Raw genomic sequence first — 288,358 nt, forward strand, 5'->3', positions numbered from 1 at the left:
TGCAATCTATTACAGCAAAAATTGGGCTCCAGAATTCAATTGGCGCTTCTTCCCTTTTGAATCCTGCCGTGTGCCCAAACAGTAGTTTTCCACCACATATAAGGTTGCTGTGTACTCAGAAGAAATCGCACAAAATATTTTGGGGTACATTTTTTCCTGTTACTCCCTAAAGCAACATTTTTGTGGGAAAAACTTATTTTTTCATTTTCACGGCTCAATGTTATAAAATTCTATAAAGCACCTGTTGGTTTATGGTGCTCACCACACCTTTAGATACGTTCCTTGAGGGGTGTAGTTTCCAAAATGTGGTCACTTGTGGGGAATTTCTACTGTTTAGGCACATCAGGGGCTCTGCAAATGTGATACGGTGACAGTTATCTAATCCAGCCAATTTTGCGTGCCAAAAGTCAAATGGAGTTCCTTCTCTTCCAAGCCCTGCCGTCTGCCCAAACAGTTGTTCTCCACCACATAAGGGGTATTGATGTACTCAGGAGACATTGCTCAACAAATTGTATGGTCAATATTCTCTTGTTACTCTTGTGAAAATTAATAATTTTGGGATAAAGAAACATTTTGTGGAAATAATAAGAATTTGTATTTTCACGGCTCAATGTTCTAAAATTTTGTGAAGCACCTGCAAGTTCATGGTGCTAATCACACCTCTAGATAAGTTGCTTGAGGGGTGTAGCTCCCAAAATGAGCTCACTTGTAGGGGGTTTCCACATCTGGGGCTCTGCAAACGCGACATAGCATCCGTTATCTATTCTAGCCAATTTTGCGCTCCAAAATTTGAAAGTTGCTCCTTTCCTCCCCAACCCTACCTTGTACTCAAACAGTAGTTTTGCACCACATATGTGGTATCAGCATACTGAGAAGAAACTGCGCAAATTTTATGGTTCATTTTCTTCTGTCAAACTTTTTAAAATGCTAAATTTATGGCTAGATCAATATTTTTGTGGGAAAAGGTAAATTTTTTATTTTTTCCTTCCACATTACTTTAATTCTGGTGAAGCGCCTAAATTTTAATAGACATCTTGAATGGGATTTTGAGCACGTTGAAGGATGTAATTTTTAAAATCGTGTCACTTTTGGGTATTTTCTTTCACATAGGACTTTAAAAGTCACTTCAAAAGGGATGTGGTCATTAAATAAATTGGTTTTGTAAATTTTGCTAGAAAAATGAGAAATTGCTGATCAATTTTTAACCCTAGCTTCCTAATAAAAAAAAGTGTTTAAAAAATAATGCTGAAATCAGGTAGATGTGGTAAATGTTATTTATTATCTATTTTGTGTGCTATAGCTATCTGGTTTAAGGGCATAAAAATTCAAAGTTTGAAAATTGCTACATTTTTACATTTTTTGTCAAATTTCCATATTTTCCTAAATAAACGCAAATCATATCAACCTAAATTTGCCCTAATATGAAGTATCACTGGATATGTATCACTCAGAATCACTGGATATGTTGAAAAGTTCCAGAGTTATTACCACATAAATTGACACTAGTCAGAATTGACAAATTTGGCCTGGTAATGAAAGTGAAAACAGGATGGGAGGTGAAAGGTTTAAAAATGTTTTTTTTATTTTTATTGTCTATACAAAAAGATCTTCATTTCTAAAAATGTGGTAAAAGTTATTTTTAGCTATTATTGAGTGTAAGAAATTTGTCAACTTTGTCAAAAATAGACCTCCACAGAAGTAGCTTTTGCAAGTCATTTTATTTGGCAGATTTCTGGAGCACCATGGTTTATACCCTTTAATTCCTATATAGGTATCTGGTCTTCACTGCAATAGCCTTTGAATTATGCCACTGCAGTAAAAGCCAGATCCCAAAAAGGTACAGAGTTTAAAGAGTGCAAGGGCCAATCTGCAAGTGCACCCAAGGGTTAATCAATGAAATTGTTAGGAACAATGAAGTGTCAAATACAAAAAAGATTAAACCAGTAACAGGCTACCAGTTTTCTAAAATCCCCAGGCAAGGTGAAATAACACTAGATATTTTAAATAGGCCACTAGGGGGCAATTATTGCTAAGTTCACCATCTAACAATGTGGCTAGAAGTCTTCTTCCCTGCTTCGGAAGAGGGAGAAGGAAGACCACTAGGACATGTAGGCTCCACCAGGATGGGAATAGTGAGGGATCCATAGGTAAGTGTGTTTCATTTTTTAATTTTGGACCAATTATTCAATCTATACCACTAGGTGTGATGATAATAACCATCTTGCCTGATTTAAATGACCATTGAAGCAGATGTGGACCCTTCTTTGCCATAGATACCAATGAGATTACCATAAACTCATTAACCTTTTTAGCAATGTATTTTGCAACAGTTAAGAATTATGAAGCAATATTTTTTTGCTCGTGTTTTAGTTGACTGATTTAGAGGGTACAGTTCCCAGGACTCTTACAGTCCTGCTCATCATTATTGACACCTATGAAGTATAAGTACATAATGTGGAATATCTCCTGCAAAAAAAATTAATCAACTGAAACAGTTTTTTTTATATAGACCACTCGCGTTAAATGCAAAAGATAAAATGATAAACAATTTAAAACAAAAAACATTGGGTGGGAAAAATAGAAAAGCTTGAAGCTTGCTGTGTCAATGGTATTGGCACACTTTACATTAATTTTGTATGGAAACACATTTTGACTCACCTGTGGTAAATAACAAAATTAACCTGTGATTAATTGTCGGTACCAATATGACATGAATTAGCCAATGAATGATGACTTCAGTGTTTTAAAAAGCCACATGGTAGGTCCTGTTCCTTTGTCAACATGGTGAAGAGAAAGGAGATGTCTGAGGACATCAGAACTGCTATTAGCAAGCACAAGACTTCCAAAGGGTATAAGGCCATCCTCAAAGATCTTGGTATCCTTGGTTTCAACAGTGTGCAATGTTATTAAGCAGTTTTCCAAGCATGGAACCATCAAGAACCTCCCTGGACTTGGGGTAAAGAGGAAAATAGACAAGAGATGTCTTTGAAGGTTGGTGCGAATGGTGGAAACACCACGTTAAACATCCAAAGACCTGAAGGCCAACCTGGAACAGTCTGGTGTTTCATGGTTTCAACAAGTACCATATGCCGCATACTAAACCAAGCAGAACTTTATTGGTGAATGCAAAGGAAGAAACCATTGCTGAAGAAAAGACATAAAAAGGAATGACTGATATCTGACAAAGAGTACCTTGACAAACAACAATCATTCTGGGAAAATGTTCTGTGGACAGACAAAAAAAAAATAGAGCTTTATAGCAATGCAAAGCAACTGTTTGTTTACAGAAGGTGCAATGATGCTTATAAGGAAAAGAACACCTTACCAACAGTTAAGTATGTTGGAGGATCCATAATGGTATGGGGTTGCTTTGCTGCGTCTGATACTGGAGGCCTTGACAGTATTACAAAAATCATGAAATCAGAGAATTATCAAGAGATTTTAGAGCGAAATGTCCTATCCAGTGTAAGAAAACTTAGTTTGAGTCGAAGATCATGGGTCCAGCAAGACAATGATCCAAAGCACACATCCAAAAGTACACCAGAATGGTTGAAAAAGAAAAAATGGACTGTTTTAAAAAAGCCAGCAATGAGTACTGACCTCAATCCTATTAAAAATCTTTGGGGTGAGCTGAAATCTGCCATTGGGAAAAAGAACCCTGCAAATATTCAAAAGCTTGAACAAACTGCAAAGGAAGAGTGTGAGAAAATTCCAGCTGAGAAGTGCAAGAAGCTTATAGTTAGCAGCAAGAAATGTTTGGAGGCTGTCAGCAATGCCAAAGTTTGTGCAACCAAGTATTAATTAGGGGTGCCTTTATTGCAGGGCCGGCTCCAGGTTTTTGTGGGCCCTGGACAAAAGAGTTTCAGTGGGCCCCTTTAACACATACCGCGATTTATGATGCACAGATACCGCAGAAAAAAAAAATATATATATATAGTACAAGGACAAAGATTTCACTTCTTACATTACATGAGTGATATCTATTATAAATTCTACAATAGCTCAGAAACCGGCGAATCGCTCCATACAGGATACTGGCCCCCATATAACGCTCCATGCAGGCTGTGCTCCCACATAATGCTCCATGCAGGCTGCTCCCCCCACATAATGCCTCATGCAGGCTGTTCCCCCCACATAATGCCCCATGCAGGCTGTTCCCCCCATATAATGCCCCATGCAGGATGTCACACACACCCCTCCCTTATAATTCTCCATGCAGGATATCACACCCCCCTCCCTTATAATGCCCCATGCAGGATGTCACACACCCTCCCTCCCTAATAATGCCCCATGCAGGATGTCACTCATCCCCTCCCTTATAATGCCCCATGCCGGATGTCACCCCCCTCCCTTATAATGCCCCATGCAGGATGTCACACCCCCCTCCCTTATAATGCCCCATGCAGGATGTCACTTCCCCCCATATAATGCCACATGCAGGAAGTCACACCCCCCATCGCTTATAATGCCCCATGCAGGATGTCACCTACCCTCCCTTATAAAGCCACATGCCTCCATGCAATAAAAAAAATAATCAAATACTCACCTCACTCCTCACTTGCTGCCCCTGCTCCGGACTCCTCACCCGCGCCTTCCCGCTCTGCGCTGTGACGACTCAGGAGAGAGCGCGGTATAAAGTCATCACTGCACCTCTAACTGAGACGTCACTGTGCAGCGGCCGCGGAAGAGGCAGGACCTGCTGCGGAGGCACGGGGAGAGGTAAGTATTGTGCCTGCTGCGGGGGCCCTGAGCAAGCGGGGGGAGCGGGCGCTGGTGACGCGCCCCTGGGCCTGTGTCGCGCTGCGATGCGCACGCTGGAGCTTACCCGGAGCCGGATCTGTTGAGGGTTGTAGTCTCGTGGCGGTGACCCGGTCCGTGCCCAGGGAGTCAAACTGAGCGGCGATGTACTAGCAGTAGATGGTTGGTGACTACGCCACCCGTTGAATGCAGCTATGGAGCTGCCGCTGAAGGGCAGACCGCTGAGGCCGGTGGAAGGATGGTGCAGCGTGGATGGTATAACCCCCAACGGGAGGGGTATGGCCTCAGGGCAACCGACGTGGATGATGGGGGTAGCAGGAACCACTCAGAGACGGTGCGGTGTAGTTCAGGGTCTTTACTGGTGACAAAGATAGACCCTCCCGGAGTACTTGCTAGTGATAGGGGCCTGGTCAGTCCTTGAGCAGATGGGATTTCCCCTGGCCAGGCGGAGTTGTAGGCCTTCCCAACTAACTGTACTCTTCTGGCTACCTTGCTAGAGGCGGGAATAAGTAGCCCACGTCCCTGAGTGTACCGTGTGGTGCTCACCCGTATGGCCGGTGACTCGGGGCCTTCTAATGCTTCCGCTCCACGATGGCGGTGCTGGTCCCACGCGTGTGACCGTGCCTTCGGGCTTCTGGGCCAGAGGACCTGAAATCCTCTGCCGGACGGTTTCTGCTGCTGGGTAGGAGTTAGTCCCCACAGCCTCGGACTCCGGGTCCGGTTAGAAATCTTCTCAGTCAGGGCGAGCTCTTCAGCTGCCAGCCCCTGACTCCTTGTAACACTGCTCCCCACAGAGCTCCTGATGTTTCTTGCTATGCTGCTTCTCTTCTCTACTCTTGTTCTGTCTTCTTTCTCACTAACTCTGCCTCAGCCCCAGGTTTATATAGGGGAAGTCCTTCCCCTCCCAAGACTGGGCAGGAGGTGTGGCATGCACAGGATCCCTGACCAAAGGACCTCCCACCTGCTCTCAGACGTAATATCTCTATCACTGTGGCAACCAGACCCCTGGGGTGTCACATTCCCCCCTAGTGAAATTTAGTACTCCGGGACTAAACATATTTTTTTAGAAAAACATAACAAGGTATAACAATAACAATACAATAAGAAAAACACATAAGATGGTTACGGCGTGTCCGCAACCGGGTGCAGTTTTGAAAAGCAAGGTGTCCATTTCACCAAAACAGGGAGACGTAACCAGGTAGGGGCCTGTCCTGCCCCGAGTCCTTAACAGTCTTTAGTCCATCCTGGGTTACGCTCCAACTATGTACAAGGATTCCCGGTAAATCCACCAAGGACTCCTAAAAAGAACTAGAAACACAAAATTATACACAAGCAACTATAAACAAGTAAACATTATAAGATAGCTTAAACATTTAGATCCTCCAACGTGCGGGTAGCTGGCCTCTAGTGGCCCTAGTGGACCTACGGAGCTGACTGTCTGGCCCTGAACTACAGGGTGTAGGAGCTGTCAAGGGTAAACTGGGCAGCTGTCTATGGGCCCTCTGGCTCACTAGGGGTATGGCAGGCTCACTATAAGCAGAGGGTTGATTTTCCGGGTCTGCTTGTGTAGAGTCTTCTGCCTCCTGGACCGGCTGTTCTTCCAGCTCTACCGGTTGCTCCGTAGGTTCTTGGGATGATGGTTGGAGGAAGGTGAGTACGGGTACCACAACTGCACCATTGACTTGAGTCCAAGACCGAGGGAAGTCCCCGAGCACGGTACTAACCATATCTTCCCTTTCCTCTACGGGTCGATGGTCTTCTTGTTCCTCTTCAGGGTTCCTCAGTTGTTCGGGACACTTCTTCAGGTGGTCCCGGGATACAATGGCTGTGGTTTCCCCTCCGTCTTTACTGATGGTACAGACCTTCGGGTTTTCGTGGCTTGAGGGCAGTACGGTGTACGGGTCCTTCTCCCACTGGTCGTCCAACTTGTGGAGCCGTCTCTTCCTCTTCAAGACCTGCTCTCCGGGTACCAGGGGAACAGCGGGAGCATACTGGTTGTAAGTTTTCTCTTGTCTTTCCCTAGCCTGACAGAGACTTCGCTCCACGCTCTCCTGTACTCTCCGGTACTGCTGCTGCCTCTCTGTGTCCCAGTCTGTTTCTGGTGAAGTGTCCTCGGGTGTCAGGACTCCCATTTCCAGGTCAACAGGTAACTTACCAGGTCTTGCCCTCATTAGGTAAGCCGGGGTACAGTTAGTGGAACCTACCGGGATGTGGTTGTATAGGTCCACCAGATTGGGCAACTTTTCAGGCCACAGACTGCGTTCTTCCAGGGGCAACGTTTTTAGAAGATCCATTACCACCTGGTTCATTTTTTCACAAAGTCCATTAGTCTGCGGATGGTAGGGTGTCGTCCTTATCTTCCGGCAGCCATACAGATTGCAGAATTCCTGGAAGACCTCCGCTTCAAAGGCAGGTCCCTGGTCCGTCAGCACTTGGTCCGGGTACCCGTGTGGACGGCAAAAGTGCTGCTGGAAGGCTCTAGCTGCTGTTTGAGCCGTTAAGTCCTTGACGGGGACGACAACCAGAAACCGGGAGTAATGATCCACGATGGTTAACGCGTAGACGTAGCCACTTCTGCTTGGGGTCAGTTTTACATGATCCAAGGCTACCAGTTCCAACGGTTGCCGGGTGACGATGGACTGCAGGGGAGTCTTCTGGCTGGCGCGGTCCTTCCTTCTCAGGTTGCACGGGCCACAGTCTCTGCACCACTTCTCAATGGTTCCCCTCATGCCTACCCAGTGGAATCGCTCGCGCAGCAGGAACTCCAGCTTCTTCCACCCGAAGTGTCCAGCTCCGTCGTGGTATGCCTCCATCACCATGGCTGCGTCTCTTCGTGGCACCACTACTTGCCAGAGTAATTCATGCGTCCGGGAGTTAACCATTCTGCGGCACAACTTCCCTTTGTAAAGGAACAGTCGACTCTTCTCTGCCCATAGTTGTTTGGCTTCCTCCGGAGCGTCTGGTTCAAGGCGAGCCTCCGGCCGAGTCAGCATCTCCTTCACCAGTCGGACGGCAGGGTCGCTGTCTTGCGTTTCCGCCCAGTTGTAGTGAGGTAAGGGGTTCAACGTAGCAGCCTGCTTACTCCTTACCCGGTGGGAATACTGGATAGTCCCATGACGGTGGAACGCAGGGAGTTCAATTTCTTCCAGTCCCTCCGGATCTTCTCCTTCGTCCGGCAGGTTGGGCATCCTGGACAGGGCGTCTGCGTTAGTATTGGAGCGCCCTGCCCGGTATTTGATTATGAACTCGTAGTTGGACAGACGGGCCATCCACCTCTGCTCCAGGGCACCGAGTCTTGCCGTGTCCAGGTGTGTCAACGGGTTGTTATCCGTGTACACGGTGAACCGGGAAGAAGCAAGGTAATGCTTAAAGCGCTCAGTGACTGCCCATACCACGGCCAGGAACTCTAGCTTAAATGAGCTATAATTCTCGGGGTTCCTTTCGGTGGGTCGCAGTTTTCGGCTGGCGTAGGCGATTACTCGTTCTTTCCCCTGCTGGATCTGGGACAGTACGGCTCCTAGCCCGATGTTACTGGCGTCGGTGTAGAGGATGAAGGGCTGGCTATAATCCGGGTACGCCAAGATTTCATCCCCCGTGAGGGCCATCTTCAGCTGGCGGAAGGACTCTTCTTCTAGCTCTTCCCATTTGAAGGGCGGCTTCTGGTTCTTGGCCTTCCGGGACTGGCCTATCAGGAGGTCCTGCATAGGCGCTGCCTTTTTGGTGAAACCGGGAATAAACCTTCGGTAGTAGCCTACCAACCCGAGGAACTGCCGCACTTCTTTTACGCTGGAGGGGCTTGGCCATCCCTTAATTGCGGTGATCTTATCGGGGTCGGGAGCCACTCCGTCAGCGCTCACCACGTGTCCCAGGTACTGCACCTTTGGTTTCAGGAGGTGACACTTGGAGGGTTTCACCTTTAGGCCGTAACTCGCCAGAGCTTCGAACACCTCCGCCAGGTGTTTCAGGTGGTCCTCATAAGTTTTGGAGTATACGATGACATCGTCCAGGTACAACAGGACCGTCTCGAAGTTTCTGTGGCCCAGACAGCACTCCATTAATCGTTGGAAGGTTCCTGGGGCGTTGCAGAGACCGAACGGCATGCAGGTGAACTCACTAAGTCCCATCGGGGTGGTGAATGCGGTCTTCTCCCGGTCCGCCTCTGCTACAGGAACCTGCCAGTACCCGCTAGTGAGATCCAAGGTAGAGAAGAAGTTAGCAGATCTTAAAGCAGCCAATGACTCCTCTATCCTTGGTAAGGGGTACGCATCCTTGTGTGTGATACGGTTGATTTTCCGGTAATCTACACACATCCTCATGGTGTTGTCTTTCTTTTTGACTAAAACTAGCGGGGCTGCCCAGGGGCTACAGCTATCCCGGATTACTCCAGCCTCCTTCATGTCTCTAAGCATCCCCTTGGCGTGTTGGTAATGTGCAGGGGGTACGGGTCGATACCTCTCTTTTATGGGAGGATGATCTCCCGTGGGGATGCGGTGTTCTACCCCCTTGACTCGCCCGAAGTCTAACGGGTGTTTACTAAACACTCTCTCATACTCTTGAACCACCCGGTAGACTCCCTGTTTCTGGTGGGAGGGAGTGGAGTCAGTTCCCAAGTGTAGTTGCTGACACCAATCCTCCATTACTTTCTTAGAGCCGTTACCTTCCTCCGGGTGAGATGGAGGCAAGGGTTCCACAGACTGTATAGAGTTTTGGTTGATGGTATATAATTTTGCTAGCGTGGCATACCGGGGCAGGTACACTTCCCTCTCCCCGATATTGATTATGCGAACGGGCACCCTCCCATGGCGTACATTGACCACCCCCCGTGCTGTCAAAATGGTGGGCCTACTGTCTGAGTAAACTGGTTCTACCATTGCCTGGTAATCTCTACCTCTCAGACCAATAGCTGCCCGGCACCAAATCATCATTTCACTTTTTGGGGGCATGGCAATAGGGAAAGGGTCACACATTCTTACGCTACCAATCTCACCGCCGGAGAGTTCCACCTGTTGCCGTCGCATCAGTGCCCGGATCTCTTTCTGGAGCACTCGCTGCTCGCCGGAGCTGGCGTTCTTGGCAACCTGCTGTAGAAGGAAAATCACTTCTGCAAGACAATTCTCAATTACATTAGTTCCTAGAGTTATTTTTGGGTGGCTCTCATGTTTGTCAATGTCTACAATGATCAGTCCCTGTGCTGCCAGTTCGACTCTACCGATTTTGATGGTCACCTCTTTAAATCCGATTTGTGGCACGGGCTGGCCATTGCTGGCGATGATACTCAAGTCGTCGTCAGGGTAGCGGGTAATATCCGAGTCATTCCAGTACTGCTTAAAGAGCACGTACGGGATGGTGGTGACCTGTGACCCGGTGTCCAGTAGGGCACTCATGGGAATGCCATCCAGTACCACAGGCAAGACTGGACGTCCTCCCACATATCTGTCGCGCCAGTTCGATGGGCCTGGTGATCTTTTTCCTGGGGGTTGGCCCTCTACCCCAGGTTGTGCCCGTTTAAAGAACAGTACCTTTCCATATGTCCGGGTTGATTGCAGCGGCGGCAGATGGGTCGTCCGTCCTCGCTGTATCGGTCACTGGGTCTTCCTCTGGCCGGTGGGGTCCTCCTTGGTCGACGCCACGGGATGTCCTCCGGTCCGGATGCCAACTGGATCTTCCCTGGGGTGGAAACCTGTAAAGACTGCACAGTTCGGGTTAGCGCAGCAAAGCTCTTAGCTAGCTCTTGGACCTGATGGCGTAGGTCTGGAGCCGGGTCATTGTCCAAAGCCTGCGCATCAGCTCCCACAGGCCCTGCCGACAAGGGCGCCGCCTCCTGGTGGTAAGTGATAGCTGGGCGCCTGTGGGTCACAACGCCACCCGGTGCCGGTTCTCGGAGCACCCGGATGGCTCTGTCCTTGAACTGTGCAAAGTCTAGATGGGGATCCTGTAAGGCCATTGCCCGCAACTGGGTTCGGTGGGCATTGCAATATAAACCCTCTATAAATTGTTCAGTCAACAGCCTGTCCTCGTTTCCCACCCCATCAGGGTCGGTCTGCTTTATGGCCCTCAGGGCCTCTTGTAGGTTTAGTGCATAGTCCCTTATACTCTCATGCGCTCGCTGCTTGCACCCGTAGAATCTAAGCTTAATCTCAGCTGAGGTGCGGGTATCAAAGGTGTCCTTCAGCCGGGTTAGTATCCCTGCGACAGTTTTCCTCCCAGGTGGCCAGGATTTTACTTCCCTTTTGGCTGCCCCAGTTAGTTGGGCCACCAGGATGCTCACTTTTTGCTCTTCTGTGAGGGGGTACACCTGGAAGAGGCTATCCAGCTTTTCTCTAAAGTCATGCAGGGTATGTGACTCCCCTGAGTACTGGGGTAGCCAAGCTGCTCCCGGGATATAGGGCATGGTGAAGGGCATAACTGCAGCAGCGGTGGCGCTGGCGGGGGTTGAGGCAGTGAAGCTCTCCTCCGTATCCGACATCTTCCTCCCCCCTAGTGGACCGTGGCCTACCTTGCGATGATCCTGTTCCGTAGGCCGCGGCTCCGCAGTGGATCGTCAGGGTTGAGGACCTTCCGTCGCGCTCCGGTGACGTCGGCGTCTGCTGGGCTCCTTCCAGGACCTTACGCAACGTCCGGACGTGAGGCGGGGCTTCAGTTCTCGCGCGCTTTCGTAGTCCACGCCCCTCTTCTTCCCGCGCGGCGTCCTCAAGATGGCGTCCAATGGCGGGAAAACTCCACGGATGGCGGGAAGAAGGTCGAAGATGGCGCCGGATGGCGGGAAAACTTTGCGGATGGCGGGAAGAAGGTAGAAGATGGCGCCGGATGGCGGGAAACCTCCACGGATAGCGGGAATCTTCACCACTGGTAAGTTTGAACAGTCTTTGCTTTTCAGGCACGCAGTACCCGGTGGTTGCGGGCATGAGATCCTGCCGACTACGCCAAAGTTGACGCGCCCCTGGGCCTGTGTCGCGCTGCGATGCGCACGCGGGAGCTTACCCGGAGCCGGATCTGTTGAGGGTTGTAGTCTCGTGGCGGTGACCCGGTCCGTGCCCAGGGAGTCAAACTGAGCGGCGATGTACTAGCAGTAGATGGTTGGTGACTACGCCACCCGTTGAATGCAGCTATGGAGCTGCCGCTGAAGGGCAGACCGCTGAGGCCGGTGGAAGGATGGTGCAGCGTGGATGGTATAACCCCCAACGGGAGGGGTATGGCCTCAGGGCAACCGACGTGGATGATGGGGGTAGCAGGAACCACTCAGAGACGGTGCGGTGTAGTTCAGGGTCTTTACTGGTGACAAAGATAGACCCTCCCGGAGTACTTGCTAGTGATAGGGGCCTGGTCAGTCCTTGAGCAGATGGGATTTCCCCTGGCCAGGCGGAGTTGTAGGCCTTCCCAACTAACTGTACTCTTCTGGCTACCTTGCTAGAGGCGGGAATAAGTAGCCCACGTCCCTGAGTGTACCGTGTGGTGCTCACCCGTATGGCCGGTGACTCGGGGCCTTCTAATGCTTCCGCTCCACGATGGCGGTGCTGGTCCCACGCGTGTGACCGTGCCTTCGGGCTTCTGGGCCAGAGGACCTGAAATCCTCTGCCGGACGGTTTCTGCTGCTGGGTAGGAGTTAGTCCCCACAGCCTCGGACTCCGGGTCCGGTTAGAAATCTTCTCAGTCAGGGCGAGCTCTTCAGCTGCCAGCCCCTGACTCCTTGTAACACTGCTCCCCACAGAGCTCCTGATGTTTCTTGCTATGCTGCTTCTCTTCTCTACTCTTGTTCTGTCTTCTTTCTCACTAACTCTGCCTCAGCCCCGGGTTTATATAGGGGAAGTCCTTCCCCTCCCAAGACTGGGCAGGAGGTGTGGCATGCACAGGATCCCTGACCAAAGGACCTCCCACCTGCTCTCAGACGTAATATCTCTATCACTGTGGCAACCAGACCCCTGGGGTGTCACACTGGCACCGCTCTCCTCCGCTCACAGGTCCCATAGCGCGGCGGGGTGCCCGACGGCGAGTGGGATCCCCTGCCTGCTCAGGGCCCCGGCACTTGCCCGGGTGCGCCGGGTGCTGATGCCGGCCCTGCTTTATTGGGACACATGCTGTTTATTCTGTTTCTTCCTTGAAATTGCAACATGGAAGTTGAAAAACAATGCTGTATTGTTGTATTACTTTGGACCACTAATTAAAAAATCCTGAGGATATAGTTTTGGTACATTTCCATTTATTTCTGAAGATATTGTACAGTCTATGAAAAAAATGAAGTGGTGCCAAAAGTGGCGAGCAGCACTGTATGAGCTCATGATCAGGAAGAGCAACATTTTGGACGCAGCACACCTGTGCTGCGTCCAAAATGCTGTGTTCTACGATACCATCACAGTGAATGGGATTTATAGAAATCCCATGCCCACTGTGCTTTTTTTTAATGCTGCATAAACTCACCCACGGTGAGGTTTACGAGCCGCAGTATGCCAATCTTTGTAGCGGAGACGCTAGTCTCCGCAACAGAAATTTCCTCAAAAGAATATATTGGATGCGGTAAATCCGCATTGTTCAATGAATGTGGATTCAATGTGGATTTAACTGCGTGATTGAATGCAGCATTTGGACACAGCGAAAATACGCTGTGTCCAAAATGCTGCTATTTCCTGATCGTGGGCACATACACTAACTGCCCTACTTACTAGCTATTGTGCAAAGGCTGGAGCCTTGATAATGAAAAGGATCAATGGTATATTGTATTCATGCCTGCTTCTCTTTCTCTCATATACTGTACAAACCTCAATAAAAACAAGAATTAAAAAAGGGAATCTGTCAGCAGGTTTTTGCTATTTAATCTGAGGGCAGCATGAGGTAGGAGCTGAGACACTGATTTTGGCGATGTGTCTCTTATTAGGTTGTGTGCTGTTGTTTCAAAACAATGAGTGTTTTATCAGCAGGAGATTAAGACTACAGCTCAGGTGCATCCTGCTCTAACTCCACCCCCAGCACCGATTAGCAGCTTACTGTCGACATACAATGTACACAGAAAGCTGTGACTTAGTAGTGTGGGTGGGGATAGCTTTCTGACCTCTACTACATGCTACATCTAAAAGCTCTGATTGTATAACAACTGGTGCACCCTGTAAACTAAGTGACACATCTCTGGAAACAGGGTCTCTTTTCTTACATTGTGCTGCTCTCAGATAGGGTAGCAAATATTTGTGACACGTCACAAACTGAAGCTCTTCACCATACAGAAACAGATCCTCACTTTTCGCAGTTCATAAATCACCGTAAGGAAACCATGATACATTATGCAAACTAAATTTGATAAAGATCAGTGCTTATGCCACTATCTGCAAAGATTCTGACAACAAAGCATCAAATCCATATTGAGAAAGTAAGATAAATAATGTTTTTGTTTTTGAAATTTACATCAGCTTTAATTTTATAAGAGAGAGTGCCTAATAAGACTGCAGCAAATGATCAACAAATAGCAATATCCAAAGGGCTTGAAAGAATAGTTAAAGGATTTTTTTTTTGCTGTTTGATGAAGGGCACCATAATGAGTAGAGGAAAATGTTTATTCCAATCATAGACTTCTCTTTTATTCTTATTTTTTTCTGCCTAGGGTGAGAGTAGCAGAAATGAAAATCAATGTAGCATAAAAGAACACATCAGCATCATGTTTGCTTGTAATCCTGATGTCTTAGCTACAATACAGCAAATGATGGCAATGGACCAATATTATAAATGTCTGGCTCCTTTCCTGTTTTCTGACTCAGTCTGAAGCTGAAACTTATCACTTTACCAAATCTTTTTACTTTGTGTCCTGTACTTGTAAGCTCTGGATGTAGAACACTTAGGAACCTGTCAAAAATCATGAATACTAATGAGAAAAGGGTGACTGATTTTATTCAAATAAATAAATCTTATTCCAAAATATCAAGTATTCAGTAGCATTGCCAGAAAAAAATGCTAATACACAGAAGACTGAGACACATGATGTTTATTTCTCATATTGGTTTTACAGATTTAGGTCTAACACTGACAGTGCGCTATTTGGATCCCAAATTCAATTCATTCTATGTAATAGAGAATAGTAAGGGCAATTCTGAAATGCTAAAAAATATCTAAGCAAGGCCTATTTGATAGAATTTCATTATAGTCTGCTGCAAATTTTTGCTTCACAGAAAATCTGTAGCTAGTCCAGGAACTAAGTAAAAAAATAGCTTGCAAAAATATAATAACTGACCAATGATTGACCATTATGTTATACTAAGGTGGATAATGAGTAACAAATTGAAAGATAATCCACCTATAAAGTATTTGTGAAAAAAAATCTAATTTTTTTCTAATATACTTTAGTTAAAAAATTTGCAAATCTTCCCTAACTACACTATATAACTGCTTTATTTTTTTCTATTACTTCCTTTGATAATGCTTTGTTTGAGAATCCCAGTGCATGCTGTGATACTCAAACAAAGCGTCATCAGGGGTCAAAGGTTGCGGTCACTGCAGCTGCCCTTGCTCCTTTCCTGAAATAAAGCCTCATCAGTGACATCCATTTCAGGGGCTGGGCGAGTTCCTGCTCTACCGAGCATGCATCAATTTTCATTTCCTACAGATTCTCAGTAGATTCCTGTCACAATGCACTGTTTTTCACGTCACTTGTGGTGGCAGCACTGGTCTCTACTCACCTGTTCTTTACTTACACTGTCAGTGACAGTGCACTCTATCGCTGGCTTGTCACTTCTGATCAGAGTTGGCCAGAGAGCGCATTGTCATTGTGCATTGAAAAGAACAATGCACAGTAACAGAAATATCCTGAGCATCCATCAGAATTGAAAACCAACACAGGCTCAGTAGAGCAGGGACTCACCCAGCCGCCGAAATAGAGGTCACTGATGACGCTTAATTTCAGGGAGGGAGCAGAGGTTGTGGCAGTGACCGCACCATATGTCCCCTCATCACAACTCATTTGAGTATCCCAGCATGCACTTGGGATTCTGAAACAGAGTAAGAAGTAAAAAAAAGTTAGCTAGTGTAGTTAGGGAAGGACAGGATATTTTTAATTAGCCCCTTAGTGACGAAGCCAATTATGTCCTTAATGACAAATCCAAATTTTTGAAATTTGACCAGTGTCACTTTATGTGATAATAACTGTGGAACACTTCAACAGATCACACTGATTCTGAGAATGTTTTTTCGTGACATATTGTACTTTATAATAGTGGTAACATTTCTTCGATATGACTTGTGTTTTTTTGTGAAAATATCGAAGATTTGACGAAAATTTTGAAAATTTTGCAACTTTCAAACTTTGAATTCTTATGCCGTTAAACCAGAGAGTTATGTCACACAAAATAGTTAATAACATTTCTCACGTCTACTTTACATCTGCATTTTTGAAACATAATTATTTTTGTTAGGAACTTTAGAAGGGTTAAAAGTTGATCAGCAATTTCTCATTTTTCCAACAAAATTTGCAAAACAAATATTATCACATTTGAAGTGACTTTTGGGGGCCTATATGACAGAAAATAGCCAAAAGTGACACCAGTCTAAAAATTGCACACCTAAAAGTTTTCAAATGTGGGGTAAAACTACTGTTTGGGCACACGGCAGGGTTCAGAAGGGAAGGAGCACAGTTTGAATTTTTAAATGCAAAAATGTCTGGAGTCGAGAGCTGACGCCATGTCGCGTTTGAAGAGCCCCTGATGTGCCTAAACATTGGAAACCCCCCAAGGAATGTATGTAGATGTCTGGAGGAGCACCTTGAACCCCCAGTTGCTTCAAAGAAGTTTATAACGTAGAGCCGTGACAATAAAAAAAAAAAATCACATTTTTCCCACAAAAATGTATTCTTAGCCACAAATTTTTAATTTTTACAATGATCACAGGAAAAATGGACCTCAAAATTTGTTGTGCAATTGTTCCTGAGTACCCCACTACCCCATATATAGGGGAAAACTATTGTTTGGGTTCATGGCAGAACTCAGAAAGGAAGGAGTTACGTTTTGGAACATACGCTTTGATGGAATGATCTGCGGGCATCATGTCACGTTTGGAGAGCCTCTGATGTGCCTAAACAGTGGAAACCCCCAACAAGTTACCCAATTTTGTAAACTACACCCTTCAATGATTTTATCCAGAGGTATAGTGAGCATATTGAACCCACAGGTACTACACAGAATTTGATAACATTAGGTCGTCATACTGAAAATTTTCATTTTTTTCACGCAAATGTTTTAGCCCCAAATTTATAATTTTGACAGTGAATAATGGGAGAAAATGGACCTCACAATTTGTTACAAAATTTCTCCTGCATGCGATGATACTCCATATGTGGTCAAAAACTTCTTTTTGGGCAAATTGCAAGGCTAGGAAAGTAAAGAGTGCTATTTGTCTGATATAAATTGTGAATGCCATGTCCCATTTCGAGAGCCCCTGATTAGTGTTGAGCCACCCCCGTAGTGTTCGGGTTCGGTTCGGTTCGTCGAACACCGGGATGTTCGAGGAACTGTTCGTCGAACTGTTCGTCGAACACCTTAGAACACCGTCGAACACCGTTAAAACCAATGGCAGGCAAACAAAAACACATAGAAACACATAGAAAACACCTTCAAAGGTGTCCAAAAGCTGACAAACTGCTCAGAAGACGCTTTCTTTAAAAAAGCCGGCCGGCAATTCAGCAGCGGCATACACCGGTACCCGACAATTTAGACAAGAAGGAATAGAGCCTCACACATAGATTAGATAGATAGAAACATGTCAGTCACATATATATGAAGTACAGTGACAGTGTTGCTTACTGTACTTGTCATTTAGTGTAAAGGATTTATTAAAAAATATAATAGTGTTTTCATGCACTGTCTCTTTAAAAAAGCCGGCCGGCAATTCAGCATCTGTACCCGACAATTTATAACAGACAGAATAGAGCTTCACACATAGATTAGATAGATAGAAACATGTCAGTCACATATATATGAAGTACAGTGACAATGTTGCTTACTGTACTTGTCATTTAGTGTAAAGGATTTATTTAAAAAAATAATAGTGTTTTCATGCACCGTCTCTTTAAAAAAGCCGGCCGGCAATTCAGCATCTGTACCCGACAATTTATAACAGACAGAATAGAGCTTTACACATAGATTAGATAGATAGAAACATGTCAGTCACATATATATGAAGTACAGTGATAGTGTTGGTTACTGTTCTTGTCATTTAGTATTAAAATAAAGGATTTATTATTAAAAAAAATTGGCGTGGGGTTCCCCTTAATTTTAGGCTCTAGCGGAGGTTAAGCAGACAGCTGGGGCAGATGTTTGAAGCCTGGGAAGGGGGTAATACCCACGGAGCTTCCCAGGCTACTAATATGAGCCCCCAGCTGAATACATAGCCTTTACTAGCTATTAAAATGGGGGACCCCCCAAAAAAAATGACGTGGGGTCCCCCCTAATTTAATAGCTAGCAAAGGCTAGGCAGACAGCTGGGGGCTGATATTAATAGCCCAGGAAGGGAGCCATGAATATTGGCCCCCTCCCAGGCTAGAAACACCAGCCGTCAGCCGCCCCAGAAATGGCGCATTCATAGGATGCGCCAATTCTGGCACTTAGCCTCGCTCTTCCACGCTGCCCTGTAGCGGTGGCAGGGGGTAATAGGGCTGGGGTTGATGTCAGCTTATAATGCCAGCTGACATCAAGCCCAGGTTAGTAATGGAGAGGCGTCTATAAGACACCCCCATTACTAACCCCATAGTCAAAGTTAAAAGAAAACACAAACACCCAGAATAAAGTCCTTTAATTAAAATAAAGACACAATCCTTTATTGTTCTAAATTAAACCATACTTACCATCACGCCCATTCCAGCTGAAGCCAACGATCTCCTGCAATAAAAGAAAAATAATAAAGCAACATCATCCTTACCTTTCCATGGTTCACACGACAGCTTCAGCTCTGCTACATCGAGATAACAGGCTGGACCGCAGCAGAAAGCTGCCATCCAGCCTGTCATCCCGCAGACACTGAGAAGCGCAGGCATGCTTGCGCTCTGCAGTGTCTGTCTGTGACGGCATAAAGATGAGACGAGTTCATGTCCAATGAACTCGGCGCACCTCATGCAAGTCACTGACAGCGTGGGAAAAATCTCACGCTGAAGCGCTGAGTGCAGGAGAATTCTCCCACGCTGTCAGTGACGTGCATAAGGTGAGCTCATGTCCAATGAACTCAGCTCACCTCCTGCACGTCACTGACAGCGTGGGAGAATTCTCCTGCACTCAGCGCTTCAGCGTGAGAATTCTCCCACGCTGAAGCGCTGAGTGCAGGAGAATTTTCCCACGCTGTCAGTGACGTGCATAAGGTGAGCTCATGTCCAATGAACTTAGCTCACCTCCTGCACGTCACTGACAGCGTGGGAGAATTCTCCTGCACTCAGCACTTCAGTGTGAGAATTCTCCCATGCTGAAGCACTGAGTGCAGGAGAATTTTCACACGCTGTCAGTGACGTGCATGAGGTGAGCCGAGTTCATTGGACATTAACTCGGCTCATCTGGATGCCCTCACAGAGAGACACTGTGGAGCGCAAGCAAGCCTGCGCTTCTCAGTGTCTGCGGGATGACAGGCTGGATGGCAGCGTTCTGCTGCGGTCCAGCCTGTAATCTCGATGTATCAGAGCTTAAGCTGTCATGGGAACCATGGAAAGGTAAGGATGATGTTGCTTTATTATTTTTCTTTTATTTCAGGAGAACGTTGGCTTCAGCTGGAATGGGCGTGACGGTAAGTATGGTTTAATTTAGAACAATAAAGAATTATGTGTTTATTTCAATTAAAGGACTTTTTTCTGGGTGTTGTGTTTTTTTTAAATACTTTACTAGAAATTCATGGTGGTCATGTCTAATATTGGCGTGACCCCATGAATTTTGGGCTTAGGGCCAGCTGATAATGCCAAGCTGGCCCTAACCCCTTTATTACCCAGTGAGCCACCGCATCAGGGCCCTGGATGAGTTGGGTACAGCGCCAGAAGATGGCGCTTCTATGAACGCGCCATTTTCCGGGGTGGCTGCGGACTGCAATTTGCAGCGGGGGTGGCCCAGAAAGCTTGGGCCTCCCTGCACTGCGGATTCCAGCCCCCAGCTGCCTAGTTGTACCTGGCTGGACACAAAAACAGGGCGAAGCCCCACGTCAATTTTCTTTAAATTATTTCATGAAATAATTAGGAAAAAAAGGGCTTCCCTATATTGTTGTGTCCGGCCAGGTACAAATAGGCAGCTGGTGGTTGGGGGCAGCCCGTTCCTGCCTGCTGCACCTGACTGGACACAAATATAGTGCGAAGCCCCACGTCAATTTTTTTTTAATTATTTCATGAATTTCCGGAAATAATTTAAAAAAATTGAAGTGGGGCTTCGCACTATATTTGTGTCCAGCCAGGTGCAGCAGGCAGGAATGGGCTGCCCCCAACCACCAGCTGCCTATTTGTACCTGGCCGGACACAACAACATAGGGAAGGCCTTTTTTTCTTAATTATTTCATGAATTTCATGAAATAATTAAAAAAAATTGAAGTGGGGCTTCGCACTATATTTGTGTCCAGCCAGGTACAGCAGGCAGGAACGGGCTGCCCCCAACCACCAGCTGACTATTTGTACCTGGCCGGACACAACAATATAGGGAAGGCCTTTTTTTCTTAATTATTTCATGAATTTCATGAAATAATTAAAAAAAAAATACGTGGAGCTTCGCCCTATTTTTGTGTCCAGCCAGGTAAAACTAGGCAGCTGGGGGCTGGAATCTGCAGCGCAGGGAGGCCCATGCTTTCTGGGCCCCCCCCCCGCTGCAAATTGCAGTCCGCAGCCACCCCGGAAAATGGCGCGTTCATAGAAGCGCCATCTTCTGGCGCTGTACCCAACTCATCCAGGGCCCTGGTGCGGTGGCTCACTGGGTAATAAAGGGGTTAGGGCCAGCTTGGTATTATCAGCTGGCCCCAAGCCCAAAATTCATGGGGTCACGCCAGTATTAGACATGACCGCCATGAATTTCTAGTAAAGTATTTAAAAAAAACACAACACCCAGAATAAAGTCCTTTAATTGAAATAAACACACAATTCTTTATTGTTCTATATTAAACTATGCTTACCATCACGCCCATTCCAGCTGAAGCCAACGATCTCCTGCAATAAAAGAAAAATAATAAACCAACCTCATCCTTACCTTTCCATGGTTCCCACGACAGCTTCAGCTCTGCTACATCGAGAAGACAGGCTGGACCGCAGCAGAACGCTGCCATCCAGCCTGTCATGCCGCAGACACTGAGAAGAGCAGGCATACTTGCGCTCCTCAGTGTCTCGCTGTGACGGCATCCAGATGAGCCGAGGTCATGTCCAATGAACTCGGCTCACCTCATGCACGTCACTGACAGCGTGGGAAAATTCTCACGCTGAAGTGCTGAGTGCAGGAGAATTTTCCCACGCTGTCAGTGACGTGCATGAGGTGAGCTCATGTCCAATGAACTCAGCTCACCTCATGCACCATTACTAACCTGGGCTTGATGTCAGCTGGCATTATAAGCTAGCTATTAAATTAGGGGGGACCCCACGTCATTTTTTTGGGGGGGTCCCCCATTTTAATAGCTAGTAAAGGCTATGTATTCAGCTGGGGGCTGATATTAGTAGCCTGGGACGCTCCGTGGGTATTACCCCCTTCCCAGGCTTCAAACATCTGCCCCAGCTGTCTGCTTAACCTCCGCTAGAGCCTAAAATTAAGGGGAACCCCACGCCAATTTTTTTAATAATAAATCCTTTATTTTAATACTAAATGACAAGTACAGTAACCAACACTATCACTGTACTTCATATATATGTGACTGACATGTTTCTATCTAATCTATGTGTGATTCTCTATTCCTTCTATTCTAAATTGTTGGGTACAGATGCTGAATTGCCGGCCGGCTTTTTTAAAGAGACGGTGCATGAAAACACTATTATTTTTTTTGATAAATCCTTTACACTAAATGACAAGTACAGTAATCAACACTGTCACTGTACTTCATATATATGTGACTGACATGTTTCTATCTATCTAATCTATGTGTGATTCTCTATTCCTTCTATTCTAAATTGTCGGGTACCGCTGCTGAATTGCCGGCCGGCTTTTTTAAAGAGACGGTGCATGAAAACACTATTATTTTTTTTGATAAATCCTTTACGCTAAATGACAAGTACAGTAAGCAGCACTTTCACTGTACTTCGTATATATGTGGCTGACATGTTTATATCTATCTAATCTATGTGTGAAGCTCTATTCTTTCGGTTCTAAATTGTCGGGTAACGGTGTATGCCGCTGCTGAATTGCCGGCTTTTCATGTTTCACTGTTGGCACTGTTCCCATCGATTTGGGCAATCACTGTAATGCCACAACCACCATGGCTGTGGCATTACAGTGAGTGGCAGACAATCCCTGCATGATTGGTGCTCTAAATAGCACCAGAAATGCAGGACACGCTTTTGGTGCACGAACAGTTATCGAACATAACCTCGAACAGCCGAATTTTTTGCAAATCGTTCGGGTTCGTGGAATAACTCGAACACCGCCCAAAACAGCTCGAATTTGAGATTGGCGAACAGTTCTAGTCGAACACCGCTCATCTCTACCCCTGATATGTGAAAACAGCAGAAACCCCCACAAGTGACCACATTTTGGAAACAAGACTCCTCAAGGAACTTATCTAGGGGTGTACTGATCATTTTTAATCTACAGCTGATTCACAAAACTTTATAAATTCTAGATGTGAGAGCAGAAATTCATTTTTTTCTTCTAAAATACTGTTTTGGCACCAAATTTATAATTTACACAAGGGGTAATAGGAAAAATTGGACCCCATAATTTGTTATGCAATTTTTACTGAACACAGTGAAACCCCATATGTGGTTATACACTACTGTTTGAGCTCACATCAGGGGTCAGATGGGAAGGAGCACTACTTGGCTTTTAGAACACATTTATTTTGAATAGATTGTGCAGTCCATTAGCTGAGCCCCTGAGGTGACAGAACAGCAGACACACCCCCAGGTGACACCATATTCGAAACTCCACTGCCTAAGGAATTCATCTAGGGGTGTAGTGAGTATTTTGAACCCATAGGTGCCTCACAGAATTTTATAACATTGAGACATGGAAATATGACATTTTTGTGGTAAAAATGCAATTTTTGTATTTGCTGCAAACTTTTCAGGTACACAAGGGTTAATAGGTGAAACTGGACCCTATAATTTATTGTGCTATTTATTCCAGAAGCGCTGATGCCCCGTATGTCATCAGAAATTACTGTTAGGCAACACGTCAGCGCTGAGAAGGAAGGAACGCTATTTGGCTTTTGGAGCAGAGATTTTGGAAGAATAATTTGTGAGCGACATTTGCAGAGCCTCAAAGGTGCCAGAACAGCAGAAAAACCCCAAAAGTGACCCCATTTGGAAATTAGACCTCCTAATAAATTCATCTATAGCTGCAGTTAATATGTTTTAACATCCACGGCAGGCTTTTTTTCTGGAGAATTGGTAATATGCCAGTTTAGTGCCCTTATATTGTGCCCAGCTTGTGCTTCTGGAGACACACCCCATAAATTAAGTGCTCTCTCCCCACTATAATAATAGCAAACCTGTGGCCACTTACTGCAGTTTAGGCACAGTGGGGCTCAGAAGGAGGGGGCATTTGGATTTGGGAGCCAAAATTCACTGGGTTTTATTTGAGAGAGCGGGAGCCATGCCACTTTTCCTTTGTTCTACCAGTAACATGGGACCTCCTATAGTTCTAGTGACTGATGATGGACCTCAGTGGGGGCTGGTTTTGTGCGGGATAAATTAGGGTTTTTATTGTTTACATTTTGGGGTGCATAATATTTTTTCATCGCTTTCATTATAAGACCAAATCGCCTTCTTCTGTTCTACACTGAGCACTTACATTAGGAGTTTCCATGTAGATCCCACAAAGATGCGGTTCAGATGAAACCCCCAATGGAACCACCCACCATAATGAGGCAGATGGAGACACTTTGGGCTCCATTTGGCATCTTCTCTGGTGGTATCCATTTTTTTAGGCGTGCACAGATCTATGGTCACCGCCACTGGTGCGCTAAAAAGACACCTAAAATGATGGGACACTGCCAGAACAGAGACCAGTCTAAAGTGATTCCAATTGCCTCATGATTGGTTCCATCTGGGATTTTGTCTGAAACACAGTTTTGGCGAATTTACAAGGAAACTCTGATGTAAGAGTTCAGAGGGGAGCGCAAGATAAATGTGAGCTGAGCCTTATTCCAATTTTTGGGAGGTAGAATAAACAGACAGCAGTACAAGAATAGGCCTTACTAGTGTTGAGCGAGCATGCTTGACACTGCTCGGTAGTCGCCCGAGCATCTCACTACTCGGAATGTTCGGCGAGCACCTAGAATTTCCGGGTTACTCGGGCGGGAGCTCGGGTCTCTGCCCGGCATGTTTGGCGCTCTTTACAGAGCCAATGAACATGCAGGGATTGCCAGCCAGTCACTGTACTGCCGCAGCCATGTTGGTTGTAGGCATTACAGTGATTGGCTGGCTGCACAGCGTCACCTCGAGTATTTAAAACCGGGCGCCGCCATCTTGGACACAGTCGCTCAGGATCAGACCGAGTAGGGAGAGTGCTGCTGAGTTAGGAAGAGATTTATACTGCGAAATAGGTAGTATAGGGTCTCTAAAGCCTGCGAAATCAAACAAACAGTCCTTTTCAGGACTAATATCCATCCCAGATATCAGGCAGGCAAGCAGGATGTATAGGAGACGCAGTGGTTATACCAACAAACACTGCATTACAGTCCTGTGTGCTGTTATTCAAATTGCTAGACTTAGCCCCAAGTCTCAGGGGTCAGGAAAAATCCTTTTATTTTCATCTAAATCCTCTTTTTTTTTCCCTCAGTCAGACTATACAAATACCTGTCTTATTAAAGTTTTGGTATCCCCCCCCCCAAAAAAAAAAAATTGAGTGTGTCTGTGAGTGTTCAGACACAAATAAATCTGTTTAAAAGAGTCTGGTGTAGGCCAGATAACTAGAACTGTGGTTTTCCTTTTCCACGGTCCGAATCTGGGTGTAATCCACCTTTTGCATAAAAAAAAAAACATTTTGAATGTCTTGCTAACAGTTCAGACACAAACATATTTGTTTAAAAGAATCTGGTGTAGGCCAGATAACTAGAACTGTTGTTTTGCCGTTCCACCAGTTCAAATCTCTGTATTAACCACTTTTTTGCCTTTTTTTCAATAAAAGAAAACTATTTGAGTGTCTCGCTGACTGTTCAGACACAAATATATCTGTTTAATCGATTCTGGTGTAGGCCAGACAACTAGAACTGGGAATTTCCTTTTCCACGGTTCAAATCTCTGTGTAATCCACCTTTTTGCATAAAAAAACATTTTGAGTGTCTCGCTGACTGATCAGACACAAATATATCTGTTTAAAAGAGTCTGGGTGTAGGCCAGATAACTAGAACTGTGGTTTTCCTCTTCCACGGTTCAAATCTGGGTGTAATCCACCTTTTTGCATAAGAAAAAACATTTTGAGTGTCTCGTTAACTGTTCAAACACAAATAAATCTGTTTAAAAGAGTCTGGTGTAGGCCAGATAACTAGAACTGTGGTTTTTCAGTTTCACGGTTCAAATCTCTGTATTATCCACTTTTTTGCCTTTTTTCAATAAGAAAATACATTTTGAGTGTCTCTCTGACTGTTCAGACACAAATATATCTTTTTAATAGATTCTGGTGTAGGCCAGATAACTAGAACTGTGGTTTTCCACTTCCATGGTTCAAATCTCTGTGTAATCCACCTTTTTGCATAAAAAAAACATTTTGAGTGTCTCGCTGACTGTTCAGACACAAATATATCTGTCTAAAAGAGTCTGGTGTAGGCCAGATAACTAGAACTGTGGTTTTGCAGTTCCACGGTTCAAATCTCTGTATTATAAACTTTTTTGCCTTCTTTTCAAGAAAAAAAACATTTTGAGTGTCTCGCTGACTGTTCAGACACAAATATATCTGTTTAAAAGAGTCTGGTGTAGGCCAGATAACTAGAACTGTGGTTTTCCTCTTCCACGGTTCAAATCTCTGTGTAATCCACCTTTTTGCATAAAAAAAAACATTTTTAATGTCTCGCTGACTGTTCAGACACAAATATATCTGTTTTAAAGAGTCTGGTGTAGGCCGGAAAACTAGAACTGTGGTTTTCCTCTTCCACGGTCCAAATCTGGGTGTAATCCACCTTTTGCATAAAAAAAACATTTTGAATGTCTCGCTAACAGTTCAGACACAAACATATTTGTTTAAAAGAATCTGGTGTAGGCAAGATAACTAGAACTGTTGTTTTTGCCGTTCCATGGTTCAAATCTCTGTATTAACCACTTTTTTGCCTTTTTTTCAATAAAAAAAACATTTTGAGTGTCTCGCTGACTGTTCAGACACAAATATATCTGTTTAAAAGATTCTGGTGTAGGCCAGATAACTAGAACTGTGAATTTCCTCTTCCACAGTTCAAATCTCTGTGTAATCCACCTTTTTGCATAAAAAAACATTTTGAGTGTCTCGCTGACTGATCAGACACAAATATATCTGTTTAAAAGAGTCTGGTGTAGGCCAGAGAACTAGAACTGTGGTTTTCCTCTTCCACGGTTCAAATCTGGGTGTAATCCACCTTTTTGCATAAGAAAAAACATTTTGAGTGTCTCGCTGACTTTTCAGACACAAATATATCTGTTTAAAAGATTCTGGTGTAGTCCATATAACTAGAACTGTGGTTTTGCAGTTCCACGGTGCAAATCTCTGTATTATCCAATTTTTTGCATTTTTTCAATATAAAAAAACAGTTTGAGTGTCTCGCTGACTGTTCAGACAAAAATATATCTGTTTAAAAGATTCTGGTGTAGGCAAGATAACTAGAACTGTGGTTTTCCTCTTCCACGGTTCAAATCTGGGTCTAATCCACCTTTTTGAATAAAAAAACATTTTGAGTGTCTCGCTAACTGTTCAAACACAAATAAATCTGTTTAAAAGAGTCTGGTGTAGCCAAGATAACTAGAACTGTGGTTTTTCAGTTCCACAGTTCAAATCTCTGTATTATCCACTTTTTTGCCTTTTTTCAATAAAAAAAAACAGTTTGAGTGTCTCGCTGACTGTTCAGACACAAATATATCTGTTTAATAGATTATGGTGTAGGCCAGATAACTAGAACTGTGGTTTTACTCTTCCATTGTTCAAATCTCTGTGTAATCCAGCTTTTTGCATAAAAAAAAACATTTTGAGTGTCTCGCTGACTGTTCAGATACAAATATATCTGTTTAAAAGAGTCTGGTGTAGGCTAGATAACTAGAACTGTGGTTTTGCAGTTTCACGGTTCAAATCTCTGTATTATCCACTTTTTTGCCTTTTTTCAATAAGAAAAAACATTTTCAGTGTCTCTCTGACTGTTCAGACACAAATATATCTGTTTAATTGATTCTGCTGTAGGCCAGATAACTAGAACTGTGGTTTTCCACTTCCATGGTTCAAATCTCTGTGTAATCCACCTTTTTGCATAAAAAAAAACATTTTGAGTGTCTCGCTGACTGTTCAGACACAAATATATCTGTCTAAAAGAGTCTGGTGTAAGCCAGATAACTAGAACTCTGGTTTTGCAGTTCCACGGTTCAAATCTCTGTATTATAAACTTTTTTGCCTTCTTTTAAAGAAAAAAAACATTTTGAGTGTCTCGCTGACTGTTCAGACAGAAATATATCTGTTTAAAAGAGTCTGGTGTAAGCCAGATAACTAGAACTGTGGTTTTCCTCTTCCACGGTTCAAATCTCTGTGTAATCCACCTTTTTGCATAGAAAAAAACATTTTTAATGTCTCGCTGACTGTTCAGACACAAATATATCTGTTGAAAAGAGTCTGGTGTAGGCCGGAAAACTAGAACTGTGGTTTTCCTCTTCCATGGTCCAAATCTGGGTGTAATCCACCTTTTGCATAAAAAAAACATTTTGAATGTCTCGCTAACAGTTCAGACACAAACATATTTGTTTAAAAGAATCTGGTGTAGGCCAGATAACTGGAACTGTTGTTTTTGCCGTTCCACGGTTCAAATCTCTGTATTAACCACTTTTTTGCCTTTTTTTCAATAAAAAAATACATTTTGAGTGTCTCGCTGACTGTTCAGACACAAATATATCTGTTTAAAAGATTCTGGTGTAGGCCAGATAACTAGAACTGTGAATTTCCTCTTCCACAGTTCAAATCTCTGTGTAATCCACCTTTTTGTATAAAAAAACATTTTGAGTGTCTCGCTGACTGATCAGACACAAATATATCTGTTTAAAAGAGTCTGGTGTAGGCCAGAGAACTAGAACTGGGAATTTTCTTTTCCACGGTTCAAATCTCTGTGTAATCCACCTTTTTGCATAAAAAAACATTTTGAGTGTCTCGCTGACTGATCAGACACAAATATATCTGTTTAAAAGAGTCTGGGTGTAGGCCAGATAACTAGAACTGTGGTTTTCCTCTTCCATGGTTCAAATCTGGGTGTAATCCAGCTTTTTGCGTAAAAAAAAACATTTTGAGTGTCTCGCTGACTGTTCAGATACAAATATATCTGTTTAAAAGAGTCTGGTGTAGGCTAGATAACTAGAACTGTGGTTTTGCAGTTTCACGGTTCAAATCTCTGTATTATCCACTTTTTTGCCTTTTTTCAATAAGAAAAAACATTTTCAGTGTCTCTCTGACTGTTCAGACACAAATATATCTGTTTAAAAGAGTCTGGTGTAGGCCAGAGGACTAGAACTGGGAATTTCCTTTTCCACGGTTCAAATCTCTGTGTAATCCACCTTTTTGCATAAAAAAACATTTTGAGTGTCTCGCTAACTGTTCAAACACAAATAAATCTGTTTAAAAGAGTTTTGTGTAGGCCAGATAACTAGAACTGTGGTTTTTCAGTTTCACGGTTCAAATCTCTGTATTATCCACTTTTTTGCCTTTTTTCAATAAGAAAATACATTTTGAGTGTCTCTCTGACTGTTCAGACACAAATATATCTGTTTAATAGATTCTGGTGTAGGCCAGATAACTAGAACTGTGGTTTTCCACTTCCATGGTTCAAATCTCTGTGTAATCCACCTTTTTGCATAAAAAAAAACATTTTGAGTGTCTCGCTGACTGTTCAGACACAAATATATCTGTCTAAAAGAGTCTGGTGTAGGCCAAATAACTAGAACTGTGGTTTTGCAGTTCCACGGTTCAAATCTCTGTATTATAAACTTTTTTGCCTTCTTTTCAAGAAAAAAAAACATTTTGAGTGTCTCGCTGACTGTTCAGACAGAAATATATCTGTTTAAAAGAGTCTGGTGTAGGCCAGATAACTAGAACTGTGGTTTTCCTCTTCCACGGTTCAAATCTCTGTGTAATCCACCTTTTTGCATAAAAAAAAACATTTTTAATGTCTCGCTGACTGTTCAGACACAAATATATCTGTTGAAAAGAGTCTGGTGTAGGCCGGAAAACTAGAACTGTGGTTTTCCTCTTCCACGGTCCAAATCTGGGTGTAATCCACCTTTTGCATAAAAAAAACATTTTGAATGTCTCGCTAACAGTTCAGACACAAACATATTTGTTTAAAAGAATCTGGTGTAGGCAAGATAACTAGAACTGTTGTTTTTGCCGTTCCACGGTTCAAATCTCTGTATTAACCACTTTTTTGCCTTTTTTTCAATAAAAAAAACATTTTGAGTGTCTCGCTGACTGTTCAGACACAAATATATCTGTTTAAAAGATTCTGGTGTAGGCCAGATAACTAGAACTGTGAATTTCCTCTTCCACAGTTCAAATCTCTGTGTAATCCACCTTTTGGCATAAAAAAACATTTTGAGTGTCTCGCTGACTGATCAGACACAAATATATCTGTTTAAAAGATTCTGGTGTAGGCCAGATAACTAGAACTGTGAATTTCCTCTTCCACAGTTCAAATCTCTGTGTAATCCACCTTTTTGCATAAGAAAAAACATTTTGAGTGTCTCGCTGACTTTTCAGACACAAATATATCTGTTTAAAAGATTCTGGTGTAGGCCATTTAACTAGAACTGTGGTTTTGCAGTTCCACGGTACAAATCTCTGTATTATCCAATTTTTTGCATTTTTTCAATATAAAAAAACATTTTGAGTGTCTCGCTGACTGTTCAGACAAAAATATATCTGTTTAAAAGATTCTGGTGTAGGCAAGATAACTAGAACTGTGGTTTTCCTCTTCCACGGTTCAAATCTGGGTCTAATCCACCTTTTTGAATAAAAAAACATTTTGAGTGTCTCGCTGACTGTTGCAATGATTAAGAACTCTTAGTTCGAAACACGTTTGCTGTTCTTCTCAGAGGTGGACTTTTAAAATTTTTTTGTATCACCCGATAAAATATGGATTTTAGAAGATTTGTTCAGCTGGATCTTCCTGGTTCCTCATTGTTCGTCTGGTAGCACTCCTGGCTCCGTGCTGTGGATCTTCTTGGTGGGTGAGCTGATTTTTCCCTTTCTTTTTCTGCCAAATCTGTGTGTAGTCCACCTTTTTGCATAAAAAGAAACATTTTGAGTGTCTCGCTGACTGTTCAGACACAAATATATCTGCTTAAAAGAGTCTGGTGTAGGCCATATAAGTAGAACTGTGGTTTTGCAGTTCCACGGTTCAAATTTCTGTATTATAAACTTTTTTGCCTTTTTTTCAAGAAAAAAAAACATTTTGAGTGTCTTGCTGACTGTTCAGACACAAATATATCTGTTTAAAAGAGTCTGGTGTAGGGCAGATAACTACAACTGTGGTTTCCCTCTTCCACGGTTCAAATCTGGGTGTAATCCACCTTTTTGCATAAAAAAAAAAATTAAGTGTCTCGCTGACTTTTCAGACTCAAATATATATGTTTAAAAGATTCTGGTGTAGGCCAGAGAAATAGAACTGTGGTTTTCCTCTTCCACGGTTCTAATCTTCTTTTTGTTACCCTTTTGCCATTGATAGTGCGAGTGTAAGCTATTTTACTTCATTTACAATGGGCAAGGCGAGTGGCAAGGCATGTGGAACTGGACGTTCTGGTGATGGTGCGTGCAGAGGACGGGGCCGTTGCAAGGTGAAAATGTGCCACAACCAACAGCCACATCTTCTCGCTCCCAGTTCTTGACCGAATTTCTAGGGTAGCACACTTCAGCACCACTATTGCGAGCTGATCAGTGTGAACAGGTTATTAATTGGATAGCAGATAATACTTCCACTGTCCTGGGCACCACCACCTTCGGTCTTTCTTCCACACGGTCAAGTGTTAGTAGCCGTGAGTCTCGACTGCATACTCCTCCTCACCCTGATGCTCCTTCCTTCCACCATGCCAAGTGTCGTCAGGCAGCAATTGATCCCACAGTTGGACACTCTGAAGAGCTGTTCACTGGTCCATTTCCATATTTGGGCCCCATGCCTGCTCCGATTGAAGTGGTGGAAGAGGAGATCCCATGTAGCGATGACCAAATGTTTGAACAGCCACAGCCACAGGAAGGTGACGCTGGCAATTTGTCACAAGAGGTGGACGATGACGAGACACTATTGCCACGAAGTGAGGAGGAGGACCGTGGTGAAGAAGTGGAAAAGGATGAGCAGATGGATGATCTAATAACTGACCCAACGTGGCAGGAGGACACGCAGAGCGATGCCAGCAGCACACAAGGGGAGGGAGGCAGAGTACCCCAACAGTCTGGAAGAAGCAGTGTGGTGGCCGCAGACAGAAGGCGGGCCACCGATCCCCGTAACACCAACACGAGGTACGATGCCAGTACAACCGGTAGGTCTTTCAGAGTCTGGAATTTTTTTAAAGACTCTGCTGATAACCCCAAAGAGGCCATTTGTACCACCTGCCATGCCAGCATCAGCAGGGGTGACAAAACTACCAGCCTGACCACCACCAGCATGATCAGGCACATGTCAGGAAAGCACCCACTTTGTGGGGCGAACCCCAGGGTCCATGACCAGTGTCAGCGGGTGTCACCACTGCTTCTTCCTCTGTTGTGCGTGTAAGAGAACCTCCCTGTTGTGCGTGCAAGGCAATCCCCTGTCCATACTGCATGCAAAGATGCCCCCTCATCTCAGTCTTCACTTGTTATGGCAGTTTCTCAAGAAACAGCATCAACGTCCACGTCCACGTCCCATCCGCAGCGTTCAATTGTACATATCCCAGACCTTGGAACGAAAGCGCAAATTCGCAGCCAACACCCACAGGTCACAGTCCTAAATTCGCACATTTCACGACTGATTGCGTTGGAAATGCTGCCTTTTAGGCTGGTGGAGACGGAATCCTTCCGCAACATTATGGCGGTGGACGTCCCTCGGTACTCGGTCCCCAGCCGACACTATTTTGCCTGGTGTGCCATCCCCGCACTACATAAGCACGTGTCCCAAAACATCTGCCGTGCCCTCAACAAAGTAGTTACTGGGAGAGTCCACCTGACAACGGACACGAGGACAAGTGCTTGTGGCCAGGGATGGTACATCTCCCTGACAGCACACTGGGTAAACATAGTGGAAACCGGGACCCAGTCGGACCTTGGGATGCAACACATCCTCCCCACACCTATGTCAGTCAGAATTGCCCCCACAGTGTACAGCTCCTGCGCATCATCCTCCTCCTCCTCATGTTCAGCCTCCATCTCAGATATCATCACATCAGTTACAAGCTGGAAGCACTGCAGTACTGCCTCAGCCAAGCGGCAACAGGCTGTCTTGAAACTCATAAGCTTAGGTGATAAACCTCACACTGCTTGTGAGTTATGGACAGCTGTGAATGAGCAGGCAGATCTGTGGCCGAGACCGCTGAACCTACATCCAGGCAAGGTCGTGTGTGACAATGGCCGTAACCTGGTGGCGGCTCTGAGGCGAGGCGAGATCACACACATACCATGCCTGGCTCATGTGTTTAACCTCGTGGTTCAGCGGTTTCTTAAATCGTACCACAAGTTGCCAGATCTGCTCGTCAAAGTACGCTGCCTATCAGCTCATTTTCGGAAGTAGGCCACAGCTTCTGCCGCCCTTGCTGTGTTGCAGCAGCGTTTGCAGCTTCCAGCGCACCGACTGGTGTGTGATGTCCCCACATGTTGGAACTCTACCCTCCACATGTTGCAAAGGATTTGTGAGCAGAAGAGAGCAGTTGTGGAGTACCAGCTCCAACAAGGCCGTCGATATTCAGGTCAGACTCCACACATAATGAACAAATAAAGTAGCACACTGTAACACTGAGTATATAGATATGAAATATGAATAGCTTAACTGCTGTAGAAAATAGAAATAAATGAAAAAAATTTTTGAAAAATTTTTTAGCGCGTGTAAATATGAAGTATGGAAAATGAATAGCATTACTGCTGTAAATAAATGAGAAATCTTAGCGCATAAATTGGCCAATTCATGTGTACCTGACAGCCGCGGTAAGGCGTTTCTCGATGTCGGGACCTATCAATGTGAATACCTCTCTAAGAGACCTCCGTCTGCTTATGTGTGGGAAAGACAGATCCTGATGCATTTAAAACCACCTGCGGCATGGGGGTGGGGGTGGAGTGCTCAGTCAACGCTAAATCTAGTAACAAAGAAAATGACGGCACTTCCACTACAAAAACTAGGTGTGAACAGGTGCTTACTAAGAGCAGCTACCTCCATATATAATGAACAAATAAAGTAGCACACTGTAACACTGAGTATATAGATATGAAATATGAATAGCTTAACTGCTGTAGAAAATAGAGATAAATGAAAAAAATTTTTGAAAATTTTTTTAGCGCATGTAAATATGAAGTATGGAAAATGAATAGCATTACTGCTGTAAATAAATGAGAAATCTTAGCGCATAAATTGGCCAATTCATGTGTACCTGACAGCCGCGGTAAGGCGTTTCTCGATGTCAGGACCTATCAATGTGAATACCTCTCTAAGAGACCTCCGTCTGCTTATGTGTGGGGAAGACAGATCCTGATGCATTTAAAACCACCTGCGGCATGGGGGTGGGGGTGGAGTGCTCAGTCAACGCTAAATCTAGTAACAAAGAAAATGACGGCACTTCCACTACAAAAACTAGGTGTGAACAGGTGCTTACTAAGAGCAGCTACCTCCATATATAATGAACAAATAAAGTAGCACACTGTACCACTGAGTATATAGATATGAAATATGAATAGCTTAACTGCTGTAGAAAATAGAAATAAATGAAAAAAAATTTTGAAAAATTTTTTAGCGCATGTAAATATGAAGTATGGAAAATGAATAGCATTACTGCTGTAAATAAATGAGAAATCTTAGCGCATAAATTGGCCAATTCATGTGTACCTGACAGCCGCGGTAAGGCGTTTCTCGATGTCAGGACCTATCAATGTGAATACCTCTCTAAGAGACCACCGTCTGCTTATGTGTGGGAAAGACAGATCCTGATGCATTTAAAACCACCTGCGGCATGGGGGTGGGGGTGGAGGTAGCTGCTCTTAGTAAGCACCTGTTCACACCTAGTTTTTGTAGTGGAAGTGCCGTCATTTTCTTTGTTACTAGATTTAGCGTTGACTGAGCACTCCACCCCCACCCCCATGCCGCAGGTGGTTTTAAATGCATCAGGATCTGTCTTTCCCACACATAAGCAGACGGAGGTCTCTTGGAGAGGTATTCACATTGATAGGTCCTGACATCGAGAAACGCCTTACCGCGGCTGTCAGGTACACATGAATTGGCCAATTTATGCGCTAAGATTTCTCATTTATTTACAGCAGTAATGCTATTCATTTTCCATACTTCATATTTACATGCGCTAAAAAATTTTTCAAAAATTTTTTTCATTTATTTCTATTTTCTACAGCAGTTAAGCTATTCATATTTCTTATCTATATACTCAGTGTTACAGTGTGCTACTTTATTTGTTCATTATATATGGAGGTAGCTGCTCTTAGTAAGCACCTGTTCACACCTAGTTTTTGTAGTGGAAGTGCCGTCATTTTCTTTGTTACTAGATTTAGCGTTGACTGAGCACTCCACCCCCACCCCCATGCCGCAGGTGGTTTTAAATGCATCAGGATCTGTCTTTCCCACACATAAGCAGACGGAGGTCTCTTAGAGAGGTATTCACATTGATAGGTCCTGACATCGAGAAACGCCTTACCGCGGCTGTCAGGTACACATGAATTGGCCAATTTATGCGCTAAGATTTCTCATTTATTTACAGCAGTAATGCTATTCATTTTCCATACTTCATATTTACATGCGCTAAAAAATTTTTCAAAAATGTTTTTCATTTATTTCTATTTTCTACAGCAGTTAAGCTATTCATATTTCATATCTATATACTCAGTGTTACAGTGTGCTACTTTATTTGTTCATTATATATGGAGGTAGCTGCTCTTAGTAAGCACCTGTTCACACCTAGTTTTTGTAGTGGAAGTGCCGTCATTTTCTTTGTTACTAGATTTAGCGTTGACTGAGCACTCCACCCCCACCCCCATGCCGCAGGTGGTTTTAAATGCATCAGGATCTGTCTTTCCCACACATAAGCAGACGGAGGTCTCTTAGAGAGGTATTCACATTGATAAGTCCTGACATCGAGAAACGCCTTACCGCGGCTGTCAGGTACACATGAATTGGCCAATTTATGCGCTAAGATTTCTCATTTATTTACAGCAGTAATGCTATTCATTTTCCATACTTCATATTTACATGCGCTAAAAAATTTTTCAAAAATTTTATTCATTTATTTCTATTTTCTACAGCAGTTAAGCTATTCATATTTCATATCTATATACTCAGTGTTACAGGGTGCTACTTTATTTGTTCATTATATATGGAGGTAGCTGCTCTTAGTAAGCACCTGTTCACACCTAGTTTTTGTAGTGGAAGTGCCGTCATTTTCTTTGTTACTAGATTTAGCGTTGACTGAGCACTCCACCCCCACCCCCATGCCGCAGGTGGTTTTAAATGCATCAGGATCTGTCTTTCCCACACATAAGCAGACGGAGGTCTCTTAGTAAGGTATTCACATTGATAGGTCCTGACATCGAGAAACGCCTTACCGCGGCTGTCAGGTACACATGAATTGGCCAATTTATGCGCTAAGATTTCTCATTTATTTACAGCAGTAATGCTATTCATTTTCCATACTTCATATTTACATGCGCTAAAAAATTTTTCAAAAATTTTTTTCATTTATTTCTATTTTCTACAGCAGTTAAGCTATTCATATTTCATATCTATATACTCAGTGTTACAGTGTGCTACTTTATTTGTTCATTATATATGGAGGTAGCTGCTCTTAGTAAGCACCTGTTCACACCTAGTTTTTGTAGTGGAAGTGCCGTCATTTTCTTTGTTACTAGATTTAGCGTTGACTGAGCACTCCACCCCCACCCCCATGCCGCAGGTGGTTTTAAATGCATCAGGATCTGTCTTTCCCACACATAAGCAGACGGAGGTCTCTTAGAGAGGTATTCACATTGATAGGTCCTGACATCGATAAACGCCTTACCGCGGCTGTCAGGTACACATGAATTGGCCAATTTATGCGCTAAGATTTCTCATTTATTTACAGCAGTAATGCTATTCATTTTCCATACTTCATATTTACATGCGCTAAAAAATTTTTCAAAAATTTTTTTCATTTATTTCTATTTTCTACAGCAGTTAAGCTATTCATATTTCATATCTATATACTCAGTGTTACAGTGTGCTACTTTATTTCTTCATTATATATGGAGGTAGCTGCTCTTAGTAAGCATCTGTTCACACCTAGTTTTTGTAGTGGAAGTGCCGTCATTTTCTTTGTTACTAGATTTAGCGTTGACTGAGCACTCCACCCCCACCCCCATGCCGCAGGTGGTTTTAAATGCATCAGGATCTGTCTTTCCCACACATAAGCAGACGGAGGTCTCTTAGAGAGGTATTCACATTGATAGGTCCTGACATCGAGAAACGCCTTACCGCGGCTGTCAGGTACACATGAATTGGCCAATTTATGCGCTAAGATTTCTCATTTATTTACAGCAGTAATGCTATTCATTTTCCATACTTCATATTTACATGCGCTAAAAAATTTTTCAAAAATTTTTTTCATTTATTTCTATTTTCTACAGCAGTTAAGCTATTCATATTTCATATCTATATACTCAGTGTTACAGTGTGCTACTTTATTTGTTCATTATATATGGAGGTAGCTGCTCTTAGTAAGCACCTGTTCACACCTAGTTTTTGTAGTGGAAGTGCCGTCATTTTCTTTGTTACTAGATTTAGCGTTGACTGAGCACTCCACCCCCACCCCCATGCCGCAGGTGGTTTTAAATGCATCAGGATCTGTCTTTCCCACACATAAGCAGACGGAGGTCTCTTAGAGAGGTATTCACATTGATAGGTCCTGACATCGAGAAACGCCTTACCGCGGCTGTCAGGTACACATGAATTGGCCAATTTATGCGCTAAGATTTCTCATTTATTTACAGCAGTAATGCTATTCATTTTCCATACTTCATATTTACATGCGCTAAAAAATTTTTCAAAAATTTTTTTCATTTATTTCTATTTTCTACAGCAGTTAAGCTATTCATATTTCATATCTATATACTCAGTGTTACAGTGTGCTACTTTATTTGTTCATTATATATGGAGGTAGCTGCTCTTAGTAAGCACCTGTTCACACCTAGTTTTTGTAGTGGAAGTGCCGTCATTTTCTTTGTTACTAGATTTAGCGTTGACTGAGCACTCCACCCCCACCCCCATGCCGCAGGTGGTTTTAAATGCATCAGGATCTGTCTTTCCCACACATAAGCAGACATAGGTCTCTTAGAGAGGTATTCACAATGATAGGTCCTGACATCGAGAAACGCCTTACCGCAGCTGTCAGGTACACATGAATTGGCCAATTTATGCGCTAAGATTTCTCATTTATTTACAGCAGTAATGCTATTCATTTTTCATACTTCATATTTACATGCGCTAAAAAATTTTTCAAAAATTTTTTTCATTTATTTCTATTTTCTACAGCAGTTAAGCTATTCATATTTCATATCTATATACTCAGTGTTACAGTGTGCTACTTTATTTGTTCATTATATATGGAGGTAGCTGCTCTTAGTAAGCACCTGTTCACACCTAGTTTTTGTAGTGGAAGTTCCGTCATTTTCTTTGTTACTAGATTTAGCGTTGACTGAGCACTCCACCCCCACCCCCATGCCGCAGGTGGTTTTAAATGCATCAGGATCTGTCTTTCCCACACATAAGCAGACGGAGGTCTCTTAGAGAGGTATTCACATTGATAGGTCCTGACATCGAGAAACGCCTTACCGCGGCTGTCAGGTACACATGAATTGGCCAATTTATGCGCTAACATTTCTCATTTATTTACAGCAGTAATGCTATTCATTTTCCATACTTCATATTTACATGCGCTAAAAATTTTTCAAAAATTTTTTTCATTTATTTCTATTTTCTACAGCAGTTAAGCTATTCATATTTCATATCTATATACTCAGTGTTACAGTGTGCTACTTTATTTGTTCATTATATATGGAGGTAGCTGCTCTTAGTAAGCACCTGTTCACACCTAGTTTTTGTAGTGGAAGTGCCGTCATTTTCTTTGTTACTAGATTTAGCGTTGACTGAGCACTCCACCCCCACCCCCATGCCGCAGGTGGTTTTAAATGCATCAGGATCTGCCTTTCCCACACATAAGCAGACGGAGGTCTCTTAGAGAGGTATTCACATTGATAGGTCCTGACATCGAGAAACGCCTTACCGCGGCTGTCAGGTACACATGAATTGGCCAATTTATGCGCTAAGATTTCTCATTTATTTACAGCAGTAATGCTATTCATTTTCCATACTTCATATTTACATGCGCTAAAAAATTTTTCAAAAATTTTTTTCATTTATTTCTATTTTCTACAGCAGTTAAGCTATTCATATTTCATATCTATATACTCAGTGTTACAGTGTGCTACTTTATTTCTTCATTATATATGGAGGTAGCTGCTCTTAGTAAGCACCTGTTCACACCTAGTTTTTGTAGTGGAAGTGCCGTCATTTTCTTTGTTACTAGATTTAGCGTTGACTGAGCACTCCACCCCCACCCCCATGCCGCAGGTGGTTTTAAATGCATCAGGATCTGTCTTTCCCACACATAAGCAGACGGAGGTCTCTTAGAGAGGTATTCACATTGATAGGTCCTGACATCGAGAAACGCCTTACCGCGGCTGTCAGGTACACATGAATTGGCCAATTTATGCGCTAAGATTTCTCATTTATTTACAGCAGTAATGCTATTCATTTTCCATACTTCATATTTACATGCGCTAAAAAAATTTTCAAAAATTTTTTTCATTTATTTCTATTTTCTACAGCAGTTAAGCTATTCATATTTCATATCTATATACTCAGTGTTACAGTGTGCTACTTTATTTGTTCATTATATATGGAGGTAGCTGCTCTTAGTAAGCACCTGTTCACACCTAGTTTTTGTAGTGGAAGTGCCGTCATTTTCTTTGTTACTAGATTTAGCGTTGACTGAGCACTCCACCCCCACCCCCATGCCGCAGGTGGTTTTAAATGCATCAGGATCTGTCTTTCCCACACATAAGCAGACAGAGGTCTCTTAGAGAGGTATTCACAATGATAGGTCCTGACATCGAGAAACGCCTTACCGCGGCTGTCAGGTACACATGAATTGGCCAATTTATGCGCTAAGATTTCTCATTTATTTACAGCAGTAATGCTATTCATTTTCCATACTTCATATTTACATGCGCTAAAAAATTTTTCAAAAATTTTTTTCATTTATTTCTATTTTCTACAGCAGTTAAGCTATTCATATTTCATATCTATATACTCAGTGTTACAGTGTGCTACTTTATTTATTCATTATATATGGAGGTAGCTGCTCTTAGTAAGCACCTGTTCACACCTAGTTTTTGTAGTGGAAGTGCCGTCATTTTCTTTGTTACTAGATTTAGCATTGACTGAGCACTCCACCCCCACCCCCATGCCGCAGGTGGTTTTAAATGCATCAGGATCTGTCTTTCCCACACAAAAGCAGACGGAGGTCTCTTAGAGAGGTATTCACATTGATAGGTCCTGACATCGAGAAACGCCTTACCGCGGCTGTCAGGTACACATGAATTGGCCAATTTATGCGCTAAGATTTCTCATTTATTTACAGCAGTAATGCTATTCATTTTCCATACTTCATATTTACATGCGCTAAAAAAAATTTCAAAAATTTTTTTCATTTATTTCTATTTTCTACAGCAGTTAAGCTATTCATATTTCATATCTATATACTCAGTGTTACAGTGTGCTACTTTATTTGTTCATTATATATGGAGGTAGCTGCTCTTAGTAAGCACCTGTTCACACCTAGTTTTTGTAGTGGAAGTGCCGTCATTTTCTTTGTTAATAGATTTAGCGTTGACTGAGCACTCCACCCCCACCCCCATGCCGCAGGTGGTTTTAAATGCATCAGGATCTGTCTTTCCCACACATAAGCAGACGGAGGTCTCTTAGAGAGGTATTCACATTGATAGGTCCTGACATCGAGAAACGCCTTACCGCGGCTGTCAGGTACACATGAATTGGCCAATTTATGCGCTAAGATTTCTCATTTATTTACAGCAGTAATGCTATTCATTTTCCATACTTCATATTTACATGCGCTAAAAAATTTTTCAAAAATTTTTTTCATTTATTTCTATTTTCTACAGCAGTTAAGCTATTCATATTTCATATCTATATACTCAGTGTTACAGTGTGCTACTTTATTTGTTCATTATATATGGAGGTAGCTGCTCTTAGTAAGCACCTGTTCACACCTAGTTTTTGTAGTGGAAGTGCCGTCATTTTCTTTGTTACTAGATTTAGCGTTGACTGAGCACTCCACCCCCACCCCCATGCCGCAGGTGGTTTTAAATGCATCAGGATCTGTCTTTCCCACACATAAGCAGACATAGGTCTCTTAGAGAGGTATTCACAATGATAGGTCCTGACATCGAGAAACGCCTTACCGCGGCTGTCAGGTACACATGAATTGGCCAATTTATGCGCTAAGATTTCTCATTTATTTACAGCAGTAATGCTATTCATTTTTCATACTTCATATTTACATGCGCTTAAAAATTTTTCAAAAATTTTTTTCATTTATTTCTATTTTCTACAGCAGTTAAGCTATTCATATTTCATATCTATATACTCAGTGTTACAGTGTGCTACTTTATTTGCTCATTATATATGGAGGTAGCTGCTCTTAGTAAGCACCTGTTCACACCTAGTTTTTGTAGTGGAAGTGCCGTCATTTTCTTTGTTACTAGATTTAGCGTTGACTGAGCACTCCACCCCCACCCCCATGCCGCAGGTGGTTTTAAATGCATCAGGATCTGTCTTTCCCACACATAAGCAGACGGAGGTCTCTTAGAGAGGTATTCACATTGATAGGTCCTGACATCGAGAAACGCCTTACCGCGGCTGTCAGGTACACATGAATTGGCCAATTTATGCGCTAAGATTTCTCATTTATTTACAGCAGTAATGCTATTCATTTTCCATACTTCATATTTACATGCGCTAAAAAATTTTTCAAAATTTTTTTTCATTTATTTCTATTTTCTACAGCAGTTAAGCTATTCATATTTCATATCTATATACTCAGTGTTACAGTGTGCTACTTTATTTGTTCATTATATATGGAGGTAGCTGCTCTTAGTAAGCACCTGTTCACACCTAGTTTTTGTAGTGGAAGTGCCGTCATTTTCTTTGTTACTAGATTTAGCATTGACTGAGCACTCCACCCCCACCCCCATGCCGCAGGTGGTTTTAAATGCATCAGGATCTGTCTTTCCCACACATAAGCAGACAGAGGTCTCTTAGAGAGGTATTCACAATGATAGGTCCTGACATCGAGAAACGCCTTACCGCGGCTGTCAGGTACACATGAATTGGCCAATTTATGCGCTAAGATTTCTCATTTATTTACAGCAGTAATGCTATTCATTTTTCATACTTCATATTTACATGCGCTAAAAAATTTTTCAAAAATTTTTTTCATTTATTTCTATTTTCTACAGCAGTTAAGCTATTCATATTTCATATCTATATACTCAGTGTTACAGTGTGCTACTTTATTTGTTCATTATATATGGAGGTAGCTGCTCTTAGTAAGCACCTGTTCACACCTAGTTTTTGTAGTGGAAGTGCCGTCATTTTCTTTGTTACTAGATTTAGCGTTGACTGAGCACTCCACCCCCACCCCCATGCCGCAGGTGGTTTTAAATGCATCAGGATCTGTCTTTCCCACACATAAGCAGACGGAGGTCTCTTAGAGAGGTATTCACATTGATAGGTCCTGACATCGAGAAACGCCTTACCGCGGCTATCAGGTACACATGAATTGGCCAATTTATGCATTAAGATTTCTCATTTATTTACAGCAGTAATGCTATTCATTTTCCATACTTCATATTTACATGCGCTAAAAAATTTTTCAAAAATTTTTTTCATTTATTTCTATTTTCTACAGCAGTTAAGCTATTCATATTTCATATCTATATACTCAGTGTTACAGTGTGCTACTTTATTTGTTCATTATATATGGAGGTAGCTGCTCTTAGTAAGCACCTGTTCACACCTAGTTTTTGTAGTGGAAGTTCCGTCATTTTCTTTGTTACTAGATTTAGCGTTGACTGAGCACTCCACCCCCACCCCCATGCCGCAGGTGGTTTTAAATGCATCAGGATCTGTCTTTCCCACACATAAGCAGACGGAGGTCTCTTAGAGAGGTATTCACATTGATAGGTCCTGACATCGAGAAACGCCTTACCGCGGCTGTCAGGTACACATGAATTGGCCAATTTATGCGCTAAGATTTCTCATTTATTTACAGCAGTAATGCTATTCATTTTCCATACTTCATATTTACTTGCGCTAAAAAATTTTTCAAAATTTTTTTTCATTTATTTCTATTTTCTACAGCAGTTAAGCTACTCATATTTCATATCTATATACTCAGTGTTACAGTGTGCTACTTTATTTTTTCATTATATATGGAGGTAGCTGCTCTTAGTAAGCACCTGTTCACACCTAGTTTTTATAGTTGAAGTGCCGTCATTTTCTTTGAGACTCCACACATAAGACCTCAGGAATGGACCTGGATGTCTGACATATGTATCATCCTGACAAACTTTGAGGAGTCCACCAAGATGGTGAGTGGCGATGACGCCATCATTAGCATCAGCATCCCACTTGTCTGTCTTTTGCAACGCTCTCTGCAGAGAATTAAAAAGGAGGCATTGCAGCCAGAGCATGATGAGATGGATCAAGAAGCCGTAGCGGGCGATTACACACAGCCCAGCCTCATCGCATCCTAACATGCATTGGGGGACAATGAGGGAGAGGAGGAGGAGGAGGAAGAAAAGGAGCAGGTATCATGCGCTGTAGACGATAGTACCTGTACAACTGTCATACCGTCGGTTCAGCGTGGGTGGCCTGAGGACAGGAGGGAGTTGGAGGAGGAGAAGGAGGAGAGCATGGTCATTCGTCATCTTGGTGAGGACACGGAAGTCTTGCCCGTTACCAGTCTGGCACGCATGGCTGACTTTATATTACACTGCCGTAACCGTGACCCTCTCGTTGTCAAAATGTTGGGTGACAGTCATTACTGGTTGGTGACACTTTTAGACCCCCGCTACAAGGAGAACTTTTACTTTCTTATTCCTGAGGTGGAGAGGTCTACAAAAATGGGGCAGTACCAGAAGGCCCTTTGCTGCAGAACTGTTAAAAAAATTCCCATCTGAACACGCTAGCGGCAGAGATCACAGTTCGTTTCCCAACCAAGGCGTAAAGGCGAGAGAGACGCAACTCCAATCTAGAAGATGCAGGGAAACACTGTCAACGTTCTGGGACAGTTTTCTGAGACCCACCCAACTTAGAGGCCCTGAGGCGCGGGGTACTCTCACAAGGAGTGGAAAGATTCAAAAGATGGTGAGGGAGTACCTTGCCGACCGTAACAGCATCCTGCGTGATTCCTCTGTGCCTTTTAATTATTGGGTATCCAAGCTGGACACTTGGAATGAACTCACTCTGTATGCCTTGGAGGTCCTGGCCTGCCCTGCTGCTAGCGTGTTATCGGAGCGTGATTTTAGTGCCGCTGGGGGAATTATAACTGAAAAGCGCACTCGCCTGTCAACTGACAATGCTGACAAGCTGACCCTTATCATAATGAACAAGGGCTGGATTGGGAGAGACTTCACATCACCACCAAATGACAGCAGAGTAACAAAGTCAAATCAACTGTTATTTTGGGAGGTGTATTCCCATGCACCGCTTTACACCCACACATGGGTATACTCTTCCTCGTTTCAGCTGTTTTTTGCTCTTCTCCTTATCCTCAGCCTCCACTACCACTATACCACCAGGGTGACCGTGGTCCGTGTTGCCAGCATTGCAAGTTCCTCCGTCCTAATTTTTGGCAGCTTTTGCAAAGAATATGGGAGACCAACTCCCTATTAATGGGAATAATGTTTTAATATGATGCACTGCATGGGTCTTGTAAGGGCCAATAAAACCGTCTTGTTAAGCTACTGTGACCTCCCCGTCTCTTCCAAGGGGCATTAAAATCGTCTTGTTAAACCTCTCTGACCTCCACGTCTCTTCCAAGGGGCATTAAAACCGTCTTGTTAAACCACTCTGACTTCCATGTCTCTTTCAAGGGGCATTAAAACCATCTTGTTAAACCACTCTGACCTCTACGTCTCTTCCAAGGGGCATTAAAAGCGTCTTGTTAAGCTGCTGTGACCTCCACATCTCTTCCAAGGGGCAATAAAACCATCTTGTTAAACCACTCTGACCTCCACGTCTCTTCCAAGGGGCATTAAACATTCTTGTTAAGATACTGTGACCTCCACGTCTCTTCCAAGGGGCATTAAAACCGTTTTGTTAAGCTACTGTGACCTCCACGTCACTTCCAAGCGGCATTAAAACCGTCTTGTTAAACCACTCTGACCTCCACGTCTCTTCCATGGGCCATTAAAACTGTCTTGTTAAGCTACTGTGACCTCCACATCTCTTCCAAAGGCCATTAAAACAGTCTTGTTTAACCACTCTGGCCTCCACCACTCTTCCAAGGGGCATTAAAACCATCTTGTTAAGCTGCTGTGACCTCCACGTCTCTTCAAAGTGGCAATGATATTGTCTTTTTATTCTACTGTAACCTCCACCACTCTTCCAATGGGCATTGATATTGTCTTTTTATTCCACTGTGACCTCCACGTCTCTTCCAAGGGGCATTAAAACCGTCTTGTTAAACCACTCTGACCTCCACGTCTCTTCCAAGGGGCATTAAAACCGTCTTGTTTAGCTACTGTGGCCTCCACGTCTCTTCCAAGGGCATTAAAACCGTCTTGTTAAACCACTCTGAACTCCATGTCTCTTCCAAGGGGCATTAAAACCGTCTTGTTTAGCTACTGTGGCCTCCACGTCTCTTCCAAGGGCCATTAAAACGGTCTTGTTAAACCACTCTGAACTCCACATCTCCTCCAAGGGGCATTAAAACTGTCTTGTTAAACCACTCTGAACTCCACGTCTCTTCCAAGGGGTATTAAAACCATCTTGTTAAACCACTCTCAACTCCACGTCTCTTCCAAGGGGCATTAAAACCATCTTGCTAAGCTACTGTGACCTCCATGTCTCTTCCAAGGGGCATTAAAACTGTCTTGTTAAACAACTCTAACTTCCACGTCTCTTCCAAGGGGCATTAAAACCATCTTGTTAAACCACTCTGACCTCCATGTCTCTTCCAAGGGGCATTAAAAGCATCTTGTTAAACCACACTGACCTCCACGTCTCTTCCAAGGGGCATTAAAACCGTCTTGTTAAGCTACTATGGCCTCCACGTCTCTTCCAAGGGCCATTAAAACGGTCTTGTTAAACCACTCTTAACTCCACATCTCCTCCAAGGGGCATTAAAACCGTCATGTTAAACCACTCTGAACTCCACGTCTCTTCCAAGGGGCATTAAAACCGTCTTGTTAAACCACTCTGACCTCCACATCTCTTCCAAGGGGCATTAAAACCATCTTGTTAAGCTACTGTGACCTCCACCACTCTTCCAATGGGCATTGCATTTCCTCCTAATTTTAGTCAGCTTTTGCTTTTCAATGCATAGGCGAACACTAAGGGAGACCCACTCCCCAATAATGGGTAGAAGGTTTTTAGTACGCTGTAATCCACGTCTGTTTCAAGGGACATTGCTGTTCCTCATAAATTTTGGAAAGCCTTCCATTCACTGCTTAGGCCAACAGTGTACAGGAGACCCAGTTGCTATAAATGGAAAAAACAGTTTAGTTATGGCCCTCAGACCTCCATGTCACTTCCCAGGGGCATTGGAGTGCCTCAAAATTTTTGTTAGGCATTGCACTCACTGTATGCCCTATAACTGTGTAGCCGAACCACTCCTTTTGGTACAGAAACATATCCTACAAGACATGTGTGGTTGACTGGCCTGATATTGATGTGAATGGTCCCTGTTCCTCCTGCTCTTTCTCCTTTGCCACCACCTCATACATTATTCATCACCTGAAGCTTTGTTTTATCGGGAGTCATAGAACTGGGATAGTAGCAGGAAAACATCCAGCAATCCTCGGAGGAGGTAGGATATGCGCCAAAACGCTGACCACCTCAGGCCTAGCCGCTACTACATACATGCGCTTGCATTCCCAGGAACCGAAAGCTAAGGAGATGGATGGCCTCATGATCATGAATAATTTACTCGTTGTGTAGGAGGCTGACCACTGCTGCTGTCTACCTTCTGAACTTTGTGTTGAAGCCTGATTGACCCAGGACCCGCAATCCTCTATGTCTTGAGGACGTGTTGCATCCCTGTGTCCAACTGTGTCCCGGCTTCCACAATATTAACCCAGTGTGAAGGCGTCAGTGAGATGGACCATCCCTGGCCACACCCACTTGTCCACGTGTTTGTGGTTAGGCTGTCCTTCCCACTAAATGCACTGGGGAGGGCACAGGTAATGTTTTGGTATACGCGTGGGACAAATAGGGGCAGCTGGGGATCGTTTATGGACTCCCAGCCGCCCCCAGGCAGCTTTGGACTGTGTGTGGGCATCTGGCCACGGGGCGGCTGGGGACCGAGTATGGACACCCAGCGGCCCCCTGGTGGCTGGGGACCGAGCATGGACACCCAGCCGCCGGGCGGCTGGGGACTCAGTATGGATACCAGGCCACCGACGCAGCCATGACGTGGTGGCAAGATTCCGCCTCCACATGCCTAAAAGGCACAATTTCAAGTGCAAGCAAGCAATCAGTATGGTATTGCAGCCTGGGGGTGAGTGGGTGGCAGGCTGCATACTTGCGCTTGCATTGCATGGAATGGGGGGATGTACAATTGAACACTGCCCTGGGACAAGGACTTGCACGGGGATAGTTGAAAGTCTGCATCTTCTGATGCGGCAAGGATCACTTCTGATGGGCACACTTTTAGGCAGTGACATAGTTGTCAGAGATGCTTCCAGGGGTTTTCCCCATGCTGTTCCCATGTCTTTTCAGCACTGTATGCATGTGTCACACAGCACATGGCCAGATAAGGTTGTAAAATGTTAAAATTACATTTCCCGGTGAATGCATTTGTCACGGTTGAAAGCAATACAAAAGTGCAAAAACGCATAAAAAATGCTACTTGTGAACATAGCCCAAGGTGTGGAGAAGTATTTTTGTTTTTGGTTATTTATTTAACCTTATACACAAGTCTTTACCCTGGAAAGGATGTTCCTTAACATATTTCACAGGAAAGCAGCTTCAGTTTCGTTTTTGAACATTTTTTTGTGAGCCCTTAAAAGTAGCTTAATACCTCTGACCACGTTGTTGACTGCAGTGACCTGGGGGTCAGAAATGCTTCCTGGGGCGATCCCCTTGCTGTGCCCATGTCATTTGAGCACTGTCACTATCATTTTGGGCACTTTTTAGGCTTTCTACAGACTGCCGGGGGTGCCGCCGCAAAAATGCTCGGGTCTCCCATTGACTAACATTGGGCTCGTTGCTCGGGTCAAGCACCCGAGTATTACGGTGAGCTCGGCCCGAGCTTCGAACACTCGAGCATTTTAGTGCTCGCTCAACACTAGTCCTTACTTTTATTTTTGCGTGGTTCACCATGCAGTATGAGTGACAAGGCAGATTTATTCTTCGGGTTGGTGAGATAACATGGATACCAGATTTTTGTATTCTTTTTTATGTATTGCTGCTATCACAGAGTAAAAATGCTTTTTTATAAAAGTGTTTTTTTCGCTGCGATGCTCTGAGAGCTGTAACTCTTATTTTTTGGTGAACAGTGCTATATAAGGGCTTATTGCTTGCGGGATGAGTTGCAGATTTTTTTTGTACCAATTTGGGGCACATAATTTTGATCGATTTTTATCCCGATTTCTCAGAAACAGAATGAACAAAACACAGGACAGTTTGACGTTTTTTATTTGTATAATTTTCTTTTACATACGACTTTATGATCGATTTTTATTCCCTTTTTTGTGAGTCAGTATGATAAAAAAAGCAACATTTTTGGCATATTTTTTTTTTTTTTTAGCGGCGTTAGTCATGCACAATAAATAACATGCCAGTTTTATAGAACAGGTCGTTTCGGATGCGGCAATTCTAATTTTGTGTACTTTTTTTTTTTTTTTTTTTATCACAAATGCTGTGTTTTGTGTGGCTAAACTGATTTTAGTGATGTGTGCACTTATTTTTGTGTTTTTTTAACTTTTTCACTAAGTCCCACTGTGAGACATGTATAATTTTCACTTTGATCACTGGTCTCATACACTGCAGTACTCATGTACAGCGATGCATGAGACTGTCAGTGAGTCACTGACTCAGCCTGTTAGACCCAGCTTATAGCTGGATCTCACAGGCCACAGGTAACCACGTGATCTCAGGGTTGCATGGTAGCAATTCTCATAGCGGGGGTACGTGGTTACTATGTGACCCCCTTTTAACAAGTTAAATACCACTGTCACGATTGATAGCGGCAGTAGTTAAGGGGTTAATGTGGCCCGATTGGCTTCAAAACCGGCCGAGGTCGATACTGCAGGGTGTCAGATGTCATATACAGTTGACACCTGCCACAAATTCAGCTGCGGGGCGGTGATATACTATTATTCCTCAGCGTCGTGAAAGAGTGGCGCTGAGGAATAAGTACTTTTAACGACCGCCGTAAAAAGGCGTATCGGCGGTCATTAAGGGGTTAAAGTAAATTAGAAAAAAGATTAGATTATAACATTAAATTGAGTTGAGGATGAAAATAAAAGTTAATTTTGGACCACCCATATAATGATGTACACTGAGCAATCCGTCCTCCCATATTATATATCCTCCCCTGTTGTATGTAGCTCTGCCCCTTATTACACAGCGTTCCCTTTTATTATGTATAGCACCATCCTGTATTATATGACATGCTCTTGTTATATAAAGCGCCTTTTCTTATTGCATAAAAAGAGATATAAAAAAATAGCTGGATTGGATGAGCCAATGAGGGAGGTTCCAAATAGATGAATTAAAAATCTTTATTGGGATTACGCATTTCAGAGCCGATCCAGCTCCTTCCTCAGGTGTACACGAGCAGGAAGAAACTAGTGACCTTTATAGGGGTCACTTGTGACGTAAAGAGTCCTGATTAGAGATGAGCGGTGTTCGACTAGAACTGTTCGCCAATCTCAAATTCGAGCTGTTTTGGGCGGTGTTCGAGTTGTTCGACGAACCCGAACGATTTGCAAAAAATTCGGCTGTTCGAGATTATGTTCGATAACTGTTCGTGCACCAAAAGCGTGTCCTGCATGTCTGGCGCTATTTAGAGCACCAATCATGCAGGGATTGTCTGCCACTCACTGTAATGCCACAGCCATGGTGGTTGTGGCATTACAGTGATTGCCCAAATCGATGGGAACAGTGCTCACAGTGAAACATGAAAAGCCGGCAATTCAGCAGCGGCATACACCTGTACTCGACAATTTAGAACCGAAAGAATAGAGCTTCACACATAGATTAGATAGATATAAACATGTCAGCCACATATATACGAAGTACAGTGAAAGTGCTGCTTACTGTACTTGTCATTTAGCGTAAAGGATTTATCAAAAAAAATAATAGTGTTTTCGTGCACCGTCTCTTTAAAAAAGCTGGCCGGCAATTCAGCAGCGGTACCCGACAATTTAGAATAGAAGGAATAGAGAATCACACATAGATTAGATAGATAGAAACATGTCAGTCACATATATAAGAAGTGCAGTGACAGTGTTGATTACTGTACTTGTCATTTAGTGTAAAGGATTTATTTAAAAAAATAATAGTGTTTTCATGCACCGTCTCTTTAAAAAAGCCGTCCGGCAATTCAGCAGCGGTACCCGACAATTTATAACAGACAGAATAGAGCATCATACATAGATTAGATAGATAGAAACATGTCAGCCACATATATACGAAGTACAGTGACAGTGTTGCTTACTGTACTTGTCATTTAGCGTAAAGGATTTATCAAAAAAAATAATAGTGTTTTCATGCACCGTCTCTTTAAGAAAGCCGGCCGGCAATTCAGCATCTGTACCCGACAATTTATAACAGACAGAATAGAGCTTCACACATAGATTAGATAGATAGAAACATGTCAGTCACATATATATGAAGTACAGTGATAGTGTTGGTTACTGTACTTGTCATTTAGTATTAAAATAAAGGATTTATTATTAAAAAAATTGGCGTGGGGTTCCCCTTAATTTTAGGCTCTAGCGGAGGTTAAGCAGACGGCTGGGGCAGATGTTTGAAGCCTGGGAAGGGGGTAATACCCACGGAGCTTCCCAGGCTACTAATATCAGCCCCCAGCTGAATACATAGCCTTTACTAGCTATTAAAATGGGGGACCCCCCAAAAAAATGACGTGGGGTCCCCCCTAATTTAATAGCTAGCAAAGGCTAGGCAGACAGCTGGGGGCTGATATTAATAGCCCAGGAAGGGAGCCATGAATATTGGCCCCCTCCCAGGCTAGAAACACCAGCCGTCAGCCGCCCCAGAAATGGCGCATTCATAGGATGCGCCAATTCTGGCACTTAGCCTCGCTCATCCACGCTGCCCTGGTGCGGTGGCAGGGGGTAATAGGGTTGGGGTTGATGTCAGCTTATAATGCCAGCTGACATCAAGCCCAGGTTATTAATGGAGAGGCATCTATAAGACACCCCCATTACTAACCCCATAGTCAAAGTTAAAAAAAGCACAAACACCCAGAATAAAGTCCTTTAATTGAAATAAAGACACAATCCTTTATTGTTCTAAATTAAACCATACTTACCGTCACGACCATTCCAGCTGAAGCCAACGATCTCCTGCAATAAAAGAAAAATAATAAAGCAACCTCATCCTTACCTTTCCATGGTTCCCACGACAGCTTCAGCTCTGCTACATCGAGATGACAGGCTGGACCGCAGCAGAACGCTGCCATCCAGCCTCTCATCCCGCAGACACTGAGAAGCGCAGGCTTGCTTGCGCTGCTCAGCGTCTCTCTGTGACGACATCCAGATGAGCCGAGTTCATGTCCAATGAACTCGGCTCACCTCATGCACGTCACTGACAGCGTGGGAAAATTCTCAAGCTGAAGCGGTGAGTGCAGGAGAATTCTCCCACGCTGTCAGTGACGTGCATAAGGTGAGCTCATGTCCAATGAACTCAGCTCACCTCCTGCACGTCACTGACAGCGTGGGAGAATTCTCCTGCACTCAGCGCTTCAGCGTGAGAATTCTCCCGCTGAAGCGCTGAGTGCAGGAGAATTTTCCCACGCTGTCAGTGACGTGCATAAGGTGAGCTCATGTCCAATGAACTCAGCTCACCTCCTGCACGTCACTGACAGCGTGGGAGAATTCTCCTGCACTCAGCGCTTCAGTGTGAGAATTCTCCCACGCTGAAGCGCTGAGTGCAGGAGAATTTTCCCACGCTGTCAGTGACGTGCATGAGGTGAGCCGAGTTCATTGGACATTAACTCGGCTCATCTGGATGCCCTCACAGAGAGACACTGTGGAGCGCAAGCAAGCCTGCGCTTCTCAGTCTCTGCGGGATGACAGGCTGTATGGCAGCGTTCTGCAGCGGTCCAGCCTGTCATCTCGATGTAGCAGAGCTGAAGCTGTCATGGGAACCATGGAAAGGTAAGGATGATGTTGCTTTATTATTTTTCTTTTATTTCAGGAGATCGTTGGCTTCAGCTGGAATGGGCGTGATGGTAAGTATGGTTTAATTTAGAACAATAAAGAATTGTGTGTTTATTTCAATTAAAGGACTTTTTTCTGGGTGTTGTGTTTTTTTTAAATACTTTACTAGAAATTCATGGTGGTCATCTCGAATATTGGCGTGACCCCATGAATTTCGGGCTTAGGGCCAGCTGATAATGCCAAGCTGGCCCTAACCCCTTTATTACCCAGTGAGCCACCGCATCAGGGCCCTGGATGAGTTGGGTACAGCGCCAGAAGATGGCGCTTCTATGAACGCGCCATTTTCCGGGGTGGCTGCGGACTGCAATTTGCAGCGGGGGTGGCCCAGAAAGCTTGGGCCTCCCTGCGCTGCGGATTCCAGCCCCCAGCTGCCTAGTTGTACCTGGCTGGACACAAAAACAGGGCGAAGCCCCACGTCAATTTTCTTTAAATTATTTCATGAAATAATTAAGAAAAAAAGGGCTTCCCTATATTGTTGTGTCCGGCCAGGTACAAATAGGCAGCTGGTGGTTGGGGGCAGCCCGTTCCTGCCTGCTGTACCTGGCTGGACACAAATATAGTGCGAAGCGCCACGTCAATTTTTTTTAAATTATTTCATGAATTTCCTGAAATAATTTAAAAAAATTGAAGTGGGGCTTCGCACTATATTTGTGTCCAGCCAGGTACAGCAGGCAGGAACGGGCTGCCCCCAACCACCAGCTGCCTATTTGTACCTGGCCGGACACAACAATATAGGGAAGGCCTTTTTTTCTTAATTATTTCATGAATTTCATGAAATAATTAAAAAAAAAGTACGTGGGGCTTCGCCCTATTTTTGTGTCCAGCCAGGTACAACTAGGCAGCTGGGGGCTGGAATCTGCAGCGCAGGGAGGCCCAAGCTTTCTGGGCCACCCCCCGCTACAAATTGCAGTCCGCAGCCACCCCGGAAAATGGCGCGTTCATTGAAGCGCCATCTTCTGGCGCTGTACCCAACTCATCCAGGGCCCTGGTGCGGTGGCTCACTGGGTAATAAAGGGGTTAGGGCCAGCTTGGTATTATCAGCTGGCCCCAAGCCCAAAATTCATGGGGTCACGCCAGTATTAGACATGACCGCCATGAATTTCTAGTAAAGTATTTAAAAAAAACACAACACCCAGAATAAAGTCCTTTAATTGAAATAAAGACACAATTCTTTATTGTTCTAAATTAAACCATACTTACCATCACACCCATTCCAGCTGAAGCCAACGATGTCCTGCAATAAAAGAAAAATAATAAACCAACCTCATCCTTACCTTTCCATGGTTCCCACGACAGCTTCAGCTCTGCTACATCGAGATGACTGGCTGGACCGCAGCAGAACGCTGCCATCCAGTCTGTCATCCCGCAGACACTGAGAAGCGCAGGCATGCTTGCGCTCCTCACTGTCTCGCTGTGACGGCATCCAGATGAGCCGAGGTCATGTCCAATGAACTCGGCTCACCTCATGAACGTCACTGACAGCGTGGGAAAATTCTCACGCTGAAGTGCTGAGTGCAGGAGAATTCTCCCACGCTGTCAGTGATGTGCATGAGGTGAGCTCATGTCCAATGAACTCAGCTCACCTCCTGCACGTCACTGACAGCGTGGGAAAATTCTCCTGCAATCAGCGCTTCAGCGTGAGAATTTTCCCACGCTGTCAGTGACGTGCATGAGGTGAGCCGAGTTCATTGGACATGAACTCGGCTCATCTGGATGTCGTCACATAGAGACGCTGAGCAGCGCAAGCAAGCCTGCGCTTCTCAGTGTCTGCGGGATGACAGGCTGGATGGCAGCGTTCTGCTGCGGTCCAGCCTGTCATCTCGATGTAGCAGAGCTGAAGCTGTCGTGGGAACCATGGAAAGGTAAGGATGAGGTTGCTTTATTATTTTTCTTTTATTGCAGGAGATCGTTGGCTTCAGCTGGAATGGGCGTGATGGTAAGTATGGTTTAATTTAGAACAATAAAGGATTGTGTCTTTATTTCAATTAAAGGACTTTATTCTGGGTGTTTGTGTTTTTTTTAACTTTGACTATGGGGTTAGTAATGGGGGTGTCTTATAGACGCCTCTCCATTACTAACCTGGGCTTGATGTCAGCTGGCATTATAAGCTGACATCAACCCCAACCCTATTACCCCCTGCCACCGCACCAGGGCAGCGTGGAAGAGCGAGGCTAAGTGCCAGAATTGGCGCATCCTATGAATGCGCCATTTCTGGGGCGGCTGACGGCTGGTGTTTCTAGCCTGGGAGGGGGCCAATATTCATGGCTCCCTTCCTGGGCTATTAATATCAGCCCCCAGCTGTCTGCCTAGCCTTTGCTAGCTATTAAATTAGGGGGGACCCCACGTCATTTTTTTGGGGGGTCCCCCATTTTAATAGCTAGTAAAGGCTATGTATTCAGCTGGGGGCTGATATTAGTAGCCTGGGAAGCTCCGTGGGTATTACCCCCTTCCCAGGCTTCAAACATCTGCCCCAGCCGTCTGCTTAACCTCCGCTAGAGCCTAAAATTAAGGGGAACCCCACGCCAATTTTTTTAATAATAAATCCTTTATTTTAATACTAAATGACAAGTACAGTAACCAACACTATCACTGTACTTCATATATATGTGACTGACATGTTTCTATCTATCTAATCTATGTGTGATGCTCTATCTTTCTGTTCTAAATTGTCGGGTACCGCTGCTGAATTGCCGGCCGGCTTTTTTAAAGAGACAGTGCATGAAAACACTATTATTTTTTTTAATAAATCCTTTACACTAAATGACAAGTGCAGTAACCAACACTGTCACTGTGCTTCTTATATGTGTGACTGACATGTTTCTATCTATCTAATCTATGTGTGATGCTCTATTCCTTCTTGTCTAAATTGTCGGGTACCGGTGTATGCCGCTGCTGAATTTGCCGGCCGGCTTTTTTAAAGAGAGTGTCTTCTGAGCAGTTTGTCAGCTTTTGGACACCTTTGCAGGTGTTTTCTATGTGTTTCTATGTGTTTTTGTTTGCCTGCCATTGGTTTTAACGGTGTTCGACGGTGTTCTAAGGTGTTCGACGAACAGTTCGACGAACAGTTCCTCGAACATCCCGGTGTTCGACGAACCGAACCGAACCCGAACACTACGGGGGTGGCTCAACACTAGTCCTGATTAGTGTTGAGCGAGCATGCTCGACACTGCTCGGTACTCGCCCGAGCATCTCACTACTCGGGATGATCGGCGAGCACCGAGAATTTCCGGGTTACTCGGGCGGGAGCTCGGGTCTCCGCACTGCATGTTTGGCGCTCTTTAAAGAGCCAATGAACATGCAGGGATTGCCAGCCAGTCACTGTAATGCCGCAGCCATGTTCTTTGTGGGCATTACAGTGATTGACTGGCCGCACAGCGTCACCTCGAGTATTTAAAACCGGGCGCCGCCATCTTGGACACAGTCGCCCGGGATCAGACAGTGTAGGGTCAGTGCTGCTGAGTTAGGGAGAGATATATAGTGCAACATAGGTAGTGTAGGGTCTCTAAAGCCTGCCAAATAAACAAACAGTCCTTCTCAGGACTAATATCCATCCCAGATATCAGGCAGGCAGGCTGTATAGGAGACACAGTGGTTAAACCAACAAACACTGCATTACAGTCCCGTGTGCTCTTGCTGGGCAAATTGCTAGACTTATCCCACGGTCTCAGGGGCCAGGAAATATCATTTATTTTTCATCTAAATCCTGTATTTTTTTTTCCTCAGTCGGACTGTACAAATACGCGTCTTATTAACCTTTTGGTATCCCCCCCCCCCCTAAAAAAAAATTTAGTGTGTCTGTGCCTGTTCAGACACCAACATATCTGTTTTAAAGATTCTGGTGTAGGCCACATAACTATAACTGTGGTTTTGCAGTTCCACGGTTCAAATCTCTGTAGTATCCAGCTTTTGGCCTTTTTTCCATAAAAAAAACAGTAATAGTGTCTCGCTGACTGTTCAGACACAAATATATCTGTTTAAAAGATTCTGGTGTAGGTCAGATAACTAGAACTTTGGTTTTGCAGTTCCACGGTTCAAATCTCAGTATTATCCAGCTTTTGGCCTTTTTTCCATAAAAAAAACAGTAATAGTGTCTCGCTGACTGTTCAGACACAAATATATCTGTTTAAAATATTCTGGTGTAGGCCAGATAACTAAAACTTTGGTTTTGTAGTTCCACGGTTCAAATCTCAGTATTATCCATCTTTTGGCCTTTTTTCCGTAAAAAAAAACAGTAATAGTGTCTCCGTGACTGTTCAGACACAAATATATCTGTTTAATAGATTCTGGTGTAGGCCAGATAACTAGAACTTTGGTTTTGCAGTTCCACTGTTCAAATCTCAGTATTATCCAGCTTTTGGCCTTTTTTCCATAAAAAAGAACAGTAATAGTATCTCGCTGACTTTTCAGACACAAATATATCTATTTAAAAGATTCTGGTGTAGGCCAGATTACTAGAACTTTGGTTTTGCAGTTCCATGGTTCAAATCTCAGTATTATCCAGCTTTTGGTCTTTTTTCCGTAAAAAAAACAGTAGTAGTGTCTCCCTGACTGTTCAGACATAAATATATCTGTTTAAAAGATCCTGGTGTAGGCCAGATAACTAGAACTTTGGTTTTGCAGTTCCACGGTTCAAATCTCAGTATTATCCAGCTTTTGGCCTTTTGTCCATAATAAAACAGTAATAGTGTCTCCCTGACTGTTCAGACACAAATATATCTATTTAAAAGATTCTGGTGTAGGCTAGATAACTAAAACTGTGGTTTTGCAGTTCCACTGTTCAAATCTCTGTATTATGCAGCATTTGGTCTGTTTTCTGTAAAAAAAACAGTAATAGTGTCTCCCTAACTGTTTAGACACAAATATATATGTTTAAAATTTTCTGGTGAAGGCCAGATAACTAGAACTGTGGTTTTGCAGTTCCACGGTTCAAATCTCTGTATTATCCAGCTTTTGGCCTTTTTTCCATAAAAAAAAACAGTAATAGTGTCTCGCTGACTGTTCAGACACAAATATATCTGTTTAAAAGATTCTGGTGTAGGTCAGATAGCTAGAACTTTGGTTTTGCAGTTCCACGGTTCAAATCTCAGTATTTTCCAGCTTTTGGCCTTTTTTCCATAAAAAAAACAGTAATAGTGTCTCGCTGACTGTTCAGACACAAATATATCTGTTTAAAATATTCTGGTGTAGGTCAGATAACTAAAACTTTGGTTTTGTAGTTCCACGGTTCAAATCTCAGTATTATCCAGCTTTTGGCCTTTTTTTCCGTAAAAAAAAACAGTAATATTGTCTCGCTGACTGTTCAGACACAAATATATCTGTTTAATAGATTCTGGTGTAGGCCAGATAACTAGAACTTTGGTTTTGCAGTTCCACTGTTCAAATCTCAGTATTATCCAGCTTTTGGCCTTTTTTCTGTAATAAAGAACAGTAATAGTGTCTCGCTGACTTTTCAGACACAAATATATCTATTTAAAAGATTCTGGTGTAGGCCAGTTTACTAGAACTGTGGTTTTGCAGTTCCACGGTTCAAATCTCAGTATTATCCAGCTTTTGGCCTTTTGTCCATAATAAAACAGTAATAGTGTCTCGCTGACTGTTCAGACACAAATATATCTGTTTAAAAGATTCTGGTGTAGGCTAGATAACTAAAACTGTGGTTTTGCAGTTCCACTGTTCAAATCTCTGTATTATGCAGCATTTGGTCTGTTTTCTGTAAAAAAAACAGTAATAGTGTCTCCCTAACTGTTTAGACACAAATATATATGTTTAAAATATTCTGGTGAAGGCCAGATAACTAGAACTGTGGTTTTGCAGTTCCACGGTTCAAATCTCTGTATTATCCAGCTTTTGGCCTTTTTTCCATAAAAAAAAACAGTAATAGTGTCTCGCTGACTGTTCAGACACAAATATATCTGTTTAAAAGATTCTGGTGTAGGTCATATAGCTAGAACTTTGGTTTTGCAGTTCCACGGTTCAAATCTCAGTATTTTCCAGCTTTTGGCCTTTTTTCCATAAAAAAAACAGTAATAGTGTCTCGCTGACTGTTCAGACACAAATATATCTGTTTAAAATATTCTGGTGTAGGTCAGATAACTAAAACTTTGGTTTTGTAGTTCCACGGTTCAAATCTCAGTATTATCCAGCTTTTGGCCTTTTTTCTGTAAAAAAGAACAGTAATAGTGTCTCGCTGACTTTTCAGACACAAATATATCTATTTAAAAGATTCTGGTGTAGGCCAGTTTACTAGAACTTTGGTTTTGCAGTTCCACGGTTCAAATCTCAGTATTATCCAGCTTTTGGCCTTTTTTCCGTAAAAAAAACAGTAGTAGTGTCTCCCTGACTGTTCAGACATAAATATATCTGTTTAAAAGATCCTGGTGTAGGCCAGATAACTAGAACATTGATTTTGCAGTTCCACAGTTCAAATCTCAGTATTATCCAGCTTTTGGCCTTTTTTCCATAAAAAAACAGTAATAGTGTCTCCCTGACTGTTCAGACACAAATATATCTGTTTAAAAGATTCTGGTGTAAGCTAGATAGCTAGAACTGTGGTTTTGCAGTTCCACTGTTCAAAGCTCTGTATTATGCAGCTTTTCGTCTGTTTTCTGTAAAAAAAACAGTAATAGTGTCTCCCTAACTGTTCAGACACAAATATATATGTTTAAAAGATTCTGGTGAAGGCCAGATAACTAGAACTGTGGTTTTGCAGTTCCACGGTTCAAATCTCTGTATTATCTAGCTTTTGGCCTTTTTTCCATAAAAAAAAACAGTAATAGTGTCTCGCTGACTGTTCAGACACAAATATATCTGTTTAAAAATTCTGGTGTAGGTCAGATAACTAGAACTTTGGTTTTGCAGTTCCACGGTTCAAATCTCAGTATTTTCCAGCTTTTGGCCTTTTTTCCATAAAAAAAACAGTAATAGTGTCTCGCTGACTGTTCAGACACAAATATATCTGTTTAAAATATTCTGGAGTAGGCCAGATAACTAAAACTTTGGTTTTGTAGTTCCACGGTTCAAATCTCAGTATTATCCAGCTTTTGGCCTTTTTTCCGTAAAAAAAAACAGTAATAGTGTCTCGCTGACTGTTCAGACACAAATATATCTGTTTAATAGATTCTGGTGTAGGCCAGATAACTAGAACTTTGGTTTTGCAGTTCCACTGTTCAAATCTCAGTATTATCCAGCTTTTGGCCTTTTTTCCGCAAAAAAGAACAGTAATAGTGTCTCGCTGACTTTTCAGACACAAATATATCTATTTAAAAGATTCTGGTGTAGGCCAGATTACTAGAACTTTGGTTTTGCAGTTCCACGATTCAAATCTCAGTATTATCCAGCTTTTGGCCTTTTTTCCGTAAAAAAAACAGTAATAGTGTCTCCCTGACTTTTCAGACACAAATATATCCTTTTAAAAGATTCTGGTGTAGACCAGATAACTAGAACTGTGGTTTTGCAGTTCCACTGTTCAAAGCTCTGTATTATCCAGCTTTTGGCCTTTTTTCTGTAAAAAAAACAGTAAGAGTGTCTCCCTGACTGTTCAGACACAAATATATATGTTTAAAAGATTCTGGTGTAGGCCAGATAACTAGAACTGTGGTTCTGCAGTTCCACGGTTCAAATCTCTGTATTATCCAGGTTTTGGCCTTTTTTCCGTAAAAAAAAACAGTAATAGTGTCTCGCTGACTGTTCAGGCACAAATATATCTGTTTAAAAGATTCTGGAGTAGGCTAGATAACTAGAACTTTAGTTTTGTAGTTCCACGGTTCAAATCTCAGTATTATTCAGCTTTTGGCCTTTTTTAGTAAAAAAAAACAGTAATCGTGTCTCGCTGACAGTTCAGACACAAATATATCTGTTTAAAAGATTCTGGGGTAGGCCAGATAACTAGAACTGTGTTTTCGCAGTTACAAGATTTAAATCTCTGTTTCATCCACTTTTTTGCCTTTTTACATAAAAAAAAAAAAATTGAGTGTCTCCCTCAGTGTTCTGACACAAATATACAGTATAGACCAAAAGTTTGGACACACTTTCTCGTTTAAACATTTTTCTGTATTTTCATGAGTATGAAAATTGTACATTCTCACTGAAGGCATCAAAACTATCAATTAACACATGTGGAATTATATAGTTAACAAAAAAGAGTGAAATAACTGAAAATATGTCTTATATTCTTAGTTCTTCAAAGTGGCCACCTTTTGCTTTGATGACTGCTTTGCACACGCTGGGCATTCTCTTGATTAACTTCAAGAGGTAGTCACCGGAAATGGTCTTCCAACAATCCTGAAGGAGTTCCCAGAGATGCTTAGCACTTGTTGGCCCTTTTGCCTTCACTCTGCGGTCCAGCTCACCCCAAACCATCTCGATTGGGTTCAGGTCTGGTGCCTGTGGAGGCCAGGTCACCAGGTGTAGCACCCCATCACTCTCCTTCTTGGTCAAATAGCCTTTACACAGCCTGGAGGTCATTGTACTGTTGAAAAATAAATGATGGTCCAACTAAACGCAAACCGGATGGAATAGCATGCCGCTGCAAAATGCTGTGGTAGCCATGCTGGTTCAGTATGCCTTCAATTTTGAATAAATACCCAACAGTGTCACCAGCAAAGCACCCCACACCATCACACCTCCTCCTCCATGCTTCACGGTGTGAACCAGGCATGTAGAGTCCATCCGTTCACCTTTTCTGCGTCGCACAAAGACACGGTGGTTGGAACCAAAGATCTCAAATTTGGACTCATCAGACCAAAGCACAGATTTCCACTGGTCTAATGTCCATTCCTTGTGTTCTTTAGCCCAAACATGTCTCTTCTGCTTGTTGCCTGTCCTTAGCAGTGATTTCCTAGCATCTATTTTACCATGAAGGCCTGCTGCACAAAGTCTCCTCTTAACCGTTGTTGAAGAGATGTGTCTGCTGCTAGAACTCTGTGTGGCATTGACCTGGTCTCTAATCTGAGCTGCTGTTAACCTTCAATTTCTGAGGCTGGTAACTCAGATAAACTTATCCTCAGAAGCAGAGGTGACTCTTGGTCTTACTTTCCTGGGGCGGTCCTCATGTGAGCCAGTTTCTTTGTAGCGCTTGATGGTTTTTGCAACTGCACTTGAGGACACTTTCAACGTTTTCCCAATGTTTCGGACTGACTGACCATCATTTCTTAAAGTAATGATGGCCACTCGTTTTTCTTTACTTAGCTGCTTTTTTCTTGCCATAATACAAATTCTAACAGTCTATTCAGTAGGACTATGAGCTGTGTATCCACCAGACATCTGCACAACACAACTGATGGTCCCAACCCCATATATAGGGCAAGAAATCCCACTTATTAAACCTGACAGGGCACACCTGTGAAGTGGAAACCATTTCCGGTGACTACCTCTTGTAGCTCATCAACAGAATGCCAAGAGTGTGCAAAGCAGTCATAAAAGTAAAAGGTGGATACTTTGAAGAACCTAGAATATAAGACATATTTTCAGTTGTTTCACACTTTTTTTTAAGTATATAATTCCACATGTGTTAATTCATAGTTTTGACGCCTTCAGTGTGAATGTACAATCTTCATATTCATGAAAATACAGAAAAATCTTTAAATGAGATGGTGTGTCCAAACTTTTGGTCTGTACTGTTCCTGTTTAAAAGATTCTGGTCTAGGCCAAAGAAATAGAACTGTGGTTTTCCTCTTCCACGGTTCTAATCTCCTTTTTGTTACCCTTTTTCCATTTATAGTGCGAGTGTAAGCTATTTTACTTCATTTACAATGGGCAAGGAGTGTGGCAAGGGACGTGGAACTGGACGTTCTGGTGATGGTGCGTGTAGAGGACAGGGCCGTGGCCATGGTGAAAATGTGTCACAACCAACAGCTACATCTTCTCGCTCCCACTTCTGGACCGAATTACTAGTGAAGCACACTACAACACCAGCATTGCGAACTGATCAGTGTGAACAGGTTATTAATTGGAAAGCAGATAATACTTCCAGTTACCTGGGCACCACCACCTCCAGTCTATCTTCCACACGGTCAAGTTTTAGTAGCCGTGAGTCTCGACTGCATACTCCTGCTCACCGTGATCCTCCTTCCTCCCACCATGCTGAGTGTCGTCAGACAGCAACTGATCCCACACTTGGACACTCTGAAGAGCTGTTCACAGGTCCATTTCCAGATTTGTGCCCCTCGCCTCCTCCGTTAGAAGTGGTGGAAGAGGAGATCCCATGTAGCGATGCCTAAATATTTGGACAGCCACGGCCACAGGAAGTCGACGCTGGCAATTTGTCACAAGAGGTGTAAGATGATGAGGCACAATTGCCACGAAGTGAGGAGGAGGATCGTGGTATGCAAGTGTAAGAGGAGGAGGTGGGGGATGATCTAGTAACTAGAGATGAGCGGTGTTCGACTCGAACTGATCGCCAATCTCAAATTCGAGCTGTTTTGGGCGGTGTTCGAGCCGTTCGGCGAACACGAACAATTTGAAAAAAATTTGGCTGTTCGAGGTTATGTTCGATAACTGTTCGTGCACCAAAATCATAACTGGATTTTTTCTCAGTAATGCTGAAAATTAATGTTAATACGCAGTTTGAGTGTACAGCAGGGCGGAGGGAGGGGCAGGGGATGGATCTCTACAGAAATATTGAAGATCTCCATTATTTTTCTCTTTCCCGCATTTACAGTGGGGAGGTGCAATCTGTCAGCCTATCAGCAGTGCACACACGGAGTGAACTGCTTTTTTTCACACAAGCAAGGGCATGTATCATTGGCAGTGTATGTCACATGTCCTTGCCCTATAAGACCCAGCCATTTTCCCAGTCGCCACCATTTTCTTACTGCTGCAGATGCGTGCTAGACGGCACCGCTGTTGCTGTGTGCGCTATACTTTGTTAATTTCAAGCCAATTTTCGCACAAATCTACAGATAGCTTGGGAGTAGGGAATAGTTGTGATTGCAGTCCTTTTAAGGACTAGGTTACATAATTTCCTACGACTTTTATCAGGCAGGTCTGTGCTCTTAAATAAATAGGTTGGGAGTAAAGACTAATTGTAAATGCAGTCCTTTTCAGGGCAAGTTTACATCAGTTCCTATCACTTTTATCAGGCAGGTCTGTGCTATTAAATAGATAAGTTGGGAGTAAAGACTAATTGTAATTTCAGTCCTTTTGAGGGCTAGGTTACATCAGTTCCTATCACTGTTTGCCAGGCAAGTCTGTGCCAGTGCTGTGCAAGATTTTTCACAGCATTTGGCTAAATCTAGCAAAGCAAATCCGTTATGGCCTCTTGCAGTGTGTGTTAGTCAGTGGAGTAGCCTATTTGTGTTGCAAGCTACACCACCTGTGTATAGAATACAAATTTTTTACTGCACCTAGTGAAGTAAAACTTTTGGGCATAGCATCATTCTATTAGTCCATCTATACTAACCTCCACCAGGTTGCAAATTCAATATAAATTTTTTCTGCATCTAGCTCTGAAAAAATATTTCGGCTTGTAGCAGTGTGTGGGACTTGTTATATTAGTCAATCTATACTAACCTCCACCAGGTTGCAAATTCAATATAATTTTTTTCTTCATCTAGCTCTGAAAAAATATTTCGGCTTGAAGCAGTGTGTGGGACTTGTTCTATTAGTCCATCTATACTAACCTCCACCAGGTTGCAAATTCAATATTATTTTTATCGGCATCTAGCTCTGAAAAAAAATTTCGGCTTGTAGCAGTGTGTGGGACTTGTTCTATTAGTCCATCTATACTAACCTCCACCAGGTTGCAAATTCAAAATAATTATTTTCTGCATCTAGCTCTGAAAAAATATTTTAACTTGTAGCAGTGTGTGGGACTTGTTCTATTTGTCCATCTATACTAACCTCCACCAGGTTGCTAATTCAATAAAAAAAATTTCTGCATCTAGCTCTGAAAAAATATTTCGGCTTGTAGCAGTGTGTGGGACTTGTTCTATTAGTCCATCTATACTAACCTCCACAAGGTTGCAAATTCAATATAATTTTTTTCTGCATATAGCTCTGAAAAAATATTTTGGCTTGTAGTAGTGTGTGGGACTGGTTCTATTAGTCCATCTATACTGACTTCCACCAGGTTGCATATTCAATATAATTTTTTTCTGCATCTAGCTCTGAAAAAATATTTTGGCTTGTAGTAGTGTGTGGGACTTGTTCTATTAGTCTATCTATACTAACCTCCACCAGGTTGCAAATTCAATATATTTTTTTCTGCATCTAGCTCTGAAAAAATATTTTGGCTTGTAGTAGTGTGTGGGACTTTTTCTATTAGTCCATCTATACTAACCTCCACAAGGTTGCAAATTCAATATAATTTTTTTCTGCATCTAGCTTTGAAAAAATATTTTGGCTTGTAGTAGTGTGTGGGACTGGTTCTATTAGTCCATCTATACTGACTTCCACCAGGTTGCATATTCAATATAATTTTTTTCTGCATCTAGCTCTGAAAAAATATTTTGGCTTGTAGCAGTGTGTGGTACTTGTTCTATTAGTCCATCTATACTAACCTCCACCAGGTTGCAAATTCAATATAATTTTTTTCTACATCTAGCTCTGAAAAAATATTTCGGCTTGTAGCAGTGTGTGGGACTTGTTCTATTAGTCCATCTATACTAACCTCCACCAAGTTGCAAATTCAATATAATTTTTTTCTACATCTAGCTCTGAAAAAAAATATTTCGGCTTGTAGCAGTGTGTGGCACTTGTTCTATTAGTCCATCTATACTAACCTCCACCAGGTTGCAAATTCAATATAATTTTTTCCTGCATCTAGCTCTGAAAAAATATTTCGGCTTGTAGCAGTGTGTGGGAATTGTTCTATTAGTCCTTCTATACTAACCTCCACCAGGTTGCAAATTCAATATAATCTTTTTCTGCATCTAGCTCTGTAAAAATATTTCGGCTTGCAGCAGTGTGCGGGACTTGTTCTATTAGCCCATCTATACTAACCTCCACCAGGTTGCAAATTCAATATAATTTTTTTCTGCATCTAGCTCTGAAAAAATATTTCGGCTTGTAGCAGTGTGTGGGATTTGTTCTATTAGTCCATCTGTACTAACCTCCACCAGGTTGCAAATTCAATATAATTTTTTTCTGCATCTAGCTCTGAAAAAATATTTTGGCTTGTAGCAGTGTGTGGGACTTGTTCTATTAGTCCATCTATACTAACCTCCACCAGGTTGCAAATTCAAGATAATAATTTTCTGCATCTAGCTCTGAAAAAATATTTTGGCTTGTAGCAGTGTGTGGGACTTGTTCTATTAGTCCATCTATACTAACCTCCACCAGGTTGCAAATTCAAGATAATAATTTTCTGCATCTAGCTCTGTAAAAATATTTCGGCTTGTAGCAGTGTGTGGGAATTGTTCTATTAGTCCATGTACACTAAACTCCACCAGGTTGCAAATTCTTTATAATTTTTTTCTGCATCTAGCTCTGGAAAAATACTTTGGCTTGTAGTAGTGTGTGGGACTTGTTCTATTAGTCCATCTATACTGACTTCCACCTGGTTGCAAGTTCAATATAATTTTTTTCTGCATCTAGCTCTGAAAAAATATTTTGGCTTGTAGCAGTGTGTGGGACTTGTTCTATTAGTCCATCTGTACTAACCTCCACCAGGTTGCAAATTCAATATAATTTTTTTCTGCATCTAGCTCTGAAAAAATATTTTGGCTTGTAGCAGTGTGTGGGACTTGTTCTATTAGTCCATCTATACTAACCTCCACCAGGTTGCAAATTCAAGATAATAATTTTCTGCATCTAGCTCTGAAAAAATATTTTGGCTTGTAGCAGTGTGTGGGACTTGTTCTATTAGTCCATCTATACTAACCTCCACCAGGTTGCAAATTCAAGATAATAATTTTCTGCATCTAGCTCTGTAAAAATATTTCGGCTTGTAGCAGTGTGTGGGAATTGTTCTATTAGTCCATGTACACTAAACTCCACCAGGTTGCAAATTCTTTATAATTTTTTTCTGCATCTAGCTCTGGAAAAATACTTTGGCTTGTAGTAGTGTGTGGGACTTGTTCTATTAGTCCATCTATACTGACTTCCACCTGGTTGCAAGTTCAATATAATTTTTTTCTGCATCTAGCTCTGAAAAAATATTTTGGCTTGTAGCAGTGTGTGGGACTTGTTCTATTATTCCATCTTTACTAACCTCCACCAGGTTGCAAATTCAATATAAATTTTTTCTACATCTAGCTCTGAAAAAATATTTTGGCTTGTAGCAGTGTGTGGGACTTGTTCTATTAGTCCATCTATACTAACCTCCACCAGGTTGCAAATTCAATATAATTTTTTTCTGCATCTAGCTCTGAAAAAATATTTCGGCTTGTAGCAGTGTGTGGGACTTGTTCTATTAGTCCATCTATACTAACCTGAACCAGGTTGCAAATTCAATATAACTTTTTTCTTCATCTAACTCTGAAAAAATATTTTGGCTTGTAGCAGTGTGTGGGACTTGTTCTATTAGTCCATCTATACTAACCTCCACCAGGTTGCAAATTCAATATAATTTTTTTCTGCATCTAGCTCTGAAAAAATATTTCGGCTTGTAGCAGTGTGTGGGACTTGTTCTATTTGTCCATCTATACTAACCTCCACCAGGTTGCAAATTCAATATAATTTTTTTCTGCATCTAGCTCTGAAAAAATATTTTGGCTTGTAGTAGTGTGGGGGACTTGCTCTATTAGTCCATCTATACTAACCTCCACAAGGCTGCAAATTCAATATAATTTTTTTCTGCATCTAGCTCTGAAAAAATATTTTGGATGGTAGCAGTGTGTGGGACTTGTTCTATTAGTCTATCTATACTAACCTCCACCAGGTTGCAAATTCAATATAATTTTTTCCTGCATCTAGCTCTGAAAAAATATTTCGGCTTGTAGCAGTGTTTGGGGCTTGTTCTATTAGTCCATCTATACTAACCTCCACCAGGTTGCAAATTCAATATAATTTTTTTCTACATCTAGCTCTGAAAAAATATTTCGGCTTGTAGCAGTGTGTGGGACTTGTTCTATTAGTCCATCTATACTAACCTCCACCAGGTTGCAAATTCAATATAATTTTTTTCTACATCTAGCTCTGAAAAAATATTTCGGCTTGTAGCAGTGTGTGGGACTTGTTCTATTAGTCCATCTATACTAACCTCCACCAGGTTGCAAATTCAATATAATTTTTTTCTACATCTAGCTCTGAAAAAATATTTCGGCTTGCAGCAGTGTGTGGGACTTGTTCTATTAGTCCATCTATACTAACCTCTACCAGGTTGCAAATTCAAGATAATAATTTTCTGCATCTAGCTCTGAAAAAATATTTTGGCTTGTAGCAGTGTGTGGGACTTGTTCTATTAGTCCATCTATACTAACCTCCACCAGGTTGCAAATTCAAGATAATAATTTTCTGCATCTAGCTCTGTAAAAATATTTCGGCTTGTAGCAGTGTGTGGGAATTGTTCTATTAGTCCATGTACACTAAACTCCACCAGGTTGCAAATTCTTTATAATTTTTTTCTGCATCTAGCTCTGGAAAAATACTTTGGCTTGTAGTAGTGTGTGGGACTTGTTCTATTAGTCCATCTATACTGACTTCCACCTGGTTGCAAGTTCAATATAATTTTTTTCTGCATCTAGCTCTGAAAAAATATTTTGGCTTGTAGCAGTGTGTGGGACTTGTTCTATTAGTCCATCTTTACTAACCTCCACCAGGTTGCAAATTCAATATAAATTTTTTCTACATCTAGCTCTGAAAAAATATTTTGGCTTGTAGCAGTGTGTGGGACTTGTTCTATTAGTCCATCTATACTAACCTCCACCAGGTTGCAAATTCAATATAATTTTTTTCTGCATCTAGCTCTGAAAAAATATTTCGGCTTGTAGCAGTGTGTGGGACTTGTTCTATTAGTCCATCTATACTAACCTGAACCAGGTTGCAAATTCAATATAAGTTTTTTCTTCATCTAACTCTGAAAAAATATTTTGGCTTGTAGCAGTGTGTGGGACTTGTTCTATTAGTCCATCTATACTAACCTCCACCAGGTTGCAAATTCAATATAATTTTTTTCTGCATCTAGCTCTGAAAAAATATTTCGGCTTGTAGCAGTGTGTGGGACTTGTTCTATTTGTCCATCTATACTAACCTCCACCAGGTTGCAAATTCAATATAATTTTTTTCTGCATCTAGCTCTGAAAAAATATTTTGGCTTGTAGTAGTGTGGGGGACTTGCTCTATTAGTCCATCTATACTAACCTCCACAAGGTTGCAAATTCAATATAATTTTTTTCTGCATCTAGCTCTGAAAAAATATTTTGGCTTGTAGCAGTGTGTGGGACTTGTTCTATTAGTCTATCTATACTAACCTCCACCAGGTTGCAAATTCAATATAATTTTTTCCTGCATCTAGCTCTGAAAAAATATTTCGGCTTGTAGCAGTGTTTGGGGCTTGTTCTATTAGTCCATCTATCCTAACCTCCACCAGGTTGCAAATTCAATATAATTTTTTTCTACATCTAGCTCTGAAAAAATATTTCGGCTTGTAGCAGTGTGTGGGACTTGTTCTATTAGTCCATCTATACTAACCTCCACCAGGTTGCAAATTCAATATAATTTTTTTCTACATCTAGCTCTGAAAAAATATTTCGGCTTGTAGCAGTGTGTGGGACTTGTTCTATTAGTCCATCTATACTAACCTCCACCAGGTGGCAAATTCAATATAATTTTTTTCTACATCTAGCTCTGAAAAAATATTTCGGCTTGCAGCAGTGTGTGGGACTTGTTCTATTAGTCCATCTATACTAACCTCTACCAGGTTGCAAATTCAATATAATTTTTTTCTTCATCTAGCTCTGAAAAAATATTTCGGCTTGTAGCAATGTGTGGGACTTGTTCTATTAGTCCATCTATACTAACCTCCACCAGGTTGCTAATTCAATATAATTTTTTTCTTCATCTAGCTCTGAAAAAATATTTTGGCTTGTAGCAGTGTGTGGGACTTGTTCTATTAGTCCATCTATACTAACCTGAACCAGGTTGCAAATTCAATATAATCTTTTTCTGCATCTAGCTCTGTAAAAATATTTCAGCTTGCAGCAGTGTGTGGGACTTGTTCTATTAGTCCATCTATACTAACCTCCACCAGGTTGCAAATTCAATATAATTTTTTTCTGCATCTAGCTCTGAAAAAATATTTTGGCTTGTAGCACTGTGTGTGACTTGTTCTATTAGTCCATCTATACTAACCTCCACCAGGTTGCAAATTCAATATAACTTTTTTCTTCATCTAGCTCTGAAAAAATATTTTGGCTTGTAGCAGTGTGTGGGAATTGTTCTATTAGTCCATCTATACTAACCTCCACAAGGTGGCAAATTCAATATAATTTATTTCTGCATCTAGCTCTGAAAAAATATTTTGGCTTGTAGTAGTGTGTGGGACTTGTTCTATTAGTCCATCTATACTGACTTCCACCTGGTTGCAAATTCAATATAATTTTTTTCTGCATCTAGCTCTGAAAAAATATTTTGGCTTGTAGCAGTGTGTGGGACTTGTTCTATTAGTCCATGTATACTAAACTCCACCAGGTTGCAAATTCAATATAATTTTTTTCTGCATCTAGCTCTGGAAAAATATTTTGGCTTGTAGTAGTGTGTGGGACTTGTTCTATTAGGTCATCTATACTGACTTCCACCTGGTTGCAAGTTCAATATAATTTTTTTCTGCATCTAGCTCTGAAAAAATATTTCGGCTTGTAGCAGTGTGTGGGACTTGTTCTATTTGTCCATCTATACTAACCTCCACCAGGTTGCAAATTCAATATAATTTTTTTCTGCATCTAGCTCTGAAAAAATATTTTGGCTTGTAGTAGTGTGGGGGACTTGCTCTATTAGTCCATCTATACTAACCTCCACAAGGTTGCAAATTCAATATAATTTTTTTCTGCATCTAGCTCTGAAAAAATATTTTGGCTTGTAGCAGTGTGTGGGACTTGTTCTATTAGTCCATCTATACTAACCTCCACCAGGTTGCAAATTCAATATAATTTTTTCCTGCATCTAGCTCTGAAAAAATATTTCGGCTTGTAGCAGTGTTTGGGGCTTGTTCTATTAGTCCATCTATACTAACCTCCACCAGGTTGCAAATTCAATATAATTTTTTTCTACATCTAGCTCTGAAAAAATATTTCGGCTTGTAGCAGTGTGTGGGACTTGTTCTATTAGTCAATCTATACTAACCTCCACCAGGTTGCAAATTCAATATAATTTTTTTCTACATCTAGCTCTGAAAAAATATTTCGGCTTGTAGCAGTGTGTGGGACTTGTTCTTTTAGTCCATCTATACTAACCTCCACCAGGTTGCAAATTCAATATAATTTTTTCCTGCATCTAGCTCTGAAAAAATATTTCGGCTTGCAGCAGTGTGTGGGACTTTTTCTATTAGTCCATCTATACTAACCTCTACCAGGTTGCAAATTCAATATAATTTTTTTCTTCATCTAGCTCTGAAAAAATATTTCGGCTTGTAGCAATGTGTGGGACTTGTTCTATTAGTCCATCTATACTAACCTCCACCAGGTTGCTAATTCAATATAATTTTTTTCTTCATCTAGCTCTGAAAAAATATTTTGGCTTGTAGCAGTGTGTGGGACTTGTTCTATTAGTCCATCTATACTAACCTCCACCAGGTTGCAAATTCAATATAATCTTTTTCTGCATCTAGCTCTGTAAAAATATTTCAGCTTGCAGCAGTGTGTGGGACTTGTTCTATTAGTCCATCTATACTAACCTCCACCAGGTTGCAAATTCAATATAATTTTTTTCTGCATCTAGCTCTGAAAAAATATTTTGGCTTGTAGCAGTGTGTGGGACTTGTTCTATTAGTCCATCTATACTAACCTCCACCAGGTTGCAAATTCAATATAACTTTTTTCTTCATCTAGCTCTGAAAAAATATTTCGGCTTGTAGCAGTGTGTGGGAATTGTTCTATTAGTCCATCTATACTAACCTCCACAAGGTGGCAAATTCAATATAATTTATTTCTGCATCTAGCTCTGAAAAAATATTTTGGCTTGTAGTAGTGTGTGGGACTTGTTCTATTAGTCCATCTATACTGACTTCCACCTGTTTGCAAATTCAATATAATTTTTTTCTGCATCTAGCTCTGAAAAAATATTTTGGCTTGTAGCAGTGTGTGGGACTTGTTCTATTAGTCCATGTATACTAAACTCCACCAGGTTGCAAATTCAATATAATTTTTTTCTGCATCTAGCTCTGGAAAAATATTTTGGCTTGTAGTAGTGTGTGGGACTTGTTCTATTAGGCCATCTATACTGACTTCCACCTGGTTGCAAGTTCAATATAATTTTTTTCTGCATCTAGCTCTGAAAAAATATTTCGGCTTGTAGCAGTGTGTGGGACTTGTTCTATTAGTCCATGTATACTAACCTCCACCAGGTTGCAAATTCAATATAATTTTTTTCTGCATCTAGCTCTGAAAAAATATTTTGGCTTGTAGCAGTGTGTGGGACTTGTTCTGTTAGTCCATCTTTACTAACCTCCACCAGGTTGCAAATTCAATATAATTTTTTTCTACATCTAGCTCTGAAAAAATATTTCGGCTTGAAGCAGTGTGTGGGACTTGTTCTATTAGTCCATCTTTACTAACCTCCACCAGGTTGCAAATTCAATATAATTTTTTTCTGCATCTAGCTCTGAAAAAATATTTCGGCTTGTAGCAGTGTGTGGGACTTGTTCTATTAGTCCATCTATACTAACCTCCACCAGGTTGCAAATTCAATATAATTTTTTTCTTCATCTAGCTCTGAAAAAATATTTCGGCTTGTAGCAGTGTGTGGGATTTGTTCTATTAGTCCATCTATATTAACCTACACCAGGTTGCAAATTCAATATAATTTTTTTCTGCATCTAGCTCTGAAAAAATATTTCGGCTTGTAGCAGAGTGTGGGACTTGTTCTATTAGTCCATCTATACTAAACTCCACCAGGTTGCAAATTCAATATAATTTTTTTCTGCATCTAGCTCTGAAAAAATATTTTGGCTTGTAGTAGTGTGTGCGCCTGGTTCTATTAGTCCATCTATACTGACTTCCACCAGGTTGCAATTCAATATAATTTTTTCCTGCATCTAGCTCTGAAAAAATATTTCGGCTTGTAGCAGTGTGTGGGGCTTGTTCTATTAGTCCATCTATACTAACCTCCACCAGGTTGCAAATTCAATATAATCTTTTTCTGCATCTAGCTCTGTAAAAATATTTCAGCTTGCAGCAGTGTGTGGGACTTGTTCTATTAGTCCATCTATACTAACCTCCACCAGGTTGCAAATTCAATATAATTTTTTTCTGCATCTAGCTCTGAAAAAATATTTTGGCTTGTAGCAGTGTGTGGGACTTGTTCTATTAGTCCATCTATACTAACCTCCACCAGGTTGCAAATTCAATATAACTTTTTTCTTCATCTAGCTCTGAAAAAATATTTTGGCTTGTAGCAGTGTGTGGGAATTGTTCTATTAGTCCATCTATACTAACCTCCACAAGGTGGCAAATTCAATATAATTTATTTCTGCATCTAGCTCTGAAAAAATATTTTGGCTTGTAGTAGTGTGTGGGACTTGTTCTATTAGTCCATCTATACTGACTTCCACCTGGTTGCAAATTCAATATAATTTTTTTCTGCATCTAGCTCTGAAAAAATATTTTGGCTTGTAGCAGTGTGTGGGACTTGTTCTATTAGTCCATGTATACTAAACTCCACCAGGTTGCAAATTCAATATAATTTTTTTCTGCATCTAGCTCTGGAAAAATATTTTGGCTTGTAGTAGTGTGTGGGACTTGTTCTATTAGGCCATCTATACTGACTTCCACCTGGTTGCAAGTTCAATATAATTTTTTTCTGCATCTAGCTCTGAAAAAATATTTCGGCTTGTAGCAGTGTGTGGGACTTGTTCTATTTGTCCATCTATACTAACCTCCACCAGGTTGCAAATTCAATATAATTTTTTTCTGCATCTAGCTCTGAAAAAATATTTTGGCTTGTAGTAGTGTGGGGGACTTGCTCTATTAGTCCATCTATACTAACCTCCACAAGGTTGCAAATTCAATATAATTTTTTTCTGCATCTAGCTCTGAAAAAATATTTTGGCTTGTAGCAGTGTGTGGGACTTGTTCTATTAGTCCATCTATACTAACCTCCACCAGGTTGCAAATTCAATATAATTTTTTCCTGCATCTAGCTCTGAAAAAATATTTCGGCTTGTAGCAGTGTTTGGGGCTTGTTCTATTAGTCCATCTATACTAACCTCCACCAGGTTGCAAATTCAATATAATTTTTTTCTACATCTAGCTCTGAAAAAATATTTCGGCTTGTAGCAGTGTGTGGGACTTGTTCTATTAGTCCATCTATACTAACCTCCACCAGGTTGCAAATTCAATATAATTTTTTTCTACATCTAGCTCTGAAAAAATATTTCGGCTTGTAGCAGTGTGTGGGACTTGTTCTATTAGTCCATCTATACTAACCTCCACCAGGTTGCAAATTCAATATAATCTTTTTCTGCATCTAGCTCTGTAAAAATATTTCAGCTTGCAGCAGTGTGTGGGACTTGTTCTATTAGTCCATCTATACTAACCTCCACCAGGTTGCAAATTCAATATAATTTTTTTCTGCATCTATCTCTGAAAAAATATTTTGGCTTGTAGCAGTGTGTGGGACTTGTTCTATTAGTCCATCTATACTAACCTCCACCAGGTTGCAAATTCAATATAACTTTTTTCTTCATCTAGCTCTGAAAAAATATTTTGGCTTGTAGCAGTGTGTGGGAATTGTTCTATTAGTCCATCTATACTAACCTCCACAAGGTGGCAAATTCAATATAATTTATTTCTGCATCTAGCTCTGAAAAAATATTTTGGCTTGTAGTAGTGTGTGGGACTTGTTCTATTAGTCCATCTATACTGACTTCCACCTGTTTGCAAATTCAATATAATTTTTTTCTGCATCTAGCTCTGAAAAAATATTTTGGCTTGTAGCAGTGTGTGGGACTTGTTCTATTAGTCCATGTATACTAAACTCCACCAGGTTGCAAATTCAATATAATTTTTTTCTGCATCTAGCTCTGGAAAAATATTTTGGCTTGTAGTAGTGTGTGGGACTTGTTCTATTAGGCCATCTATACTGACTTCCACCTGCTTGCAAGTTCAATGTAATTTTTTTCTGCATCTAGCTCTGAAAAAATATTTCGGCTTGTAGCAGTGTGTGGGACTTGTTCTATTAGTCCATGTATACTAACCTCCACCAGGTTGCAAATTCAATATAATTTTTTTCTGCATCTAGCTCTGAAAAAATATTTTGGCTTGTAGCAGTGTGTGGGACTTGTTCTATTAGTCCATCTTTACTAACCTCCACCAGGTTGCAAATTCAATATAATTTTTTTCTACATCTAGCTCTGAAAAAATATTTCGGCTTGAAGCAGTGTGTGGGACTTGTTCTATTAGTCCATCTATACTAACCTCCACCAGGTTGCAAATTCAATATAATTTTTTTCTGCATCTAGCTCTGAAAAAATATTTCGGCTTGTAGCAGTCTGTGGGACTTATTCTATTAGTCCATCTATACTAACCTCCACCAGGTTGCAAATTCAATATAATTTTTTTCTGCATCTAGCTCTGAAAAAATATTTCGGCTTGTAGCAGTGTGTGGGACTTGTTCTATTAGTCCATCTATACTAACCTCCACCAAGTTGCAAATTCAATATAATTTTTTTCTTCATCTAGCTCTGAAAAAATATTTCGGCTTGTAGCAGTGTGTGGGATTTGTTCTATTAGTCCATCTATATTAACCTACACCAGGTTGCAAATTCAATATAATTTTTTTCTGCATCTAGCTCTGAAAAAATATTTCGGCTTGTAGCAGAGTGTGGGACTTGTTCTATTAGTCCATCTATACTAAACTCCACCAGGTTGCAAATTCAATATAATTTTTTTCTGCATCTAGCTCTGAAAAAATATTTTGGCTTGTAGTAGTGTGTGGGACTTGCTATATTAGTCCATCTATACTAACCTCCACAAGGTTGCAAATTCAATATAATTTTTTTCTGCATCTAGCTCTGAAAAAATATTTTGGCTTGTAGCAGTGTGTGCGCCTGGTTCTATTAGTCCATCTATACTGACTTCCACCAGGTTGCAATTCAATATAATTTTTTCCTGCATCTAGCTCTGAAAAAATATTTCGGCTTGTAGCAGTGTGTGGGGCTTGTTCTATTAGTCCATCTATACTAACCTCCACCAGGTTGCAAATTCAATATAATTTTTTTCTACAACTAGCTCTGAAAAAATATTTCGGCTTGTAGCAGTGTGTGGGACTTGTTCTATTAGTCCATCGATACTAACCTGAACCAGGTTGCAAATTCAATATAATCTTTTTCTGCATCTAGCTCTGTAAAAATATTTCAGCTTGCAGCAGTGTGTGGGACTTGTTCTATTAGTCCATCTATACTAACCTCCACCAGGTTGCAAATTCAATATAATTTTTTTCTGCATCTAGCTCTGAAAAAATATTTTGGCTTGTAGCACTGTGTGGGACTTGTTCTATTAGTCCATCTATACTAACCTCCACCAGGTTGCAAATTCAATATAACTTTTTTCTTCATCTAGCTCTGAAAAAATATTTTGGCTTGTAGCAGTGTGTGGGAATTGTTCTATTAGTCCATCTATACTAACCTCCACAAGGTGGCAAATTCAATATAATTTATTTCTGCATCTAGCTCTGAAAAAATATTTTGGCTTGTAGTAGTGTGTGGGACTTGTTCTATTAGTCCATCTATACTGACTTCCACCAGGTTGCAAATTCAATATAATTTTTTTCTGCATCTAGCTCTGAAAAAATATTTTGGCTTGTAGCAGTGTGTGGGACTTGTTCTATTAGTCCATGTATACTAAACTCCACCAGGTTGCAAATTCAATATAATTTTTTTCTGCATCTAGCTCTGGAAAAATATTTTGGCTTGTAGTAGTGTGTGGGACTTGTTCTATTAGGTCATCTATACTGACTTCCACCTGGTTGCAAGTTCAATATAATTTTTTTCTGCATCTAGCTCTGAAAAAATATTTCGGCTTGTAGCAGTGTGTGGGACTTGTTCTATTAGTCCATCTATATTAACCTACACCAGGTTGCAAATTCAATATAATTTTTTTCTGCATCTAGCTCTGGAAAAATATTTTGGCTTGTAGTAGTGTGTGGGACTTGTTCTATTAGGTCATCTATACTGACTTCCACCTGGTTGCAAGTTCAATATAATTTTTTTCTGCATCTAGCTCTGAAAAAATATTTCGGCTTGTAGCAGTGTGTGGGACTTGTTCTATTTGTCCATCTATACTAACCTCCACCAGGTTGCAAATTCAATATAATTTTTTTCTGCATCTAGCTCTGAAAAAATATTTTGGCTTGTAGTAGTGTGGGGGACTTGCTCTATTAGTCCATCTATACTAACCTCCACAAGGTTGCAAATTCAATATAATTTTTTTCTGCATCTAGCTCTGAAAAAATATTTTGGCTTGTAGCAGTGTGTGGGACTTGTTCTATTAGTCCATCTATACAAACCTCCACCAGGTTGCAAATTCAATATAATTTTTTCCTGCATCTAGCTCTGAAAAAATATTTCGGCTTGTAGCAGTGTTTGGGGCTTGTTCTATTAGTCCATCTATACTAACCTCCACCAGGTTGCAAATTCAATATAATTTTTTTCTACATCTAGCTCTGAAAAAATATTTCGGCTTGTAGCAGTGTGTGGGACTGGTTCTATTAGTCAATCTATACTAACCTCCACCAGGTTGCAAATTCAATATAATTTTTTTCTACATCTAGCTCTGAAAAAATATTTCGGCTTGTAGCAGTGTGTGGGACTTGTTCTTTTAGTCCATCTATACTAACCTCCACCAGGTTGCAAATTCAATATAATTTTTTCCTGCATCTAGCTCTGAAAAAATATTTCGGCTTGCAGCAGTGTGTGGGACTTTTTCTATTAGTCCATCTATACTAACCTCTACCAGGTTGCAAATTCAATATAATTTTTTTCTTCATCTAGCTCTGAAAAAATATTTCGGCTTGTAGCAATGTGTGGGACTTGTTCTATTAGTCCATCTATACTAACCTCCACCAGGTTGCTAATTCAATATAATTTTTTTCTTCATCTAGCTCTGAAAAAATATTTTGGCTTGTAGCAGTGTGTGGGACTTGTTCTATTAGTCCATCTATACTAACCTCCACCAGGTTGCAAATTCAATATAATCTTTTTCTGCATCTAGCTCTGTAAAAATATTTCAGCTTGCAGCAGTGTGTGGGACTTGTTCTATTAGTCCATCTATACTAACCTCCACCAGGTTGCAAATTCAATATAATTTTTTTCTGCATCTAGCTCTGAAAAAATATTTTGGCTTGTAGCAGTGTGTGGGACTTGTTCTATTAGTCCATCTATACTAACCTCCACCAGGTTGCAAATTCAATATAACTTTTTTCTTCATCTAGCTCTGAAAAAATATTTTGGCTTGTAGCAGTGTGTGGGAATTGTTCTATTAGTCCATCTATACTAACCTCCACAAGGTGGCAAATTCAATATAATTTTTTTCTGCATCTAGCTCTGAAAAAATATTTTGGCTTGTAGTAGTGTGTGGGACTTGTTCTATTAGTCCATCTATACTGACTTCCACCTGTTTGCAAATTCAATATAATTTTTTTCTGCATCTAGCTCTGAAAAAATATTTTGGCTTGTAGCAGTGTGTGGGACTTGTTCTATTAGTCCATGTATACTAAACTCCACCAGGTTGCAAATTCAATATAATTTTTTTCTGCATCTAGCTCTGGAAAAATATTTTGGCTTGTAGTAGTGTGTGGGACTTGTTCTATTAGGCCATCTATACTGACTTCCACCTGGTTGCAAGTTCAATATAATTTTTTTCTGCATCTAGCTCTGAAAAAATATTTCGGCTTGTAGCAGTGTGTGGGACTTGTTCTATTAGTCCATGTATACTAACCTCCACCAGGTTGCAAATTCAATATAATTTTTTTCTGCATCTAGCTCTGAAAAAATATTTTGGCTTGTAGCAGTGTGTGGGACTTGTTCTATTAGTCCATCTTTACTAACCTCCACCAGGTTGCAAATTCAATATAATTTTTTTCTACATCTAGCTCTGAAAAAATATTTCGGCTTGAAGCAGTGTGTGGGACTTGTTCTATTAGTCCATCTTTACTAACCTCCACCAGGTTGCAAATTCAATATAATTTTTTTCTGCATCTAGCTCTGAAAAAATATTTCGGCTTGTAGCAGTGTGTGGGACTTGTTCTATTAGTCCATCTATACTAACCTCCACCAGGTTGCAAATTCAATATAATTTTTTTCTTCATCTAGCTCTGAAAAAATATTTCGGCTTGTAGCAGTGTGTGGGATTTGTTCTATTAGTCCATCTATATTAACCTACACCAGGTTGCAAATTCAATATAATTTTTTTCTGCATCTAGCTCTGAAAAAATATTTCGGCTTGTAGCAGAGTGTGGGACTTGTTCTATTAGTCCATCTATACTAAACTCCACCAGGTTGCAAATTCAATATAATTTTTTTCTGCATCTAGCTCTGAAAAAATATTTTGGCTTGTAGTAGTGTGTGCGCCTGGTTCTATTAGTCCATCTATACTGACTTCCACCAGGTTGCAATTCAATATAATTTTTTCCTGCATCTAGCTCTGAAAAAATATTTCGGCTTGTAGCAGTGTGTGGGGCTTGTTCTATTAGTCCATCTATACTAACCTCCACCAGGTTGCAAATTCAATATAATCTTTTTCTGCATCTAGCTCTGTAAAAATATTTCAGCTTGCAGCAGTGTGTGGGACTTGTTCTATTAGTCCATCTATACTAACCTCCACCAGGTTGCAAATTCAATATAATTTTTTTCTGCATCTAGCTCTGAAAAAATATTTTGGCTGGTAGCAGTGTGTGGGACTTGTTCTATTAGTCCATCTATACTAACCTCCACCAGGTTGCAAATTCAATATAACTTTTTTCTTCATCTAGCTCTGAAAAAATATTTTGGCTTGTAGCAGTGTGTGGGAATTGTTCTATTAGTCCATCTATACTAACCTCCACAAGGTGGCAAATTCAATATAATTTATTTCTGCATCTAGCTCTGAAAAAATATTTTGGCTTGTAGTAGTGTGTGGGACTTGTTCTATTAGTCCATCTATACTGACTTCCACCTGGTTGCAAATTCAATATAATTTTTTTCTGCATCTAGCTCTGAAAAAATATTTTGGCTTGTCGCAGTGTGTGGGACTTGTTCTATTAGTCCATGTATACTAAACTCCACCAGGTTGCAAATTCAATATAATTTTTTTCTGCATCTAGCTCTGGAAAAATATTTTGGCTTGTAGTAGTGTGTGGGACTTGTTCTATTAGGCCATCTATACTGACTTCCACCTGGTTGCAAGTTCAATATAATTTTTTTCTGCATCTAGCTCTGAAAAAATATTTTGGCTTGTAGCAGTGTGTGGGACTTGTTCTATTAGTCCATGTATACTAACCTCCACCAGGTTGCAAATTCAATATAATTTTTTTCTGCATCTAGCTCTGAAAAAATATTTTGGCTTGTAGCAGTGTGTGGGACTTGTTCTATTAGTCCATCTTTACTAACCTCCACCAGGTTGCAAATTCAATATAATTTTTTTCTACATCTAGCTCTGAAAAAATATTTCGGCTTGAAGCAGTGTGTGGGACTTGTTCTATTAGTCCATCTTTACTAACCTCCACCAGGTTGCAAATTCAATATAATTTTTTTCTGCATCTAGCTCTGAAAAAATATTTCGGCTTGTAGCAGTGTGTGGGACTTGTTCTATTAGTCCATCTATACTAACCTCCACCAGGTTGCAAATTCAATATAATTTTTTTCTTCATCTAGCTCTGAAAAAATATTTCGGCTTGTAGCAGTGTGTGGGATTTGTTCTATTAGTCCATCTATATTAACCTACACCAGGTTGCAAATTCAATATAATTTTTTTCTGCATCTAGCTCTGAAAAAATATTTCGGCTTGTAGCAGAGTGTGGGACTTGTTCTATTAGTCCATCTATACTAAACTCCACCAGGTTGCAAATTCAATATAATTTTTTTCTGCATCTAGCTCTGAAAAAATATTTTGGCTTGTAGTAGTGTGTGCGCCTGGTTCTATTAGTCCATCTATACTGACTTCCACCAGGTTGCAATTCAATATAATTTTTTTCTGCATCTAGCTCTGAAAAAATATTTCGGCTTGTAGCAGTGTGTGGGGCTTGTTCTATTAGTCCATCTATACTAACCTCCACCAGGTTGCAAATTCAATATAATCTTTTTCTGCATCTAGCTCTGTAAAAATATTTCAGCTTGCAGCAGTGTGTGGGACTTGTTCTATTAGTCCATCTATACTAACCTCCACCAGGTTGCAAATTCAATATAATTTTTTTCTGCATCTAGCTCTGAAAAAATATTTTGGCTGGTAGCAGTGTGTGGGACTTGTTCTATTAGTCCATCTATACTAACCTCCACCAGGTTGCAAATTCAATATAACTTTTTTCTTCATCTAGCTCTGAAAAAATATTTTGGCTTGTAGCAGTGTGTGGGAATTGTTCTATTAGTCCATCTATACTAACCTCCACAAGGTGGCAAATTCAATATAATTTATTTCTGCATCTAGCTCTGAAAAAATATTTTGGCTTGTAGTAGTGTGTGGGACTTGTTCTATTAGTCCATCTATACTGACTTCCACCTGGTTGCAAATTCAGTATAATTTTTTTCTGCATCTAGCTCTGAAAAAATATTTTGGCTTGTAGCAGTGTGTGGGACTTGTTCTATTAGTCCATGTATACTAAACTCCACCAGGTTGCAAATTCAATATAATTTTTTTCTGCATCTAGCTCTGGAAAAATATTTTGGCTTGTAGTAGTGTGTGGGACTTGTTCTATTAGGCCATCTATACTGACTTCCACCTGGTTGCAAGTTCAATATAATTTTTTTCTGCATCTAGCTCTGAAAAAATATTTCGGCTTGTAGCAGTGTGTGGGACTTGTTCTATTTGTCCATCTATACTAACCTCCACCAGGTTGCAAATTCAATATAATTTTTTTCTGCATCTAGCTCTGAAAAAATATTTTGGCTTGTAGTAGTGTGGGGGACTTGCTCTATTAGTCCATCTATACTAACCTCCACAAGGTTGCAAATTCAATATAATTTTTTTCTGCATCTAGCTCTGAAAAAATATTTTGGCTTGTAGCAGTGTGTGGGACTTGTTCTATTAGTCCATCTATACTAACCTCCACCAGGTTCCAAATTCAAAATAATTTTTTCCTGCATCTAGCTCTGAAAAAATATTTTGGCTTGTAGCAGTGTTTGGGGCTTGTTCTATTAGTCCATCTATACTAACCTCCACCAGGTTGCAAATTCAATATAATTTTTTTCTACATCTAGCTCTGAAAAAATATTTCGGCTTGTAGCAGTGTGTGGGACTTGTTCTATTAGTCCATCTATACTAACCTCCACCAGGTTGCAAATTCAATATAATTTTTTTCTACATCTAGCTCTGAAAAAATATTTCGGCTTGTAGCAGTGTGTGGGACTTGTTCTATTAGTCCATCTATACTAACCTCCACCAGGTTGCAAATTCAATATAATCTTTTTCTGCATCTAGCTCTGTAAAAATATTTCAGCTTGCAGCAGTGTGTGGGACTTGTTCTATTAGTCCATCTATACTAACCTCCACCAGGTTGCAAATTCAATATAATTTTTTTCTGCATCTAGCTCTGAAAAAATATTTTGGCTTGTAGCAGTGTGTGGGACTTGTTCTATTAGTCCATCTATACTAACCTCCACCAGGTTGCAAATTCAATATAACTTTTTTCTTCATCTAGCTCTGAAAAAATATTTTGGCTTGTAGCAGTGTGTGGGAATTGTTCTATTAGTCCATCTATACTAACCTCCACAAGGTGGCAAATTCAATATAATTTATTTCTGCATCTAGCTCTGAAAAAATATTTTGGCTTGTAGTAGTGTGTGGGACTTGTTCTATTAGTCCATCTATACTGACTTCCACCTGTTTGCAAATTCAATATAATTTTTTTCTGCATCTAGCTCTGAAAAAATATTTTGGCTTGTAGCAGTGTGTGGGACTTGTTCTATTAGTCCATGTATACTAAACTCCACCAGGTTGCAAATTCAATATAATTTTTTTCTGCATCTAGCTCTGGAAAAATATTTTGGCTTGTAGTAGTGTGTGGGACTTGTTCTATTAGGCCATCTATACTGACTTCCACCTGCTTGCAAGTTCAATGTAATTTTTTTCTGCATCTAGCTCTGAAAAAATATTTCGGCTTGTAGCAGTGTGTGGGACTTGTTCTATTAGTCCATGTATACTAACCTCCACCAGGTTGCAAATTCAATATAATTTTTTTCTGCATCTAGCTCTGAAAAAATATTTTGGCTTGTAGCAGTGTGTGGGACTTGTTCTATTAGTCCATCTTTACTAACCTCCACCAGGTTGCAAATTCAATATAATTTTTTTCTACATCTAGCTCTGAAAAAATATTTCGGCTTGAAGCAGTGTGTGGGACTTGTTCTATTAGTCCATCTATACTAACCTCCACCAGGTTGCAAATTCAATATAATTTTTTTCTGCATCTAGCTCTGAAAAAATATTTCGGCTTGTAGCAGTCTGTGGGACTTATTCTATTAGTCCATCTATACTAACCTCCACCAGGTTGCAAATTCAATATAATTTTTTTCTGCATCTAGCTCTGAAAAAATATTTCGGCTTGTAGCAGTGTGTGGGACTTGTTCTATTAGTCCATCTATACTAACCTCCACCAAGTTGCAAATTCAATATAATTTTTTTCTTCATCTAGCTCTGAAAAAATATTTCGGCTTGTAGCAGTGTGTGGGATTTGTTCTATTAGTCCATCTATATTAACCTACACCAGGTTGCAAATTCAATATAATTTTTTTCTGCATCTAGCTCTGAAAAAATATTTCGGCTTGTAGCAGAGTGTGGGACTTGTTCTATTAGTCCATCTATACTAAACTCCACCAGGTTGCAAATTCAATATAATTTTTTTCTGCATCTAGCTCTGAAAAAATATTTTGGCTTGTAGTAGTGTGTGGGACTTGCTATATTAGTCCATCTATACTAACCTCCACAAGGTTGCAAATTCAATATAATTTTTTTCTGCATCTAGCTCTGAAAAAATATTTTGGCTTGTAGTAGTGTGTGCGCCTGGTTCTATTAGTCCATCTATACTGACTTCCACCAGGTTGCAATTCAATATAATTTTTTCCTGCATCTAGCTCTGAAAAAATATTTCGGCTTGTAGCAGTGTGTGGGGCTTGTTCTATTAGTCCATCTATACTAACCTCCACCAGGTTGCAAATTCAATATAATTTTTTTCTACAACTAGCTCTGAAAAAATATTTCGGCTTGTAGCAGTGTGTGGGACTTGTTCTATTAGTCCATCTATACTAACCTCCGCCAGGTTGCAAATTCAATATAATTTTTTTCTACATCTAGCTCTGAAAAAATATTTCGGCTTGTAGCAGTGTGTGGGACTTGTTCTATTAGTCAATCTATACTAACCTCCAACAGGTTGCAAATTCAATATAATTTTTTCCTGCATCTAGCTCTGAAAAAATATTTCGGCTTGTAGCAGTGTGTGGGACTTGTTCTATTAGTCCATCTATACTAACCTCCATCAGGTTGCAAATTCAATATAATCTTTTTTTGCATCTAGCTCTGTAAAAATATTTCGGCTTGCAGCAGTGTGTGGGACTTGTTCTATTAGTCCATCTATACTAACCTCTACCAGGTTGCAAATTCAAAATAATTTTTTTCTTCATCTAGCTCTGAAAAAATATTTCGGCTTGTAGCAGTGTGTGGGACTTGTTCTATTAGTCCATCGATACTAACCTCCACCAGGTTGCTAATTCAATATAATTTTTTTCTTCATCTAGCTCTGAAAAATTATTTCGGCTTGTAGCAGTGTGTGGGACTTGTTCTATTAGTCCATCTATACTAACCTCCACCAGGTTGCAAATTCAATATAATCTTGTTCTGCATCTAGCTCTGTAAAAATATTTCAGCTTGCAGCAGTGTGTGGGACTTGTTCTATTAGTCCATCTATACTAACCTCCACCAGGTTGCAAATTCAATATAATTTTTTTCTGCATCTAGCTCTGAAAAAATATTTCGGCTTGTAGCAGTGTGTGGGAATTTTTCTATTAGTCCATCTATACTAACCTCCACCAGGTTGCAAATTCAATATAATTTTTTTCTGCATCTAGCTCTGAAAAAATATTTCAGCTTGTAGCAGTGTGTGGGACTTGTTCTATTAGTCCATCTATACTAACCTCCACCAGGTTGCAAATTTAATATAATTTTTTTCTTCATCTAGCTCTGAAAAAATATTTCGGCTTGTAGCAGTGTGTGGGATTTGTTCTATTAGTCCATCTATACTAACCTCCACCAGGTTGCAAATTCAATATAATTTTTTTCTGCATCTAGCTCTGAAAAAATATTTCAGCTTGTTGCAGTGTGTGGGACTTGTTCTATTAGTCCATCTATACTAACCTCCACCAGGTTGCAAATTCAATATAATTTTTTTCTGCATCTAGCTCTGAAAAAATATTTTGGCTTGTAGTAGTGTGTGGGACTTGCTCTATTAGTCCATCTATACTAACCTCCACAAGGTTGCAAATTGAATATAATTTTTTTCTGCATCTAGCTCTGAAAAAATATTTTGGCTTGTAGAAGTGTGTGGGCCTTGTTCTATTAGTCCATCTAAACTGACTTCCACCAGGTTGCAAATTCAATATAATTTTTTTCTGCATCTAGCTCTGAAAAAATATTTTGGCTTGTAGCAGTGTGTGGGACTTGTTCTATTAGTCCATGTATACTAAACTCCACCAGGTTGCAAATTCAATATAATTTTTTTCTGCATCTAGCTCTGGAAAAATATTTTGGCTTGTAGTAGTGTGTGGGACTTGTTCTATTAGGCCATCTATACTGACTTCCACCTGGTTGCAAATTCAATATAATTTTTTTCTGCATCTAGCTCTGAAAAAATATTTTGGCTTGTAGTAGTGTGGGGGACTTGCTCAATTTGTCCATCTATACTAACCTCCACAAGGTTGCAAATTCAATATAATTTTTTTCTGCATCTAGCTCTGAATAAATATTTTGGCTTGTAGCAGTGTGTGGGACTTGTTCTATTAGTCCATCTATACTAACCTCCACCAGGTTGCAAATTCAATATAATTTTTTCCTGCATCTAGCTCTGAAAAAATATTTCGGCTTGTAGCAGTGTTTGGGGCTTGTTCTATTAGTCCATCTATACTAACCTCCACCAGGTTGCAAATTCAATATAATTTTTTTCTACATCTAGCTCTGAAAAAATATTTCGGCTTGTAGCAGTGTGTGGGACTTGTTCTATTAGTCCATCTATACTAACCTCCACCAGGTTGCAAATTCAATATAATTTTTTTCTACATCTAGCTCTGAAAAAATATTTCGGCTTGCAGCAGTGTGTGGGACTTGTTCTATTAGTCCATCTATACTAACTTCCACCAAGTTGCAAATTCAATATAATTTTTTCCTGCATCTAGCTCTGAAAAAATATTTCGGCTTGCAGCAGTGTGTGGGACTTGTTCTATTAGTCCATCTATACTAACCTCTACCAGGTTGCAAATTCAATATAATTTTTTTCTTCATCTAGCTCTGAAAAAATATTTCGGCTTGTAGCAATGTGTGGGACTTGTTCTATTAGTCCATCTATACTAACCTCCACCAGGTTGCTAATTCAATATAATTTTTTTCTTCATCTAGCTCTGAAAAAATATTTTGGCTTGTAGCAGTGTGTGGGACTTGTTCTATTAGTCCATCTATACTAACCTCCACCAGGTTGCAAATTCAATATAATCTTTTTCTGCATCTAGCTCTGTAAAAATATTTCAGCTTGCAGCAGTGTGTGGGACTTGTTCTATTAGTCCATCTATACTAACCTCCACCAGGTTGCAAATTCAATATAATTTTTTTCTGCATCTAGCTCTGAAAAAATATTTTGGCTTGTAGCAGTGTGTGGGACTTGTTCTATTAGTCCATCTATACTAACCTCCACCAGGTTGCAAATTCAATATAACTTTTTTCTTCATCTAGCTCTGAAAAAATATTTTGGCTTGTAGCAGTGTGTGGGAATTGTTCTATTAGTCCATCTATACTAACCTCCACAAGGTGGCAAATTCAATATAATTTATTTCTGCATCTAGCTCTGAAAAAATATTTTGGCTTGTAGTAGTGTGTGGGACTTGTTCTATTAGTCCATCTATACTGACTTCCACCTGGTTGCAAATTCAATATAATTTTTTTCTGCATCTAGCTCTGAAAAAATATTTTGGCTTGTAGCAGTGTGTGGGACTTGTTCTATTAGTCCATGTATACTAAACTCCACCAGGTTGCAAATTCAATATAATTTTTTTCTGCATCTAGCTCTGGAAAAATATTTTGGCTTGTAGTAGTGTGTGGGACTTGTTCTATTATGCCATCTATACTGACTTCCACCTGGTTGCAAGTTCAATATAATTTTTTTCTGCATCTAGCTCTGAAAAAATATTTCGGCTTGTAGCAGTGTGTGGGACTTGTTCTATTAGTCCATGTATACTAACCTCCACCAGGTTGCAAATTCAATATAATTTTTTTCTGCATCTAGCTCTGAAAAAATATTTTGGCTTGTAGCAGTGTGTGGGACTTGTTCTATTAGTCCATCTTTACTAACCTCCACCAGGTTGCAAATTCAATATAATTTTTTTCTACATCTAGCTCTGAAAAAATATTTCGGCTTGTAGCAGTGTGTGGGACTTGTTCTATTAGTCCATCTATACTAACCTCCACCAGGTTGCAAATTCAATATAATTTTTTTCTGCATCTAGCTCTGAAAAAATATTTCAGCTTGTAGCAGTCTGTGGGACTTATTCTATTAGTCCATCTATACTAACCTCCACCGGGTTGCAAATTCAATATAATTTTTTTCTGCATCTAGCTTTGAAAAAATATTTCGGCTTGTAGCAGTGTGTGGGACTTGTTCTATTAGTCCATCTATACTAACCTCCACCAGGTTGCAAATTCAATATAATTTTTTTCTTCATCTAGCTCTGAAAAAATATTTCAGCTTGTAGCAGTGTGTGGGATTTGTTCTATTAGTCCATCTATATTAACCTACACCAGGTTGCAAATTCAATATAACTTTTTTCTGCATCTAGCTCTGAAAAAATATTTCGGCTTGTAGCAGAGTGTGGGACTTGTTCTATTAGTCCATCTATACTAAACTCCACCAGGTTGCAAATTCAATATAATTTTTTTCTGCATCTAGCTCTGAAAAAATATTTTGGCTTGTAGTAGTGTGTGGGACTTGCTCTATTAGTCCATCTATACTAACCTCCACATGGTTGCAAATTCAATATAATTTTTTTCTGCATCTAGCTCTGAAAAAATATTTTGGCTTGTAGTAGTGTGTGGGCCTGGTTCTATTAGTCCATCTATACTGACTTCCACCAGGTTGCAAATTCAATATAATTTTTTCCTGCATCTAGCTCTGAAAAAATATTTCGGCTTGTAGCAGTGTGTGGGGCTTGTTCTATTAGTCCATCTATACTAACCTCCACCAGGTTGCAAATTCAATATAATTTTTTTCTACATCTAGCTCTGAAAAAATATTTCGGCTTGTAGCAGTGTGTGGGACTTGTTCTATTAGTCCATCTATACTAACCTCCACCAGGTTGCAAATTCAATATAATTTTTTTCTACATCTAGCTCTGAAAAAATATTTCGGCTTGTAGCAGTGTGTGGGACTTGTTCTATTAGTCAATCTATACTAACCTCCAACAGGTTGCAAATTCAATATAATTTTTTCCTGCATCTAGCTCTGAAAAAATATTTCGGCTTGTAGCAGTGTGTGGGACTTGTTCTATTAGTCCATCTATACTAACCTCCATCAGGTTGCAAATTCAATATAATCTTTTTTTGCATCTAGCTCTGTAAAAATATTTCGGCTTGCAGCAGTGTGTGGGACTTGTTCTATTAGTCCATCTATACTAACCTCTACCAGGTTGCAAATTCAAAATATTTTTTTTCTTCATCTAGCTCTGAAAAAATATTTCGGCTTGTAGCAGTGTGTGGGACTTGTTCTATTAGTCCATCGATACTAACCTCCACCAGGTTGCTAATTCAATATAATTTTTTTCTTCATCTAGCTCTGAAAAAATATTTCGGCTTGTAGCAGTGTGTGGGACTTGTTCTATTAGTCCATCTATACTAACCTCCACCAGGTTGCAAATTCAATATAATCTTGTTCTGCATCTTGCTCTGTAAAAATATTTCAGCTTGCAGCAGTGTGTGGGACTTGTTCTATTAGTCCATCTATACTAACCTCCACCAGGTTGCAAATTCAATATAATTTTTTTCTGCATCTAGCTCTGAAAAAATATTTCGGCTTGTAGCAGTGTGTGGGACTTGTTCTATTAGTCCATCTATACTAACCTCCACCAGGTTGCAATTCAAGATAACTTTTTTCTTCATCTAGCTCTGAAAAAATATTTTGGCTTGTAGCAGTGTGTGGGAATTTTTCTATTAGTCCATCTATACTAACCTCCACCAGGTTGCAAATTCAATATAATTTTTTTCTGCATCTAGCTCTGAAAAAATATTTCAGCTTGTAGCAGTGTGTGGGACTTGTTCTATTAGTCCATCTATACTAACCTCCACCAGGTTGCAAATTCAATATAATTTTTTTCTTCATCTAGCTCTGAAAAAATATTTCGGCTTGTAGCAGTGTGTGGGATTTGTTCTATTAGTCCATCTATACTAACCTCCACCAGGTTGCAAATTCAATATAATTTTTTTCTCCATATAGCTCTGAAAAAATATTTCGGCTTGTTGCAGTGTGTGGGACTTGTTCTATTAGTCCATCTATACTAACCTCCACCAGGTTGCAAATTCAATATAATTTTTTTCTGCATCTAGCTCTGAAAAAATATTTTGGCTTGTAGTAGTGTGTGGGACTTGCTCTATTAGTCCATCTATACTAACCTCCACAAGGTTGCAAATTGAATATAATTTTTTTCTGCATCTAGCTCTGAAAAAATATTTTGGCTTGTAGAAGTGTGTGGGCCTTGTTCTATTAGTCCATCTAAACTGACTTCCACCAGGTTGCAAATTCAATATAATTTTTTTCTGCATCTAGCTCTGAAAAAATATTTCGGCTTGTAGCAGTGTGTGGGACTTGTTCTATTAGTCCATCTATTCTAACCTCCACCAGGTTGCAAATTCAATATAATTTTTTTCTACATCTAGCTCTGAAAAAATATTTTGGCTTGTAGCAGTGTGTGGGACTTGTTCTATTAGTCCATCTATACTAACCTCCACCAGGTTGCAAGTTCAATATAATTTTTTTCTACATCTAGCTCTGAAAAAATATTTCGGCTTGTAGCAGTGTGTGGGACTTGTTCTATTAGTCTATCTATACTAACCTCCACCAGGTTGCAAATTCAATATAATTTTTTTCTACATCTAGCTCTGAAAAAATATTTCGGCTTGTAGCAGTGTGTGGGACTTGTTCTATTAGTCCATCTATACTAACCTCCACCAGGTTGCAAATTCAATATAATTTTTTTCTACATCTAGCTCTGAAAAAATATTTCGGCTTGTAGCAGTGTGTGGGACTTGTTCTATTAGTCCATCTATAATAACATCCACCTGGTTGCAAATTCAATATAATTTTTTTTTGCATCTAGCTCTGAAAAAATATTTCGGCTTGTAGCAGTGTGTGGGACTTGTTCTATTAGTCCATCTATACTAACCTCCACCAGGTTGCAAATTCAATATAATTTTTTTCTACATCTAGCTCTGAAAAAATATTTCGGCTTGTAGCAGTGTGTGGGACTTGTTCTATTAGTCCATCTATACTAACCTCCACCAGGTTGCAAATTCAGTATAATTTTTTTCTACATCTAGCTCTGAAAAAATATTTCGGCTTGTAGCAGTGAGTGGGACTTGTTCTATTAGTCCATCTATACTAACCTCCACCAGGTTGCAAATTCAATATAATTTTTTCCTGCATCTAGCTCTGAAAAAATATTTCGGCTTGTAGCAGTGTGTGGGACTTGTTCTATTAGTCCATCTATACTAAACTCCACCAGGTTGCAAATTCAATATAAAAATTTTCTGCATCTAGCTCTGTAAAAATATTTCGGCTTGCAGCAGTGTGTGGGACTTGTTCTATTAGTCCATCTATACTAACCTCTAAAAGGTTGCAAATTCAATATAATTTTTTTCTTCATCTAGCTCTGAAAAAATATTTCGGCTTGTAGCAGTGTGTGGGACTTGTTCTATTAGTCCATCTATACAAACCTCCACCAGGTTGCTAATTCAATATAATTTTTTTCTTCATCTAGCTCTGAAAAAATATTTCAGCTTGTAGCAGTGTGTGGGACTTGTTCTATTAGTCCATCTATACTAACCTCCACCAGGTTGCAAATTCAATAGAATTTTTTTCTGCATCTAGATCTGAAAAAATATTTCGGCTTGTAGCAGTGTGTGGGACTTGTTCTATTAGTCCATCTATACTAAACTCCACCAGGTTGCAAATTCAATATAATTTTTTTCTTCATCTAGCTCTGAAAAAATATTTCAGCTTGTAGCAGTGTGTGGGACTTGTTCTATTAGTCCATCTATACTAACCTCCACCAGGTTGCAAATTCAATAGAATTTTTTTCTGCATCTAGATCTGAAAAAATATTTTGGCTTGTAGCAGTGTGTGGGACTTGTTCTATTAGTCCATCTATACTAACCTCCACCAGGTTGCAAATTCAATATAATTTTTTTCTGTATCTAGCTCTGAAAAAATATTTCGGCTTGTAGCAGTGTGGGGGACTTGTTCTATTAGTCCATCTGTACTAACCTCCACCAGGTTGCAAATTCAATATAATTTTTTTCTGCATCTAGCTCTGAAAAAATATTTCGGCTTGTAGCAGTGTGTGGGACTTGTTCTATTAGTCCATCTATACTAACCTCCACCACGTTGCAAATTCAATATAATTTTTTCCTGCATCTAGCTCTGAAAAAAATATTTCGGCTTGTAGCAGTGTGTGGGACTTGTTCTATTAGTCCATCTATACTAACCTCCACCAGGTTGCAAATTCAATATAATTTTTTTCTACATCTAGCTCTGAAAAAATATTTCGGCTTGTAGCAGTGTGTGGGACTTGTTCTATTAGTCCATCTATACTAACCTCCACCAGGTTGCAAATTCAATATAATTTTTTCCTGCATCTAGCTCTGAAAAAATATTTTGGCTTGTAGCAGTGTGTGGGACTTGTTCTATTAGTCCATGTATACTAACCTCCACCAGGTTTCAAATTCAATATAATTTTTTTCTGCATCTAGCTCTGAAAAAATATTTCGGCTTGTAGCAGTGTGGGGGACTTGTTCTATTAGTCCATCTGTACTAACCTCCACCAGGTTGCAAATTCAATATAATTTTTTTCTGCATCTAGCTCTGAAAAAATATTTCGGCTTGTAGCAGTGTGTGGGACTTGTTCTATTAGTCCATCTATACTAACCTCCACCAGGTTGCAAATTCAATATAATTTTTTCCTGCATCTAGCTCTGAAAAAAATATTTAGGCTTGTAGCAGTGTGTGGGACTTGTTCTATTATTCCATCTATACTAACCTCCACCAGGTTGCAAATTCAATATAATTTTTTTCTACATCTAGCTCTGAAAAAATATTTCGGCTTGTAGCAGTGTGTGGGACTTGTTCTATTAGTCCATCTATACTAACCTCCACCAGGTTGCAAATTCAATATAATGTTTTCCTGCATCTAGCTCTGAAAAAATATTTCGGCTTGTAGCAGTGTGTGGGACTTGTTCTAATAGTTCATCTATACTAACCTCCACCAGGTTGCAAATTCAATATAATTTTTTTCTACATCTAGCTCTGAAAAAATATTTCGGCTTGTAGCAGTGTGTGGGACTTGTTCTATTAGTCCATCTATACTAACCTCCACCAGGTTGCAAATTCAATATAATTTTTTCCTGCATCTAGCTCTGAAAAAATATTTCGGCTTGTAGCAGTGTGTGGGACTTGTTCTATTAGTCCATCTATACTAACCTCCACCAGGTTGCAAATTCAATATAATCTTTTTCTGCATCTAGCTCTGTAAAAATATTTCGCCTTGCAGCAGTGTGTGGGACTTGTTCTATTAGTCCATCTATACTAACCTCTACCAGGTTGCAAATTCAATATAATTTTTTTCTCCATCTAGCTCTGAAAAAAATATTTCGGCTTGTAGCAGTGTATGGGACTTGTTCTATTAGTCCATCTATACTAACCTCCACCAGATTGCAAATTCAATATAATTTTTTTCTACATCTAGCTCTGAAAAAATATTTCGGCTTGTAGCAGTGTGTGGGACTTGTTCTATTAGTCCATCTATACTAACCTCCACCAGGTTGCAAATTCAATATAATTTTTTCCTGCATCTAGCTCTGAAAAAATATTTCGGCTTGTAGCAGTGTGTGGGACTTGTTCTATTAGTCCATCTATACTAACCTCCACCAGGTTGCAAATTCAATATAATCTTTTTCTGCATCTAGCTCTGTAAAAATATTTCGCCTTGCAGCAGTGTGTGGGACTTGTTCTATTAGTCCATCTATACTAACCTCTACCAGGTTGCAAATTCAATATAATTTTTTTCTCCATCTAGCTCTGAAAAAATATTTCGGCTTGTAGCAGTGTATGGGACTTGTTCTATTAGTCCATCTATACTAACCTCCACCAGGTTGCAAATTCAATATAATTTTTTTCTGCATCTAGCTCTGAAAAAATATTTTGGCTTGTAGTAGTGTGTGGGACTTGCTATATTAGTCCATCTATACTAACCTCCACAAGGTTGCAAATTCAATATAATTTTTTTCTGCATCTAGCTCTGAAAAAATATTTTGGCTTGTAGTAGTGTGTGCGCCTGGTTCTATTAGTCCATCTATACTGACTTCCACCAGGTTGCAATTCAATATAATTTTTTCCTGCATCTAGCTCTGAAAAAATATTTCGGCTTGTAGCAGTGTGTGGGGCTTGTTCTATTAGTCCATCTATACTAACCTCCACCAGGTTGCAAATTCAATATAATTTTTTTCTACAACTAGCTCTGAAAAAATATTTCGGCTTGTAGCAGTGTGTGGGACTTGTTCTATTAGTCCATCTATACTAACCTCCGCCAGGTTGCAAATTCAATATAATTTTTTTCTACATCTAGCTCTGAAAAAATATTTCGGCTTGTAGCAGTGTGTGGGACTTGTTCTATTAGTCAATCTATACTAACCTCCAACAGGTTGCAAATTCAATATAATTTTTTCCTGCATCTAGCTCTGAAAAAATATTTCGGCTTGTAGCAGTGTGTGGGACTTGTTCTATTAGTCCATCTATACTAACCTCCATCAGGTTGCAAATTCAATATAATCTTTTTTTGCATCTAGCTCTGTAAAAATATTTCGGCTTGCAGCAGTGTGTGGGACTTGTTCTATTAGTCCATCTATACTAACCTCTACCAGGTTGCAAATTCAAAATAATTTTTTTCTTCATCTAGCTCTGAAAAAATATTTCGGCTTGTAGCAGTGTGTGGGACTTGTTCTATTAGTCCATCGATACTAACCTCCACCAGGTTGCTAATTCAATATAATTTTTTTCTTCATCTAGCTCTGAAAAATTATTTCGGCTTGTAGCAGTGTGTGGGACTTGTTCTATTAGTCCATCTATACTAACCTCCACCAGGTTGCAAATTCAATATAATCTTGTTCTGCATCTAGCTTTGTAAAAATATTTCAGCTTGCAGCAGTGTGTGGGACTTGTTCTATTAGTCCATCTATACTAACCTCCACCAGGTTGCAAATTCAATATAATTTTTTTCTGCATCTAGCTCTGAAAAAATATTTCGGCTTGTAGCAGTGTGTGGGAATTTTTCTATTAGTCCATCTATACTAACCTCCACCAGGTTGCAAATTCAATATAATTTTTTTCTGCATCTAGCTCTGAAAAAATATTTCAGCTTGTAGCAGTGTGTGGGACTTGTTCTATTAGTCCATCTATACTAACCTCCACCAGGTTGCAAATTTAATATAATTTTTTTCTTCATCTAGCTCTGAAAAAATATTTCGGCTTGTAGCAGTGTGTGGGATTTGTTCTATTAGTCCATCTATACTAACCTCCACCAGGTTGCAAATTCAATATAATTTTTTTCTGCATCTAGCTCTGAAAAAATATTTCAGCTTGTTGCAGTGTGTGGGACTTGTTCTATTAGTCCATCTATACTAACCTCCACCAGGTTGCAAATTCAATATAATTTTTTTCTGCATCTAGCTCTGAAAAAATATTTTGGCTTGTAGTAGTGTGTGGGACTTGCTCTATTAGTCCATCTATACTAACCTCCACAAGGTTGCAAATTGAATATAATTTTTTTCTGCATCTAGCTCTGAAAAAATATTTTGGCTTGTAGAAGTGTGTGGGCCTTGTTCTATTAGTCCATCTAAACTGACTTCCACCAGGTTGCAAATTCAATATAATTTTTTTCTGCATCTAGCTCTGAAAAAATATTTTGGCTTGTAGCAGTGTGTGGGACTTGTTCTATTAGTCCATGTATACTAAACTCCACCAGGTTGCAAATTCAATATAATTTTTTTCTGCATCTAGCTCTGGAAAAATATTTTGGCTTGTAGTAGTGTGTGGGACTTGTTCTATTAGGCCATCTATACTGACTTCCACCTGGTTGCAAATTCAATATAATTTTTTTCTGCATCTAGCTCTGAAAAAATATTTTGGCTTGTAGTAGTGTGGGGGACTTGCTCAATTTGTCCATCTATACTAACCTCCACAAGGTTGCAAATTCAATATAATTTTTTTCTGCATCTAGCTCTGAAAAAATATTTTGGCTTGTAGCAGTGTGTGGGACTTGTTCTATTAGTCCATCTATACTAACCTCCACCAGGTTGCAAATTCAATATAATTTTTTCCTGCATCTAGCTCTGAAAAAATATTTCGGCTTGTAGCAGTGTTTGGGGCTTGTTCTATTAGTCCATCTATACTAACCTCCACCAGGTTGCAAATTCAATATAATTTTTTTCTACATCTAGCTCTGAAAAAATATTTCGGCTTGTAGCAGTGTGTGGGACTTGTTCTATTAGTCCATCTATACTAACCTCCACCAGGTTGCAAATTCAATATAATTTTTTTCTACATCTAGCTCTGAAAAAATATTTCGGCTTGCAGCAGTGTGTGGGACTTGTTCTATTAGTCCATCTATACTAACTTCCACCAGGTTGCAAATTCAATATAATTTTTTCCTGCATCTAGCTCTGAAAAAATATTTCGGCTTGCAGCAGTGTGTGGGACTTGTTCTATTAGTCCATCTATACTAACCTCTACCAGGTTGCAAATTCAATATAATTTTTTTCTTCATCTAGCTCTGAAAAAATATTTCGGCTTGTAGCAATGTGTGGGACTTGTTCTATTAGTCCATCTATACTAACCTCCACCAGGTTGCAAATTCAATATAATCTTTTTCTGCATCTAGCTCTGTAAAAATATTTCAGCTTGCAGCAGTGTGTGGGACTTGTTCTATTAGTCCATCTATACTAACCTCCACCAGGTTGCAAATTCAATATAATTTTTTTCTGCATCTAGCTCTGAAAAAATATTTTGGCTTGTAGCAGTGTGTGGGACTTGTTCTATTAGTCCATCTATACTAACCTCCACCAGGTTGCAAATTCAATATAACTTTTTTCTTCATCTAGCTCTGAAAAAATATTTTGGCTTGTAGCAGTGTGTGGGAATTGTTCTATTAGTCCATCTATACTAACCTCCACAAGGTGGCAAATTCAATATAATTTATTTCTGCATCTAGCTCTGAAAAAATATTTTGGCTTGTAGTAGTGTGTGGGACTTGTTCTATTAGTCCATCTATACTGACTTCCACCTGGTTGCAAATTCAATATAATTTTTTTCTGCATCTAGCTCTGAAAAAATATTTTGGCTTGTAGCAGTGTGTGGGACTTGTTCTATTAGTCCATGTATACTAAACTCCACCAGGTTGCAAATTCAATATAATTTTTTTCTGCATCTAGCTCTGGAAAAATATTTTGGCTTGTAGTAGTGTGTGGGACTTGTTCTATTATGCCATCTATACTGACTTCCACCTGGTTGCAAGTTCAATATAATTTTTTTCTGCATCTAGCTCTGAAAAAATATTTCGGCTTGTAGCAGTGTGTGGGACTTGTTCTATTAGTCCATGTATACTAACCTCCACCAGGTTGCAAATTCAATATAATTTTTTTCTGCATCTAGCTCTGAAAAAATATTTTGGCTTGTAGCAGTGTGTGGGACTTGTTCTATTAGTCCATCTTTACTAACCTCCACCAGGTTGCAAATTCAATATAATTTTTTTCTACATCTAGCTCTGAAAAAATATTTCGGCTTGTAGCAGTGTGTGGGACTTGTTCTATTAGTCCATCTATACTAACCTCCACCAGGTTGCAAATTCAATATAATTTTTTTCTGCATCTAGCTCTGAAAAAATATTTCAGCTTGTAGCAGTCTGTGGGACTTATTCTATTAGTCCATCTATACTAACCTCCACCGGGTTGCAAATTCAATATAATTTTTTTCTGCATCTAGCTTTGAAAAAATATTTCGGCTTGTAGCAGTGTGTGGGACTTGTTCTATTAGTCCATCTATACTAACCTCCACCAGGTTGCAAATTCAATATAATTTTTTTCTTCATCTAGCTCTGAAAAAATATTTCAGCTTGTAGCAGTGTGTGGGATTTGTTCTATTAGTCCATCTATATTAACCTACACCAGGTTGCAAATTCAATATAACTTTTTTCTGCATCTAGCTCTGAAAAAATATTTCGGCTTGTAGCAGAGTGTGGGACTTGTTCTATTAGTCCATCTATACTAAACTCCACCAGGTTGCAAATTCAATATAATTTTTTTCTGCATCTAGCTCTGAAAAAATATTTTGGCTTGTAGTAGTGTGTGGGACTTGCTCTATTAGTCCATCTATACTAACCTCCACATGGTTGCAAATTCAATATAATTTTTTTCTGCATCTAGCTCTGAAAAAATATTTTGGCTTGTAGTAGTGTGTGGGCCTGGTTCTATTAGTCCATCTATACTGACTTCCACCAGGTTGCAAATTCAATATAATTTTTTCCTGCATCTAGCTCTGAAAAAATATTTCGGCTTGTAGCAGTGTGTGGGGCTTGTTCTATTAGTCCATCTATACTAACCTCCACCAGGTTGCAAATTCAATATAATTTTTTTCTACATCTAGCTCTGAAAAAATATTTCGGCTTGTAGCAGTGTGTGGGACTTGTTCTATTAGTCCATCTATACTAACCTCCACCAGGTTGCAAATTCAATATAATTTTTTTCTACATCTAGCTCTGAAAAAATATTTCGGCTTGTAGCAGTGTGTGGGACTTGTTCTATTAGTCAATCTATACTAACCTCCAACAGGTTGCAAATTCAATATAATTTTTTCCTGCATCTAGCTCTGAAAAAATATTTCGGCTTGTAGCAGTGTGTGGGACTTGTTCTATTAGTCCATCTATACTAACCTCCATCAGGTTGCAAATTCAATATAATCTTTTTTTGCATCTAGCTCTGTAAAAATATTTCGGCTTGCAGCAGTGTGTGGGACTTGTTCTATTAGTCCATCTATACTAACCTCTACCAGGTTGCAAATTCAAAATATTTTTTTTCTTCATCTAGCTCTGAAAAAATATTTCGGCTTGTAGCAGTGTGTGGGACTTGTTCTATTAGTCCATCGATACTAACCTCCACCAGGTTGCTAATTCAATATAATTTTTTTCTTCATCTAGCTCTGAAAAAATATTTCGGCTTGTAGCAGTGTGTGGGACTTGTTCTATTAGTCCATCTATACTAACCTCCACCAGGTTGCAAATTCAATATAATCTTGTTCTGCATCTTGCTCTGTAAAAATATTTCAGCTTGCAGCAGTGTGTGGGACTTGTTCTATTAGTCCATCTATACTAACCTCCACCAGGTTGCAAATTCAATATAATTTTTTTCTGCATCTAGCTCTGAAAAAATATTTCGGCTTGTAGCAGTGTGTGGGACTTGTTCTATTAGTCCATCTATACTAACCTCCACCAGGTTGCAATTCAATATAACTTTTTTCTTCATCTAGCTCTGAAAAAATATTTTGGCTTGTAGCAGTGTGTGGGAATTTTTCTATTAGTCCATCTATACTAACCTCCACCAGGTTGCAAATTCAATATAATTTTTTTCTGCATCTAGCTCTGAAAAAATATTTCAGCTTGTAGCAGTGTGTGGGACTTGTTCTATTAGTCCATCTATACTAACCTCCACCAGGTTGCAAATTCAATATAATTTTTTTCTTCATCTAGCTCTGAAAAAATATTTCGGCTTGTAGCAGTGTGTGGGATTTGTTCTATTAGTCCATCTATACTAACCTCCACCAGGTTGCAAATTCAATATAATTTTTTTCTCCATATAGCTCTGAAAAAATATTTCGGCTTGTTGCAGTGTGTGGGACTTGTTCTATTAGTCCATCTATACTAACCTCCACCAGGTTGCAAATTCAATATAATTTTTTTCTGCATCTAGCTCTGAAAAAATATTTTGGCTTGTAGTAGTGTGTGGGACTTGCTCTATTAGTCCATCTATACTAACCTCCACAAGGTTGCAAATTGAATATAATTTTTTTCTGCATCTAGCTCTGAAAAAATATTTTGGCTTGTAGAAGTGTGTGGGCCTTGCTCTATTAGTCCATCTAAACTGACTTCCACCAGGTTGCAAATTCAATATAATTTTTTTCTGCATCTAGCTCTGAAAAAATATTTCGGCTTGTAGCAGTGTGTGGGACTTGTTCTATTAGTCCATCTATTCTAACCTCCACCAGGTTGCAAATTCAATATAATTTTTTTCTACATCTAGCTCTGAAAAAATATTTTGGCTTGTAGCAGTGTGTGGGACTTGTTCTATTAGTCCATCTATACTAACCTCCACCAGGTTGCAAGTTCAATATAATTTTTTTCTACATCTAGCTCTGAAAAAATATTTCGGCTTGTAGCAGTGTGTGGGACTTGTTCTATTAGTCTATCTATACTAACCTCCACCAGGTTGCAAATTCAATATAATTTTTTTCTACATCTAGCTCTGAAAAAATATTTCGGCTTGTAGCAGTGTGTGGGACTTGTTCTATTAGTCCATCTATACTAACCTCCACCAGGTTGCAAATTCAATATAATTTTTTTCTACATCTAGCTCTGAAAAAATATTTCGGCTTGTAGCAGTGTGTGGGACTTGTTCTATTAGTCCATCTATAATAACATCCACCTGGTTGCAAATTCAATATAATTTTTTTCTGCATCTAGCTCTGAAAAAATATTTCGGCTTGTAGCAGTGTGTGGGACTTGTTCTATTAGTCCATCTATACTAACCTCCACCAGGTTGCAAATTCAATATAATTTTTTTCTACATCTAGCTCTGAAAAAATATTTCGGCTTGTAGCAGTGTGTGGGACTTGTTCTATTAGTCCATCTATACTAACCTCCACCAGGTTGCAAATTCAGTATAATTTTTTTCTACATCTAGCTCTGAAAAAATATTTCGGCTTGTAGCAGTGAGTGGGACTTGTTCTATTAGTCCATCTATACTAACCTCCACCAGGTTGCAAATTCAATATAATTTTTTCCTGCATCTAGCTCTGAAAAAATATTTCGGCTTGTAGCAGTGTGTGGGACTTGTTCTATTAGTCCATCTATACTAAACTCCACCAGGTTGCAAATTCAATATAAAAATTTTCTGCATCTAGCTCTGTAAAAATATTTCGGCTTGCAGCAGTGTGTGGGACTTGTTCTATTAGTCCATCTATACTAACCTCTAAAAGGTTGCAAATTCAATATAATTTTTTTCTTCATCTAGCTCTGAAAAAATATTTCGGCTTGTAGCAGTGTGTGGGACTTGTTCTATTAGTCCATCTATACAAACCTCCACCAGGTTGCTAATTCAATATAATTTTTTTCTTCATCTAGCTCTGAAAAAATATTTCAGCTTGTAGCAGTGTGTGGGACTTGTTCTATTAGTCCATCTATACTAACCTCCACCAGGTTGCAAATTCAATAGAATTTTTTTCTGCATCTAGATCTGAAAAAATATTTCGGCTTGTAGCAGTGTGTGGGACTTGTTCTATTAGTCCATCTATACTAAACTCCACCAGGTTGCAAATTCAATATAATTTTTTTCTTCATCTAGCTCTGAAAAAATATTTCAGCTTGTAGCAGTGTGTGGGACTTGTTCTATTAGTCCATCTATACTAACCTCCACCAGGTTGCAAATTCAATAGAATTTTTTTCTGCATCTAGATCTGAAAAAATATTTTGGCTTGTAGCAGTGTGTGGGACTTGTTCTATTAGTCCATCTATACTAACCTCCACCAGGTTGCAAATTCAATATAATTTTTTTCTGTATCTAGCTCTGAAAAAATATTTCGGCTTGTAGCAGTGTGGGGGACTTGTTCTATTAGTCCATCTGTACTAACCTCCACCAGGTTGCAAATTCAATATAATTTTTTTCTGCATCTAGCTCTGAAAAAATATTTCGGCTTGTAGCAGTGTGTGGGACTTGTTCTATTAGTCCATCTATACTAACCTCCACCACGTTGCAAATTCAATATAATTTTTTCCTGCATCTAGCTCTGAAAAAAATATTTCGGCTTGTAGCAGTGTGTGGGACTTGTTCTATTAGTCCATCTATACTAACCTCCACCAGGTTGCAAATTCAATATAATTTTTTTCTACATCTAGCTCTGAAAAAATATTTCGGCTTGTAGCAGTGTGTGGGACTTGTTCTATTAGTCCATCTATACTAACCTCCACCAGGTTGCAAATTCAATATAATTTTTTCCTGCATCTAGCTCTGAAAAAATATTTTGGCTTGTAGCAGTGTGTGGGACTTGTTCTATTAGTCCATGTATACTAACCTCCACCAGGTTTCAAATTCAATATAATTTTTTTCTGCATCTAGCTCTGAAAAAATATTTCGGCTTGTAGCAGTGTGGGGGACTTGTTCTATTAGTCCATCTGTACTAACCTCCACCAGGTTGCAAATTCAATATAATTTTTTTCTGCATCTAGCTCTGAAAAAATATTTCGGCTTGTAGCAGTGTGTGGGACTTGTTCTATTAGTCCATCTATACTAACCTCCACCAGGTTGCAAATTCAATATAATTTTTTCCTGCATCTAGCTCTGAAAAAAATATTTAGGCTTGTAGCAGTGTGTGGGACTTGTTCTATTATTCCATCTATACTAACCTCCACCAGGTTGCAAATTCAATATAATTTTTTTCTACATCTAGCTCTGAAAAAATATTTCGGCTTGTAGCAGTGTGTGGGACTTGTTCTATTAGTCCATCTATACTAACCTCCACCAGGTTGCAAATTCAATATAATGTTTTCCTGCATCTAGCTCTGAAAAAATATTTCGGCTTGTAGCAGTGTGTGGGACTTGTTCTAATAGTTCATCTATACTAACCTCCACCAGGTTGCAAATTCAATATAATTTTTTTCTACATCTAGCTCTGAAAAAATATTTCGGCTTGTAGCAGTGTGTGGGACTTGTTCTATTAGTCCATCTATACTAACCTCCACCAGGTTGCAAATTCAATATAATTTTTTCCTGCATCTAGCTCTGAAAAAATATTTCGGCTTGTAGCAGTGTGTGGGACTTGTTCTATTAGTCCATCTATACTAACCTCCACCAGGTTGCAAATTCAATATAATCTTTTTCTGCATCTAGCTCTGTAAAAATATTTCGCCTTGCAGCAGTGTGTGGGACTTGTTCTATTAGTCCATCTATACTAACCTCTACCAGGTTGCAAATTCAATATAATTTTTTTCTCCATCTAGCTCTGAAAAAATATTTCGGCTTGTAGCAGTGTATGGGACTTGTTCTATTAGTCCATCTATACTAACCTCCACCAGATTGCAAATTCAATATAATTTTTTTCTACATCTAGCTCTGAAAAAATATTTCGGCTTGTAGCAGTGTGTGGGACTTGTTCTATTAGTCCATCTATACTAACCTCCACCAGGTTGCAAATTCAATATAATTTTTTCCTGCATCTAGCTCTGAAAAAATATTTCGGCTTGTAGCAGTGTGTGGGACTTGTTCTATTAGTCCATCTATACTAACCTCCACCAGGTTGCAAATTCAATATAATCTTTTTCTGCATCTAGCTCTGTAAAAATATTTCGCCTTGCAGCAGTGTGTGGGACTTGTTCTATTAGTCCATCTATACTAACCTCTACCAGGTTGCAAATTCAATATAATTTTTTTCTCCATCTAGCTCTGAAAAAATATTTCGGCTTGTAGCAGTGTATGGGACTTGTTCTATTAGTCCATCTATACTAACCTCCACCAGGTTGCAAATTCAATATAATTTTTTTCTACATCTAGCTCTGAAAAAATATTTCGGCTTGTAGCAGTGTGTGGGACTTGTTCTATTAGTCCATCTATACTAACCTCCACCAGGTTGCAAAATCAATATAATTTTTTCCTGCATCTAGCTCTGAAAAAATATTTCGGCTTGTAGCAGTGTGTGGGACTTGTTCTTTTAGTCCATCTATACTAACCTCCACCAGGTTGCAAATTCAATATAATTTTTTTCTACATCTAGCTCTGAAAAAATATTTCGGCTTGTAGCAGTGTGTGGGACTTGTTCTATTAGTCCATCTATACTAACCTCCACCAGGTTGCAAATTCAATATAATTTTTTCATGCATCTAGCTCTGAAAAAATATTTCGGCTTGTAGCAGTGTGTGTGACTTGTTCTATTAGTCCATCTATACTAACCTCCACCAGGTTGCAAATTCAATATAATTTTTTTCTGCATCTAGCTCTGAAAAAATATTTCGGCTTGTAGCAGTGTGTGGGACTTGTTCTATTAGTCCATCTATACTAACCTCCACCAGGTTGCAAATTCAATATAATTTTTTTCTTCATCTAGCTCTGAAAAAATATTTCGGCTTGTAGCAGTGTGTGGGATTTGTTCTATTAGTCCATCTATACTAACCTCCACCAGGTTGCAAATTCAATAGAATTTTTTTCTGCATCTAGCTCTGAAAAAATATTTTGGCTTGTAGCAGTGTATGGTACTTGTTCTATTAGTCCATCTATACTAACCTCCACCAGGTTGCAAATTCAATATAATTTTTTTCTACATCTAGCTCTGAAAAAATATTTCGGCTTGTAGCAGTGTGTGGGACTTGTTCTATTAGTCCATCTATACTAACCTCCACCAGGTTGGAAATTCAATATAATTTTTTCCTGCATCTAGCTCTGAAAAAATATTTCGGCTTGTAGCAGTGTGTGGGACTTGTTCTATTAGTCCATCTATACTAACCTCCACCAGGTTGCAAATTCAATATAATCTTTTTCTGCATCTAGCTCTGTAAAAATATTTCGCCTTGCAGCAGTGTGTGGGACTTGTTCTATTAGTCCATCTATACTAACCTCTACCAGGTTGCAAATTCAATATAATTTTTTTCTCCATCTAGCTCTGAAAGAATATTTCGGCTTGTAGCAGTGTATGGGACTTGTTCTATTAGTCCATCTATACTAACCTCCACCAGGTTGCAAATTCAATATAATTTTTTTCTACATCTAGCTCTGAAAAAATATTTCGGCTTGTAGCAGTGTGTGGGACTTGTTCTATTAGTCCATCTATACTAACCTCCACCAGGTTGCAAAATCAATATAATTTTTTCCTGCATCTAGCTCTGAAAAAATATTTCGGCTTGTAGCAGTGTGTGGGACTTGTTCTATTAGTCCATCTATACTAACCTCCACCAGGTTGCAAATTCAATATAATTTTTTTCTACATCTAGCTCTGAAAAAATATTTCGGCTTGTAGCAGTGTGTGGGACTTGTTCTATTAGTCCATCTATACTAACCTCCACCAGGTTGCAAATTCAATATAATTTTTTCATGCATCTAGCTCTGAAAAAATATTTCGGCTTGTAGCAGTGTGTGGGACTTGTTCTATTAGTCCATCTATACTAACCTCCACCTGGTTGCAAATTCAATATAATTTTTTTTTGCATCTAGCTCTGAAAAAATATTTCGGCTTGTAGCAGTGTGTGGGACTTGTTCTATTAGTCCATCTATACTAACCTCCACCAGGTTGCAAATTCAATATAATTTTTTTCTTCATCTAGCTCTGAAAAAATATTTCGGCTTGTAGCAGTGTGTGGGATTTGTTCTATTAGTCCATCTATACTAACCTCCACCAGGTTGCAAATTCAATAGAATTTTTTTCTGCATCTAGCTCTGAAAAAATATTTTGGCTTGTAGCAGTGTATGGGACTTGTTCTATTAGTCCATCTATACTAACCTCCACCAGGTTGCAAATTCAATATAATTTTTTTCTGCATCTAGATCTGAAAAAATATTTTGGCTTGTAGTAGTGTGTGGGACTTGCTCTATTAGTCCATCTATACTAACCTCCACAAGGTTGCAAATTCAATATAATTTTTTTCTGCATCTAGCTCTGAAAAAATATTTTGGCTCGTAGTAGTGTGTGGGCATTGTTCTATTAGTCCATCTATACTGACTTCCACCAGGTTGCAAATTCAATATAATTTTTTTCTGCATCTAGCTCTGAAAAAATATTTTGGCTCGTAGTAGTGTGTGGGCCTTGTTCTATTAGTCCATCTATACTGACTTCCACCAGGTTGCAAATTCAATAGAATTTTTTTCTGCATCTAGCTCTGAAAAAATATTTCGGCTTGTAGCAGTGTGTGGGACTTGTTCTATTAGTCCATCTATACTAACCTCCACCAGGTTGCAAATTCAATAGAATTTTTTTCTGCATCTAGCTCTGAAAAAATATTTCGGCTTGTAGCAGTGTGTGGGACTTGTTCTATTAGTCCATCTATAATATCATCCACCTGGTTGCAAATTCAATATAATTTTTTTCTGCATCTAGCTCTGAAAAAATATTTCGGCTTGTAGCAGTGTGTGGGACTTGTTCTATTAGTCCATCTATACTAACCTCCACCAGGTTGCAAATTCAATATAATTTTTTTCTGCATCTAGCTCTGAAAAAATATTTCGGCTTGTAGCAGTGTGTGGGACTTGTTCTATTAGTCCATCTATAATATCATCCACCTGGTTGCAAATTCAATATAATTTTTTTCTGCATCTAGCTCTGAAAAAATATTTCGGCTTGTAGCAGTGTGTGGGACTTGTTCTATTAGTCCATCTATACTAACCTCCACCAGGTTGCAAATTCAATATAATTTTTTTCTACATCTAGCTCTGAAAAAATATTTCGGCTTGTAGCAGTGTGTGGGACTTGCTCTATTAGTCCATCTATACTAACCTCCACCAGGTTGCAAATTCAATATAATTTTTTCCTGCATCTAGCTGTGAAAAAATATTTCGGCTTGTAGCAGTGTGTGGGACTTGTTCTATTAGTCCATCTATACTAACCTCCACCAGGTTGCAAATTCAAGATAATAATTTTCTGCATCTAGCTCTGTAAAAATATTTCGGCTTGCAGCAGTGTGTGGGACTTGTTCTATTAGTCCATCTATACTAACCTCTACCAGGTTGCAAATTCAATATAATTTTTTTCTTCATCTAGCTCTGAAAAAATATTTCGGCTTGTAGAAGTGTGTGGGACTTGTTCTATTATTCCATCTATACTAACCTCCACCAGGTTGCTAATTCAATATAATTTTTTTCTTCATCTAGCTCTGAAAAAATATTTCGGCTTGTAGCAGTGTGTTGGACTTGTTCTATTAGTCCATCTATACTAACCTCCACCAGGTTTTAAATTCAATAGAATTTTTTTTTTCTGCATCTACCTCTGAAAAAATATTTCGGATTGTAGCAGTGTGTGGGACTTGTGCTATTAGTCCATCTATACAAACCTCCACCAGGTTGCAAATTCAATATAATTTTTTTCTGCATCTAGCTCTGAAAAAATATTTTGGCTTTTAGCAGTGTGTGGGACTTGTTCTATTAGTCCATCTACACTAACCTCCACAAGGTGGCAAATTCAATATAATTTATTTCTGCATCTAGCTCTGAAAAAATATTTTGGCTTGTAGTAGAGTGTGGGACTTGTTCTATTAGTCCATCTATACTAACCTCCACAAGGTGGCAAATTCAATATAATTTTTTTCTGCATCTAGCTCTGAAAAAATATTTTGGCTTGTAGTAGTGTGTGGGACTTGTTCTATTAGTCCATCTATACTGACTTCCACCAGGTTGCAAATTCAATAAAAAAAACTTTCTGCATCTAGCTCTGAAAAAATATTTTGGCTTGTAGCAGTGTGTGGGACTTGTTCTATTAGTCCATGTATACTAACCTCCACCAGGTTGCAAATTCAATATAATTTTTTTCTGCATCTAGCTCTGAAAAAATATTTCGGCTTCTAGCAGCATGTGGGACTTGTTCTATTAGTCCATCTGTACTAACCTCAACCAGGTTGCAAATTCAATATAATTTTTTTCTACATCTAGCTCTGAAAAAATATTTCGGCTTATAGCAGTGTGTGGGACTTGTTCTATTAGTCCATCTATACTAACCTCCACCAGGTTGCAAATTCAATATAATTTTTTCCTGCATCTAGCTCTGAAAAAATATTTCGGCTTGTAGCAGTGTGTGGGACTTGTTCTATTAGTCCATCTATACTAACCTCCACCAGGTTGCAAATTCAATATAATTTTTTTCTACATCTAGCTTTGAAAAAATATTTCGGCTTGTAGCAGTGTGTGGGACTTGTTCTATTAGTCCATCTATACTAACCTCCACCAGGTTAGAAATTCAATATAATTTTTTTCTGCATCTAGCTCTGAAAAAATATTTCGGCTTGTAGCAGTGTGTGGGACTTGTTCTATTAGTCCATCTATACTAACCTCCACCAGGTTGCAAATTCAATATAATTTTTTTCTGCATCTAGATCTGAAAAAATATTTTGGCTTGTAGTAGTGTGTGGGACTTGCTCTATTAGTCCATCTATACTAACCTCCACAAGGTTGCAAATTCAATATAATTTTTTTCTGCATCTAGCTCTGAAAAAATATTTTGGCTCGTAGTAGTGTGTGGGCCTTGTTCTATTAGTCCATCTATACTAACCTCCACCAGGTTGCAAATTCAATAGAATTTTTTTCTGCATCTAGCTCTGAAAAAATATTTCAGCTTGTAGCAGTGTGTGGGACTTGTTCTATTAGTCCATCTATAATAACATCCACCTGGTTGCAAATTCAATATAATTTTTTTCTGCATCTAGCTCTGAAAAAATATTTCGGCTTGTAGCAGTGTGTGGTACTTGTTCTATTAGTCCATCTATACTAACCTCCACCAGGTTGCAAATTCAATATAATTTTATTCTACATCTAGCTCTGAAAAAATATTTCAGCTTGTAGCAGTGTGTGGGACATGTTCTATTAGTCCATCTATACTAACCTCCACCAGGTTGCAAATTCAAGATAATAATTTTCTGCATCTAGCTCTGTAAAAATATTTCGGCTTGCAGCAGTGTGTGGGACTTGTTCTATTAGTCCATCTACACTAACCTCCACAAGGTGGCAAATTGAATATAATTTATTTCTGCATCTAGCTCTGGAAAAATATTTTGGCTTGTAGTAGAGTGTGGGACTTGTTCTATTAGTCCATCTATACCAACCTCCACAAGGTGGCAAATTTAATATAATATTTTTCTGCATCTAGTACTGAAAAAATATTTTGGCTTGTAGTAGTGTGTGGGACTTGTTCTATTAGTCCATATATACTGACTTCCACCTGGTTGCAAATTCAATAAAAAAACTTTCTGCATCTAGCTCTGAAAAAATATTTTGGCTTGTAGCAGTGTGTGGGACTTGTTCTATTAGTCCATGTATACTAACCTCCACCAGGTTGCAAATTCAATATAATTTTTTTCTGCATCTAGCTCTGAAAAAATATTTCGGCTTGTAGCAGCATGTGGGACTTGTTCTATTAGTCCATCTGTACTAACCTCAACCAGGTTGCAAATTCAATATAATTTTTTTCTACATCTAGCTCTGAAAAAATATTTCGGCTTGTAGCAGTGTGTGGGACTTGTTCTATTAGTCCATCTATACTAACCTCCACCAGGTTGCAAATTCAATATAATTTTTTCCTGCATCTAGCTCTGAAAAAATATTTCGGCTTGTAGCAGTGTGTGGGACTTGTTCTATTAGTTCATCTATACTAACCTCCACCAGGTTGCAAATTCAATATAATTTTTTTCTACATCTAGCTCTGAAAAAATATTTCGGCTTGTAGCAGTGTGTGGGACTTGTTCTATTAGTCCATCTATACTAACCTCCACCAGGTTGCAAATTCAATATAATTTTTTTCTGCATCTAGCTCTGAAAAAATATTTCGGCTTGTAGCAGTGTGTGGGACTTGTTCTATTAGTCCATCTATACTAACCTCCACCAGGTTGCAAATTCAATATAATTTTTTTCTGCATCTAGATCTGAAAAAATATTTTGGCTTGTAGTAGTGTGTGGGACTTGCTCTATTAGTGCATCTATACTAACCTCCACAAGGTTGCAAATTCAATATAATTTTTTTCTGCATCTAGCTCTGAAAAAATATTTTGGCTCGTAGTAGTGTGTGGGCCTTGTTCTATTAGTCCATCTATACTGACTTCCACCAGGTTGCAAATTCAATATAATTTTTTTCTGCATCTAGCTCTGAAAAAATATTTCGGCTTGTAGCAGTGTGTGGGACTTGTTCTATTAATCCACCTATACTAACCTCCACCAGGTTGCAAATTCAATATAATTTTTTTCTACATCTAGCTCTGAAAAAATATTTCGGCTTGTAGCAGTGTGTGGGACTTGTTCTATTAGTCCATCTATACTAACCTCCACCAGGTTGCAAATTCAATATAATTTTTTTCTGCATCTAGCTCTGAAAAAATATTTTGGCTTGTAGCAGTGTGTGGGACTTGTTCTATTAGTCCATCTATACTAACCTCCACCAGGTTGCAAATTCAATATAATCTTTTTCTGCATCTAGCTCTGTAAAAATATTTCGGCTTGCAGCAGTGTGTGGGACTTGTTCTATTAGTCCATCTATACTAACCTCTACCAGGTTGCAAATTCAATAAAAAATTTTTCTTCATCTAGCTCTGAAAAAATATTTAGTCTTGTAGCAGTGTGTGGGGCTTGTTCTATTAGTCCATCTATACTAACCTCCACCAGGTTGCAAATTCAATATAATTTTTTTCTGCATCTAGCTCTGAAAAAATATTTCGGCTTGTAGCAGTGTGTGGGACTTGTTCTATTAGTTCATCTATACTAACCTCCACCAGGTTGCAAATTCAATATAATTTTTTTCTACATCTAGCTCTGAAAAAATATTTCGGCTTGTAGCAGTGTGTGGGACTTGTTCTATTAGTCCATCCATACTAACCTCCACCAGGTTGCAAATTCAATATAATTTTTTTCTACATCTAGCTCTGAAAAAATATTTCGGCTTGTAGCAGTGTGTGGGACTTGTTCTATTAGTCCATCTATACTAACCTCCACCAGGTTGCAAATTCAATATAATTTTTTCCTGCATCTAGCTCTGAAAAAATATTTCGGCTTGTAGCAGTGTGTGGGACTTTTTCTATTAGTCCATCTATACTAACCTCCACCAGGTTGCAAATTCAAGATAATAATTTTCTGCATCTAGCTCTGTAAAAATTTTTCGGCTTGCAGCAGTGTGTGGGACTTGTTCTATTAGTCCATCTATACTAACCTCTACCAGGTTGCAAATTCAATATAATTTTTTTCTTCATCTAGCTCTGAAAAAATATTTCGGCTTGTAGAAGTGTGTGGGCCTTGTTCTATTATTCCATCTATACTAACCTCCACCAGGTTGCTAATTCAATATAATTTTTTTCTTCATCTAGCTCAGAAAAAATATTTCGGCTTGTAGCAGTGTGTGGGACTTGTTCTATTAGTCCATCTATACTAACCTCCACCAGGTTGCAAATCCAAAAGAATTTTTTTCTGCATGTAGCTCTGAAAAAATATTTCGGATTGTAGCAGTGTGTGGGACTTGTTCTATTAGTCTATCTATACTAACCTCCACCAGGTTGCAAATTCAATATAATTTTTTTCTGCATCTAGCTCTGAAAAAATATTTTGGCTTGTAGCAGTGTGTGGGACTTGTTCTATTAGTCCATCTACACTAACCTCCACAAGGTGGCAAATTCAATATAATTTATTTCTGCATCTAGCTCTGAAAAAATATTTTGGCTTGTAGTAGAGTGTGGGACTTGTTCTATTAGTCCATCTATACTAACCTCCACAAGGTGGCAAATTTAATATAATTTTTTTCTGCATCTAGCTCTGAAAAAATATTTTGACTTGTAGTAGTGTGTGGGACTTGTTCTATTAGTCCATCTATACTGACTTCCACCTGGTTGCAAATCCAATAAAAAAACTTTCTGCATCTAGCTCTGAAAAAATATTTTGGCTTGTAGCAGTGTGTGGGACTTGTTCTATTAGTCCATGTATACTAACCTCCACCAGGTTGCAAATTCAATATAATTTTTTTCTGCATCTAGCTCTGAAAAAATATTTCGGCTTGTAGCAGCGTGTGGGACTTGTTCTATTAGTCGATCTGTACTAACCTCCACCAGGTTGCAAATTCAATATAATTTTTTTCTACATCTAGCTCTGAAAAAATATTTCGGCTTGTAGCAGTGTGTGGGACTTGTTCTATTAGTCCATCTATACTAACCTCCACCAGGTTGCAAATTCAATATAATTTTTTCCTGCATCTAGCTCTGAAAAAATATTTCGGCTTGTAGCAGTGTGTGGGACTTGTTCTATTAGTCCATCTATACTAACCTCCACCAGGTTGCAAATTCAATATAATTTTTTTCTACATCTAGCTCTGAAAAAATATTTCGGCTTGTAGCAGTGTGTGGGACTTGTTCTATTAGTCCATCTATACTAACCTCCACCAGGTTGCAAATTCAATATAATTTCTTCCTGCATCTAGCTCTGAAAAAATATTTCGGCTTGTAGCAGTGTGTGGGACTTGTTCTATTAGTCCATCTATACTAACCTCCACCAGGTTGCAAATTCAATATAATCGTTTTCTGCATCTAGCTCTGTAAAAATATTTCGGCTTGCAGCAGTGTGTGGGACTTGTTCTATTAGTCCATCTATACTAACCTCTACCAGGTTGCAAATTCAATATAATTTTTTTCTCCATCTAGCTCTGAAAAAATATTTCGGCTTGTAGCAGTGTATGGGACTTGTTCTATTAGTCCATCTATACTAACCTCCACCAGGTTGCTAATTCAATATAATTTTTTTCTTCATCTAGCTCTGAAAAAATATTTCGGCTTGTAGCAGTGTGTGGGACTTGTTCTATTAGTCCATCTATACTAACCTCCACCAGGTTGCAATTTCAATATAATCTTTTTCTGCATCTAGCTCTGTAAAAATATTTCAGCTTGCAGCAGTGTGTGGGACTTGTTCTATTAGTCCATCTATACTAACCTCCACCAGGTTGCAAATTCAATATAATTTTTTTCTGCATCTAGTTCTGAAAAAATATTTCGGCTTGTAGCAGTGTGTGGGACTTGTTCTATTAGTCCATCTATACTAACCTCCACCAGGTTGCAAATTCAATATAACTTTTTTCTTCATCTAGCTCTGAAAAAATATTTTGGCTTGTAGCAGTGTGTGGGAATTGTTCTATTAGTCCATCTATACTAACCTCCACCAGGTTGCAAATTCAATATAATTTTTTTCTGCATCTAGCTCTGAAAAAATATTTCGGCTTGTAGCAGTGTGTGGGACTTGTTCTATTAGTCCATCTATACTAACCTCCACCAGTTTGCAAATTCAATATAATTTTTTTCTTCATCTAGCTCTGAAAAAATATTTTGGCTTGTAGCAGTGTGTGGGATTTGTTCTATTAGTCCATCTATACTAACCTCCACCAGGTTGCAAATTCAATATAATTTTTTTCTGCAACTAGCTCTGAAAAAATATTTCGGCTTGTAGCAGTGTGTGGGACTTGTTCAATTAGTCCATCTATACTAACCTCCACCAGGTTGCAAATTCAATATAATTTTTTTCTGCATCTAGATCTGAAAAAATATTTTGGCTTGTAGTAGTGTGTGGGACTTGCTCTATTAGTCCATCTTTACTAACCTCCACAAGGTTGCAAATTCAATAGAATTTTTTTCTGCATCTAGCTCTGAAAAAATATTTTGGCTCGTAGTAGTGTGTGGGCCTTGTTCTATTAGTCCATCTATACTGACTTCCACCAGGTTGCAAATTCAATATAATTTTTTTCTGCATCTAGCTCTGAAAAAATATTTCGGCTTGTAGCAGTGTGTGGGACTTGTTCTATTAGTCCATCTATACTAACCTCCACCAGGTTGCAAATTCAATATAATTTTTTTCTACATCTAGCTCTGAAAAAATATTTCGGCTTGTAGCAGTGTGTGGGACTTGTTCTATTAGTCCATCTATACTAACCTCCACCAGGTTGCAAATTCAATATAATTTTTTTCTACATCTAGCTCTGAAAAAATATTTCGGCTTGTAGCAGTGTGTGGGACTTGTTCTATGAGTCCATCTATACTAACCTCCACCAGGTTGCAAATTCAATATAATTTTTTCCTGCATCTAGCTCTGAAAAAATATTTTGGCTTGTAGCAGTGTGTGGGACTTGTTCTATTAGTCCATCTATACTAACCTCCACCAGGTTGCAAATTCAATATAATCTTTTTCTGCATCTAGCTCTGTAAAAATATTTCGTCTTGCAGCAGTGTGTGGGACTTGTTCTATTAGTCCATCTATACTAACCTCTACCAGGTTGCAAATTCAATATAATTTTTTTCTTCATCTAGCTCTGAAAAAATATTTCGGCTTGCAGCAGTGTGTGGGACTTGTTCTATTAGTCCATCTATACTAACCTCCACCAGGTTGCAATTCAATAGAATTTTTTTCTGCATCTAGCTCTGAAAAAATATTTCGGCTTGTAGCAGTGTGTGGGACTTGTTCTATTAGTCCATCTATACTAACCTCCACCAGGTTGCAAATTCAATAGAATTTTTTTCTGCATCTAGCTCTGAAAAAATATTTCGGCTTGTAGCAGTGTGTGGGATTTGTTCTATTAGTCCATCTATAATAACATCCACCTGGTTGCAAATTCAATATAATTTTTTTCTGCATCTAGCTCTGAAAAAATATTTCGGCTTGTAGCAGTGTGTGGGACTTGTTCTATTAGTCCATCTATACTAACCTCCACCAGGTTGCAAATTCAATATATTTTTTTTCTACATCTAGCTCTGAAAAAATATTTCGGCTCGTAGCAGTGTGTGGGACTTGTTCTATTAGTCCATCTATACTAACCTCCACCAGGTTGCAAATTCAATATAATTTTTTTCTACATCTAGCTCTGAAAAAATATTTCGGCTTGTAGCAGTGTGTGGGACTTGTTCTATTAGTCCATCTATACTAACCTCCACCAGGTTGCAAATTCAATATAATTTTTTCCTGCATCTAGCTCTGAAAAAATATTTCGGCTTGTAGCAGTGTGTGGAACTTGTTCTATTAGTCCATCTATACTCACCTCCACCAGGTTGCAAATTCAAGATAATAATTTTCTGCATCTAGCTCTGTAAAAATATTTCGGCTTGCAGCAGTGTGTGGGACTTGTTCTATTAGTCCATCTATACTAACTTCTACCAGGTTGCAAATTCAATATAATTTTTTTCTTCATCTAGCTCTGAAAAAATATTTCGGCTTGTAGCAGTGTGTGGGACTTGTTCAATTAGTCCATCTATACTAACCTCCACCAGGTTGTAAATTCAATAGAATTTTTTTCTGCATCTAGCTCTGAAAAAATATTTCGGATTGTAGCAGTGTGTGGGACTTGTTCTATTAGTCCATCTATACTAACCTCCACCAGGTTGCAAATTCAATATAATTTTTTTCTGCATCTAGCTCTGAAAAAATATTTTGGCTTGTAGCAGTGTGTGGGACTTGTTCTATTAGTCCATCTACACTAACCTCCACAAGGTGGCAAATTCAATATAATTTATTTCTGCATCTAGCTCTGAAAAAGTATTTCGGCTTGTAGCAGTGTGTTGGACTTGTTCTATTAGTCCATCTATACTAACCTCCACCAGGTTGCAAATTAAATATAATTTTTTTCTGCATCTAGCTCTGAAAAAATATTTTGGCTTGTAGTAGTGTGTGGGACTTGCTCTATTAGTCCATCTATACTAACCTCCACAAGGTTGCAAATTAAATATAATTTTTTTCTGCATCTAGCTCTGAAAAAATATTTTGGCTTGTAGTAGTGTGTGGGCCTTGTTCTATTAGTCCATCTATACTGACTTCCACCAGGTTGCAAATTCAATATAATTTTTTTCTGCATCTAGCTCTGAAAAAATATTTTGGCTTGTAGTAGTGTGTGGGACTTGCTCTATTAGTCCATCTATACTAACCTCCACAAGGTTGCAAATTCAATATAATTTTTTTCTGCATCTAGCTCTGAAAAAATATTTCGGCTTGTAGCAGTGTGTGGGACTTGTTCTATTAGTCCATCTATACTAACCTCCACCAGGTTGCAAATTCAATATAATTTTTTTCTACATCTAGCTCTGAAAAAATATTTCGGCTTGTAGCAGTGTGTGGGACTTGTTCTATTAGTCCATCTATATTAACCTCCACCAGGTTGCAAATTCAATATAATTTTTTTCTACATCTAGCTCTGAAAAAATATTTCGGCTTGTAGCAGTGTGTGGGACTTGTTCTATTAGTCCATCTATACTAACCTCCACCAGGTTGCAAATTCAATATAATTTTTTCCTGCATCTAGCTCTGAAAAAATATTTTGGCTTGTAGCAGTGTGTGGGACTTGTTCTATTAGTCCATCTATACTAACCTCCACCAGGTTGCAAATTCAATATAATTTTTTTCTACATCTAGCTCTGAAAAAATATTTCGGCTTGTAGCAGTGTGTGGGATTTGTTCTATTAGTCCATCTATACTAACCTCCACCAGGTTGCAAATTCAATATAATTTTTTTCTGCATCTAGCTCTGAAAAAATATTTCGGCTTGTAGCAGTGTGTTGGACTTGTTCTATTAGTCCATCTATACTAACCTCCACCAGGTTGCAAATTAAATATAATTTTTTTCTGCATCTAGCTCTGAAAAAATATTTTGGCTTGTAGTAGTGTGTGGGACTTGCTCTATTAGTCCATCTATACTAACCTCCACAAGGTTGCAAATTCAATATAATTTTTTTCTGCATCTAGCTCTGAAAAAATATTTTGGCTTGTAGTAGTGTGTGGGCCTTGTTCTATTAGTCCATCTATACTGACTTCCACCAGGTTGCAAATTCAATATAATTTTTTTCTGCATCTAGCTCTGAAAAAATATTTCGGCTTGTAGCAGTGTGTGGGACTTGTTCTATTAGTCCATCTATACTAACCTCCACCAGGTTGCAAATTCAATATATTTTTTTTCTACATCTAGCTCTGAAAAAATATTTCGGCTCGTAGCAGTGTGTGGGACTTGTTCTATTAGTCCATCTATACTAACCTCCACCAGGTTGCAAATTCAATATAATTTTTTTCTACATCTAGCTCTGAAAAAATATTTCGGCTTGTAGCAGTGTGTGGGACTTGTTCTATTAGTCCATCTATACTAACCTCCACCAGGTTGCAAATTCAATATAATTTTTTCCTGCATCTAGCTCTGAAAAAATATTTCGGCTTGTAGCAGTGTGTGGAACTTGTTCTATTAGTCCATCTATACTAACCTCCACCAGGTTGCAAATTCAAGATAATAATTTTCTGCATCTAGCTCTGTAAAAATATTTCGGCTTGCAGCAGTGTGTGGGACTTGTTCTATTAGTCCATCTATACTAACTTCTACCAGGTTGCAAATTCAATATAATTTTTTTCTTCATCTAGCTCTGAAAAAATATTTCGGCTTGTAGAAGTGTGTGGGCCTTGTTCTATTATTCCATCTATACTAACCTCCACCAGGTTGCTAATTCAATATAATTTTTTTCTTCATCTAGCTCTGAAAAAATATTTCGGCTTGTAGCAGTGTGTGGGACTTGTTCAATTAGTCCATCTATACTAACCTCCACCAGGTTGTAAATTCAATAGAATTTTTTTCTGCATCTAGCTCTGAAAAAATATTTCGGATTGTAGCAGTGTGTGGGACTTGTTCTATTAGTCCATCTATACTAACCTCCACCAGGTTGCAAATTCAATATAATTTTTTTCTGCATCTAGCTCTGAAAAAATATTTTGGCTTGTAGCAGTGTGTGGGACTTGTTCTATTAGTCCATCTACACTAACCTCCACAAGGTGGCAAATTCAATATAATTTATTTCTGCATCTAGCTCTGAAAAAGTATTTCGGCTTGTAGCAGTGTGTTGGACTTGTTCTATTAGTCCATCTATACTAACCTCCACCAGGTTGCAAATTAAATATAATTTTTTTCTGCATCTAGCTCTGAAAAAATATTTCGGCTTGTAGTAGTGTGTGGGACTTGCTCTATTAGTCCATCTATACTAACCTCCACAAGGTTGCAAATTAAATATAATTTTTTTCTGCATCTAGCTCTGAAAAAATATTTTGGCTTGTAGTAGTGTGTGGGCCTTGTTCTATTAGTCCATCTATACTGACTTCCACCAGGTTGCAAATTCAATATAATTTTTTTCTGCATCTAGCTCTGAAAAAATATTTTGGCTTGTAGTAGTGTGTGGGACTTGCTCTATTAGTCCATCTATACTAACCTCCACAAGGTTGCAAATTCAATATAATTTTTTTCTGCATCTAGCTCTGAAAAAATATTTTGGCTTGTAGTAGTGTGTGGGCCTTGTTCTATTAGTCCATCTATACTGACTTCCACCAGGTTGCAAATTCAATATAATTTTTTTCTGCATCTAGCTCTGAAAAAATATTTCGGCTTGTAGCAGTGTGTGGGACTTGTTCTATTAGTCCATCTATACTAACCTCCACCAGGTTGCAAATTCAATATAATTTTTTTCTACATCTAGCTCTGAAAAAATATTTCGGCTTGTAGCAGTGTGTGGGACTTGTTCTATTAGTCCATCTATATTAACCTCCACCAGGTTGCAAATTCAATATAATTTTTTTCTACATCTAGCTCTGAAAAAATATTTCGGCTTGTAGCAGTGTGTGGGACTTGTTCTATTAGTCCATCTATACTAACCTCCACCAGGTTGCAAATTCAATATAATTTTTTCCTGCATCTAGCTCTGAAAAAATATTTCGGCTTGTAGCAGTGTGTGGGACTTGTTCTATTAGTCCATCTATACTAACCTCCACCAGGTTGCAAATTCAATATAATTTTTTTCTACATCTAGCTCTGAAAAAATATTTCGGCTTGTAGCAGTGTGTGGGATTTGTTCTATTAGTCCATCTATACTAACCTCCACCAGGTTGCAAATTCAATATAATTTTTTTCTGCATCTAGCTCTGAAAAAATATTTCGGCTTGTAGCAGTGTGTTGGACTTGTTCTATTAGTCCATCTATACTAACCTCCACCAGGTTGCAAATTAAATATAATTTTTTTCTGCATCTAGCTCTGAAAAAATATTTTGGCTTGTAGTAGTGTGTGGGACTTGCTCTATTAGTCCATCTATACTAACCTCCACAAGGTTGCAAATTCAATATAATTTTTTTCTGCATCTAGCTCTGAAAAAATATTTTGGCTTGTAGTAGTGTGTGGGCCTTGTTCTATTAGTCCATCTATACTAACCTCCACAAGGTTGCAAATTCAATATAATTTTTTTCTGCATCTAGCTCTGAAAAAATATTTTGGCTTGTAGTAGTGTGTGGGCCTTGTTCTATTAGTCCATCTATACTGACTTCCACCAGGTTGCAAGTTCAATATAATTTTTTTCTGCATCTAGCTCTGAAAAAATATTTCGGCTTGTAGCAGTGTGTGGGACTTGTTCTATTAGTCCATCTATACTAACCTCCACCAGGTTGCAAATTCAATATAATTTTTTTCTACATCTAGCTCTGAAAAAATATTTCGGCTTGTAGCAGTGTGTGGGACTTGTTCTATTAGTCCATCTATACTAACCTCCACCAGGTTGCAAATTCAATATAATTTTTTCCTGCATCTAGCTCTGAAAAAATATTTCGGCTTGTAGCAGTGTGTGGGACTTGTTCTATTAGTTCATCTATACTAACCTCCACCAGGTTGCAAATTCAATATAATTTTTTTCTACATCTAGCTCTGAAAAAATATTTCGGCTTGTAGCAGTGTGTGGGACTTGTTCTATTAGTCCATCTATACTAACCTCCACCAGGTTGCAAATTCAATATAATTTTTTTCTGCATCTAGCTCTGAAAAAATATTTCGGCTTGTAGCAGTGTGTGGGACTTGTTCTATTAGTCCATCTATACTAACCTCCACCAGGTTGCAAATTCAATATAATTTTTTTCTGCATCTAGATCTGAAAAAATATTTTGGCTTGTAGTAGTGTGTGGGACTTGCTCTATTAGTGCATCTATACTAACCTCCACAAGGTTGCAAATTCAATATAATTTTTTTCTGCATCTAGCTCTGAAAAAATATTTTGGCTCGTAGTAGTGTGTGGGCCTTGTTCTATTAGTCCATCTATACTGACTTCCACCAGGTTGCAAATTCAATATAATTTTTTTCTGCATCTAGCTCTGAAAAAATATTTCGGCTTGTAGCAGTGTGTGGGACTTGTTCTATTAATCCACCTATACTAACCTCCACCAGGTTGCAAATTCAATATAATTTTTTTCTACATCTAGCTCTGAAAAAATATTTCGGCTTGTAGCAGTGTGTGGGACTTGTTCTATTAGTCCATCTATACTAACCTCCACCAGGTTGCAAATTCAATATAATTTTTTTCTGCATCTAGCTCTGAAAAAATATTTTGGCTTGTAGCAGTGTGTGGGACTTGTTCTATTAGTCCATCTATACTAACCTCCACCAGGTTGCAAATTCAATATAATCTTTTTCTGCATCTAGCTCTGTAAAAATATTTCGGCTTGCAGCAGTGTGTGGGACTTGTTCTATTAGTCCATCTATACTAACCTCTACCAGGTTGCAAATTCAATAAAAAATTTTTCTTCATCTAGCTCTGAAAAAATATTTAGTCTTGTAGCAGTGTGTGGGGCTTGTTCTATTAGTCCATCTATACTAACCTCCACCAGGTTGCAAATTCAATATAATTTTTTTCTGCATCTAGCTCTGAAAAAATATTTCGGCTTGTAGCAGTGTGTGGGACTTGTTCTATTAGTTCATCTATACTAACCTCCACCAGGTTGCAAATTCAATATAATTTTTTTCTACATCTAGCTCTGAAAAAATATTTCGGCTTGTAGCAGTGTGTGGGACTTGTTCTATTAGTCCATCCATACTAACCTCCACCAGGTTGCAAATTCAATATAATTTTTTTCTACATCTAGCTCTGAAAAAATATTTCGGCTTGTAGCAGTGTGTGGGACTTGTTCTATTAGTCCATCTATACTAACCTCCACCAGGTTGCAAATTCAATATAATTTTTTCCTGCATCTAGCTCTGAAAAAATATTTCGGCTTGTAGCAGTGTGTGGGACTTTTTCTATTAGTCCATCTATACTAACCTCCACCAGGTTGCAAATTCAAGATAATAATTTTCTGCATCTAGCTCTGTAAAAATTTTTCGGCTTGCAGCAGTGTGTGGGACTTGTTCTATTAGTCCATCTATACTAACCTCTACCAGGTTGCAAATTCAATATAATTTTTTTCTTCATCTAGCTCTGAAAAAATATTTCGGCTTGTAGAAGTGTGTGGGCCTTGTTCTATTATTCCATCTATACTAACCTCCACCAGGTTGCTAATTCAATATAATTTTTTTCTTCATCTAGCTCTGAAAAAATATTTCGGCTTGTAGCAGTTTGTGGGACTTGTTCTATTAGTCCATCTATACTAACCTCCACCAGGTTGCAAATCCAAAAGAATTTTTTTCTGCATGTAGCTCTGAAAAAATATTTCGGATTGTAGCAGTGTGTGGGACTTGTTCTATTAGTCCATCTATACTAACCTCCACCAGGTTGCAAATTAAATATAATTTTTTTCTGCATCTAGCTCTGAAAAAATATTTTGGCTTGTAGTAGTGTGTGGGACTTGCTCTATTAGTCCATCTATACTAACCTCCACAAGGTTGCAAATTCAATATAATTTTTTTCTGCATCTAGCTCTGAAAAAATATTTTGGCTTGTAGTAGTGTGTGGGCCTTGTTCTATTAGTCCATCTATACTGACTTCCACCAGGTTGCAAATTCAATATAATTTTTTTCTGCATCTAGCTCTGAAAAAATATTTCGGCTTGTAGCAGTGTGTGGGACTTGTTCTATTAGTCCATGTATACTAACCTCCACCAGGTTGCAAATTCAATATAATTTTTTTCTGCATCTAGCTCTGAAAAAATATTTCGGCTTGTAGCAGCGTGTGGGACTTGTTTTATTAGTCCATCTGTACTAACCTCCACCAGGTTGCAAATTCAATATAATTTTTTCTACATCTAGCTCTGAAAAAATATTTCGGCTTGTAGCAGTGTGTGGGACTTGTTCTATTAGTCCATCTATACTAACCTCCACCAGGTTGCAAATTCAAGATAATTTTTTTCTGCATCTAGCTCTGAAAAAATATTTCGGCTTGTAGCAGTGTGTGTGACTTGTTCTATTAGTCCATCTATACTAACCTCCACCAGGTTGCAAATTCAATATAATTTTTTTCTTCATCTAGCTCTGAAAAAATATTTCGGCTTGTAGCAGTGTGTGGGATTTGTTCTATTAGTCCATCTATACTAACCTCCACCAGGTTGCAAATTCAATATAATTTATTTCTGCATCTAGCTATGAAAAAATATTTCGGCTTGTAGTAGTGTGTTGGACTTGTTCTATTAGTCCATCTATACTAACCTCCACCAGGTTGCAAATTAAATATAATTTTTTTCTGCATCTAGCTCTGAAAAAATATTTTGGCTTGTAGTAGTGTGTGGGACTTGCTCTATTAGTCCATCTATACTAACCTCCACAAGGTTGCAAATTCAATATAATTTTTTTCTGCATCTAGCTCTGAAAAAATATTTTGGCTTGTAGTAGTGTGTGGGCCTTGTTCTCTTAGTCCATCTATACTGACTTCCACCAGGTTGCAAATTCAATATAATTTTTTTCTGCATCTAGCTCTGAAAAAATATTTCGGCTTGTAGCAGTGTGTGGGACTTGTTCTATTAGTCCATCTATACTAACCTCCACCAGGTTGCAAATTCAATATAATTTTTTTCTACATCTAGCTCTGAAAAAATATTTCGGCTTGTAGCAGTGTGTGGGACTTGTTCTATTAGTCCATCTATACTAACCTCCACCAGGTTGCAAATTCAATATAATTTTTTCCTGCATCTAGCTCTGAAAAAATATTTCGGCTTGTAGCAGTGTGTGGGACTTGTTCTATTAGTTCATCTATACTAACCTCCACCAGGTTGCAAATTCAATATAATTTTTTTCTACATCTAGCTCTGAAAAAATATTTCGGCTTGTAGCAGTGTGTGGGACTTGTTCTATTAGTCCATCTATACTAACCTCCACCAGGTTGCAAATTCAATATAATTTTTTTCTGCATCTAGCTCTGAAAAAATATTTCGGTTTGTAGCAGTGTGTGGGACTTGTTCTATTAGTCCATCTATACTAACCTCCACCAGGTTGCAAATTCAATATAATTTTTTTCTGCATCTAGATCTGAAAAAATATTTTGGCTTGTAGTAGTGTGTGGGACTTGCTCTATTAGTGCATCTATACTGACCTCCACAAGGTTGCAAATTCAATATAATTTTTTTCTGCATCTAGCTCTGAAAAAATATTTTGGCTCGTAGTAGTGTGTGGGCCTTGTTCTATTAGTCCATCTATACTGACTTCCACCAGGTTGCAAATTCAATATAATTTTTTTCTGCATCTAGCTCTGAAAAAATATTTCGGCTTGTAGCAGTGTGTGGGACTTGTTCTATTAATCCACCTATACTAACCTCCACCAGGTTGCAAATTCAATATAATTTTTTTCTACATCTAGCTCTGAAAAAATATTTCGGCTTGTAGCAGTGTGTGGGACTTGTTCTATTAGTCCATCTATACTAACCTCCACCAGGTTGCAAATTCAATATAATTTTTTTCTGCATCTAGCTCTGAAAAAATATTTTGGCTTGTAGCAGTGTGTGGGACTTGTTCTATTAGTCCATCTATACTAACCTCCACCAGGTTGCAAATTCAATATAATCTTTTTCTGCATCTAGCTCTGTAAAAATATTTCGGCTTGCAGCAGTGTGTGGGACTTGTTCTATTAGTCCATCTATACTAACCTCTACCAGGTTGCAAATTCAATAAAAAATTTTTCTTCATCTAGCTCTGAAAAAATATTTAGTCTTGTAGCAGTGTGTGGGGCTTGTTCTATTAGTCCATCTATACTAACCTCCACCAGGTTGCAAATTCAATATAATTTTTTTCTGCATCTAGCTCTGAAAAAATATTTCGGCTTGTAGCAGTGTGTGGGACTTGTTCTATTAGTTCATCTATACTAACCTCCACCAGGTTGCAAATTCAATATAATTTTTTTCTACATCTAGCTCTGAAAAAATATTTCGGCTTGTAGCAGTGTGTGGGACTTGTTCTATTAGTCCATCCATACTAACCTCCACCAGGTTGCAAATTCAATATAATTTTTTTCTACATCTAGCTCTGAAAAAATATTTCGGCTTGTAGCAGTGTGTGGAACTTGTTCTATTAGTCCATCTATACTAACCTCCACCAGGTTGCAAATTCAATATAATTTTTTCCTGCATCTAGCTCTGAAAAAATATTTCGGCTTGTAGCAGTGTGTGGGACTTTTTCTATTAGTCCATCTATACTAACCTCCACCAGGTTGCAAATTCAAGATAATAATTTTCTGCATCTAGCTCTGTAAAAATTTTTCGGCTTGCAGCAGTGTGTGGGACTTGTTCTATTAGTCCATCTATACTAACCTCTACCAGGTTGCAAATTCAATATAATTTTTTTCTTCATCTAGCTCTGAAAAAATATTTCGGCTTGTAGAAGTGTGTGGGCCTTGTTCTATTATTCCATCTATACTAACCTCCACCAGGTTGCTAATTCAATATAATTTTTTTCTTCATCTAGCTCTGAAAAAATATTTCGGCTTGTAGCAGTTTGTGGGACTTGTTCTATTAGTCCATCTATACTAACCTCCACCAGGTTGCAAATCCAAAAGAATTTTTTTCTGCATGTAGCTCTGAAAAAATATTTCGGATTGTAGCAGTGTGTGGGACTTGTTCTATTAGTCTATCTATACTAACTTCCACCAGGTTGCAAATTCAATATAATTTTTTTCTGCATCTAGCTCTGAAAAAATATTTTGGCTTGTAGCAGTGTGTGGGACTTGTTCTATTAGTCCATCTACACTAACCTCCACAAGGTGGCAAATTCAATATAATTTATTTCTGCATCTAGCTCTGAAAAAATATTTTGGCTTGTAGTAGAGTGTGGGACTTGTTCTATTAGTCCATCTATACTAACCTCCACAAGGTGGCAAATTTAATATAATTTTTTTCTGCATCTAGCTCTGAAAAAATATTTTGACTTGTAGTAGTGTGTGGGACTTGTTCTATTAGTCCATCTATACTGACTTCCACCTGGTTGCAAATCCAATAAAAAAACTTTCTGCATCTAGCTCTTAAAAAATATTTTGGCTTGTAGCAGTGTGTGGGACTTGTTCTATTAGTCCATGTATACTAACCTCCACCAGGTTGCAAATTCAATATAATTTTTTTCTGCATCTAGCTCTGAAAAAATATTTCGGCTTGTAGCAGCGTGTGGGACTTGTTCTATTAGTCGATCTGTACTAACCTCCACCAGGTTGCAAATTCAATATAATTTTTTTCTACATCTAGCTCTGAAAAAATATTTCGGCTTGTAGCAGTGTGTGGGACTTGTTCTATTAGTCCATCTATACTAACCTCCACCAGGTTGCAAATTCAATATAATTTTTTCCTGCATCTAGCTCTGAAAAAATATTTCGGCTTGTAGCAGTGTGTGGGACTTGTTCTATTAGTCCATCTATACTAACCTCCACCAGGTTGCAAATTCAATATAATTTTTTTCTACATCTAGCTCTGAAAAAATATTTCGGCTTGTAGCAGTGTGTGGGACTTGTTCTATTAGTCCATCTATACTAACCTCCACCAGGTTGCAAATTCAATATAATTTCTTCCTGCATCTAGCTCTGAAAAAATATTTCGGCTTGTAGCAGTGTGTGGGACTTGTTCTATTAGTCCATCTATACTAACCTCCACCAGGTTGCAAATTCAATATAATCTTTTTCTGCATCTAGCTCTGTAAAAATATTTCGGCTTGCAGCAGTGTGTGGGACTTGTTCTATTAGTCCATCTATACTAACCTCTACCAGGTTGCAAATTCAATATAATTTTTTTCTCCATCTAGCTCTGAAAAAATATTTCGGCTTGTAGCAGTGTATGGGACTTGTTCTATTAGTCCATCTATACTAACCTCCACCAGGTTGCAAATTCAATATAATTTTTTTCTGCATCTAGTTCTGAAAAAATATTTCGGCTTGTAGCAGTGTGTGGGACTTGTTCTATTAGTCCATCTATACTAACCTCCACCAGGTTGCAAATTCAATATAACTTTTTTCTTCATCTAGCTCTGAAAAAATATTTTGGCTTGTAGCAGTGTGTGGGAATTGTTCTATTAGTCCATCTATACTAACCTCCACCAGGTTGCAAATTCAATATAATTTTTTTCTGCATCTAGCTCTGAAAAAATATTTCGGCTTGTAGCAGTGTGTGGGACTTGTTCTATTAGTCCATCTATACTAACCTCCACCAGTTTGCAAATTCAATATAATTTTTTTCTTCATCTAGCTCTGAAAAAATATTTTGGCTTGTAGCAGTGTGTGGGATTTGTTCTATTAGTCCATCTATACTAACCTCCACCAGGTTGCAAATTCAATATAATTTTTTTCTGCATCTAGCTCTGAAAAAATATTTCGGCTTGTAGCAGTGTGTGGGACTTGTTCAATTAGTCCATCTATACTAACCTCCACCAGGTTGCAAATTCAATATAATTTTTTTCTGCATCTAGATCTGAAAAAATATTTTGGCTTGTAGTAGTGTGTGGGACTTGCTCTATTAGTCCATCTTTACTAACCTCCACAAGGTTGCAAATTCAATAGAATTTTTTTCTGCATCTAGCTCTGAAAAAATATTTTGGCTCGTAGTAGTGTGTGGGCCTTGTTCTATTAGTCCATCTATACTGACTTCCACCAGGTTGCAAATTCAATATAATTTTTTTCTGCATCTAGCTCTGAAAAAATATTTCGGCTTGTAGCAGTGTGTGGGACTTGTTCTATTAGTCCATCTATACTAACCTCCACCAGGTTGCAAATTCAATATAATTTTTTTCTACATCTAGCTCTGAAAAAATATTTCGGCTTGTAGCAGTGTGTGGGACTTGTTCTATTAGTCCATCTATACTAACCTCCACCAGGTTGCAAATTCAATATAATTTTTTTCTACATCTAGCTCTGAAAAAATATTTCGGCTTGTAGCAGTGTGTGGGACTTGTTCTATGAGTCCATCTATACTAACCTCCACCAGGTTGCAAATTCAATATAATTTTTTCCTGCATCTAGCTCTGAAAAAATATTTTGGCTTGTAGCAGTGTGTGGGACTTGTTCTATTAGTCCATCTATACTAACCTCCACCAGGTTGCAAATTCAATATAATCTTTTTCTGCATCTAGCTCTGTAAAAATATTTCGTCTTGCAGCAGTGTGTGGGACTTGTTCTATTAGTCCATCTATACTAACCTCTACCAGGTTGCAAATTCAATATAATTTTTTTCTTCATCTAGCTCTGAAAAAATATTTTGGCTTGCAGCAGTGTGTGGGACTTGTTCTATTAGTCCATCTATACTAACCTCCACCAGGTTGCAAATTCAATAGAATTTTTTTCTGCATCTAGCTCTGAAAAAATATTTCGGCTTGTAGCAGTGTGTGGGACTTGTTCTATTAGTCCATCTATACTAACCTCCACCAGGTTGCAAATTCAATAGAATTTTTTTCTGCATCTAGCTCTGAAAAAATATTTCGGCTTGTAGCAGTGTGTGGGATTTGTTCTATTAGTCCATCTATAATAACATCCACCTGGTTGCAAATTCAATATAATTTTTTTCTGCATCTAGCTCTGAAAAAATATTTCGGCTTGTAGCAGTGTGTGGGACTTGTTCTATTAGTCCATCTATACTAACCTCCACCAGGTTGCAAATTCAATATATTTTTTTTCTACATCTAGCTCTGAAAAAATATTTCGGCTCGTAGCAGTGTGTGGGACTTGTTCTATTAGTCCATCTATACTAACCTCCACCAGGTTGCAAATTCAATATAATTTTTTTCTACATCTAGCTCTGAAAAAATATTTCGGCTTGTAGCAGTGTGTGGGACTTGTTCTATTAGTCCATCTATACTAACCTCCACCAGGTTGCAAATTCAATATAATTTTTTCCTGCATCTAGCTCTGAAAAAATATTTCGGCTTGTAGCAGTGTGTGGAACTTGTTCTATTAGTCCATCTATACTCACCTCCACCAGGTTGCAAATTCAAGATAATAATTTTCTGCATCTAGCTCTGTAAAAATATTTCGGCTTGCAGCAGTGTGTGGGACTTGTTCTATTAGTCCATCTATACTAACTTCTACCAGGTTGCAAATTCAATATAATTTTTTTCTTCATCTAGCTCTGAAAAAATATTTCGGCTTGTAGAAGTGTGTGGGCCTTGTTCTATTATTCCATCTATACTAACCTCCACCAGGTTGCTAATTCAATATAATTTTTTTCTTCATCTAGCTCTGAAAAAATATTTCGGCTTGTAGCAGTGTGTGGGACTTGTTCAATTAGTCCATCTATACTAACCTCCACCAGGTTGTAAATTCAATAGAATTTTTTTCTGCATCTAGCTCTGAAAAAATATTTCGGATTGTAGCAGTGTGTGGGACTTGTTCTATTAGTCCATCTATACTAACCTCCACCAGGTTGCAAATTCAATATAATTTTTTTCTGCATCTAGCTCTGAAAAAATATTTTGGCTTGTAGCAGTGTGTGGGACTTGTTCTATTAGTCCATCTACACTAACCTCCACAAGGTGGCAAATTCAATATAATTTATTTCTGCATCCAGCTCTGAAAAAGTATTTCGGCTTGTAGCAGTGTGTTGGACTTGTTCTATTAGTCCATCTATACTAACCTCCACCAGGTTGCAAATTAAATATAATTTTTTTCTGCATCTAGCTCTGAAAAAATATTTTGGCTTGTAGTAGTGTGTGGGACTTGCTCTATTAGTCCATCTATACTAACCTCCACAAGGTTGCAAATTAAATATAATTTTTTTCTGCATCTAGCTCTGAAAAAATATTTTGGCTTGTAGTAGTGTGTGGGCCTTGTTCTATTAGTCCATCTATACTGACTTCCACCAGGTTGCAAATTCAATATAATTTTTTTCTGCATCTAGCTCTGAAAAAATATTTTGGCTTGTAGTAGTGTGTGGGACTTGCTCTATTAGTCCATCTATACTAACCTCCACAAGGTTGCAAATTCAATATAATTTTTTTCTGCATCTAGCTCTGAAAAAATATTTTGGCTTGTAGTAGTGTGTGGGCCTTGTTCTATTAGTCCATCTATACTGACTTCCACCAGGTTGCAAATTCAATATAATTTTTTTCTGCATCTAGCTCTGAAAAAATATTTCGGCTTGTAGCAGTGTGTGGGACTTGTTCTATTAGTCCATCTATACTAACCTCCACCAGGTTGCAAATTCAATATAATTTTTTTCTACATCTAGCTCTGAAAAAATATTTCGGCTTGTAGCAGTGTGTGGGACTTGTTCTATTAGTCCATCTATATTAACCTCCACCAGGTTGCAAATTCAATATAATTTTTTTCTACATCTAGCTCTGAAAAAATATTTCGGCTTGTAGCAGTGTGTGGGACTTGTTCTATTAGTCCATCTATACTAACCTCCACCAGGTTGCAAATTCAATATAATTTTTTCCTGCATCTAGCTCTGAAAAAATATTTCGGCTTGTAGCAGTGTGTGGGACTTGTTCTATTAGTCCATCTATACTAACCTCCACCAGGTTGCAAATTCAATATAATTTTTTTCTACATCTAGCTCTGAAAAAATATTTCGGCTTGTAGCAGTGTGTGGGATTTGTTCTATTAGTCCATCTATACTAACCTCCACCAGGTTGCAAATTCAATATAATTTTTTTCTGCATCTAGCTCTGAAAAAATATTTCGGCTTGTAGCAGTGTGTTGGACTTGTTCTATTAGTCCATCTATACTAACCTCCACCAGGTTGCAAATTAAATATAATTTTTTTCTGCATCTAGCTCTGAAAAAATATTTTGGCTTGTAGTAGTGTGTGGGACTTGCTCTATTAGTCCATCTATACTAACCTCCACAAGGTTGCAAATTCAATATAATTTTTTTCTGCATCTAGCTCTGAAAAAATATTTTGGCTTGTAGTAGTGTGTGGGCCTTGTTCTATTAGTCCATCTATACTGACTTCCACCAGGTTGCAAATTCAATATAATTTTTTTCTGCATCTAGCTCTGAAAAAATATTTCGGCTTGTAGCAGTGTGTGGGACTTGTTCTATTAGTCCATCTATACTAACCTCCACCAGGTTGCAAATTCAATATATTTTTTTTCTACATCTAGCTCTGAAAAAATATTTCGGCTCGTAGCAGTGTGTGGGACTTGTTCTATTAGTCCATCTATACTAACCTCCACCAGGTTGCAAATTCAATATAATTTTTTTCTACATCTAGCTGTGAAAAAATATTTCGGCTTGTAGCAGTGTGTGGGACTTGTTCTATTAGTCCATCTATACTAACCTCCACCAGGTTGCAAATTCAATATAATTTTTTCCTGCATCTAGCTCTGAAAAAATATTTCGGCTTGTAGCAGTGTGTGGAACTTGTTCTATTAGTCCATCTATACTAACCTCCACCAGGTTGCAAATTCAAGATAATAATTTTCTGCATCTAGCTCTGTAAAAATATTTCGGCTTGCAGCAGTGTGTGGGACTTGTTCTATTAGTCCATCTATACTAACTTCTACCAGGTTGCAAATTCAATATAATTTTTTTCTTCATCTAGCTCTGAAAAAATATTTCGGCTTGTAGAAGTGTGTGGGCCTTGTTCTATTATTCCATCTATACTAACCTCCACCAGGTTGCTAATTCAATATAATTTTTTTCTTCATCTAGCTCTGAAAAAATATTTCGGCTTGTAGCAGTGTGTGGGACTTGTTCAATTAGTCCATCTATACTAACCTCCACCAGGTTGTAAATTCAATAGAATTTTTTTCTGCATCTAGCTCTGAAAAAATATTTCGGATTGTAGCAGTGTGTGGGACTTGTTCTATTAGTCCATCTATACTAACCTCCACCAGGTTGCAAATTCAATATAATTTTTTTCTGCATCTAGCTCTGAAAAAATATTTTGGCTTGTAGCAGTGTGTGGGACTTGTTCTATTAGTCCATCTACACTAACCTCCACAAGGTGGCAAATTCAATATAATTTATTTCTGCATCTAGCTCTGAAAAAGTATTTCGGCTTGTAGCAGTGTGTTGGACTTGTTCTATTAGTCCATCTATACTAACCTCCACCAGGTTGCAAATTAAATATAATTTTTTTCTGCATCTAGCTCTGAAAAAATATTTCGGCTTGTAGTAGTGTGTGGGACTTGCTCTATTAGTCCATCTATACTAACCTCCACAAGGTTGCAAATTAAATATAATTTTTTTCTGCATCTAGCTCTGAAAAAATATTTTGGCTTGTAGTAGTGTGTGGGCCTTGTTCTATTAGTCCATCTATACTGACTTCCACCAGGTTGCAAATTCAATATAATTTTTTTCTGCATCTAGCTCTGAAAAAATATTTTGGCTTGTAGTAGTGTGTGGGACTTGCTCTATTAGTCCATCTATACTAACCTCCACAAGGTTGCAAATTCAATATAATTTTTTTCTGCATCTAGCTCTGAAAAAATATTTTGGCTTGTAGTAGTGTGTGGGCCTTGTTCTATTAGTCCATCTATACTGACTTCCACCAGGTTGCAAATTCAATATAATTTTTTTCTGCATCTAGCTCTGAAAAAATATTTCGGCTTGTAGCAGTGTGTGGGACTTGTTCTATTAGTCCATCTATACTAACCTCCACCAGGTTGCAAATTCAATATAATTTTTTTCTACATCTAGCTCTGAAAAAATATTTCGGCTTGTAGCAGTGTGTGGGACTTGTTCTATTAGTCCATCTATATTAACCTCCACCAGGTTGCAAATTCAATATAATTTTTTTCTACATCTAGCTCTGAAAAAATATTTCGGCTTGTAGCAGTGTGTGGGACTTGTTCTATTAGTCCATCTATACTAACCTCCACCAGGTTGCAAATTCAATATAATTTTTTCCTGCATCAAGCTCTGAAAAAATATTTCGGCTTGTAGCAGTGTGTGGGACTTGTTCTATTAGTCCATCTATACTAACCTCCACCAGGTTGCAAATTCAATATAATTTTTTTCTACATCTAGCTCTGAAAAAATATTTCGGCTTGTAGCAGTGTGTGGGATTTGTTCTATTAGTCCATCTATACTAACCTCCACCAGGTTGCAAATTCAATATAATTTTTTTCTGCATCTAGCTCTGAAAAAATATTTCGGCTTGTAGCAGTGTGTTGGACTTGTTCTATTAGTCCATCTATACTAACCTCCACCAGGTTGCAAATTAAATATAATTTTTTTCTGCATCTAGCTCTGAAAAAATATTTTGGCTTGTAGTAGTGTGTGGGACTTGCTCTATTAGTCCATCTATACTAACCTCCACAAGGTTGCAAATTCAATATAATTTTTTTCTGCATCTAGCTCTGAAAAAATATTTTGGCTTGTAGTAGTGTGTGGGCCTTGTTCTATTAGTCCATCTATACTGACTTCCACCACTTTGCAAATTCAATATAATTTTTTTCTGCATCTAGCTCTGAAAAAATATTTCGGCTTGTAGCAGTGTGTGGGACTTGTTCTATTAGTCCATGTATACTAACCTCCACCAGGTTGCAAATTCAATATAATTTTTTTCTGCATCTAGCTCTGAAAAAATATTTCGGCTTGTAGCAGCGTGTGGGACTTGTTCTATTAGTCCATCTGTACTAACCTCCACCAGGTTGCAAATTCAATATAATTTTTTCTACATCTAGCTCTGAAAAAATATTTCGGCTTGTAGCAGTGTGTGGGACTTGTTCTATTAGTCCATCTATACTAACCTCCACCAGGTTGCAAATTCAAGATAATTTTTTTCTGCATCTAGCTCTGAAAAAATATTTCGGCTTGTAGCAGTGTGTGTGACTTGTTCTATTAGTCCATCTATACTAACCTCCACCAGGTTGCAAATTCAATATAATTTTTTTCTTCATCTAGCTCTGAAAAAATATTTCGGCTTGTAGCAGTGTGTGGGATTTGTTCTATTAGTCCATCTATACTAACCTCCACCAGGTTGCAAATTCAATATAATTTATTTCTGCATCTAGCTATGAAAAAATATTTCGGCTTGTAGTAGTGTGTTGGACTTGTTCTATTAGTCCATCTATACTAACCTCCACCAGGTTGCAAATTAAATATAATTTTTTTCTGCATCTAGCTCTGAAAAAATATTTTGGCTTGTAGTAGTGTGTGGGACTTGCTCTATTAGTCCATCTATACTAACCTCCACAAGGTTGCAAATTCAATATAATTTTTTTCTGCATCTAGCTCTGAAAAAATATTTTGGCTTGTAGTAGTGTGTGGGCCTTGTTCTATTAGTCCATCTATACTGACTTCCACCAGGTTGCAAATTCAATATAATTTTTTTCTGCATCTAGCTCTGAAAAAATATTTCGGCTTGTAGCAGTGTGTGGGACTTGTTCTATTAGTCCATCTATACTAACCTCCACCAGGTTGCAAATTCAATATAATTTTTTTCTACATCTAGCTCTGAAAAAATATTTCGGCTTGTAGCAGTGTGTGGGACTTGTTCTATTAGTCCATCTATACTAACCTCCACCAGGTTGCAAATTCAATATAATTTTTTTCTACATCTAGCTCTGAAAAAATATTTCGGCTTGTAGCAGTGTGTGGGATTTGTTCTATTAGTCCATCTATACTAACCTCCACCAGGTTGCAAATTCAATATAATTTTTTTCTGCATCTAGCTCTGAAAAAATATTTTGGCTTGTAGTAGTGTGTGGGACTTGCTCTATTAGTCCATCTATACTAACCTCCACAAGGTTGCAAATTCAATATAATTTTTTTCTGCATCTAGCTCTGAAAAAATATTTTGGCTTGTAGTAGTGTGTGGGCCTTGTTCTATTAGTCCATCTATACTGACTTCCACCAGGTTGCAAATTCAATATAATTTTTTTCTGCATCTAGCTCTGAAAAAATATTTCGGCTTGTAGCAGTGTGTGGGACTTGTTCTATTAGTCCATCTATACTAACCTCCACCAGGTTGCAAATTCAATATAATTTTTTTCTACATCTAGCTCTGAAAAAATATTTCGGCTTGTAGCAGTGTGTGGGACTTGTTCTATTAGTCCATCTATACTAACCTCCACCAGGTTGCAAATTCAATATAATTTTTTCCTGCATCTAGCTCTGAAAAAATATTTTGGCTTGTAGCAGTGTGTGGGACTTGTTCTATTAGTCCATCTAGACTAACCTCCACCAGGTTGTAAATTCAATATAATTTTTTTCTACATCTAGCTCTGAAAAAATATTTCGGCTTGTAGCAGTGTGTGGGATTTGTTCTATTAGTCCATCTATACTAACATCCACCAGGTTGCAAATTCAATATAATTTTTTTCTGCATCTAGCTCTGAAAAAATTTTTCGGCTTGTAGCAGTGTGTGGGACTTGTTCTATTAGTCCATCTATACTAACCTCCACCAGGTTGCAAATTCAATATAATTTTTTTCTACATCTAGCTCTGAAAAAATATTTCGGCTTGTAGCAGTGTGTGGGACTTGTTCTATTAGTCCATCTATACTAACCTCCACCAGGTTGCAAATTCAATATAATTTTTTTCTCCATCTAGCTCTGAAAAAATATTTCGGCTTGTAGCAGTGTATGGGACTTGTTCTATTAGTCCATCTATACTAACCTCCACCAGGTTGCTAATTCAATATAATTTTTTTCTTCATCTAGCTCTGAAAAAATATTTCGGCTTGTAGCAGTGTGTGGGACTTGTTCTATTAGTCCATCTATACTAACCTCCACCAGGTTGCAATTTCAATATAATCTTTTTCTGCATCTAGCTCTGTAAAAATATTTCAGCTTGCAGCAGTGTGTGGGACTTGTTCTATTAGTCCATCTATACTAACCTCCACCAGGTTGCAAATTCAATATAATTTTTTTCTGCATCTAGCTCTGAAAAAATATTTCGGCTTGTAGCAGTGTGTGGGACTTGTTCTATTAGTCCATCTATACTAACCTCCACCAGGTTGCAAATTCAATATACCTTTTTTCTTCATCTAGCTCTGAAAAAATATTTTGACTTGTAGCAGTGTGTGGGAATTGTTCTATTAGTCCATCTATACTAACCTCCACCAGGTTGCAAATTCAATATAATTTTTTTCTGCATCTAGCTCTGAAAAAATATTTCGGCTTGTAGCAGTGTTTGGGACTTGTTCTATTAGTCCATCTATACTAACCTCCACCAGTTTGCAAATTCAATACAATTTTTTTCTTCATCTAGCTCTGAAAAAATATTTCAGCTTGTAGCAGTGTGTGGGATTTGTTCTATTAGTCCATCTATACTAACCTCCACCAGGTTGCAAATTCAATATAATTTTTTTCTGCATCTAGCTCTGAAAAAATATTTCGGCTTGTAGCAGTGTGTGGGACTTGTTCAATTAGTCCATCTATACTAACCTCCACCAGGTTGCGAATTCAATATAATTTTTTTCTGCATCTAGATCTGAAAAAATATTTTGGCTTGTAGTAGTGTGTGGGACTTGCTCTATTAGTCCATCTATACTAACCTCCACAAGGTTGCAAATTCAATATAATTTTTTTCTGCATCTAGCTCTGAAAAAATATTTTGGCTCGTAGTAGTGTGTGGGCCTTGTTCTATTAGTCCATCTATACTGACTTCCACCAGGTTGCAAATTCAATATAATTTTTTTCTGCATCTAGCTCTGAAAAAATATTTCGGCTTGTAGCAGTGTGTGGGACTTGTTCTATTAGTCCATCTATACTAACCTCCACCAGGTTGCAAATTCAATATAATTTTTTTCTACATCTAGCTCTGAAAAAATATTTCGGCTTGTAGCAGTGTGTGGGACTTGTTCTATTAGTCCATCTATACTAACCTCCACCAGGTTGCAAATTCAATATAATTTTTTTCTACATCTAGCTCTGAAAAAATATTTTGGCTTGTAGCAGTGTGTGGGACTTGTTCTATGAGTCCATCTATACTAACCTCCACCAGGTTGCAAATTCAATATAATTTTTTCCTGCATCTAGCTCTGAAAAAATATTTCGGCTTGTAGCAGTGTGTGGGACTTGTTCTATTAGTCCATCTATACTAACCTCCACCAGGTTGCAAATTCAATATAATCTTTTTCTGCATCTAGCTCTGTAAAAATATTTCGGCTTGCAGCAGTGTGTGGGACTTGTTCTATTAGTCCATCTATACTAACCTCTACCAGGTTGCAAATTCAATATAATTTTTTTCTTCATCTAGCTCTGAAAAAATATTTCGGCTTGTAGCAGTGTGTGGGACTTGTTCTATTAGTCCATCTATACTAACCTCCACCAGGTTGCAAATTCAATAGAATTTTTTTCTGCATCTAGCTCTGAAAAAATATTTCGGCTTGTAGCAGTGTGTGGGACTTGTTCTATTAGTCCATCTATACTAACCTCCACCAGGTTGCAAATTCAATAGAATTTTTTTCTGCATCTAGCTCTGAAAAAATATTTCGGCTTGTAGCAGTGTGTGGGACTTGTTCTATTAGTCCATCTATACTAACCTCCACCAGGTTGCAAATTCAATATATTTTTTTTCTACATCTAGCTCTGAGAAAATATTTTGGCTCGTAGCAGTGTGTGGGACTTGTTCTATTAGTCCATCTATACTAACCTCCACCAGGTTGCAAATTCAATATAATTTTTTTCTACATCTAGCTCTGAAAAATTTTTCGGCTTGTAGCAGTTTGTGGGACTTGTTCTATTAGTCCATCTATACTAACCTCCACCAGGTTGCAAATTCAATATAATTTTTTCCTGCATCTAGCTCTGAAAAAATATTTCGGCTTGTAGCAGTGTGTGGGACTTGTTCTATTAGTCCATCTATACTAACCTCCACCAGGTTGCAAATTCAAGATAATAATTTTCTGCATCTAGCTCTGTAAAAATATTTCGGCTTGCAGCAGTGTGTGGGACTTGTTCTATTAGTCCATCTATACTAACCTCTACCAGGTTGCAAATTCATTATAATTTTTTTCTTCATCTAGCTCTGAAAAAATATTTCAGCTTGTAGAAGTGTGTGGGCCTTGTTCTATTATTCCATCTATACTAACCTCCACCAGGTTGCTAATTCAATATAATTTTTTTCTTCATCTAGCTCTGAAAAAATATTTCGGCTTGTAGCAGTGTGTGGGACTTGTTCAATTAGTCCATCTATACTAACCTCCACCAGGTTGTAAATTCAATAGAATTTTTTTCTGCATCTAGCTCTGAAAAAATATTTCGGATTGTAGCAGTGTGTGGGACTTGTTCTATTAGTCCATCTATACTAACCTCCACCAGGTTGCAAATTCAATATAATTTTTTTCTGCATCTAGCTCTGAAAAAATATTTTGGCTTGTAGCAGTGTGTGGGACTTGTTCTATTAGTCCATCTACACTAACCTCCACAAGGTGGCAAATTCAATATAATTTATTTCTGCATCTAGCTCTGAAAAAATATTTTGGCTTGTAGTAGAGTGTGGGACTTGTTCTATTAGTCCATCTATACTAACCTCCACAAGGTGGCAAATTTAATATAATGTTTTTCTTCATCTAGCTCTGAAAAAATATTTTGGCTTGTAGCAGTGTGTGGGACTTGTTCTATTAGTCCATGTATACTAACCTCCACCAGGTTGCAAATTCAATATAATTTTTTTCTGCATCTAGCTCTGAAAAAATATTTTGGCTTGTAGCAGCGTGTGGGACTTGTTCTATTAGTCCATCTGTACTAACCTCCACCAGGTTGCAAATTCAATATAATTTTTATCTACATCTAGCTCTGAAAAAATATTTCGGCTTGTAGCAGTGTGTGGGACTTGTTCTATTAGTCCATCTATACTAACCTCCACCAGGTTGCAAATTCAATATAATTTTTTCCTGCATCTAGCTCTGAAAAAATATTTCGGCTTGTAGCAGTGTGTGGGACTTGTGCTATTAGTCCATCTATACTAACCTCCACCAGGTTGCAAATTCAATATAATTTTTTTCTGCATCTAGCTCTGAAAAAATATTTCGGCTTGTAGCAGTGTGTGGGACTTGTTCTATTAGTCCATCTATACTAACCTCCACCAGGTTGCAAATTCAATATAATTTTTTTCTTCATCTAGCTCTGAAAAAATATTTCGGCTTGTAGCAGTGTGTGGGATTTGTTCTATTAGTCCATCTATACTAACCTCCACCAGGTTGCAAATTCAATATAATTTTTTTCTGCATCTAGCTCTGAAAAAATATTTCGGCTTGTAGCAGTGTGTTGGACTTGTTCTATTAGTCCATCTATACTAACCTTCACCAGGTTGCAAATTAAATATAACTTTTTTCTGCATCTAGCTCTGAAAAAATATTTTGGCTTGTAGTAGTGTGTGGGACTTGCTCTATTAGTCCATCTATACTAACCTCCACAAGGTTGCAAATTCAATATAATTTTTTTCTGCATCTAGCTCTGAAAAAATATTTTGGCTTGTAGTAGTGTGTGGGCCTTGTTCTATTAGTCCATCTATACTGACTTCCACCAGGTTGCAAATTCAATATAATTTTTTTCTGCATCTAGCTCTGAAAAAATATTTCGGCTTGTAGCAGTGTGTGGGACTTGTTCTATTAGTCCATCTATACTAACCTCCACCAGGTTGCAAATTCAATATAATTTTTTTCTACATCTAGCTCTGAAAAAATATTTCGGCTTGTAGCAGTGTGTGGGACTTGTTCTATTAGTCCATCTATAGTAACCTCCACCAGGTTGCAAATTCAATATAATTTTTTTCTACATCTAGCTCTGAAAAAATATTTCGGCTTGTAGCAGTGTGTGGGACTTGTTCTATTAGTCCATCTATACTAACCTCCACCAGGTTGCAAATTCAATATAATTTTTTCCTGCATCTAGCTCTGAAAAAATATTTCGGCTTGTAGCAGTGTGTGGGACTTGTTCTATTAGTCCATCTATACTAACCTCCACCAGGTTGCAAATTCAATATAATTTTTTTCTGCATCTAGCTCTGAAAAAATATTTCGGCTTGTAGCAGTGTGTGGGATTTGTTCTATTAGTCCATCTATACTAACCTCCACCAGGTTGCAAATTCAATATAATTTTTTTCTGCATCTAGCTCTGAAAAAATATTTCGGCTTGTAGCAGTGTGTTGGACTTGTTCTATTAGTCCATCTATACTAACCTCCACCAGGTTGCAAATTAAATATAATTTTTTTCTGCATCTAGCTCTGAAAAAATATTTTGGCTTGTAGTAGTGTGTGGGACTTGCTCTATTAGTCCATCTATACTAACCTCCACAAGGTTGCAAATTCAATATAATTTTTTTCTGCATCTAGCTCTGAAAAAATATTTTGGCTTGTAGTAGTGTGTGGGCCTTGTTCTATTAGTCCATCTATACTGACTTCCACCAGGTTGCAAATTCAATATAATTTTTTTCTGCATCTAGCTCTGAAAAAATATTTCGGCTTGTAGCAGTGTGTGGGACTTGTTCTATTAGTCCATCTATACTAACCTCCACCAGGTTGCAAATTCAATATAATTTTTTTCTGCATCTAGCTCTGAAAAAATATTTCGGCTTGTAGCAGCGTGTGGGACTTGTTCTATTAGTCCATCTGTACTAACCTCCACCAGGTTGCAAATTCAATATAATTTTTTTCTACATCTATCTCTGAAAAAATATTTCGGCTTGTAGCAGTGTGTGGGACTTGTTCTATTAGTCCATCTATACTAACCTCCACCAGGTTGCAAATTCAATATAATTTTTTTCTGCATCTAGCTCTGAAAAAATATTTCGGCTTGTAGCAGTGTGTGGCACTTGTTCTATTAGTCCATCTATACTAACCTCCACCAGGTTGCAAATTCAATATAATTTTTTTCTTCATCTAGCTCTGAAAAAATATTTCGGCTTGTAGCAGTGTTTGGGATTTGTTCTATTAGTCCATCTATACTAACCTCCACCAGGTTGCAAATTCAATATAATTTTTTTCTGCATCTAGCTCTGAAAAAATATTTCGGCTTGTAGCAGTGTGTTGGACTTGTTCTATTAGTCCATCTATACTAACCTCCACCAGGTTGCAAATTAAATATAATTTTTTTCTGCATCTAGCTCTGAAAAAATATTTTGGCTTGTAGTAGTGTGTGGGACTTGCTCTATTAGTCCATCTATACTAACCTCCACAAGGTTGCAAATTCAATATAATTTTTTTCTGCATCTAGCTCTGAAAAAATATTTTGGCTTTTAGTAGTGTGTGGGCCTTGTTCTATTAGTCCATCTATACTGACTTCCACCAGGTTGCAAATTCAATGTAATTTTTTTCTGCATCTAGCTCTGAAAAAATATTTCGGCTTGTAGCAGTGTGTGGGACTTGTTCTATTAGTCCATCTATACTAACCTCCACCAGGTTGCAAATTCAATATAATTTTTTTCTACATCTAGCTCTGAAAAAATATTTCGGCTTGTAGCAGTGTGTGGGACTTGTTCTATTAGTCCATCTATACTAACCTCCACCAGGTTGCAAATTCAATATAATTTTTTTCTACATCTAGCTCTGAAAAAATATTTCGGCTTGTAGCAGTGTGTGGGACTTGTTCTATTAGTCCATCTATACTAACCTCCACCAGGTTGCAAATTCAATATAATTTTTTCCTGCATCTAGCTCTGAAAAAATATTTCGGCTTGTAGCAGTGTGTGGGACTTGTTCTATTAGTACATCTAGACTAACCTCCACCAGGTTGCAAATTCAATATAATTTGTTTCTACATCTAGCTCTGAAAAAATATTTCGGCTTGTAGCAGTGTGTGGGATTTGTTCTATTAGTCCATCTATACTAACCTCCACCAGGTTGCAAATTCAATATAATTTTTTTCTGCATCTAGCCCTGAAAAAATATTTCGGCTTGTAGCAGTGTGTTGGACTTGTTCTATTAGTCCATCTATACTAACCTCCACCAGGTTGCAAATTAAATATAATTTTTTTCTGCATCTAGCTCTGAAAAAATATTTTGGCTTGTAGTAGTGTGTGGGACTTGCTCTATTAGTCCATCTATACTAACCTCAACAAGGTTGTAAATTCAATATAATTTTTTTCTGCATCTATCTCTGAAAAAATATTTTGGCTTGTAGTAGTGTGTGGGCCTTGTTTTATTAGTCCATCTATACTGACTTCCACCAGGTTGCAAATTCAATATAATTTTTTTCTGCATCTAGCTCTGAAAAAATATTTCGGCTTGTAGCAGAGTGTGGGACTTGTTCTATTAGTCCATGTATACTAACCTCCACCAGGTTGCAAATTCAATATAATTTTTTTCTGCATCTAGCTCTGAAAAAATATTTCGGCTTGTAGCAGCGTGTGGGACTTGTTCTATTAGTCCATCTGTACTAACCTCCACCAGGTTGCAAATTCAATATAATTTTTTTCTACATCTAGCTCTGAAAAAATATTTCGGTTTGTAGCAGTGTGTGGGACTTGTTCTATTAGTCCATCTATACTAACCTCCACCAGGTTGCAAATTCAATATCATTTTTTTCTACATCTAGCTCTGTAAAAATATTTTGGCTTGCAGCAGTGTGTGGGACTTGTTCTATTAGTCCATCTATACTAACCTCCACCAGGTTGCAAATTCAATATAATCTTTTTCTGCATCTAGCTCTGTAAAAATATTTCAGCTTGCAGTAGTGTGTGGGACTTGTTCTATTAGTCCATCTATACTAACCTCCACCAGGTTGCAAATTCAATATAATTTTTTTCTGCATCTAGCTCTGAAAAAATATTTCGGCTTGTAGCAGTGTGTGGGAATTGTTCTATTAGTCCATCTATACTAACCTCCACCAGGTTGCAAATTCAATATAACTTTTTTCTTCATCTAGCTCTGAAAAAATATTTTGGCTTGTAGCAGTGTGTGGGAATTGTTCTATTAGTCCATCTATACTAACCTCCACCAGGTTGCAAATTCAAAATAATTTTTTTCTGCATCTAGCTCTGAAAAAATATTTCGGCTTGTAGCAGTGTGTTGGACTTGTTCTATTAGTCCATCTATACTAACCTCCACCAGGTTGCAAATTAAATATAATTTTTTTCTGCATCTAGCTCTGAAAAAATATTTTGGCTTGTAGTAGTGTGTGGGACTTGCTCTATTAGTCCATCTATACTAACCTCCACAAGGTTGCAAATTCAATATAATTTTTTTCTGCATCTAGCTCTGAAAAAATATTTTGGCTTGTAGTAGTGTGTGGGCCTTGTTCTATTAGTCCATCTATACTGACTTCCACCAGGTTGCAAATTCAATATAATTTTTTTCTGCATCTAGCTCTGAAAAAATATTTCGGCTTGTAGCAGTGTGTGGGACTTGTTCTATTAGTCCATCTATACTAACCTCCACCAGGTTGCAAATTCAATATAATTTTTTTCTACATCTAGCTCTGAAAAAATATTTCGGCTTGTAGCAGTGTGTGGGACTTGTTCTATTAGTCCATCTATACTAACCTCCACCAGGTTGCAAATTCAATATAATTTTTTTCTACATCTAGCCCTGAAAAAATATTTCGGCTTGTAGCAGTGTGTGGGACTTGTTCTATTAGTCCATCTATACTAACCTCCACCAGGTTGCAAATTAAATATAATTTTTTTCTGCATCTAGCTCTGAAAAAATATTTTGGCTTGTAGTAGTGTGTGGGACTTGCTCTATTAGTCCATCTATACTAACCTCAACAAGGTTGTAAATTCAATATAATTTTTTTCTGCATCTATCTCTGAAAAAATATTTTGGCTTGTAGTAGTGTGTGGGCCTTGTTTTATTAGTCCATCTATACTGACTTCCACCAGGTTGCAAATTCAATATAATTTTTTTCTGCATCTAGCTCTGAAAAAATATTTCGGCTTGTAGCAGCGTGTGGGACTTGTTCTATTAGTCCATCTGTACTAACCTCCACCAGGTTGCAAATTCAATATAATTTTTTTCTACATCTAGCTCTGAAAAAATATTTCGGCTTGTAGCAGTGTGTGGGACTTGTTCTATTAGTCCATCTATACTAACCTCCACCAGGTTGCAAATTCAATATCATTTTTTTCTACATCTAGCTCTGTAAAAATATTTCGGCTTGCAGCAGTGTGTGGGACTTGTTCTATTAGTCCATCTATACTAACCTCCACCAGGTTGCAAATTCAATATAATCTTTTTCTGCATCTAGCTCTGTAAAAATATTTCAGCTTGCAGTAGTGTGTGGGACTTGCTCTATTAGTCCATCTATACTAACCTCCACCAGGTTGCAAATTCAATATAATTTTTTTCTGCATCTAGCTCTGAAAAAATATTTCGGCTTGCAGCAGTGTGTGGGAATTGTTCTATTAGTCCATCTATACTAACCTCCACCAGGTTGCAAATTCAATATAACTTTTTTCTTCATCTAGCTCTGAAAAAATATTTTGGCTTGTAGCAGTGTGTGGGAATTGTTCTATTAGTCCATCTATACTAACCTCCACCAGGTTGCAAATTCAAAATAATTTTTTTCTGCATCTAGCTCTGAAAAAATATTTCGGCTTGTAGCAGTGTGTGTGACTTGTTCTATTAGTCCATCTATACTAACCTCCACCAGGTTGCAAATTCAATATAATTTTTTTCTTCATCTAGCTCTGAAAAAATATTTCGGCTTGTAGCAGTGTGTGGGATTTGTTCTATTAGTCCATCTATACTAACCTCCACCAGGTTGCAAATTCAATATAATTTTTTTCTGCATCTAGCTCTGAAAAAATATTTCGGCTTGTAGCAGTGTGTGGGACTTGTTCTATTAGTCCATCTATACTAACCTCCACCAGGTTGCAAATTAAATATAATTTTTTTCTGCATCTAGCTCTGAAAAAAATATTTTGGCTTGTAGTAGTGTGTGGGACTTGCTCTATTAGTCCACCTATACTAACCTCCACAAGGTTGCAAATTCAATATAATTTTTTTCTGCATCTAGCTCTGAAAAAATATTTTGGCTTGTAGTAGTGTGTGGGCCTTGTTCTATTAGTCCATCTATACTGACTTCCACCAGGTTGCAAATTCAATATAATTTTTTTCTGCATCTAGCTCTGAAAAAATATTTCGGCTTGTAGCAGTGTGTGGGACTTGTTCTATTAGTCCATCTATACTAACCTCCACCAGGTTGCAAATTCAATATAATTTTTTTCTACATCTAGCTCTGAAAAAATATTTCGGCTTGTAGCAGTGTGTGGGACTTGTTCTATTAGTCCATCTATACTAACCTCCACCAGGTTGCAAATTCAATATAATTTTTTCCTGCATCTAACTCTGAAAAAATATTTCGGCTTGTAGCAGTGTGTGGGACTTGTTCTATTAGTCCATCTATACTAACCTCCACCAGGTTGCAAATTCAATATAATTTTTTTCCACATCTAGCTCTGAAAAAATATTTCGGCTTGTAGCAGTGTGTGGGACTTGTTCTATTAGTCCATCTATACTAACCTCCACCAGGTTGCAAATTCAATATAATTTTTTCCTGCATGTAGCTCTGAAAAAATATTTTGGCTTGTAGCAGTGTGTGGGACTTGTTCTATTAGTCCATCTATACTAACCTCCACCAGGTTGCAAATTCAATATAATTTTTTTCTACATCTAGCTCTGAAAAAATATTTCGGCTTGTAGCAGTGTGTGGCACTTGTTCTATTAGTCCATCTATACTAACCTCCACCAGGTTGCAAATTCAATATAATTTTTTTCTACATCTAGCTCTGAAAAAATATTTTGGCTTGTAGCAGTGTGTGGGACTTGTTCTATTAGTCCATCTATACTAACCTCCACCAGGTTGCAAATTCAATATAATTTTTTCCTGCATCTAGCTCTGAAAAAATATTTCGGCTTGTAGCAGTGTGTGGGACTTGTTCTATTAGTCCATCTATACTAACCTCCACCAGGTTGCAAATTCAATATAATCTTTTTCTGCATCTAGCTCTGTAAAAATATTTCGGCTTGCAGCAGTGTGTGGGACTTGTTCTATTAGTCCATCTATACTAACCTCTACCAGGTTGCAAATTCAATATAATTTTTTTCTTCATCTAGCTCTGAAAAAATATTTTGGCTTGTAGCAGTGTGTGGGACTTGTTCTATTAGTCCATCTATACTAACCTCCACCAGGTTGCAAATTCAATATAATTTTTTTCTACATCTAGCTCTGAAAAAATATTTCGGCTTGTAGCAGTGTGTGGGACTTGTTCTATTAGTCCATCTATACTAACCTCCACCAGGTTGCAAATTCAATATAATTTTTTCCTGCATGTAGCTCTGAAAAAATATTTTGGCTTGTAGCAGTGTTTGGGACTTGTTCTATTAGTCCATCTATACTAACCTCCACCAGGTTGCAAATTCACTATAATTTTTTTCTACATCTAGCTCTGAAAAAATATTTCGGCTTGTAGCAGTGTGTGGCACTTGTTCTATTAGTCCATCTATACTAACCTCCACCAGGTTGCAAATTCAATATAATTTTTTTCTACATCTAGCTCTGAAAAAATATTTCGGCTTGTAGCAGTGTGTGGGACTTGTTCTATTAGTCCATCTATACTAACCTCCACCAGGTTGCAAATTCAATATAATTTTTTCCTGCATCTAGCTCTGAAAAAATATTTCGGCTTGTAGCAGTGTGTGGGACTTGTTCTATTAGTCCATCTATACTAACCTCCACCAGGTTGCAAATTCAATATAATCTTTTTCTGCATCTAGCTCTGTAAAAATATTTCGGCTTGCAGCAGTGTGTGGGACTTGTTCTATTAGTGCATCTATACTAACCTCTACCAGGTTGCAAATTCAATATAATTTTTTTCTTCATCTAGCTCTGAAAAAATATTTTGGCTTGTAGCAGTGTGTTTGACTTGTTCTATTAGTCCATCTATACTAACCTCCACCAGGTTGCTAATTCAATATAATTTTTTTCTTCATCTAGCTCTAAAAAAATATTTCGGTTTGTAGCAGTGTGTGGGACTTGTGCTATTAGTCCATCTATACTAACCTCCACCAGGTTGCAAATTCAATATAATCTTTTTCTGCATCTAGCTCTGTAAAAATATTTCAGCTTGCAGTAGTGTGTGGGATTTGTTCTATTAGTCCATCTATACTAACCTCCACCAGGTTGCAAATTCAATATAATTTTTTTCTGCATCTAGCTCTGAAAAAATATTTCGGCTTGTAGCAGTGTGTGGGACTTGTTCTATTAGTCCATCTATACTAACCTCCACCAGGTTGCAAATTCAATATAACTTTTTTCTTCATCTAGCTCTGAAAAAATATTTTGGCTTGTAGCAGTGTGTGGGAATTGTTCTATTAGTCCATCTATACTAACCTCCACCAGGTTGCAAATTCAATATAATTTTTTTCTGCATCTAGCTCTGAAAAAATATTTCGGCTTGTAGCAGTGTGTGGGACTTGTTCTATTAGTCCATCTATACTAACCTCCACCAGGTTGCAAATTCAATATAATTTTTTCCTACATCTAGCTATGAAAAAATATTTCGGCTTGTAGCAGTGTGTGGGACTTGTTCTATTAGTCCATCTATACTAACCTCCACCAGGTTGCAAATTCAAGATAATCTTTTTCTGCATCTAGCTCTGTAAAAATATTTCAGCTTGCAGCAGTGTGTGGGACTTGTTCTCTTAGTCCATCTATGCTAACCTCTACCAGGTTGCAAATTCAATATAATTTTTTTCTTCATCTAGCTCTGAAAAAATATTTCGGCTTGTAGCAGTGTGTGGGAATTGTTCTATTAGTCCATCTATACTAACCTCCACCAGGTTGCAAATTCAATATAACTTTTTTCTTCATCTAGCTCTGAAAAAATATTTTGGCTTGTAGCAGTGTGTGGGACTTGTTCTATTAGTCCATCTATACTAACCTCCACCAGGTTGCAAATTCAATATAATTTTTTCCTGCATCTAGCTCTGAAAAAATATTTCGGCTTGTAGCAGTGTGTGGGACTTGTTCTATTAGTACATCTAGACTAACCTCCACCAGGTTGCAAATTCAATATAATTTTTTTCTACATCTAGCTCTGAAAAAATATTTCGGCTTGTAGCAGGGTGTGGGATTTGTTCTATTAGTCCATCTATACTAACCTCCACCAGGTTGCAAATTCAATATAATTTTTTTCTGCATCTAGCCCTGAAAAAATATTTCGGCTTGTAGCAGTGTGTTGGACTTGTTCTATTAGTCCATCTATACTAACCTCCACCAGGTTGCAAATTAAATATAATTTTTTTCTGCATCTAGCTCTGAAAAAATATTTTGGCTTGTAGTAGTGTGTGGGACTTGCTCTATTAGTCCATCTATACTAACCTCAACAAGGTTGTAAATTCAATATAATTTTTTTCTGCATCTATCTCTGAAAAAATATTTTGGCTTGTAGTAGTGTGTGGGCCTTGTTTTATTAGTCCATCTATACTGACTTCCACCAGGTTGCAAATTCAATATAATTTTTTTCTGCATCTAGCTCTGAAAAAATATTTCGGCTTGTAGCAGAGTGTGGGACTTGTTCTATTAGTCCATGTATACTAACCTCCACCAGGTTGCAAATTCAATATAATTTTTTTCTGCATCTAGCTCTGAAAAAATATTTCGGCTTGTAGCAGCGTGTGGGACTTGTTCTATTAGTCCATCTGTACTAACCTCCACCAGGTTGCAAATTCAATATAATTTTTTTCTACATCTAGCTCTGAAAAAATATTTCGGTTTGTAGCAGTGTGTGGGACTTGTTCTATTAGTCCATCTATACTAACCTCCACCAGGTTGCAAATTCAATATAATTTTTTTCTACATCTAGCTCTGTAAAAATATTTTGGCTTGCAGCAGTGTGTGGGACTTGTTCTATTAGTCCATCTATACTAACCTCCACCAGTTTGCAAATTCAATATAATCTTTTTCTGCATCTAGCTCTGTAAAAATATTTCAGCTTGCAGTAGTGTGTGGGACTTGTTCTATTAGTCCATCTATACTAACCTCCACCAGGTTGCAAATTCAATATAATTTTTTTCTGCATCTAGCTCTGAAAAAATATTTCGGCTTGTAGCAGTGTGTGGGAATTGTTCTATTAGTCCATCTATACTAACCTCCACCAGGTTGCAAATTCAATATAACTTTTTTCTTCATCTAGCTCTGATAAAATATTTTGGCTTGTAGCAGTGTGTGGGAATTGTTCTATTAGTCCATCTATAGTAACCTCCACCAGGTTGCAAATTCAAAATAATTTTTTTCTGCATCTAGCTCTGAAAAAATATTTCGGCTTGTAGCAGTGTGTTGGACTTGTTCTATTAGTCCATCTATACTAACCTCCACCAGGTTGCAAATTAAATATAATTTTTTTCTGCATCTAGCTCTGAAAAAATATTTTGGCTTGTAGTAGTGTGTGGGACTTGCTCTATTAGTCCATCTATACTAACCTCCACAAGGTTGCAAATTCAATATAATTTTTTTCTGCATCTAGCTCTGAAAAAATATTTTGGCTTGTAGTAGTGTGTGGGCCTTGTTCTATTAGTCCATCTATACTGACTTCCACCAGGTTGCAAATTCAATATAATTTTTTTCTGCATCTAGCTCTGAAAAAATATTTCGGCTTGTAGCAGTGTGTGGGACTTGTTCTATTAGTCCATCTATACTAACCTCCACCAGGTTGCAAATTCAATATAATTTTTTTCTACATCTAGCTCTGAAAAAATATTTCGGCTTGTAGCAGTGTGTGGGACTTGTTCTATTAGTCCATCTATACTAACCTCCACCAGGTTGCAAATTCAATATAATTTTTTCCTGAATCTAGCTCTGAAAAAATATTTCGGCTTGTAGCAGTGTGTGGGACTTGTTCTATTAGTCCATCTAGACTAACCTCCACCAGGTTGCAAATTCAATATAATTTTTTTCTACATCTAGCTCTGAAAAAATATTTCGGCTTGTAGCAGTGTGTGGGATTTGTTCTATTAGTCCATCTATACTAACCTCCACCAGGTTGCAAATTCAATATAATTTTTTTCTGCATCTAGCCCTGAAAAAATATTTCGGCTTGTAGCAGTGTGTTGGACTTGTTCTATTAGTCCATCTATACTAACCTCCACCAGGTTGCAAATTAAATATAATTTTTTTCTGCATCTAGCTCTGAAAAAATATTTTGGCTTGTAGTAGTGTGTGGGACTTGCTCTATTAGTCCATCTATACTAACCTCAACAAGGTTGTAATTTCAATATAATTTTTTCTGCATCTATCTCTGAAAAAATATTTTGGCTTGTAGTAGTGTGTGGGCCTTGTTTTATTAGTCCATCTATACTGACTTCCACCAGGTTGCAAATTCAATATAATTTTTTTCTGCATCTAGCTCTGAAAAAATATTTCGGCTTGTAGCAGCGTGTGGGACTTGTTCTATTAGTCCATCTGTACTAACCTCCACCAGGTTGCAAATTCAATATAATTTTTTTCTACATCTAGCTCTGAAAAAATATTTCGGCTTGTAGCAGTGTGTGGGACTTGTTCTATTAGTCCATCTATACTAACCTCCACCAGGTTGCAAATTCAATATCATTTTTTTCTACATCTAGCTCTGTAAAAATATTTCGGCTTGCAGCAGTGTGTGGGACTTGTTCTATTAGTCCATCTATACTAACCTCCACCAGGTTGCAAATTCAATATAATCTTTTTCTGCCTCTAGCTCTGTAAAAATATTTCAGCTTGCAGTAGTGTGTGGGACTTGTTCTATTAGTCCATCTATACTAACCTCCACCAGGTTGCAAATTCAATATAATTTTTTTCTGCATCTAGCTCTGAAAAAATATTTCGGCTTGTAGCAGTGTGTGGGAATTGTTCTATTAGTCCATCTATACTAACCTCCACCAGGTTGCAAATTCAATATAACTTTTTTCTTCATCTAGCTCTGAAAAAATATTTTGGCTTGTAGCAGTGTGTGGGCCTTGTTCTATTAGTCCATCTATACTGACTTCCACCAGGTTGCAAATTCAATATAATTTTTTTCTGCATCTAGCTCTGAAAAAATATTTCGGCTTGTAGCAGTGTGTGGGACTTGTTCTATTAGTCCATCTATACTAACCTCCACCAGGTTGCAAATTCAATATAATTTTTTTCTACATCTAGCTCTGAAAAAATATTTCGGCTTGTAGCAGTGTGTGGGACTTGTTCTATTAGTCCATCTATACTAACCTCCACCAGGTTGCAAATTCAATATAATTTTTTCCTGCATCTAACTCTGAAAAAATATTTCGGCTTGTAGCAGTGTGTGGGACTTGTTCTATTAGTCCATCTATACTAACCTCCACCAGGTTGCAAATTCAATATAATTTTTTTCCACATCTAGCTCTGAAAAAATATTTCGGCTTGTAGCAGTGTGTGGGACTTGTTCTATTAGTCCATCTATACTAACCTCCACCAGGTTGCAAATTCAATATAATTTTTTCCTGCATGTAGCTCTGAAAAAATATTTTGGCTTGTAGCAGTGTGTGGGACTTGTTCTATTAGTCCATCTATACTAACCTCCACCAGGTTGCAAATTCAATATAATTTTTTTCTACATCTAGCTCTGAAAAAATATTTCGGCTTGTAGCAGTGTGTGGCACTTGTTCTATTAGTCCATCTATACTAACCTCCACCAGGTTGCAAATTCAATATAATTTTTTCCTGCATCTAGCTCTGAAAAAATATTTCGGCTTGTAGCAGTGTGTGGGACTTGTTCTATTAGTCCATCTATACTAACCTCCACCAGGTTGCAAATTCAATATAATCTTTTTCTGCATGTAGCTCTGAAAAAATATTTTGGCTTGTAGCAGTGTGTGGGACTTGTTCTATTAGTCCATCTATACTAACCTCCACCAGGTTGCAAATTCAATATAATTTTTTCCTGCATGTAGCTCTGAAAAAATATTTTGGCTTGTAGCAGTGTGTGGGACTTGTTCTATTAGTCCATCTATACTAACCTCCACCAGGTTGCAAATTCAATATAATTTTTTTCTACATCTAGCTCTGAAAAAATATTTCGGCTTGTAGCAGTGTGTGGCACTTGTTCTATTAGTCCATCTATACTAACCTCCACCAGGTTGCAAATTCAATATAATTTTTTCCTGCATCTAGCTCTGAAAAAATATTTCGGCTTGTAGCAGTGTGTGGGACTTGTTCTATTAGTCCATCTATACTAACCTCCACCAGGTTGCAAATTCAATATAATCTTTTTCTGCATCTAGCTCTGTAAAAATATTTTGGCTTGCAGCAGTGTGTGGGACTTGTTCTATTAGTCCATCTATACTAACCTCTACCAGGTTGCAAATTCAATATAATTTTTTTCTTCATCTAGCTCTGAAAAAATATTTTGGCTTGTAGCAGTGTGTGGGACTTGTTCTATTAGTCCATCTATACTAACCTCCACCAGGTTGCAAATTCAATATAATTTTTTTCTACATCTAGTTCTGAAAAAATATTTCGGCTTGTAGCAGTGTGTGGGACTTGTTCTATTAGTCCATCTATACTAACCTCCACCAGGTTGCAAATTCAATATAATTTTTTCCTGCATGTAGCTCTGAAAAAATATTTTGGCTTGTAGCAGTGTTTGGGACTTGTTCTATTAGTCCATCTATACTAACCTCCACCAGGTTGCAAATTCAATATAATTTTTTTCTACATCTAGCTCTGAAAAAATATTTCGGCTTGTAGCAGTGTGTGGCACTTGTTCTATTAGTCCATCTATACTAACCTCCACCAGGTTGCAAATTCAATATAATTTTTTTCTACATCTAGCTCTGAAAAAATATTTCGGCTTGTAGCAGTGTGTGGGACTTGTTCTATTAGTCCATCTATACTAACCTCCACCAGGTTGCAAATTCAATATAATTTTTTCCTGCATCTAGCTCTGAAAAAATATTTCGGCTTGTAGCAGTGTGTGGGACTTGTTCTATTAGTCCATCTATACTAACCTCCACCAGGTTGCAAATTCAATATAATCTTTTTCTGCATCTAGCTCTGTAAAAATATTTCGGCTTGCAGCAGTGTGTGGGACTTGTTCTATTAGTCCATCTATACTAACCTCTACCAGGTTGCAAATTCAATATAATTTTTTTCTTCATCTAGCTCTGAAAAAATATTTTGGCTTGTAGCAGTGTGTGGGACTTGTTCTATTAGTCCATCTATACTAACCTCCACCAGGTTGCAAATTCAATATAATTTTTTTCTTCATCTAGCTCTAAAAAAATATTTCGGTTTGTAGCAGTGTGTGGGACTTGTGCTATTAGTCCATCTATACTAACCTCCACCAGGTTGCAAATTCAATATAATCTTTTTCTGCATCTAGCTCTGTAAAAATATTTCAGCTTGCAGTAGTGTGTGGGATTTGTTCTATTAGTCCATCTATACTAACCTCCACCAGGTTGCAAATTCAATATAATTTTTTTCTGCATCTAGCTCTGAAAAAATATTTCGGCTTGTAGCAGTGTGTGGGACTTGTTCTATTAGTCCATCTATACTAACCTCCACCAGGTTGCAAATTCAATATAACTTTTTTCTTCATCTAGCTCTGAAAAAATATTTTGGCTTGTAGCAGTGTGTGGGAATTGTTCTATTAGTCCATCTATACTAACCTCCACCAGGTTGCAAATTCAATATAATTTTTTTCTGCATCTAGCTCTGAAAAAATATTTCGGCTTGTAGCAGTGTGTGGGACTTGTTCTATTAGTCCATCTATACTAACCTCCACCAGGTTGCAAATTCAATATAATTTTTTCCTACATCTAGCTATGAAAAAATATTTCGGCTTGTAGCAGTGTGTGGGACTTGTTCTATTAGTCCATCTATACTAACCTCCACCAGGTTGCAAATTCAAGATAATCTTTTTCTGCATCTAGCTCTGTAAAAATATTTCAGCTTGCAGCAGTGTGTGGGACTTGTTCTCTTAGTCCATCTATACTAACCTCTACCAGGTTGCAAATTAAATATAATTTTTTTCTTCATCTAGCTCTGAAAAAATATTTCGGCTTGTAGCAGTGTGTGGGAATTGTTCTATTAGTCCATCTATACTAACCTCCACCAGGTTGCAAATTGAATATAACTTTTTTCTTCATCTAGCTCTGAAAAAATATTTTGGCTTGTAGCAGTGTGTGGGAATTGTTCTATTAGTCCATCTATACTAACCTCAACCAGGTTGCAAATTCAAAATAATTTTTTTCTGCATCTAGCTCTGAAAAAATATTTCGGCTTGTAGCAGTGTGTGTGACTTGTTCTATTAGTCCATCTATACTAACCTCCACCAGGTTGCAAATTCAATATAATTTTTTTCTTCATCTAGCTCTGAAAAAATATTTCGGCTTGTAGCAGTGTGTGGGATTTGTTCTATTAGTCCATCTATACTAACCTCCACCAGGTTGCAAATTCAATATAATTTTTTTCTGCATCTAGCTCTGAAAAAATATTTCGGCTTGTAGCAGTGTGTGGGACTTGTTCTATTAGTCCATCTATACTAACCTCCACCAGGTTGCAAATTAAATATAATTTTTTTCTGCATCTAGCTCTGAAAAAATATTTTGGCTTGTAGTAGTGTGTGGGACTTGCTCTATTAGTCCAACTATACTAACCTCCACAAGGTTGCAAATTCAATATAATTTTTTTCTGCATCTAGCTCTGAAAAAATATTTTGGCTTGTAGTAGTGTGTGGGCCTTGTTCTATTAGTCCATCTATACTGACTTCCACCAGGTTGCAAATTCAATATAATTTTTTTCTGCATCTAGCTCTGAAAAAATATTTCGGCTTGTAGCAGTGTGTGGGACTTGTTCTATTAGTCCATCTATACTAACCTCCACCAGGTTGCAAATTCAATATAATTTTTTTCTACATCTAGCTCTGAAAAAATATTTCGGCTTGTAGCAGTGTGTGGGACTTGTTCTATTAGTCCATCTATACTAACCTCCACCAGGTTGCAAATTCAATATAATTTTTTTCTACATCTAGCTCTGAAAAAATATTTCGGCTTGTAGCAGTGTGTGGGACTTGTTCTATTAGTCCATCTATACTAACCTCCACCAGGTTGCAAATTCAATATAATTTTTTCCTGTATCTAGCTTTGAAAAAATATTTCGGCTTGTAGCAGTGTGTGGGACTTGTTCTATTAGTCCATCTATACTAACCTCCACCAGGTTGCAAATTCAATATAATTTTTTTCTACATCTAGCTCTGAAAAAATATTTCGGCTTGTAGCAGTGTGTGGGACTTGTTCTATTAGTCCATCTATACTAACCTCCACCAGGTTGCAAATTCAATATAATTTTTTCCTGCATGTAGCTCTGAAAAAATATTTTGGCTTGTAGCAGTGTGTGGGACTTGTTCTATTAGTCCATCTATACTAACCTCCACCAGGTTGCAAATTCAATATAATTTTTTTCTACATCTAGCTCTGAAAAAATATTTCGGCTTGTAGCAGTGTGTGGCACTTGTTCTATTAGTCCATCTATACTAACCTCCACCAGGTTGCAAATTCAATATAATTTTTTTCTACATCTAGCTCTGAAAAAATATTTCGGCTTGTAGCAGTGTGTGGGACTTGTTCTATTAGTCCATCTATACTAACCTCCACCAGGTTGCAAATTCAATATAATTTTTTCCTGCATCTAGCTCTGAAAAAATATTTCGGCTTGTAGCAGTGTGTGGGACTTGTTCTATTAGTCCATCTATACTAACCTCCACCAGGTTGCAAATTCAATATAATCTTTTTCTGCATCTAGCTCTGTAAAAATATTTCGGCTTGCAGCAGTGTGTGGGACTTGTTCTATTAGTCCATCTATACTAACCTCTACCAGGTTGCAAATTCAATATAATTTTTTTCTTCATCTAGCTCTGAAAAAATATTTTGGCTTGTAGCAGTGTGTGGGACTTGTTCTATTAGTCCATCTATACCAACCTCCACCAGGTTGCAAATTCAATATAATTTTTTTCTACATCTAGCTCTGAAAAAATATTTCGGCTTGTAGCAGTGTGTGGGACTTGTTCTATTAGTCCATCTATACTAACCTCCACCAGGTTGCAAATTCAATATAATTTTTTCCTGCATGTAGCTCTGAAAAAATATTTTGGCTTGTAGCAGTGTGTGGGACTTGTTCTATTAGTCCATCTATACTAACCTCCACCAGGTTGCAAATTCAATATAATTTTTTTCTACATCTAGCTCTGAAAAAATATTTCGGCTTGTAGCAGTGTGTGGCACTTGTTCTATTAGTCCATCTATACTAACCTCCACCAGGTTGCAAATTCAATATAATTTTTTTCTACATCTAGATCTGAAAAAATATTTCGGCTTGTAGCAGTGTGTGGGACTTGTTCTATTAGTCCATCTATACTAACCTCCACCAGGTTGCAAATTCAATATAATTTTTTCCTGCATCTAGCTCTGAAAAAATATTTCGGCTTGTAGCAGTGTGTGGGACTTGTTCTATTAGTCCATCTATACTAACCTCCACCAGGTTGCAAATTCAATATAATCTTTTTCTGCATCTAGCTCTGTAAAAATATTTCGGCTTGCAGCAGTGTGTGGGACTTGTTCTATTAGTCCATCTATACTAACCTCTACCAGGTTGCAAATTCAATATAATTTTTTTCTTCATCTAGCTCTGAAAAAATATTTTGGCTTGTAGCAGTGTGTGGGACTTGTTCTATTAGTCCATCTATACTAACCTCCACCAGGTTGCTAATTCAATATAATTTTTTTCTTCATCTAGCTCTAAAAAAATATTTCGGTTTGTAGCAGTGTGTGGGACTTGTGCTATTAGTCCATCTATACTAACCTCCACCAGGTTGCAAATTCAAGATAATCTTTTTCTGCATCAAGCTCTGTAAAAATATTTCGGCTTGCAGCAGTGTGTGGGACTTGTTCTCTTAGTCCATCTATACTAACCTCTACCAGGTTGCAAATTCAATATAATTTTTTTCTTCATCTAGCTCTGAAAAAATATTTCGGCTTGTAGCAGTGTGTGGGACTTGTTCTATTAGTCCATCTATACTAACCTCCACCAGGTTGCAAATTCAATAGAATTTTTTTCTGCATCTAGCTCTGAAAAAATATTTCGGCTTGTAGCAGTGTGTGGGACTTGTTCTATTAGTCCATCTATACTAACCTCCACCAGGTTGCAAATTCAATATAATTTTTTTCTGCATCTAGCTCTTAAAATATATTTCGGCTTGCAGCAGTGTGTGGGACTTGTTCTATTAGTCCATCTATAATAACATCCACCTGGTTGCAAATTCAATATAATTTTTTTATGCATCTAGCTCTGAAAAAATATTTCGGCTTGTAGCAGTGTGTGGGACTTGTTCTATTAGTCCATCTATACTAACCTCCACCAGTTTGCAAATTCAATATAATTTTTTTCTACATCTAGCTCTGAAAAAATATTTCGGCTTGTAGCAGTGTGTGGGACTTGTTCTATTAGTCCATCTATACTAACCTCCACCAGGTTGCAAATTCAATATAATTTTTTTCTACATCTAGCTCTGAAAAAATATTTCGGCTTGTAGCAGTGTGTGGGACTTGTTCTATTAGTCCATCTATACTAACCTCCACAAGGTGGCAAATTTAATATAATTTTTTTCTGCATCTAGCTCTTTAAAAATATTTTGGTTTGTAGTAGTGTGTGGGACTTGTTCTATTAGTCCATCTATACTGACTTCCACCTGGTTGCAAATTCAATAAAAAAAAATTCTGCATCTAGCTCTGAAAAAATATTTTGGCTTGTAGCAGTGTGTGGGACTTGTTCTATTAGTCCATGTATACTAACCTCCACCAGGTTGCAAATTCAATATAATTTTTTTCTGCATCTAGCTCTGAAAAAATATTTTGGCTTGTAGCAGTGTGTGGGACTTGTTCTATTAGGCCATCTGTACTAACCTCCACCAGGTTGCAAATTCAATATAATTTTTTTCTACACCTAGCTCTGAAAAAATATTTCGGCTTGTAGCAGTGTGTAGGACTTGTTCTATTAGTCCATCTATACGAACCTCCACCAGGTTGAAAATTCAATATAATTTTTTCCTACATCTAGCTCTGAAAAAATATTTCGGCTTGTAGCAGTGTGTGGGACTTGTTCTATTAGTCCATCTATACTAACCTCCACCAGGTTGCAAATTCAATATAATCTTGTTCTGCATCTAGCTCTGTAAAAATATTTCGGCTTGCAGCAGTGTGTGGGACTTATTCTATTAGTCCATCTATACTAACCTCCACCAGGTTGCAAATTCAATATTATTTTTTTCTGCATCTAGCTCTGAAAAAATATTTCGGCTTGTAGCGGTGTGTGGGACTTGTTCTATTAGTCCATCTATACTAACCTCCACCAGGTTGCAAATTCAATATCATTTTTTTCTTCATCTAGCTCTGAAAAAATATTTCGGCTTGTAGCAGTGTGTGGGACTTGTTCTTTTAGTCCATCTATACTAACCTCCACCAGGTTGCAAATTCAATATAATTGTTTTCTGCATCTAGCTCTGAAAAAATATTTTGGCTTGTAGCAGTGTGTGGGACTTGTTCTATTAGTCCATCTATACTAACCTCCACCAGGTGGCAAATTCAATATAATTTTTTTCTGCATCTAGCTCTGAAAAAATATTTTGGCTTGTAGTAGTGTGTGGGACTTGTTCTATTAGTCCATCTACACTAACCTCCACAAGGTTGCAAATTCAATATAATTTTTTTCTGCATCAAGCTCTGAAAAAATATTTTGGCTTGTAGTAGTGTGTGGGACTTGTTCTATTAGTCCATCTATACTAACCTCCACAAGGTTGCAAATTCAATATAATTTTTTTCTGCATCTAGCTCTGAAAAAATATTTTGGCTTGTAGTAGTGTGTGGGACTTGTTCTATTAGTCCATCTATACTGACTTCCACCAGGTTGCAAATTCAATATAATTTTTTTTTGCATCTAGCTCTGAAAAAATATTTCGGCTTGTAGCAGTGTGTCGGACTTGTTCTATTAGTCCATCTATACTAACCTCCACCAGGTTGCAAATTCAATATAATTTTTTTCTTCATCTAGCTCTGAAAAAATATTTCGGCTTGTAGCAGTGTGTGGGACTTGTTCTATTAGTCCATCTATACTAACCTCCACCAGGTTGCAAATTCAATATAATTTTTTTCTGCACCTAGCTCTGAAAAAATATTTTGGCTTGTAGTAGTGTGTGGGACTTGTTCTATTGGTCCATCTATACTGACTTCCATCAGGTTGCAAATTCAATATAATTTTTTTCTGCATCTAGCTCTGAAAAAATATTTCGGCTTGTAGCAGTGTGTGGGACTTGTTCTATTAGTCCATATATAATAACATCCACCAGGTTGCAAATTCAATATAATTTTTTTCTGCATCTAGCTCTGAAAAAATATTTCGGATTTTAACAGTGTGTGGGACTTGTTCTATTAGTCCATCTATACTAACCTCCACCAGGTTGCAAATTCAATATAATTTTTTCCTGCATCTAGCTCTGAAAAAATATTTCGGCTTGTAGCAGTGTGTGGGACTTGTTCTATTAGTCCATCTATACTAACCTACCCAAGGTTGCAAATTCAATATAGTTTTTTTCTACATCAAGCTCTGAAAAAATATATCGGCTTGTAGCAGTGTGTGGGACTTGTTCTATTAGTCCATCTATACTAACCTCCACCAGGTTGCAAATTCAATATAATTTTTTCCTGCATCTAGCTCTGAAAAAATATTTCGGCTTGTAGCAGTGTGTGGGACTTGTTCTATTAGTCCATCTATACTAACCTCCACCAGGTTGCAAATTCAATATAATTTTTTTCTGCATCTAGCTCTGAAAAAATATTTCGGCTTGCAGCAGTGTGTGGGACTTAATCTATTTGTCCATCTATACTAACCTCCACCAGGATGCAAATTTAATATAATTTTTTTCTTCATCTAGCTCTGAAAAAATATTTCGGCTTGTAGCAGTGTGTGGGCCTTGTTATATTAGTCCATCTATACTGACTGCCACCAGGTTGCAAATTCAATATAATTTTTTTCTGCATCTAGCTCTGAAAAAATATTTCGGCTTGTAGCAGTGTGTGGGACTTGTTCTATTAGTCCATCTATACTAACCTCCACCAGGTTGCAAATTCAATATAATTTTTTTCTGCATCTAGCTCGGAAAAAATATTTCGGCTTGTAGCAGTGTGTGGGACTTGTTCTATTAGTCCATCTATAATAACCTCCACCAGGTTGCAAATTCAATATAATTTTTTTCTTCATCAAGCTCTGAAAAAATATTTTGGCTTGTAGCAGTGTGTGGGACTTGTTCTATTAGTCCATCTATACTAACCTCCACCAGGTTGCAAATTCAATATAATTTTTTTCTGCATCTAGCTCTGAAAAAATATTTCGGCTTGTAGCAGTGTGTGGGACTTGTTCTATTAGTCCATCTATACTAATCTCCACCAGGTTGCAAATTCAATATAATCTTTTTCTGCATCTAGCTCTGTAAAATATTTCGGCTTGCAGCAGTGTGTGGGACTTGTTTTATTAGTCCATCTATACTAACCTCCACCAGGTTGCAAATTCAATATAATTTTTTTCTGCATCTAGCTCTGAAAAAATATTTCGGCTTGTAGGTGTGTGTGGTACTTGTTCTATTAGTCCATCTATACTAACCTTCACCAGGTTGCAAATTCAATATAATTTTTTTCTTCATCTAGCTCTGAAAAAATATTTCGGCTTGTAGCAGTGTGTGGGAATTGTTCTATTAGTCCATTTATACTAACCTCCACCAGGTTGCAAATTCAATATAATTTTTTTCTGCATCTAGCTCTGAAAAAATATTTCGGCTTGTAGCAGTGTGTGGGATTTGTTCTATTAGTCCATCTATACTAACCTCCACCAGGTTGCAAATTCAATATAATTTTTTTCTGCATCTAGCTCTGAAAAAATATTTTGGCTTGTAGCAGTGAGTGGGACTTGTTCTATTAGTCCATCTATACTAACCTCCACCAGGTGGCAAATTCAATATAATTTTTTTCTGCATCTAGCTCTGAAAAAATATTTTGGCTTGTAGTAGTGTGTGGGACTTGTTCTATTAGTCCATCTATACTAACCTCCACAAGGTTGCAAATTCAATATAATTTTTTTCTGCATCTAGCTCTGAAAAAATATTTTGGCTTGTAGCAGTGTGTGGGACTTGTTCTATTAGTCCATCTATACTAATCTCCACCAGGTTGCAAATTCAATATAATTTTTTTCTGCATCTAGCTCTGAAAAAATATTTTGGCTTGTAGTAGTGTGTGGGACTTGTTCTATTAGTCCATCTATACTAACCTCCACAAGGTTGCAAATTCAATATAATTTTTTTCTGCATCTAGCTCTGAAAAAATATTTTGGCTTGTAGTAGTGTGTGGGACTTGTTCTATTAGTCCATCTATACTGACTTCCACCAGGTTGCAAATTCAATATAATTTTTTTCTGCATCTAGCTCTGAAAAAATATTTCGGCTTGTAGCAGTGTGTGGGACTTGTTCTATTAGTCCATCTATACTAACCTCCACCAGGTTGCAAATTCAATATAATTTTTTTCTTCATCTAGCTCTGAAAAAATATTTCGGCTTGTAGCAGTGTGTGGGACTTTTTCTATTAGTCCATCTATACTAACCTCCACCAGGTTGCAAATTCAATATAATTTTTTTCTGCATCTAGCTCTGAAAAAATATTTTGGCTTGTAGTAGTATGTGGGACTTGTTCTATTGGTCCATCTATACTGACTTCCATCAGGTTGCAAATTCAATATAATTTTTTTCTGCATCTAGCTCTGAAAAAATATTTCGGCTTGTAGCAGTGTGTGGGACTTGTTCTACTAGTCCATATATGATAACATCCACCATGTTGCAAATTCAATATAATTTTTTTCTGCATCTAGCTCTGAAAAAATATTTCGGCTTGTAGCAGTGTGTGGGACTTGTTCCATTAGTCCATCTATACTAACCTCCACCAGGTTGCAAATTCAATATAATTTTTTCCTGCATATAGCTCTGAAAAAATATTTTGGCTTGTAGCAGTGTGTGGGACTTGTTCTATTAGTCCATCTATACTAACCTCCACCAGGTTGCAAATTCAATATAATTTTTTTCTACATCTAGCTCTGAAAAAATATTTCGGCTTGTAGCAGTGTGTGGGACTTGTTCTATTAGTCCATCTATACTAACCTACCCAAGGTTGCAAATTCAATATAATTTTTTTCTACATCAACCTCTGAAAAAATATATCGGCTTGTAGCAGTGTGTGGGACTTGTTCTATTAGTCCATCTATACTAACCTCCACCAGGTTGCAAATTCAATATAATTTTTTCCTGCATCTAGCTCTGAAAAAATATTTCGGCTTATAGCAGTGTGTGGGACTTGTTCTATTAGTCCATCTATACTAACCTCCACCAGGTTGCAAATTCAATATAATTTTTTCCTGCATCTAGCTCTGAAAAAATATTTCGGCTTGTAGCAGTGTGTGGGACTTGTTCTATTAGTCCATCTATACTAACCTCCACCAGGTTGCAAATTCAATATAATTTTTTTCTTCATCTAGCTCTGAAAAAATATTTCGGCTTGTAGCAGTGTGTGGGACTTGTTCTATTAGTCCATCTATACTAACCTCCACCAGGTTGCAAATTCAATATAATTTTTTTCTGCATCTAGCTCTGAAAAAATATTTCGGCTTGCAGCAGTGTGTGGGACTAATTCTATTTGTCCATCTATACTAACCTCCACCAGGTTGCAAATTTAATATAATTTTTTTCTTCATCTAGCTCTGAAAAAATATTTCGGCTTGTAGCAGTGTGTGGGCCTTGTTCTATTAGTCCATCTATACTGACTGCCACCAGGTTGCAAATTCAATATAATTTTTTTCTGCATCTAGCTCTGAAAAAATATTTCGGCTTGTAGCAGTGTGTGGGACTTGTTCTATTAGTCCATCTATACTAACCTCCACCAGGTTGCAAATTCAATATAATTTTTTTCTGCACATAGCTCTGAAAAAATATTTCGGCTTGTAGCAGTGTGTGGGACTTGTTCTATTAGTCCATCTATACTAACCTCCACCAGGTTGCAAATTCAATATAATTTTTTTCTTCATCTAGCTCTGAAAAAATATTTCGGCTTGTAGCTGTGTGTGGGACTTGTTCTATTAGTCCATCTATACTAACCTCCACCAGGTTGCAAATTCAATATAATTTTTTTCTGCATCTAGCTCTGAAAAAATATTTCGGCTTGTAGCAGTGTGTGGGACTTGTTCTATTAGTCCATCTATACTAACCTCCACCAGGTTGCAAATTCAATATAATTTTTTCCTGCATCTAGCTCTGAAAAAATATTTCGGCTTGTAGCATTGTGTGGGACTTGTTCTATTAGTCCATCTATACTAACCTCCACCAGGTTGCAAATTCAATATAATTTTTTTCTTCATCTAGCTCTGAAAAAATATTTCGGCTTGTAGCAGTGTGTGGGACTTGTTCTATTAGTCCATCTATACTAACCTCCACCAGGTTGCAAATTCAATATAATTTTTTTCTGCATCTAGCTCTGAAAAAATATTTCGGCTTGCAGCAGTGTGTGGGACTTATTCTATTTGTCCATCTATACTAACCTCCACCAGGTTGCAAATTTAATATAATTTTTTTCTTCATCTAGCTCTGAAAAAATATTTCGGCTTGTAGCAGTGTGTGGGCCTTGTTCTATTAGTCCATCTATACTGACTGCCACCAGGTTGCAAATTCAATATAATTTTTTTCTGCATCTAGCTCTGAAAAAATATTTCGGCTTGTAGCAGTGTGTGGGACTTGTTCTATTAGTCCATCTATACTAACCTCCACCAGGTTGCAAATTCAATATAATTTTTTTCTGCATCTAGCTCTGAAAAAATATTTCGGCTTGTAGCAGTGTGTGGGACTTGTTCTATTAGTCCATCTATATTAACCTCCACCAGGTTGCAAATTCAATATAATTTTTTTCTTCATCTAGCTCTGAAAAAATATTTCGGCTTGCAGCAGTGTGTGGGACTTGTTCTATTAGTCCATCTATACTAACCTCCACCAGGTTGCAAATTCAATATAATTTTTTTCTGCATCTAGCTCTGAAAAAATATTTCGGCTTGTAGCAGTGTGTGGGACTTGTTCTATTAGTCCATCTATACTAACCTCCACCAGGTTGCAAATTCAATATAATCTTTTTCTGCATCTAGCTCTGAAAAAATATTTCGGCTTGCAGCAGTGTGTGGGACTTGTTCTATTAGTCCATCTATACTAACCTCTACCAGGTTGCAAATTCAATAGAATTTTTTTCTTCATCTAGCTCTGAAAAAATATTTCGGCTTGTAGCAGTGTGTGGGACTTGCTCTATTAGTCCATCTATACTAACCTCCACCAGGTTGCAAATTCAATAGAATTTTTTTCTGCATCTAGCTCTGAAAAAATATTTGGGCTTGTAGCAGTGTGTGGGACTTGTTCTATTAGTCCATCTATACTAACCTCCACCAGTTTGCAAATTCAATAGAATTTTTTTCTGCATCTAGCTCTGAAAAAATATTTCGGCTTGTAGCAGTGTGTGGGACTTGTTCTATTAGTCCATCTATACTAACCTCCACCAGGTTGCAAATTCAATATAATTTTTTTCTACATCTAGCTCTGAAAAAATATTTCAGCTTGTAGCAGTGTGTGGGACTTGTTCTATTAGTCCATCTATACTAACCTCCACCAGGTTGCAAATTCAATATAATTTTTTTCTACATCTAGCTCTGAAAAAATATTTCGGCTTGTAGCAGTGTGTGGGAATTGTTCTGTTAGTCCATCTATACTAACCTCCACCAGGTTGCAAATTCAATATAATTTTTTCCTGCATCTAGCTCTGAAAAAATATTTTGGCTTGTAGCAGTGTGTGGGACTTGTTCTATTAGTCCATCTATACTAACCTCCACCAGGTTGCAAATTCAATATAATAATTTTCTGCATCTAGCTCTGTAAAAATATTTCGGCTTGCAGCAGTGTGTGGGACTTGTTCTATTAGTCCATCTATACTAACCTCTACCAGGTTGCAAATTCAATATAATTTTTTTCTTCATGTAGCTCTGAAAAAATATTTCGGCTTGTAGCAGTGTGTGGGACTTGTTCTATTAGGCCATCTATACTAACCTCCACCAGGTTGCTAATTCAATATAATTTTTTTCTTCATCTAGCTCTGAAAAAATATTTCGGCTTGTAGCAGCGTGTGGGACTTGTTCTATTAGTCCATCTATACTAACCTCCACCAGGTTGCAAATTCAATAGAATTTTTTTCTGCATCTAGCTCTGAAAAAATATTTCGGCTTGTAGCAGTGTGTGGGACTTGTTCTAATAGTCCATCTATACTAACCTCCACCAGGTTGCAAATTCAATATAATTTTTTTCTGCATCTAGCTCTGAAAAAATCTTTTGGCTTGTAGCAGTGTGTGGGACTTGTTCTATTAGTCCATCTACACTAAACTCCACAAGGTGGTAAATTCAATATAATTTATTTCTGCATCTAGCTCTGAAAAAATATTTTGGCTTGTAGTAGACTGTGGGACTTGTTCTATTAGTCCATCTATACTAATCTCCACAAGGTGGCAAATTTAAAATAATTTTTTTCTGCATCTAGCTCTGAAAAAATATTTTGGCTTGTAGTAGTGTGTGGGACTTGTTCTATTAGTCCATCTATACTGACTTCCACCTGGTTGCAAATTCAATAAAAAAAATTTCTGCATCTAGCTCTGAAAAAATATTTTGGCTTGTAGCAGTGTGTGGGACTTGTTCTATTAGTCCATGTATACTAACCTCCACCAGGTTCCAAATTCAATATAATTTTTTTCTGCATCTAGCTCTGAAAAAATATTTCGGCTTGTAGCAGTGTGTGGGACTTGTTCTATTAGTCGATCTGTACTAACCTCCACCAGGTTGCAAATTCAATATAATTTTTTTCTACATCTAGCTCTGAAAAAATATTTCGGCTTGTAGCAGCGTGTGGGACTTGTTCTATTAGTCCATCTATACTAACCTCCACCAGGTTGCAAATTCAATAGAATTTTTTTCTGCATCTAGCTCTGAAAAAATATTTCGGCTTGTAGCAGTGTGTGGGACTTGTTCTATTAGTCCATCTATACTAACCTCCACCAGGTTGCAAATTCAATATAATTTTTTTCTGCATCTAGCTCTGAAAAAATATTTTGGCTTGTAGCAGTGTGTGGGACTTGTTCTATTAGTCCATCTACACTAACCTCCACAAGGTGGCAAATTCAATATAATTTATTTCTGCATCTAGCTCTGAAAAAATATTTTGGCTTGTAGTAGACTGTGGGACTTGTTCTATTAGTCCATCTATACTAACCTCCACAAGGTGGCAAATTTAATATAATTTTTTTCTGCATCTAGCTCTGAAAAAATATTTTGGCTTGTAGTAGTGTGTGGGACTTGTTCTATTAGTCCATCTATACTGACTTCCACCTGGTTGCAAATTCAATAAAAAAAATTTCTGCATCTAGCTCTGAAAAAATATTTTGGCTTGTAGCAGTGTGTGGGACTTGTTCTATTAGTCCATGTATACTAACCACCACCAGGTTGCAAATTCAATATAATTTTTTTCTGCATCTAGCTCTGAAAAAATATTTCGGCTTGTAGCAGTGTGTGGGACTTTTTCTATTAGTCGATCTGTACTAACCTCCACCAGGTTGCAAATTCAATATAATTTTTTTCTACATCTAGCTCTGAAAAAATATTTCGGCTTGTAGCAGTGTGTGGGACTTGTTCTATTAGTCCATCTATACTAACCTCCACCAGGTTGCAAATTCAATATAATTTTTTCCTGCATCTAGCTCTGAAAAAATATTTCGGCTTGTAGCAGTGTGTGGGACTTGTTCTATTAGTCCATCTATACTAACCTCCACCAGGTTGCAAATTCAATATAATTTTTTTCTACATCTAGCTCTGAAAAAATATTTCGGCTTGTAGCAGTGTGTGGGACTTGTTCTATTAGTCCATCTATACTAACCTCCACCAGGTTGCAAATTCAATATAATTTTTTCCTGCATCTAGCTCTGAAAAAATATTTCGGCTTGTAGCAGTGTGTGGGACTTGTTCTATTAGTCCATCTATACTAACCTCCACCAGGTTGCAAATTCAATATAATTTTTTTCTGCATCTAGCTCTGAAAAAATATTTCGGCTTGTAGCAGTGTGTGGGACTTGTTCTATTAGTCCATCTATACTAACCTCCACCAGGTTGCAAATTCAATATAATTTTTTTCTGCATCTAGCTCTGAAAAAATATTTTGGCTTGTAGCAGTGTGTGGGACTTGTTCTATTAGTCCATCTATGCTAACCTCCACCAGGTGTCAAATTCAATATAATTTTTTTCTGCATCTAGCTCTGAAAAAATATTTTGGCTTGTAGTAGTGTGTGGGACTTGTTCTATTAGTCCATCTATACTAACCTCCACAAGGTTGCAAATTCAATATAATTTTTTTCTGCATCTAGCTCTGAAAAAATATTTTGGCTTGTAGTAGTGTGTGGGACTTGTTCTATTAGTCCATCTATACTAACCTCCACCTGGTGGCAAATTCAATATAATTTTTTTCTGCATCTAGTTCTAAAAAAATATTTTGGCTTGTAGTAGTGTGTGGGACTTGTTCTATTAGTCCATCTATACTAACCTCCTCCAGGTTGCAAATTCAATATAATTTTTTTCTGCATCTAGCTCTGAAAAAATATTTCGGCTTGTAGCAGTGTGTGGGACTTGTTCTATTAGTCCATCTATACTAACCTCCACCAGGTTGCAAATTCAATATAATTTTTTTCTGCATCTAGCTCTGAAAAAATATTTTGGCTTGTAGCAGTGTGTGGGACTTGTTCTATTAGTCCATCTATACTAACCTCCACCAGGTGTCAAATTCAATATAATTTTTTTCTGCATCTAGCTCTGAAAAAATATTTTGGCTTGTAGTAGTGTGTGGGACTTGTTCTATTAGTCCATCTATACTAACCTCCACAAGGTTGCAAATTCAATATAATTTTTTTCTGCATCTAGCTCTGAAAAAATATTTTGGCTTGTAGTAGTGTGTGGGACTTGTTCTATTAGTCCATCTATACTAACCTCCACCTGGTGGCAAATTCAATATAATTTTTTTCTGCATCTAGCTCTGAAAAAATATTTTGGCTTGTAGTAGTGTGTGGGACTTGTTCTATTAGTCCATCTATACTAACCTCCACAAGGTTGCAAATTCAATATAGTTTTTTTCTGCATCTAGCTCTGAAAAAATATTTTGGCTTGTAGAAGTGTGTGGGACTTGTTCTATTAGTCCATCTATACTGACTTCCACCAGGTTGCAAATTCAATATAATTTTTTTCTGCATCTAGCTCTGAAAAAATATTTCGGCTTGTAGCAGTGTGTGGGACATGTTCTATTAGTCCATATATAATAACATCCACTAGGTTGCAAATTCAATATAATTTTTTTCTGCATCTAGCTCTGAAAAAATATTTCGGCTTGTAGCAGTGTGTGGGACTTGTTCTATTAGTCCATCTATACTAACCTTCACCAGGTTACAAATTCAATATAATTTTTTTCTACATCTAGCTCTGAAAAAATATTTTGGCTTGTAGCAGTGTGTGGGACTTGTTCTATTAGTCCATCTATACTAACCTCCACCAGGTTGCAAATTCAATATAATTTTTTTCTACATCAAGCTCTGAAAAAATATTTTGGCTTGTAGCAGTGTGTCGGACTTGTTCTATTAGTCCATCTATACTAACCTCCACCAGGTTGCAAATTCAATATAATTTTTTCCTGCATCTAGCTCTGAAAAAATATTTTGGCTTGTAGCAGTGTGTGGGACTTGTTCTATTAGTCCATCTATACTAACCTCCACCAGGTTGCAAATTCAATATAATCTTTTTCTGCATCTAGCTCTGTAAAAATATTTCAGCTTGCAGCAGTGTGTGGGACGTATTCTATTAGTCCATCTATACTAACCTCCACCAGGTTGCAAATTCAATATAATTTTTTTCTGCATCTAGCTCTGAAAAAATATTTCGGCTTGTAGCAGTGTGTGGGACTTGTTCTATTAGTCCATCTATACTAACCTCCACCAGGTTGCAAATTCAATAGAATTTTTTTCTGCATCTAGCTCTGAAAAAATATTTCGGCTTGTAGCAGTGTGTGGGACTTGTTCTATTAGTCCATCTATACTAACCTCCACCAGGTTGCAAATTCAATATAATTTTTTTCTGCATCTAGCTCTGAAAAAATATTTTGGCTTGTAGCAGTGTGTGGGACTTGTTCTATTAGTCCATCTACACTAACCTCCACAAGGTGGCAAATTCAATATAATTTATTTCTGCATCTAGCTCTGAAAAAATATTTTGGCTTGTAGTAGACTGTGGGACTTGTTCTATTAGTCCATCTATACTAACCTCCACAAGGTGGCAAATTTAATATAATTTTTTTCTGCATCTAGCTCTGAAAAAATATTTTGGCTTGTAGTAGTGTGTGGGACTTGTTCTATTAGTCCATCTATACTGACTTCCACCTGGTTGCAAATTCAATAAAAAAAATTTCTGCATCTAGCTCTGAAAAAATATTTTGGCTTGTAGCAGTGTGTGGGACTTGTTCTATTAGTCCATGTATACTAACCTCCACCAGGTTGCAAATTCAATATAATTTTTTTCTGCATCTAGCTCTGAAAAAATATTTCGGCTTGTAGCAGTGTGTGGGACTTTTTCTATTAGTCGATCTGTACTAACCTCCACCAGGTTGCAAATTCAATATAATTTTTTTCTACATCTAGCTCTGAAAAAATATTTCGGCTTGTAGCAGTGTGTGGGACTTGTTCTATTAGTCCATCTATACTAACCTCCACCAGGTTGCAAATTCAATATAATTTTTTCCTGCATCTAGCTCTGAAAAAATATTTCGGCTTGTAGCAGTGTGTGGGACTTGTTCTATTAGTCCATCTATACTAACCTCCACCAGGTTGCAAATTCAATATAATTTTTTTCTACATCTAGCTCTGAAAAAATATTTCGGCTTGTAGCAGTGTGTGGGACTTGTTCTATTAGTCCATCTATACTAACCTCCACCAGGTTGCAAATTCAATATAATTTTTTCCTGCATCTAGCTCTGAAAAAATATTTCGGCTTGTAGCAGTGTGTGGGACTTGTTCTATTAGTCCATCTATACTAACCTCCACCAGGTTGCAAATTCAATATAATTTTTTTCTGCATCTAGCTCTGAAAAAATATTTCGGCTTGTAGCAGTGTGTGGGACTTGTTCTATTAGTCCATCTATACTAACCTCCACCAGGTTGCAAATTCAATATAATTTTTTTCTGCATCTAGCTCTGAAAAAATATTTTGGCTTGTAGCAGTGTGTGGGACTTGTTCTATTAGTCCATCTATACTAACCTCCACCAGGTGTCAAATTCAATATAATTTTTTTCTGCATCTAGCTCTGAAAAAATATTTTGGCTTGTAGTAGTGTGTGGGACTTGTTCTATTAGTCCATCTATACTAACCTCCACAAGGTTGCAAATTCAATATAATTTTTTTCTGCATCTAGCTCTGAAAAAATATTTTGGCTTGTAGTAGTGTGTGGGACTTGTTCTATTAGTCCATCTATACTAACCTCCACCTGGTGGCAAATTCAATATAATTTTTTTCTGCATCTAGCTCTAAAAAAATATTTTGGCTTGTAGTAGTGTGTGGGACTTGTTCTATTAGTCCATCTATACTAACCTCCACCAGGTTGCAAATTCAATATAATTTTTTTCTGCATCTAGCTCTGAAAAAATATTTCGGCTTGTAGCAGTGTGTGGGACTTGTTCTATTAGTCCATCTATACTAACCTCCACCAGGTTGCAAATTCAATATAATTTTTTTCTGCATCTAGCTCTGAAAAAATATTTTGGCTTGTAGCAGTGTGTGGGACTTGTTCTATTAGTCCATCTATACTAACCTCCACCAGGTGTCAAATTCAATATAATTTTTTTCTGCATCTAGCTCTGAAAAAATATTTTGGTTTGTAGTAGTGTGTGGGACTTGTTCTATTAGTCCATCTATACTAACCTCCACAAGGTTGCAAATTCAATATAATTTTTTTCTGCATCTAGCTCTGAAAAAATATTTTGGCTTGTAGTAGTGTGTGGGACTTGTTCTATTAGTCCATCTATACTAACCTCCACAAGGTTGCAAATTCAATATAGTTTTTTTCTGCATCTAGCTCTGAAAAAATATTTTGGCTTGTAGAAGTGTGTGGGACTTGTTCTATTAGTCCATCTTTACTGACTTCCACCAGGTTGCAAATTCAATATAATTTTTATCTGCATCTAGCTCTGAAAAAATATTTCGGCTTGTAGCAGTGTGTGGGACTTTTTCTATTAGTCGATCTGTACTAACCTCCACCAGGTTGCAAATTCAATATAATTTTTTTCTACATCTAGCTCTGAAAAAATATTTCGGCTTGTAGCAGTGTGTGGGACTTGTTCTATTAGTCCATCTATACTAACCTCCACCAGGTTGCAAATTCAATATAATTTTTTCCTGCATCTAGCTCTGAAAAAATATTTCGGCTTGTAGCAGTGTGTGGGACTTGTTCTATTAGTCCATCTATACTAACCTCCACCAGGTTGCAAATTCAATATAATTTTTTTCTACATCTAGCTCTGAAAAAATATTTCGGCTTGTAGCAGTGTGTGGGACTTGTTCTATTAGTCCATCTATACTAACCTCCACCAGGTTGCAAATTCAATATAATTTTTTCCTGCATCTAGCTCTGAAAAAATATTTCGGCTTGTAGCAGTGTGTGGGACTTGTTCTATTAGTCCATCTATACTAACCTCCACCAGGTTGCAAATTCAATATAATTTTTTTCTGCATCTAGCTCTGAAAAAATATTTCGGCTTGTAGCAGTGTGTGGGACTTGTTCTATTAGTCCATCTATACTAACCTCCACCAGGTTGCAAATTCAATATAATTTTTTTCTGCATCTAGCTCTGAAAAAATATTTTGGCTTGTAGCAGTGTGTGGGACTTGTTCTATTAGTCCATCTATACTAACCTCCACCAGGTGTCAAATTCAATATAATTTTTTTCTGCATCTAGCTCTGAAAAAATATTTTGGCTTGTAGTAGTGTGTGGGACTTGTTCTATTAGTCCATCTATACTAACCTCCACAAGGTTGCAAATTCAATATAATTTTTTTCTGCATCTAGCTCTGAAAAAATATTTTGGCTTGTAGTAGTGTGTGGGACTTGTTCTATTAGTCCATCTATACTAACCTCCACCTGGTGGCAAATTCAATATAATTTTTTTCTGCATCTAGCTCTAAAAAAATATTTTGGCTTGTAGTAGTGTGTGGGACTTGTTCTATTAGTCCATCTATACTAACCTCCACCAGGTTGCAAATTCAATATAATTTTTTTCTGCATCTAGCTCTGAAAAAATATTTCGGCTTGTAGCAGTGTGTGGGACTTGTTCTATTAGTCCATCTATACTAACCTCCACCAGGTTGCAAATTCAATATAATTTTTTTCTGCATCTAGCTCTGAAAAAATATTTTGGCTTGTAGCAGTGTGTGGGACTTGTTCTATTAGTCCATCTATACTAACCTCCACCAGGTGTCAAATTCAATATAATTTTTTTCTGCATCTAGCTCTGAAAAAATATTTTGGTTTGTAGTAGTGTGTGGGACTTGTTCTATTAGTCCATCTATACTAACCTCCACAAGGTTGCAAATTCAATATAATTTTTTTCTGCATCTAGCTCTGAAAAAATATTTTGGCTTGTAGTAGTGTGTGGGACTTGTTCTATTAGTCCATCTATACTAACCTCCACAAGGTTGCAAATTCAATATAGTTTTTTTCTGCATCTAGCTCTGAAAAAATATTTTGGCTTGTAGAAGTGTGTGGGACTTGTTCTATTAGTCCATCTTTACTGACTTCCACCAGGTTGCAAATTCAATATAATTTTTATCTGCATCTAGCTCTGAAAAAATATTTCGGCTTGTAGCAGTGTGTGGGACATGTTCTATTAGTCCATATATAATAACATCCACTAGGTTGCAAATTCAATATAATTTTTTTCTGCATCTAGCTCTGAAAAAATATTTCGGCTTGTAGCAGTGTGTGGGACTTGTTCTATTAGTCCATCTATACTAACCTTCACCAGGTTACAAATTCAATATAATTTTTTTCTACATCTAGCTCTGAAAAAATATTTTGGCTTGTAGCAGTGTGTGGGACTTGTTCTATTAGTCCATCTATACTAACCTCCACCAGGTTGCAAATTCAATATAATTTTTTTCTACATCAAGCTCTGAAAAAATATTTTGGCTTGTAGCAGTGTGTGGGACTTGTTCTATTAGTCCATCTATACTAACCTCCACCAGGTTGCAAATTCAATATAATTTTTTCCTGCATCTAGCTCTGAAAAAATATTTCGGCTTGTAGCAGTGTGTGGGACTTGTTCTATTAGTCCATCTATACTAACCTCCACCAGGTTGCAAATTCAATATAATCTTTTTCTGCATCTAGCTCTGTAAAAATATTTCAGCTTGCAGCAGTGTGTGGGACGTATTCTATTAGTCCATCTATACTAACCTCCACCAGGTTGCAAATTCAATATAATTTTTTTCTGCATCTAGCTCTGAAAAAATATTTCGGCTTGCAGCAGTGTGTGGGACTTGTTCTATTAGTCCATCTATACTAACCTCCACCAGGTTGCAAATTCAATATAATTTTTTTCTTCATCTAGCTCTGAAAAAATATTTCGGCTTGTAGCAATGTGTGAGACTTGTTCTATTAGTCCATCTATACTGACTTCCACCAGGTTGCAAATTCAATATAATTTTTTTCTGCATCTAGCTCTGAAAAAATATTTCGGCTTGTAGCAGTGTGTGGGACTTGTTCTATTAGTCCATATATAACAACATCCACCAGGTTGCAAATTCAATATAATTTTTTTCTGCATCCAGCTCTGAAAAAATATTTTGGCTTTTAGCAGAGTGTGGGACTTGTTCTATTAGTCCATCTATACTAACCTCCACCAGGTTGCAAATTCAATATAATTTTTTTCTACATCTAGCTCTGAAAAAATATTTCGGCTTGTAGCAGTGTGTGGGACTTGTTCTATTAGTCCATCTATACAAACATCCACCAGGTTGCAAATTCAATATAATTTTTTTCTACATCAAGCTCTGAAAAAATATTTCGGCTTGTAGCAGTGTGTGGGCCTTGTTCTATTAGTCCATCTATACTGACTTCCACCTGGTTGCAAATTCAATAAAAAAAATTTCTGCATCTAGCTCTGAAAAAATATTTCGGCTTGTAGCAGTGTGTGGGACTTGTTCTATTAGTCCATCTATACTAACCTCCACCAGGTTGCAAATTCAATATAATTTTTTCCTGCATCTAGCTCTGAAAAAATATTTCGGCTTGTAGCAGTGTGTGGGACTTGTTCTATTAGTCCATCTATACTAACCTCCACCAGGTTGCAAATTCAATATAATTTTTTTCTACATCTAGCTCTGAAAAAATATTTCAGCTTGTAGCAGTGTGTGGGACTTGTTCTATTAGTCCATCTATACTAACCTCCACCAGGTTGCAAATTCAATATAATTTTTTTCTGCATCTAGCTCTGAAAAAATATTTTGGCTTGTAGCAGTGTGTGGGACTTGTTCTATTAGTCCATCTATACTAACCTCCACCAGGTGTCAAATTCAATATAATTTTTTTCTGCATCTAGCTCTGAAAAAATATTTTGGCTTGTAGTAGTGTGTGGGACTTGTTCTATTAGTCCATCTATACTAACCTCCACAAGGTTGCAAATTCAATATAATTTTTTTCTGCATCTAGCTCTGAAAAAATATTTTGGCTTGTAGTAGTGTGTGGGACTTGTTCTATTAGTCCATCTATACTAACCTCCACCTGGTGGCAAATTCAATATAATTTTTTTCTGCATCTAGCTCTGAAAAAATATTTTGGCTTGTAGTAGTGTGTGGGACTTGTTCTATTAGTCCATCTATACTAACCTCCACAAGGTTTCAAATTCAATATAGTTTTTTTCTGCATCTAGCTCTGAAAAAATATTTTGGCTTGTAGAAGTGTGTGGGACTTGTTCTATTAGTCCATCTATACTGACTTCCACCAGGTTGCAAATTCAATATAATTTTTTTCTGCATCTAGCTCTGAAAAAATATTTCGGCTTGTAGCAGTGTGTGGGACATGTTCTATTAGTCCATATATAATAACATCCACTAGGTTGCAAATTCAATATAATTTTTTTCTGCATCTAGCTCTGAAAACATATTTCGGCTTGTAGCAGTGTGTGGGACTTGTTCTATTAGTCCATCTATACTAACCTTCACCAGGTTACAAATTCAATATAATTTTTTTCTACATCTAGCTCTGAAAAAATATTTTGGCTTGTAGCAGTGTGTGGGACTTGTTCTATTAGTCCATCTATACTAACCTCCACCAGGTTGCAAATTCAATATAATTTTTTTCTACATCAAGCTCTGAAAAAATATTTTGGCTTGTAGCAGTGTGTGGGACGTGTTCTATTAGTCCATCTATACTAACCTCCACCAGGTTGCAAATTCAATATAATTTTTTCCTGCATCTAGCTCTGAAAAAATATTTCGGCTTGTAGCAGTGTGTGGGACTTGTTCTATTAGTCCATCTATACTAACCTCCACCAGGTTGCAAATTCAATATAATCTTTTTCTGCATCTAGCTCTGTAAAAATATTTCAGCTTGCAGCAGTGTGTGGGACGTATTCTATTAGTCCATCTATACTAACCTCCATCAGGTTGCAAATTCAATATAATTTTTTTCTGCATCTAGCTCTGAAAAAATATTTCGGCTTGCAGCAGTGTGTGGGACTTGTTCTATTAGTCCATCTATACTAACCTCCACCAGGTTGCAAATTCAATATAATTTTTTTCTTCATCTAGCTCTGAAAAAATATTTCGGCTTGTAGCAATGTGTGAGACTTGTTCTATTAGTCCATCTATACTGACTTCCACCAGGTTGCAAATTCAATATAATTTTTTTCTGCATCTAGCTCTGAAAAAATATTTCGGCTTGTAGCAGTGTGTGGGACTTGTTCTATTAGTCCATATATAACAACATCCACCAGGTTGCAAATTCAATATAATTTTTTTCTGCATCCAGCTCTGAAAAAATATTTTGGCTTTTAGCAGAGTGTGGGACTTGTTCTATTAGTCCATCTATACTAACCTCCACCAGGTTGCAAATTCAATATAATTTTTTTCTACATCTAGCTCTGAAAAAATATTTCGGCTTGTAGCAGTGTGTGGGACTTGTTCTATTAGTCCATCTATACAAACATCCACCAGGTTGCAAATTCAATATAATTTTTTTCTACATCAAGCTCTGAAAAAATATTTCGGCTTGTAGCAGTGTGTGGGCCTTGTTCTATTAGTCCATCTATACTGACTTCCACCTGGTTGCAAATTCAATAAAAAAAATTTCTGCATCTAGCTCTGAAAAAATATTTCGGCTTGTAGCAGTGTGTGGGACTTGTTCTATTAGTCCATCTATACTAACCTCCACCAGGTTGCAAATTCAATATAATTTTTTCCTGCATCTAGCTCTGAAAAAATATTTCGGCTTGTAGCAGTGTGTGGGACTTGTTCTATTAGTCCATCTATACTAACCTCCACCAGGTTGCAAATTCAATATAATTTTTTTCTACATCTAGCTCTGAAAAAATATTTCGGCTTGTAGCAGTGTGTGGGACTTGTTCTATTAGTCCATCTATACTAACCTCCACCAGGTTGCAAATTCAATATAATTTTTTTCTACATCTAGCTCTGAAAAAATATTTTGGCTTGTAGCAGTGTGTGGGACTTGTTCTATTAGTCCATCTATACTAAACTACACCAGGTTGCAAATTCAATATAATTTTTTCCTACATCTAGCTCTGAAAAAATATTTCGGCTTGTAGCAGTGTGTGGGACTTGTTCTATTAGTCCATCTATACTAACCTCCACCAGGTTGCAAATTCAATATAATCTTTTTCTGCATCTAGCTCTGTAAAAATATTTCGGCTTGCAGCAGTGTGTGGGACTTGTTCTATTAGTCCATATATACTAACCTCTACCAGGTTTCAAATTCAATATAATTTTTTTCTTCATCTAGCTCTGAAAAAATATTTTGGCTTGTAGCAGTGTGTGGGACTTGTTCTATTAGTCCATCTATACTGACTTCCACCTGGTTGCAAATTCCATAAAAAAAATTTCTGCATCTAGCTCTGAAAAAATATTTTGGCTTGTAGCAGTGTGTGGGACTTGTTCTATTAGTCCATGTATACTAACCTCCACCAGGTTGCAAATTCAATATAATTTTTTTCTGCATCTAGCTCTGAAAAAATATTTCGGCTTGTAGCAGTGTGTGGGACTTGTTCTATTAGTCCATCTATACTAACCTCCACCAGGTTGCAAATTCAATATAATTTTTTCCTGCATCTAGCTCTGAAAAAATATTTCGGCTTGTAGCAGTGTGTGAGACTTGTTCTATTAGTCCATCTATACTGACTTCCACCAGGTTGCAAATTCAATATAATTTTTTTCTGCATCTAGCTCTGAAAAAATATTTCGGCTTGTAGCAGTGTGTGGGACTTGTTCTATTAGTCCATATATAATAACATCCACCAGGTTGCAAATTCAATATAATTTTTTTCTGCATCCAGCTCTGAAAAAATATTTCGGCTTTTAGCAGAGTGTGGGACTTGTTCTATTAGTCCATCTATACTAACCTCCACCAGGTTGCAAATTCAATATAATTTTTTTCTACATCTAGCTCTGAAAAAATATTTCGGCTTGTAGCAGTGTGTGGGACTTGTTCTATTAGTCCATCTATACAAACATCCACCAGGTTGCAAATTCAATATAATTTTTTTCTACATCAAGCTCTCAAAAAATATTTCGGCTTGTAGCAGTGTGTGGGCCTTGTTCTATTAGTCCATCTATACTGACTTCCACCTGGTTGCAAATTCAATAAAAAAAATTTCTGCATCTAGCTCTGAAAAAATATTTTGGCTTGTAGCAGTGTGTGGGACTTGTTCTATTAGTCCATGTATACTAACCTCCACCAGGTTGCAAATTCAATATAATTTTTTTCTGCATCTAGCTCTGAAAAAATATTTTGGCTTGTAGCAGTGTGTGGGACTTGTTCTATTAGTCCATCTATACTAACCTCCACCAGGTTGCAAATTCAATATAATTTTTTCCTGCATCTAGCTCTGAAAAAATATTTCGGCTTGTAGCAGTGTGTGGGACTTGTTCTATTAGTCCATCTATACTAACCTCCACCAGGTTGCAAATTCAATATAATTTTTTTCTACATCTAGCTCTGAAAAAATATTTCGGCTTGTAGCAGTGTGTGGGACTTGTTCTATTAGTCCATCTATACTAACCTCCACCAGGTTGCAAATTCAATATAATTTTTTTCTACATCTAGCTCTGAAAAAATATTTTGGCTTGTAGCAGTGTGTGGGACTTGTTCTATTAGTCCATCTATACTAACCTCCACCAGGTTGCAAATTCAATATAATTTTTTCCTACATCTAGCTCTGAAAAAATATTTCGGCTTGTAGCAGTGTGTGGGACTTTTTCTATTAGTCCATCTATACTAACCTCCACCAGGTTGCAAATTCAATATAATCTTTTTCTGCATCTAGCTCTGTAAAAATATTTCGGCTTGCAGCAGTGTGTGGGACTTGTTCTATTAGTCCATATATACTAACCTCTACCAGGTTTCAAATTCAATATAATTTTTTTCTTCATCTAGCTCTGAAAAAATATTTTGGCTTGTAGCAGTGTGTGGGACTTGTTCTATTAGTCCATCTATACTGACTTCCACCTGGTTGCAAATTCCATAAAAAAAATTTCTGCATCTAGCTCTGAAAAAATATTTTGGCTTGTAGCAGTGTGTGGGACTTGTTCTATTAGTCCATGTATACTAACCTCCACCAGGTTGCAAATTCAATATAATTTTTTTCTGCATCTAGCTATGAAAAAATATTTCGGCTTGTAGCAGTGTGTGGGACTTGTTCTATTAGTCCATCTATACTAACCTCCACCAGGTTGCAAATTCAATATAATTTTTTCCTGCATCTAGCTCTGAAAAAATATTTCGGCTTGTAGCAGTGTGTGGGACTTGTTCTATTAGTCCATCTATACTAACCTCCACCAGGTTGCAAATTCAATATAATTTTTTTCTACATCTAGCTCTGAAAAAATATTTCGGCTTGTAGCAGTGTGTGGGACTTGTTCTATTAGTCCATCTATACTAACCTCCACCAGATTGCAAATTCAATATAATTTTTTTCTACATCTAGCTCTGAAAAAATATTTCGGCTTGTAGCAGTGTGTGGGACTTGTTCTATTAGTCCATCTATACTAACCTCCACCAGGTTGCAAATTCAATATAATTTTTTCCTGCATCTAGCTCTGAAAAAATATTTCGGCTTGTAGCAGTGTGTGGGACTTGTTCTATTAGTCCATCTATACTAACTTCCATTAGGTTGCAAATTCAATATAAGCTTTTTCTGCATCTAGCTCTGTAAAAATAATTCAGCTTGCAGCAGTGTGTCGGACTTGTTCTATTAGTCCATCTATACTAACCTCCACCAGGTTGCAAATTCAATATAATTTTTTTCTGCATCTAGCTCTGAAAAAATATTTCGGCTTGTAGCAGTGTGTGGGACTTGTTCTATTAGTCCATCTATACTAACCTCCACCAGGTTGCAAATTCAATATAATTTTTTTCTACATCTAGCTCTGAAAAAATATTTCGGCTTGTAGCAGTGTGTGGGACTTGTTCTATTAGTCCATCTATACTAACCTCCACCAGATTGCAAATTCAATATAATTTTTTTCTACATCTAGCTCTGAAAAAATATTTCGGCTTGTAGGTGTGTGTGACTTGTTCTATTAGTCCATCTATACTAACCTCCACCAGGTTGCAAATTCAATATAATTTTTTTCTTCATCTAGCTCTGAAAAAATATTTTGGCTTGCAGCAGTGTGTGGGACTTGTTCTATTAGTCCATCTATACTAACCTCTACCAGGTTGCAAATTCAATATAATTTTTTTCTTCATCTAGCTCTGAAAAAATATTTCGGCTTTTAGCAGTGTGTGGGACTTGTTCTATTAGTCCATCTATACTAACCTCCACCAGGTTGCAAATTCAATAGAATTTTTTTCTGCATCTAGCTCTGAAAAAATATTTCGGCTTGTAGCAGTGTGTGGGACTTGTTCTATTAGTCCATCTATACTAACCTCCACCAGGTTGCAAATTCAATATAATTTTTTTCTACATCTAGCTCTGAAAAAATATTTCGGCTTGTAGCAGTGTGTGGGACTTGTTCTATTAGTCCATCTATACTAACCTCCACCAGGTTGCTAATTCAATATAATTTTTTTCTTCATCTAGCTCTGAAAAAATATTTCGGCTTGTAGCAGTGTGTGGGACTTGTTCTATTATTCCATCTATACTAACCTCCACCAGGTTGCAAATTCAATATAATCTTTTTCTGCATCTAGCTCTGTAAAAATATTTCAGCTTGCAGCAGTGTGTGGGACTTGTTCTATTAGTCCATCTATACTAACCTCCACCAGGTTGCAAATTCAATATAATTTTTTTCTGCATCTAGCTCTGAAAAAATATTTCGGCTTGTAGCAGTGTGTGGGACTTGTTCTATTAGTCCATCTATACTAACCTCCACCAGATTGCAAATTCAATATAACTTTTTTCTTCTTCTAGCTCTGAAAAAATATTTTGGCTTGTAGCAGTGTGTCGGAATTGTTCTATTAGTCCATCTGTACTAACCTCCACCAGGTTGCAATTTCAATATAATTTTTTTCTGCATCTAGCTCTGAAAAAATATTTCAGCTTGTAGCAGTGTGTGGGACTTGTTCTATTAGTCCATCTATACTAACCTCCACCAGGTTGCAAATTCAATATAATTTTTTTCTTCATCTAGCTCTGAAAAAATATTTCGGCTTGCAGCAGTGTGTGGGACTTGTTCTATTAGTCCATCTATACTAACCTCTACCAGGTTGCAAATTCAATATAATTTTTTTCTGCATCTAGCTCTGAAAAAATATTTCGGCTTGTAGCAGTGTGTGGGACTTGTTCTATTAGTCCATCTATACTAACCTCCACCAGGTTGCAAATTCAATAGAATTTTTTTCTGCATCTAGCTCTGAAAAAATATTTCGGCTTGTAGCAGTGTGTGGGACTTGTTCTATTAGTCCATCTATACTAACCTCCACCAGGTTGCAAATTCAATATAATTTTTTCCTGCAACTAGCTCTGAAAAAATATTTTGGCTTGTAGCAGTGTGTGGGACTTGTTCTATTAGTCCATCTATACTAACCTCCACCAGGTTGCAAATTCAATATAATTTTTTTCTTCATCTAGCTGTGAAAAAATATTTCGGCTTGCAGCAGTGTGTGGGACTTGTTCTATTAGTCCATCTATACTAACCTCTACCAGGTTGCAAATTCAATATAATTTTTTTCTTCATCTAGCTCTGAAAAAATATTTCAGCTAGTAGCAGTGTGTGGGACTTGTTCTATTAGTCCATCTATACTAACCTCCGCCAGGTTGCAAATTCAGTAGAATTTTTTTCTGCATCTAGCTCTGAAAAAATATTTCGGCTTGTAGCAGTGTGCGGGACTTGTTCTATTAGTCCATCTATACTAACCTCCACCAGGTTGCAAATTCAATATAATTTTTTCCTGCATCTAGCTCTGAAAAAATATTTCGGCTTGTAGCAGTGTGTGGGACTTGTTCTATTAGTCCATCTATACTAACCTCCACCAGGTTGCAAATTCAATATAATTTTTTTCTACATCTAGCTCTGAAAAAATATTTCGGCTTGTAGCAGTGTGTGGGACTTGTTCTATTAGTCCATCTATACTAACCTCCACCAGATTGCAAATTCAATATAATTTTTTTCTACATCTAGCTCTGAAAAAATATTTCGGCTTGTAGCAGTGTGTGGGACTTGTTCTATTAGTCCATCTATACTAACCTCCACCAGGTTGCAAATTCAATATAATTTTTTCCTGCATCTGGCTCTGAAAAAATATTTCGGCTTGTAGCAGTGTGTGGGACTTGTTCTATTAGTCCATCTATACTAACTTCCATCAGGTTGCAAATTCAATATAAGCTTTTTCTGCATCTAGCTCTGTAAAAATATTTCGGCTTGCAGCAGTGTGTCGGACTTGTTCTATTAGTCCATCTATACTAACCTCCACCAGGTTGCTAATTCAATATAATTTTTTTCTTCATCTAGCTCTGAAAAAATATTTCGGCTTGTAGCAGTGTGTGGGACTTGTTCTATTAGTCCATCTATACTAACCTCCACCAGGTTGCAAATTCAATATAATCTTTTTCTACATCTAGCTCTGTAAAAATATTTCAGCTTGCAGCAGTGTGTGGGACTAGTTCTATTAGTCCATCTATACTAACCTCCACCAGGTTGCAAATTCAATATAAATTTTTTCTGCATCTAGCTCTGAAAAAATATTTCGGCTTGTAGCAGTGTGTGGGACTTGTTCTATTAGTCCATCTATACTAACCTCCACCAGGTTGCAAATTCAATATAACTTTTTTCTTCATCTAGCTCTGAAAAAATATTTTGGCTTGTAGCAGTGTGTCGGAATTGTTCTATTAGTCCATCTATACTAACCTCCACCAGGTTGCAAATTCAATATAATTTTTTTCTGCGTCTAGCTCTGAAAAAATATTTCGGCTTGTAGCAGTGTGTGGGACTTGTTCTATTAGTCCATCTATACTAACCTCCACCAGGTTGCAAATTCAATATAATTTTTTTCTTCATCTAGCTCTGAAAAAATATTTCGGCTTGCAGCAGTGTGTGGGACTTGTTCTATTAGTCCATCTATACTAACCTCTACTAGGTTGCAAATTCAATATAATTTTTTTCTTCATGTAGCTCAGAAAAAATATTTCGGCTTGTAGCAGTGTGTGGGACTTGTTCTATTAGTCCATCTATACTAACCTCCACCAGGTTGCTAATTCAATATAATTTTTTTCTTCATCTAGCTCTGAAAAAATATTTCGGCTTGTAGCAGTGTGTGGGACTTGTTCTATTAGTCCATCTATACTAACCTCCACCAGGTTGCAAATTCAATATAATCTTTTTCTGCATCTAGCTCTGTAAAAATATTTCAGCTTGCAGCAGTGTGTGGGACTTGTTCTATTAGTCCATCTATACTAACCTCCACCAGGTTGCAAATTCAATATAATTTTTTTCTGCATCTAGCTCTGAAAAAATATTTCGGCTTGTAGCAGTGTGTGGGACTTGTTCTATTAGTCCATCTATACTAACCTCCACCAGATTGCAAATTCAATATAACTTTTTTCTTCTTCTAGCTCTGAAAAAATATTTTGGCTTGTAGCAGTGTGTCGGAATTGTTCTATTAGTCCATCTGTACTAACCTCCACCAGGTTGCAAATTCAATATAATTTTTTTCTGCATCTAGCTCTGAAAAAATATTTCAGCTTGTAGCAGTGTGTGGGACTTGTTCTATTAGTCCATCTATACTAACCTCCACCAGGTTGAAAATTCAATATAATTTTTTTCTTAATCTAGCTCTGAAAAAATATTTCGGCTTGCAGCAGTGTGTGGGACTTGTTCTATTAGTCCATCTATACTAACCTCCACCAGGTTGCAAATTCAATAGAATTTTTTTCTGCATCTAGCTCTGAAAAAATATTTCGGCATGCAGCAGTTTGTGGGACTTGTTCTATTAGTCCATCTATACTAACCTCCACCAGGTTGCAAATTCAATATAATTTTTTTCTACATCTAGCTCTGAAAAAATATTTCGGCTTGTAGCAGTGTGTGGGACTTGTTCTATTAGTCCATCTATACTAACCTCCACCAGGTTGCAAATTCAATATAATTTTTTTCTACATCTAGCTCTGAAAAAATATTTCGGCTTGTAGCAGTGTGTGGGACTTGTTCTATTAGTCCATCTATACTAACCTCCACCAGGTTGCAAATTCAATATAATTTTTTCCTGCAACTAGCTCTGAAAAAATATTTTGGCTTGTAGCAGTGTGTGGGACTTGTTCTATTAGTCCATCTATACTAACCTCCACCAGGTTGCAAATTCAATATAATTTTTTTCTTCATCTAGCTGTGAAAAAATATTTCAGCTTGCAGCAGTGTGTGGGACTTGTTCTATTAGTCCATCTATACTAACCTCTACCAGGTTGCAAATTCAATATAATTTTTTTCTTCATCTAGCTCTGAAAAAATATTTCAGCTTGTAGCAGTGTGTGGGACTTGTTCTATTAGTCCATCTATACTAACCTCCGCCAGGTTGCAAATTCAATAGAATTTTTTTCTGCATCTAGCTCTGAAAAAATATTTCGGCTTGTAGCAGTGTGTGGGACTTGTTCTATTAGTCCATCTATACTAACCTCCACCAGGTTGCAAATTCAATATAATTTTTTCCTGCATCTAGCTCTGAAAAAATATTTCGGCTTGTAGCAGTGTGTGGGACTTGTTCTATTAGTCCATCTATACTAACCTCCACCAGGTTGCAAATTCAATATAATTTTTTTCTACATCTAGCCCTGAAAAAATATTTCGGCTTGTAGCAGTGTGTGGGACTTGTTCTATTAGTCCATCTATACTAACCTCCACCAGATTGCAATTTCAATATAATTTTTTTCTACATCTAGCTCTGAAAAAATATTTCGGCTTGTAGCAGTGTGTGGGACTTGTTCTATTAGTCCATCTATACTAACCTCCACCAGGTTGCAAATTCAATATAATTTTTTCCTGCATCTGGCTCTGAAAAAATATTTCGGCTTGTAGCAGTGTGTGGGACTTGTTCTATTAGTCCATCTATACTAACTTCCATCAGGTTGCAAATTCAATATAAGCTTTTTCTGCATCTAGCTCTGTAAAAATATTTCGGCTTACAGCAGTGTGTCGGACTTTTTCTATTAGTCCATCTATACTAACCTCTACCAGGTTGCAAATTCAATATAATTTTTTTCTACATCTAGCTCTGAAAAAATATTTCGGCTTGTAGCATTGTGTGGGACTTGTTCTATTAGTCCATCTATACTAACCTCTACCAGGTTGCTAATTCAATATAATTTTTTTCTTCATCTAGCTCTGAAAAAATATTTCGGCTTGTAGCAGTGTGTGGGACTTGTTCTATTAGTCCATCTATACTAACCTCCACCAGGTTGCAAATTCAATATAATCTTTTTCTACATCTAGCTCTGTAAAAATATTTCAGCTTGCAGCAGTGTGTGGGACTAGTTCTATTAGTCCATCTATACTAACCTCCACCAGGTTGCAAATTCAATATAAATTTTTTCTGCATCTAGCTCTGAAAAAATATTTCGGCTTGTAGCAGTTTGTGGGACTTGTTCTATTTGTCCATCTATACTAACCTCCACCAGGTTGCAAATTCAATATAACTTTTTTCTTCATCTAGCTCTGAAAAAATATTTTGGCTTGTAGCAGTGTGTCGGAATTGTTCTATTAGTCCATCTATACTAACCTCCACCAGGTTGCAAATTCAATATAATTTTTTTCTGCATCTAGCTCTGAAAAAATATTTCGGCTTGTAGCAGTGTGTGGGACTTGTTCTATTAGTCCATCTATACTAACCTCCACCAGGTTGCAAATTCAATATAATTTTTTTCTTCATCTAGCTCTGAAAAAATATTTCGGCTTGTAGCAGTGTGTGGGACTTGTTCTATTAGTCCATCTATACTAACCTCTACCAGGTTGCAAATTCAATATAATTTTTTTATTCATCTAGCTCAGAAAAAATATTTCGGCTTGTAGCAGTGTGTGGGACTTGTTCTATTAGTCCATCTATACTAACCTCCACCAGGTTGCAAATTCAATAGAATTTTTTTCTGCATCTAGCTCTGAAAAAATATTTCGGCTTGTAGCAGTGTGTGGGACTTGTTCTATTAGTCCATCTATACTAACCTCCACCAGGTTGCAAATTCAATATAATTTTTTTCTACATCTAGCTCTGAAAAAATATTTCGGCTTGTAGCAGTGTGTGGGACTTGTTCTATTAGTCCATCTATACTAACCTCCACCAGGTTGCTAATTCAATATAATTTTTTTCTTCATCTAGCTCTGAAAAAATATTTCGGCTTGTAGCAGTGTGTGGGACTTGTTCTATTAGTCCATCTATACTAACCTCCATGAGGTTGCAAATTCAATATAATTTTTTCCTGCAACTAGCTCTGAAAAAATATTTCGGTTTGTAGCAGTGTGTGGGACTTGTTCTATTAGTCCATCTATACTAACCTCCACCAGGTTGCAAATTCAATATAATTTTTTTCTTCATCTAGCTGTGAAAAAATATTTCGGCTTGCAGCAGTGTGTGGGACTTGTTCTATTAGTCCATCTATACTAACCTCTACCAGGTTGCAAATTCAATATAATTTTTTCTTCATCTAGCTCTGAAAAAATATTTCGGCTTGTAGGAGTGTGTGGGACTTGTTCTATTAGTCCATCTATACTAACCTCCACCAGGTTGCAAATTCAATAGAATTTTTTTTTGCATCTAGCTCTGAAAAAATATTTCGGCTTGTAGCAGTGTGTGGGACTTGTTCTATTAGTCCATCTATACTAACCTCCACCAGGTTGCAAATTCAATATAATTTTTTCCTGCATCTAGCTCTGAAAAAATATTTCGGCTTGTAGCAGTGTGTGGGACTTGTTCTATTAGTCCATCTTTACTAACCTCCACCAGGTTGCAAATTCAATATAAGCTTTTTCTGCATCTAGCTCTGTAAAAATATTTCGGCTTGCAGCAGTGTGTGGGACTTGTTCTATTAGTCCATCTATACTAACCTCTACCAGGTTGCAAATTCAATATAATTTTTTTCTTCATCTACCTCTGAAAAAATATTTCGGCTTGTAGCAGTGTGTGGGACTTGTTCTGTTAGTCCATCTATACTAACCTCCACCAGGTTGCTAATTCAATATAATTTTTTTCTTCATCTAGCTCTGAAAAAATATTTCGGCTTGTAGCAGTGTGTGGGACTTGTTCTATTAATCCATCTATACTGACCTCCATCAGGTTGCAAACTGAATATAATTTTTTTCTGCATCTAGCTCTGAAAAAATATTTGGCCTTCTAGTAGTGTGTCGGACTTTCTCTATTAGTCCATCTATACTGACCTCCATCAGGTTGCAAATTAAAACTAATTTTTATCTGCATCTACAGTACCTCTAAAAAAATATTTGGGCTTCTAGCTTTGTGTGGGACTTGTTCTATTAGTCCATCTATACTGACCTCCATCAGGTTGCAAACTGAATATATTTTTTTCTGCATCTACCTCTGAAAAAATATTTGGCCTTCTAGTAGTGTGTCGGACTTTCTCTATTAGTCCATCTATACTGACCTCCATCAGGTTGCAAATTAAAACTAATTTTTATCTGCATCTACAGTACCCCTGAAAAAATATTTGGGCTTCTAGCAGTGTGTGGGACTTGTTCTATTAGTCCATCTATACTGACCTCCATCAGGTTGCAAACTGAATATATTTTTTTCTGCATCTACCTCTGAAAAAATATTGGGCTTCTAGCTGTGTGTGGGTCTTGTTCTATTAATCCATCTATACTGACCTCCATCAGGTTGCAAACTGAATATATTTTTTTCTGCATCTACCTCTGAAAAAATATTTGGCCTTCTAGTAGTGTGTCGGACTTTCTCTATTAGTCCATCTATACTGACCTCCATCAGGTTGCAAATTAAAACTAATTTTTATCTGCATCTACAGTACCTCTGAAAAAATATTTGGGCTTCTAGCAGTGTGTGGGACTTGTTCTATTAGTCCATCTATACTGACCTCCATCAGGTTGCAAACTGAATATATTTTTTTCTGCATCTACCTCTGAAAAAATATTGGGCTTCTAGCTGTTTGTGGGTCTTATTCTATTAATCCATCTATACTGACCTCCATCAGGTTGCAAACTGAATATATTTTTTTCTGCATCTACCTCTGAAAAAATATTTGGCCTTCTAGTAGTGTGTCGGACTTTCTCTATTAGTCCATCTATACTGACCTCCATCAGGTTGCAAATTAAAACTAATTTTTATCTGCATCTACAGCACCTCTGAAAAAATATTTGGGCTTCTAGCAGTGTGTGGGACTTGTTCTATTAGTCCATCTATACTGACCTCCATCAGGTTGCAAACTGAATATAGTTTTTTCTGCATCTACCTCTGAAAAAATATTGGGCTTCTAGCTGTGTGTGGGTCTTGTTCTATTAATCCATCTATACTGACCTCCATCAGGTTGCAAACTGAATATATTTTTTACTGCATCTAGCTCTGAAAAAATATTTCGGCTTGTAGCAGTGTGTGGGACTTGTTCTATTAGTCCATCTATACTAACCTCCACCAGGTTGCAAATTCAATATAAGCTTTTTCTGCATCTAGCTCTGTAAAAATATTTCGGCTTGCAGCAGTGTGTGGGACTTGTTCTATTAGCCCATCTATACTAACCTCTACCAGGTTGCAAATTCAATATAATTTTTTTCTTCATCTAGCTCTGAAAAAATATTTTGGCTTGTAGCAGTGTGTGGGACTTGTTCTGTTAGTCCATCTATACTAACCTCCACCAGGTTGCTAATTCAATATAATTTTTTTCTTCATCTAGCTCTGAAAAAATATTTCGGCTTGTAGCAGTGTGTGGGACTTGTTCTATTAATCCATCTATACTGACCTCCATCAGGTTGCAAACTGAATATAATTTTTTTCTGCATCTAGCTCTGAAAAAATATTTGGCCTTCTAGTAGTGTGTCGGACTTTCTCTATTAGTCCATCTATACTGACCTCCATCAGGTTGCAAATTAAAACTAATTTTTATCTGCATCTACAGTACCTCTGAAAAAATATTTGGGCTTCTAGCTGTGTGTGGGACTTGTTCTATTAGTCCATCTATACTGACCTCCATCAGGTTGCAAACTGAATATATTTTTTTCTGCATCTACCTCTGAAAAAATATTTGGCCTTCTAGTAGTGTGTCGGACTTTCTCTATTAGTCCATCTATACTGACCTCCATCAGGTTGCAAATTAAAACTAATTTTTATCTGCATCTACAGTACCCCTGAAAAAATATTTGGGCTTCTAGCAGTGTGTGGGACTTGTTCTATTAGTCGATCTATACTGACCTCCATCAGGTTGCAAACTGAATATATTTTTTTCTGCATCTGCCTCTGAAAAAATATTGGGCTTCTAGCTGTGTGTGGGTCTTGTTCTATTAATCCATCTATACTGACCTCCATCAGGTTGCAAACTGAATATATTTTTTTCTGCATCTACCTCTGAAAAAATATTTGGCCTTCTAGTAGTGTGTCGGACTTTCTCTATTAGTCCATCTATACTGACCTCCATCAGGTTGCAAATTAAAACTAATTTTTATCTGCATCTACAGTACCTCTGAAAAAATATTTGGGCTTCTAGCAGTGTGTGGGACTTGTTCTATTAGTCCATCTATACTGACCTTCATCAGGTTGCAAACTGAATATATTTTTTTCTGCATCTACCTCTGAAAAAATATTTGGCCTTCTAGTAGTGTGTCAGACTTTCTCTACTAGTCCATCTATACTGACCTCCATCAGGTTGCAAATTAAAACTAATTTTTATCTGCATCTACAGTACCTCTGAAAAAATATTTGGGCTTCTAGCAGTGTGTGGGACTTGTTCTATTAGTCCATCTATACTGACCTCCATCAGGTTGCAAACTGAATATAGTTTTTTCTGCATCTACCTCTGAAAAAATATTGGGCTTCTAGCTGTGTGTGGGTCTTGTTCTATTAATCCATCTATACTGACCTCCATCAGGTTGCAAACTGAATATATTTTTTTCTGCATCTACCTCTGAAAAAATATTTGGCCTTCTAGTAGTGTGTCGGACGTTCTCTATTAGTCCATCTATACTGACCTCCATCAGGTTGCAAACTGAATATAATTTTTTTCTGCATCTAGCTCTGAAAAAATATTTGGCCTTCTAGTAGTGTGTCGGACTTTCTCTAATAGTCCATCTATACTGACCTCCATCAGGTTGCAAATTAAAACTAATTTTTATCTGCATCTACAGTACCTCTGAAAAAATATTTGGGCTTCTAGCAGTGTGTGGGACCTGTTCTATTAGTCCATCTATACAGACCTCCATCAGGTTGCAAACTGAATATATTTTTTTCTGCATCTACCTCTGAAAAAATATTGGGCTTCTAGCTGTGTGTGGGTCTTGTTCTATTAATCCATCTATACTGACCTCCATCAGGTTGCAAACTGAATATAATTTTTTTCTGCATCTAGCTCTGAAAAAATATTTGGCCTTCTAGTAGTGTGTCGGACTTTCTCTATTAGTCCATCTATACTGACCTCCATCAGGTTGCAAATTAAAACTAATTTTTATCTGCATCTACAGTACCTCTGAAAAAATATTTGGGCTTCTAGCTGTGTGTGGGACTTGTTGTATTAGTCCATCTATACTGACCTCCATCAGGTTGCAAACTGAATATATTTTTTTCTGCATCTACCTCTGAAAAAATATTTGGCCTTCTAGTAGTGTGTCGGACTTTCTCTATTAGTCCATCTATACTGACCTCCATCAGGTTGCAAATTAAAAATAATTTTTATCTGCATCTACAGTACCTCTGAAAAAATATTTGGGCTTCTAGCTGTGTGCGGGACTTGTTGTATTAGTCCATCTATACTGACCTCCATCAGGTTGCAAACTGAATATATTTTTTTCTGCATCTACCTCTGAAAAAATATTGGGCTTCTAGCTGTGTGTGGGTCTTGTTCTATTAATCCATCTATACTGACCTCCATCAGGTTGCAAACTGAATATAATTTTTTTCTGCATCTAGCTCTGAAAAAATATTTGGCCTTCTAGTAGTGTGTCGGACTTTCTCTATTAGTCCATCTATACTGACCTCCATCAGGTTGCAAATTAAAACTAATTTTTATCTGCATCTACAGTACCTCTGAAAAAATATTTGGGCTTCTAGCTGTGTGTGGGACTTGTTGTATTAGTCCATCTATACTGACCTCCATCAGGTTGCAAACTGAATATATTTTTTTCTGCATCTACCTCTGAAAAAATATTTGGCCTTCTAGTAGTGTGTCGGACTTTCTCTATTAGTCCATCTATACTGACCTCCATCAGGTTGCAAATTAAAAATAATTTTTATCTGCATCTACAGTACCTCTGAAAAAATATTTGGGCTTCTAGCTGTGTGCGGGACTTGTTGTATTAGTCCATCTATACTGACCTCCATCAGGTTGCAAACTGAATATATTTTTTTCTGCATCTACCTCTGAAAAAATATTTGGCCTTCTAGTAGTGTGTCGGACTTTCTCTATTAGTCCATCTATACTGACCTCCATCAGGTTGCAAATTCAAAATAATTTTTTTCTGCATCTAACCCAGCCAATAGTTTTGGCCTAATACCACAGTTTGGCCACTCAGCTCTGCTCGGTTACCATCCATTGTTTTTTTGTGCAAACAACTCCAGAGTTGTGAATTAGTTAACCACCAAAATGAGTGGAAAAAGGCCTGCTGCTGGTGGAAAGGGGAATAGGCTTGTTGGGAAGGGGAAAAAAGGTTGTGTCCGTGGGGTAGGAGTTAAAGCAACAGTAACATCTGCAGAAGAAAGACCATCTTCCAGCCAAACTAAAATGTCTACTTCTTTTAGCGGACAATGTGATAAGATCCCTTTCTTATGGCCATGCCAATCGCTACAAATTCCAGATGAGGCACAAAAACAGCAGGTGCTTCAACGGATATCAAGTGCTCCTTTAAGTGGGCTCTCCTCCACATCAACTTCAACATCACAAATACTCCAGTCCTCAAAGGTGTCACCCAAATCGCACTTGCTTCCTCACAGCTCCCAAATCTCCAGCTGCCCGTCTGAGTATGAGGTAGAACAGATGGTTGAGTCTGCAGAGCTGTTTACTCATACTATAGCCTGGGAATCAGAGGTCGACTCCAGCGCTTCTGTGAATCCAGACGAGGAAATGATCTGCACTGATGCCCAGAATCTTTATGAGTCGGATCCAGGACCAGACGCAGAAGGTTCTGACCATAATGTAGACCCTCATTCCCAAACTGTACCTCCTGTTGGTGGAGACAATGAGGAAGACGATGATAAGACTCAAATACCTGATTGGAGCGACAACTTTAGTTTTTTGTCAGGGCAGGAACAGGTTGGCTCTGAGGACGACGGGTGTGATAACGCACAGGGTGATGATGATGAGGTCGGAGATCCCACTTACTGTCAACCCACAGTCAGCCAAGAGATGAGGTCAGCAGAGGAGGTGGAGGAAGATGCTAGTGACGACGAGGTCAGGTTGCGCCTTCCTGGACAGAGACGTAGTACTGGAAGCACGTCAACAACTGCATCCTCAAACACAACTCTGCCTCTCACCACAAGTCGTGGTGGCTCTTCAGGTCGCATGGGTGCTAAGCCTTGCATAGCCTGGGCATTTTTTCAGATCGATAAAGATGACCCAACTCGTGTTATCTGTAACATTTGTCAGCAAAAGCGAAGTAGAGGCCAAAAAATACATAGTTTGAGTACTTCATGCATGAACCGGCACATGGACATGAAGCATAAGTTGCAGTGGGAAGCTCAGTGTGCTACAATGCGGCCTAGCCGGCTGGGCCAACCACCGTCTGCCATATCTTGTGCATCCGTGGCCTCTTCATCCTCTGTGACTGGGGGGACAGCAGTCACACCTGTTTTGGGGTGCAGACCTGCCACCTCTTTACCCGCAACAGCCAGCGTGATTGGCAGGTCATCATTTTCTTTGGAGGTGGTAACACCAGCTGGTGTTGAGCGCTGTCCGACATCGATAGCACCACCTTTGGATGAAGGCAACCTAACATGTCCGCCTGCATCTTCCTCACAGACCGGCAGTTTGCCGGGGACACCCTTATCAACCCCGTCTAAGCACAATAGCCAGCCCTCGGTCCCTCAGATGTGGACAAGTAAAAGACCATTTCCTCCTAGCCATGAGAAAGCTAAGAGGTTGAATTTCACCATCTGCAAGCTCTTGGCTACAGAAATGCTGCCTTTCCGCCTGGTGGACACAGAGGATTTTCGAGACCTTATGTCCGTCGCAGTGCCCCAGTACCAGATGCCCAGTCGGCACTACTTCTCAAAGAAAGGTGTGCCTGCGCTCCACCAGCATGTCGCACACAACATCACCGCTTCTTTGAGAAACTCTGTGTGTGACAGGGTGCATTTCACCACAGACACTTGGACGAGTAGGCATGGACAGGGGCGTTACATGTCGCTGACTGGGCACTGGGTAACTATGGTGACAGCAGGACAAGGGGCTGCTGTCCAAGTCTTGCCGTCCCCACGAGTTGTGCGTCAATCCTCTTTATGTCAAAGTTCATCCACTGCTTCTGCCTCCTCAACCTCCTCTCGGTCTTCCACCTGCACCCAAAGCCTGTCTGGTCATGCCACAAGCTTTCTAACTGCGCAGAAGGGATCCTGCACACCTCCTTACTTTGCTGGCAGTAGGGCTCAACGTCATCAGGCGGTTTTTACATTGAAATGTCTGGGAAATGTGAGTCACACAGCTGAGGAGTTGTGGTCAGCTCTGGAGAACCCATTTCATGAATGGTTGTCTCCATTGGACCTGAAACCAGGGAAGGCCGTGTGCGACAATGCTGCAAACCTGGGTGCGGCCCTTCGCCGGGGCAATGTCACACACGTGCCTTGTATGGCTCACGTGTTGAACCTGGTTGTCCAGCAATTTTTAGCCCACTATCCCAGACTAGATGGCCTTCTGCAGAGGGCACGGTCGCTGTGTGCTCACTTCCGCCTTTCGCATCCCGCAGCTCAGCGACTTACATCTCTACAGAAGTCGTTGGGCCTGCCACTTCATCGGCTAAAATGCGATGTGCCTACCCGGTGGAATTCAACTCTGCACATGTTGCAGCGACTGTGGCAGCACCGACAAGCCCTGGTGCAATATGTTCTAACGTATAGCCTGGGCCAACGAGATTCAGAGGTGGGGCAAATCACGCTGGAGGAGTGGTCTCAGATCAGGGACCTATGCACCCTTCTGCACAGTTTTGAAATGGCGACGAAGATGTTTAGTGCTGACGATGCCATTATCAGCATGACTATTCCGGTGATTTACATGCTGGAGCACATGTTAAACAGAATTCGGAGTCAGGTGGTGGCACAAGAGGAGGTGGAGGAAGTAGAGGAGGAGGAGTTGTATGCGGAAGGGCTAACATCTGCAAGGTCCAGAAGGTCGGCAGCACCAAGGCGGCAGGCATGTGAGGGTGGGGGAGATGGTTTTACCAGGGCGCATGGTAGCAGCCAAACTACTGAGGAAGGTGCAGGAGCCCAGGAAGAAGTGGAGGACGAACTGATGGAAGACTCATCAGATGAGGGAGACCTTGATCACATTTCTGTTGTGCGAGGTTGGGGGGAGAGGACAGAGGAAGGAAGCATGATTGTTACCTCGCCACCAACACAACAGGGACTTGGTGCTCCTGGATGCGCAACACACATGAGTGCCTTCTTTCTGCACTACCTGCAACATGACCCTCGAATTGTGAGAATTAGAAATAATCCTTACTACTGGGTTGCCACACTGTTAGATCCCCGGTACAAAAGTAAATTTGCAGAAATTATTCCTGCCATAGAAAGGGATGCACGCATGCAGGAGTATCAGCAGAGACTGTTGCAGAATCTTACGTGTGCTTTTCCACAAAATACCAGTGGTGCACGTAGTGAATCTCACAGTTCCAACTTGCCAACCGTGGGACCGTCAAGTGTTCAGCACTCAAACCGTAACAGAACCACAGTATCTGCTGGTAACATCAATTTTGCGGAATCATTTCACCACTTTTTTAGCCCATCCTTTGCAAGGCCACAGGAGACAAGAAGTCTGACACATAGTCAACGCCTAGAGACGATGGTACAGGAGTATCTCCAAGTAAACATTGAAGCCACGACTGTGTCACTGGACCCTTGCTCTTTTTGGGCTTCCAATCTGGATAAATGGCCGGAGCTAGCCACTTACGCCTTGGAGATCTTGTCATGCCCCGCAGCCAGCGTTCTGTCTGAACGTGTGTTCAGCGCTGCTGGTGGTGTGCTGACAGATAAGCGCACGCGGCTCTCCACTGATAATGTAGACAGACTCACGTTCATAAAGATGAACAAATCATGGATCCGAAACGACTTTTCTACCCCTGTGTCATCCTGGGGAGAGTAAAAGCTTGATGATTGGTTAAAATCACCCTACCAAACGTTTTAAGCTTTCAAATTACTAATCATGTTTATCTGTATCTTGACTGGAAAATAATTTGGGCTTTGTAGCAGTGTGCAGCACTGATCCTATTAGGCCATCTATAATAAGCTCCACCAGATTTAAAATTAAAAATAATTTTTAGCTGCATCTAGCCCGGAAAATAATTTTGGGGCTCCGAGATGCGCAAGACACATAAGTGCCTTCTTGCTGCACTACCTGCAGCATGACCCTCATATTGTCAGAATTCGAAGTAATCATGACTACTGGGTTGCCACACTCTTAGATCCCCCAAACTTTTCGATCAACCTTTTCATTTTAATAAAGACCAAAAAAATGGTCATTTTTGAAATTATAAGCATTAGCAGGTTGTTAGAAACTGAAATCAAACAGTTTTCAACTCAAAACTTTATTCTAGGTGATGTTACATTTTCACATAGGACCCCTTGTTCGAAAGGAGCTTCTGAACTCTCTCGTCCATTGAATTTGTCAGGTTTTGGATGGTTTCTGCTTCAATTGTTTTGCATGAGGACAGAATACCCTCCCAGAGCTGTTGCTTAGATGTGAACTGCCTCCCGCCATCATAGACACTCCTTTTAATGATGCTCCAAAGGTTCTGAATGGGGTAGAGGTCAGGGGAGCATGGGGGTCACACCATAAGTTTGTCCCCTTTTATGCCCATATCAGCCAGAGATGCAGATGTTTTATGTGCAGCATGAGATGGTGCATTATCATGCAGAAAAATGATCTTGCTGTGAAATACACGGTTCTTCTTCTTGAACCATGGCAGGAAGTGCTGTTTGAGAAAATCCACATACATTATGGAGTTCATCTTTAGCGCCTTCAGGGATCCTAAAGGGGCCGACAATCTCTCTCCCCATGATTCCAGCCCAAAACATTACTCCACCTCCTCCTTGTTGGCGCTGTAGCCGTGTTTGCGTGGGGTGTCCATCAACCAGCCATCCTCCACTCCATCCATCTGGACCATCGAGCGCTGCACGGCACTCATCCGTGAACAAAACAGTTTTGAAATCAGTCTTCATGTAATGTTTGGCCCACTGGAGCCGTTTCTGCTTGTGTGAAGTGGATAGAGGAGGTCGACAGGATGGCGTATGCACAGCTGCAAACCTCTGAAGGACCCTGCATCTTGTTGTTCGGGGGACGTTGGAGGCGCAAGCAGCTTCAAAAACTTGTCTGCTGCTATGACAAGACTGTTTTCCGCTGCTCTTTCAACCTGACGTAATTGCCTGTAGGAAAGAGTCCTCAATTTGCCCTTATCAGCACGCACACGTGTGTACTGTGAATCAGCTACATACTTCTTGATTGCCAAGACACTTCATCCTGATCATCGCACAATGTTGATTGTAGTCATGCCTTGACCTAAACACTCCACAATTTGTTGCTTCTCAGCAGCCGACACATCCTTTTTCTTTCCCATTTTGGTAGAAAATGAAGGCTGCTTAATAATGTGAGAGAGCCTTCTTAAGTAGTCTTGCCTTTCATTGGACACACCTGCCAAACTAATTAGCACAGGTGTCTGCAATTGCTTACAGTGATATAAAGAGCCCTGACACACATCACCATCAATGAGTTTAACTGACAAACAAACAAATTCTTCCCTTATCACTCCTAAACACTTTTTGCATAATAATTTGGAATGCGGTGTACATGTGCTTTTCCACAAAACACCAGCGGTTCACGTAGTGAATCTTACAGTTCTAACTTGCCAACCGTGGTCTGTATGGAATTGTTCAATAAAGGGCCCAAAATTAAGATAACATAGATGGGAGAGGTCTCTATGAATAGGAATTCCTAAGTATTTGATACCCTGTGAGGGCCAGGCAAAGGGAAAGTTGGACTGGATGGAATCCTATATGGATTTGGGGAGGGAGACATCGAGGGCCTCAGACTTCGCTGCATTGATTTTAAAATTTTACCATGTAACAAAGTGATCTATTTCAGCCATAACAGCATGGATGGATATATGTGATTGAGTGATATATACTAGGACATCATCAGCAAATAGAGAGCACTTGTACTCGGTGCCTCCCACCTCAATCCACCTAATATTGGGGTTATGGCGAATTGATGAGAGCAGGTGCTCCGTCACTAGGATGTATAAGAGAGGGGACAGAGGACATCCCTGCCTTGTCCCATTGGTGATTGTGAAAGGTGATGAAAATGTTCTGACGCACCCCCTGGGCCTTGGGACACCCGGAGCCGGACCCTTTTTGGTGGATGCTGGTGGTTGTAGTCTTCGTGGCGGCGACCCGGTTCCGTGGCTCAGGGCGGTCAAACCAGTGGCGGAACTATTTATGTGGTTTTGATGTTTAAATGTCCGACTACGCCACCCGTGGATTGCGGTCAGAGTGAACCGCCGCTACAGGGCAGACCGCTGAGGCTGGTGTTGTGGGTGCAGCAGAGCGTAGCATAACTCCCCACGGGAGGAGTATAGCCTCAGGGCAGTGTATGCGGAGGATGCGGGTGATGGTGCAGGGCAGCAGCAGTAACGACACGGAGTCAGTGATGCAGTCCAGGGCCTTTACTCACAGTTCTTATTATCCAGACCACGTCTGCAGGTAACGGCTGCCCACGTCGTACTGTGCTCACCAGGTGAGGGGCTCAGACAACTCCCAGATAACTTTGGAGCACTTCACAGGACCCCCTTTGTGTGTCCTTTGTCTGGCCTTTCTTACCAACACTTCTGTCCGGCTGCCTCGGGCCTCCTCTTGGTAAATTTGTGCCAGTTTCCCTGACCCTATGTGGTGCCTTCCTAGCGGGTGTAGCGAGGGGCTGCGCCACATAAAATGTCAGAGCCTCCGGTTTCTAGCTGAGGGTCGTTTCCTGCCTCCACTAGTTCGGGGACCAGTCTCCCCCTTTGGCCTGACCCCTCCACGCAGGTGGATTCGGGCGTGCGGTGGCGACTCGCCCGTCCGCACCCCTGGGATCCCTTCATTCCTCGTTCCTGGAGCCTTCTCCGCTCCTCTTCCTTCCTTCTCCCTCTTCCAGGCCTGGGCCTCTGTTACTAGGCCCGCCTCCGGAGCAGAGCTCATGCAGAGCCCCTGCTCCCTGCCACTTCTGCTCAGACTTCTCTGCACTGAACTAAGATGGTGCCCACCTTTTATACTCCCTTCTCAATGCACCCAGGAACTGCTTCCTCCCTGCTCCTGCACTACAGGGTTCCCCTTCCTCAGTGTTCCCTCCCCCCACTCCAGCCAGGGACAGGGACTGTCGTGCCCATCTCAGGGGCATATTGGTCGCCCTGCCCCACGGCAATGTGGTGTAATGCATGCAGGTGTCGGGTCCTGATCCACACTCCATCCTTACCTGAGAGTGAGATATCACACCTCTGGGTGAGGTGCAATACGTCTGTAGCAACCGAGCCCTCAGGGTGCTACAGTTCCATTTATCTTCAGCCTAGGTGACGTATTGCGATACAGGGCCGTGATTTTGGCTATAAAAGGGTCCCCTAGACCCCTACCCCAAGCTTTTTAAGAGAATCATATATGGCGTGAAAGGAGACTCTATGGAATGCTTTCTCAGCATCCAACGAGAGTATCTAATTACAAATTTTTAACTGCATCTAGCCCAGGAAATACTTTGTGCCTAGTAGCAGTGTCTGCTAGTCAGCGGATTATCCCGGCTGTTAAGCAAGCTACACCACCTGTAGTTTAGACACTTAATTTTTTCAAAGGAAATGCTTCGGGACCATGGGATACTCAGTGAAGAGCATCAGGAGGCACCCCAAGGCATAGGGGCTGGGACTGGCAGTAGGATGTCTTGCGGTGGACAGCCGAGCTCGATCCTTATAAAAGCTTTTTAACTGCAGCAGCTTTAGTGGACGCTACTGGAGCTGGAATTACGCGGCTGCTGGCATGAGACTTGCCCTCCAATAGATCCTTGTAAATGGATTTAAAGTGTATTCATTCAAATTAGAGAGACAATTTAAATTAAAAAGCTTAGAGCTGCCTCCACCACAGGGGGGCTCGCTCGACCCACCAGCGGACAGGCACCAGTATTGGGAGAGGGGGGCTGGCCATCAGGGTTCACCGCGGCTCTGGCACAAACCCGGCGACACGGAGGTGGCACGAGCAGGAGCGGACTGGCCGTGTCGGCTTCTCACTTTTTGGATTTTAGAAGGGCATGACATGCCTATATCTGTGTCTCCCCCTCCTTTTACTCCTCCACCTCTTTTATTTTCGCATGACTATATGTACTTGTCACTTTTCCATGTGTTAGTTGTGTCTTCTGAGCAGTTTGTCAGCTTTTGGACAACTTTGAAGGTGTTTTCTATGTGTTTCTATGTGTTTTTGTTTGCCTGCCATTGGTTTTAACGGTGTTCGAAGGTGTTCGACGAACAGTTCGACGAACAGTTCGGCGAACACACGGGTGTTCAACGAACCGAACCGAACTCGAACACTACGGGGGTGGCTCAACACTAATAATAATCCGACCAGCTGACAAAGGAGGTGGCATAGTTATTCTTGACCAAGAATACTATCACAAGGAATCACTTAGACTCTTGGGCGACTCTAGAACCTATCAGATCCTCCCCTCTAATCCAACCAACAACTACCAAAAGGAACTACGGAACCTAACCTTAAAAGGACTCCAAGATGGCTACATCAATAAAAATGAATTTGATTATGTTAATATCCAACACCCCAGACTAGCCGCCTTTTACCACTTACCAAAAATCCATAAAACCATAAATAACCCACCAGGAAGACCCATCATCTCCGGTATTCAATGCCTGACATCAAATCTCTCCAGACTAGTAGATCACAATCTACAGGAGCTGGTTCCAACACTCCCATCCCACTTAAAAGATAGCAAACATGCTATCCGCATACTCAACAACACCCCATGGGATAGCCACTATATCCTAGGAACAATGGATATAACGTCACTATACACAAATATCCAACACACCAAAGGATGTGAAGCCTCCCTCCACTTTCTCGAACAAAAAATGTCTTCAGAACAAAGTAAATTCATTACAGACTGCATGTTCTTCATCTTAACACATAATTACTTTCTCTACGAGGGGGACTACTACTCCCAGCAGTGGGGCACCGCCATGGGCACTAGATTCGCACCCAGCTATGCCAACCTCTATGTTGGCAGGTGGGAATCCCTAGCCATTCACCCTGGAGGCAAACTACATGCGAACCTGGTCCTATGGCGGAGATTCATTGATGACATATTATTCATTTGGTCAGGCGACAAACCCTCCCTGGATCTATTTATACAGGAACTAAATAAGAACGAATTCTTTTTAGAATTTACTTCTACCACTAGCTCCACTGCAATTAACTTCTTAGATCTCAATATTTATATCGAAAACAATTCCATCCAGACTCGCACATACCACAAACCCACTGATGCTAATGGCTATATTCCGCTAGATAGTTGCCATCTTCCCAACTGGTTACTTAATGTCCCCCGCAGCCAATACCTGCGCCTCCATAGAAACTGCTCCAAACAGGAAGACTTCAATAATGAGGCAGATTCACTCACGGTTAAATTCTTGGAAAAAGGATACAATGCTCAGTTTCTTAAAAATACTAAAGAAAAAATGGCTGCAATACCAAGACAAAACCTCTTAACTGATACAAACACCACAAAATCAACACGAACCAATCCCAATCCCAATATAATCATGCCCATCATTACCCCTTACTCCGCCAATACGCATATTTTAAAAAAAATTGTGGAAAAACACTGGCATATACTAAAGGATGACAAAATCATTGGCGATCAAATGCCCAATAGGCCTAGGTTCATATTCAGGAAAGCACGGAACCTAGGATCACTCATAGCCCCCACTGTAAAAAATAATATCATCACAAAAAAAACAGTCACACCTTTTCAACAAAAAATAACAGGGTTCTTTCCATGCCAAAAATGCAAAATATGCAAAACCCTGAAACCAGCCAAATCACACGCTGTCAATCACCGCAAAGAGTCATATCCCATCACAGACTTCGTCACATGTACCACTACGGGGGTTATCTATGGACTAATGTGCCCTTGTGAAAAAATGTATATAGGTCGGACTAAAAGAGCAATGGGCACTAGAATTAATGAACATCTGAGGAATATTAAAAATAAATACATGGGCCACCCCCTGTCCAAGCATTTTGCGGATAAACATAAAGGATCCATCAAAGGAATTAAAGTGATAGGCATACAAATAGTTCACAAACATTGGAGACAGGGTGATTTTATTAAATATATGTCAAGAAAAGAAAGCGAGTGGATCTTTAAATTAAACACCTTGAGACCATGGGGTCTTAACAGTGAAATTGAGCTATTCGCTTTCAATGACTGATAGTTACCATGACAACGCCACAAACAGCGGACCGTTGCCATGACGTCATTATAGACAGGTATATAAAGGACTCCACCTACTGGGCCAGACTATCCCTGATGAAGACAGCCGTCAGCTGTCGAAACGCGTTGGAATTGACTGACCCAGAAGAGAAGGCACCCACAGGCATCCGTCCCGAATACACGCTGCACACCACGTGTCAGCGCGTCTCTCTGCCTCTCGCGCGCTTCCAAAGAACGCGCCCCCTCACCTTCTCCGCCCCTCCTCTCTTGCTCCACCTACCCGGAAGCACGCGAGTAGCGGCGGTCACCGGCCGGGACCCCGCTCTCGCTCCGGGCCCCACTACCTCTTGACATCTCCGCAGGACCACGGACCGTAAGTACCCTGGGCCACGGCCCCCACCGCTTATGATACACGCCACCACTAGGACCAAAAACCACATACACTCACCTCTTTATTACCGACAGGATTCCAGGAACGCGGCCTGCCTGACTCCAAACAAGTAGGGACCGTGTATGAATACCGGACTCCGCATAACCATATACCTTGCCCGGATATCTACTACACAGCCTGCTACCATAGCCTTTCACCCACTTGAATATACTTACCCAGACCAGGCCTCCTGCCACATTTGTAGCCGGTCCCCTGCTGCACCACAGCGTCCAGGGACAAGACTCACTGCTACTTAGCCAGGAAACTACTCAGCCAGAGCCTCCTGCTACACCTACCACTAGGCTGAAACCTCCTGCAGAACCTCTTGAACACCTTCCCTTGATTTAGGCCTTCAGCTATAGATAAGAAGGTGACTGACCATTTCACACTTGGACCCTAAACAAGATAAACACCTGGACTTACTTACACTGTGGCTTATTGTTTGCATACCTCAGCCCCTAACTCTCCCTCCCCATCTATATACAGGACATCAAATATCCTTGAGTGCTACAACGCCCCCTATCACCCGGCAATCAGAAGCCTCCTGCTACATCTCTGCTCAGAGATAGATACAATCCAGAGCCTCCTGTTGCACCCCTGGATTACTGATAATTATGCACAGGTAAACATCTAGGTTTACCACATACTGTGGACTATTCCTGTATGTCTCAGTTCCTAATCCTTTCTCCATATCTATATACAGGACATTGAGTATTCTCAAGCGTTAATACGCCTACCGGCAACCAAAAGCCCCCCTGTCACATCTCTGCAATAAAGTCAGATACAATCCAGAGCCTCCTGCTGCACCCCCCAATTGAGGGAGTGCTAACAAGCAATCTCCAAAAATAGACCAGCTCCTCCGAGGGTAAGTCGCTAACCCCACTATCTACCTACCCAGTGCTAACAGCACTAACCCCATATCATTAAATCTCCAGGAGCATAACAAAGCGTTTAGGACCACGCCTCACCCAAAGAATCCTGACGGACCACAGTCCTAGTGCACACCTGCACTTTGCCAATCCTGATACCTGGTGAGTAACAGCTCCACAGCCAGCTAAGCATATCCAATACTAGAGAACAATAGTCCTAACCAAACTCCTCTTCTTTCCAGGTACAAAGCCACCACAGGCATTTTTTCCACACCAATTAACCGCTGGATTTAACTATATATTACACCTTGTATACCATTTGTTTTTTTTATCCCAAACAAAATATTGTTTTCTACACTCGTCTTTTTAATCCTGTATTTTGTTAAGTTTTTATCGCTAGCATCCAAACAAATAAAACATTTTTTATAAAATAATAGTACTCTTCTCCTGATCTCTTTTCCACTACCGATAGCGCGATTTTTACTATAGAACAGTGTGTGAGACTTGTTCTATTAGTCCATCTTTACTAACCTCCACCAGGTTGCAAATTCAATATAATTTTTTTCTTCATCTAGCTCTGAAAAAATATTTCGGCTTGTAGCAGTTTGTGGGACTTGTTCTATTAGTCCATCTATACTAACCTACACCAGGTTGCAAATTCAATATATTTTTTTTCTGCATCTAACTCTGAAAAAATGTTTCGGCTTGCAGCAGTGTGTGGAACTTGTTCTATTAGTCCATCTATACAAACCACCACCAGGTTGCAAATTCAATATAATTTTTTTCTGCATCTAGCTCTGAAAAAATATTTCGGCTTGTAGCAGTGTGTGGGACTTGATCTATTAGTCCATCTATACTAACCACCACCAGGTTGCAAATTCAATATAATTTTTTTCTGCATCTAGCTCTGTAAAAATATTTCGGCTTGTAGCAGTGTGTGGAACTTGTTCTATTAGTCCATCTATACTAACCTCCACCAGGTTGCAAATTCAATATAATTTTTTTCTGTATCTAGCTCTGAAAAAATATTTAGTCTTATAGGTGTGTGGGGTACTTGTTCTATTAGTCCATCTATACTAACCTCCACCAGGTTGCAATCCAATATAATTTTTTTCTTCATCTAGCTCTGAAAAAATATTTCGGCTTGTAGCAGTGTGTGGGACTTGTTCTATTAGTCCATCTATACTAACCTCCACCAGGTTGCAAATTCAATATAATTTTTTTCTGCATCTAGCTCTGAAAAAATATTTCGGCTTGTAGCAGTGTGTGGGACTTGTTCTATTAGTCCATCTATACTAACCTCCACCAGGTTGCAAATTCAATATAATTTTTTCCTGCATCTAGCTCTGAAAAAATATTTCGGATTGTAGCAGTGTGTGGGACTTGTTCTATTAGTCCATCTATACTAACCTCCACCAGGTTGCAAATTCAATATAATCTTTTTCTGCATCTAGCTCTGTAAAATATTTCGGCTTGCAGCAGTGTGTGGGACTTGTTTTATTAGTCCATCTATACTAACCTCCACCAGGTTGCAAATTCAATATAATTTTTTTCTGTATCTAGCTCTGAAAAAATATTTAGTCTTATAGGTGTGTGTGGTACTTGTTCTATTAGTCCATCTATACTAACCTCCACCAGGTTGCAATCCAATATAATTTTTTTCTTCATCTAGCTCTGAAAAAATATTTCGGCTTGTAGCAGTGTGTGGGACTTGTTCTATTAGTCCATCTATACTAACCTCCACCAGGTTGCAAATTCAATATAATTTTTTTCTGCATCTAGCTCTGAAAAAATATTTCGGCTTGTAGCAGTGTGTGGGACTTGTTCTATTAGTCCATCTATACTAACCTCCACCAGGTGGCAAATTCAATATAATTTTTTTCTGCATCTAGCTCTGAAAAAATATTTTGGCTTGTAGTAGTGTGTGGGACTTGTTCTATTAGTCCATCTATACTAACCTCCACAAGGTTGCAAATTCAATATAATTTTTTTCTGCATCTAGCTCTGAAAAAATATTTTGGCTTGTAGTAGTGTGTGGGACTTGTTCTATTAGTCCATCTATACTAACCTCCACCAGGTGGCAAATTCAGTATAATTTTTTTCTGCATCTAGCTCTGAAAAAATATTTTGGCTTGTAGTAGTGTATGGGACTTGTTCTATTAGTCCATCTATACTAACCTCCACAAGGTTGAAATTCAATATAATTTTTTTCTGCATCTAGCTCTGAAAAAATATTTTGGCTTGTAGTAGTGTGTGGGACTTGTTCTATTAGTCCATCTATACTGACTTAAACCAGGTTGCAAATTCAATAAAAAAAATTTCTGCATCTAGCTCTGAAAAAATATTTCGGCTTGTAGCAGTGTGTGGGACTTGTTCTATTAGTCCATATATAATAACATCCACCAGGTTGCAAATTCAATATAATTTTTTTCTGCATCTAGCTCTGAAAAAATATTTCGGCTTGTAGCAGTGTGTGGGAATTGTTCTATTAGTCCATCTATACTAACCTCCACCAGGTTGCAAATTCAATATAATTTTTTCCTGCATCTAGCTCTGAAAAAATATTTTGGCTTGTAGCAGTGTGTGGGACTTGTTCTATTAGTCCATCTATACTAACCTCCACCAGGTGGCAAATTCAATATAATTTTTTTCTGCATCTAGCTCTGAAAAAATATTTTGGCTTGTAGTAGTGTGTGGAACTTGTTCTATAAGTCCATCTATACTGACTTCCACCAGGTTGCAAATTCAATATAATTTTTTTCTGCATCTAGCTCTGAAAAAATATTTCGGCTTGTAGCAGTGTGTGGGACTTGTTCTATTTGTCCATCTGTACTAACCTCCACCAGGTTGCAAATGCAATATAATTTTTTTCTGCATCTAGTTCTTAAAAAATATTTCGGCTTGTAGCAGTCTGTGGGACTTGTTCTATTAGTCAATCTATACTAACCTCCACCAGCTTGCAAATTCAATATAATTTTTATCTGCATCTAACTCTGAAAAAATATTTCGGCTTGTAGCAGTGTGTGGGACTTGTTCTATTAGTCCATCTATACTGACTTCCACCTGGTTGCAAATTCAATATAATTTTTTTCTGCATCTAGCTCTGAAAAAATATTTCGGATTGTAGCAGTGTGTGGGACTTGTTCTATTAGTCCATCTATACTAACCTCCACCAGGTTGCAAATTCAATATAATTTTTTTCTGCATCTAGCTCTGAAAAAATATTTCGGCTTGTAGCAGTGTGTGGGACTTGTTCTATTATTCCATCTATACTAACCTCCACCAGGTTGCAAGTTCAAAATAATTTTTTTCTACATCTAGCTCTGAAAAAGTATTTCGGCTTGTAGCAGTGTGTGGGACTTGTTCTATTAGTCCATCTATACTAACCTCCACCAGGTTGCAAATTCAATATAATTTTTTCCTGCATCTAGCTCTGAAAAAATATTTTGGCTTGTAGCAGTGTGTGGGACTTGCTCTATTAGTCCATCTATACTAACCTCCACCAGGTTGCAAATTCAATATAATTTTTTTCTGCATCTAGCTCTGAAAAAATATTTTGGCTTGTAGTAGTGTGTGGGACTTGTTCTATTAGTCCATCTATACTGACTTCCACCAGGTTGCAAATTCAATATAATTTTTTTCTGCATCTAGCTCTGAAAAAATATTTCAGCTAGTAGCAGTGTGTGGGACTTGTTCTATTAGTCCATCTATACTAACCTCCACCAGGTTGCAAATTCAATATCATTTTTTTCTACATCAAGCTCTGAAAAAATATTTCGGCTTGTAGCAGTGTGTGGGACTTGTTCTATTAGTCCATCTATACTAACCTCCACCAGGTTGCAAATTCAATATAATTTTTTTCTGCATCTAGCTCTGAAAAAATATTTTGGCTTGTAGCAGTGTGTGGGACTTGTTCTATTAGTCCATCTATACTAACCTCCACCAGGTGGCAAATTCAATATAATTTTTTTCTGCATCTAGCTCTGAAAAAATATTTTGGCTTGTAGTAGTGTGTGGAACTTTTTCTATAAGTCCATCTATACTGACTTCCACCAGGTTGCAAATTCAATATAATTTTTTTCTGTATCTAGCTCTGAAAAAATATTTCGGCTTGTAGCAGTGTGTGGGACTTGTTCTATTAGTCCATCTATACTAACCTCCACCAGGTTGTAAATGCAATATAATTTTTTTCTGCATCTAGTTCTTAAAAAATATTTCGGCTTGTAGCAGTGTGTGGGACTTGTTCTATTAGTCCATCTATACTAACCTCCACCAGGTTGCAAATTCAATATAATTTTTTTCTGCATCTAACTCTGAAAAAATATTTCGACTTGTAGCAGTGTGTGGGACTTGTTCTATTAGTCCATCCATACTGACTTCCACCTGGTTGCAAATTCAATATAATTTTTTTCTGCATCTAGCTCTGAAAAAATATTTCGGATTGTAGCAGTGTGTGGGACTTGTTCTATTAGTCCATCTATACTAACCTCCACCAGGTTGCAAATTCAATATAGTTTTTTTCTACATCTAGCTCTGAAAAAGTATTTCGGCTTGTAGCAGTGTGTGGGACTTGTTCTATTAGTCCATCTATACTAACCTCCACCAGGTTGTAAATGCAATATAATCTTTTTCTGCAACTAGATCTGTAAAAATATTTCAGCTTGCAGCAGTGTGTGGGACTTGTTCTATTAGTCCATCTATACTAACCTCCACAAGGTTGCAAATTCAATCTAATTTTTTTCTGCATCTAGCTCTGAAAAAATATTTTGGCTTGTAGTAGTGTGTGGGACTTGTTCTATTAGTCCATCTATACTAACCTCCACAAGGTTGCAAATTCAATCTAATTTTTTTCTGCATCTAGCTCTGAAAAAATATTTTCTCTTGTAGTAGTGTGTGGAACTTGTTCTATAAGTCCATCTATACTGACTTCCACCAGGTTGCAAATTCAATATAATTTTTTTTTTGCATCTAGCTCTGAAAAAATATTTCAGCTTGTAGCAGTGTGTGCGACTTGTTCTATTAGTCCATCTATACTAACCTCCACCAGGTTGCAAATTCAATATAATTTTTTTCTGCATCTAGCTCTGAAAAAATATTTTGGCTTGTAGCAGTGTGTGGGACTTGTTCTATTTGTCCATCTATACTAACCTCCACCTGGTTGCAAATTCAATATAATTTTTTTCTGCATCTAGCTCTGAAAAAATATTTCGGCTTGTAGAAGTGTGTGGGACTTGTTCTATTATTCCATCTTTACTAACCTCCACCAGGTTGCAAATTCAATATAATTTTTTTCTTCATCTAGCTCTGAAAAAATACTTCGGGTTGTAGCAGTGTGTGGGACTTGTTCTATTAGTCCATCTATACTAACCTCCACCAGGTTGCAAATTCAATATAATTTTTTTCTGCATCTAACTCTGAAAAAATATTTCAGCTTGCAGCAGTGTGTGGAACTTGTTCTATTAGTCCATCTATACTAACCTCCACCAGGTTGCAAATTCAATATAATTTTTTCCTGCATCTAGCTCTGAAAAAATATTTCGGCTTGTAGCAGTGTGTGGGACTTGTTCTATTAGTCCATCTATACTAACCTCCACCAGGTTGCAAATTCAATATAATCTTTTTCTGCATCTAGCTCTGTAAAAATATTTCGACTTGCAGCAGTGTGTGGGACTTGTTCTATTAGTCCATCTATACTAACCTCCACCAGGTTGCAAATTCAATATAAAAAATTTCTGCATCTAGCTCTGAAAAAATATTTTGGCTTGTAGCAGTGTGTGGGACTTGTTCTATTAGTCCATGTATACTAACCTCCACCAGGTTGCAAATTCAATATAATTTTTTTCTGCATCTAGCTCTGAAAAAATATTTCGGCTTGTAGCAGTGTGTGGGACTTGTTCTATTTGTCCATCTATACTAACCTCCACCAGGTTGCAAATGCAATATAATTTTTTTCTGCATCTAGTTCTTAAAAAATATTTCGGCTTGTAGCAGTCTGTGGGACTTGTTCTATTAGTCAATCTATACTAACCTCCACCAGGTTGCAAATTCAAAATAATTTTTTTCTACATCTAGCTCTGAAAAAGTATTTCGGCTTGTAGCAGTGTGTGGGCCTTGTTCTTTTAGTCCATCTATACTAAGCTCCACCAGGTTGCAAATTCAATATAATTTTTTCCTGCATCTAGCTCTGAAAAAATATTTCGGCTTGTAGCAGTGTGTGGGACTTGTTCTATTAGTCCATCTATACTAACCTCCACCAGGTTGCAAATTCAATATAATCTTTTCCTGCATCTAGCTCTGTAAAAATATTTCAGCTTGCAGCAGTGTGTGGGACTTGTTCTATTAGTCCATCTATACTAACCTCCACCAGGTTGCAAATTCAATATAATTTTTTTCTGCATCTAACTCTGAAAAAATATTTCAGCTTGCAGCAGTGTGTGGAACTTGTTCTATTAGTCCATCTATACTAACCTCCACCAGGTTGCAAATTCAATATAATTTTTTCCTGCATCTAGCTCTGAAAAAATATTTCGGCTTGTAGCAGTGTGTGGGACTTGTTCTATTAGTCCATCTATACTAACCTCCACCAGGTTGCAAATTCAATATAATCTTTTTCTGCATCTAGCTCTGTAAAAATATTTCGACTTGCAGCAGTGTGTGGGACTTGTTCTATTAGTCCATCTATACTAACCTCCACCAGGTTGCAAATTCAATATAAAAAATTTCTGCATCTAGCTCTGAAAAAATATTTTGGCTTGTAGCAGTGTGTGGGACTTGTTCTATTAGTCCATGTATACTAACCTCCACCAGGTTGCAAATTCAATATAATTTTTTTCTGCATCTAGCTCTGAAAAAATATTTCGGCTTGTAGCAGTGTGTGGGACTTGTTCTATTTGTCCATCTATACTAACCTCCACCAGGTTGCAAATGCAATATAATTTTTTTCTGCATCTAGTTCTTAAAAAATATTTCGGCTTGTAGCAGTCTGTGGGACTTGTTCTATTAGTCAATCTATACTAACCTCCACCAGGTTGCAAATTCAAAATAATTTTTTTCTACATCTAGCTCTGAAAAAGTATTTCGGCTTGTAGCAGTGTGTGGGCCTTGTTCTTTTAGTCCATCTATACTAAGCTCCACCAGGTTGCAAATTCAATATAATTTTTTCCTGCATCTAGCTCTGAAAAAATATTTCGGCTTGTAGCAGTGTGTGGGACTTGTTCTATTAGTCCATCTATACTAACCTCCACCAGGTTGCAAATTCAATATAATCTTTTCCTGCATCTAGCTCTGTGAAAATATTTCAGCTTGCAGCAGTGTGTGGGACTTGTTCTATTAGTCCATCTATACTAACCTCCACCAGGTTGCAAATTCAATATAATTTTTTTCTGCATCTAGATCTGAAAAAATATTTCGGCTTGTAGCAGTGTGTGGGACTTGTTCTATTAGTCCATCTATACTGACTTCCACCAGGTTGCAAATTCAATAAAAAAAATTTCTGCATCTAGCTCTGAAAAAATATTTCGGCTTGTAGCAGTGTGTGGGACTTGTTCTATTAGTCCATATATAATAACATCCACCAGGTTGCAAATTCAATATAATTTTTTTCTGCATCTAGCTCTGAAAAAATATTTCGGCTTGTAGCAGTGTGTGGGACTTGTTCTATTAGTCCATCTATACTAACCTCCACCAGGTTGCAAATTCAATATAATTTTTTTCTACATCTAGCTCTGAAAAAATATTTCGGCTTGTAGCAGTGTGTTGGACTTGTTCTATTAGTACATCTATACTAATATCCACCAGGTTGCAAATTCAATATAATTTTTTTCTACATCAAGCTCTGAAAAAAATTTTCGGCTTGTAGCAGTGTGTGGGACTTGTTCTATTAGTCCATCTATACTAACCTCCACCAGGTTGCAAATTCAATATAATTTTTTTCTGCATCTAGCTCTGAAAAAATATTTCGGCTTGTAGCAGTGTGTGGGACTTGTTCTATTAGTCCATCTATACTAACCTCCACCAGGTTGCAAATTCAATATAATTTTTTTCTGCATCTAGCTCTGAAAAAATATTTTGGCTTGTAGCAGTGTGTGGGACTTGTTCTATTAGTCCATCTATACTAACCTCCACCAGGTGGCAAATTCAATATAATTTTTTTCTTCATCTAGCTCTGAAAAAATATTTTGGCTTGTAGTAGTGTGTGGAACTTGTTCTATAAGTCCATCTATACTGACTTCCACCAGTTTGCAAATTCAATATAATTTTTTTCTGCATCTAGCTCTGAAAAAATATTTCGGCTTGTAGCAGTGTGTGGGACTTGTTCTATTTGTCCATCTGTACTAACCTCCACCAGGTTGCAAATGCAATATAATTTTTTTCTGCATCTAGTTCTTAAAAAATATTTCGGCTTGTAGCAGTCTGTGGGACTTGTTCTATTAGTCAATCTATACTAACCTCCACCAGCTTGCAAATTCAATATAATTTTTATCTGCATCTAACTCTGAAAAAATATTTCGGCTTGTAGCAGTGTGTGGGACTTGTTCTATTAGTCCATCTATACTGACTTCCACCTGGTTGCAAATTCAATATAATTTTTTTCTGCATCTAGCTCTGAAAAAATATTTCGGATTGTAGCAGTGTGTGGGACTTGTTCTATTAGTCCATCTATACTAACCTCCACCAGGTTGCAAAGTCAATATAATTTTTTTCTGCATCTAGCTCTGAAAAAATATTTCGGCTTGTAGCAGTGTGTGGGACTTGTTCTATTATTCCATCTATACTAACCTCCACCAGGTTGCAAGTTCAAAATAATTTTTTTCTACATCTAGCTCTGAAAAAGTATTTCGGCTTGTAGCAGTGTGTGGGACTTGTTCTATTAGTCCATCTATACTAACCTCCACCAGGTTGCAAATTCAATATAATTTTTTCCTGCATCTAGCTCTGAAAAAATATTTTGGCTTGTAGCAGTGTGTGGGACTTGCTCTATTAGTCCATCTATACTAACCTCCACCAGGTTGCAAATTCAATATAATCTTTTCCTGCATCTAGCTCTGTAAAAATATTTCAGCTTGCAGCAGTGTGTGGGACTTGTTCTATTAGTCCATCTATACTAACCTCCACCAGGTTGCAAATTCAATATAATTTTTTTCTGCATCTAGATCTGAAAAAATATTTCGGCTTGTAGCAGTGTGTGGGACTTGTTCTATTAGTCCATCTATACTAACCTCCACCAGGTTGTAAATTCAATATAATTTTTTTCTTCATCTAGCTCTGAAAAAATATTTCGGCTTGTAGCAGTGTGTGGGACTTGTTCTATTAGTCCATCTATACTAACCTCCACCAGGTTGCAAATTCAATATAATTTTTTTCTGCATCTAGCTCTGAAAAAATATTTTGGCTTGTAGTAGTGTGTGGGACTTGTTCTATTAGTCCATCTATACTGACTTCCACCAGGTTGCAAATTCAATATAATTTTTTTCTGCATCTAGCTCTGAAAAAATATTTCGGCTAGTAGCAGTGTGTGGGACTTGTTCTATTAGTCCATCTATACTAACCTCCACCAGGTTGCAAATTCAATATAATTTTTTTCTACATCAAGCTCTGAAAAAATATTTCGGCTTGTAGCAGTGTGTGGGACTTGTTCTATTAGTCCATCTATACTAACCTCCACCAGGTTGCAAATTCAATATAATTTTTTTCTGCATCTAGCTCTGAAAAAATATTTCGGCTTGTAGCAGTGTGTGGGACTTATTCTATTTGTCCATCTATACTAACCTCCACCAGGTTGCAAATTTAATATAATTTTTTTCTGCATCTAGCTCTGAAAAAATATTTTGGCTTGTAGCAGTGTGTGGGACTTGTTCTATTAGTCCATCTATACTAACCTCCACCAGGTGGCAAATTCAATATAATTGTTATCTGCATCTAGCTCTGAAAAAATATTTTGGCTTGTAGTAGTGTGTGGAACTTTTTCTATAATTCCATCTATACTGACTTCCACCAGGTTGCAAATTCAATATAATTTTTTTCTGTATCTAGCTCTGAAAAAATATTTCGGCTTGTAGCAGTGTGTGGGACTTGTTCTATTAGTCCATCTATACTAACCTCCACCAGGTTGTAAATGCAATATAATTTTTTTCTGCATCTAGTTCTTAAAAAATATTTCGGCTTGTAGCAGTGTGTGGGACTTGTTCTATTAGTCCATCTATACTAACCTCCACCAGGTTGCAAATTCAATATAATTTTTTTCTGCATCTAACTCTGAAAAAATATTTCGGCTTGTAGCAGTGTGTGGGACTTGTTCTATTAGTCCATCTATACTGACTTCCACCTGGTTGCAAATTCAATATAATTTTTTTCTGCATCTAGCTCTGAAAAAATATTTCGGATTGTAGCAGTGTGTGGGACTTGTTCTATTAGTCCATCTATACTAACCTCCACCAGGTTGCAAATTCAATATAATTTTTTTCTGCATCTAACTCTGAAAAAATATTTCGGCTTGTAGCAGTGTGTGGGACTTGTTCTATTAGTGCATCTGTACTGAATTCCACCTGGTTGCAAATTCAATATAATTTTTTTCTGCATCAAGCTCTGAAAAAATATTTCGGCTTGTAGCAGTGTGTGGGACTTTTTCTATTATTCCATCTATACTAACCTCCACCAGGTTGCAAATTCAATATAATTTTTTTCTACATCTAGCTCTGAAAAAGTATTTCGGCTTGTAGCAGTGTGTGGGACTTGTTCTATTAGTCCATCTATACTAACCTCCACCAGGTTGCAAATTCAATATAACTTTTTCCTGCATCTAGCGCTGAAAAAATATTTCGGCTTAAAGCAGCGTGTGGGACTTGTTCTATTAGTCCATCTATACTAACCTCCACCAGGTTGCAAATTCAATATAATCTTTTTCTGCATCTAGCTCTGTAAAAATATTTCAGCTTGCAGCAGTGTGTGGGACTTGTTCTATTAGTCCATCTATACTAACCTCCACAAGGTTGCAAATTCAATCTAATTTTTTTCTGCATCTAGCTCTGAAAAAATATTTTGGCTTGTAGTAGTGTGTGGGACTTGTTCTATTAGTCCATCTATACTAACCTCCACAAGGTTGCAAATTCAATCTAATTTTTTTCTGCATCTAGCTCTGAAAAAATATTTTCTCTTGTAGTAGTGTGTGGAACTTGTTCTATAAGTCCATCTATACTGACTTCCACCAGGTTGCAAATTCAATAAAAAAAATTTCTGCATCTAGCTCTGAAAAAATATTTCAGCTTGTAGCAGTGTGTGGGACTTGTTCTATTAGTCCATCTATACTAACCTCCACCAGGTTGCAAATTCAATATAATTTTTTTCTGCATCTAGCTCTGAAAAAATATTTTGGCTTGTAGCAGTGTGTGGGACTTGTTCTATTTGTCCATCTATACTAACCTCCACCTGGTTGCAAATTCAATATAATTTTTTTCTGCATCTAGCTCTGAAAAAATATTTCGGCTTGTAGAAGTGTGTGGGACTTGTTCTATTAGTCCATCTTTACTAACCTCCACCAGGTTGCAAATTCAATATAATTTTTTTCTTCATCTAGCTCTGAAAAAATATTTCGGGTTGTAGCAGTGTGTGGGACTTGTTCTATTAGTCCATCTATACTAACCTCCACCAGGTTGCAAATGCAATATAATTTTTTTCTGCATCTAACTCTGAAAAAATATTTCGGCTTGCAGCAGTGTGTGGGACTTGTTCTATTAGTCCATCTATACTAACCTCCACCAGGTTGCAAATTCAATATAATTTTTTCCTGCATCTAGCTCTGAAAAAATATTTCGGCTTGTAGCAGTGTGTGGGACTTGTTCTATTAGTCCATCTATACTAACCTCCACCAGGTTGCAAATTCAATATAATTTTTTTCTGCATCTAGCTCTGAAAAAATATTTTGGCTTGTAGCAGTGTGTGGGACTTGTTCTATTAGTCCATCTATACTAACCTCCACCAGGTGGCAAATTCAATATAATTTTTTTCTTCATCTAGCTCTGAAAAAATATTTTGGCTTGTAGTAGTGTGTGGAACTTGTTCTATAAGTCCATCTATACTGAATTCCACCAGGTTGCAAATTCAATATAATTTTTTTCTGCATCTAGCTCTGAAAAAATATTTCGGCTTGTAGCAGTGTGTGGGACTTGTTCTATTTGTCCATCTGTACTAACCTCCACCAGGTTGCAAATTCAATATAATTATTTTCTGCATCTAGCTCTGAAAAAATATTTCGGCTTGTAGCAGTGTGTGGGACTTGTTCTATTATTCCATCTATACTAACCTCCACCAGGTTGCAAGTTCAAAATAATTTTTTTCTACATCTAGCTCTGAAAAAGTATTTCGGCTTGTAGCAGTGTGTGGGACTTGTTCTATTAGTCCATCTATACTAACCTCCACCAGGTTGCAAATTCAATATAATTTTTTTCTGCATCTAGCTCTGAAAAAATATTTTGGCTTGTAGTAGTGTGTGGGACTTGTTCTATTAGTCCATCTATACTGACTTCCACCAGGTTGCAAATTCAATATAATTTTTTTCTGCATCTAGCTCTGAAAAAATATTTCGGCTAGTAACAGTGTGTGGGACTTGTTCTATTAGTCCATCTATACTAACCTCCACCAGGTTGCAAATTCAATATAATTTTTTTCTACATCAAGCTCTGAAAAAATATTTCGGCTTGTAGCAGTGTGTGGGACTTGTTCTATTAGTCCATCTATACTAACCTCCACCAGGTTGCAAATTCAATATAATTTTTTTCTGCATCTAGCTCTGAAAAAATATTTCGGCTTGTAGCAGTGTGTGGGACTTATTCTATTTGTCCATCTATACTAACCTCCACCAGGTTGCAAATTTAATATAATTTTTTTCTGCATCTAGCTCTGAAAAAATATTTTGGCTTGTAGCAGTGTTTGGGACTTGTTCTATTAGTCCATCTATACTAACCTCCACCAGGTGGCAAATTCAATATAATTGTTTTCTGCATCTAGCTCTGAAAAAATATTTTGGCTTGTAGTAGTGTGTGGAACTTTTTCTATAAGTCCATCTATACTGACTTCCACCAGGTTGCAAATTCAATATAATTTTTTTCTGTATCTAGCTCTGAAAAAATATTTCGGCTTGTAGCAGTGTGTGGGACTTGTTCTATTAGTCCATCTATACTAACCTCCACCAGGTTGTAAATGCAATATAATCTTTTTCTGCATCTAGTTCTTAAAAAATATTTCGGCTTGTAGCAGTGTGTGGGACTTGTTCTATTAGTCCATCTATACTGACTTCCACCTGGTTGCAAATTCAATATAATTTTTTTCTGCATCTAGCTCTGAAAAAATATTTCGGATTGTAGCAGTGTGTGGGACTTGTTCTATTAGTCCATCTATACTAACCTCCACCAGGTTGCAAATTCAATATAATTTTTTTCTGCATCTAACTCTGAAAAAATATTTCGGCTTGTAGCAGTGTGTGGGACTTGTTCTATTAGTCCATCTATACTGACTTCCACCTGGTTGCAAATTCAATATAATTTTTTTCTGCATCAAGCTCTGAAAAAATATTTCGGCTTGTAGCAGTGTGTGGGACTTTTTCTATTATTCCATCTATACTAACCTCCACCAGGTTGCAAATTCAATATAATTTTTTTCTACATCTAGCTCTGAAAAAGTATTTCGGCTTGTAGCAGTGTGTGGGACTTGTTCTATTAGTCCATCTATACTAACCTCCACCAGGTTGCAAATTCAATATAATTTTTTCCTGCATCTAGCGCTGAAAAAATATTTCGGCTTAAAGCAGTGTGTGGAACTTGTTCTATTAGTCCATCTATACTAACCTCCACCAGGTTGCAAATTCAATATAATTTTTTCCTGCATCTAGCTCTGAAAAAATATTTCGGCTTGTAGCAGTGTGTGGGACTTGTTCTATTAGTCCATCTATACTAACCTCCACCAGGTTGCAAATTCAATATAATCTTTTTCTGCATCTAGCTCTGTAAAAATATTTCGGCTTGCAGCAGTGTGTGGGACTTGTTCTATTAGTCCATCTATACTAACCTCCACCAGGTTGCAAATTCAATATAAAAAATTTCTGCATCTAGCTCTGAAACAATATTTTGGCTTGTAGCAGTGTGTGGGACTTGTTCTATTAGTCCATGTATACTAACCTCCACCAGGTTGCAAATTCAATATAATTTTTTTCTGCATCTAGCTCTGAAAAAATATTTCGGCTTGTAGCAGTGTGTGGGACTTGTTCTATTTGTCCATCTATACTAACCTCCACCAGGTTGCAAATGCAATATAATTTTTTTCTGCATCTAGTTCTTAAAAAATATTTCGAGTTGTAGCAGTCTGTGGGACTTGTTCTATTAGTCAATCTATACTAACCTCCACCAGCTTGCAAATTCAATATAATTTTTATCTGCATCTAACTCTGAAAAAATATTTCGGCTTGTAGCAGTGTGTGGGACTTGTTCTATTAGTCCATCTATACTAAGCTCCACCAGGTTGCAAATTCAATATAATTTTTTCCTGCATCTAGCTCTGAAAAAATATTTCGGCTTGTAGCAGTGTGTGGGACTTGTTCTATTAGTCCATCTATACTAACCTCCACCAGGTTGCAAATTCAATATAATCTTTTCCTGCATCTAGCTCTGTAAAAATATTTCAGCTTGCAGCAGTGTGTGGGACTTGTTCTATTAGTCCAGCTATACTAACCTCCACCAGGTTGTAAATTCAATATAATTTTTTTCTTCATCTAGCTCTGAAAAAATATTTCGGCTTTAAGCAGTGTGTGGGAATTGTTTTATTAGTCCATCTATTCTAACCTCCACCAGGTTGCAAATTCAATATAATTTTTTTCTGCATCTAGCTCTGAAAAAATATTTTGGCTTGTAGAAGTGTGTGGGACTTGTTCTATTAGTCCATCTATACTGACTTCCACCAGGTTGCAAATTCAATATAATTTTTTTCTGCATCTAGCTCTGAAAAAATATTTCGGCTAGTAGCAGTGTGTGGGACTTGTTCTATTAGTCCATCTATACTAACCTCCACCAGGTTGCAAATTCAATATATTTTTTTACTACATCAAGCTCTGAAAAAATATTTCGGCTTGTAGCAGTGTGTGGGACTTGTTCTATTAGTCCATCTATACTAACCTCCACCAGGTTGCAAATTCAATATAATTTTTTTCTGTATCTAGCTCTGAAAAAATATTTAGGCTTATAGGTGTGTGTCGTACTTGTTCTATTAGTCCATCTATACTAACCTCCACCAGGTTGCAATTCAATACAATTTTTTTCTTCATCTAGCTCTGAAAAAATATTTCGGCTTGTAGCAGTGTGTGGGACTTGTTCTATTAGTCCATCTATACTAACTTCCACCAGGTTGCAAATTCAATATAATTTTTTTCTGCATCTAGCTCTGAAAAAATATTTCGGCTTGTAGCAGTGTGTGGGACTTGTTCTATTAGTCCATCTATACTAACCTCCACCAGGTTGCAAATTCAATATAATTTTTTTCTGCATCTAGCTCTGAAAAAATATTTTTGCTTGTAGCAGTGTGTGGGACTTGTTCTATTAGTCCATCTATACTAACCTCCACCAGGTGGCAAATTCAATATAATTTTTTTCTGCATCTAGCTCTGAAAAAATATTTTGGCTTGTAGTAGTGTGTGGGACTTGTTCTATTAGTCCATCTATACTAACCTCCACAAGGTTGCAAATTCAATATAATTTTTTTCTGCATCTAGCTCTGAAAAAATATTTTGGCTTGTAGTAGTGTGTGGGACTTGTTCTATTAGTCCATCTATACTAACCTCCACCAGGTTGCAAATTCAATATAATTTTTTTCTGCATCTAGCTCTGAAAAAATATTTTGGCTTGTAGTAGTGTGTGGGACTTGTTCTATTAGTCCATCTATACTAACCTCCACCAGGTTGCAAATTCAATATAATTTTTTTCTGCATCTAGCTCTGAAAAAATATTTCGGCTTCTAGCCGTGTGTGGGACTTGTTCTATTAGTCCATCTATACTAACCTCCACCAGGTTGCAAATTCAATATAATTTTTTTCTGCATCTAGCTCTGAAAAAATATTTTTGCTTGTAGCAGTGTGTGGGACTTGTTCTATTAGTCCATCTATACTAACCTCCACCAGGTGGCAAATTCAATATAATTTTTTTCTGCATCTAGCTCTGAAAAAATATTTTGGCTTGTAGTAGTGTGTGGGACTTGTTCTATTAGTCCATCTATACTAACCTCCACAAGGTTGCAAATTCAATATAATTTTTTTCTGCATCTAGCTCTGAAAAAATATTTTGGCTTGTAGTAGTGTGTGGGACTTGTTCTATTAGTCCATCTATACTAACCTCCACCAGGTGGCAAATTCAATATAATTTTTTTCTGCATCTAGCTCTGAAAAAATATTTTGGCTTGTAGTAGTGTATGGGACTTGTTCTATTAGTCCATCTATACTAACCTCCACAAGGTTGCAAATTCAATATAATTTTTTTCTGCATCTAGCTCTGAAAAAATATTTTGGCTTGTAGTAGTGTGTGGGACTTGTTCTATTAGTCCATCTGTACTGACTTCCACCAGGTTGCAAATTCAATAAAAAAATTTTCTGCATCTAGCTCTGAAAAAATATTTCGGCTTGTAGCAGTGTGTGGGACTTGTTCTATTAGTCCATATATAATAACATCCACCAGGTTGCAAATTCAATATAATTTTTTTCTGCATCTAGCTCTGAAAAAATATTTTGGCTTGTAGCAGTGTGTGGGACTTGTTATATTAGTCCATCTATACTAACCTCCACCAGGTTGCAAATTCAATATAATTTTTTTCTACATCTAGCTCTGAAAAAATATTTCGGCTTGTAGCAGTGTGTGGGACTTGTTCTATTAGTCCATCTATACTAAACTCCACCAGGTTGCAAATTCAATATAATTTTTTTCTACATCAAGCTCTGAAAAAATATTTCGGCTTGTAGCAGTGTGTGGGACTTGTTCTATTAGTCCATCTATACTAACCTCCACCAGGTTGCAAATTCAATATAATTTTTTTCTGCATCTAGCTCTGAAAAAATATTTTGGCTTGTAGCAGTGTGTGGGACTTGTTCTATTAGTCCATCTATACTAACCTCCACCAGGTGGCAAATTCAATATAATTTTTTTCTGCATCTAGCTCTGAAAAAATATTTTGGCTTGTAGTAGTGTGTGGAACTTGTTCTATAAGTCCATCTATACTGACTTCCACCAGGTTGCAAATTCAATATAATTTTTTTCTGCATCTAGCCCTGAAAAAATATTTCGGCTTGTAGCAGTGTGTGGGACTTGTTCTATTTGTCCATCTGTACTAACCTCCACCAGGTTGCAAATGCAATATAATTTTTTTCTGCATCTAGTTCTTAAAAAATATTTCGGCTTGTAGCAGTCTGTGGGACTTGTTCTATTACTCAATCTATACTAACCTCCACCAGCTTTGCAAATTCAATATAATTTTTATCTGCATCTAACTCTGAAAAAATATTTCGGCTTGTAGCAGTGTGTGGGACTTGTTCTATTAGTCCATCTATACTGACTTCCACCTGGTTGCAAATTCAATATAATTTTTTTCTGCATCTAGCTCTGAAAAAATATTTCGGATTGTAGCAGTGTGTGGGACTTGTTCTATTAGTCCATCTATACTAACCTCCACCAGGTTGCAAATTCAATATAATCTTTTCCTGCATCTAGCTCTGTAAAAATATTTCAGCTTGCAGCAGTGTGTGGGACTTGTTCTATTAGTCCATCTATACTAACCTCCACCAGGTTGCAAATTCAATATAATTTTTTTCTGCATCTAGATCTGAAAAAATATTTCGGCTTGTAGCAGTGTGTGGGACTTGTTCTATTAGTCCATCTATACTAACCTCCACCAGGTTGTAAATTCAATATAATTTTTTTCTGCATCTAGCTCTGAAAAAATATTTCGGCTTTAAGCAGTGTGTGGGAATTGTTTTATTAGTCCATCTATTCTAACCTCCACCAGGTTGCAAATTCAATATAATTTTTTTCTGCATCTAGCTCTGAAAAAATATTTTGGCTTGTAGAAGTGTGTGGGACTTGTTCTATTAGTCCATCTATACTGACTTCCACCAGGTTGCAAATTCAATATAATTTTTTTCTGCATCTAGCTCTGAAAAAATATTTCGGCTAGTAGCAGTGTGTGGGACTTGTTCTATTAGTCCATCTATACTAACCTCCACCAGGTTGCAAATTCAATATATTTTTTTACTACATCAAGCTCTGAAAAAATATTTCGGCTTGTAGCAGTGTGTGGGACTTGTTCTATTAGTCCATCTATACTAACCTCCACCAGGTTGCAAATTCAATATAATTTTTTTCTGTATCTAGCTCTGAAAAAATATTTAGGCTTATAGGTGTGTGTCGTACTTGTTCTATTAGTCCATCTATACTAACCTCCACCAGGTTGCAATTCAATACAATTTTTTTCTTCATCTAGCTCTGAAAAAATATTTCGGCTTGTAGCAGTGTGTGGGACTTGTTCTATTAGTCCATCTATACTAACTTCCACCAGGTTGCAAATTCAATATAATTTTTTTCTGCATCTAGCTCTGAAAAAATATTTCGGCTTGTAGCAGTGTGTGGGACTTGTTCTATTAGTCCATCTATACTAACCTCCACCAGGTTGCAAATTCAATATAATTTTTTTCTGCATCTAGCTCTGAAAAAATATTTTTGCTTGTAGCAGTGTGTGGGACTTGTTCTATTAGTCCATCTATACTAACCTCCACCAGGTGGCAAATTCAATATAATTTTTTTCTGCATCTAGCTCTGAAAAAATATTTTGGCTTGTAGTAGTGTGTGGGACTTGTTCTATTAGTCCATCTATACTAACCTCCACAAGGTTGCAAATTCAATATAATTTTTTTCTGCATCTAGCTCTGAAAAAATATTTTGGCTTGTAGTAGTGTGTGGGACTTGTTCTATTAGTCCATCTATACTAACCTCCACCAGGTTGCAAATTCAATATAATTTTTTTCTGCATCTAGCTCTGAAAAAATATTTTGGCTTGTAGTAGTGTGTGGGACTTGTTCTATTAGTCCATCTATACTAACCTCCACCAGGTTGCAAATTCAATATAATTTTTTTCTGCATCTAGCTCTGAAAAAATATTTCGGCTTCTAGCCGTGTGTGGGACTTGTTCTATTAGTCCATCTATACTAACCTCCACCAGGTTGCAAATTCAATATAATTTTTTTCTGCATCTAGCTCTGAAAAAATATTTTTGCTTGTAGCAGTGTGTGGGACTTGTTCTATTAGTCCATCTATACTAACCTCCACCAGGTGGCAAATTCAATATAATTTTTTTCTGCATCTAGCTCTGAAAAAATATTTTGGCTTGTAGTAGTGTGTGGGACTTGTTCTATTAGTCCATCTATACTAACCTCCACAAGGTTGCAAATTCAATATAATTTTTTTCTGCATCTAGCTCTGAAAAAATATTTTGGCTTGTAGTAGTGTGTGGGACTTGTTCTATTAGTCCATCTATACTAACCTCCACCAGGTGGCAAATTCAATATAATTTTTTTCTGCATCTAGCTCTGAAAAAATATTTTGGCTTGTAGTAGTGTATGGGACTTGTTCTATTAGTCCATCTATACTAACCTCCACAAGGTTGCAAATTCAATATAATTTTTTTCTGCATCTAGCTCTGAAAAAATATTTTGGCTTGTAGTAGTGTGTGGGACTTGTTCTATTAGTCCATCTGTACTGACTTCCACCAGGTTGCAAATTCAATAAAAAAATTTTCTGCATCTAGCTCTGAAAAAATATTTCGGCTTGTAGCAGTGTGTGGGACTTGTTCTATTAGTCCATATATAATAACATCCACCAGGTTGCAAATTCAATATAATTTTTTTCTGCATCTAGCTCTGAAAAAATATTTTGGCTTGTAGCAGTGTGTGGGACTTGTTATATTAGTCCATCTATACTAACCTCCACCAGGTTGCAAATTCAATATAATTTTTTTCTACATCTAGCTCTGAAAAAATATTTCGGCTTGTAGCAGTGTGTGGGACTTGTTCTATTAGTCCATCTATACTAAACTCCACCAGGTTGCAAATTCAATATAATTTTTTTCTACATCAAGCTCTGAAAAAATATTTCGGCTTGTAGCAGTGTGTGGGACTTGTTCTATTAGTCCATCTATACTAACCTCCACCAGGTTGCAAATTCAATATAATTTTTTTCTGCATCTAGCTCTGAAAAAATATTTTGGCTTGTAGCAGTGTGTGGGACTTGTTCTATTAGTCCATCTATACTAACCTCCACCAGGTGGCAAATTCAATATAATTTTTTTCTGCATCTAGCTCTGAAAAAATATTTTGGCTTGTAGTAGTGTGTGGAACTTGTTCTATAAGTCCATCTATACTGACTTCCACCAGGTTGCAAATTCAATATAATTTTTTTCTGCATCTAGCCCTGAAAAAATATTTCGGCTTGTAGCAGTGTGTGGGACTTGTTCTATTTGTCCATCTGTACTAACCTCCACCAGGTTGCAAATGCAATATAATTTTTTTCTGCATCTAGTTCTTAAAAAATATTTCGGCTTGTAGCAGTCTGTGGGACTTGTTCTATTACTCAATCTATACTAACCTCCACCAGCTTTGCAAATTCAATATAATTTTTATCTGCATCTAACTCTGAAAAAATATTTCGGCTTGTAGCAGTGTGTGGGACTTGTTCTATTAGTCCATCTATACTGACTTCCACCTGGTTGCAAATTCAATATAATTTTTTTCTGCATCTAGCTCTGAAAAAATATTTCGGATTGTAGCAGTGTGTGGGACTTGTTCTATTAGTCCATCTATACTAACCTCCACCAGGTTGCAAATTCAATATAATCTTTTCCTGCATCTAGCTCTGTAAAAATATTTCAGCTTGCAGCAGTGTGTGGGACTTGTTCTATTAGTCCATCTATACTAACCTCCACCAGGTTGCAAATTCAATATAATTTTTTTCTGCATCTAGATCTGAAAAAATATTTCGGCTTGTAGCAGTGTGTGGGACTTGTTCTATTAGTCCATCTATACTAACCTCCACCAGGTTGTAAATTCAATATAATTTTTTTCTTCATCTACCTCTGAAAAAATATTTCGGCTTGTAGCAGTGTGTGGGACTTGTTCTATTAGTCCATCTATACTAACCTCCACCAGGTTGCAAATTCAATATAATTTTTTTCTGCATCTAGCTCTGAAAAAATATTTTGGCTTGTAGTCGTGTGTGGGACTTGTTCTATTAGTCCATCTATACTGACTTCCACCAGGTTGCAAATTCAATATAATTTTTTTCTGCATCTAGCTCTGAAAAAATATTTCGGCTAGTAGCAGTGTGTGGGACTTGTTCTATTAGTCCATCTATACTAACCTCCACCAGGTTGCAAATTCAATATAATTTTTTTCTACATCAAGCTCTGAAAAAATATTTCGGCTTGTAGCAGTGTGTGGGACTTGTTCTATTAGTCCATCTATACTAACCTCCACCAGGTTGCAAATTCAATGTAATTTTTTTCTGCATCTAGCTCTGAAAAAATATTTCGGCTTGTAGCAGTGTGTGGGACTTATTCTATTTGTCCACCTATACTAACCTCCACCAGGTTGCAAATTTAATATAATTTTTTTCTGCATCTAGCTCTGAAAAAATATTTTGGCTTGTAGCAGTGTGTGGGACTTGTTCTATTAGTCCATCTATACTAACCTCCACCAGGTGGCAAATTCAATATAATTTTTTTCTGCATATAGCTCTGAAAAAATATTTTGGCTTGTAGTAGTGTGTGGAACTTTTTCTATAAGTCCATCTATACTGACTTCCACCAGGTTGCAAATTCAATATAATTTTTTTCTGCATCTAGCTCTGAAAAAATATTTCGGCTTGTAGCAGTGTGTGGGACTTGTTCTATTAGTCCATCTATACTAACCTCCACCAGGTTGTAAATGCAATATAATTTTTTTCTGCATCTAGTTCTTAAAAAATATTTCGGCTTGTAGCAGTGTGTGGGACTTGTTCTATTAGTCCATCTATACTAACCTCCACCAGGTTGCAAATTCAATATAATTTTTTTCTGCATCTAACTCTGAAAAAATATTTCGGCTTGTAGCAGTGTGTGGGACTTGTTCTATTAGTCCATCTATACTGACTTCCACCTGGTTGCAAATTCAATATAATTTTTTTCTGCATCTAGCTCTGAAAAAATATTTCGGATTGTAGCAGTGTGTGGGACTTGTTCTATTAGTCCATCTATACTAACCTCCACCAGGTTGCAAATTCAATATCATTTTTTTCTGCATCTAGTTCTGAAAAAATATTTCGGCTTGTAGCAGTGTGTGGGACTTTTTCTATTATTCCATCTATACTAACCTCCACCAGGTTGCAAATTCAATATAATTTTTTTCTACATCTAGCTCTGAAAAAGTATTTCGGCTTGTAGCAGTGTGTGGGACTTGTTTTATTAGTCCATCTATACTAACCTCCACCAGGTTGCAAATTCAATATAATTTTTTCCTGCATCTAGCGCTGAAAAAATATTTCGGCTTGTAGCAGCGTGTGGGACTTGTTCTATTAGTCCATCTATACTAACCTCCACCAGGTTGCAAATTCAATATAATCTTTTTCTGCATCTAGCTCTGTAAAAATATTTCAGCTTGCAGCAGTGTGTGGGACTTGTTCTATTAGTCCATCTATACTAACCTCCACAAGGTTGCAAATTCAATCTAATTTTTTTCTGCATCTAGCTCTGAAAAAATATTTTGGCTTGTAGTAGTGTGTGGGACTTGTTCTATTAGTCCATCTATACTAACCTCCACAAGGTTGCAAATTCAATCAAATTTTTTTCTGCATCTAGCTCTGAAAAAATATTTTGGCTTGTAGTAGTGTGTGGAACTTGTTCTATAAGTCCATCTATACTGACTTCCACCAGGTTGAAAATTCAATATAATTTTTTTCTGCATCTAGCTCTGAAAAAATATTTCAGCTTGTAGCATTGTGTGGGACTTGTTCTACTAGTCCATCTATACTAACCTCCACCAGGTTGCAAATTCAATATAATTTTTTTCTGCATCTAGCTCTGAAAAAATATTTTGGCTTGTAGCAGTGTGTGGGACTTGTTCTATTTGTCCATCTATACTAACCTCCACCTGGTTGCAAATTCAATATAATTTTTTTCTGCATCTAGCTCTGAAAAAATATTTCGGCTTGTAGAAGTGTGTGGGACTTGTTCTATTAGTCCATCTTTACTAACCTCCACCAGGTTGCAAATTCAATATAATTTTTTTCTTCATCTAGCTCTGAAAAAATATTTCGGGTTGTAGCAGTGTGTGGGACTTGTTCTATTAGTCCATCTATACTAACCTCCACCAGGTTGCAAATTCAATATAATTTTTTTCTGCATCTAACTCTGAAAAAATATTTCGGCTTGCAGCAGTGTGTGGAACTTGTTCTATTAGTCCATCTATACTAACCTCCACCAGGTTGCAAATTCAATATAATTTTTTCCTGCATCTAGCTCTGAAAAAATATTTCGGCTTGTAGCAGTGTGTGGGACTTGTTCTATTAGTCCATCTATACTAACCTCCACCAGGTTGCAAATTCAATATAATCTTTTTCTGCATCTAGCTCTGTAAAAATATTTCGGCTTGCAGCAGTATGTGGGACTTGTTCTATTAGTCCATCTATACTAACCTCCACCAGGTTGCAAATTAAATATAAAAAATTTCTGCATCTAGCTCTGAAAAAATATTTTGGCTTGTAGCAGTGTGTGGGACTTGTTCTATTAGTCCATGTATACTAACCTCCACCAGGTTACAAATTCAATATAATTTTTTTCTGCATCTAGCTCTGAAAAAATATTTCGGCTTGTAGCAGTGTGTGGGACTTATTCTATTAGTCCATCTATACTAACCTCCACCAGGTTGCAAATTCAATATAATTTTTTTCTACATCTAGCTCTGAAAAAATATTTCGGCTTGTAGCAGTGTGTGGGACTTGTTCTATTAGTCCATCTATACTAATCTCCACCAGGTTGCAAATTCAATATAATTTTTTTCTACATCAAGCTCTGAAAAAATATTTCGGCTTGTAGCAGTGTGTGGGACTTGTTCTATTAGTCCATCTATACTAACCTCCACCAGGTTGCAAATTCAATATAATTTTTTTCTGCATCTAGCTCTGAAAAAATATTTTGGCTTGTAGCAGTGTGTGGGACTTGTTCTATTAGTCCATCTATACTAACCTCCACCAGGTGGCAAATTCAATATAATTTTTTTCTGCATCTAGCTCTGAAAAAATATTTTGGCTTGTAGTAGTGTGTGGAACTTGTTCTATAAGTCCATCTATACTGACTTCCACCAGGTTGCAAATTCAATATAATTTTTTTCTGCATCTAGCTCTGAAAAAATATTTCGGCTTGTAGCAGTGTGTGGGACTTGTTCTATTTGTCCATCTGTACTAACCTCCACCAGGTTGCAAATGCAATATAATTTTTTTCTGCATCTAGTTGTTAAAAAATATTTCGGCTTGTAGCAGTCTGTGGGACTTGTTCTATTAGTCAATCTATACTAACCTCCACCAGCTTGCAAATTCAATATAATTTTTATCTGCATCTATCTCTGAAAAAATATTTCGGCTTGTAGCAGTGTGTGGGACTTGTTCTATTAGTCCATCTATACTGACTTCCACCTGGTTGCAAATTCAATATAATTTTTTTCTGCATCTAGCTCTGAAAAAATATTTTGGATTGTAGCAGTGTGTGGGACTTGTTCTATTAGTCCATCTATACTAACCTCCACCAGGTTGCAAATTCAATATAATCTTTTCCTGCATCTAGCTCTGTAAAAATATTTCAGCTTGCAGCAGTGTGTGGGACTTGTTCTATTAGTCCATCTATACTAACCTCCACCAGGTTGTAAATTCAATATAATTTTTTTCTTCATCTACCTCTGAAAAAATATTTCGGCTTGTAGCAGTGTGTGGGACTTGTTCTATTAGTCCATCTATACTAACCTCCACCAGGTTGCAAATTCAATATAATTTTTTTCTGCATCTAGCTCTGAAAAAATATTTTGGCTTGTAGTCGTGTGTGGGACTTGTTCTATTAGTCCATCTATACTGACTTCCACCAGGTTGCAAATTCAATATAATTTTTTTCTGCATCTAGCTCTGAAAAAATATTTCGGCTAGTAGCAGTGTGTGGGACTTGTTCTATTAGTCCATCTATACTAACCTCCACCAGGTTGCAAATTCAATATAATTTTTTTCTACATCAAGCTCTGAAAAAATATTTCGGCTTGTAGCAGTGTGTGGGACTTGTTCTATTAGTCCATCTATACTAACCTCCACCAGGTTGCAAATTCAATGTAATTTTTTTCTGCATCTAGCTCTGAAAAAATATTTCGGCTTGTAGCAGTGTGTGGGACTTATTCTATTTGTCCACCTATACTAACCTCCACCAGGTTGCAAATTTAATATAATTTTTTTCTGCATCTAGCTCTGAAAAAATATTTTGGCTTGTAGCAGTGTGTGGGACTTGTTCTATTAGTCCATCTATACTAACCTCCACCAGGTGGCAAATTCAATATAATTTTTTTCTGCATCTAGCTCTGAAAAAATATTTTGGCTTGTAGTAGTGTGTGGAACTTTTTCTATAAGTCCATCTATACTGACTTCCACCAGGTTGCAAATTCAATATAATTTTTTTCTGCATCTAGCTCTGAAAAAATATTTCGGCTTGTAGCAGTGTGTGGGACTTGTTCTATTAGTCCATCTATACTAACCTCCACCAGGTTGTAAATGCAATATAATTTTTTTCTGCATCTAGTTCTTAAAAAATATTTCGGCTTGTAGCAGTGTGTGGGACTTGTTCTATTAGTCCATCTATACTAACCTCCACCAGGTTGCAAATTCAATATAATTTTTTTCTGCATCTAACTCTGGAAAAATATTTCGGCTTGTAGCAGTGTGTGGGACTTGTTCTATTAGTCCATCTATACTGACTTCCACCTGGTTGCAAATTCAATATAATTTTTTTCTGCATCTAGCTCTGAAAAAATATTTCGGATTGTAGCAGTGTGTGGGACTTGTTCTATTAGTCCATCTATACTAACCTCCACCAGGTTGCAAATTCAATATCATTTTTTTCTGCATCTAGTTCTGAAAAAATATTTCGGCTTGTAGCAGTGTGTGGGACTTTTTCTATTATTCCATCTATACTAACCTCCACCAGGTTGCAAATTCAATATAATTTTTTTCTACATCTAGCTCTGAAAAAGTATTTCGGCTTGTAGCAGTGTGTGGGACTTGTTCTATTAGTCCATCTATACTAACCTCCACCAGGTTGCAAATTCAATATAATTTTTTCCTGCATCTAGCGCTGAAAAAATATTTCGGCTTGTAGCAGCGTGTGGGACTTGTTCTATTAGTCCATCTATACTAACCTCCACCAGGTTGCAAATTCAATATAATCTTTTTCTGCATCTAGCTCTGTAAAAATATTTCAGCTTGCAGCAGTGTGTGGGACTTGTTCTATTAGTCCATCTATACTAACCTCCACAAGGTTGCAAATTCAATCTAATTTTTTTCTGCATCTAGCTCTGAAAAAATATTTTGGCTTGTAGTAGTGTGTGGGACTTGTTCTATTAGTCCATCTATACTAACCTCCACAAGGTTGCAAATTCAATCTAATTTTTTTCTGCATCTAGCTCTGAAAAAATATTTTGGATTGTAGTAGTGTGTGGAACTTGTTCTATAAGTCCATCTATACTGACTTCCACCAGGTTGAAAATTCAATATAATTTTTTTCTGCATCTAGCTCTGAAAAAATATTTCAGCTTGTAGCATTGTGTGGGACTTGTTCTATTAGTCCATCTATACCAACCTCCACCAGGTTGCTAATTCAATATAATTTTTTTCTGCATCTAGTTCTGAAAAAATATTTTGGCTTGTAGCAGTGTGTGGGACTTGTTCTATTTGTCCATCTATACTAACCTCCACCTGGTTGCAAATTCAATATAATTTTTTTCTGCATCTAGCTCTGAAAAAATATTTCGGCTTGTAGAAGTGTGTGGGACTTGTTCTATTAGTCCATCTTTACTAACCTCCACCAGGTTGCAAATTCAATATAATTTTTTTCTTCATCTAGCTCTGAAAAAATATTTCGGGTTGTAGCAGTGTGTGGGACTTGTTCTATTAGTCCATCTATACTAACCTCCACCAGGTTGCAAATTCAATATAATTTTTTTCTGCATCTAACTCTGAAAAAATATTTCGGCTTGCAGCAGTGTGTGGAACTTGTTCTATTAGTCCATCTATACTAACCTCCACCAGGTTGCAAATTCAATATAATTTTTTCCTGCATCTAGCTCTGAAAAAATATTTCGGCTTGTAGCAGTGTGTGGGACTTGTTCTATTAGTCCATCTATACTAACCTCCACCAGGTTGCAAATTCAATATAATCTTTTTCTGCATCTAGCTCTGTAAAAATATTTCGGCTTGCAGCAGTATGTGGGACTTGTTCTATTAGTCCATCTATACTAACCTCCACCAGGTTGCAAATTCAATATAAAAAATTTCTGCATCTAGCTCTGAAAAAATATTTTGGCTTGTAGCAGTGTGTGGGACTTGTTCTATTAGTCCATGTATACTAACCTCCACCAGGTTACAAATTCAATATAATTTTTTTCTGCATCTAGCTCTGAAAAAATATTTCGGCTTGTAGCAGTGTGTGGGACTTATTCTATTAGTTCATCTATACTAACCTCCACCAGGTTGCAAATTTATTATAATTTTTTTCTTCATCTAGCTCTGAAAAAATATTTCGGCTTGTAGCAGTGTGTGGGCCTTGTTCTATTAGTCCATCTATACTGACTTCCAAAAGGTTGCAAATTCAATATAATTTTTTTCTGCATCTAGCTCTGAAAAAATATTTCGGCTTGTAGCAGTGTGTGGGACTTGTTCTATTAGTCCATCTATACTAACCTCCACCAGGTTGCAAATTCAATATAATTTTTTTCTGCATCTAGCTCTGAAAAAATATTTCGGCTTGTAGCAGTGTGTGGGACTTGTTCTATTAGTCCATCTATACTAACCTCCACCAGGTTGCAAATTCAATATAATTTTTTTCTACATCAAGCTCTGAAAAAATATTTCGGCTTGTAGCAGTGTGTGGGACTTGTTCTATTCGTCCATCTATACTAACCTCCACCAGGTTGCAAATTCAATATAATTTTTTTCTGCATCTAGCTCTGAAAAAATATTTTGGCTTGTAGTAGTGTGTGGAACTTGTTCTATAAGTCCATCTATACTGACTTCCACCAGGTTGCAAATTCAATATAATTTTTTTCTGCATCTAGCTCTGAAAAAATATTTCAGCTTGTAGCAGTGTGTGGGACTTGTTCTATTAGTCCATCTATACTAACCTCCACCAGGTTGCAAATTCAATATAATTTTTTTCTGCATCTAGCTCTGAAAAAATATTTTGGCTTGTAGCAGTGTGTGGGACTTGTTCTATTTGTCCATCTATACTAACCTCCACCTGGTTGCAAATTCAATATAATTTTTTTCTGCATCTAGCTCTGAAAAAATATTTCGGCTTGTAGAAGTGTGTGGGACTTGTTCTATTAGTCCATCTTTACTAACCTCCACCAGGTTGCAAATTCAATATAATTTTTTTCTTCATCTAGCTCTGAAAAAATATTTCGGGTTGTAGCAGTGTGTGGGACTTGTTCTATTAGTCCATCTATACTAACCTCCACCAGGTTGCAAATTCAATATAATTTTTTTCTACATCTAGCTCTGAAAAAGTATTTCGGCTTGTAGCAGTGTGTGGGACTTGTTCTATTAGTCCATCTATACTAACCTCCACCAGGTTGCAAATTCAATATAATTTTTTCCTGCATCTAGCGCTGAAAAAATATTTCGGCTTGTAGCAGCGTGTGGGACTTGTTCTATTAGTCCATCTATACTAACCTCCACCAGGTTGCAAATTCAATATAATCTTTTTCTGCATCTAGCTCTGTAAAAATATTTCAGCTTGCAGCAGTGTGTGGGACTTGTTCTATTAGTCCATCTATACTAACCTCCACAAGGTTGCAAATTCAATCTAATTTTTTTCTGCATCTAGCTCTGAAAAAATATTTTGGCTTATAGTAGTGTGTGGAACTTGTTCTATAAGTCCATCTATACTGACTTCCACCAGGTTGCAAATTCAATATAATTTTTTTCTGCATCTAGCTCTGAAAAAATATTTCAGCTTGTAGCAGTGTGTGGGACTTGTTCTATTAGTCCATCTATACTAACCTCCACCAGGTTGCAAATTGAATATAATTTTTTTCTGCATCTAGCTCTGAAAAAATATTTTGGCTTGTAGCAGTGTGTGGGACTTGTTCTATTTGTCCATCTATACTAACCTCCACCTGGTTGAAAATTCAATATAATTTTTTTCTGCATCTAGCTCTGAAAAAATATTTCGGCTTGTAGAAGTGTGTGGGACTTGTTCTATTAGTCCATCTTTACTAACCTCCACCAGGTTGCAAATTCAATATAATTTTTTCCTGCATCTAGCTCTGAAAAAATATTTCGGGTTGTAGCAGTGTGTGGGACTTGTTCTATTAGTCCATCTATACTAACCTCCACCAGGTTGCAAATTCAATATAATTTTTTTCTGCATCTAACTCTGAAAAAATATTTCTGCTTGCAGCAGTGTGTGGAACTTGTTCTATTAGTCCATCTATACTAACCTCCACCAGGTTGCAAATTCAATATAATTTTTTCCTGCATCTAGCTCTGAAAAAATATTTCGGCTTGTAGCAGTGTGTGGGACTTGTTCTATTAGTCCATCTATACTAACCTCCACCAGGTTGCAAATTCAATATAATCTTTTTCTGCATCTAGCTCTGTAAAAATATTTCGGCTTGCAGCAGTGTGTGGGACTTGTTCTATTAGTCCATCAATACTAACCTCCACCAGGTTGCAAATTCAATATAAAAAATTTCTGCATCTAGCTCTGAAAAAATATTTTGGCTTGTAGCAGTGTGTGGGACTTGTTCTATTAGTCCATGTATACTAACCTCCACCAGGTTGCAAATTCAATATAATTTTTTTCTGCATCTAGCTCTGAAAAAATATTTCGGCTTGTAGCAGTGTGTGGGACTTATTCTATTTGTCCATCTATACTAACCTCCACCAGGTTGCAAATTTATTATAATTTTTTTCTTCATCTAGCTCTGAAAAAATATTTCGGCTTGTAGCAGTGTGTGGGCCTTGTTCTATTAGTCCATCTATACTGACTTCCACCAGGTTGCAAATTCAATATAATTTTTTTCTGCATCTAGCTCTGAAAAAATATTTCGGCTTGTAGCAGTGTGTGGGACTTGTTCTATTAGTCCATCTATACTAACCTCCACCAGGTTGCAAATTCAATATAATTTTTTTCTTCATCTAGCTCTGAAAAAATATTTCGGCTTGTAGCAGTGTGTGGGACTTGTTCTATTAGTCCATCTACACTAACCTCCACCAGGTTGCAAATTCAATATAATTTTTTTCTGCATCTAGCTCTGAAAAAATAATTCGGCTTGTAGCAGTGTGTGGGACTTATTCTATTTCTCCATCTATACTAACCTCCACCAGGTTGCAAATTTAATATAATTTTTTTCTTCATCTAGCTCTGAAAAAATATTTCGGCTTGTAGCAGTGTGTGGGCCTTGTTCTATTAGTCCATCTATACTGACTTCCACCAGGTTGCAAATTCAATATAATTTTTTTCTACATCTAGCTCTGAAAAAATATTTCGGCTTGTAGCAGTGTGTGGGACTTGTTCTATTAGTCCATCTATACTAACCTCCACCAGGTTGCAAATTCAATATAATTTTTTTCTACATCTAGCTCTGAAAAAATATTTCGGCTTGTAGCAGTGTGTGGGACTTGTTCTATTAGTCCATCTATACTAACCTCCACCAGGTTGCAAATTCAATATAATTTTTTTCTACATCTAGCTCTGAAAAAATATTTCGGCTTGTAGCAGTGTGTGGGACTTGTTCTATTATTACATCTATACTAACCTCCACCAGGTTGCAAATTCAATATAATTTTTTCCTGCATTTAGCTCTGAAAAAATATTTCGGCTTGTAGCAGTGTGTGGGACTTGTTCTATTAGTCCATCTATACTAACCTCCACCAGGTTGCAAATTCAATATAATCTTTTTCTGCATCTAGCTCTGTAAAAATATTTCGGCTTGCAGCAGTGCGTGGGACTTGTTCTATTAGTCCATCTATACTAACCTCTACCAGGTTGCAAATTCAATATAATTTTTTTCTTCATCTAGCTCTGAAAAAATATTTCGGCTTGTAGCAGTGTGTGGGACTTGTTCTATTAGTCCATCTATACTAACCTCCACCAGGTTGCAAATTCAATAGAATTTTTTTCTGCATCTAGCTCTGAAAAAATATTTCGGCTTGTAGCAGTGTGTGGGACTTGTTCTATTAGTCCATCTATACTAACCTCCACCAGGTTGCAAATTCAATAGAATTTTTTTCTGCATCTAGCTCTGAAAAAATATTTCGGCTTGTAGCAGTGTGTGGGACTTTTTCTATTAGTCCATCTATACTAACCTCCACCAGGTTGCAAATTCAATATAATTTTTTTCTACATCTAGCTCTGAAAAAATATTTCAGCTGGTAGCAGTGTGTGGGACTTGTTCTATTAGTCCATCTATACTAACCTCCACCAGGTTGCAAATTCAATATAATTTTTTTCTACATCTAGCTCTGAAAAAATATTTCGGCTTGTAGCAGTGTGTGGGAATTGTTCTATTAGTCCATCTATACTAACCTCCACCAGGTTGCAAATTCAATATAATTTTTTCCTGCATCTAGCTCTGAAAAAATATTTCGGCTTGTAGCAGTGTGTGGGACTTGTTCTATTAGTCCATCTATACTAACCTCCACCAGGTTGCAAATTCAATATAATAATTTTCTGCATCTAGCTCTGTAAAAATATTTCGGCTTGCAGCAGTGTGTGGGACTTGTTCTATTAGTCCATCTATACTAACCTCCACCAGGTTGCAAATTCAATAGAATTTTTTTCTGCATCTAGCTCTGAAAAAATATTTCGGCTTGTAGCAGTGTGTGGGACATGTTCTATTAGTCCATATATAATAACATCCACCAGGTTGCAAATTCAATATAATTTTTTTCTGCATCTAGCTCTGAAAAAATATTTCGGCTTGTAGCAGTGTGTGGGACTTGTTCTATTAGTCCATCTATACTAACCTCCACCAGGTTGCAAATTCAATATAATTTTTTTCTACATCTAGCTCTGAAAAAATATTTTGGCTTGTAGCAGTGTGTGGGACTTGTTCTATTAGTCCATCTATACTAACCTCCACCAGGTTGCAAATTCAATATAATTTTTTTCTACATCAAGCTCTGAAAAAATATTTTGGCTTGTAGCAGTGTGTGGGACTTGTTCTATTAGTCCATCTATACTTACCTCCACCAGGTTGCAAATTCAATATAATTTTTTCCTGCATCTAGCTCTGAAAAAATATTTCGGCTTGTAGCAGTGTGTGGGACTTGATCTATTAGTCCATCTATACTAACCTCCACCAGGTTGCAAATTCAATATAATCTTTTTCTGCATCTAGCTCTGTATAAATATTTCAGCTTGCAGCAGTGTGTGGGACTTATTCTATTAGTCCATCTATACTAACCTCCACCAGGTTGCAAATTCAATATAATTTTTTTCTGCATCTAGCTCTGAAAAAATATTTCGGCTTGTAGCAGTGTGTGGGACTTGTTCTATTAGTCCATCTATACTAACCTCCACCAGGTTGCAAATTCAATATAATTTTTTTCTGCATCTAGCTCTGAAAAAATATTTCGGCTTGTAGCAGTGTGTGGGACTTGTTGTATTAGTCCATCTATACTGACTTCCACCAGGTTGCAAATTCAATATAATTTTTTTCTGCATCTAGCTCTGAAAAAATATTTTGGCTTGTAGCAGTGTGTGGGACTTGTTCTATTAGTCCATATATAATAACATCCACCAGGTTGCAAATTCAATATAATTTTTTTCTGCATCTAGCTCTGAAAAATATTTCGGCTTGTAGCAGTGTGTGGGACTTGTTCTATTACTACATCTATACTAACCTCCACCAGGTTGCAAATTCAATATAATTTTTTCCTGCATTTAGCTCTGAAAAAATATTTCGGCTTGTAGCAGTGTGTGGGACTTGTTCTATTAGTCCATCTATACTAACCTCCACCAGGTTGCAAATTCAATATAATCTTTTTCTGCATCTAGCTCTGTAAAAATATTTCGGCTTGCAGCAGTGCGTGGGACTTGTTCTATTAGTCCATCTATACTAACCTCTACCAGGTTGCAAATTCAATATAATTTTTTTCTTCATCTAGCTCTGAAAAAATATTTCGGCTTGTAGCAGTGTGTGGGACTTGTTCTATTAGTCCATCTATACTAACCTCCACCAGGTTGCAAATTCAATAGAATTTTTTTCTGCATCTAGCTCTGAAAAAATATTTCGGCTTGTAGCAGTGTGTGGGAGTTGTTCTATTAGTCCATCTATACTAACCTCCACCAGGTTGCAAATTCAATAGAATTTTTTTCTGCATCTAGCTCTGAAAAAATATTTCGGCTTGTAGCAGTGTGTGGGACTTGTTCTATTATTACATCTATACTAACCTCCACCAGGTTGCAAATTCAATATAATCTTTTTCTGCATCTAGCTCTGTATAAATATTTCAGCTTGCAGCAGTGTGTGGGACTTATTCTATTAGTCCATCTATACTAACCTCCACCAGGTTGCAAATTCAATATAATTTTTTTCTGCATCTAGCTCTGAAAAAATATTTCGGCTTGTAGCAGTGTGTGGGACTTGTTCTATTAGTCCATCTATACTAACCTCCACCAGGTTGCAAATTCAATATAATTTTTTTCTGCATCTAGCTCTGAAAAAATATTTCGGCTTGTAGCAGTGTGTGGGACTTGTTGTATTAGTCCATCTATACTGACTTCCACCAGGTTGCAAATTCAATATAATTTTTTTCTGCATCTAGCTCTGAAAAAATATTTTGGCTTGTAGCAGTGTGTGGGACTTGTTCTATTAGTCCATATATAATAACATCCACCAGGTTGCAAATTCAATATAATTTTTTTCTGCATCTAGCTCTGAAAAATATTTCGGCTTGTAGCAGTGTGTGGGACTTGTTCTATTACTACATCTATACTAACCTCCACCAGGTTGCAAATTCAATATAATTTTTTCCTGCATTTAGCTCTGAAAAAATATTTCGGCTTGTAGCAGTGTGTGGGACTTGTTCTATTAGTCCATCTATACTAACCTCCACCAGGTTGCAAATTCAATATAATCTTTTTCTGCATCTAGCTCTGTAAAAATATTTCGGCTTGCAGCAGTGCGTGGGACTTGTTCTATTAGTCCATCTATACTAACCTCTACCAGGTTGCAAATTCAATATAATTTTTTTCTTCATCTAGCTCTGAAAAAATATTTCGGCTTGTAGCAGTGTGTGGGACTTGTTCTATTAGTCCATCTATACTAACCTCCACCAGGTTGCAAATTCAATAGAATTTTTTTCTGCATCTAGCTCTGAAAAAATATTTCGGCTTGTAGCAGTGTGTGGGAGTTGTTCTATTAGTCCATCTATACTAACCTCCACCAGGTTGCAAATTCAATAGAATTTTTTTCTGCATCTAGCTCTGAAAAAATATTTCGGCTTGTAGCAGTGTGTGGGACTTGTTCTATTAGTCCATCTATACTAACCTCCACCAGGTTGCAAATTCAATATAATTTTTTTCTACATCTAGCTCTGAAAAAATATTTCGGCTTGTAGCAGTGTGTGGGAATTGTTCTATTAGTCCATCTATACTAACCTCCACCAGGTTGCAAATTCAATATAATTTTTTCCTGCATCTAGCTCTGAAAAAATATTTCGGCTTGTAGCAGTGTGTGGGACTTGTTCTATTAGTCCATCTATACTAACCTCCACCAGGTTGCAAATTCAATATAATAATTTTCTTCATCTAGCTCTGTAAAAATATTTCGGCTTGCAGCAGTGTGTGGGACTTGTTCTATTAGTCCATCTATACTAACCTCCACCAGGTTGCAAATTCAATAGAATTTTTTTCTGCATCTAGCTCTGAAAAAATATTTCGGCTTGTAGCAGTGTGTGGGACATGTTCTATTAGTCCATATATAATAACATCCACCAGGTTGCAAATTCAATATAATTTTTTTCTGCATCTAGCTCTGAAAAAATATTTCGGCTTGTAGCAGTGTGTGGGACTTGTTCTATTAGTCCATCTATACTAACCTCCACCAGGTTGCAAATTCAATATAATTTTTTTCTACATCTAGCTCTGAAAAAATATTTTGGCTTGTAGCAGTGTGTGGGACTTGTTCTATTAGTCCATCTATACTAACCTCCACCAGGTTGCAAATTCAATATAATTTTTTTCTACATCAAGCTCTGAAAAAATATTTTGGATTGTAGCAGTGTGTGGGACTTGTTCTATTAGTCCATCTATACTAACCTCCACCAGGTTGCAAATTCAATATAATTTTTTCCTGCATCTAGCTCTGAAAAAATATTTCGGCTTGTAGCAGTGTGTGGGACTTGTTCTATTAGTCCATCTATACTAACCTCCACCAGGTTGCAAATTCAATATAATCTTTTTCTGCATCTAGCTCTGTATAAATATTTCAGCTTGCAGCAGTGTGTGGGACTTATTCTATTAGTCCATCTATACTAACCTCCACCAGGTTGCAAATTCAATATAATTTTTTTCTGCATCTAGCTCTGAAAAAATATTTCGGCTTGTAGCAGTGTGTGGGACTTGTTCTATTAGTCCATCTATACTAACCTCCACCAGGTTGCAAATTCAATATAATTTTTTTCTTCATCTAGCTCTGAAAAAATATTTCGGCTTGTAGCAGTGTGTGGGACTTGTTGTATTAGTCCATCTATACTGACTTCCACCAGGTTGCAAATTCAATATAATTTTTTTCTGCATCTAGCTCTGAAAAAATATTTCGGCTTGTAGCAGTGTGTGGGACTTGTTCTATTAGTCCATATATAATAACATCCACCAGGTTGCAAATTCAATAGAATTTTTTTCTGCATCTAGCTCTGAAAAAATATTTCGGCTTGTAGCAGTGTGTGGGACATGTTCTATTAGTCCATATATAATAACATCCACCAGGTTGCAAATTCAATATAATTTTTTTCTGCATCTAGCTCTGAAAAAATATTTCGGCTTGTAGCAGTGTGTGGGACTTGTTCTATTAGTCCATCTATACTAACCTCCACCAGGTTGCAAATTCAATATAATTTTTTTCTACATCTAGCTCTGAAAAAATATTTTGGCTTGTAGCAGTGTGTGGGACTTGTTCTATTAGTCCATCTATACTAACCTCCACCAGGTTGCAAATTCAATATAATTTTTTTCTACATCAAGCTCTGAAAAAATATTTTGGCTTGTAGCAGTGTGTGGGACTTGTTCTATTAGTCCATCTATACTAACCTCCACCAGGTTGCAAATTCAATATAATTTTTTCCTGCATCTAGCTCTGAAAAAATATTTCGGCTTGTAGCAGTGTGTGGGACTTGATCTATTAGTCCATCTATACTAACCTCCACCAGGTTGCAAATTCAATATAATCTTTTTCTGCATCTAGCTCTGTATAAATATTTCAGCTTGCAGCAGTGTGTGGGACTTATTCTATTAGTCCATCTATACTAATCTCCACCAGGTTGCAAATTCAATATAATTTTTTTCTGCATCTAGCTCTGAAAAAATATTTCGGCTTGTAGCAGTGTGTGGGACTTGTTCAATTAGTCCATCTATACTAACCTCCACCAGGTTGCAAATTCAATATAATTTTTTTCTTCATCTAGCTCTGAAAAAATATTTCGGCTTGTAGCAGTGTGTGGGACTTGTTGTATTAGTCCATCTATACTGACTTCCACCAGGTTGCAAATTCAATATAATTTTTTTCTGCATCTAGCTCTGAAAAAATATTTCGGCTTGTAGCAGTGTGTGGGACTTGTTCTATTAGTCCATATATAATAACATCCACCAGGTTGCAAATTCAATATAATTTTTTTCTGCATCTAGCTCTGAAAAAATATTTCGGCTTGTAGCAGTGTGTGGGACTTGTTCTATTACTACATCTATACTAACCTCCACCAGGTTGCAAATTCAATATAATTTTTTCCTGCATTTAGCTCTGAAAAAATATTTCGGCTTGTAGCAGTGTGTGGGACTTGTTCTATTAGTCCATCTATACTAACCTCCACCAGGTTGCAAATTCAATATAATCTTTTTCTGCATCTAGCTCTGTAAAAATATTTCGGCTTGCAGCAGTGCGTGGGACTTGTTCTATTAGTCCATCTATACTAACCTCTACCAGGTTGCAAATTCAATATAATTTTTTTCTTCATCTAGCTCTGAAAAAATATTTCGGCTTGTAGCAGTGTGTGGGACTTGTTCTATTAGTCCATCTATACTAACCTCCACCAGGTTGCAAATTCAATAGAATTTTTTTCTGCATCTAGCTCTGAAAAAATATTTCGGCTTGTAGCAGTGTGTGGGACTTGTTCTATTAGTCCATCTATACTAACCTCCACCAGGTTGCAAATTCAATAGAATTTTTTTCTGCATCTAGCTCTGAAAAAATATTTCGGCTTGTAGCAGTGTGTGGGACTTGTTCTATTAGTCCATCTATACTAACCTCCACCAGGTTGCAAATTCAATATAATTTTTTTCTACATCTAGCTCTGAAAAAATATTTCAGCTGGTAGCAGTGTGTGGGACTTGTTCTATTAGTCCATCTATACTAACCTCCACCAGGTTGCAAATTCAATATAATTTTTTTCTACATCTAGCTCTGAAAAAATATTTCGGCTTGTAGCAGTGTGTGGGAATTGTTCTATTAGTCCATCTATACTAACCTCCACCAGGTTGCAAATTCAATATAATTTTTTCCTCCATCTAGCTCTGAAAAAATATTTCGGCTTGTAGCAGTGTGTGGGACTTGTTCTATTAGTCCATCTATACTAACCTCCACCAGGTTGCAAATTCAATATAATTATTTTCTGCATCTAGCTCTGTAAAAATATTTCGGCTTGCAGCAGTGTGTGGGACTTGTTCTATTAGTCCATCTATACTAACCTCCACCAGGTTGCAAATTCAATAGAATTTTTTTCTGCATCTAGCTCTGAAAAAATATTTCGGCTTGTAGCAGTGTGTGGGACATGTTCTATTAGTCCATATATAATAACATCCACCAGGTTGCAAATTCAATATAATTTTTTTCTGCATCTAGCTCTGAAAAAATATTTCGGCTTGTAGCAGTGTGTGGGACTTGTTCTATTAGTCCATCTATACTAACCTCCACCAGGTTGCAAATTCAATATAATTTTTTTCTACATCTAGCTCTGAAAAAATATTTTGGCTTGTAGCAGTGTGTGGGACTTGTTCTATTAGTCCATCTATACTAACCTCCACCAGGTTGCAAATTCAATATAATTTTTTTCTACATCAAGCTCTGAAAAAATATTTTGGCTTTTAGCAGTGTGTGGGACTTGTTCTATTAGTCCATCTATACTAACCTCCACCAGGTTGCAAATTCAATATAATTTTTTCCTGCATCTAGCTCTGAAAAAATATTTCGGCTTGTAGCAGTGTGTGGGACTTGTTCTATTAGTCCATCTATACTAACCTCCACCAGGTTGCAAATTCAATATAATTTTTTTCTTCATCTAGCTCTGAAAAAATATTTCGGCTTGTAGCAGTGTGTGGGACTTGTTGTATTAGTCCATCTATACTGACTTCCACCAGGTTGCAAATTCAATATAATTTTTTTCTGCATCTAGCTCTGAAAAAATATTTCGGCTTGTAGCAGTGTGTGGGACTTGTTCTATTAGTCCATATATAATAACATCCACCAGGTTGCAAATTCAATATAATTTTTTTCTGCATCTAGCTCTGAAAAAATATTTCGGCTTTTAGCAGAGTGTGGGACTTGTTCTATTAGTCCATCTATACTAACCTCCACCAGGTTGCAAATTCAATATAATTTTTTTCTACATCTAGCTCTGAAAAAATATTTCGGCTTGCAGCAGTGTGTGGGACTTGTTCTATTAGTCCATCTATACTAACCTCTACCAGGTTTCAAATTCAATATAATTTTTTTCTTCATCTAGCTCTGAAAAAATATTTTGGCTTGTAGCAGTGTGTGGGACTTGTTCTATTAGTCCATCTATAGTGACTTCCACCTGGTTGCAAATTCCATAAAAAAAATTTCTGCATCTAGCTCTGAAAAAATATTTTGGCTTGTAGCAGTGTGTGGGACTTGTTCTATTAGTCCATGTATACTAACCTCCACCAGGTTGCAAATTCAATATAATTTTTTTCTGCATCTAGCTCTGAAAAAATATTTCGGCTTGTAGCAGTGTGTGGGACTTGTTCTACTAGTCCATCTATACTAACCTCCACCAGGTTGCAAATTCAATATAATTGTTTCCTGCATCTAGCTCTGAAAAAATATTTCGGCTTGTAGCAGTGTGTGAGACTTGTTCTTTTAGTCCATCTATACTAACCTCCACCAGGTTGCAAATTCAATATAATTTTTTCCTGCATCTAGCTCTGAAAAAATATTTCGGCTTGTAGCAGTGTGAGGGACTTGTTCTATTAGTCCATCTATACTAACTTCCACCAGGTTGCAAATTCAATATAAGCTTTTTCTGCATCTAGCTCTGTAAAAATATTTCGGCTTGCAGCAGTGTGTGGGACTTGTTCTATTAGTCCATCTATACTAACCTCTACCAGGTTGCAAATTCAATATAATTTTTTTCTTCATCTAGCTCTGAAAAAATATTTCGGCTTGTAGCATTGTGTGGGACTTGTTCTATTAGTCCATCTATACTAACCTCCACCAGGTTGCTAATTCAATATAATTTTTTTCTTCATCTAGCTCTGAAAAAATATTTCGGCTTGTAGCAGTGTGTGGGACTTGTTCTATTAGTCCATCTATACTAACCTCCACCAGGTTGCAAATTCAATATAATCTTTTTCTGCATCTAGCTCTGTAAAAATATTTCAGCTTGCAGCAGTGTGTGGGACTTGTTCTATTAGTCCATCTATACTAACCTCCACCAGGTTGCAAATTCAATATAATTTTTTTCTGCATCTAGCTCTGAAAAAATATTTCGGCTTGTAGCAGTGTGTGGGACTTGTTCTATTAGTCCATCTATACTAACCTCCACCAGGTTGCAAATTCAATATAACTTTTTTCTTCAACTAGCTCTGAAAAAATATTTTGGCTTGTAGCAGTGTGTCGGATTTGTTCTATTAGTCCATCTATACTAACCTCCACCAGGTTGCAAATTCAATATAATTTTTTTCTGCATCTAGCTCTGAAAAAATATTTCGGCTTGAAGCAGTGTGTGGGACTTGTTCTATTAGTCCATCTATACTAACCTCCACCAGGTTGCAAATTTAATATAATTTTTTTCTTCATCTAGCTCTGAAAAAATATTTCGGCTTGCAGCAGTGTGTGGGACTTGTTCTATTAGTCGATATATAATAACATCCACCAGGTTGCAAATTCAATATAATTTTTTTCTGCATCTAGCTCTGAAAAAATATTTCGGCTTTTAGCAGAGTGTGGGACTTGTTCTATTAGTCCATCTATACTAACCTCCACCAGGTTGCAAATTCAATATAATTTTTTTCTACATCTAGCTCTGAAAAAATATTTCGGCTTGCAGCAGTGTGTGGGACTTGTTCTATTAGTCCATCTATACTAACCTCTACCAGGTTTCAAATTCAATATAATTTTTTTCTTCATCTAGCTCTGAAAAAATATTTCGGCTTGTAGCAGTGTGTGGGACTTGTTCTATTAGTCCATCTATACTGACTTCCACCTGGTTGCAAATTCCATAAAAAAAATTTCTGCATCTAGCTCTGAAAAAATATTTTGGCTTGTAGCAGTGTGTGGGACTTGTTCTATTAGTCCATGTATACTAACCTCCACCAGGTTGCAAATTCAATATAATTTTTTTCTGCATCTAGCTCTGAAAAAATATTTCGGCTTGTAGCAGTGTGTGGGACTTGTTCTACTAGTCCATCTATACTAACCTCCACCAGGTTGCAAATTCAATATAACTTTTTTCTTCAACTAGCTCTGAAAAAATATTTCGGCTTGTAGCAGTGTGTGAGACTTGTTCTTTTAGTCCATCTATACTAACCTCCACCAGGTTGCAAATTCAATATAATTTTTTTCTACATCTAGCTCTGAAAAAATATTTCGGCTTGTAGCAGTGTGTGGGACTTGTTCTATTAGTCCATCTATACTAACCTCCACCAGGTTGCAAATTCAATATAATTTTTTCCTGCATCTAGCTCTGAAAAAATATTTCGGCTTGTAGCAGTGTGAGGGACTTGTTCTATTAGTCCATCTATACTAACTTCCACCAGGTTGCAAATTCAATATAAGCTTTTTCTGCATCTAGCTCTGTAAAAATATTTCGGCTTGCAGCAGTGTGTGGGACTTGTTCTATTAGTCCATCTATACTAACCTCTACCAGGTTGCAAATTCAATATAATTTTTTTCTTCATCTAGCTCTGAAAAAATATTTCGGCTTGTAGCATTGTGTGGGACTTGTTCTATTAGTCCATCTATACTAACCTCCACCAGGTTGCTAATTCAATATAATTTTTTTCTTCATCTAGCTCTGAAAAAATATTTCGGCTTGTAGCAGTGTGTGGGACTTGTTCTATTAGTCCATCTATACTAACCTCCACCAGGTTGCAAATTCAATATAATCTTTTTCTGCATCTAGCTCTGTAAAAATATTTCAGCTTGCAGCAGTGTGTGGGACTTGTTCTATTAGTCCATCTATACTAACCTCCACCAGGTTGCAAATTCAATATAATTTTTTTCTGCATCTAGCTCTGAAAAAATATTTCGGCTTGTAGCAGTGTGTGGGACTTGTTCTATTAGTCCATCTATACTAACCTCCACCAGGTTGCAAATTCAATATAACTTTTTTCTTCAACTAGCTCTGAAAAAATATTTTGGCTTGTAGCAGTGTGTCGGAATTGTTCTATTAGTCCATCTATACTAACCTCCACCAGGTTGCAAATTCAATATAATTTTTTTCTGCATCTAGCTCTGAAAAAATATTTCGGCTTGAAGCAGTGTGTGGGACTTGTTCTATTAGTCCATCTATACTAACCTCCACCAGGTTGCAAATTTAATATAATTTTTTTCTTCATCTAGCTCTGAAAAAATATTTCGGCTTGCAGCAGTGTGTGGGACTTGTTCTATTAGTCCATCTATATTAACCTCTACCAGGTTGCAAATTCAATATAATTTTTTTCTTCATCTAGCTCTGAAAAAATATTTTGGCTTGTAGCAGTGTGTGGGACTTGTTCTATTAGTCCATCTATACTAACCTCCACCAGGTTGCAAATTCAATAGAATTTTTTTCTGCATCTAGCTCTTAAAAAATATTTCGGTTTGTAGCATTGTCTGGGACTTGTTCTATTAGTCCATCTATACTAACCTCCACCAGGTTGCTAATTCAATATAATTTTTTTCTTCATCTAGCTCTGAAAAGATATTTTGGCTTGTAGAGGTGTGTCGGAATTGTTCTATTAGTCCATCTATACTAACCTCCACCAGGTTGCAAATTCAATATAATTTTTTTCTGCATCAATCTCTGAAAAAATATTTCGGCTTGTAGCAGTGTGTGGGACTTGTTCTATTAGTCCATCTATACTAACCTCCACCAGGTTGCAAATTCAATATAATCTTTTTCTGCATCTAGCTCTGTAAAAATATTTCAGCTTGCAGCAGTGTGTGGGACTTGTTCTATTAGTCCATCTATACTAACCTCCACCAGGTTGCAAATTCAATATAATTTTTTTCTGCATCTAGCTCTGAAAAAATATTTCGGCTTGTAGCAGTGTGTGGGACTTGTTCTATTAGTCCATCTATACTAACCTCCACCAGGTTGCAAATTCAATATAACTTTTTTCTTCAACTAGCTCTGAAAAAATATTTTGGCTTGTAGCAGTGTGTCGGAATTGTTCTATTAGTCCATCTATACTATCCTCCACCAGGTTGCAAATTCAATATAATTTTTTTCTGCATCTAGCTCTGAAAAAATATTTCGGCTTGTAGCAGTGTGTGGGACTTGTTCTATTAGTCCATCTATACTAACCTCCACCAGGTTGCAAATTCAATATAATTTTTTTCTTCATCTAGCTCTGAAAAAATATTTCGGCTTGCAGCAGTGTGTGGGACTTGTTCTATTAGTCCATCTATACTAACCTCTACCAGGTTGCAAATTCAATATAATTTTTTTCTTCATCTAGCTCTGAAAAAATATTTCGGCTTGTAGCAGTGTGTGGGACTTGTTCTATTAGTCCATCTATACTAACCTCCACCAGGTTGCAAATTCAATAGAATTTTTTTCTGCATCTAGCTCTGAAAAAATATTTCGGCTTGTAGCAGTGTGTGGGACTTGTTCTATTAGTCCATCTATACTAACCTCCACCAGGTTGCAAATTCAATATAATTTTTTCCTGCATCTAGCTCTGAAAAAATATTTCGGCTTGTAGCAGTGTGTGGGACTTGCTCTATTAGTCCATCTATACTAACCTCCACCAGGTTGCAAATTCAATATAATCTTTTTCTGCATCTAGCTCTGTAAAAATATTTCGGCTTGCAGCAGTGTGTGGGACTTGTCCTATTAGTCCATCTATACTAACCTCTACCAGGTTTCAAATTCAATATAATTTTTTTCTTCATCTAGCTCTGAAAAAATATTTCGGCTTGTAGCATTGTCTGGGACTTGTTCTATTAGTCCATGTATACTAACCTCCACCAGGTTGCTAATTCAATATAATTTTTTTCTTCATCTAGCTCTGAAAAAATATTTTGGCTTGTAGAGGTGTGTCGGAATTGTTCTATTAGTCCATCTATACTAACCTCCACCAGGTTGCAAATTCAATATAATTTTTTTCTGCATCAAGCTCTGAAAAAATATTTTGGCTTGTAGCAGTGTGTGGGACTTGTTCTATTAGTCCATCTATACTAACCTCCACCAGGTTGCAAATTCAATATAATTTTTTTCTTCATCTAGCTCTGAAAAAATATTTCGGCTTGCAGCAGTGTGTGGGACTTGTTCTATTAGTCCATCTATACTAACCTCTACCAGGTTGCAAATTCAATATAATTTTTTTCTTCATCTAGCTCTGAAAAAATATTTCGGCTTGTAGCAGTGTGTGGGACTTGTTCTATTAGTCCATCTATACTAACCTCCACCAGGTTGCAAATTCAAAAGAATTTTTTTCTGCATCTAGCTCTGAAAAAATATTTCGGCTTGTAGCAGTGTGTGGGACTTGTTCTATTAGTCCATCTATACTAACCTCCACCAGGTTGCAAATTCAATATAATTTTTTTCTACATCTAGCTCTGAAAAAATATTTCGGCTTGTAGCAGTGTGTGGGACTTGTTCTATTAGTCCAACTATACTAACCTCCACCAGGTTGCAAATTCAATATAATTTTTTTCTACATCTAGCTCTGAAAAAATATTTCGGCTTGTAGCAGTGTGTGGGACTTGTTCTATTAGTCCATCTATACTAACCTCCACCAGGTTGCTAATTCAATATAATTTTTTTCTTCATCTAGCTCTGAAAAAATATTTCGGCTTGTAGCAGTGTGTGGGACTTGTTCTATTAGTCCATCTATACTAACCTCCACCAGGTTGCAAATTCAATATAATCTTTTTCTGCATCTAGCTCTGTAAAAATATTTCAGCTTGCAGCAGTGTGTGGGACTTGTTCTATTAGTCCATCTATACTAACCTCCACCAGGTTGCAAATTCAATATAATTTATTTCTGCATCTAGCTCTGAAAAAATATTTCGGCTTGTAGCAATGTGTGGGACTTGTTCTATTAGTCCATCTATACTAACCTCCACCAGATTGCAAATTCAATATAACTTTTTTCTTCTTCTAGCTCTGAAAAAATATTTTGGCTTGTAGCAGTGTGTCGGAATTGTTCTATTAGTCCATCTATACTAACCTCCACCAGGTTGCAAATTCAATATAATTTTTTTCTGCATCTAGCTCTGAAAAAATATTTCGGCTTGCAGCAGTGTGTGGGACTTGTTCTATTAGTCCATCTATACTAACCTCTACCAGGTTGCAAATTCAATATAATTTTTTTCTTCATCTAGCTCTGAAAAAATATTTCGGCTTGTAGCAGTGTGTGGGACTTGTTCTATTAGTCCATCTATACTAACCTCCACCAGGTTGCAAATTCAATAGAATTTTTTTCTGCATCTAGCTCTGAAAAAATATTTCGGCTTGTAGCAGTGTGTGGGACTTGTTCTATTAGTCCATCTATACTAACCTCCACCAGGTTGCAAATTCAATATAGTTTTTTTCTACATCTAGCTCTGAAAAAATATTTCGGCTTGTAGCAGTGTGTGGGACTTGTTCTATTAGTCCATCTATACTAACCTCCACCAGGTTGCAAATTCAATATAATTTTTTTCTACATCTAGCTCTGAAAAAATATTTCGGCTTGTAGCAGTGTGTGGGACTTGTTCTATTAGTCCATCTATACTAACCTCCACCAGGTTGCAAATTCAATATAATTTTTTCCTGCAACTAGCTCTGAAAAAATATTTCGGCTTGTAGCAGTGTGTGGGACTTGTTCTATTAGTCCATCTATACTAACCTCCACCAGGTTGCAAATTCAATATAATTTTTTTCTACATCTAGCTCTGAAAAAATATTTCGGCTTGTAGCAGTGTGTGGGACTTGTTCTATTAGTCCATCTATACTAACCTCCACCAGGTTGCAAATTCAATATAATTTTTTTCTACATCTAGCTCTGAAAAAATACTTCGGCTTGTAGCCGTGTGTGGGACTGATTCTATTAGTCCATCTATACTAACCTCCACCAGGTTGCTAATTCAATATAATTTTTTTCTTCATCTAGCTCTGAAAAAATATTTCGGCTTGTAGCAGTGTGTGGGACTTGTTCTATTAGTCCATCTATACTAACCTCCACCAGGTTGCAAATTCAATATAATCTTTTTCTGCATCTAGCTCTGTAAAAATATTTCAGCTTGCAGCAGTGTGTGGGACTTGTTCTATTAGTCCATCTATACTAACCTCCACCAGGTTGCAAATGCAATATAATTTTTTTCTGCATCTAGCTCTGAAAAAATATTTCGGCTTGTAGCAGTGTGTGGGACTTGTTCTATTAGTCCATCTATACTAACCTCCACCAGGTTGCAAATTCAATATAATTTTTTTCTACATCTAGCTCTGAAAAAATATTTCGGCTTGTAGCAGTGTGTGGGACTTGTTCTATTAGTCCATCTATACTAACCTCCACCAGGTTGCAAATTCAATATAATTTTTTTCTACATCTAGCTCTGAAAAAATATTTCGGCTTGTAGCAGTGTGTGGGACTTGTTCTATTAGTCCATCTATACTAACCTCCACCAGGTTGCAAATTCAATATAATTTTTTCCTGCAACTAGCTCTGAAAAAATATTTCGGCTTGTAGCAGTGTGTGGGACTTGTTCTATTAGTCCATCTATACTAACCTCCACCAGGTTGCAAATTCAATATAATTTTTTTCTTCATCTAGCTCTGAAAAAATATTTCGGCTTGCAGCAGTGTGTGGGACTTGTTCTATTAGTCCATCTATACTAACCTATACCAGGTTGCAAATTCAATATAATTTTTTTCTTCATCTAGCTCTGAAAAAATATTTTGGCTTGTAGCAGTGTGTGGGACTTGTTCTATTAGTCCATCTATACTATCCTCCACCAGGTTGCAAATTCAATAGAATTTTTTTCTGCATCTAGCTCTGAAAAAATATTTCGGCTTGTAGCAGTGTGTGGGACTTGTTCTATTAGTCCATCTATACTAACCTCCACCAGGTTGCAAATTCAATATAATTTTTTTCTTCATCTAGCTCTGAAAAAATATTTCGGCTTGTAGCAGTGTGTGGGACTTGTTCTATTAGTCCATCTATACTAACCTCCACCAGGTTGCAAATTCAATATAATTTTTTTCTACATCTAGCTCTGAAAAAATATTTCGGCTTGTAGCAGTGTGTGGGACTTGTTCTATTAGTCCATCTATACTAACCTCCACCAGGTTGCAAATTCAATATAATTTTTTCCTGCATCTAGCTCTGAAAAAATATTTCGGCTTGTAGCAGTGTGTGGGACTTTTTCTATTAGTCCATCTATACTAACCTCCACCAGGTTGCAAATTCAATATAAGCTTTTTCTGCATCTAGCTCTGAAAAAATATTTCGGCTTGTAGCAGTGTGTGGGACTGATTCTATTAGTCCATCTATACTAACCTCCACCAGGTTGCTAATTCAATATAATTTTTTTCTTCATCTAGCTCTGAAAAAATATTTCGGCTTGTAGCAGTGTGTGGGACTTGTTCTATTAGTCCATCTATACTAACCTCCACCAGGTTGCAAATTCAATATAATCTTTTTCTGCATCTAGCTCTGTAAAAATATTTCAGCTTGTAGCAGTGTGTGGGACTTGTTCTATTAGTCCATCTATACTAACCTCCACCAGGTTGCAAATTCAATATAATTTTTTCCTGCAACTAGCTCTGAAAAAATATTTTGGCTTGTAGCAGTGTGTGGGACTTGTTCTATTAGTCCATCTATACTAACCTCCACCAGGTTGCAAAGTCAATATAATTTTTTTCTTCATCTAGCTCTGAAAAAATATTTCAGCTTGCAGCAGTGTGTGGGACTTGTTCTATTAGTCCATCTATACTAACCTCTACCAGGTTGCAAAATCAATATAATTTTTTTCTTCATCTAGCTCTGAAAAAATATTTCGGCTTGTAGCAGTGTGTGGGACTTGTTCTATTATTCTATCTATACTAACCTCCACCAGGTTGCAAATTCAATAGAATTTTTTTCTGCATCTAGCTCTGAAAAAATATTTCGGCTTGTAGCAGTGTGTGTGACTTGTTCTATTAGTCCATCTATACTAACCTCCACCAGGTTGCAAATTAAATATAATTTTTTTCTACATCTAGCTCTGAAAAAATATTTCGGCTTGTAGCAGTGTGTGGGACTTGTTCTATTAGTCCATCTATACTAACCTCCACCAGGTTGCAAATTCAATATAATTTTTTTCTACATCTAGCTCTGAAAAAATATTTCGGCTTGTAGCAGTGTGTGGGACTTGTTCTATTAGTCCATCTATACTAACCTCCACCAGGTTGCAAATTCAATATAATTTTTTCCTGCAACTAGCTCTGAAAAAATATTTTGGCTTGTAGCAGTGTGTGGGACTTGTTCTATTAGTCCATCTATACTAACCTCCACCAGGTTGAAAATTCAATATAATTTTTTTCTTCATCTAGCTCTGAAAAAATATTTCGGCTTGCAGCAGTGTGTGGGACTTGTTCTATTAGTCCATCTATACTAACCTCTACCAGGTTGCAAATTCAATATAATTTTTTTCTTCATCTAGCTCTGAAAAAATATTTCGGCTTGTAGCAGTGTGTGGGACTTGTTATATTAGTCCATCTATACTAACCTCCACCAGGTTGCAAATTCAATAGAATTTTTTTCTGCATCTAGCTCTGAAAAAATATTTCGGCTTGTAGCAGTGTGTGTGACTTGTTCTATTAGTCCATCTATACTAACCTCCACCAGGTTGCAAATTCAATATAATTTTTTTCTACATCTAGCTCTGAAAAAATATTTCGGCTTGTAGCAGTGTGTGGGACTTGTTCTATTAGTCCATCTATACTAACCTCCACCAGGTTGCAAATTCAATATAATTTTTTCCTGCATCTAGCTCTGAAAAAATATTTCGGCTTGTAGCAGTGTGTGGGACTTTTTCTATTAGTCCATCTATACTAACCTCCACCAGGTTGCAAATTCAATATAAGCTTTTTCTGCATCTAGCTCTGTAAAAATATTTCGGCTTGCAGCAGTGTGTGGGACTTGTTCTATTAGTCCATCTATACTAACCTCTACCAGGTTGCAAATTCAATATAATTTTTTTCTTCATCTAGCTCTGAAAAAATATTTCGGCTTGTAGCAGTGTGTGGGACTTGTTCTATTAGTCCATCTATACTAACCTCCACCAGGTTGCAAATTCAATATAATTTTTTTCTTCATCTAGCTCTGAAAAAATATTTCGGCTTGCAGCAGTGTGTGGGACTTGTTCTATTAGTCCATCTATACTAACCTCTACCAGGTTGCAAATTCAATATAATTTTTTTCTTCATCTAGCTCTGAAAAAATATTTTGGCTTGTAGCAGTGTGTGGGACTTGTTCTATTAGTCCATCTATACTGACTTCCACCTGGTTGCAAATTCAATTAAAAAAAATTTCTGCATCTAGCTCTGAAAAAATATTTCGGCTTGTAGCAGTGTGTGGGACTTGTTCTATTAGTCCATCTATACTAACCTCCACCAGGTTGCAAATTCAATATAAGCTTTTTCTGCATCTAGCTCTGTAAAAATATTTCGGCTTGCAGCAGTGTGTGGGACTTGTTCTATTAGTCCATCTATACTAACCTCTACCTGGTTGCAAATTCAATATAATTTTTTTCTTCATCTAGCTCTGAAAAAATATTTTGGCTTGTAGCAGTGTGTGGGACTTGTTCTATTAGTCCATCTATACTAACCTCCACCAGGTTGCTAATTCAATATAATATTTTTCTTCATCTAGCTCTGAAAAAATATTTCGGCTTGTAGCAGTGTGTGGGACTTGTTCTATTTGTCCATCTATACTAACCTCCACCAGGTTGCAAATTCAATATAATCTTTTTCTGCATCTAGCTCTGTAAAAATATTTCAGCTTGCAGCAGTGTGTGGCACTTGTTCTATTAGTCCATCTATACTAACCTCCACCAGGTTGCAAATTCAATATAATTTTTTTCTGCATCTAGCTCTGAAAAAATATTTTGGCTTGTAGCAGTGTGTGGGACTTGTTCTATTAGTCCATCTATACTAACCTCCACCAGGTTGCAAATTCAATATAACTTTTTTCTTCATCTAGCTCTGAAAAAATATTTTGGCTTGTAGCAATCTGTCGGAATTGTTCTATTAGTCCATCTATACTAATCTCCACCAGTTTGCAAATTCAATATAATCTTTTTCTGCATCTAGCTCTGTAAAAATATTTCGGCTTGCAGCAGTGTGTGGGACTTGTTCTATTAGTCCATCTATACTAACCTCTACCAGGTTTCAAATTCAATATAATTTTTTTCTTCATCTAGCTCTGAAAAAATATTTCGGCTTGTAGCAGTGTGTGGGACTTGTTCTATTAGTCCATCTATACTGACTTCCACCTGGTTGCAAATTCAATAAAAAAAATTTCTGCATCTAGCTCTGAAAAAATATTTTGGCTTGTAGCAGTGTGTGGGACTTGTTCTATTAGTCCATGTATACTAACCTCCACCAGGTTGCAAATTCATTATAATTTTTTTCTGCATCTAGCTCTGAAAAAATATTTCGGCTTGTAGCAGTGTGTGGGACTTGTTCTATTAGTCCATCTATACTAACCTCCACCAGGTTGCAAATTCAATATCATTTTTTCCTGCATCTAGCGCTGAAAAAATATTTCGGCTTGTAGCAGTGTGTGGGAATTGTTCTATTAGTCCATCTATACTAACCTCCACCAGGTTGCAAATTCAATATAATTTTTTTCTACATCTAGCTCTGAAAAAATATTTCGGCTTGTAGCAGTGTGTGGGACTTGTTCTATTAGTCCATCTATACTAACCTCCACCAGGTTGCAAATTCAATATAATTTTTTTCTACATCTAGCTCTGAAAAAATATTTCGGCTTGTAGCAGTGTGTGGGACTTGTTCTATTAGTCCATCTATACTAACCTCCACCAGGTTGCAAATTCAATATAACTTTTTTCTTCATCTAGCTCTGAAAAAATATTTTGGCTTGTAGCAGTGTGTCGGAATTGTTCTATTAGTCCATCTATACTAACCTCCACCAGGTTGCAAATTCAATATAATTTTTTTCTTCATCTAGCTCTGAAAAAATATTTCGGCTTGCAGCAGTGTGTGGGACTTGTTCTATTAGTCCATCTATACTAACCTCTACCAGGTTGCAAATTCAATATAATTTTTTTCTTCATCTAGCTCTGAAAAAATATTTTGGCTTGTAGCAGTGTGTGGGACTTGTTCTATTAGTCCATCTATACTGACTTCCACCTGGTTGCAAATTCAATTAAAAAAAATTTCTGCATCTAGCTCTGAAAAAATATTTCGGCTTGTAGCAGTGTGTGGGACTTGTTCTATTAGTCCATCTATACTAACCTCCACCAGGTTGCAAATTCATTATAAGCTTTTTCTGCATCTAGCTCTGTAAAAATATTTTGGCTTGCAGCAGTGTGTGGGACTTGTTCTATTAGTCCATCTATACTAACCTCTACCAGGTTGCAAATTCAATATAATTTTTTTCTTCATCTAGCTCTGAAAAAATATTTTGGCTTGTAGCAGTGTGTGGGACTTGTTCTATTAGTCCATCTATACTAACCTCCACCAGGTTGCTAATTCAATATAATTTTTTTCTTCATCTAGCTCTGAAAAAATATTTCGGCATGTAGCAGTGTGTGGGACTTGTTCTATTAGTCCATCTATACTAACCTCCACCAGGTTGCAAATTCAATATAATCTTTTTCTGCATCTAGCTCTGTAAAAATATTTCAGCTTGCAGCAGTGTGTGGGACTTGTTCTATTAGTCCATCTATACTAACCTCCACCAGGTTGCAAATTCAATATAATTTTTTTCTGCATCTAGCTCTGAAAAAATATTTCGGCTTGTAGCAGTGTGTGGGACTTGTTCTATTAGTCCATCTATACTAACCTCCACCAGGTTGCAAATTCAATATAACTTTTTTCTTCATCTAGCTCTGAAAAAATATTTTGGCTTGTAGCAATCTGTCGGAATTGTTCTATTAGTCCATCTATACTAACCTCCACCAGTTTGCAAATTCAATATAATCTTTTTCTGCATCTAGCTCTGTAAAAATATTTCGGCTTGCAGCAGTGTGTGGGACTTGTTCTATTAGTCCATCTATACTAACCTCTACCAGGTTTCAAATTCAATATAATTTTTTTCTTCATCTAGCTCTGAAAAAATATTTCGGCTTGTAGCAGTGTGTGGGACTTGTTCTATTAGTCCATGTATACTGACTTCCACCTGGTTGCAAATTCAATAAAAAAAATTTCTGCATCTAGCTCTGAAAAAATATTTTGGCTTGTAGCAGTGTGTGGGACTTGTTCTATTAGTCCATGTATACTAACCTCCACCAGGTTGCAAATTCATTATAATTTTTTTCTGCATCTAGCTCTGAAAAAATATTTCGGCTTGTAGCAGTGTGTGGGACTTGTTCTATTAGTCCATCTATACTAACCTCCACCAGGTTGCAAATTCAATATCATTTTTTCCTGCATGTAGCGCTGAAAAAATATTTCGGCTTGTAGCAGTGTGTGGGACTTGTTCTATTAGTCCATCTATACTAACCTCCACCAGGTTGCAAATTCAATATAATTTTTTTCTACATCTAGCTCTGAAAAAATATTTCGGCTTGTAGCAGTGTGTGGGACTTGTTCTATTAGTCCATCTATACTAACCTCCACCAGGTTGCAAATTCAATATAATTTTTTTCTACATCTAGCTCTGAAAAAATATTTCAGCTTGTAGCAGTGTGTGGGACTTGTTCTATTAGTCCATCTATACTAACCTCCACCAGGTTGCAAATTCAATATAATTTTTTCCTGCATCTAGCTCTGAAAAAATATTTCGGCTTGTAGCAGTGTGTGCGACTTGTTCTATTAGTCCATCTATACTAACCTCCACCAGGTTGCAAATTCAATATAATTTTTTTCTACATCTAGCTCTGAAAAAATATTTCGGCTTGTAGCAGTGTGTGGGACTTGTTCTATTAGTCCATCTATACTAACCTCCACCAGGTTGCAAATTCAATATAATTTTTTTCTACATCTAGCTCTGAAAAAATATTTCGGCTTGTAGCAGTGTGTGGGACTTGTTCTATTAGTCCATCTATACTAACCTCCACCAGGTTGCAAATTCAATATAATTTTTTTCTGCATCTAGCTCTGAAAAAATATTTCGGCTTGTAGCAGTGTGTGGGACTTGTTCTATTAGTTCATCTATACTAACCTCCACCAGGTTGCAAATTCAATATAAGCTTTTTCTGCATCTAGCTCTGTAAAAATATTTCGGCTTGCAGCAGTGTGTGGGACTTGTTCTATTAGTCCATCTATACTAACCTCTACCAGGTTGCAAATTCAATATAATTTTTTTCTTCATCTAGCTCTGAAAAAATATTTCGGCTTGTAGCAGTGTGTGGGACTTGTTCTATTAGTCCATCTATACTAACCTCCGCCAGGTTGCTAATTCAATATAATTTTTTTCTTCATCTAGCTATGAAAAAATATTACGGCTTGTAGCAGTGTGTGGGACTTGTTCTATTAGTCCATCTATACTAACCTCCACCAGGTTGCAAATTCAATATAATCTTTTTCTGCATCTAGCTCTGTAAAAATATTTCAGCTTGCAGCAGTGTGTGGGACTTGTTCTATTAGTCCATCTATACTAACCTCCACCAGGTTGCAAATTCAATATAATTTTTTTCTGCATCAATCTCTGAAAAAATATTTCGGCTTGTAGCAGTGTGTGGGACTTGTTCTATTAGTCCATCTATACTAACCTCCACCAGGTTGCAAATTCAATATAACTTTTTTCTTCATCTAGCTCTGAAAAAATATTTTGGCTTGTAGCAGTGTGTCGGAATTGTTCTATTAGTCCATCTATACTAACCTCCACCAGGTAGCAAATTCAATATAATTTTTTTCTTCATCTAGCTCTGAAAAAATATTTCGGCTTGTAGCAGTGTGTGGGACTTGTTCTATTAGTCCATCTATACTAACCTCCACCAGGTTGCAAATTCAATATAATTTTTTTCTACATCTAGCTCTGAAAAATATTTCGGCTTGTAGCAGTGTGTGGGACTTGTTCTATTAGTCCATCTATACTAACCTCCACCAGGTTGCAAATTCAATATAATTTTTTCCTGCATCTAGCTCTGAAAAAATATTTCGGCTTGTAGCAGTGTGTGGGACTTGTTCTTTTAGTCCATCTATACTAACCTCCACCAGGTTGCAAATTCAATATAATTTTTTTCTACATCTAGCTCTGAAAAAATATTTCGGCTTGTAGCAGTGTGTGGGACTTGTTCTATTAGTCCATCTATACTAACCTCCACCAGGTTGCAAATTCAATATAATTTTTTTCTACATCTAGCTCTGAAAAAATATTTCGGCTTGTAGCAGTGTGTGGGACTTGTTCTATTAGTCCATCTATACTAACCTCCACCAGGTTGCAAATTCAATATAATTTTTTCCTGCATCTAGCTCTGAAAAAATATTTCGGCTTGTAGCAGTGTGTGGGACTTGTTCTATTAGTCCATCTATACTAACCTCCACCAGGTTGCAAATTCAATATAAGCTTTTTCTGCATCTAGCTCTGTAAAAATATTTTGGCTTGCAGCAGTGTGTGGGACTTGTTCTATTAGTCCATCTATACTAACCTCTACCAGGTTGCAAATTCAATATAATTTTTTTCTTCATCTAGCTCTGAAAAAATATTTCGGCTTGTAGCAGTGTGTGGGACTTGTTCTATTAGTCCATCTATACTAACCTCCACCAGGTTGCTAATTCAATATAATTTTTTTCTTCATCTAGCTATGAAAAAATATTACGGCTTGTAGCAGTGTGTGGGACTTGTTCTATTAGTCCATCTATACTAACCTCCACCAGGTTGAAAATTCAATATAATCTTTTTCTGCATCTAGCTCTGTAAAAATATTTCAGCTTGCAGCAGTGTGTGGGACTTGTTCTATTAGTCCATCTATACTAACCTCCACCAGGTTGCAAATTCAATATAATTTTTTTCTGCATCTAGCTCTGAAAAAATATTTCGGCTTGTAGCAGTGTGTGGGACTTGTTCTATTAGTCCATCTATACTAACCTCCACCAGGTTGCAAATTCAATATAACTTTTTTCTTCATCTAGCTCTGAAAAAATATTTTGGCTTGTAGCAGTGTGTCGGAATTGTTCTATTAGTCCATCTATACTAACCTCCACCAGGTTGCAAATTCAATATAATTTTTTTCTTCATCTAGCTCTGAAAAAAAATTTCGGCTTGTAGCAGTGTGTGGGATTTGTTCTATTAGTCCATCTATACTAACCTCCACCAGGTCGCAAATTCAATATAATTTTTTTCTACATCTAGCTCTGAAAAAATATTTCGGCTTGTAGCAGTGTGTGGGACTTGTTCTATTAGTCCATCTATACTAACCTCCACCAGGTTGCAAATTCAATATAACTTTTTTCTTCATCTAGCTCTGAAAAAATATTTTGGCTTGTAGCAGTGTGTCGGAATTGTTCTATTAGTCCATCTATACTAACCTCCACCAGGTTGCAAATTCAATATAATTTTTTTCTTCATCTAGCTCTGAAAAAATATTTCGGCTTGTAGCAGTGTGTGGGATTTGTTCTATTAGTCCATCTATACTAACCTCCACCAGGTCGCAAATTCAATATAATTTTTTTCTACATCTAGCTCTGAAAAAATATTTCGGCTTGTAGCAGTGTGTGGGACTTGTTCTATTAGTCCATCTATACTAACCTCCACCAGGTTGCAAATTCAATATAATTTTTTCCTGCATCTAGCTCTGTAAAAATATTTCGGCTTGCAGCAGTGTGTGGGACTTGTTCTATTAGTCCATCTATACTAACCTCTACCAGGTTGCAAATTCAATATAATTTTTTTCTTCATCTAGCTCTGAAAAAATATTTCGGCTTGTAGCAGTGTGTGGGACTTGTTCTATTAGTCCATCTATACTAACCTCCACCAGGTTGCTAATTCAATATAATTTTTTTCTTCATCTAGCTATGAAAAAATATTACGGCTTGTAGCAGTGTGTGGGACTTGTTCTATTAGTCCATCTATACTAACCTCCACCAGGTTGCAAATTCAATATAATCTTTTTCTGCATCTAGCTCTGTAAAAATATTTCAGCTTGCAGCAGTGTGTGGGACTTGTTCTATTAGTCCATCTATACTAACCTCCACCAGGTTGCAAATTCAATATAATTTTTTTCTGCATCTAGCTCTGAAAAAATATTTCGGCATGTAGCAGTGTGTGGGACTTGTTCTATTAGTCCATCTATACTAACCTCCACCAGGTTGCAAATTCAATATAACTTTTTTCTTCATCTAGCTCTGAAAAAATATTTTGGCTTGTAGCAGTGTGTCGGAATTGTTCTATTAGTCCATCTATACTAACCTCCACCAGGTTGCAAATTCAATATAATTTTTTTCTTCATCTAGCTCTGAAAAAATATTTCGGCTTGTAGCAGTGTGTGGGACTTGTTCTATTAGTCCATCTATACTAACATCCACCAGGTTGCAAATTCAATATAATTTTTTTCTACATCTAGCTCTGAAAAAATATTTCGGCTTGTAGCAGTGTGTGGGACTTGTTCTATTAGTCCATCTATACTAACCTCCACCAGGTTGCAAATTCAATATAATTTTTTCCTGCATCTAGCTCTGAAAAAATATTTCGGCTTGTAGCAGTGTGTGGGACTTGTTCTATTAGTCCATCTATACTAACCTCCACCAGGTTGCAAATTCAATATAATTTTTTTCTACATCTAGCTCTGAAAAAATATTTCGGCTTGTAGCAGTGTGTGGGACTTGTTCTATTAGTCCATCTATACTAACCTCCACCAGGTTGCAAATTCAATATAATTTTTTCCTGCATCTAGCTCTGAAAAAATATTTCGGCTTGTAGCAGTGTGTGGGACTTGTTCTATTAGTCCATCTATACTAACCTCCACCAGGTTGCAAATTCAATATAAGCTTTTTCTGCATCTAGCTCTGTAAAAATATTTCGGCTTGCAGCAGTGTGTGGGACTTGTTCTATTAGTCCATCTATACTAACCTCTACCAGGTTGCAAATTCAATATAACTTTTTTCTTCATCTAGCTCTGAAAAAATATTTTGGCTTGTAGCAGTGTGTCAGAATTGTTCTATTAGTCCATCTATACTAACCTCCACCAGGTTGCAAATTCAATATAATTTTTTTCTTCATCTAGCTCTGAAAAAAAATTTCGGCTTGTAGCAGTGTGTGGGATTTGTTCTATTAGTCCATCTATACTAACCTCCACCAGGTCGCAAATTCAATATAATTTTTTTCTACATCTAGCTCTGAAAAAATATTTCGGCTTGTAGCAGTGTGTGGGACTTGTTCTATTAGTCCATCTATACTAACTTCCACCAGGTTGCAAATTCAATATAACTTTTTTCTTCATCTAGCTCTGAAAAAATATTTTGGCTTGTAGCAGTGTGTCGGAATTGTTCTATTAGTCGATCTATACTAACCTCCACCAGGTTGCAAATTCAATATAATTTTTTTCTTCATCTAGCTCTGAAAAAATATTTCGGCTTGTAGCAGTGTGTGGGATTTGTTCTATTAGTCCATCTATACTAACCTCCACCAGGTCGCAAATTCAATATAATTTTTTTCTACATCTAGCTCTGAAAAAATATTTCGGCTTGTAGCAGTGTGTGGGACTTGTTCTATTAGTCCATCTATACTAACCTCCACCAGGTTGCAAATTCAATATAATTTTTTCCTGCATCTAGCTCTGAAAAAATATTTCGGCTTGTAGCAGTGTGTGGGACTTGTTCTATTAGTCCATCTATACTAACCTCCACCAGGTTGCAAATTCAATATAAGCTTTTTCTGCATCTAGCTCTGTAAAAATATTTCGGCTTGCAGCAGTGTGTGGGACTTGTTCTATTAGTCCATCTATACTAACCTCTACCAGGTTGCAAATTCAATATAATTTTTTTCTTCATCTAGCTCTGAAAAAATATTTCGGCTTGTAGCAGTGTGTGGGACTTGTTCTATTAGTCCATCTATACTAACCTCCACCAGGTTGCTAATTCAATATAATTTTTTTCTTCATCTAGCTATGAAAAAATATTACGGCTTGTAGCAGTGTGTGGGACTTGTTCTATTAGTCCATCTATACTAACCTCCACCAGGTTGCAAATTCAATATAATCTTTTTCTGCATCTAGCTCTGTAAAAATATTTCAGCTTGCAGCAGTGTGTGGGACTTGTTCTATTAGTCCATCTATACTAACCTCCACCAGGTTGCAAATTCAATATAATTTTTTTCTGCATCTAGCTCTGAAAAAATATTTCGGCTTGTAGCAGTGTGTGGGACTTGTTCTATTAGTCCATCTATACTAACCTCCACCAGGTTGCAAATTCAATATAACTTTTTTCTTCATCTAGCTCTGAAAAAATATTTTGGCTTGTAGCAGTGTGTCGGAATTGTTCTATTAGTCCATCTATACTAACCTCCACCAGGTTGCAAATTCAATATAATTTTTTTCTTCATCTAGCTCTGAAAAAATATTTCGGCTTGTAGCAGTGTGTGGGACTTGTTCTATTAGTCCATCTATACTAACCTCCACCAGGTTGCAAATTCAATATAATTTTTTTCTACATCTAGCTCTGAAAAAATATTTCGGCTTGTAGCAGTGTGTGGGACTTGTTCTATTAGTCCATCTATACTAACCTCCACCAGGTTGCAAATTCAATATAATTTTTTCCTGCATCTAGCTCTGAAAAAATATTTCGGCTTGTAGCAGTGTGTGGGACTTGTTCTATTAGTCCATCTATACTAACCTCCACCAGGTTGCAAATTCAATATAATTTTTTTCTACATCTAGCTCTGAAAAAATATTTCGGCTTGTAGCAGTGTGTGGGACTTGTTCTATTAGTCCATCTATACTAACCTCCACCAGGTTGCAAATTCAATATAATTTTTTCCTGCATCTAGCTCTGAAAAAATATTTCGGCTTGTAGCAGTGTGTGGGACTTGTTCTATTAGTCCATCTATACTAACCTCCACCAGGTTGCAAATTCAATATAAGCTTTTTCTGCATCTAGCTCTGTAAAAATATTTCGGCTTGCAGCAGTGTGTGGGACTTGTTCTATTAGTCCATCTATACTAACCTCTACCAGGTTGCAAATTCAATATAACTTTTTTCTTCATCTAGCTCTGAAAAAATATTTTGGCTTGTAGCAGTGTGTCGGAATTGTTCTATTAGTCCATCTATACTAACCTCCACCAGGTTGCAAATTCAATATAATTTTTTTCTTCATCTAGCTCTGAAAAAAAATTTCGGCTTGTAGCAGTGTGTGGGATTTGTTCTATTAGTCCATCTATACTAACCTCCACCAGGTCGCAAATTCAATATAATTTTTTTCTACATCTAGCTCTGAAAAAATATTTCGGCTTGTAGCAGTGTGTGGGACTTGTTCTATTAGTCCATCTATACTAACTTCCACCAGGTTGCAAATTCAATATAACTTTTTTCTTCATCTAGCTCTGAAAAAATATTTTGGCTTGTAGCAGTGTGTCGGAATTGTTCTATTAGTCGATCTATACTAACCTCCACCAGGTTGCAAATTCAATATAATTTTTTTCTTCATCTAGCTCTGAAAAAATATTTCGGCTTGTAGCAGTGTGTGGGATTTGTTCTATTAGTCCATCTATACTAACCTCCACCAGGTCGCAAATTCAATATAATTTTTTTCTACATCTAGCTCTGAAAAAATATTTCGGCTTGTAGCAGTGTGTGGGACTTGTTCTATTAGTCCATCTATACTAACCTCCACCAGGTTGCAAATTCAATATAATTTTTTCCTGCATCTAGCTCTGAAAAAATATTTCGGCTTGTAGCAGTGTGTGGGACTTGTTCTATTAGTCCATCTATACTAACCTCCACCAGGTTGCAAATTCAATATAAGCTTTTTCTGCATCTAGCTCTGTAAAAATATTTCGGCTTGCAGCAGTGTGTGGGACTTGTTCTATTAGTCCATCTATACTAACCTTTACCAGGTTGCAAATTCAATATAATTTTTTTCTTCATCTAGCTCTGAAAAAATATTTCGGCTTGTAGCAGTGTGTGGGACTTGTTCTATTAGTCCATCTATACTAACCTCCACCAGGTTGCTAATTCAATATAATTTTTTTCTTCATCTAGCTATGAAAAAATATTACGGCTTGTAGCAGTGTGTGGGACTTGTTCTATTAGTCCATCTATACTAACCTCCACCAGGTTGCAAATTCAATATAATCTTTTTCTGCATCTAGCTCTGTAAAAATATTTCAGCTTGCAGCAGTGTGTGGGACTTGTTCTATTAGTCCATCTATACTAACCTCCACCAGGTTGCAAATTCAATATAATTTTTTTCTGCATCTAGCTCTGAAAAAATATTTCGGCTTGTAGCAGTGTGTGGGACTTGTTCTATTAGTCCATCTATACTAACCTCCACCAGGTTGCAAATTCAATATAACTTTTTTCTTCATCTAGCTCTGAAAAAATATTTTGGCTTGTAGCAGTGTGTCGGAATTGTTCTATTAGTCCATCTATACTAACCTCCACCAGGTTGCAAATTCAATATAATTTTTTTCTTCATCTAGCTCTGAAAAAATATTTCGGCTTGTAGCAGTGTGTGGGACTTGTTCTATTAGTCCATCTATACTAACCTCCACCAGGTTGCAAATTCAATATAATTTTTTTCTACATCTAGCTCTGAAAAAATATTTCGGCTTGTAGCAGTGTGTGGGACTTGTTCTATTAGTCCATCTATACTAACCTCCACCAGGTTGCAAATTCAATATAATTTTTTCCTGCATCTAGCTCTGAAAAAATATTTCGGCTTGTAGCAGTGTGTGGGACTTGTTCTATTAGTCCATCTATACTAACCTCCACCAGGTTGCAAATTCAATATAATTTTTTTCTACATCTAGCTCTGAAAAAATATTTCGGCTTGTAGCAGTGTGTGGGACTTGTTCTATTAGTCCATCTATACTAACCTCCACCAGGTTGCAAATTCAATATAATTTTTTCCTGCATCTAGCTCTGAAAAAATATTTCGGCTTGTAGCAGTGTGTGGGACTTGTTCTATTAGTCCATCTATACTAACCTCCACCAGGTTGCAAATTCAATATAAGCTTTTTCTGCATCTAGCTCTGTAAAAATATTTCGGCTTGCAGCAGTGTGTGGGACTTGTTCTATTAGTCCATCTATACTAACCTCTACCAGGTTGCAAATTCAATATAATTTTTTTCTTCATCTAGCTCTGAAAAAATATTTCGGCTTGTAGCAGTGTGTGGGACTTGTTCTATTAGTCCATCTATACTAACCTCCACCAGGTTGCTAATTCAATATAATTTTTTTCTTCATCTAGCTATGAAAAAATATTACGGCTTGTAGCAGTGTGTGGGACTTGTTCTATTAGTCCATCTATACTAACCTCCACCAGGTTGCAAATTCAATATAATCTTTTTCTGCATCTAGCTCTGTAAAAATATTTCAGCTTGCAGCAGTGTGTGGGACTTGTTCTATTAGTCCATCTATACTAACCTCCACCAGGTTGCAAATTCAATATAATTTTTTTCTGCATCTAGCTCTGAAAAAATATTTCGGCTTGTAGCAGTGTGTGGGACTTGTTCTATTAGTCCATCTATACTAACCTCCACCAGGTTGCAAATTCAATATAACTTTTTTCTTCATCTAGCTCTGAAAAAATATTTTGGCTTGTAGCAGTGTGTCGGAATTGTTCTATTAGTCCATCTATACTAACCTCCACCAGGTTGCAAATTCAATATAATTTTTTTCTTCATCTAGCTCTGAAAAAATATTTCGGCTTGTAGCAGTGTGTGGGACTTGTTCTATTAGTCCATCTATAATAACCTCCACCAGGTTGCAAATTCAATATAATTTTTTTCTGCATCTAGCTCTGAAAAAATATTTTGGCTTGTCGTAGTGTGTGGGACTTGTTCTATTAGTCCATCTATACTAACCTCCACAAGGTTGCAAATTCAATATAATTTTTTTCTGCATCTAGCTCTGAAAAAATATTTTGGCTTGTAGTAGTGTGTGGAACTTGTTCTATAAGTCCATCTATACTGACTTCCACCAGGTTGCAAATTCAATATAATTTTTTTCTGCATCTAGCTCTGAAAAAATATTTTGGCTTGTAGCAGTGTGTGGACTTGTTCTATTAGTCCATCTATACTAACCTCCACCAGGTTGCAAATTCAATATAATTTTTTTCTGCATCTAGCTCTGAAAAAATATTTCGGCTTGTAGCAGTGTGTGGGACTTGTTCTATTTGTCCATCTACACTAACCTCCACCTGGTTGCAAATTCAATATAATTTTTTTCTGCATCTAGCTCTGAAAAAATATTTCGGCTTGTAGCAGTGTGTGAGACTTTAGGGTATGGTACGTGTAGAAGGCGCTTATCAGGCTAACTACTACCAATGGCAGCGATAATTGTGGACAGGGAACCACTATTGTCCGTAGTAGATATACTACAATAAATTAACTGTTTTATAGTAAAAATCGCGCTATCGGTAGTGGAAAAGAGATCAGGAGAAGAGTACTATTATTTTACAAAAAATGTTTTATTTGTTTGGATGCTAGCGATAAAAACTTAATAAAATACAGGATTAAAAAGACGAGTGTAGAAAACAATATTTCGTTTGGGATAAAAAAAACAAATGGTATACAAGGTGTAATAAATAGTTAAATCCAGCGGTTAATTGGTGTGGAAAAAATGCCTGTGGTGGCTTTGTACCTGGAAAGAAGAGGAGTTTGGTTAGGACTATTGTTCTCTAGTATTGGATATGCTTAGCTGGCTGTGGAGCTGTTACTCACCAGGTATCAGGATTGGCAAAGTGCAGGTGTGCACTAGGACTGTGGTCCGTCAGGATTCTTTGGGTGAGGCGTGGTCCTAAACGCTTTGTTATGCTCCTGGAGATTTAATGATATGGGGTTAGTGCTGTTAGCACTGGGTAGGTAGATAGTGGGGTTAGCGACTTACCCTCGGAGGAGCTGGTCTATTTTTGGAGATTGCTTGTTAGCACTCCCTCAATTGGGGGGTGGAGCAGGAGGCTCTGGATTGTATCTGACTTTATTGCAGAGATGTGACAGGGGGGCTTTTGGTTGCCGGTAGGCGTATTAACGCTTGAGAATACTCAATGTCCTGTATATAGATATGGAGAAAGGATTAGGAACTGAGACATACAGGAATAGTCCACAGTATGTGGTAAACCTAGATGTTTACCTGTGCATAATTATCAGTAATCCAGGGGTGCAACAGGAGGCTCTGGATTGTATCTATCTCTGAGCAGAGATGTAGCAGGAGGCTTCTGATTGCCGGGTGATAGGGGGCGTTGTAGCACTCAAGGATATTTGATGTCCTGTATATAGATGGGGAGGGAGAGTTAGGGGCTGAGGTATGCAAACAATAAGCCACAGTGTAAGTAAGTCCAGGTGTTTACCTTGTTTAGGGTCCAAGTGTGAAATGGTCAGTCACCTTCTTATCTATAGCTGAAGGCCTAAATCAAGGGAAGGTGTTCAAGAGGTTCTGCAGGAGGTTTCAGCCTAGTGGTAGGTGTAGCAGGAGGCTCTGGCTGAGTAGTTTCCTGGCTAAGTAGCAGTGGGTCTTGTCCCTGGACGCTGTGGTGCAGCAGGGGACCGGCTACAAATGTGGCAGGAGGCCTGGTCCGGGTAAGTATATTCAAGTGGGTGAAAGGCTATGGTAGCAGGCTGTGTAGTAGATATCCGGGCAAGGTATATGGTTATGCGGAGTCCGGTATTCATACACGATCCCTACTTGTTTGGAGTCAGGCAGGCCGCGTTCCTGGAATCCTGTCGGTAATAAAGAGGTGAGTGTATGTGGTTTTTGGTCCTAGTGGTGGCGTGTATCATAAGCGGTGGGGGCCGTGGCCCAGGGTACTTACGGTCCGTGGTCCTGCGGAGATGTCAAGAGGTAGTGGGGCCCGGAGCGAGAGCGGGGTCCCGGCCGGTGACCGCCGTTACTCGCGTGCTTCTGGGTAGGTGGAGCAAGAGAGGAGGGGCGGAGAAGGTGAGGGGGCGCGTTCTTTGGAAGCGCGCGAGAGGCAGAGAGACGCGCTGACACGTGGTGTGCAGCGTGTATTCGGGACGGATGCCTGTGGGTGCCTTCTCTTCTGGGTCAGTCAATTTCAACGCGTTTCGACAGCTGACGGCTGTCTTCATCAGGGATAGTCTGGCCCAGTAGGTGGAGTCCTTTATATACCTGTCTATAATGACGTCATGGCAACGGTCCGCTGTTTGTGCCGTTGTCATGGTAACTATCAGTCATTGAAAGCGAAGAGCAAGATATAGTCGAAAAGAAACGAGCCAAATTTGGTAGAGACGCCGTACCTTTCACCACCCATCTCCCCAGTAAAGAACCACTAAACTTTTTCGAAACTTTGGACGAAGTGGTTGGTAGCCCAAACAATTCACTTATTTCTATTGATCAAATTTCCATTTACCCCACATCTGAAACAGATTCTCCAACCAAAACATTATGAACCAGGCCCAAACCATACTGATCTTAATCTACTAGATCAACCTACCCCGCTTAGCACGCATAATAGGTTCTCACCTTTACTTACTACTACTGTAGAGACACCTAATCAACCCACCACTCCACCCCCAGAAACACCATCATTACAACCAGAAAAAACCCTCCCCCTAACAGCAACCCCCATCCCAACTTCTACCACCACCTTACAACCATTAATACGCAAACACAACAGCAAGGTGGATTTTTTTCGGATGGCCACAAGAAAAAACGCAAAAGAGGCACTAGGGGAGGGAAACTCACCCAAAAGAAAAAGAATAAACCCAAAGAAATAAATGGACACAAGTCCATCTATAATCTAAGCAAATATCAACTGACACAGAATGAAACTGCAGTCCTTAAAAAAGGGCTAAAATATGCTCCAGCAACACAACTCGACAAATTCCAAGCGTATATAGGTATAAAAAAATTCATGCGACAACTGGCTATAAAAAAATACTATATGAAGAAGGAAGACGCCCCAGTGATACTCTGCTCAGAGGAATCACCAAAATTCAGACACACTATACTTAAAAATAAATCTAACTTCCACCCTCTTCAAGAATATTCAGAGGCCTTCAATACCTTTGAAAAAAACGTTACAGACGATATCCGCAGAATCAATAACAAACAATGCGCAAAATACAAGAATAACCTCACCAAACTAGAAGTCCGCGCCATGAAACAATTACAAATAAACAATGAAATAATAATCCGACCAGCTGACAAAGGAGGTGGCATAGTTATTCTTGACCAAGAATACTATCACAAGGAATCACTTAGACTCTTGGGCGACTCTAGAACCTATCAGATCCTCCCCTCTAATCCAACCAACAACTACCAAAAGGAACTACGGAACCTAACCTTAAAAGGACTCCAAGATGGCTACATCAATAAAAATGAATTTGATTATGTTAATATCCAACACCCCAGACTAGCCGCCTTTTACCACTTACCAAAAATCCATAAAAACATAAATAACCCACCAGGAAGACCCATCATCTCCGGTATTCAATGCCTGACATCAAATCTCTCCAGACTAGTAGATCACCATCTACAGGAGTTGGTTCCAACACTCCCATCCCACTTAAAAGATAGCAAACATGCTATCCGCATACTCAACAACACCCCATGGGATAGCCACTATATCCTAGGAACAATGGATATAACGTCACTATACACAAATATCCAACACACCAAAGGATGTGAAGCCTCCCTCCACTTTCTCGAACAAAAAATGTCTTCAGAACAAAGTAAATTCATTACAGACTGCATGTTCTTCATCTTAACACATTATTACTTTCTCTACGAGGGGGACTACTACTCCCAGCAGTGGGGCACCGCCATGGGCACTAGATTCGCACCCAGCTATGCCAACCTCTATGTTAGCAGGTGGGAATCCCTAGCCATTCACCCTGGAGGCAAACTACATGCGAACCTGGTCCTATGGCGGAGATTCATTGATGACATATTATTCATTTGGTCAGGCGACAAACCCTCCCTGGATCTATTTATACAGGAACTAAATAAGAACAAATTCTTTTTAGAATTTACATCTACCACTAGCTCCACTGCAATTAACTTCTTAGATCTCAATATTTATATCGAAAACAATTCCATCCAGACTCACACATACCACAAACCCACTGATGCTAATGGCTATATTCCGCTAGATAGTTGCCATCTTCCCAACTGGTTACTTAATGTCCCCCGCAGCCAATACCTGCGCCTCCATAGAAACTGCTCCAAACAGGAAGACTTCAATAATGAGGCAGATTCACTCACGGATAAATTCTTGGAAAAAGGATACAATGCTCAGTTTCTTAAAAATACTAAAGAAAAAATAGCTGCAATACCAAGACAAAACCTCTTAACTGATACAAACACCACAAAATCAACACGAACCAATCCCAATCCCAATATAATCATGCCCATCATTACCCCTTACTCCGCCAATGCGCATATTTTAAAAAAAATTGTGGAAAAACACTGGCATATACTAAAGGATGACAAAATCATTGGCGATCAAATGCCCAATAGGCCTAGGTTCATATTCAGGAAAGCACGGAACCTAGGATCACTCATAGCCCCCACTGTAAAAAATAATATCATCACAAAAAAAACAGTCACACCTTTTCAACAAAAAATAACAGGGTTCTTTCCATGCCAAAAATGCAAAATATGCAAAACCCTGAAACCAGCCAAATCACACGCTGTCAATCACCGCAAAGAGTCATATCCCATCACAGACTTCGTCACATGTACCACTACGGGGGTTATCTATGGAATAATGTGCCCTTGTGAAAAAATGTATATAGGTCGGACTAAAAGAGCAATGGGCACTAGAATTAATGAACATCTGAGGAATATTAAAAATAAATACATGGGCCACCCCCTGTCCAAGCATTTTGCGGATAAACATAAAGGATCCATCAAAGGAATTAAAGTGATAGGCATACTAATAGTTCACAAACATTGGAGACAGGGTGATTTTATTAAATATATGTCAAGAAAAGAAAGCGAGTGGATCTTTAAATTAAACACCTTGAGACCATGGGGTCTTAACAATGAAATTGAGCTATTCGCTTTCAATGACTGATAGTTACCATGACAACGCCACAAACAGCGGACCGTTGCCATGACGTCATTATAGACAGGTATATAAAGGACTCCACCTACTGGGCCAGACTATCCCTGATGAAGACAGCCGTCAGCTGTCGAAACGCGTTGGAATTGACTGACCCAGAAGAGAAGGCACCCACAGGCATCCGTCCCGAATACACGCTGCACACCACGTGTCAGCGCGTCTCTCTGCCTCTCGTGTATGGGATCGTGTATGAATACCGGACTCCGCATAACCATATACCTTGCCCGGATATCTACTACACAGCCTGCTACCATAGCCTTTCACCCACTTGAATATACTTACCCAGAACAGGCCTCCTGCCACATTTGTAGCCGGTCCCCTGCTGCACCACAGCGTCCAGGGACAAGACCCACTGCTACTTAGCCAGGAAACTACTCAGCCAGAGCCTCCTGCTACACCTACCACTAGGCTGAAACCTCCTGCAGAACCTCTTGAACACCTTCCCTTGATTTAGGCCTTCAGCTATAGATAAGAAGGTGACTGACCATTTCACACTTGGACCCTAAACAAGGTAAACACCTGGACTTACTTACACTGTGGCTTATTGTTTGCATACCTCAGCCCCTAACTCTCCCTCCCCATCTATATACAGGACATCAAATATCCTTGAGTGCTACAACGCCCCCTATCACCCGGCAATCAGAAGCCTCCTGCTACATCTCTGCTCAGAGATAGATACAATCCAAGCCTCCTGTTGCACCCCTGGATTACTGATAATTATGCACAGGTAAACATCTAGGTTTACCACATACTGTGGACTATTCCTGTATGTCTCAGTTCCTAATCCTTTCTCCATATCTATATACAGGACATTGAGTATTCTCAAGCGTTAATACGCCTACCGGCAACCAAAAGCCCCCCTGTCACATCTCTGCAATAAAGTCAGATACAATCCAGAGCCTCCTGCTGCACCCCCCAATTGAGGGAGTGCTAACAAGCAATCTCCAAAAATAGACCAGCTCCTCCGAGGGTAAGTCGCTAACCCCACTATCTACCTACCCAAGTGCTAACAGCACTAACCCCATATCATTAAATCTCCAGGAGCATAACAAAGCGTTTAGGACCACGCCTCACCCAAAGAATCCTGACGGACCACAGTCCTAGTGCACACCTGCACTTTGCCAATCCTGATACCTGGTGAGTAACAGCTCCACAGCCAGCTAAGCATATCCAATACTAGAGAACAATAGTCCTAACCAAACTCCTCTTCTTTCCAGGTACAAAGCCACCACAGGCATTTTTTCCACACCAATTAACCGCTGGATTTAACTATTTATTACACCTTGTATACCATTTGTTTTTTTTATCCCAAACGAAATATTGTTTTCTACACTCGTCTTTTTAATCCTGTATTTTATTAAGTTTTTATCGCTAGCATCCAAACAAATAAAACATTTTTTATAAAATAATAGTACTCTTCTCCTGATCTCTTTTCCACTACCGATAGCGCGATTTTTACTATAGAACAGTGTGTGAGACTTGTTCTATTAGTCCATCTTTACTAACCTCCACCAGGTTGCAAATTCAATATAATTTTTTTCTTCATCTAGCTCTGAAAAAATATTTCGGCTTGTAGCAGTGTGTGGGACTTGTTCTATTAGTCCATCTATACTAACCTACACCAGGTTGCAAATTCAATATATTTTTTTTCTGCGTCTAACTCTGAAAAAATATTTCGGCTTGCAGCAGTGTGTGGAACTTGTTCTATTAGTCCATCTATACAAACCACCACCAGGTTGCAAATTCAATATAATTTTTTTCTGCATCTAGCTCTGAAAAAATATTTCGGCTTGTAGCAGTGTGTGGGACTTGTTCTATTAGTCCATCTATACTAACCACCACCAGGTTGCAAATTCAATATAATTTTTTTCTGCATCTAGCTCTGTAAAAATATTTCGGCTTGTAGCAGTGTGTGGAACTTGTTCTATTAGTCCATCTATTCTAACCTCCACCAGGTTGCAAATTCAATAGAATTTTTTTCTACATCTAGCTCTGAAAAAATATTTCGGCTTGTAGCAGTGTGTGGGACTTGTTCTATTAGTCCATCTATACTGACTTCCACCAGGTTGCAAATTCAATAAAAAAAATTTCTGCATCTAGCTCTGAAAAAATATTTCGGCTTGTAGCAGTGTGTGGGACTTGTTCTATTAGTCCATCTATACTAACCTCCACCAGGTTGCAAATTCAATAAAATTTTTTTCTACATCTAGCTCTGAAAAAATATTTCGGCTTGTAGCAGTGTGTGGGACTTGTTCTATTAGTCCATCTATACTAATCTCCACCAGGTTGCAAATTCAATATAATTTTTTTCTACATCAAGCTCTGAAAAAATTTTTCGGCTTGTAGCAGTGTGTGGGACTTGTTCTATTAGTCCATCTATACTAACCTCCACCAGGTTGCAAATTCAATATAATTTTTTCCTGCATCTAGCTCTTAAAAAAATATTTCGGCTTGTAGCAGTGTGTGAGACTTGTTCTATTAGTCTATCTATACTAACCTCCACCAGGTTGCAAATTCAATATAATTTTTTTCTGCATCTAGCTCTGAAAAAATATTTTGGCTTGTAGTAGTGTGTGGGACTTGTTCTATTAGTCCATCTATACTAACCTCCACCAGGTGGCAAATTCAATATAATTTTTTTCTGCATCTAGCTCTGAAAAAATATTTTGGCTTGTAGTAGTGTATGGGACTTGTTCTATTAGTCCATCTATACTAACCTCCACAAGGTTGCAAATTCAATATAATTTTTTTCTGCATCTAGCTCTGAAAAAATATTTTGGCTTGTAGTAGTGTGTGGGACTTGTTCTATTAGTCCATCTATACTGACTTCCACCAGGTTGCAAATTCAATAAAAAAAATTTCTGCATCTAGCTCTGAAAAAATATTTCGGCTTGTAGCAGTGTGTGGGACTTGTTCTATTAGTCCATCTATACTAACCTCCACCAGGTTGCAAATTCAATATAATTTTTTTCTACATCTAGCTCTGAAAAAATATTTCGGCTTGTAGCAGTGTGTGGGACTGGTTCTATTAGTCCATCTATACTAATCTCCACCAGGTTGCAAATTCAATATAATTTTTTTCTACATCAAGCTCTGAAAAAAAATTTCGGCTTGTAGCAGTGTGTGGGACTTGTTCTATTAGTCCATCTATACTAACCTCCACCAGGTTGCAAATTCAATATAATTTTTTCCTGCATCTAGCTCTGAAAAAATATTTCGGCTAGTAGCAGTGTGTGGGACTTGTTCTATTAGTCCATCTATACTAACCTCCACCAGGTTACAAATTCAATATAATCTTTTCCTGCATCTAGCTCTGTAAAAATATTTCAGCTTGCAGCAGTGTGTGGGACTTGTTCTATTAGTCCATCTATACTAATCTCCACCAGGTTGCAAATTCAATATAATTTTTTTCTGCATCTAGATCTGAAAAAATATTTCGGCTTGTAGCAGTGTGTGGGACTTGTTCTATTAGTCCATCTATACTAACCTCCACCAGGTTGTAAATTCAATATAATTTTTTTCTTCATCTAGCTCTGAAAAAATATTTCGGCTTGTAGCAGTGTGTGGGACTTGTTCTATTAGTCCATCTATACTAACCTCCACCAGGTTGCAAATTCAATATAATTTTTTTCTGCATCTAGCTCTGAAAAAATATTTTGCCTTGTAGTAGTGTGTGGGACTTGTTCTATTAGTCCATCTATACTGACTTCCACCAGGTTGCAAATTCAATATAATTTTTTTCTGCATCTAGCTCTGAAAAAATATTTCGGCTAGTAGCAGTGTGTGGGACTTGTTCTATTAGTCCATCTATACTAACCTCCACCAGGTTGCAAATTCAATATAATTTTTTTCTGCATCTAGCTCTGAAAAAATATTTCGGCTTGTAGCAGTGTGTGGGACTTGTTCTATTATTCCATCTATACTAACCTCCACCAGGTTGCAAATTCAATATAATTTTTTTCTACATCTAGCTCTGAAAAAGTATTTCGGCTTGTAGCAGTGTGTGGGACTTGTTCTATTAGTCCATCTATGCTAACCTCCACCAGGTTGCAAATTCAATATAATTTTTTCCTGCATCTAGCTCTGAAAAAATATTTCGGCTTGTAGCAGTGTGTGGGACTTGTTCTATTAGTCCATCTATACTAACCTCCACCAGGTTACAAATTCAATATAATCTTTTCCTGCATCTAGCTCTGTAAAAATATTTCAGCTTGCAGCAGTGTGTGGGACTTGTTCTATTAGTCCATCTATACTAATCTCCACCAGGTTGCAAATTCAATATAATTTTTTTCTGCATCTAGATCTGAAAAAATATTTCGGCTTGTAGCAATGTGTGGGACTTGTTCTATTAGTCCATCTATACTAACCTCCACCAGGTTGTAAATTCAATATAATTTTTTTCTTCATCTAGCTCTGAAAATTATTTCGGCTTGTAGCAGTGTGTGGGACTTGTTCTATTAGTCCATCTATACTAACCTCCACCAGGTTGCAAATTCAATATAATTTTTTTCTGCATCTAGCTCTGAAAAAATATTTTGGCTTGTAGTAGTGTGTGGGACTTGTTCTATTAGTCCATCTATACTAACCTCCACCAGGTTGCAAATTCAATATAATTTTTTTCTGCATCTAGCTCTGAAAAAATATTTTGGCTTGTAGTAGTGTGTGGGACTTGTTCTATTAGTCCATCTATACTGACTTCCACCAGGTTGCAAATTCAATATAATTTTTTTCTGCATCTAGCTCTGAAAAAATATTTCGGCTTGTAGCAGTGTGTGGGACTTGTTCTATTAGTCCATCTATACTTACCTCCACCAGGTTGCAAATTCAATATAATTTTTTTCTACATCAAGCTCTGAAAAAATATTTCGGCTTGTAGCAGTGTGTGGGACTTGTTCTATTAGTCCATCTATACTAACCTCCACCAGGTTGCAAATTCAATATAATTTTTTCCTGCATCTAGCTCTGAAAAAATATTTCGGCTTGTAGCAGTGTGTGGGACTTGTTCTATTAGTCCATCTATATCAACCTCCACCAGGTTGCAAATTCAATATAATCTTTTTCTGCATCTAGCTCTGTAAAAATATTTCAGCTTGCAGCAGTGTGTGGGACTTGTTCTATTAGTCCATCTATACTAACCTCCACCAGGTTGCAAATTCAATATAATTTTTTTCTGCATCTAGCTCTGAAAAAATATTTCAGCTTGTAGCAGTGTGTGGGACTTGTTCTATTAGTCCATCTATACTAACCTCCACCAGGTTGCAAATTCAATATAATTTTTTTCTTCATCTAGCTCTGAAAAAATATTTTGGCTTGTAGTAGTGTGTGGGACTTGTTCTATTAGTCCATCTATACTAACCTCCACCAGGTTGCAAATTCAATATAATTTTTTTCTGCATCTAGCTCTGAAAAAATATTTCGGCTTGTAGCAGTGTGTGGGACTTATTCTATTTGTCCATCTATACTAACCTCCACCAGGTTGCAAATTTAATATAATTTTTTTCTGCATCTAGCTCTGAAAAAATATTTTGGCTTGTAGCAGTGTGTGGGACTTGTTCTATTAGTCTATCCATACTAACCTCCACCAGGTGGCAAATTCAATATAATTTTTTTCTGCATCTAGCTCTGAAAAAATATTTTGGCTTGTAGTAGTGTGTGGAACTTTTTCTATAAGTCCATCTATACTGACTTCCACCAGGTTGCAAATTCAATATAATTTTTTTCTGCATCTAGCTCTGAAAAAATATTTCGGCTTGTAGCAGTGTGTGGGACTTGTTCTATTAGTCCATCTATACTAACCTCCACCAGGTTGCAAATGCAATATAATTTTTTTCTGCATCTAGTTCTTAAAAAATATTTCGGCTTGTAGCAGTGTGTGGGACTTGTTCTATTAGTCCATCTATACTAACCTCCACCAGGTTGCAAATTCAATATAATTTTTTTCTGCATCTAACTCTGAAAAAATATTTCGGCTTGTAGCAGTGTGTGGGACTTGTTCTATTAGTCCATCTATACTGACTTCCACCTGGTTGCAAATTCAATATAATTTTTTTCTGCATCTAGCCCTGAAAAAATATTTCGGATTGTAGCAGTGTGTGGGACTTGTTCTATTAGTCCATCTATACTAACCTCCACCAGGTTGCAAATTCAATATAATTTTTTTCTGCATCTAGCTCTGAAAAAATATTTTGGCTTGTAGCAGTGTGTGGGACTTTTTCTATTATTCCATCTATACTAACCTCCACCAGGTTGCAAATTCAATATAATTTTTTTCTACATCTAGCTCTGAAAAAGTATTTCGGCTTGTAGCAGTGTGTGGGACTTGTTCTATTAGTCCATCTATACTAACCTCCACCAGGTTGCAAATTCAATATAATTTTTTCCTGCATCTAGCGCTGAAAAATATTTCGGCTTGTAGCAGTGTGTGGGACTTGTTCTATTAGTCCATCTATACTAACCTCCACCAGGTTGCAAATTCAATATAATCTTTTTCTGCATCTAGCGCTGTAAAAATATTTCAGCTTGCAGAAGTGTGTGGGACTTGTTCTGTTAGTCCATCTATACTAACCTCCACAAGGTTGCAAATTCAATCTAATTTTTTTCTGCATCTAGCTCTGAAAAAATATTTTGGCTTGTAGTAGTGTGTGGGACTTGTTCTATTAGTCCATCTTTACTAATCTCCACCAGGTTGCAAATTCAATATAATTTTTTTATTCATCTAGCTCTGAAAAAATATTTCGGCTTGTAGCAGTGTGTGGGACTTGTTCTATTAGTCCATCTATACTAACCTCCACCAGGTTGCAAACTCAATATAATTTTTTTCTGCATCTAACTCTGAAAAAATATTTCGGCTTGCAGCAGTGTGTGGAACTTGTTCTATTATTCCATCTATACTAACCTCCACCAGGTTGCAAATTCAATATAATTTTTTCCTGCATCTAGCTCTGAAAAAATATTTCGGCTTGTAGCAGTGTGTGGGACTTGTTCTATTAGTCCATCTATACTAACCTCCACCAGGTTGCAAATTCAATATAATCTTTTTCTGCATCTAGCTCTGTAAAAATATTTCGGCTTGCAGCAGTGTGTGGGACTTGTTTTATTAGTCCATCTATACTAACCTCCACCAGGTTGCAAATTCAATATAATCTTTATCTGCATCTAGCTCTGTAAAAATATTTCAGCTTGCAGCAGTGTGTGGGACTTGTTCTATTAGTCCATCTATACTAACCTCCACCAGGTTGCAAATTCAATATAATTTTTTTCTGCATCTAGCTCTGAAAAAATATTTCAGCTTGTAGCAGTGTGTGGGACTTGTTCTATTAGTCCATCTATACTAACCTCCACCAGGTTGCAAATTCAATATAATTTTTTTCTTCATCTAGCTCTGAAAAAATATTTCGGCTTGTAGTAGTGTGTGGGACTTGTTCTATTAGTCCATCTATACTAACCTCCACCAGGTTGCAAATTCAATATAATTTTTTTCTGCATCTAGCTCTGAAAAAATATTTCGGCTTGTAGCAGTGTGTGGGACTTGTTCTATTAGTCTATCCATACTAACCTCCACCAGGTGGCAAATTCAATATAATTTTTTTCTGCATCTAGCTCTGAAAAAATATTTTGGCTTGTAGTAGTGTGTGGAACTTTTTCTATAAGTCCATCTATACTGACTTCCACCAGGTTGCAAATTCAATATAATTTTTTTCTGCATCTAGCTCTGAAAAAATATTTCGGCTTGTAGCAGTGTGTGGGACTTGTTCTATTAGTCCATCTATACTAACCTCCACCAGGTTGCAAATGCAATATAATTTTTTTCTGCATCTAGTTCTTAAAAAATATTTCGGCTTGTAGCAGTGTGTGGGACTTGTTCTATTAGTCCATCTATACTAACCTCCACCAGGTTGCAAATTCAATATAATTTTTTTCTGCATCTAACTCTGAAAAAATATTTCGGCTTGTAGCAGTGTGTGGGACTTGTTCTATTAGTCCATCTATACTGACTTCCACCTGGTTGCAAATTCAATATAATTTTTTTCTGCATCTAGCCCTGAAAAAATATTTCGGATTGTAGCAGTGTGTGGGACTTGTTCTATTAGTCCATCTATACTAACCTCCACCAGGTTGCAAATTCAATATAATTTTTTTCTGCATCTAGCTCTGAAAAAATATTTTGGCTTGTAGCAGTGTGTGGGACTTTTTCTATTATTCCATCTATACTAACCTCCACCAGGTTGCAAATTCAATATAATTTTTTTCTACATCTAGCTCTGAAAAAGTATTTCGGCTTGTAGCAGTGTGTGGGACTTGTTCTATTAGTCCAACTATACTAACCTCCACCAGGTTGCAAATTCAATATAATTTTTTCCTGCATCTAGCGCTGAAAAATATTTCGGCTTGTAGCAGTGTGTGGGACTTGTTCTATTAGTCCATCTATACTAACCTCCACCAGGTTGCAAATTCAATATAATCTTTTTCTGCATCTAGCTCTGTAAAAATATTTCAGCTTGCAGAAGTGTGTGGGACTTGTTCTATTAGCCCATCTATACTAACCTCCACCAGGTTGCAAATTCAATATAATTTTTTTCTGCATCTAGCTCTGAAAAAATATTTTGGCTTGTAGTAGTGTGTGGAACTTGTTCTATAAGTCCATCTATACTGACTTCCACCAGGTTGCAAATTCAATATAATTTTTTTCTGCATCTAGCTCTGAAAAAATATTTCAGCTTGTAGCAGTGTGTGGGACTTGTTCTATTAGTCCATCTATACTAACCTCCAGCAGGTTGCAAATTCAATATAATTTTTTTCTGCATCTAGCTCTGAAAAAATATTTTGGCTTGTAGCAGTGTGTGGGACTTGTTCTATTTGTCCATCTATACTAACCTCCACCTGGTTGCAAATTCAATATAATTTTTTTCTGCATCTAGCTCTGAAAAAATATTTCGGCTTGTAGAAGTGTGTGGGACTTGTTCTATTAGTCCATCTTTACTAACCTCCACCAGGTTGCAAATTCAATATAATTTTTTTATTCATCTAGCTCTGAAAAAATATTTCGGCTTGTAGCAGTGTGTGGGACTTGTTCTATTAGTCCATCTATACTAACCTCCACCAGGTTGCAAATTCAATATAATTTTTTTCTGCATCTAACTCTGAAAAAATATTTCGGCTTGCAGCAGTGTGTGGAACTTGTTCTATTAGTCCATCTATACTAACCTCCACCAGGTTGCAAATTCAATATAATTTTTTCCTGCATCTAGCTCTGAAAAAATATTTCGGCTTGTAGCAGTGTGTGGGACTTGTTCTATTAGTCCATCTATACTAACCTCCACCAGGTTGCAAATTCAATATAATCTTTTTCTGCATCTAGCTCTGTAAAAATATTTCGGCTTGCAGCAGTGTGTGGGACTTGTTTTATTAGTCCATCTATACTAACCTCCACCAGGTTGCAAATTCAATATAATCTTTTTCTGCATCTAGCTCTGAAAAAATATTTCGGCTTGTAGGTGTGTGTGGTACTTGTTCTATTAGCCCATCTATACTAACCTCCACCAGGTTGCAAATTCAATATAATTTTTTTCTTCATCTAGCTCTGAAAAAATATTTCGGCTTGTAGCAGTGTGTGGGACTTGTTCTTTTAGTCCATCTATACTAACCTCCACCAGGTTGCAAATTCAATATAATTTTTTTCTGCATCTAGCTCTGAAAAAATATTTTGGCTTGTAGCAATGTGTGGGACTTGTTCTATTAGTCCATATATACTAACCTCCACCAGGTGGCAAATTCAATATAATTTTTTTCTGCATCAAGCTCTGAAAAAATATTTCGGCTTGTAGCAGTGTGTGGGACTTGTTCTATTAGTCCATCTATACTAACCACCACCAGGTTGCAAATTCAATATAATTTTTTTCTGCATCTAGCTCTGTAAAAATATTTCGGCTTGTAGCAGTGTGTGGAACTTGTTCTTTTAGTCCATCTATACTAACCTCCACCAGGTTGCAAATTCAATATAATTTTTTTCTACATCTAGCTCTGAAAAAATATTTCGGCTTGAAGCAGTGTGTGGGACTTGATCTATTAGTCCATCTATCCTAACCTCCACCAGGTTGCAAATTCAATATAATTTTTTCCTGCATCTAGCTCTGAAAAAATATTTTGGCTTGAAGCAGTGTGTGGGACTTGTTCTATTAGTCCATATATACTAACCTCCACCAGGTGGCAAATTCAATATAATTTTTTTCTGCATCTAGCTCTGAAAAAATATTTTGGCTTGTAGTAGTGTGTGGGACTTGTTCTATTAGTCCATCTATACTAACCTCCACAAGGTTGCAAATTCAATATAATTTTTTTCTGTATCTAGCTCTGATAAAATATTTTGGCTTCTAGCAGTGTGTGGGACTTGTTCTATTAGTCCAAATATACTAACCTCCACCAGGTGGCAAATTTAATATAATTTTTTTCTGCATCTAGCTCTGAAAAAATATTTTGGCTTGTCGTAGAGTGTGGGACTTGTTCTATTAGTCCAGCTATACTAACCTCCACAAGGTTGCAAATTCAATATAATTTTTTTCTGCATCTAGCTCTGAAAAAATATTTTGGCTTGTAGTAGTGTGTGGAATTTGTTCTATAAGTCCATCTATACTGACTTCCACCAGGTTGCAAATTCAATATAATTTTTTTCTGCATCTAGCTCTGAAAAAATATTTCAGCTTGTAGCAGTGTGTGGGACTTGTTCTATTTGTCCATCTATACTAACCTCCACCAGGTTGCAAATTCAATATAATTTTTTTCTGCATCTAGCTCTGAAAAAATATTTCGGCTTGTAGCAGTGTGTGGGACTTGTTCTATTAGTCCATCTTTACTAACCTCCACCAGGTTGCAAATTCAATATAATTTTTTTCTGCATCTAGCTCTGAAAAAATATTTCGGCTTGTAGCAGTGTGTGGGACTTGTTCTATTAGTCCATCTTTACTAACCTCCACCAGGTTGCAAATTCAATATAATTTTTTTCTGCATCTAACTCTGAAAAAATATTTTGGCTTGCAGCAGTGTGTGGGACTTGCTCTATTAGTCCATCTATACAAACCACCACCAGGTTGCAAATTCAATATAATTTTTTTCTGCATCTAGCTCTGAAAAAATATTTCGGCTTGTAGCAGTGTGTGGGACTTGTTCTATTAGTCCATCTATACTAACCACCACCAGGTTGCAAATTCAATCTAATTTTTTTCTGCATCTAGCTCTGTAAAAATATTTTGGCTTGTAGCAGTGTGTGGACCTTGTTCTATTAGTCCATCTATACTAACCTCCACCAGGTTGCAAATCCAATCGAATTTTTTCTACATCTAGCTCTGAAAAAATATTTCGGCTTGTAGCAGTGTGTGGGACTTATTCTATTTGTCCATCTATACTAAACTCCACCAGGTTGCAAATTTAATATAATTTTTTTCTGCATCTAGCTCTGAAAAAATATTTTGGCTTGTAGCAGTGTGTGGGACTTGTTCTATTAGTCTATCCATACTAACCTCCACCAGGTGGCAAATTCAATATAATTTTTTTCTGCATCTAGCTCTGAAAAAATATTTTGGCTTGTAGTAGTGTGTGGAACTTTTTCTATAAGTCCATCTATACTGACTTCCACCAGGTTGCAAATTCAATATAATTTTTTTCTGCATCTAGCTCTGAAAAAATATTTCGGCTTGTAGCAGTGTGTGGGACTTGTTCTATTAGTCCATCTATACTAACCTCCACCAGGTTGCAAATGCAATATAATTTTTTTCTGCATCTAGTTCTTAAAAAATATTTCGGCTTGTAGCAGTGTGTGGGACTTGTTCTATTAGTCCATCTATACTAACCTCCACCAGGTTGCAAATTCAATATAATTTTTTTCTGCATCTAACTCTGAAAAAATATTTCGGCTTGTAGCAGTGTGTGGGACTTGTTCTATTAGTCCATCTATACTGACTTCCACCTGGTTGCAAATTCAATATAATTTTTTTCTGCATCTAGCCCTGAAAAAATATTTCGGATTGTAGCAGTGTGTGGGACTTGTTCTATTAGTCCATCTATACTAACCTCCACCAGGTTGCAAATTCAATATAATTTTTTTCTGCATCTAGCTCTGAAAAAATATTTTGGCTTGTAGCAGTGTGTGGGACTTTTTCTATTATTCCATCTATACTAACCTCCACCAGGTTGCAAATTCAATATAATTTTTTTCTACATCTAGCTCTGAAAAAGTATTTCGGCTTGTAGCAGTGTGTGGGACTTGTTCTATTAGTCCATCTATACTAACCTCCACCAGGTTGCAAATTCAATATAATTTTTTCCTGCATCTAGCGCTGAAAAATATTTCGGCTTGTAGCAGTGTGTGGGACTTGTTCTATTAGTCCATCTATACTAACCTCCACCAGGTTGCAAATTCAATATAATCTTTTTCTGCATCTAGCTCTGTAAAAATATTTCAGCTTGCAGAAGTGTGTGGGACTTGTTCTGTTAGTCCATCTATACTAACCTCCACAAGGTTGCAAATTCAATCTAATTTTTTTCTGCATCTAGCTCTGAAAAAATATTTTGGCTTGTAGTAGTGTGTGGGACTTGTTCTATTAGTCCATCTTTACTAATCTCCACCAGGTTGCAAATTCAATATAATTTTTTTATTTATCTAGCTCTGAAAAAATATTTCGGCTTGTAGCAGTGTGTGGGACTTGTTCTATTAGTCCATCTATACTAACCTCCACCAGGTTGCAAACTCAATATAATTTTTTTCTGCATCTAACTCTGAAAAAATATTTCGGCTTGCAGCAGTGTGTGGAACTTGTTCTATTAGTCCATCTATACTAACCTCCACCAGGTTGCAAATTCAATATAATTTTTTCCTGCATCTAGCTCTGAAAAAATATTTCGGCTTGTAGCAGTGTGTGGGACTTGTTCTATTAGTCCATCTATACTAACCTCCACCAGGTTGCAAATTCAATACAATCTTTTTCTGCATCTAGCTCTGTAAAAATATTTCGGCTTGCAGCAGTGTGTGGGACTTGTTTTATTAGTCCATCTATACTAACCTCCACCAGGTTGCAAATTCAATATAATCTTTTTCTGCATCTAGCTCTGTAAAAATATTTCAGCTTGCAGCAGTGTGTGGGACTTGTTCTATTAGTCCATCTATACTAACCTCCACCAGGTTGAAAATTCAATATAATTTTTTTCTGCATCTAGCTCTGAAAAAATATTTCAGCTTGTAGCAGTGTGTGGGACTTGTTCTATTAGTCCATCTATACTAACCTCCACCAGGTTGCAAATTCAATATAATTTTTTTCTTCATCTAGCTCTGAAAAAATATTTCGGCTTGTAGTAGTGTGTGGGACTTGTTCTATTAGTCCATCTATACTAACCTCCACCAGGTTGCAAATTCAATATAATTTTTTTCTGCATCTAGCTCTGAAAAAATATTTCGGCTTGTAGCAGTGTGTGGGACTTGTTCTATTAGTCTATCCATACTAACCTCCACCAGGTGGCAAATTCAATATAATTTTTTTCTGCATCTAGCTCTGAAAAAATATTTTGGCTTGTAGTAGTGTGTGGAACTTTTTCTATAAGTCCATCTATACTGACTTCCACCAGGTTGCAAATTCAATATAATTTTTTTCTGCATCTAGCTCTGAAAAAATATTTCGGCTTGTAGCAGTGTGTGGGACTTGTTCTATTAGTCCATCTATACTAACCTCCACCAGGTTGCAAATGCAATATAATTTTTTTCTGCATCTAGTTCTTAAAAAATATTTCGGCTTGTAGCAGTGTGTGGGACTTGTTCTATTAGTCCATCTATACTAACCTCCACCAGGTTGCAAATTCAATATAATTTTTTTCTGCATCTAACTCTGAAAAAATATTTCGGCTTGTAGCAGTGTGTGGGACTTGTTCTATTAGTCCATCTATACTGACTTCCACCTGGTTGCAAATTCAATATAATTTTTTTCTGCATCTAGCCCTGAAAAAATATTTCGGATTGTAGCAGTGTGTGGGACTTGTTCTATTAGTCCATCTATACTAACCTCCACCGGGTTGCAAATTCAATATAATTTTTTTCTACATCTAGCTCTGAAAAAGTATTTCGGCTTGTAGCAGTGTGTGGGACTTGTTCTATTATTCCATCTATACTAACCTCCACCAGGTTGCAAATTCAATATAATTTTTTCCTGCATCTAGCGCTGAAAAATATTTCGGCTTGTAGCAGTGTGTGGGACTTGTTCTATTAGTCCATCTATACTAACCTCCACCAGGTTGCAAATTCAATATAATCTTTTTCTGCATCTAGCTCTGTAAAAATATTTCAGCTTGCAGAAGTGTGTGGGACTTGTTCTATTAGCCCATCTATACTAACCTCCACCAGGTTGCAAATTCAATATAATTTTTTTCTGCATCTAGCTCTGAAAAAATATTTTGGCTTGTAGTAGTGTGTGGAACTTGTTCTATAAGTCCATCTATACTGACTTCCACCAGGTTGCAAATTCAATATAATTTTTTTCTGCATCTAGCTCTGAAAAAATATTTCAGCTTGTAGCAGTGTGTGGGACTTGTTCTATTAGTCCATCTATACTAACCTCCAGCAGGTTGCAAATTCAATATAATTTTTTTCTGCATCTAGCTCTGAAAAAATATTTCGGCTTGTAGAAGTGTGTGGGACTTGTTCTATTAGTCCATCTTTACTAACCTCCACCAGGTTGCAAATTCAATATAATTTTTTTATTCATCTAGCTCTGAAAAAATATTTCGGCTTGTAGCAGTGTGTGGGACTTGTTCTATTAGTCCATCTATACTAACCTCCACCAGGTTGCAAATTCAATATAATTTTTTTCTGCATCTAACTCTGAAAAAATATTTCGGCTTGCAGCAGTGTGTGGAACTTGTTCTATTAGTCCATCTATACTAACCTCCACCAGGTTGCAAATTCAATATAATTTTTTCCTGCATCTAGCTCTGAAAAAATATTTCGGCTTGTAGCAGTGTGTGGGACTTGTTCTATTAGTCCATCTATACTAACCTCCACCAGGTTGCAAATTCAATATAATCTTTTTCTGCATCTAGCTCTGTAAAAATATTTCGGCTTGCAGCAGTGTGTGGGACTTGTTTTATTAGTCCATCTATACTAACCTCCACCAGGTTGCAAATTCAATATAATCTTTTTCTGCATCTAGCTCTGAAAAAATATTTCGGCTTGTAGGTGTGTGTGGTACTTGTTCTATTAGCCCATCTATACTAACCTCCACCAGGTTGCAAATTCAATATAATTTTTTTCTTCATCTAGCTCTGAAAAAATATTTCGGCTTGTAGCAGTGTGTGGGACTTGTTCTTTTAGTCCATCTATACTAACCTCCACCAGGTTGCAAATTCAATATAATTTTTTTCTGCATCTAGCTCTGAAAAAATATTTTGGCTTGTAGCAATGTGTGGGACTTGTTCTATTAGTCCATATATACTAACCTCCACCAGGTGGCAAATTCAATATAATTTTTTTCTGCATCAAGCTCTGAAAAAATATTTCGGCTTGTAGCAGTGTGTGGGACTTGTTCTATTAGTCCATCTATACTAACCACCACCAGGTTGCAAATTCAATATAATTTTTTTCTGCATCTAGCTCTGTAAAAATATTTCGGCTTGTAGCAGTGTGTGGAACATGTTCTTTTAGTCCATCTATACTAACCTCCACCAGGTTGCAAATTCAATATAATTTTTTTCTACATCTAGCTCTGAAAAAATATTTCGGCTTGTAGCAGTGTGTGGGACTTGATCTATTAGTCCATCTATCCTAACCTCCACCAGGTTGCAAATTCAATATAATTTTTTCCTGCATCTAGCTCTGAAAAAATATTTTGGCTTGAAGCAGTGTGTGGGACTTGTTCTATTAGTCAATATATACTAACCTCCACCAGGTGGCAAATTCAATATAATTTTTTTCTGCATCTAGCTCTGAAAAAATATTTTGGCTTGTAGTAGTGTGTGGGACTTGTTCTATTAGTCCATCTATACTAACCTCCACAAGGTTGCAAATTCAATATAATTTTTTTCTGTATCTAGCTCTGATAAAATATTTTGGCTTCTAGCAGTGTGTGGGACTTGTTCTATTAGTCCAAATATACTAACCTCCACCAGGTGGCAAATTTAATATAATTTTTTTCTGCATCTAGCTCTGAAAAAATATTTTGGCTTTTCGTAGAGTGTGGGACTTGTTCTATTAGTCCAGCTATACTAACCTCCACAAGGTTGCAAATTCAATATAATTTTTTTCTGCATCTAGCTCTGAAAAAATATTTTGGCTTGTAGTAGTGTGTGGAATTTGTTCTATAAGTCCATCTATACTGACTTCCACCAGGTTGCAAATTCAATATAATTTTTTTCTGCATCTAGCTCTGAAAAAATATTTCAGCTTGTAGCAGTGTGTGGGACTTGTTCTATTTGTCCATCTATACTAACCTCCACCAGGTTGCAAATTCAATATAATTTTTTTCTGCATCTAGCTCTGAAAAAATATTTCGGCTTGTAGCAGTGTGTGGGACTTGTTCTATTAGTCCATCTTTACTAACCTCCACCAGGTTGCAAATTCAATATAATTTTTTTCTGCATCTAGCTCTGAAAAAATATTTCGGCTTGTAGCAGTGTGTGGGACTTGTTCTTTTAGTCCATCTTTACTAACCTCCACCAGGTTGCAAATTCAATATAATTTTTTTCTGCATCTAACTCTGAAAAAATATTTTGGCTTGCAGCAGTGTGTGGGACTTGCTCTATTAGTCCATCTATACAAACCACCACCAGGTTGCAAATTCAATATAATTTTTTTCTGCATCTAGCTCTGAAAAAATATTTCGGCTTGTAGCATTGTGTGGGACTTGTTCTATTAGTCCATCTATACTAACCACCACCAGGTTGCAAATTCAATATAATTTTTTTCTGCATCTAGCTCTGTAAAAATATTTTGGCTTGTAGCAGTGTGTGGAACTTGTTCTATTAGTCCATCTATACTAACCTCTACCAGGTTGCAAATCCAATCGAATTTTTTCTACATCTAGCTCTGAAAAAATATTTCGGCTTGTAGCAGTGTGTGGGACTTGTTCTATTAGTCCATCTATAATAACCTCCACCAGGTTGCAAATTCAATATAATTTTTTTCTGCATCTAGCTCTGAAAAAATATTTTGGCTTGTAGCAGTGTGTGGGACTTGTTCTATTAGTCCATCTATACTAACCTCCACCAGGTTGCAAATTCAATATAATCTTTTTCTGCATCTAGCTCTGTAAAATATTTCGGCTTGCAGCAGTGTGTGGGACTTGTTTTATTAGTCCATCTATACTAACCTCCACCAGTTTGCAAATTCAATATAATTTTTTTCTGCATCTAGCTCTGAAAAAATATTTTGGCTTGTAGCAGTGTGTGGGACTTGTTCTATTAGTCCATATTTAATAACATCCACGAGGTTGCAAATTCAATATAATTTTTTTCTGCATCTAGCTCTGAAAAAATATTTCGTCTTGTAGCAGTGTGTGGGACTTGTTCTATTAGTCCATCTTTACTAACCTCCACCAGGTTGCAAATTAAATATAATTTTTTTCTACATCTAGCTCTGAAAAAATATTTCGGCTTGTAGCAGTGTGTGGGACTTGTTCTATTAGTCCATCTATACTAACCTCCACCAGTTTGCAAATTCAATATAATTTTTTTCTACATCAAGCTCTGAAAAGATATTTCGGCTTGTAGCAGAGTGTGGGACTTGTTCTATTAGTCCATCTATACTAACCTCCACCAGGTTCCAAATTCAATATAATTTTTTCCTGCATCTAGCTCTGAAAAAATATTTCGGCTTGTAGCAGTGTGTGGGACTTGTTCTATTAGTCCATCTATACTAACCTCCACCAGGTTGCAAATTCAAAATAATCTTTTTCTGCATCTAGCTCTGTAAAAATATTTCAGCTTGTAGCAGTGTGTGGGACTTGTTCTATTAGTCCATCTATACTAACCTCCACCAGGTTGCAAATTCAATATAATTTTTTTCTGCATCTAGCTCTGAAAAAATATTTTGGCTTGTAGCAGCTTGTGGGACTTGTTCTATTAGTCCATATATAATAACATCCACCAGGTTGCAAATTCAATATAATTTTTTTCTGCATTTAGCTCTGAAAAAATATTTCGGCTTGTAGCAGTGTGTGGGACTTGTTCTATTAGTCCATCTTTACTAACCTCCACCAGGTTGCAAATTCAATATAATTTTTTTCTACATCTAGCTCTGAAAAAATATTTCGGCTTGTAGCAGTGTGTGGGACTTGTTCTCTTAGTCCATCTATACTAACCTCCACCAGGTTGCAAATTCAATATAATTTTTTTCTACATCAAGCTCTGAAAAGATATTTCGGCTTGTAGCAGTGTGTGGGACTTGTTCTATTAGTCCATCTATACTAACCTCCACCAGGTTGCAAATTCAATATAATTTTATTCTACATCTAGCTCTGAAAAAATATTTCGGCTTGTAGCAGTGTGTGGGACTGGTTCTATTAGTCCATCTATACTAACCTCCACCAGGTTGCAAATTCAATATAATTTTTTTCTACATCAAGCTCTGAAAAAATATTTTGGCTTGTAGCAGTGTGTGGGACTTGTTCTATTAGTCCATCTATACTAACCTCCACCAGGTTGCAAATTCAATATAATTTTTTCCTGCATCTAGCTCTGAAAAAATATTTCGGCTTGTAGCAGTGTGTGGGACTTGTTCTATTAGTCCATCTATACTAACCTCCACCAGGTTGCAAATTCAATATAATTTTTTTCTGCATCTAGCTCTGAAAAAATATTTTGGCTTGTAGCAGTGTGTGGGACTTGTTCTATTAGTCCATCTATACTAACCTCCACAAGGTGGCAAATTCAATATAATTTTTTTCTGCATCTAGCTCTGAAAAAATATTTTGGCTTGTAGTAGTGTGTGGGACTTGTTCTATTAGTCCATCTATACTAACCTTCACAAGATTGCAAATTCAATATAATTTTTTTCTGCATCTAGCTCTGAAATAATATTTTGGCTTGTAGTAGTGTGTGGGACTTGTTCTTTTAGTCCATCTATACTAACCTCCACAAGGTTGCAAATTCAATATAATTTTTTTCTGCATCTAGCTCTGAAAAAATATTTTGGCTTGTAGTAGTGTGTTCGACTTGTTCTATTAGTCCATCTATACTGACTTCCACCAGGTTGCAAATTCAATATAATTTTTTTCTGCATCTAGCTCTGAAAAAATATTTCGGCTTGTAGCAGTGTGTGGGACTTGTTCTATTAGTCCATATATAATAACATCGACAAGGTTGCAAATTCAATATAATTTTTTTCTGCATCTAGCTCTGAAAAAATATTTCAGCTTGTAGCAGTGTGTGGGACTTGTTCTATTAGTCCATCTATACTAACGTCCACCAGGTTGCAAATTCAATATAATTTTTTTCTACATCTAGCTCTGAAAAAATATTTCGGCCTGTAGCAGTGTGTGGGACTTGTTCTATTAGTCCATCTATACTAACCTCCACCAGGTTGCAAATTCAATAAAAAATTTTTCTACATCAAGCTCTGAAAAAATATTTCGGCTTGTAGCAGTGTGTGGGACTTGATCTATTAGTCCATCTATACTAACCTCCACCAGGTTGCAAATTCAATATAATTTTTTCCTGCATCTAGCTCTGAAAAAATATTTCGGCTTGTAGCAGTGTGTGGGACTTGTTCTATTAGTCCATCTATACTAACCTCCACCAGGTTGCAAATTCAATATAATCTTTTTCTGCATCTAGCTCTATAAAAATACTTCAGCTTGTAGCAGTGTGTGGGACTTGTTCTATTAGTCCATCTATACTAACCTCCACCAGGTTGCAAATTCAATATAATTTTTTTCTGCATCTAGCTCTGAAAAAATATTTCGGCTTGTAGCAGTGTGTGGGACTTGTTCTATTAGTCCATCTATACTAACCTCCACCAGGTTGCAAATTCAATATAATTTTTTTCTTCATCTAGCTCTGAAAAAATATTTCGGCTTGTAGCAGTGTGTGGGACTTGTTCTATTAGTACATCTATACTAACCTCCACCAGGTTGCAAATTCAATATAATTTTTTTCTGCATCTAGCTCTGAAAAAATATTTTGGCTTGTAGTAATGTGTGGGACTTGTTCTATTAGTCCATCTATACTAA

Source organism: Phyllobates terribilis, unplaced genomic scaffold, assembly GCF_046119375.1.
Source record: "Phyllobates terribilis strain yellow unplaced genomic scaffold, ASM4611937v1 Scaffold_2__4_contigs__length_985480577, whole genome shotgun sequence".
NCBI classification, from domain to species: Eukaryota; Metazoa; Chordata; class Amphibia; order Anura; family Dendrobatidae; genus Phyllobates; species Phyllobates terribilis.